The sequence below is a fragment of the Capricornis sumatraensis genome, chromosome 20 (genome assembly GCF_032405125.1).
Source record: "Capricornis sumatraensis isolate serow.1 chromosome 20, serow.2, whole genome shotgun sequence".
Lineage (NCBI taxonomy): Eukaryota > Metazoa > Chordata > Mammalia > Artiodactyla > Bovidae > Capricornis > Capricornis sumatraensis.
The window spans coordinates 26,626,469-26,914,826 of record NC_091088.1 but is presented as its reverse complement, the minus strand read 5'-3'; the positions used below and the strand labels follow the sequence as shown (position 1 = coordinate 26,914,826).

Here is a 288,358-nt window from a genome sequence, read left to right as displayed (position 1 = left end):
GCTCAGAATGGTTTTGACATTGTAAAATGGTTAAAAACAATCAAAAGGAGAATATTACATGTTTCCTGAAAATTGCATGAAAAAAAAGTGACAGGGTTCATAAATAAAGTTTTATTGGCACACAGACGTACCCATGCATTGACGTCTTGTCTATGGCTTCTTTGGGAGTACAATGGCTGGGTTGAGTGGTTGCAGCAGAAATGGTATGATCCACAAAACCTAAGATATTGATTGCCTACCCTCCCTTATGTACATCATCTCATTCTCACAGCAGCCTTTCCACAGATCCTAGTTGTTGCAGATGGAGAAGGAATAGGCGTGCAAGGAAGTCATTGTCCCCATGTCCTTTGCATTATTTCCTTTATTTCTGTATTGTTTTAATCTTATTAAATAGTTTGGGCTCATCCTGTGCCATGTGGAATCATAGTTCCCCCACCAGGGATCAAACTCATGCTCCCTGCAGTGGAAACTGGCGCTTTAACCACCGGACCCCCAGGGACGTCTCAGTTTCCTTCTTTGAAAGTCCCTTTGGATGAGATTTCTTTTAAAAGGAGCCACTTCTCAGGTGTCAGGGACTAGTAGGGAATAACAGGCAAAGTCATGGACCGGGAAGACTTTCCTTCTAAGGTGGGAGCCTGTTGTATGTAGTTGGTATGTTTTCTTTAAGTCATAAAACACTGTTCTTTCCTTCCTTTATTTATTTAACAAGCAAGTCTACAGCCCTCAGGAGGTGGCAGATCCTATTCTAAGTGTCTGACTATTTTAATTCATTTATCTCAGCCAACCAAAGAAGTAAATACTATTCAGTTCAGCTCAGTCACTCAGTCATGTCCGACTCTCTGTGACCCTATGATTGAAACAAGTCAGGCTTCCCTGTCTATCACCAACTAGTGGAGTTTACTCAAACTCATGTCCATTGAGTCGGTGATGCCATCCAACCATCTCATCCTCTGTCATTCCCTTCTCCTCCTGTCTTCAATCTTTCCCAGCATCACTGTCTTTTCAAATGTGTCAGTTCTTTGCATCAGAATTGGAGTTTCAGTTTCAGCATCAGTCTTTACAATGAATATTCAGGACTGATTTCCTTTAGGATGGACGGGTTGGATCTCCTTGCTGTCCAAGGGACTCTCAAAAGTCTTCTCCAACACCACAGTTCAAAAGCATCAATTCTTTGGCGCTCAGCTTTCTTTATAGTCCAACTCTCACATCTATACATGACCACTGGAAAAACCATAGCTTTGACTAGATGGACCTTTGTTGGCAAAGTAATGTCTTTGCTTTTTAATATGCTATCTAGGTTGGTCATAACTTTTCTTCCAAGAAGCAAGTGTCTTTTAATTTCGTGGCTGCAGTCACCATGTGCAGTGATTTTGGAGCCCAAAAAGATAAAGTCTTTCACTGTTTCCACTGTTTCCCCATCTATTTGCCATGAAGTGATGGGACCAGATGCCATGATCTTAGTTTTTTGAATGTTGAGTTTTAAGCCAACTTTTTCCACTAACTTTCATTATGAGGCTTTTTAGTTCTTCTTTGCTTTCTGCCATAAGTGTGGTGTCATCTGCATATCTGAGATTATTGATATTTCTCCTGGCAATCTCGATTCCAGCTTATCTTCATCCAGCCCAGCATTTCTCATGATGTACTCTGCATATAAGTTAAATAAGCGGGGTGACAATATACAGCCTTGACATACTCCTTTCCCGATTTGGAACCAGTCTGTTGTTCCATGTCCAGTTTTGATAGTTGCTTCTTGACCTGCATATAGATTTCTCAGGAGGCAGGTCAGGTGGTCTGGTATTGCCATATCTTGAAGAATTTTCCACAGTTTGTTGTGATCCACACAGTCAAAGGCTTTGGCATAGTCAGTAATGCAATAGTAGATGTTTTTCTGGAACTCTATTGCTTTTTCAATGATTCAACAGATGTTGGCAATTTGATCTCTGGTTCCTCTGCTTTTTCTAAATCCAGCTTGAACATCTGGAAGTTCATGGTTCACATATTGCTGAAGCCTGGCTTGGAGAATTTTGAGCATTACTTTTCTAGTGTGTGAGATGAGTGCAATTGTGTGGTAGTTTGAGTATTGTTTGGCATTGTCTTTCTTTGGGATTGGAATGAAGACTGATCTTTTCCAGTACTGTGGCCACTGCTGAGTTTTCCAAATTTGCTGGAATATTGAGTGCAGCACTTTCACAACATCATCTTTTAGGATTTGAAATAGCTCAACTGGAATTCCATCACCTCCAGTAGCTTTGTTAATAGTGATGCTTCCTAAGGCCCACTTGACTTCACATTCCAGGATGTCTGGCTCTAGGTGAGTGATCACACCATCGTGGTTCTCTGGCTCTTGAAGATCTTTTTTGTACAGTTCTTCTGTGTATTTTTGCCACCTCTTCTTAATATCTTCTGCTTCTGTTAGGTCCTTTCCATTTCTGTCCTTTATTGTGCCCATCTTTGCATGAAATGTTCCCTTGGTATCTCGAATTTTCTTGAAGAGACCTCTAGTCTTTCCCTTTCTATTGTTTTCCTCTATTTCTTTGCATTGATCACTGAGAAAGGCTTTCTTATCTCTCCATGCTATTCTTTGGAACTCTGCATTCAAATGGGTATATCTTTCCTTTTCTCCTTTGCTTTTCACCTCTCTTCTTTTTTCAGCTATTTGTAAGGACTTGTCAGACCATTTTGTCTTTTTGGATTTCTTTTTCTTAGGGATGGTCTTGATCATTGCCTCCTGTACAATGTCATGAATCTTTATCCATAGTTCTTTAGGCACTCTGTCTATCAGATTTATCCCTTGAATCTATTTGTCACTTCCACTGTAAAATCATAAGGGATTTGATTTGGGTCCTACTTGAATAGTCTAGTAGTTTTCCTTACTTTCTTCAATTTAAGTCTGAATTTGGCAATAAAGAGTTCATAATCTAAGCTTCAGTCAGCTCCCGGTCTTGTTTTTGCTGACTGTATAGAGCTTCTCCATCTTTGGCTGCAAAGAATTTAGTCAGCCTGATTTTGGTATTGACCATCTGATGATGTCCATGTGTAGAGTCTTCTCTTGTGCTGTTGGAAGAAAACTATTACTACGTCCATTTTACAGATGGGGAAACTGAGGCACACATCAAGCTTTAATAACTAATTCCCCGTCATGCAACTCATCAGTGGCAGAGATGGGATTTGAATTTGGTTGAACTTGGTTGGAATGCCCTTGGCACCAAAACACTGTGTTGTTTTTGCCTTCCCCTTCCCAACATGTCATTCTGTCTTTGCGGCAATTCTGTGAGAACAGAAATGTGTTTGCTATTCTCACTTAACAGATGTGGAAACTGAGAACATAAGAGGTGAAATGATCCAAGGAGGAACTCCTATTTCATTGCAAAGCCACTCATGCCCTGACATCCCCTGCCTAACTTCACTCCACACCACCCTCCTTGGGCCTTTTGCCTGTAAGTCACCCTGATTGTCCTTTGGGTTTACTTCAAAGTTCTTGCCTGTGACGTTCTGATGAAGAGGTACACTTATCATACACTTGGCTCTTTTTCATCCCTCAAATGAGGTGACTTTAGCAAAAACTAAGTCCTTCCTGACCTACTGTACACCACATGGAACTCTGCTCAATGTTATGTGGTAGTCTGGATGGGAGGGAACTTTATGGGGAGAATGGATACTTGTCTATGTATGGCTGAGTCTCTTCTTTGTTCACCTGAAACTACCACGACATTGTTTGTTAATCAGCTATACCCCAGTACAAAATAAAAAGTTTAAAAAAATAAGTCCTTCCTATCATTTATTAGAGAGCAGTATTTATTTCTCTCTCATTCAAAAATGTCTGTAGATATTAAAGGCTGGTAGGCAGCTCTGTAACCATGACGGACCAGGCTCATTCAACATTCTGTCTTGGAGTCCAAAAATGTTATTCTAGTTCTGGCCACCACATCTGACTTCCAATTAACCAGAAGGAGAAAGAAAAAGCAGAACAACTTGTCTTTTTTTTTTAGTTTATTTTTTAATTAACTAATTAATGTAGTTGTGCCAGGTCTTAGTTGTGACATGTGGGATCTAACTCCCTAACCAGGGATCGAACCCAGGCACCCTGCATTGGAAGCATGGAGTCTTAGCTATTGGACCACCAGGCAAGTCCCCAATTCACCTCTTTTGCTCACATTTCACTGGACAAGATTCGATCAGTAGACCACACCTACCCGCAAAGGAATTTCGGAAAACTAATTTTTTTTCTGGAAGGCTTTGTGTGTGTGTGCTTAGTCACTCAGTCATGTCTGACTCTTTGCGACCCCATGAACTGTAGCCTGCCAGCCTTCTCTGTCCATGGGGATTCTTCAGGCAAGAATACTGGAGTGGGTTCCATTTCTTTCTCCAGGGGATCTTCCTGACCCAGGGATGAAACCCAGGTCTCCTGCATTGCAGGTGGATTGTTTACCCTCTGAGCCAGCAGGGAAGCTCCTCTGGAAGTCTTTATGCTGAGCTAAAAAATATAGAGAGTTTTGGTGATGAGTGGGAAGGGGAAGAATGGGCTTGAAAAGACTACTGCCATAAAACATACTTTTCCTTAATCACATGTCTCCAACTTGTAGTTAGATCTTTATTTGTGTGAGTATTGTTAAATGTCTTTTTCTTTCACTGGGCTAAAACTAAGACCTTTTGATCTGGTTCTGCTATGTTCTCAGCACTGAGCAGAGAACCTGGCCTGTTGTTGCTAGCTGCTCAGTAATTTTTTAACAGAAGCCAAGCAGACAGAGTGAGGCATGGAACTCAGGACACCAAGCTTAGACTGTTTCCCCCATGCTAAGCCAAGGCATAAGCAAAGGTCACCTTATCTTTTTTAAGCTACAAGGTAAGAGAATTCCAGGCAGAGAGTTCACAGGTGTGTGATCCAATCCTGACTCTCTGGGTAAAGTTATATTGTTTGACCAGTAATTGCCCACATGATGAGAAAGACACCCAGTGAAAATGTGATATGATGAACATATGCACAGGTCAACAGCAAAGGCTTAGCTCGGTAGCAAAAAGATTGGTTTCTTGTGTGCAGCCCTCTGCCCAAATCATGCTCGGCAGTGTCATCTCATGAGCCCCAGGCAACAGGGATTTAACCATGGGTCTATTATTGATGAAGAGAAGGGGGTGACAGAGGATGGGATGGTTTGAAGTATCACTGATTCACTGGACGTGTGCCTGTGTGCTAAATTGCAAAGAGTCAGACATGAGTGAAGTGACTGTAGCCCGCCAGGCTGCTTTGTCCACTGGATTCCCCAGGCACGAACACTGGAGTGGGTTGTCATTCCCTTCTCCAAGGGATCTTCCTGGATCGAACCTGCATTTCATGTCTCCTGCATTGGCAGGCAGGTTCTTTACTGCTAGCACCCCCTGGGAAGCCCCAAATGAATATGAATTGAGCAAATTCCAGGAGATAAGGAAGGACAGGGGAGCGTGGTGTGCTGTAGTCCATGGGGTTGCAAAGAGTCGGACACGATTTATCGACTGAACAAGAAGAAGCACCAAACCTCATACTCTTGAGTGAAATCTCTGCTAAAGACGATCATGTTTATAGCTTTCTTGCAGAGAAGTATCTTTTGTAGTCACTTCGATTTTTCATTCTGCAGAGTGCTAAGTAGAGATACCATTTCTCAGCTGCCTACTATGTGCCTGAAACACCCAGCCTCTGGAACATACCCCATCCATAAGAGCACTCAAGTTGCTATGAGAGGTTGTCATTATAGCCAGCAGAAGAAACAATGTTCTGTGCTCACCAAACCACTTCTCTTTCCTCTTGAGCTTGCGGAAAGGTAACATTTCTTATTTCCTCTTTGATAGGTGGGTGGGGGCTGACAGGGAGGGATACATAATCAGATCTGGTCAGTAGAATGTGGGCAGAAATAACATATGCTGTTTCCAGGTCAGGTTCTTTTTTTAAAAAAAAATTTTAAAAAAATTTAATGGAAGTATAATCGCTTTACAACATTGTGTCAGTTTCTGTCATACAACAATGTGAATCAGCCATAAGTATACACATATCCCTTCCCTCCTGAACCTTTCTCCCACCCTCCACCTTATCCCAACCCTTTAGGTTGTCGCAGCAGGCTCCTTTTCCCCACCTTTATTTTTCCCTTCCATGGTGTGATGGCCATGTGTAAAGAGAGTCAAGCTACAATATGGAAGAAGGCTCTACCCCTTAATCCCTGAGTCTCTATGTGTGACATTGCAGGAGCATCTCTCAGGATTCACCTGTGTAATTTTCCAGTCACTGCTTTGATTACCAGCTCACTACAGATCCAAGTCTGCACGTCTTACTAACACCAAAGCTTCATTGTTGACGGTGAATATGTAGATCATTCAGATATGTGGAGGCATGATGTCTCCGTTGGGGCAAACTTTCTTGTTTGTTTGTTTGCTCTTCTACTTTTATACAGAAAGAATTGTCTCTGTCACTGTATAAGGGGTATACAGTATGACTATTTGACCTACACACGCTAATGTAGAGGGCTTTCCTGGTAGCTCAGTGGTAAAGAATCTGCCTGCCAATGCAAGAGACACAGTTCTATCCCTGATCCTGCAAGATCCCACATACCATGGGGCAGCGAAGTCCATGTGCCACAACTACTGAGCCTGTGGTCTGGAGCCTGGGAGCTGCAATTACTGAAGGCCACAGGCCCTGGAGCCTGTACTCTGCAACAAGACAACCACTGCAATGAGAAGCCCACGCACCGTAACTAAAGTAGCCCCTGCTCACCGTAATTAAAGAAACGCCCATGCAGCAAAGAAGACTCAGCACAGCCAAAAAAAAAAAATGCTGATAACGAGATAATGATACTTAGTGTTGCTAGACCACTTTCTCTGCCAGTCTGGTAAGCTGGATTATTTTTTGTTGTTGCTCAGTCACTAAGTGGTGTCTGACTCTTTGTGACCGCATGAACTACAACACAGCAGGCTCTTCTGTCCTTCACTATCTCCTGGAGTTTGCTCAAATTCATGCCCATTGAGCTGGTGATGCTATCTAACCATCTCATCCTCTGCTGCCCTCTTCTCCTTCTGCCATCAATCTTTCCCAATATCGGGGTCTTTTCCAGTGAGTCAGCTCTTTGAAAGTATTGGAGCCTCAGCTTCAGCATAAGTCCTTCCAATGAATATTCAGGGTTGATTTTCTTTAAGATTGACTGGTTTGATCTCTTTGCAGTCTGAAGGACTCTGAAGAGTCTTCTCCAGCACCACTGTTACTTCAATTAAAAAAAATCAACCTTATAATCACAAAGGGTTATTTCTCACTCATACTCCATCATGGATTGGCTGGGAGCTCCATTCCACGTCTCCTTTCTCCAAGATTTCAGCTCTCAGGGCTCCGTCAGCTGCATAGACTATCATTGTCCCCATAGCAGAGGGAAGGGGGTCCCATAGCGTCCTGCACTAGCAGCCACGTGCTTCTCTTCAGCAACGGTGCATATTCTTGTACTTTCATTTCTTTGGCCAAAGTCCGTCCTGTGATACACCTGAGCCCCAGGCAGGTGAAAGGCAATCCCACCAGGTGTGCAGAGGAAGAGGAACAGGACCACTGACGAGCTACCAACTCTGTATTGTGTTTGATTTATGTACCAACTCTGTTCTCTATTTCACTGTAACGACTCTACTTGCCAACAGCTCTGTGGAGTAATTGTGATTGCTGCGCCCATTTTAAAGATGAGGAATCTGAGGCACAGAGAGGTTGAGTAACTTGCTGATGGTCACTTGGGGAGTAAGAAGTAAAATCAAGTTTCAGCTCCATCAGTCAGTCCCCAGATCCCAGAAACTGTCCACTACATTAGCTGCCCTGGTGGCTCAGTGGTAAATAATCCATCCGCCAATGCAGGAAACTCAAGTTCCATTCACAAGCTGGGAAGATCCCCTGGAGAAGAAAATGGCAATCCACTCCAGTAATCTTGCCTGGGAAATCTCATGGGCAGAGGAGCCTGGTGGGCTACAGTCCATGGGGTTGCAAAGAGCTGGACATGACTGCTAGTAAACAGCAACAACAACATTTACCTGACAGGGTTATTGTGAAAACAAAAAACAGGAAGAGACTTGACAAATGAAAAGGACCGTAAGGAGATTTGCATCATTGCTGTGGTTGTTCCTGCTGCTTCCTCAGTGTGCTGGTCCCAGGAAGTCCTTAGGTGATGAAGTTGATTTGACTCAACCCCCTCCAGTCACCTTCTCCCTCCCCTCTGCCCAACCAGAAAGAGGTAGATTTTTCAGGAGTTGTTGCTGTCTTCGTCAGGAATGAGTCCCACCCAAACAACCCTGCAAACAATCTTTTTTCCAGTCCAGGTCCCATTAACCTACAAATCTCAGGCAAGTGTGATGATTAGAATGAATAAACATCAGTCACCAAAGGGCTGGCTCTGCGAATAAGTCATGTAGCACAATGTAAAGCGGGATAACACGTCGTAAATTAATGTTGTTAAAATGAATACTTGATAGTAATCCCAAGGAAGGCTATTTACCACCAGCACTTGACGCGACAGGAGCAGTGTGGAAGCCAAAGCAATTTGCGTGGCAGGGAACCATTCAGGTTTGCCACTGCTGATGAATTCTCAAATGCTTTGGCTGTTCTCCATATGCAGCGCTGTTTAATGTTTACCTCAAAAGCAATGGGGCAGGGAGGTGCTCCGTGTGCCTTGCAAATGGGGCATGATAGAGATCAGTGGTGATGCATGAAGCAAAGCAAAGGGATATCTATTTTAGCAGCCATTCCCTTCCCTGGGCTAACACTCACCTTGCTTTGATCTTATCCTCTCTGGAATTTGATGGGACCCATCTATATCAGAGCTGGGTGAAAGAGACAACAGTTAAGACATCAGTTAAGACACATTTAAGACACTCATCTGCTCTCTCCATCCCAGCCTTCCTGTTCTGGTATGCTTCCTCCAAAGAGGAGCCTCCATTTTTTTTTTTTTTTTTTTTTTTTTTTTTGCTGCTGAGGTTTCTATATGCCTAATCAGACAACTAAGGAATGGTACTTTCCCTTGGTGCAAGTCTTGGGTAAAAATTAAACATGTCTCTTTTTAAAAATTACCCATCCCAGAGCCCCATGGTCCTCACATTCACCTTGAATTCCTTGCGTACCACATAGAGAATAACGCTATGTTGTTTTGTTGTTTATGGAGCGTTGTTGCTTTCCCCTCTTTCATCAAAAATAACATTCCCCTGTACAGTATCCTTAGAGTCCTGACACTGTACATAGCTTATCCACGTCATGTGTGTGCATTAGCCACTCAGACGTGTACAACTTTTTGCAACCTCATGGACTGCAGCCCACTAGGCTCCTCTGTCCATGGGATTCTCCAGGCAAGAATACTGCAGTGGGCAGCCATTCCCTTCTCCAGGGGATCTTCCCAACCCAGGGATTGAACCCTGCGGGTCTCTTGCTTTGCAGGCAGAAAGTTTGCCATCTGAATTACCAGGGACATTTACCTTAGGAGTACCCAGCTAGAAGCAGGCAACCAACAGGAGGAGGAAAAGATGCAAAGAATGCTGATGACTTCAGAGGAGGCTGCATGGGGAAGGAGAGTCGGATTGTCTCAGTTCCGACCTGCCTCTCAGTAACCTGAAGGGCTCTGTAAACTGAATCCAAGGATTAAAGATAACGCAGGTTTGGGGAACTTCCCTGGAGGTCCAGTGGTTAAGACTTCATCTTCCAATGCAGGGGGTGTGGGTTCGATCCCTGATCAAGACTCTAAGATCCTACGTGCCTCTCGGCCAAAAACCAAAACATAAAGATAAGCAATATTACAACAAATTCAATGAAGACTTTCTAAAAAGATATGCAGTTTTCATAGACCATTGCCCTTGACTTCTGAAAGGGAGTGAGGATAAGAGGTAGAGCCTATACCCACTGTAATGGGGGAATACAATAATAAGTTAATACAATTGAAATTCATTCTTTAAACTGTCAGTAGATTTTGCACCTTCTGGGAGTTGTACTAGGAAGGATAAAGGATCTGCCGGGTTCTGCTCTCTCATACCACCAAGAAGAGAAATATCACGTAGTCTAAATTAGGGCAGACTGCTGCTTAATTTTCATTTGGTTGAGACCAGGATTTCCCAAACTCGAATAATATGTGGACTCTTTTTAGAGGAAAGTAATCTTCATAGATCCCAATAAGAACATCAAGTATTTTTATTACAATGATAATATATATTAATATGAATATAAAATCAAATATAATCTCCTTGTGCTTATTGTTTTAGTCAATTATGAAACCAAAATAAGTTAGAGATGAAATATACCATTGATCAATAAATACATCATTGTAGATCCAATAAAATTCAAATCAAAACTATTCAATAAATAGATAAATAAATATGATGGATCACATTCGGCTGAAATGGATTCCTGTCTTTGAACATGGTTGTTCCACTTTGGGCTTTGGTGCAGGCTCTCCTGGGGTAGGAGACCTAAGCTCCCAGCTGTTTTCCTATGTGTCTTTTCTTTCTCATCTCTTGGCATGAATTTATCATCTCTGATGAATTTATGCACTGAGTCTTGTACTTTTTCCTACAGAGAGAAAAGATACCTGGAGCCTGCATGATGGTCAATAAAAAACGCAAATATCTTTTCTGGAATAGTAAACTTCATTCGAGAAGGTGGCCATCTGAATGACCTCCCTGCCGATGCAGAAGATGCAAGAGACATGAGTTTGATCTCTGGGTGGGGAAGATCCCCTGGAGAAGCAAATGGCAACCCACTCTAGTATTCTTGCCTGGAGAATCCCATGGACAGAGGAGCCTGGAGAGCTACAGTCCATGGGATTGCAAAGAGCCGGACATGACAGCACGCACACAAAAGGCATGCTCTGATTGATTTCTTTCTGCTTGTCGTTGAAGTTGCATGTGGCATTGAAAATTCCTTTTGGAGAGAATAATGTGTGTGGATCCTCAGGGGCTGTTGGCTCTGGTTTTGCCATGGTGTTCTAGACGAATTCTCCTAATGACACTTCCATTTCCCTACCAGTAATCTCCCTTTGCCCTGTGTACCGGCAGAGCATGGTCAAGTTTAGAGGATTCAGCTGGACAGTCAGGAGACTGGGCTTTAGTTCTGGTTGTTGCCCTAGCTAGTTCTGACTTGGCCAAGTCTCCTCTGGGGTCTCTACAAGCCCAAGAAGCACCACCATCATCGCCTGCCCCAACTGAAGTGTGTCTCAACTTGCCAACCTGCTTCCACTCTTGGACCCCTCCCCCATCCATCCTGAAGTCTGCCGCAGATGTGATCTTCTTAAATTTAATTTAATCATATCACCTCTTTGTTTAACACCCTTCCACTGATAGAAGAAGCTCCAATAATTTGGCCACTGATGTGATGAGCCAGCTCATTGGAAAAGACCCTGATGCTGGGAAAGATTAAAGGCAAAAGGAGAAGAGAGTGGCAGAGAATGAGAGGATTAAATCGCATCACCAACTCAATGGACACAAATATGAGCAAACTCTGGGAGACAGCGAAGGACAGGGAAGCCTGGTGTGCTGCAGTCAACAGGGTCACAAAGAGCTGGACATGACTTAGCGACTGAACAACAACAAGCTTCCATTGCTATCCTGGTTTTACTTAGCTGTGTGTGACCAACCAGCTTCACCAATCTCTCAAGCTCCAACCCCACCTCACTTCTGCCCCCTCCCCACCAGCCAGCTCCAGAGTTCCACTTTAGTTCTTTGAACTGCCCCAACTCTTCTCTACCTCAGAGTTTTAAGTGGAGTTTTTCTTTACTTGGAACATTCTGTGTGCTTCTACCAGTCAGCTGTTCTCTCTCTGCATTCCATCTCTGATTACCCCACTTAGATTGTTGTTGTTTAGGCTCTAAGTCATGTCTAACTCTTTTGTGACCCCATGGACTGTAGCCAAACAGGTTCCTACATCCATGGGATTTCCCAAGCAAGAATCCTGGAGTGTGTTGCCATTTCCTTCTCCAGGGGATCTTCCTGACCCAGGGATCAAAACTGCATGAATCTCCTGCATTGACAGGTGGATTCTTTACCACTGAGCCACCAGGGAAGCCCCTGCTGCTGCTGCTGCTGCTGCTAAGTCGCTTCAGTCATGTCTGACTCTGTGCCACCCCATGGACTGCAGCCTACCAGGCTCCTCCATCCATGGGATTTTCCAGGCAAGAGTACTGGAGTGGGGTGCCATTGCCTTCTCCGAGGGAAGCCCCTACTTACATTAAATCCCCCCTAAACATTGTTGTCTGTGTCCATCTTTTGTTAAACTTCATCACACCCCGCAGTTTAGTTGTGTGATATGGGTGGGAGTCTCCTCTTCAGGACTGTCTTCCTCCCTAACGAGGGCAGTGATACTGTCTGCCTTATTTATCACCATGTCCCCCACACCTGGGACAGTGCTGGTGTAGAATAGATATTAAATTAGCTCATATTTGAGAAGTGGGGCTAATGACATCTGCTTTATTTGATATCCTTCACTTAACACAGAAAGACTGCTTGCTACATACCAGGGGCACACATTATTTTGAAAAACTTCAGGGGCTCATGAGGAAGGTCAAGTGCTGGAGGCTTGGTGTCAAGATCTGGGTAGAGGACGTGTGATTTGGGGCTCACTCCCCCTTTTCCTTCAGAGCTCTGTTCTTGGGTGTCACCAGCCCCGCATCCCAGGGACCTTTTCTCCCTCACTCCTGTTGGTCTGGTTGCCTTAGATTCAAAACAGGGTATACTTTGGGCATGCTCAAGAATGACCATAGTCACCTACTTAGGAAAATGAAATTAAAAGACACTTGCTCCTTGGAAGAAAAGCTATGACCAATCTAGACAGTATATTAAAAAGCAGAGACATTACTTTGCCAACAGAGGTCTGTCTAGTCAAAGCCCTGGTTTTTTGAGTAGTCATGTATGAATGTGAGAGTTGGACTATAAAGAAAGCTGAGCACCAAAGAATTGATGCTTCTGAACTGTGGTGTTGGAGAAGACTCTTGAGAGTCCCTTGGACTGCAAGGAGATCCAACCAGTCCATTCTGAAGGAGATCAGCCCTGGGATTTCTTTGGAAGGAATGATGCTAAAGCTGAAACTCCAATACTTCGGCCACCTGATGTGAAGATCTGACTCACCGGAAAAGACCCTGATGCTGGGAAAGATTGAAGGTGGGAGGAGAAGGTGAGAGGATGAGATGGTTGGATGGCAGCACCGACTCAATGGACATGAGTTTGAGCAAACTCAGGGAGTTGGCGGTGGACAGGGAAGCCTGGGGTGCTGCAGTCCATGGGGTTGCAGAGTCGGACATGACTGAACTGTTTATCTATTTTATGGATAGCAGTTTGTATCTCTTAATCTCATTCTCCTAATCTGTTCCTCCCCACCCTCCAACCTTCACAGCTTGGTTTTCTACATGAGAAAATGCAGTTCTGGTCCTAACACAGGCTTGGGGTTTGGTGTGCTGTTTGCTTTTCTTCTGAAGCGCATGTCCCGTACAAGACTCTGGGACATAGTGACATAGGGATGTGCAGGGAACACTGAAGCAGGACTAGGAGCCTCACCTTCTTATCTCATTTTGTGTTGGTGGATTAGTTGCTAAGTAATATTCGACTCTTTTCAACCCTATAGTCTATAGTCCACCAGGCTCCTCTCTCCATGGAATTTTCCAGGCAACAATATTGGAATGAGTTGTCCTTTCCTTCTCCAGTGGATCTTCCCAACCCAGGGATTGAACCCATGCCTCCTGCATTGACAGGGGGATTCTTTACCACTGAACCACCAGAGATTCCCATCTCATTCTGCATTAACCATATGATATTGACAGAGAAGGTGTCTCTTTACCTCCCTGAGTCAAGGACTTTCACTCAGGTAAAATAGGGTGATCAATTACTGCCCCACCTACACTTTTGATCACAGAGGAAGGCTTTCTTATCTCTCCTTGCTATTCTTTGGTACTCTGCATTCCGATGGGTATATCTTTCTTTTTCTCCTTTGCCTTTAGCTTCTCTTCTTTTCTCAGCTATTTATAAGGCCTCCCCAGACAACCATTTTACCTTTTTGCATTTCTTTTTCTTGGGGATGGTCTTGATCACTGCCTCCTGTATAATGTCACAAATCTTCGTCCATAGTACTTCAGGCACTCTATTAGATCTCATCCCTTGAATCTATTTGTCACTTCTACTGTATAATTGTAAGGGATTTGATTTAGGTCGTACCTGAATGGTATGTGGAAAATTCTTAAAGAGATGGGAATATCAAGCCACCTTCCTGCCTCCTGAGAAATCTGTATGCAGGTCAATAAGCAACAGTTAGAACAGGAAATGGAGCAAAGGACTGGTTCCAAATCAGGAAAAGAGTATGTCAAGGCTGTATTTTGTCACCCTGATTATTTAACTTCTATGCAGAATACATCATGCAAAATGCCTGGCTGGATGAAACACAAGCTGGAATTAAGATAGCTGGGAGGAATATCAGTAACCTCAGATATGCAGATGATACCACCCTTATGGCAGAAATCAAAAAGGAATTAAAGAGCCTCTTGATGAAAGTGAAAGAGGAGAGTGAAAAAGTTGGCTTAAAGCTCAACATTCAAAACACTAAGATCATGGCATCTGGTCCCATCGCTTCATGGCAAATAGATGGGGAAACAATGGAAACAGTGACAGACTTTATCTTCTTGGGCTCCAAAATCACTGCAGATGGTGACTGCAGCCATGAAATTAAAAGACGCTTGCTCCTTGGAAGAAAAACTATGACTATACCAGACAGCATATTAAAAAGCAGAGACATTACTTTGCCAACAAAGGTCCATCTATTCAAATCTATGGTTTTTCCAATAGTCATGTATGGATGTGAGAGTTGGACCATAAAGAAAGCTGAGCGCTGAAGAATTGATGCTTTTGAACTGTGGTATTGGAGAAGACTCCTTGAAGAGTCATTTGGACAGCAAGGAGATCCAACCAGTCAATCCTAAAGAATCCTGAATATTCAATGGAAGGACTGATGCTGAAGCTGAAGCTCCAATTTTGGCCACCTGATGTGAAGAACTGACTCACTGGAAATGACCTTGATGCTGGGAAAGATTGAAGGCAGAAGGAGAAGAGGGCGGCAGAGGTTAAGATGGTTGGATGGCATTACCAACTCGATGGATATGAGTTTGAGCAAGCTCTGGGAGTTAGTGGTGGACAGGGAAGCCTGGCATGCTGCAGTCCATGGGGTTGCAAAGAGATGGACACGACTGAGCTCACTGAACTGACTGAACTGAACTGACTGAACTACTATTTTGAGTTCTTCTCAGACTTGAATAAAATAATAAGTAATTATAAGGGAGTTTAGAGGAAAATGAAAATACAATGAACTTAATGGCTGTGAAACGCTAAACCGAGAGTTAGATAAAAAAAACTGTTATTTATGTATTTCCTGGGTACCTGTGCTGAACACTTGATGTACAACACTTGCACTCTCCCCCAAATAATCTCTGAAGAGGAAACTGGGAACGAGAATGTTTAGGTCACTTGTTCATGACTATGCAGGTAGTAAGCAACACAGACACACAGAAGTCGCTCAGTCGTGTCCGACTCTTTGCGACCCCATGGATTGTAGCCCACCGGGCTGCTCGGTCCATGGGATTTTCCAGGCATGAATACTGGAGGGGGTTGCCGTTTCCCTCTCCAGGTAGTAAGCAAAGAGGTTCTCAATTCTCAAACCAGACCTGGGTGACTCTGAACGCCAGGATTCTCACTTCTCTGGGCAGTTCAAAACAGCCAAACACTGTGTGCCATTCTAGAGTCCATTCCAGAGTAACATTCAGCCTCTAGATAAATGTTTCCATGTGTTTGTGGTCTGACTGCTTTGAGGTCTTGACCCTGAGGACAGGTAGGATGGACGCAAGATCAGCGCATCCTCCGTTGGTGACATTAAATCTTCTGTGCTCCCTTAATCCAACCACAGGTCCCCTTGTAGAAGTCACAGATTTGCAGGCAATGGGGAGAAGTCTTGAAAAATCAGTTTCAGACAATCCATGTTCCTCCAAGTCACTATTGTGGGCTGTCAGCCTTCTAATTCCAGGAATGCCTCCCTCGCTGCTGGAAACTCCATCACATTGACAGCTGCTTTCTGAATTCTGAGAACGGCTCCCCATTCCACTGGTAATGGAGTAACAGGGTCGCGGCTGCATCAAGAGAGATGAAGCCTGTAGCAATTTGGTAGCAGCTAACACCCCAAATACCCCGAGCTTCATCTGTATTCATTCTCCCCTGGTGCCATGGATGGCTCCCGCGGACTTGAGTTTATCTCAGCCTCAAAGCTAATAGAGTTAAACCAGCTGGTCAATTTAAACAGGAGCAGAACCAGTGAGATGTTACTGTATTCTGAGATGGTGCTAATAAACTTTAATAGATTTCAGCTAACAATTTGGTATAAATTAGACATCGCACTGCTGCTGAGGTAATAACTTTTGGCACTAAATAACAGAAAATCAAGCTCTGTGATGTGCTTCAAAAGCACCTTCATTGAGCCTCCGAGATTCAGGCAGATTTCACTATTGATTACCGCTTACTCTTCCCAAAGCTTTAAGAAAACAGCAAACTGCTCCAAAATGTACCCCCTCCAAAGAGCCCAGACTTTTTCTCCCACTGGCTCGATAGCTCATTTACATGAAAAGGACTTTGGAATCAAAATGGGGGACATGATGGGGAGAGGGGACCTCCAATAGTTGACTCAAGGGCACACAAATTTGAGTTTATACTTTTCTGGAATCTTCCAGAATGTTCATCTGCTGAATTCATTTTAATTCAACTCTATTTAATACTATAATTTGTAATTAGCAATCTTATAATTAGCTTGGGTTAAGGACTGGAGTCAATTTAGTGTCTGGACATGGCATTAGAGAATTTGCTCAGTTCCTGGCTATGGCACTAATTATCCCTGTGACCTTGAGTGAGTCAGTTAACTTCAGTCCCCTTACCTGCCTGCCTGAAAGTGTTGCTGTTAGGTGGAATGAAATGCGGGAATCCCTCTGAAAGTGTGTCGTAGACTGGGACAGGCTCCTTAAGCATGAGCTGTGAAATCCAGTTGGCCACACGACCTCATGCTGGGAGTCTGAAATTCAGAGATGCCAACATGAGCTCTGGAATGGACAGAAGGCTCCTTGTTACAGACACACTGGCCCCGACCCATGGGTTCTGGCATCTAGCCTGCTCTCTCCCTCCACTCTGCCTGTGTGGGACCCTCACAGACCTGGAACCATGTTCAGGGTCAGCACTATGACTTGTGTGGGTCTTCACAGGGGTCAAAAGATTTCTTCAAGAACTGAGCTCTTCATAAAGTCATTGTTATGGAAATATTTGCATGCATACCCTCCCCCCCTCAACAATTTAACATCTCTGCTTCGGGATGTGTCTCTCAGTCACAGTCAGGACAGAGTTTCATTAGGAGCCTCTTCTTCTTTCTTAGTGGCACAGAGGAATGATGCATCTGGCAATCATGGTCATCTTAGATGTGATGGATTATGGAATCATGTGTCTCTTAGAACTGGGTTCTCTTCTGGATGCTGCAGAGAATGGGGCCCAAGACTATATGTTCCCTCTCTTGTAATAGTCACATCCTGCCACAGAGGAGTGGGGCAAGCCAAACAGGCAAAGAACTGCATACAGTATTGTGTTCTGAAATGACTCAACAGGAAAAAAGGATAAAGAATACTGGGAGGCTTGGGCTACTGTGGTGAGGATGGTCCACGAAGGCCTCTCTGAGGAAGTCAAGCTGAGTGCAAGAAGAGAGATTACATGGTAAGATCTGGGACAAAGCTTTCCAGTGTGAGGACAGAGAGAGGGACCCTGAAATGGGAGTGAGGTTAGTGGGACAATGGCCGTGCGGACACAGTTGGGACGAATGGGGAGATTGGGATTGACACACATACACTCAGTCAGTTCAGCTCAGCTCAGTCCCTCAGTCGTGTCTGACTCTTTGCGACCCCATGAATCGCAGCACGCCAGGCCTCCCTGTCCATCACCATCTCCCGGAGTTCACTCAGACTCATGTCCATCGAGTCCGTGATGCCATCCAGCCATCTCATCCTCTGTCGTCCCCTTCTCCTCCTGCCCCCAATCCCTCCCAGCATCAGGGTCTTTTCCAATGAGTCAACTCTTCCCACGAGGTGGCCAAAGTACTGGAGTTTCAGCTTCAGCATCATTCCTTCCAAAGAACACCCAGGGCTGATCTTCTTCAGAATGGACTGGTTGGATCTCCTTGCAGTCCAAGGGACTCTCAAGAGTCTTCTCCAACACCACAGTTCAAAAGCATCAATTCTTCGGCACTTTGCCTTCTTCACAGTCCAACTCTCACATCCATACATGACCACAGGAAAACCATAGCCTTGACTAGACGGACCTTAGTCAGCAAAGTAATGTCTCTACTTTTGAATATACTATCTAGGTTGGTCATAACTTTTCTTCCAAGGAGTAAGCGTCTGTTAATTTCATGGCTGCAGTCCCCATCTGCAGTGATTTTGGAGCCCCCCAAAATAAAGTCTGACACTGTTTCCACTGTTTCCCCATCTATTTCCCATGGAGTGATGGGACCGGATGCCATGATCTTCGTTTTCTGAATGTTGAGCTTTAAGCCAACTTTTTCGCTTTCCTCTTTCACTTAAACTAGCTAGCTAGTGGAAAGCTGCTATATAATAGAGGGAGCTCGGCTTGGTGCTCTGTTGATGACTGAGAGAGGTGGGGATGGCAGGGTGATGGGAGGGAGGCCCAAGAGGAAGGGGATATATGCATACATATATAGCCGATTTCTCTTCATTGTACAGCAGAAACTAACACAACATTGTAAAGCAATTATACTCCAATTAAAAAAATATATACAAGTCCTTTCATGCATAATTACCTGAATATGTGCAAATGAGAAGAGTTACATGTGGCTCCAAAGACTGAATCTCTTAATTCTCCCGTGATTTTTCTCCCCAAACCTCCACTTGATCGTAATCAGACTATATTAGTTTCCCAGTCTGCTGTAACAAAATACCACAAACTTAGATGACTTCAAACAAGAAAAACGTATTCTCTCCACAGTTCTAGGGGCCAAAGTCTTAAAACAAGGTGTTGGTAGGGCCATGCTCTCACTGCAGAATCTAAATGAAAATATGCCCTAGTCTTTCTCTTAACTTTCTGATATTTGCCTGCAGTCCTTGGCATTCCTCCGTTTGAAGATATATCACTCTGCTCTCTGCCTCCATGAGCACATAGCATTTTCCCAATGTGTTTGTGTCTTTTTTCTTCCTATAAGGACACAAGTTATATAGGATGAGGGGCCAAGTTCAGCACGACCTCATCCTAACCTGATTATATGTACCCCATTTCCAAATAAGGTCATAGTCACAGGTACTGAGGGTAGGGATTTCAATGTCTCTTTTGGGGGAACACATTTAAACTCATAGCAGAGACACTGATAGGACTTCTTGGGAAAATTTCTTAATGAAGTTCTAATGCTACTTTGATAATACGGGGGTCAAACCCTCCTACCATCAGATAGGTCTCCCATATTTTGCCTACAAAGGGCAGAAACCTTGACTCCATCTTCAACATGTAAGAATCCAATGCCTGGCTTCCCTATGGACCTTTTCTTATTTGTCTTTTAACCCAAGTGATTTTGAAACTTTATTTTGGTGGAAGCAGCTTACCGTCACCCACACCTCTAAATTGAATCATTGATTTAAAATTAACGTTACTGCCATTGGATGGTACAAATGGCAGCAACAGCAAATTAAGAAGTTTCGAACAACTTAGTGACTGGTTGTCATCAGTCATTTTGGCATAAAAATAGGTAGTTAATTCCTCAGTCTATTCCCTTTACTATCCATTGCCACCTTTGAAAGTCATCATAAAATAAGAACAGTGAATATTTATTGAGTGCGTACCATGTGTTAGGTATTATGACACACAGTTTAAGTGGATTGGGAGCCCATTTAATTCTTGCAGTAACCCCAGGAGGGAGGTACTGTGATCCTCCCTTTACTTAGGGGAACACGAAGCTTACGAGAGCTTATGTGTCTTATATAGGGTCACGAGACTGGGGAGCCCTAGAGACGAGATTCTCACTTAGAAGCCCTGCCTCTAAGGTCCACGGATGCAACCACTCCGCTTCTTCTCTTCAACAGGCAGCCCCCTCATCTTACAGCAGAAGTGAGACGTATCATTCCCAATGTCACACAAATAAGAGATACCAGAATGGGGAGAAGAGCTCGGGCTTGCTCTTCTGTCTCTTGCTTTCTCAAGACTTTGTTGACATCCAACACCCAGGGGGACTTCCATGGCTGTCTAGTGGTTAAGGCTCGGAGCTTCCAATGCAAAGGGCATGGGTTCGATCCTTAGTCAGCGAGCTAAGATCCCACATGCTGCATAGTCAAAACCAAACCAAACAACAACCAAAAAACCCCAAAGCCCAGTGAAATGTTCCAGCTTGGCATCTGACCCTCATCTCCAAGAGAAGGACTCAGATAGTCCATGAGACGACCTAGTTGGCAAAGACTTGCCCAGCAATATTGCTCCTGCTCAGTGGATCTCAGCTTCTGGGAAACCCAGACTTTCCTCAGGGTGTTGTGGGCACAGAGATGCCCAACTGAAACTGTTATCATGAAGCTAATCTAATCAGAGCCAGGTCATTTCTGTCCCAGATGACCACTGGGTGACAGAGACTAGAACCAGAAAAATGTAGCTGGACCACTTTTCTGAGATTGAAAGACTAGATTCTAAATGGGAAATCAGTTTCATCTCCTGATCCCCATCCTTCCAAAGCTATTGGATGCCTTGAATATAGTCTCATAAAAGATTCTGAGTCTGAGCACCTTGGTCTGAGTCTGGGGAAGGGAACTGGGTGGCTGGGAACCAGGGGTGGGAGGGACATTTCTCAAGTATATACTTTTGTATTTTTTCCCCTGTGAATGTACTAGAGGATACATTTTAAAAGATCTGAAGCCCTACCTTGGAATCATGAGAAAATATTAAATACATTGTAATCAATTCATCAGGTCTCCCATGGACACAAGATAAAGCAGTGTCTGCATAAGAGAGGTGTATTTCTTATCTCTGGACCCTAGTCATGATTTCCATAATTTATACCTTGTGAAGATAGAGCTTCTTATTTCCCAAGGAGGAGATTCTAGGGCAGTTGCCAATGTTTACACATTTCTCATTCTTCCTCCAAACTCATCATGACTACATGAGTGGCAAAACTTCTCAGCTGTAAGAGGGGACACATACAGAAACTCATGGGGGGAGGGGATCTTCTTTGTGTCAGGCCTTGCTCCTTCCTGTTGCCTTCATTGGGAGTAGGAGTTGGTATCACTTTACCCACTGGGGGCATCCTTCCCTTGTGCTCCTGGGAGCCATTCCTTCCTCCTTCCAGCAGGAATTAGATAGCAGTTGTGAGGGGCCCTCCCTGGTGTTTGGGACATCAGCCTCTATCAGAGTTTTAAACAGAAGAGGAGCCCAGGTGTGGAGATTCAGGATGAGCCTGCTTCGATGCTCCTGCCTGGGGAAACTGCCCTTGACAAACACATTTGTTGCTCATACATTATCTGTTGGCTGTCTCCCCTCATGTCCATCTTTTGAAATGGCAGTGTGTCTGAACCCAAGTCCCAAAGCCAGCTCCCTGAAACCTAGGTGCCGACTACGCACGATCCAGCTGCAGGAGAGAGATCATCCTTTGGAGACCCTTCTCCTCACCTCCCCTTAAGAATATTGAGAGTCCCCCCTGCCTAGCACGTTGCCGACCTTCTCACCTGTACCTGGGTGAAGGTATAGCCCCCTTTGGAAAGCCCAGCTCAGGATGAGAAATGTTTGTTCTCTGGAGTGCAAGGTTCTGTGTAAGCTGAGACTGTGCTGGGGAAGGTGGAGAGATGGTGACATTGAGACATATTATGAGTTGGATGGGATCCTGCCTGGGAACATACATGTAGAGTAGTCAGAACAGCTTGCCTTCCACTAAATCTCATATGTGTGAGCGTGTGTAGGTTTTGCCTGCCTGCCTGCTCAATCACTAAGTTGTGTCTGACTCTTACAACTCCATGGGCCGTAGCCCAGCAGGCTCCTCTGTGAATGGGATTTTCCAGGCAACAACACTGGAATGGGTTGGCATTTCCTTACTCCAGGGGATCTTCCCAATCAAGGAAACCAACCTGTGTCTCCTGCATTGGCAGGCAGATTCTTTACTGCTGAGACACTGGGAAAGTATGTATGTTTAGGGAGCACTAAATTCATTCACCTCATCAGTAATACATCAAATGTCTTTATTCCCCTCCCTTGTTCCAAAATGGATTGGAAAGGACAGAAGACATGCCAATGATCTGTGCAAGCTGTGTTTAAGCCCCAGGAGGGTACCTGGCAGGGAAGAAAAAGTTGATGAACTATGGCTTGTGTCTGGCATGATGTCAGGCACAGAGTAGACACTCAAGCAAAACTGTTGAATGACTGAATGGATAACAGAGGTTCTCTCACAGCGCGATTGTGTGAATGAAATGTGATGATGTATTTGTTTACATTAACTTTTTAGCACCTTCTATATGCTGAGTACCTTTCTAGGCGATCGGGAGTACTGGCAAGCAGGATAGACAAGATCCCTGCTCCCATCAAGCTTATCTTCCATCAGGGAACCGACCAAAACAAACAAATAAATGCACAATGAAAGGTGTGGAACTCAATTACTTTGGATCTTTTGCTCCTGTGGAAAGAAGTGGAAAGGAGGAGACCTGTAAGCACATCACACTGATGGGCAGGCCCATTCATCTGTTTGCTGGGTGGCTTTCAGAGAACATCCGCCTCCACGGGACATGTGCTAATGTGTATAAACATACACATGCAGACTGGCACACCATCTTCTTAGACTTGTAATGCTCCAGAAATATACAGGATAGTTTTCTGAAAAAATGCGCAGGTATGTGCCCTTACCGAGAATCTAGTCAAGGATCCAGTGAGATCTTGGTTTGTTTGGAGCCATTGTCAGATGGCTCAGTTGCTCAGTTGGGTCCGACTCTTTGTGACTCCATGGACTGTAGCCAGCCAGGCTCTTCTGTCCATGGAATTCTCTAGGCAAGAATGTTGGAGTAGGTTGCCATTCCCTTCTCCAGGGGATCTTCCCAACCCATGGATCGGACCCAGGTCTCCTTCACTGCAGGCAGATTCTTTACTGTCTGAGATACCAGGGAAGCCCATATTCTCAGATCACTGTCCTTCAAATCAAAACATTTAGACATATATTTTTTTGTTTTCTTGACCATGCAGCAGGGCATGTGGGATCTTAGTTCCTTGACCAAGGATGGAACCTGTGCCCCTTGCATTGGAAGCATGGAGTCTTAACCACTGGATCACCAGGGAAGTCCCCATCTCTCTCTCTCTCTTTTTTTTTAAGTTCTAAAAACTTTTACACAATTTTTAAAGGTTTCTTTTCATTTTCAGTCATTACAAAGTATTCCATGTGTTGTACCATACATCCTTAAGCCTATCTTGTACCTAATAGTTTGTGTCTCCCACCCCTCTCTCCCTGTACTACCCCTCCCCCACACTGGTTACCCCCTAGTTTGTTCTCTATGTCTGTGAGTGTTTCTTTTCCTGTTGTTATACCCACTACTTTGTTGTATTTTTTAGATTTCACATAGAAGTGATATCAGACAGTATTTGGCTTCCTCTGATAATTTTTTTTAAGATTTTTTTTTTGAAGTGGAGCATTTTTAAAGTTTTTATTGAATTTGTTATGATATTGCTTCTATGTTTATGTTTTTGGCTTTTTTTTTTTTAATGTTTGTGGAATCTTAACTTCCTAACGAGGGATTGCACCCACGACCCTTGCATTAGAAGGCGAAGTCTTAATCACTGAACCACTATGCTTGTTTCACTTAGCATACTTCTCTGAAGTCCTGAAACCTGCGTCTGACTCTGGCTGTATCTGGGAAAGGTCCACGGCTCCTAGGTCCTGTACCCTGTGTGTCTATCCTAGAAAGGTAAGGAGCTAGAAGGTGAGGGAATGTGAAAGGTGGAGAGATTCCTAAACAGGTGACATGTTGTGCTCCTCTTTAGGATCTTTAGGATTCTAAGATCCTAAAGATTTGGAATTCCTTAAGATTTTGAATTCCAGTGATTCCTGGAATATTCTAAGACTCTGACCTCTTTGGGCTGGTTAGATGCTCTGGAATTGAAGGGTGGTGGGATCTACGGCTTTTTCATGTGGTTGACCTCACTTGGATGTCACAGAGAATACCACCTACATTTGAGAGACCACACTCAGGAAAACTTAACCTTTTAAGAGATCAAGATTGAGTTTCCTCTTCAGCATATTTGGACCACTCTGATATGTCTAATATGTGAATTACTCACGATTTGCCCATTATAGTGGTGTCATGGTGACTCACCAATTATGACCAGCAGGATTAAGAAGATGAGAAGATGTCTGTGAAGCTCTCCAAAGCTGATCAGTGAGTACCACGGGAGAGAGAGAGAGAGGAGGATTGGGGATGATGGGTCCTGCTTCTAGTGTGCTGAGATGGAAACAGATTGTGAGCCCCGGGCAGTCTGCTGTGTTGGTAGCAGGGGCCATCTGCTCCCTGAAGATAGGCATCTTGTCAGTCTCATTCATCACTATACCGTCAGCACCTACCACAATGCTGGTACAATCCATGTACTCAGTTATGTTCAATGAATGAATGAATGGTTACGAATTTCCTCTTTCTCCCTATCGAGTAAATATGGTACAAGTATAACGGGTGCAGGTGTCCCAAGTGTAAAGAAATGAGTAGTGTTGGTGGTGGTGACGGGGAGGGGGAAATTATTATTAGACTAAGAGACAGGGCACTACCTTGACTCTGGTTGCAAGAGCCCAGAATAAATCAAACTGCCAATGAAATAAAAAAGAGGGACGTCACTGGTGATCCAGTGGTTAAGACTTCACCTTTCAATGCTGGGGGTGCAGGTCTGATCCCTGGTTGAGGAGCTAAGACCTCACATGCCCCATGGCCAGAAAATTCCCAAACATAAGACAGAAGCAATATAACAAATTCAATAAAAATTTAAAAATTCATTAAAAAAATGGTCCACACCAAAAAATTTGAAAAAAAAAAAAAAGGATAAAAAATAATCATCGTCAGTGTGTTGAGCCAATAAACAGACAACTTCTTGCAAATTTTGTAGAAGCATAATTTGATATCACCTCTCTGGAGAAGAATGTTGGCAATAAGCTTCAAAAATTTTTAAATCTGTTCAATAGTTTGTACCTATTGTATCCAGGTACAAAACTGGCTACAAAAATAGTACCCAGGGAAACTGGTGTACATAAACTTACTCAGGAGTTTACCCTTGGGAGAGATTTGAGGATATATCATGGATGTTTAACTACTAGGATGTTCACTGATGATTCATTTAAGATAGAAAAATATCAGAAATAGCCTAACCATTCTACAATAGTAAATTGTGGTCTTTCCTGGAATACCATGCTGCCATTTATTTTTTTCCCATTTTTAGCTTTTTAAATTATGCAAGTATGGTAACACATTTATAGGAGACTTGGAAAATACAGAACCAAGTTATGTATGGCTCCACTATATATTGCAATTATTTTTTAAGTAGATAAATTGGGATTTTTAGTTGGAGTTTCAATATCAAGCTCTCAAAAGTTAATAGAATGAATATACAGAAAATTAGGAGGCATAGTAGGCCTGAAAACCACCATGAACCAATTCAACATAATTAAGATTTATACAATTTTCACACAACAGTCCATGCTGCCGTTTAAATGATGCTGTAGACACGTGTTTGTCAACACAGAACTTTGTGTATTCATGAGGATTAGGTCAGGCTCAGGTGAAAGAGAAGAAAAAAGGGTTGCTTTAGTGTCTTATGTGCAAATTTAAGGCTTTGATGGGACTCCACAGACTTCTAGAATTGAGCTTCCAGACGGTTGCTCTGTTAGGAATGATAAAAACCCTAAGCACTGGGTAGCCATCAAAGAGTTGTAAGAAGCACGTGGCTTTCCCTTGCACTGCTCCTTCTTTGTAAAGAGGTCCTTATTCTTCTCAATGAAGTTTGGAGCTGTTCTTGTTTGTGTGACTTGTGCAAACTCAGGCAGGGCTTACGAAGACTCTATAGACGACAGGGTTGGAAACATGGGACTCCAGACAGTCATGACTCTGTGTCCCTGATTAAGCTGCTTTTAATTTTTGTTGGCTCTTTCGCTTCCATTATATTCTAAATTAATAAACAAAGTTTGGAGACACACATTTTTTTCAAATATGATGCTACAATAATAAAAGGCGTATGTGGAGGGTAAATTAGGTTTCGTTTAGTCTTTCCCAGAGTAGCCCCATGTGTAATTGTGTTAGGTGATCCCTGAGACACCAAGAAACATTTATGAAGATTTTCTTTACAAGCCCACATTTGGAGGCTTCTATGAAAAGGCAGCAGCATTTGTTCATTAGGATGGACCCTGAAGCAAGGAAAACATCACTAGTCTTACTAGAACACCCGATTCAATCAAATTAGATAGGAGATCATCACCTCATTTCCAGCACTGCAAGGCTGCGGCCCCAAGCCAAAATAACTGGCACCCAGTGTTGACTGTGATTACTTCTGAGAGGCAATAGAGTTCTGGGAATCTGGTGAGGTCTGAGAATGAGGGGGTTTCAGAGGACTAAAGTCAGTGGTGAAATGTCGGTGGTGACATGTTCACGGCAGGAAGAGCTCTGATTTCCTTGGTGGAAAAGAAGTGCAACACGGGTCCTGATTGTGGAGCAGTGCATCAGTTTATATATTTACCCCAGTTTTACTGAGATACAATTAACATAATAGAATTGTATTCCTTTAAGGCCATAATCACTTCCCTGGTGGCTCAGACTGTAAACAATCTGCCTGAAATGCAGAAGACCCCAGTTTGATTTCTGGGTTGGGAAGATCCTCTGGAGAAGGGAATGGCTACTCACTCCAGTATTTTTGCCTGGAGAATTCCATGGACAGAAGAGCCTGGCAGGCTATAATTGATGGGGTCTCAAAGATTCAGATACAACTGAGCAACTAACACACACACACACACACACACACACACACGGTGTATAACATAATGATTCAATACATGTATGTATGTATATATATATATATATGTTGCAAAATGATTACCATAGTGTGCTTTGCTTACTTAACATCATCACCTCACAGATTTACATTTTTTTTTTCCTTGGGATGTGAATTTTTAAGATCCACTCTCTTAGAAACTTTCAAATATTCAAATCAATATCATTAACTATAGTCTTCATGCTGTGCTTTGTATCCTCTGAACATTATATCCTTACCTTGTAACTGGAAGTTTCATTTTGACCACCTTCACCCATTTCTCCTACCCCCACCTCTGGCCTCTGCCAAGCACCAATCAGTTCTCAGTTTATACATTACTGATGCCACTTCCATTTTACTGATGTTTTGTGGTTCATGAAATGTGCCTTTCCAGTAGAGGCATTTAACAATAAAATGGAGAGAAGTCCATGGTAGAAATGCTTTACTCTATGAGGCGTTCACTGGGTTGCAAAAAATGGCAAGCAGTTTGAGTGCGCTTATGTACTAGGAAACTTTTGTATCTTATAAGTTCCTGAGTAAGAAGCATGGCTGGAGGAGGGGCAAAATTTAGAACCAGGAGTTGTAAAGCTTTAAGGGGTCTGGTAAGCTTAACTGGCCAGCTCTTTCTAATTGCTAGTGGGGGTACAATGTTCAAAATGGTTGCTTCAGATACAAACTACTATATATAAAATAGATAACAACAGCAAGGTTCTACTGTATAGCTCAGGGAATTATATTCAATATTCTACAATAAACCATAATGGAAAAAAATATGAAAAAGAGTATGTGTATAACTGAATCACTTTGTTGTACACCAGAAACTAACACAACGTTGTAAATCAACTGTGTGTGCATGCCAAGTCACTTCAGTCATGTCCAACTCTTTGTGACCCTATAGATTGTAGCCTGCCAGGCTCCTCTGTCCATTGGATTCTCTAGGCAAGAATACTGGAATGGGTTCCATGCCCTCCTCCAGAGGATCTTCTGACTCAGGGATCAAACTCGCATCTCTTATGTCTCCTGCATTGGCAGGGGGGTTCTTTACCACTAATGCCACCTGGGAAGCCCAAATCAACTCTACTTCAATTAAAAAAAAAAAAGAAAAAGATGGCTGCTACAAAAAATGGCTGCCCTGGCCACCCTCCAAGCCTACACAATCCTACAGTTTCAACACCCCAAATTACTTCATGTTCCCAAAATCTGAAAAAATAGAACATGATTGGTTCACCTTAGGTTCTATGTTTATCCATTGTCCAGTCAGCTGTGGTTGAGGGGTAGGACCATGTTGGCATATGGAAGCAGAATCTTTGAGAAAATACCAGTAAAAGAGCAGATCTTCTAAGAAGGAATATGGAGCAAATTGAAATTATTAGCCTAGAAATGATTTGCATCTGTAATGTATTAGCCCAGAAGGAGAAGCAAAAGCATTGAGCTCAAAGACTGGAGGGCAGATTCCTGGGAGACAGGAATCATGCTCTGTTTTTCCTTCTTGTGGCTTCTCCATTTACATCTCTACCACTTTTCTAATTACTACCAGCAGAGCAATCAATACAAGGTTATCAACAATAGTGACAAGTTAATTAAGATGAGCAAATTAATCAGGTAATTACGTGGCCTTCCCTGAGAAGGTGAGCCTGTTGAGGTGTTAGTGATATTAGGTCACATCAAATTGTCTTTATGGGGGCTCTTAGGAATCCTGGTAACTGTGGAACATGTCAGCTGGATCTAAAAGTTTATCCTCCTCATTAATGGGTACATGATTTCTCTTGATCTTATCTATAATAAGTCCGTATTCCAATACACTCCCAGAGCATTGATCTCATCTCCCTGTATGAGCCCTTTGTTTCAATGGCAGACATGGGTAGTTAATATCCCAATACTTATTCTTTGCTTTTACCCAATAAACAAAACTCTATCTATCCTTGGTGGCCCAGCTGAAAGACTACATCTCCCAACCTCCCATGTAGCGAGAAAGTAGCCAATGAGATTAAGTGGTAATCTTTGAGTTGTTCTTCTGGGTTTTCTTGAAGAGGCTGACCCAGCTGGAAGATATAGTCTATTTCTGTTATTATATTTTTCGGTCTATAATTTCCATTTGGTTCTTAAGACACACACACACACACACACACACACAAACTTCTATCTCTGCTGAGATTCTCTATATTTTTCATTTGTTTCAGAGGAGCGTGTTGATGGCTGGGACATTTTTGTGATGGCTGCTGTAAAGTCCTCGGCAGATGACCCTGCCTGTGATTCATCTCAGTCCTGGTGTCAGTTGATTGTCTGTTCTCATTCATTTTCTCTTGTGATTTCCCTGGTTCTTGACGTGATGGTTTTCAACTGTATCCTGGACATTTGGGCTATTATTTTTAGGAGACTCTGGGCCCTATTTAAACCTCTTATTTCAGCAAGCAAACTAGGCTCAGTACCCAGTTCCTGACATGATTTTGTGGGCAGGGGAGAGATAAAGCTGAGATACATCTCATAAGATGAGAACTCATAGGATGAGTTCGTAGAATGAACATGTCCAATGACCATTTAATTTTCAGAGTTATTCTAGTACAATTTTGGTTAGCTGGGTACCGCTGAGGCTCCCACCAGTCTCTAGTCAAGCCACTGGATGGGACAGAAGGGTCTCCCCCAGCCAGCAGGATGGCACTCTGTAGGCAGGAGAGATTCAAATCCCCAAGACATAGAGGGTTTCTGGGCTGGTCTGGTTCTTGGGGCTGGAATATTCTCTCGGTGGAGTCAAGGAGTTTCTGAGCATATGAGGAATTATGAGGAAGGGGGCACTTCTTTCAGCTGCTTCTTCTGTGGGGCAGAAAGGTAGAAGAAACCTGGTTCTGCTGATTGAAACCCACCATACCAGCTTTAGATAAAATATCTCTGTCCTTTTCTTACATAAGAGAAAACAATGCTATCGTATTTTAGCCACCGTTATTCATATTGTCTGTAATATGCAACAGAACTTAATCTTAATTGACATGGTATCTAAAGGAGGGAAGAATAAACTGGTAGTCATCGAAGCTGGCTCTCTCCTGTTCCTCTGAACTGAGTGGTCTAACAACCTCATGTCTGTAACTCAATCTCTCCTCCTTGGCTACAGGTATATCCTCTCTTCTGCATCAGAGAACACCTTCTTATATGAAAAGATGGAGTGATTGTTTTGAAAGAGTCTGATAAGCTTGAATCTGAATTCCAGTTTCACCACTGACTACATTTGTGACCTTGTGCAGTTATTTCAGTTATAGCTGTTAATATAAAACAGCGATGAGGGACCTCTCTGGTGGTCCAGTGCTTAAGAATCCACCTTGCAAGGGACGTGGGTTTGATCCCTGGTTGGGGAACTAAGATACTACATGCCATGGGGCAGCTAATCCTATGGGTCACAACTAGAGAGCCCAAGCATTGCAGAAAAAAAAAATCCCATATAATGCAACTAAGTGATGCAAATAAGTTAAAATTAATTAATTAATTAAAAAATAAAACAGTGATGAAATAACTGTGATTCAAATCTGTGTCGTAAAGATTAAAAAATACAATGCATATAAGGCACCTAGTCTGATGGCTATTTTATCATCATCACCATTACCATCATCTTCATCATCATAGAAAACAGTAAGAGTAATTTTATAAGAAATGACTCACATAAAATACTGCATATAAATAATCATTTTCAAAGTACTTACTATGAGCCAGGCACTGAGTTACACAACTTGTGTTTACTTATTTAATTCATACAAACTGACGAGGTGGTTTCTGCAATAAGCATCATTCTCCTTAGGTAAGTTGAAGAGACTGGGGCTCAAGGATAAGAGTTAGAGCTGAGGCATGATCCTGGGTCAGTCTACCTCTAGAGGGAAAGCTTTTATCAAGTAGAATATAGATCAGGAAGAGGTCTCTCAGAGGTTGGGACAGTATCTGCCAAACTCTTATTCTGTGCCAGGTCACACATACAAAGTTGGGCAAAACATGGCCACGCCGTCTAGAGGCTTCCTGTGTGATCAAAGGAGATAGGCAGCTAAGGAAATGTTCACCCTAAGAACCTTGCGTTGTGTGAGATATGTGAGCATGGGCTTCATCTGGGGCAGGCAGCAGAAAGCAGGCAATTCTAGGGAACTGGAGAAATGAGTTAACCCTACCACTCAGAGAGCCTGATTCTACATCTCCTGAAAGGTCTATTTTCTAATAGAATTTTGAAGGGTCTCTGTTTTCTTGTTCTGCTTTTAGCAGAACAGCATGGCAGCACTAACCAAATCATACTTTTATAAAAATTATGTAATTGTGAATGAAGGAAATGGTGGCTGGCAGTTTAAAGCCAGGAAGTACTAGAAGACTTCAGCAGGCATGGCACTTTCCTTCCTAGAGGTCAGAGGAAGCACCAGGGCAAGTTATGCTTTGCTTCTGTTTTTGTTGTGGCTTCCCTTACACTTCTTTTGCTTTTTTTGCTTGCAGCTTCCACCAGCATGGGGCTTCCCTGGTGGCTCAGCTGGTGAAGAATCTGCCTGCAAAGTGGGAGACCTGGGTTTGTTCCCTGGGTTGGGAAGATCCCCTGGAGAAGGGAAAGGCTATACACTCCAGTATTCTGCCCTGGAGAATTCCCATGTTCTAGTTCATGGAGTTGCAAAGAGTCAGACACAACTGAGTGAGTAGGTGCCAGTTGGTTGGATTTTTGGCAAAGCCCATGTGGCAAGGGAGACAGAAGTCAAGTAAGAAACCAGAGGCTCGAGTGAGATTGAAAACCAGGTGCTTGAATTCACATGAGGTACCACTGGTCATTTCTTTTTCTCAAAAGCAAAATAAATTAAAAACTTCTGATTTTTGGAAAATATAAAGAGAAGCCACACAGAAGAACTGAATAGACATTTTTCCAAGGAGGAAATGCAGATGACCAACAGGCACATGGAAAGATGCTCAATGTTGCTAACCACTGGGGAAGTACAAATCAAAACCACAATGAGATATCACCACACACCTGTCAGGATAGTAATCATCAATAAGAACACAAATAACAAATGTTGCAAGGATGTGGAGAAAAGGGAACCCTCATACATTGTTGGCACCAATGTAAATTGATACAGCCACTGTGGAAAACAGAATGGAGGCTTCTCAAAAAAACAAAACAACGAACCACCATATGAGCCAGAAATTCCACTCCTGGATAGATATCCCCCCAAATCAAAAACATTAATGCAAAAAGACATATGCACCCCAATGTTCATAGAAGCATTGTTTGCAATTGTCAACATATGGAAGCAACCTATGTATCTGTCAACAGATGAATGGATAAAGGCGTGGCATACATATACATATACATATAATGGAATATTACTCAGCCTTGAAAAGAGTGAAATTTTGCCATTTGCAGCAACATGGATAGACTTGGAAGACATTACACAAAGTGAAATAAGAAAGAAAAAGGCAAATACTGTATAAAATCACTTTTATGTAGAATCTAAACATTACAATAAACTAGTAAATATAACAAAAAAAAAAAAAAAGAAGCAGACTCACAGACATAGAGAATAAGCCAGTAGATACCAGTGGAGGGGGCAGGGAAAGGCAATTCATGAGTGAAGAAGTGGAAGGTAGTTTTACTGGGCATAAGATAGGCTACAGGGAGGTATTGTACAACATGGGAATGCAGTTAATATTTTGTAGTAACTGCAAATATAATGAACCTTTAAAATTGTATTAAAAATTTTTTTAAATGTGAAAAGGGAGAAAAAAAGAAAAGTCACAACCTAGGAGAAAATGTTGTGATACACATAACTGACAAAGACTTGTGTCTAGAATATATAAAGAACTTCTAGTAAAAGACAATTGCCCAAGAAAAAAATGGACAAAAAGTTTGAACAGACAGCTTACAAAATAAAATATACAAATGACCAATAGGCACATGAAAAGATGCTCATATTCTTAGTCATTAGGGAAATGTAAATTACTATTAAAGTGATATACCACTACACGTCCACTAGAATCGCTATAGTACTGGGAATCCAAGTTTTGGGAAGGATGTAGAATAACCAGAATTTTCATACACGGCTGGCAGGGCTGTAAAATGGTATAACCATTTTGGAAACGAGTTTGGCAGTTTCTTAAAGTTAATCATTCACTTTCCTGATGATCCAGCCATTCCACTTATGGATATTTAGCCAAGACAAATGAAAATACTTGTCTGCCAAAAAACTTGTCCAAGAATTTCACAGTAGCTTTATTCATAATAGCCCCAAACTAGAGACAGCCTAAATATCCATCATCTGGTGAACGAATAAACAAAAATGTGGTACAGCCAAACAATGAAATACTACACAGCAACAAAAAGGAATCATCAACTGACTGAATAACTTACTGAGCTACAGATAGCACACAAGAGGGATGAATCTCAAAGCCATCCAGGCTGTGTTTGGCAGAAGCCAATACAATATCATAAAGCAATTATACTTCAATTAAAAATAAATAAATTTAATTATTAAAAATAAAACACAAAATATCCAGGCTGAACCTGAGCCACAGAAATCTAACACATATACTATACAATTCCATCATATGAAACTTTAAGAAGAATCAGTGACCGTATTAGTTTTCTACAGGGGCTGTAGAGATGGGTAGTTTAAAAAGCTGAATTTACTTTCTCATGATTCTAGAAACCAGAAGTCCAAGTTCAAGGTGCCAGCAGGGTTGGCATCTTCTGACGCCTCTCTCCTTTTTTTTCGGTTGTGCTGGGTCTTCACTGCGGTGCACATGTTTCTCTAGGTGCCATGCACAGGCTCAGTACTTGAAGCACATGGACTTAGTTCCCTTGAGGCTGGTGGGATCTTAGTTCCCCAACCAGGAATTGAACCTGCGTCCCTTGCATTGGAAGGCAGATTCATTACCACTGGACTACCAGGGAAGTCCTTGAGGCCTCTCTCCTTGACTTATCATTGGCTGTCTTCTCCGTGTTCTCACGCTCTTCCCTCTGTGTATGTCCGGGTCCTGATCACCTCCTCTCATGATAATAACAGTCATACTGATAAGTCCACTGTTCAGTTCATACTGAACAGTCCACTCATAAGACCTCACAACACCTTAATTGCCTCTCCAAGGACCCTATGTCCAAATACAGTCACATTCTTAGATACTGAAGCTTAGGACTTCAGCATATAAAATTTGTGTGTGCATGCTCAGTTGCTCAGTTATGTCTGGCTCTTTATGATGCTATGGACTGTGGCCTGCCAGGCTCCTCTGTCCATGGGATTTCTCAGGCAAGAATTTTGGAGTTGAGCCCCCCATTTCCTCCTCCAGAGAATCTTCCTGACCCAGGGATTGAACCCATGTCTCCTGCATTGGCAGGTGGGTTCTTTACCACCACACCACCTAGGAGGCAGGGAAGGACACATTTCAGTCCATAACAGTGACAGAAAGTTGCTTTGAAACCAGAGGTGGAAAAGGACTTGGCTATAAAGGGGCATGAAGAAATGCTTTAGGATAGTAGAAGAATACTGGAGTGGGTTACCATGCTTTCTTCAGAGGTCTTCCCTATCCAGAGATCAAACCCAGGCCTTCCACACTGCAGATTCTTTACCATCTGAGCAAACAGGAAAGTCCAGAAATTAAATTATAATTCTGTAATTTAATTTTTCTGTATCTTAATTTGTTGGTGATAATGCAGGATATACATTTGTCAAAACTCATTGAAATGAATATGTGAAATGAGTACATTTTATTATATGTAAATTATACCCTTATATAATTGATTTAAAATCAAAACCTTCGCAAAATATTCAGAATTTTTGGTAATAAAAGTAACACTATAGATCACTTATAAAAACTGGCAAAAACAAGCTATAACTATGCATGATTGTACCACTGTCATAATTTTGTTCTGTGTCATTAAGACATATTCATATTACATATTTGTTCATGCATAACTTTTAATGGCAAGAAGCAATACATATTTTTATTTTTAGCAATGTCTTTTTCCCCACTCAGTAATAGAGTGCAAGCATCATTCACTGTTATTAAATTTTATTCCATTACTTCAATTTTGAATAATTTCATAAATTGTACATCATCCTTTAATTAGCTGATCTTAATTGTTTAACATTCAGGTCATTCGTAATATTTTTTTCCTTATCATAAGCAAAGATGTACATTCTCAGTTAAATCTGTGCGCAAATGCTTAATTATTTTTTTAAAATCTGTTCTAGAAGTAGAATCTGGGTCAAAGGTTAGACAAATTTTAAGACTTTTGATATCTGTATTTCATACATATGTAATTCATCTACATATCACCTCTAACTGGGAAAATCTGAACTATGACAACGGAGTATTTATAAATATATTTGCCAGTAAGTGTTAGTTGCTCAGTTGTGCCTGACTCGTTGCGACCCCATGGACTGCAGCTCACCAGGCTCCTCTGTTCATGAGATTTTCCAGGCAATGATATTGGAGTGGGTTGCCATTCCCTTCTCCAGGGGATCTTCCCAACCCAAGGATCGAACCCAGGTCTCCTGCACTGCAGGCAGATTCTTTACCAACTGAGCTACAAGAGAAGCCCATATTTGCCAGTAGAGGGGAAGAATATGGTATATCATTACTGTTTTAGTTTCCTTTTCTTTGGTCACTTTCACCAACCTAGTCTTCCTGGCTTGGCTGTGATGAGATTGGACCCAGGAGTTTTAATACAACTCAGTTCAGAGAATGGAGCAGGAGCGAAGACGGATGGCTTCTGACTGTCTAAGTTCCTCCATGCCAGGGTCAACCAGCTGATATTGGCCCTGATGCTGAACAGATCCCTAGGCAAAGGGAATTTCTGAAGCAGATCCCTAGTTCAATTACAGCCCTGGCCTGTGAGTTGTATGTAAAAAAGCTTCTCTGCCCAATAATTTTGTTTCAGTTTTAGGCAGTTAATACGGAGGGTGAACTATTTCACATTTACAGAATAAGAGCGATCAGGGCCAACACCCATTTTGTTATCTCCCTCACAGGCTCAGAGATCTACTAACACTTTGATGTATTAACACTTTGTTCAGTTACTAAGCTCGCCTTTGGGGAAATCATCATCAACAACAACAATAACAGCAAAAAGGAAAATGTTGATATGCAAAGAGGATCACTATTCCTACCACCAGCTTCTGAAAGGAAGGGAGAGTGAGACCAAGTAAATGCTCCTTAGTAACTATGGAAAAACAAAGCATTTCCTGGTTGGTAGAGGGGCACGTTTTTCTTTTCTACAACATTCTGAGCTCTTGCTCCTGCCCCTGACTTTTGCTCGACTTTCCTGATGAGGGAGAAAGTCTGTTCGTCCTTGAGACTGGAATGTTCCATAAAGGCAGAGCTGTTGATGCCGGTAAAAGAACAATGTTGTGTATTGTGAACAGGGGAATTGATGAGGTCAGAACCACCCCAGGGACAAGAAAATATATATTTATATAAGAGGCAGTAAAACTTGTCTGCAATTAAGTTTTACCCAAACCCTCAAATCTGTTGTTTGGTTTTAAGCAGATGTTGAAAAGGTTTATCCTGGATTCTGTCTTTATTGATAGGATGTCTTTTGATCTGCAGCCAAATAAGAAATCTGGATGTTATTTTGGATTTGGAAATTTCCTTTAAATAAACATATTAGTTAAGTATGTAAATCTGCTTATCATCACTTTGGGCATATTGCCAGAGTGGGAAACATCTGGGACCTAGTGTCAGCCGACTTATTAATTCACACTTAGAGTATGTTTCACCCAGGTTATTGCTGAATAATATTATCTTGATTGCCTAAGTCAGCTGTGTCTTGACAACAGTTCATTATGAGTTTGAGGTTTAAATTTTGACTCATGAGAAATCCAGCAAGCAAGGCCTGTCTGGGTCTAGGGATTTGGGCTTCCAGCCCTCTTCAGGATTGATTTCGGAAATTAATTGTTAACATTTTGGATTATGAATGGTGGAGATCTGTGTTATTTATCTGAACTGGCCAGCATGTAATTCCGGGAAGGGATTATATGACCTCCTCCTGATAAGCACTGAAGTGGGGTCATTAATACAACTTTCTGCCATAAAGCTCTCTCCACTTGATGGAAGCGTCTCTCCCTCCAGTTAAGATGATACCTAATTGACTTCAAGTCTGTAGTGAATCACTGTGTCCGGTGGGCTGGCCAATGATGAATGGCTTCAGCCTGGGGTTCTCACTAATAAAGGTAATAGAGCGTATAAATCCAGGGAGCTTCTGTCCCTCACTCGCTTGTAGGCCAGGAAAGCAGCACCAGGGGATGAATGTGTTTGGAGGCACCCAGTGAAAGAAGACTTTATGCTCAATAGAGAAAACAGCTCTAGTCATTGGTTGATGGAGCAGCCAGAATCCATATTGTAAGGCCCAGAGACTTGAATTGTGGTAAAGAGGAGCTTCAGAGAAGCTATGTTTATGTGGGTCTTCTTAGTACACGTCTGCAGGACTTTGTTGGTGTAGCAGCTAGTGTAAGGAGCACTAGCAGCTGTAACAAGGATCCCTAATTTCCACAATAGAAGAGAATGAGAGTGTATTCCTAATTCACATACCTGTGCAATGTGGGTCAGCAGGAGTGGGAATGGGAACTCTGTCCCACAAGTCCTTTCTGGATCAGGCTCTTTCCATCCAGTGGCCTGTCACCCCTAGGAATTTGGCACTCTCCATAAGGCTGGAAGGTGAGAGAAATGAGAGGGTGGGGAGAGATTTTCTAAGCCAGGCTGGGAAGTGGTCCTTGTCCAGAATTCAGTTGCATGGTTATATCTACTGGGACGGTACAAAAATGGTTACATCTATGATAACTGTCAAGTAAGCTAAAAATGTCATGCCCTGAGTCCAGGGGGAAACATTTGATACACATTTCATCTTGCAATGGGGCCTCCCAGGTGGCACAGTGGTAAAGAATCTGCCTGCCAATGCAGGAGATGCAAGAGGTGCTGGTTCAATCCCTGGGTCAGAAAAATCCCCTGGAGTAGAAAATGGCAACCCACTCCTGTATTCTTGCCTGGAAAATCCCATGGACAGAGGAGCCTTGCAGGCTACAGTCCATGGGGTTGCAAAGAGTTGGAAACAACTGAGAGAGTAACTCTTTAAAGGGGGATAAAGAAGAAAGATCAAGAATGGAATTAAGAAGGATACAGCACCTAGAGTAGATGTTTGTTGTGACCAAGACACCCTACTGGGGTTGGGGCATAACGTGTCCAACGGCAAGAAGCTAGGGTGGCAGGTCACTCCATTCAACACTGGTCTTATGGCCGTACTTTGCTGAATGTGGAAAGGGCTAGAACAGAGTTGAGAAGTGAGCATGACTAAACTTAGGCCTCTTGTCATCGTGGTTTTCCTGTTGCCAGGATAGCCAGCTCTCCTTTTCCCCACACCTGACCCCAACTGCATCTTTGTCTATGTAGCCCTAATGGAGAAGAAGAGGCCATGAGTCACTGGTTAGAATGGCTCATGGACTTGGTTAAACAGAGCTCTTCCTGTCCTCCAGAGAGGGGCTGGAATGAGAGACTGAGTTTTTGCCTGGGCAGGAGGAGATAGAGTTAGCAGGCAAAATATCTATTATCCAGAGGTTTTAGTGGCCTGAGAGCAAGGATGCCCAGTAGCCAGGGTAAAGATTCTAATCTTTACCATGTTCACTAACATGTATGTTTGTGAAGACAGGGGTGCTGTCATGGAACAAGCTCTCTGGGGTGACTTCACGGACATCTGCTCTGTCTGTAAACATGCTCAGACAAGAACAGGGGGAAAAAAACAAGTGATGTGCCAAGGTAAGGATGGGGAGAAGTTGAGAGCAGTGCACCCAGGGTTCAGGAAAGTGTAAATAATTAAATTTAAATAATTTAATTCTGTGAAGAATTAGAAACAATGATAAAATTGACTTAAATTTTTTCCTTTTAATTGTCAACATTGAAAGTGTTAGTTGCTCAGTCGTGTCCAACTCTTTGCAACCCCATGGACTGTAGCCCACCAGGCTCCTCTGTCCATGGGATTCTCCAGGCAAGAATACTGCAGTGTGTAGCCATTCCCTTCTCCAGGGCATCATCCCGACCCAGGGATCAATCCCGGGTCTCCTGCATTGCAGACAGATTCTTTACCATCTGAACTACCATCTGAGGGTATCATGGTACTCCAGCAATTCTAAATTGTTTTCCCCGCCCTTCACACTATGCCCTGAACAGCATACTTGAAGCCTGCAGGGAACACTGGGGAAGTTGACTGCCATGGTTAGGGTTGGTTCCCTGTCCCATTTTTTCATGCTGCCCCCTCCTGTCCTCACCCATCAGTAGCCCTGGGGGATGTGAAGATTCAACTGGCACAAACTCCAAAGACTGAGAAAGGACACATCTGGGTTGCTGTTGTTGTTGTTTTAATATTTTATTGGACTATATATATTTTAAAAATATATGTTGAACATGAGTTTGAACAAGCTCCAGGAGTTGGTGATGGACAGGGAAGCCTGGTGTGCTGCGGTCCATGGGGTCGCAAAGAGTCGGAAATGACTGAGTGACTGAACTGATGGACTAATAGTTGCTTTACAATGTTATGTTAGTTTCTGCTGCTGCAGCTGTTGCTAAGTCGCTTCAGTTGTGTCTGACTCTGCGACCCCGTAGACGGCACCCACCAGGCTTCCCCGTCCCTGGGATTCTCCAGGCAAGAACGCTGGAGTGGGTTGCCATTGCCTTCTCTGTGTTAGTTTCTACTGTACGGCAAAGTGAATCTGCTGTATGTAATCACAGACTCCCTCTCTTTTGGACTTCTTTCCCATTGCGGTCACCCCAGAGCACTGAGTAGAGCTCCCTGCGCTCTACAGCAGGTTCTCATTTGTTGTTTAGTCACAAGTCATGTCTGACTCTTTGTGACCCCGTGGACTGTGGCCCGCCAGGCTCCTCTGTCCATGGGATTCTCCAGGCAAGAATACTGGAATGGGTTGCCATTTCCTTCTCCAAGGGAACTTCCCAACCAAGGGATTGAACCCACATCTCCTGCATTGGCAGATGGATTCTTTCCCACTGAGCCGCCTGGAAAGCCCGGTTCCCATTAGTTATCTATTGGCTTTCCCTGGTGGCTCAGACAGTAATAGTATCAGTATTGTGTATATGTTAAGCCCTATCTCCCAGTCATCCCATCCTCCCTTTTCCCCTTGGTATCCATACGTTTGTTCTCTACATCAGGACACATTTGTCTTTAAAATGGCATTTTGTTTTATTCAATACTTACTGAATGATTGCTTTCTTGGAACAAGGGGAAGCCTTATTAGGGAAGAGATGGGGGAGGGTGAATCATGTAGGGTCATAAGACTATGATATGGAATTTGTATTTTATAATACAAGAAAGGGGGTGAGTGACTAAAGCTCTTTCCTGCTTCCCCCCTTGTCCCCATAATTTGCATTCCTGCTGTTACTCTGCTGCTCTTCTGTTTACTAGTTTCAGCAGAGTGTTCTCCGTCACATGCCAGCTTCCCTGTCTCCCCAGACTTTACCTACCCCACCTCTACCCTGTTCATTTATTTATCTTCTGAATATCTTCTCACCGAGACCCAATTTCTCAAGCTGGTGTTTTTGCTAGCCTGCAGACTTGCAATCTGATGAGGAAGGAAAGTTTGAGTGGTTCTGGACCACATCATGATCAATGGCAATTGTCAGACCTCACATCAGTTATCTAGGTTGGAAGAGATCAACCAGATGAAGCCGTATCTTCCTTTTCTCGTGAATGGCATTTATTACCTTGGACTTTTCTTGAGTCTTTTGGGGAAAAGAGATGAGCCTATAAGTAAGGAGGATTGAGAAGGAAGGAAAGAAAGATTAGGAGCTGTTGAGGCCTGGGAGAGTTTCAAGAGAAGGGTGAATGTCAGCCAGTGATTCCCTCACCTGACCTCTGGACTGAGAGACGTTATCTTCGTCAACAGAGTACATTTCTCTTTTCAGTTTTCAACAAGCCCTTCTTTCTCCTGAACACTGGCTGTGGACTTGAGAAAAAACAACCATTTAAGAACCTAAAATGTAAAGTCACTGGTTATCCTCTGATAAAAGAATAAAAATAACAGTGTTTTTTTTTTCTTCCCTTCTTTTTACATACACACACATGAACACGCACACCCATGCTCACAATTTGTCAACTGTTGGTGAGAATTTGTTGCTGGATTCCTCTCTGACATAGATCAAATGGATTCTATCTTTTACTGGCGTGGAGTACGGTTTCTATGGAGTCCCTGCTTTAGTTTCTTTCTTAAAAATAAAAGAATATAAATTATAGGAATAACGTGGCAAGTTATAGCAATGAATGGATGAAGGCCTAGAGGAGAGGGAGGGCAGGTGGATCTGGGCTTCTTGCCTAAAAAGAGAACGTGCCTTTTATTTTACAAAAAGAAAAAGGTGACACTTAATTTCAGGTTTCTATAGCAAGGAGAGTGGAACTGAGCCCTGGACTTTTCTGGATTCCCTTGAGGAAGATGACTCAGCGTGGTTCCTTAGACACTTGAGCTTACCTGTTTTCACCTATTGTGATGGTTGGAAAAACCCATTATATCTTCCAAATTCCTATAGAGGAGTTAGGCTGAGTAAACTCTGACCCCTGTAGAGATTACTTTGGAGATTCAAGAGCAAATATATCCAAATGTGATTTGAGAACCCGCCAAATATTATGCAACCATTAAAATTTATTGATTACTCACTCACCCTTGGATCCCAATCAGACAAACCTTGGCTCCATATCAGACAGATAGGATCCCTATCTGGCTGGAGAATGAAGGCATGCATTTATTATGTTAGGATTCTTTCCATTTCAAGGGACAGAAAACCCAATCCTTAACTGACTCAAACAAAAGAGATAAACTATTGGTTCATATAAGTGAAAAATTGAGGGGTGTAGCTCTGCGTGTGAGTTAGTTATCAATGAGCAGTATATAATGAGATCCCTTCAACATATAGTAGTTAAAACGACTGCTTTTGGACTTTTTTGGCGATCCAGCGGATTCCAAGACCCCACTGCAAAGAGTGTGGTTTTGATCTCTGGTCAGGAACTAATATCCTGCATACCATGCAGTGTGGCCAAAAATTAACAACAACAATAACAAAACCCAGCTCCTTATTTAGTTCAAAACCTATAGGTCAGCAGAGTAAGCTGGGCTCAGCTGGACGGTTCTGGTCTCCACTGACTTCCCTCATTCATCTGTTATCGCTGTGGATGGGGTTTGTAGCACTGCTTCTGGCAGTTGACTGGAATGTTTGGCTCACCCCTTCCCCGTCTCTCGTCCTGCTAGGCTGGCCCAAGCTTTGCTGCATCCTGGGCAGATTCTGAGGGAAAGAGAAAGTGCACACCGCCACCTCCACTGTCACTACATTGGCCAAAAAAGTCACAGGACCAGTGCATATTATGGGGCAGAATAGTTTCCATCTCTCAAGGATCCCAGTGAGAGAATTTATAAACTCATTCCAAAGGGTTTGGATGCAGTGAAGGGTAAAAACTTGCTTCCATTTTTCTCCAGTTGGTTTCCTTAAGATTAACTTTAGGCAAAGCTGTACTGGGGACTTGAGCAATGTCATCATTTTGTTCTGTTGACTTCAGCCTCCAGCGCCACATGTTGGCACAATGGCTGCAGCAGTTCCAGCCCTCATGTTCAAGTCTAGTGGGAAAGAATAGCCCATCAGACCACTTACTGCTTTCAGTCTCATTGGCTAAGCGGGTCGTGTGTGCCCATAACTAAATCAGTCTTTGTGACAGTACAGTGATCAGCCCAGGTCTGACTATGTGCTCCACCCACGCACTGCAGATGAAACCCCAGTAGAAATACGAAGGCTTTAAGTAGGGGAGTGATTGAATCTCAAGTGAAAATCGTTGGCTCTTGCCAAGAGGAGTAATGGATGCTGCTAGTGACAGTGATAGTGCAGAATGACAGCAGACGTCCATAATGTACTCAGAATAGAATGCAGCACGTTTGCTGAGTCTCAGTTTGTTGGTTATGTAGACTAACACAGAAGGTTAGGAGCAGTGCCATGCAGCCAAGATTTGAGCTCTGATCTTCAGATCCCAAAGTCTACACTCGTTTGAATTATTTTTTTGCTCCTCATGACTGAGCATAACTCTACATGATATGAGGAATATATGGTCCTCCCTGGAGGGACTTTTACTTTGTAATAGAAATATCACCCTGATGGCAGCTTCAGCTTTTCACGATCATCTTCTCCATGTTGTGGGATCAATACACTTTCAAATACTTTCCCATTCACCAAGGCATTATCTCCCCAAACTTCTTTGTCCCTGCTTATATTTGTCAACTTTACAATCCTTTTATTACCAGCAAAAGCTTTGGGAAGCAACAAATAAAAGCAGGGATTATAAAAGGATTCTTATTAAAGCACGCTTTCTTTGAGCACAGAGTACAATGCCCTCCGTTCTCCCCTTGTGAAAAGATGTGTTTTCTTGTTTAATTAGAACAGACCTCCATTCCATTAGAAGAGGACAAGTAGGGCAGCCGGATTGAGACTCCAGGCCCCAAGGAAAAAAAAAATTATTTATTTAAGCTCCAGCCGACTTTAAGAGCATATTGCAACTTTGTGAAATGTTCGATCATATTCTGAGATGATGAATACATGTAAAGCACTGTGTCGCCACTGTATGGTAACTGGTCATAGCCTCCGTTTTTGTTGTTTATTTTGTTGTTGTTGTTACTTTGCAATTAAAGCCTGTGTTGGAGAAACGCAAAGCCAAGTGCATCAATTAGGGTCCTAGCAGGAAACAGATGGCACACTCAATTTGGATAATTCAAGGGAAGCTTAGTAAAGGATTGTTTGCAAAGATGTGAGCAGGGTTAAAGGAAACCATGAGGGATAGTGTCTACCCTAGAGTTAGCAGATATGGGCACTGTCTCAAGTAGAGCAGGGGTTGGCTCTATGTGAGACATGATCCGTGGTCCAGATCTGACTTGCTACCTGTTTATGAAAATAAAGTTTTATTTAACCATAGTTGAGCTCATTTGTTTTGGGCTTCCCTGGTGGCTCAGCAGTAAAGAATCCACCTGGAATGCAGGCGACACAAGAGATGTGCGTTTGATCCCTGGGTTGGGAAGATTGCAAGTTCAACCCCTGGGTCGGGAAGATCCCCTGGAGAAGGAAATGGCAACCCACTCCAGTATTCTTGCCTGAAAAATGCCTTGGACAGAGGAGCTTGGTGGGCTACAGTTCATGGGGTCTCAAAGACTCAGACACAGCTGAGCTCTCAGGCAGGAGCCCATTTGTCTACTACTGTCTGTGGCTGCTGTCGCGTTTCAAAGGTGGAATTCAGTAGCTGCATCAGAGACTGGATGGTCTGCAGCACCTCAAGGATTTACTCTCTGGCACGTGATGGAAAAGAATGTACATCAGTGCCAGGACAAGGCAAGGGTCTTAAGAGTCAGGACTTATTTAAATTTTGCACCCTAGCCACCACACTTGGCTAGCCTAGTCTCAGCTTGATTTGCTGATTTCAGCCTCCTGACAGGAGCTGTGACTTTCTGGGCAGAGATTCAATCAGTGCATGGCAACCCTGCAGATGGACATGGGGCACACGCACCACCATCTCCTCCTGCCTTCCAAGCCCTCGTATGGCCCTATCCACTCGGAAGGTGCAGGGTCTGGGGGCTGGTATATAGGGTTCATAACGATCAGCCTCCTGGGGAACAGAGTTGGGTGAAGATGGCGGGAGAGGACATGATAGTTGTTAAGAGAGATTTGCTCCTCTCTCCAGGAAAGGCACCGTGGTATCCAGCACTACCTGCCAGCGCTTCTCACACTTCTCCATGTATCTGAATCACCAGGGGATCTTGTAAGATGTAGATTCTGACGCTTTAGGTCTAAGGTGGGGCTCAAGATTCTGTACTTCTGACAAGCTCTGAGATGATGCCAAAGATACCAGTCCCTGGACCACATAGTGAAGTCCCAGGGTACAGAAATGAGGATTTAGGGTGGTTATTCTAACTTAGGATCTGGATCTGTTGTGGGTGAACTTCAGGGTTTGGGCAAAACATTTTCTTATTTCAAAACTCATGTCCCGGGGACTTCTCTGATGGTTCAGTGGATAAGAATCCTCTTGCTAATGGAGGGGCCAGGGGTTTGATCCCTGATCTGGGAAGATTCCACATGCTGTGGAGAAACTAAACCGGTGCACCACAGCTACTAAAGCCCATGCGCCCTAGAGCCTGGGCTCTGCAACAAGAGAAACCACTGCAATGAGAAGAAGCCCGCGCAATGCAACAAAGACTATCCCCTGCTTGCCACAACTAGAGAAAGCCTGCTTGCAGCTATGAAGACCCAGAGCAGCCAATACATAATTTTATTTTTTTTAAAAGCATGAAAGGGTACAAAACTCCAGGGCTTGTCGACAAAGCAAGCAATAATAATCATACCACCTCAAGGTGGCTTACATGAGATCATACACGTGAAAACCATTGTCTCCCAGAAAGCGAAAGTGTGAGCTCTGATTCTTCTCAGGCTGAAAGGACCGGGCTGTCTCTCAACCTGAGGGATCCTGTCCTCTCTCTGGCTCTGCAATGCCTTGCGCAGCAGATATGTAAGAAGCCTCGTCCCCTGTTGCTGCGGTAAGCACATCTCAGCTTCTAGAGAAATTTACCTTGGGCAACTGACAACTGTCAGGAAAATGCGGACGGGGAGGGTTCGACCTAAGCTGCATACATGTTCCTGTGGGTGGGGAGCTTGACGGGAGGGTTGAGGGGTGGCCCCCAAGCTAAGGAAAGTTGCTCTGAATTGTCCACGCAAAGGCATCTTTGGCAAATAGAACCTGTTAACCAGGCCACAAGCAGTGAGACCCTACTTTTTCTTATGGGATGCGGTGATAAAGAAATTACATAGTTATTTGAGAGGAACATAAATAAAGATTAATAGGTTAATGAGTTATTTTCCTTTCATTACTACACTATTGTACTTCATTATAATTGCTTTGCACTCATTTAATTAAATTTGAACTGGGGCCAACACAAGATAATTTGTTTTCCCTGTACTGAACAATGAGTATGCAGATTGGATGTACTGAAGCAGTAATCAGCCCTCTGTTTGCAACACTTTTCTACTCTGAGTAGACATTATAATTGATAATTTGATTGTTGCAGCACTCTGTGCAATATATTTTAAAGCAACATTAACATAATGGAAATTATGTTGTGAGCTTAATCTCAGCTTTTCACTGAGAGGCTATCTGGCTCCTCGGTGTAAACCAGTGAGGATATGACAGCCGCAGAGCTAGCCCTGTCTCTCTCTGCCTCTCTGTCTCTTTGTCTATCTCTCTCTCTCTCAAGCTTTTCTCTCTATCTCTCTCCCTCCTTCCTCTCTTCATTCCCTTCCTTCCTGTTCCTTCCTCCATCCCTCTCCAACCTTTTCTGTAATTTTTCCTTCCTCCTTCTCTTCCTTTCTCCCCCATCTTCATTTTCTGTCTCTCCCTCCCTTCTTCCCTCCTTTGCTCTTTCTCTTTCCTTTCTTCCCTTCTTCCACAACCACGTTTGCTTTCTTGTCTTGCCTGGTTCTCCAGAACCGCTGAAGAAGGCAAAGGGAAAGTGGGGAGTGTGGACAGCAGCCCACCCAGGCTGCATCTCTTTATTTTGAGACCCATTCACGTCCCTGGGACGTTCGGGAAAAGCAAGCGAAGGCCTTTCCCGCAAACAACCAAATGAGATATTATTCAAGGTGGTCAGAGGGACAGCCAGCTCCACACTTTGTGTTCTTGCTGATCTGATGGTCATAATGGATTGATTTGCAAAGCGGTCATGAGTTCTTTGAGGGCAGAATCTGCCAAGGTTGGCAGATGAGGAAAAAGCCACTGGCATCACCTTTGTCTAAAATCCTTTATTTTCTTGGAACTGCAAACACTTTCTTGAAAAGATGCAGCCCTTATCCTTATGAATACACTCTCAGAACCAATTCTTTTTGGCCCAATGGTTTCTTTGTCCCATAGTGGAAACTCACGAGGTTCTGCTTAATGATTCCAGGCCCAAGATCTTGGGCACAAGTAGGGGAACCTCATGCCCAGGTGACTTATGTTGAACTTTCACAACTCTATAAATATTTGCTTTGGGAGAAAACCACCTGTGAGTGGTTGAAAATCACTGTTTTGCAAGAGACTGTGGAGGGGGTTCTGAGTGTTCTTTGTCCTCCTCTACACTGTCTGGGCCCTGATTTTTTTTGCAAAAATCTAATTTCTTTGAAGAAAAGCCTGTCCTTTCATCTCTGCTCTTTCTGAGGCCTGGGCACCCACACTCTAGTCTCCTGTTAGATTTTCAAATGATCTGTCAGTGTGACGGAGCGTGTTCCTACAAACTCCATGTGGCTTTGGATCAGGCAGGAGGAGAAGGGGGCGATAGAGTATGAGATGGCTGGGTGGCATCATCAACTCAACGGACATGAGTTTGAGCAAGCTCCAGGAGGTGGTAAGGGCAGGGAAGCCTGGCGTGTTGCAGTCCATGGGGTTGCAAAGAGTCAGACACAACTCAGTGACTAAACAACTTGGATCAGGCAACTTTGAACAGAAGGTAGATTTGTCTCATAAATGTATTAATTTTCTCCAGTGAACACTTGAGTGTCAGAGCTGGTTCTGAGTATCTTGTTTTGTTTTTCTCTTCTGTGTTTTTATTTTTCACAGAAAATTGAGCTAGAATTTGACTTGCTTACACACCAGTTACTTAGTGGAGAAGAAGCTCTACTGAGTTTTACTTTTTCCCTCACTGTCTCCTTTTTTAAAAAAATCGTTTGGCCATGCTGCATGGCATGTGGGATCTTAGTTCCCTGACCAGGGATGGAACCCATGTCCTCTGCATCGGCAGCGTGGAGTCTTAACCACTGGGCCAGCAGGGAAGTCCTCACTGTCTCCCTTTATGTTTAGGGAATGCATCTTTCAGTCGCATTGTCATGAGACAGACTCTTCTCAGCTGGGTTTCCTGTTCTAATTCTTTTCTTTTTGTCTAATCGAAAGAGGGCCCAGAGACATAACCAGTTTTATATTTTACCTTTTTTTTTTTTTTTTTAAAGAAAAAGAATGAAGAGAGAACTCCTATTTGTCTGGCTGGAGTGTGCTTCCTCTTGTTCTCAGAGGCTGTGTTTGAGTTGAGAAGCCTGCAGCTGGGATGTGATCCCAGCCTAGTGACACGATCCCAGCTTCTTGCATCAGCCCAGCCATGGCTCCTCGCCTCTGGGAACATCTCTAAGGGAGCCTGCTCCCAAACAGGGACCTGAGGGTAGATTTGTGGAGCTCAGGTACCAGGTCTTCAGGCCTACAGCAGTTTCAGACCAAGGGAAAACCACAGCAAAGATCATCTCTCCAGGTCCCGATCGTGGATTCCTGCCACCTGCAGCGTATGCAAACATCATAGCACTTTGGGTTATTCAGTGAGACTCCTCAGTTTGTATCTGCTGTGACATGGTTACTAAGACAAAAATTCAAGTGTACGTAACTTATTTGGAGATGATCCCAGTAAACATCAGGAGAGGAAGGAGGGAATGGGGCAAGGTAGGAAGATAGCCAATAAATGACATGTCATCAAGCCAGTGGGCAACTGGGGCTCAATCCTGTTGTGGAAACTTGGGGATCCAACACAGAACATGCACACAGAGCTGTCTCACTGAGCAATGAGAAAGCTGGAGGGTATCTATACGAGCTGTCCCCAAACCAGGGATTGGTTTCATAGAAGACAATTTTTCCATGGATCCCAGGGAGTGAGAGTGGGTGAAGCAGAGGGTTGGTTTCAGGATGATTCTCATATAAGAGTGCAATATAGATCCCTTACATGCACAGTTTACAGTAGGGCTTGTGCTCCTATGAGAATCTAATGCTTATCTGACAGGAGGGTGAGCTCAGACAGTAATGCAAGCAGTGGGGAGAGGCTGTAAAGACAGAAGAAACTTCGCACATATACCCATTGCTCACCTCCTGCTGTGTGGCCTGGTTCCCAACAGGCTGTGGGCTGGTACCCGTTTGTGGCCTGGGGATTGAGGACTCCTAATTTATACAGCAGTTCCCATTAATCATTTCTGGAGAATGGCTCCCTGCAGTGCAGGGTGAATTTGGCGGCATAAGATCTCAGGGATTTTGGCTCTGCTGAACATGTGAACAGAGCAGGCTCTCTATGCCAGAGAAGGATCTCAGGTGAGATGCAAAGGCTGGCAATTGGAAGGTGGGCCTCTGCAATGCATGTGATGTAATATAATGCATGCAAGCTCAGTCATGACCCACTCTTTGCAACCCAATGGACTGTAGCCCCCGAGGCTCCCCTCTCCGTGGGATTCTCCAGGCAAGAATACTGGAGTGGTTGCCATTTCGTACTCCAGGGGATCTTCCCGACCCAGGGATTGAACCTGGGTCTCCTGTGTCTTCTGCATGGGCAGGGAGATTCTTTGCCACCATGTCACCTAGGAAGCAATGCATGTGACGCTTTTGTGTTTAGTCATTCAGTTGCGTCCGACTCTTTGCAACCCTTTGGACTGTAGCCCTCCAGGCTCCTCTGTCCATGGGATTTCACAAGGAATTCCTGAGAGGACATGAATGGGTAGCAGGAGACATATTCTGTTTTTCCCTAGAAGATAAGCTCTGTAATAACATGGGTGAGCTCATACACTGTTCTATGTTCCATAGTGCTCACCTGGATAATCATATTTCTCATCCATTTGGCACTCACAGTAGGTGTACTGCTAAGCACATCCCGGGATGGATGGCATTATCAAGCCTCAAAAGAGCCCCCTAAGGTAGGTCATCATTACCTCCATTTCAGGTGAGGCTATGGAAGTGCAGTGAGTTAAATTTACTCGCTAAAGTGTTGTCGGGATTTCCCTGGTGGCTCAACTGTAAAGAACCCACCTGCCAATGCAGAAGTCACAGGAGATATGGGTTTGATCCCTGGGTCAGGAAGATCCCCTGGAGAAGGGAATGGCAACCGACTCCAGTATTCTTGCCTGGAGAATCCCATGGACAGAGGAGCCTGGCGGGCTACAGTCTATGGGGTACAAAGAGTCAGAAACGACTGAAGCCACTTGGCACGCACGGACGCACAAAGTGCTGTCAGGGTGGTCAAACACTTGGGGATACTCCGCTAGACTGCTTCTCCAGCTTTCTGGTTGGATTCTGAGTCTAGAAGCTCCAGAGATCACCGCTTCTCCAGCTATGAAAGTGAAAATGTTAGTCACTCAGTCGTGTCCAGCTCTTTGCAACCCCATGGACTGTAGCCCACCAGGCTCCTCTGTCCATGGGATTTCCCAGGCAAGAATACTGGAGTGGGTTGCTGTTTTCTTCTTCAAGGGATCTTCCCAACCCAGGGATCGAACCTGGGTCTCCTGCATTGCTGGCAGATTCTTTACTGTCTGAGCCACCAGGGAAGGCCCTTTCCAGCTCTAGCTGTCACTTGATAACATCTCACGTGTCTCATCCTAAGGGAACTGCTTTACATTCGTTGTTTTAACTTTCTCATTCCCATTTTGGAGTTAAGGAAGGCAATGTTCAGAGAGATTAATTCACACACCTGGTGAATGGAAGAGTCAGGCTTCAGACAGACCTGCACACCAGACACCAAAGCTGCTGATTTCAAGACACTGACTTTGCTACCTGGCCCACCCCCTCCCCCACCCCACCTCCCACTCCCCACCGCAGGGAGCCGGCCAGGGATGAAGGAGAGGAAGAAAGCAAGTTACATCCCCTGATTTGACCCAGAGAACGCAGGTGGGTCAAAGGTCAGGCCAGAGAGGAGGGTCATTAAGAACATCAAAGACCCCCCCTCCCCCGCTCCGCTTCCTATCAGGAACGTGGCACAATCAGCTCCGGTGGTTGCTGTTTCTTTTGAATAACCTGTGATAATGCCCAGAGTGTTTTACAATCTACTTCCCCTTCACCTGGCGCAGTGGCAGGTTTCCCAGAATGGAGCCAACCCCGCCAAGTCTGTCAGAAGCCACGCCTACAACACTTCGGAAAGCTCTTGGTCAGTCTTTAAGACCAAGCACACCACACAGCACCATGCCCCACAAGGAGGACTTGAGTGCTTTCTGCTCCGTGCATGGGGACAACAGCCAATCCTGCCCAGGGTGCACGGCCATTCTAGGCGGGCTAGAGCATGCGGGAAGAAGGGGTACCCGCCTCGGCTCCTCTGCGGGGCAAGCTGGACCCTCACTAGGGGGCGCCAGGCAGGGGCGTCCTCTCTCTCTCCTTCGCTGGCTCCTTCCACCCTCTTCTCCTTCGTGTGTCTCTCGCTCCTGCAGAATCCTTTCCAGAAAAGGAAATCTGTGTGGTCAAGCAAGCCCTACCCAGGAAATCAGGAGACCCGGTTTTAACTAGCAAAAAACGAAAGATGCTGATCGGAGGTACGAGGTCCCAACTCATTCCTTCCATTGCCCACCAGCCAAACATCCCTCCTCTGCTCTAGATTGCAGCTCACTATCTGCACCACGGGCCAGTGAACCACTTTATGGTTTTTCAGCACTGTTGAGAAGGCAAGAAATTTTTTCTTATGCCACTTACGATTATTTTTGAGCCTTTAAAAAAAAGAGTCAGTTACCTATACTTCCTCTGGAGAAGGGAATGGCTCCCCACTCCAGTATTCTGGCCTGGAGAATTCCATGGACTCTGTAGTCCATGGGGTCGCAAAGAGTCAGACACGACTGAGCGACTTTCACTCACTTGGTCACACCTATGCTTAGTTTTATTTTTTAAATGTTTTCATTTTTATACAATTTATTTTTAAATGGTAGATTTCATCCTTCAGAAAATGCAAGATCATTGTCATTCCTTGGAACGTCAGATCTGGCCACCCTGGACCTCTGCTCATCTGTGCCAACTGTCTGTTGGCACTGAGTTCTGCTGTCTCTTCTAGGTGGGGCATGTACACCCCACCAGAGCCCCTGCTCACTCTGTTTTATGCCACCCTCCTTCTGGGTTTCCTCCTTCTGGGCTTCCCTGATGGCTCAGTGGTAAAGAACCCACCTGCCAACACACCAGAGGCATGCAGGAGACCCAGGTTCGAACCCTGGGTAGGGAAGTTCCCCTGGAGGAGGAAATGGCAACCCACTCCAGTATTCTTGCCTAGAGAATCTTGTGGACAGAGGAGCCTAGTGGGCTATAGTCCACAGGGTTGCAGAGAGTCAGACACGACCGAGCAACTAAACGGCAACAACCACCTTCTGGGTTTATATGAGTCTATGGAAAGATAGAACCCCAAAGGGACCTCAGACGCAACGAAAAATGCGCACAGTTAAGGAGTTTACACGTCTGTGCTTATACTGTGTGAGGAAAGATCGAAAGCAAAAGGCCAGCAATAACCTGAGATGGATCTTAGATCAGGCAGAAATGAGGTGCCCTGGATGCACCATTTTCAAGGTACCCTGACACATAGGGGATCATGGGTTCTCCAAGCCAGAGAGGCACAGCCACCAAGTTCTGCTCTGCTCATTGAGAGGTTAGGAAGCCGAAGCCCAGAGAGGGGAAGTGACTTGCCCAAAGTCACAGAGCTGCTGATTGTCAACACCCAAGGTCTAAGTCAGGATTGCTCACTCCTGGCCCAGTGCTCCTTCCCCGCCAGGAAGTCTCTCCACCTTGATTTGAATACTGTCTAATGTTTCCCCGTCACCTGATCCGTTAGGCTCCTGTGATGATGTGTCTGGTGTGCAGAGCAGCTCTCACTAAACACATTTCAGTAAGTGAGGAAAATGAGGCAGTGAGCTCAACTGGCATAAAAGCGGAGCAGGTAGTTTTCTGGTGGCATAATTTGAAGAATAATGGAAGGGTGTGTGTGTGTGTGTGTGTGTGTGTGTGTGAGTGCTTCTCTCTCTCTGGATGTGTGTGTGTGTGTGTGTGTGTGTGTGTGTCCTCAGTCATTCATGTCCAACTCTGCGATCCCATAGACTATAGCCCACCAGGCTCCTCTGTCCAGAGAATTTTCCAGGCAAGAATACTGGAGTGGGTTGCCACTTCTTCCTCCATGGGATCTTCCCAACATAGGGATCAAACCTGTGTCTCTTGCATTGGCAGGCAGATTTTTCACCACTGAGTCACCTAGGAAGCCCCCTCTCTCTGGATGGGGGAAGCCCTAATACATTCTTCCAGCCCTTTTATAAGAGAGGATAAAAGGGATAGGGAAAGAAGAGATTAAAAACTACCAAACACCAGTCTTGCTCCCTTTCAGTTCAGTTCAGTTCAGTCGCTCAGTCATGTTCGACTCTTTGCAACCCCATGAATCACAGCACGCCAGGCCTCCCTGTCCATCACCAACTCCCGGAGTTTACCCAAACTCATGTCCATCAAGTCGGTGATGCCAGCCAACCATCCCATCCTCTGTCATCCCCTTCTCCTCCCACCTTCAATCTTTCCCAGCATCAGGGTCTTTTCCAATGAGTCAACTCTTCCCACGAGGTGGCCAAAGTATTGGAGTTTCAGCTTCAGCTTTAGTCCTTCCAATGAACACCCAGGACTGATCTCCTTTAGGATGGACTGGTTGGATCTCCTTGCAGTCCAAGGGACTCTCAACAGTCTTCTCCAACACCACAGTTCAAAAGCATCAATTCTTCAGCGCTCAGCCTTCTTCACAATCCAACTCTCACATCCATACATGACCATTGGAAAAACCATAGCCTTGACTAGACGGACGTTTGTTGGCAAAGTAATGCCTCTGCTTTTGATTATGCTATCTAGGTTGGTCACAACTTTCCTTCCAAGGAGTAACCATCTTTTAATTTCATGGCTATAATCACCATCTGCAGTGATTTTGGAGGCCAAAAAAATAAAGTCTGACACTGTTTCCACTGTCTCCCCATCTATTTGCCATGAAGTGATGGAACCAGATGCCATGATCTTAGTTTTCTGAATGTTGAGGTTTAAGCCAGTTTTTTCACTCTCCTCTTTCACTTTCATCAAGAGGCTTTTTAGTTCCTCTTCACTTTCTGCCATAAGGGTGGTGTCATCTGCATATGATGTACTCTGCATATAAGTTAAATAAGCAGGGTGACAATATACAGCCTTGACGTACTCCTTTTCCTATTTGGAACCAGTCTGTTGTTCCATGTCCAGTGCTAACTGTTGCTTCCTGACCTGCATATAGGTTTCTCATCTGGTATGCCCATCTCTTTCAGAATTTTCCACCTTTTATTGTGATCCACACAGTCAAAGTCTTTGGCATAGTCAATAAAGCAGAAATAGATGTTTTTCTGGAACTCTCTTGCTTTTTTGATGATCCAGCAGATGTTGGCAATTTGATCTCTGGTTCCTCTGCCTTTTCTAAAACCAGCTTGAACATCTGGAAGTTCATGGTTCACGTATTGCTGAAGACTGGCTCAGAGAATTTTGAGCATTACTTTACTAGCATGTGAGATGAGTGCAGTTGTGGGGTAGTTTAAGCATTCTTTGGCATTGCCTTTCTTTGGGATTGGAGTGAAAACTGACCATTTCCAGTCCTGTGGCCACTGCTGAGTTTTCCAAATTTGCTGGCATATTGAATGCAGCACTTTCACAGCATCTTTCAGGATTTGAAATAGCTCAACTGGAATTCCACCAACTCCGCTAGCTTTGTTTGTAGTGATGCTTTCTAAGGCCCACTTGACTTCACATTCCAGGATGTCTGGCTCTAGGTGAGTGATCACACTATTGTGATTATCTGGGTCATGAAGATCTTTTTTGTACAGTTCTTCTGTGTATTCTGGCCACCTCTTCTTAATATCTTTGCAAATCTGGTAACATCGGTTTTGGATTTTTCCCCTCTCTCTTTCTTCCTTTATTTTTACTATGCAAACAGAAGAATGGACTAACAGTACTTCAGATTTTCAAATTACTCGATGGACTCCTCAGTGATCCTTGTCAAAATCCATAAAAAGCAGAGTGGATGATGAAATCTACTTTCCGAGCAGGATACTGAGTCAGCAATGGGATGAACAACCCCAGATTCACTCAGTGGCTTAGAGATGAGGCTGAGTTTGAACCCAGGATCACTTGGGACTTCAGCATGAGTGAAGCTGAGTCTCTCAGAAGAATTGTTATTTAGTCGCTAAGTTGGGTCCAACTCTTGGCGACTCCATGGACTGTAGCTCGCTAGGCTCCTCTGTCCATGGGATTCTCCAGGCAAGAATACTGGAGTGGGTTGCCATTTCCTTCTCCACTCAGAAGAATTATAGCTTCAGTTTTGGGAGCATCTGCAATGTGCCGGGTATGTGCTGGGTACTTTATAGACAAAATCTCATAAATCCACAAGACGCTTCAAGGCAAGCATACGGCCGGCTGCATTTCACCACTAAGGAAGCCGAGGAGGGCCCCAGCATGCTCAGAATAGCGCCCAAGATCATCCTGCAGGCCTGAGATTGATTCCAAAGCCCGCATTCCCTCTGCCACACTGATTCTGCAATAGAGAGAGAGAGGAAAAAAAACTGTCCACAATGCTCTCATCTCCACCAATAATCTTGTGTTGGGGTCTTCCTTAATCCCCGCCTTTCCAGTGACCTCTCCTGGGTGTTTTGGGGGTGTCCTCCAGTTCCTCTGGGATTGTCTGAAGGTGAGATAATGTTTGGGTCATGTTGCCACTAAAGCAAAATAAATCCTACATGATAGCTCATGGTGCACTGATTCTCCATTTAGCTTAGGGCTGTCACTTTTAATGATTCTTTGGAAGGGAGTAGGGCTGGTTTAAGCTGAGTAACGAACATTTATTCAGGAAACAGAAAGGCCATGCCACACCCTTGACGTGGTGTACTAGAGAAGAGAGACTAAACATTAACCAGAAGGCAAACACGGAAACATGGGAAAGTTGGTGCATGGAGCAAAAAGCAAGGGATGCTCGGCAGCAGTAGCTAAGCTTGTGGCCTCAGAAATCAGCCAAGGCCTGCGTTCAAACCCCTCCTTTGATGCTCACTAGCTGCATGTGTGTGTGAGTGTGTGTGTGTGTGTGTGTGTATTAGTTGCTCAGTCATGTAGACTCCTTGTGACCCCATGGACTGTAGCCACCAGGCTCCTCTGTCCATGGGATCCTCCAGGCAACAATACTGGGGTAGGTTGCCATTCTTTTCTCTAGGGGTCTTGGGCAAATGACTGAACCCTTTTTAACCTTCATTTTCTCTGTGAATCTGGGGGTACTAATAACATATTCCTCTGAGAGTTGTGATATAGATTAAATGATATGATGTATAGAACATATTGGGAGACTGCCTGGCATTCTTATGGGCTCCATCCATGAGAGCTCTTGTTAGATACAGTCAAACTGCAATTAACCTATTTTCAGGCTGTCTCCTCTCAAGTTTTTGTGCTATGCTCATATTTCAAGAAAAAGGTCACATCGGGCTTTTTAAAAATTATATTATTCTTTTAAATTTTCGAAAGCGTGTTCTGTGGCCACGACAGATTTAGGCTAAATTGCCTACAACGGGAATCAGTCCTTGCAATAAGAATGGCTCTTTTACTATGACAGGTGAGGCTCCACAGGCAGCAAAGAGAGTGGGGCATCCACTCTACTTATGGAGGAAAGATGATAGACAGGAAAGCAACAGGTTATCTGAAATCTATGCAGAGCAGCCCTTGGGGAGAACGCCAAGTGTTGATTAACCAAGTCCTGGTCCTGGGTTGGGGCACCCTGGTCCACTGATGCCATGCAGAAATGAAACCTGGCAGAGGGTGGAAAACAGCAGCCACGAGACTTAGGGGAAAAGAAGCTCCGGGTTCGCAAGAGGCAGAATGAAAACTGACACCAGTCCTTCCTGAAAAAAGAAAAGGAGCGTATTCGATAGAACAGTGTGCGGTATCTGTGATGAATGCGGTGACTCTGGCCCTGTACAAAAGTCTACTGTGCCATTTTGGATACCTTCTGATGAAAAGGATATGGTGCCATTAGTGAGGCCCAGTGCAACACAGCTGAAGTGATCCGGGGCACACAGAGCCGTGAGTATTTTCAAAGGGAAGTGAAACCAGGCTGGCATCCTCCAGGAAAAGGGTGAGCGAGAGGAGGGCATCACGGAGGGACACAGCATTCTGAAGTGAAAACAGCAAATAAAAGCTACAGAGGCTGTTGGAGTTCATAGGTCTTTCTCTTTGCCTCCCCATCCACTCCCGCTCTAATTCAAACGAGGCAGGCAGTTTAAAAGAATTGTATGTTAACAAGGCATTTAATATACAGGCATTTAAAAAATGCTAAATATTTACCTGAGAACTAAGCAGAGAAAAAAAAGAGAATGATGCATTACAGGATTAAGGCAAGGAACTTCCCAGGTGGCACTAGTGGTAAAGAACCCGCCTGCCAATGCAGGAGACACAAGAGATGTGAATTGGATCCCCGTGTCGGGAAGATCCCTGGAGGAGGGTGTGGCAACCCACTGCAGTATTCTCGCCTGGAGAATCCCATGGACAGAGGAGCCTGGTGGGCTATGGGCCACAGTGTCACAGTCGGACACAACCGAAGAGACAACTCAGTACAGCACATCAAATAATTGGAGAAAAAGGGAAACGGAAATCAAGAAATACTAAGCAGTTGATACGTTCTAGAACTGCCTTTGAAGCCCAATATCTGGGTTCAACCCTCATCCATGAACTGTGTGACTTTGGATAAGTTCCTTAACTTCTCTGAGCTGCAGGAACAATACAAGCCCCTACCTCATTGTGCTTCAGTGACGATTAAAAATAATAGTGTATGTAAAATAGCTAGAAGAGGGCCAGCCATGGAATGGAGACTCATAGTTACTATTATTGCAGATTTTATCAGTGTTGCTCCACTGAGCATCCCTGGGAGAGCATTCATGTTTTACATGCAAGGACACTGAGGCTCAGAGAGGTTAAATATTTTGCCCAAGGTCACAAAGGCAGTAAATGCTGCAGCTTGTATTTGATCCCAGGTTTGCCTGACACATTCACTCCCCATCCTGCCTCCTGGCAGGCAGATGATAAGAGGACACGCAAAATCCTACAGCCTTGTTATGCTTAATCCACGCTTCCTTCATAGATACACTTTTGTCTAGGAACCGAAGTTATTAGCACATATATATGCTTTCTACACCTACGAGGGCTCTGCAGCCCTCAGTGAAAACCTGACTTATATTTGGAGATCCTAGGGAAATGAACATTCTCAGAAGTCAAAATAAGTGGGGCACACGACTGCCTGCCTTACAATCGGGTAAAAATAGCATTCAAGACAATGGCTTGGGGAGGGAGGGTTCAGTTTTGTAGCAAGTGAGTATGGAGCATCTCTGATGATTCCTAAAGCTTCTTGTTGCATGGAAATGGTCCTGTCCTCAGCAAGCTTACTGTCCCACAGGGGCATCTGTGGATAGAAGCGGCTCTTCTTACTTGCCGTTATCCCTTTGTAACTTTCAGATCAGAGGTTGGATTTTTCTCAGGACTGTCTAACCACAATGATGGATTGTGGTACACCTAAAGCAATCTGAACAACATATTCTCTTTTTCCAGTAGTAGGTCCAGTATAGGTATGTGGCCCAGTTCTAAGCAATGAGATGCAAGGAAATATCTGCAGGAAACTTCTGGGCTCTCTTTCTCTGGTAAAAGAGATGTGAGAAGAACTTTTTTCTCATGCTTGCTTTGTTCCTGCTTGGTATGCTGGTGTGAGGATGTGATGCCTGGAGCCACAGCAGCTATCTTGCAACCATGAAGGAAGACATTACTGATTCATTGAATGATAAATCAGAGAGACAGAAAGAGTTTAAGTTCTTGGTGATATTATTAAAGTATTGGGCTAATACTAAAACCACTTACTTCTACTACCCTTGCTGTGTCAGTTAACTGTTTTTAAGAATGTTTTACTGAAACCACTGTTACTTGGAGTTTCTCTTAACAGGTCAATAATATGAGATGACTTTGGGATGGGAACTGGATATGAATGTTTCATATACTCTCAAACCACCTTAATATGGTTAGAGATGAGAACCACTTTTCTATCCCACGAAAATCTTAAGTTTCACAGAAAAGATAAGAGTGTTCAAAATGGTAAGAAACTTCTTTATGGATGGAGTATCAGTGGGAAAATATCTTGGAGAACAGAGTATATTATTTTCCCTGGGTGAGATGATAGGATCTGTGCCTGTGAAGATAAGACAGAATGGTATTTGAGTGAGCAAAATCCTAAGAAGCAGAGGCTATGTACGATAAAGGGCAAGTAGCTCAAGTTGGTTGGAGCACAGTGTGCGAAAAGTAGGAGATGAAGCTGGCAAGATGGCTTGGGGCCAGGCTGGGTGCTGGATGGTTGTTCAATGCCATGCTAAGAACCTGGTGCCTGACACTGAGCTCATATCTATAGACAGTGGCAAGAGAAGTTTAAGACCCAGTCTGTGCCACTGAAATGCTTCCAAAGCAATTGGGAAGATAAGGGATGCTCATGTGAAACTCTCAGGGATGCAAAAAAGCCATATATAAACTTCCCAGCAGATGGCTTGGGGAGAAATAGCCTCAGGACAGCAGAGTCTGGAAAGAAGGGTGTGGGGTAGAATAGGATCAAGGATAGTAGGATGTTAGAGGTGGAGAGATACCAGTTGCCTCAGTGTCTGAATTCCTAAATGATGCCAGAGTTCCATTTATGACGCTCTCAGAAAATGAATCATTGGACTCTAACCTCATCTGGGACAAGGGTTTTGCTAGTTTACACCTATCATTGGACAGTTTCAATGATCATTCCGTTTTTATTACATTATAGCAGAATCAGTGTTCTTTAGTCCACTGAACTTAGTTTTGCCCTATGAGTCTGGGGGTGGGTTGTGTTGGATTATTGGTTTTACTACTCAGTAATACTAATACGTCCAGTTTCCTTCCCATGGCCTCATAGTAATTTCTTGACCCTTGACTTTGAGATGGTTTGATTTGGGCAATTGGAGTATTGGTGGATGTGATACCAGAAGAGGCTTTGATTTTTGTGTGCCTTTTTGTGCTTCTTCCATCACTATGAAAAAATTATTCCCCAGGGCACCTACTGATTCTCAAAGAAAAAGGAACATAGAGAACAAACCTGAACCCAAACCATGACCTGCAGCCAAGCCCAGGCAAGCCTACATCAGATCAGACAAACTCCAGTTCTCCTGCAGATACCTACGAGGTAAATGAATGTAGTAACAAGCCACAGTGTTAATGTGGCAGTAGCAGACTGAAACGTACGGCAACAAAGATTAGGTTTACTCCCTTTTACACCTGAACGCTCTTCAAATAGATCGAGGTCATTATTATTCCCCGAAAATATTATCACTTTGTTCTCCTTTGTCCCCAGCGCTGATAACCATTTCTTGTGTGACATGCATTGCAAATCCCTGCTGTATATAATTGCTCACTCTTTCACCCAGAATTGAGCAAACGATACTCCAGATGTAATATGCCCCTCACAGATTCTATTAGGATCATCATCGCCCTTCAACTGAAAATAATACTTTATTACTGCTTAAAATTGCATTAAATGAAAAAGCAGTTCTGTTGTTGGATTGTATTGAGCTTCGGGTTAATTAAAACCCTCCGATCTTTTCTTACTCAATTGCTGTCAATCTAGCTCTCTGACCCTGTATTTACATCGTTGACTTCTTAGATGTTAAAAACAAGATTCTATTACACTTAAATTGTATATGGTTGGTTTTGACCTAACAACCTGAACTGCCAATACAGTTTAAATCCTTATTCTGTCATCAAACACACCAACTACTCCTCCTTTATATATGCCATCCATAAATTGGGTGAGTATGCCTGCTATGTCTTTATCCGAATCACTGAAGAAGGAATATTGAGCATAATAGGTGTAAAGACAATAACCTTATGACATATCTCTAGAGAGAATGTCTTCCAGAGCATATCCTCCAGGTTAAATATAAGTATGATTGGTTGACTGATTTCAAGAAATCAGTCCTGAATATTTATTGGAAGGACTGATGCTGAAGGACATACTTTAGCTACCTGAAGCAAAGAACTGACTCATTGGAAAAGACCGATGGTGGGAAAGTTGAAGGCAGGGAGAGAAGGGGATGTCAGAAGATGAGATGGTTGGATGGCATCACCAACTCGATAGACATGAATTTGAGCAAGCTCTGGGAGTTGGTGATGGACAGGGAAGCCTGGCAGGCTGCAGTCCATGGGGTCGCAAAGAGTCGGACACGACTGAGTGACTGAACTGAACTGATGGTTGGGTGAAATCAGCAACAAATTCCCTTTTAACCTCACAGTCATCCTACCTGCGTTTTGGCATATCCATGAGTATTGTGAGTGACATGATTAGAAGCCTTGCTTTGAACAATGTTTAGCAGTGGAGTAATTTTATGAAAAATGGAAACTGGTGGGTACAGTATCATCTGCTCTTGGAGAACTGATGTTGAGTCTTGGTAATAATTCCTTCCTATGTGTGACATTTCCCATATAACTGTCAGGAAACCATGTTGAAATAATGTCTCTCTCATTGATATAGTAGCATAATTTGGTACAATGCACTCTAAGATGACGTGTCTTAGGACATACCGCCCTGCACTTGGTCCAGTTTCCCACATGGCCTCCTGGACCAGAGGCATTTGTGCACCATGCCAAATCCATCCTGGCCCCAGCATGGGCATGCATTTCTCCCACAGTCATGAAGCTGGATTACCACAGCATCTGCCCATGTTATAGATGGGATGGCTTGCTGAGGACCCACACTTCTCATGTCCTACCCCAGGGGTTGCCTATGCCCCGGAGGTGCAAGCTGCTATAGGACGTCTACTAGGCACCTTCACGCCTCTGATCCAGAAGTGCGGAGAAACTGAAGTCCCTTGGACATCCTTTTTCCTTCCTCCTCGCAGATGGATGAGACTGAGATGAGGCAGTTTCCTATGGTCTTCAAGAAGACATCTGTTTTTATTTTTAAATAAAATGAATAGCACAAAAATATTTTCTCACTATAATTTATGTTATTAATAATATTCTAGGTCCTTAGTTGCTGACAGTGATGCTTCTGAACACTATTCATTAATATCCTAAGTCATTTTATGTTTTTAACAAGAGTGGCTATGGAGTTGTGGCTTCAAATACTGTCTACAAATCCCCCCAAAACTTCTGGAGATATATATATACACATGCTAAGTCACTTCAGTCGTGTCTAACTCTGTGCAACCCCATGGACTGTAGCCTGCCAGGTTCCTCTGTCTATGGGATTCTCCAGGCAAGAATACTGGAGTGGGTTGCCATTCCTTCCTCCAGGGGGTCTTCCTGACCCAGGGATCATTGGCAGGCAGGTTCTTTCCCACTAGCGCCACTTCAGAGACCCATATATATGTGTGTGTGTATATACATGCACACACACACATATAAAATAAAATTTTAAAAAGGAAGGCATCCAGTAAAACTAAGCAATCAGTGTGTTATCGAGCAACACGCTTCCCTGTGTGGCTTTCTCTCCTTCCCTGCTTCCTAGGTACAAAAGTTCTTACCACAAGCTTTGCCTCCAGCTTAGCCAATGCCCATGGTGTCCTTTGCTCTAAACCCTTGGCACTCATGTCCTCTGCTCATGGATGACTTCCTGTCACCAGCACCCTCTCTGGCATCTCAGCCTGCGGTGGGGAGAATTGACGCCACCAGGAGCAGAGGGTCAATAACCCATATTCTTTCCTCTTTGGGTGGGATAACTCAGCAAGTTCTACCCTGTCTCTCAGAGGTCCCCAGGGGGACTGAACCCCAGCTACCCACAATGCCAACCATTGACACGTTCCTTATTGGCTCTCTTTCCTTTCTTGTTTCATTGCCCTACTCCTGTTTTGGGGCTTCTCAGGATCACCTCCTGAATAAATGACTTCTAAAATCCTTGACTCTGCATCTGCTTCTTGGAAAACTGACCCTAAGGCACTAGAGAACTTGAGACTTTCCCATGATAAGAGCCCCCTCCTGGTGAGTGGCTCCCAATCTGATGGAAAGAGTGACAAGCGAATCTGTTGACCAGATGAGTTTTAAATTATTTCCTCTATTTCTGTATACCATTTCTGGGTAACATTTAGTCAAAGACCTGAATCATCAAGGTTAGTGTAACAGCCTGTCACCATGCTATTGTAGCGTGTCATCTGCAACTTTATGTTAGTAGAGTTTGCTTTTTTGCTTTGTTTTTGTCAAAATGTTATTTCTGTCATTTGAATGGGTAATAAATGGGAACATGGTAAAAAAAAAATGTGCAAAATGATAGATAATGAAAGTAAGCCCCCTCCCCAACCTAAGTCTATCATTCTGTTACAAATGTCTTTCCAGAAATACTGTATGCCTTAACAGTCACACATACATACTATACACACAACACACACATCCTTGCACAGGCACACATGCTTATGTCCCTAGAGGACGGGTAGAATCCTGCCCTATACTCTCAGACTCTTCTGAATACTGCTGTCTCAAGTGAGAGTAGATCATTGTTTTTAAACTCTTTATTTTATACTGGAGTGCAATTGATTAGCAATATTGTGTTAGTTTTGGTTGTACAACAAAGTGATTCAGTTGTACATACACATGTATCTATTCTTTTTTCAAATTCTTTTCCCAATTAGGTTGTTACATAATATGGAGCAGAGTTCCCTGTGCTATACAGTAGGTCTTTGTTGGTAATTCATTTTAAACAGCAGTGTGTACATGTCAATCCCAAACTCAAGTGAGAGTAAATCTTGGTAATCGTTTCACACCAATAAACCTATACCTGCCTTCTCCTTTTAATAAATGTGAAATTCTCCATGATATGGATCAGTTTTGCGCTGATGGCTGTTCAGGTAATCATGGGTCTTTAAAATAATCTAAACTATAACAATAAAACCTTAGAACAACAGCTGTTTTCTTTGCGATCTGACCTGGGCTTGGCTGGGGAATTCTGCTGGTGCTGTCTATGGTCATGCACAGAAATGTGCTCAGTTGGCAAGTGGACTTGGGGCTGGACACTGGGATGGCTGGGCCTCTTGCTGTCGCTCCATTAAGTCTCAAGGCCTCTATCTTTCCCCATGAGCCCTCCATGGCCTCTCTATGTGGGCTCCCCAGCAGGGTAACTGGACCTGTTATATAGTGGCTCAGGGTTCTGGCCCGTTTTGCTTTGGTCTGGAAGATCCCCTGGAGAAGGGAAAGGCTACCAACTACAGTATCCTTGGGCTTTTCTGGTATCTCAGATGGTAAAGAATCTGCCTAGAATGCAGAAGACCTGGATTTGATCCCTGGGTTGGGAAGATCCCCTGGAGGAGGGCATGGCAACCCACTCTAGTATTCTTGCCTGGAGAATCCCCATGGACAGAAGAACCGGCGGCTACAGTCCATAGGGTCGCACGGAGTGAAACACGACTGAAGCAACTAAGCAACAGGGTTCTGGAATCTTCCAGCCTTCTTAGAGTTAGGCCAGAAACTGGCTTATTTTTACCTCTCTGTCTTCTATAGGGCTTCCCAGGAGGCTCAGTGGCAAAGAATCCACCTGCCAGTGCAGGAGCCATAGGAGACACAGCTTTCATCCCTGGGTCAGGAAGCTTCCCTGGAGGAGGCAGTGGCAGCCCACTCCAGTATTCTTGCCTGGAGAATCCCACGGACAGAGGAGCCTGGCAGGCTACAGTCCATGGGGTTGCAAAGAGTCGAACATAACTGAGTATTCAGGCACACTATCTTCTGTTGGTTGGACCAGGTCATGGGCTCCACACTGATTCGAGGAGAAGAGACATCATGGGGGTGTGGATACAGGGAGCTGGGGTTCGTTGGAGATCGCCAATCTGCTAGACCATTATGGGAGACTTCAGGGGAAACTAACTAGTTAGAGGATCAGGGCTCCCAGCAGATGTATAGCTCTTTTTTTATCGGATTTGTGATATTTTATTTGAAAAGATAATTATGCTTTTTAATAATGGCTGAAAATCACTAATTTACATCATGGAGTTATAAGAGGATTTAGGGAGATCATCCAACCCTTCCCCTTCATTTGACTGATGAGAGATCTGAAAATCTCAAAGGTTAATTAAAGGTCGAAGAATGACAACATGCCCCTGACTCATGGTCCTGGGGTCAGCACCGCAGGCCTTTATTCCCCCTTCTTGAGCCCTAGTTCCCACGGATCTTCCATCTATGAGCTTCAACCGATTCAGTTGCTGATTTAACAAACGTTTGTTGAGCACCTGCTATGTGCACGAGCTTCTAGAGCACTGCTCAGAAGTTCAGTATTTCAGTAATTCTAGCCTCACATGCAGGAGTGGTGTGCTTGGGCCATCTCAGTGCTCATGTTCAAATTCACATTGAGTGACATTTTGTCAGTGGCTTGAAATCAGCCACGGTGGAAATAGTCACAGCATAAAACCCAGCAAACATTACAAATCATTGCTCTTTTATTTTTCCCAAAGGGTTGGTTGTTAGTCATTTACCAGCACCAGCACACCCTGGACCGATTCTTAAATCACATTCTACTTTCGGCCGAGAGGGAGGGATTCCTTTACCACAGGCCCTGGTGACCTACATGTCTCTCTATTTTTGTTCGTTTATTCACTCACTCAGTAAATGTTTATTGATCAGCTGCCATGTGATAGGTCCTGTCTTAAGAAGACAGCCTCTATTCTTTTCCCGACAATTGTTTTCAGGCAAGAATGTGGGCTTAGTTTTGCTAGATCTGATTTTTTTTTTTTTTAAAGAGAGACTGCTCATTCAGATTTTCGTGTAGAATGACCTGATTTTTCAATGGAAGCCACAACATTTTTAAAGGTTTATACTACTGCCTGAGCCAAAGTAAACACATCCTTAAGTTGTGTTTGTCATGGAGGCCACCGGTTTGTAACTGCTGCTTTGACCCTAACAGAAGTGTGTGACATCAAAGCCCTGGTCTCTCCAATGTACTTTTCCCGCAAGTCGTGCTGCAGTTAAATCATCTGGAAAGCCAGGGGCACACACGGAGTGCTCCATCTTCTACACTCTGTCTCTCATGGTAAGTTTGAGATGCATGTTCAAAATAATTCTTTGCTTAAAGACCCTTGTGGCCTCCCCTGCCATGCCCCCTTCTCCAGTCTGACATTCCACTTTTCACTAAGCTGCCTTCTTTTGGTTTCTTGAACAGTTCGTGCTTTCTGCCACAGGGCCCTTGCACTTGCTGTCCCTTCCTCCTGCAACACTGAACTTTCACCTCATTGACTCAACACAAAGATAATTTGCTCAGGGAATCCCCATCCTCCTAGACCAGATCGCGTTCCTCTAATGTAGCCTCTGTTATGACCATATTTCCCTCCTTCGTAGCATTTTGATGGTCACAAAAATGCACTTCCTGTAGGTCTCTTACTGTTGTCATGGTTCAGGTGCCCAGTCTTATCTGACTCTTTGTGATTCCCATGGACTGCAGCATGGCAGGCCTCCCTACCCCTCACCATCTCCCAAAGTTTGCCCAAATTCACGTCCACTTCATTGGTGATGTCATCCAGTCATCTCATCCTCTAATGCCCTCTTCTTCTGCCCTCAATCCTTCCCAGCAGCAGGGACTTTTCCAGTGAGTCAGCTGTTCGCATCCTCTCTTACTGAAAGTGAAAGTGCAAGTCGCTCAGTCGTGTCCAACTCTTTGCCACCCCATGGACTATATAGTCCACGGAAGTCTCCCGGCCAGAATACTGGAGTGGGAGGCCTTTCCCTTCTCCAGGGGATCGTAACTGACTGACATCTCAAACTTCTGACTCTGAATCTCCCACCAGCAGCTCTGTGCTGGGGCTGCCCTCCCCACAGGCCACTCCCAGTCTATGACTAAGCACAACAAGAATACAAAGACAGGTCCATTCTTGAGAACTTGAGACTCTGAGTGGGCCTTGGCCTTGCCTAAACTCTGGGAGATAGCGAAGGACAGGGAAGCCTGACGTGCTGCAGTCCATGGGGTTGCAAAGAGTTGGACTTGACTGAATGACTGAACAACAACGTCTTCCTTAGAACAACTCTGCAGCCTGGGACTACCCCTCTCTTCCCTCCCCAGAGCTGCTTTACTGCCTCCCAGGCTCTCTCTCCCCCTCTCTAGCCTTCCCTGGAGAAGGAAATGGCAATCCACTCCAGTACTATTGCTTGGAAAACCCCATGGACAGAGGAGCTTTGTTCACAAATAAATCTTTTTCATGTTCAGTCCTGTCTTAGCATCTGCTTCTTGGAGGCCATGAAATAACACAAGTTTCTATTCCAGTGGTAGATTTATATTTATATGTGTAATTATTTGACAAATGTTTACCTCTCAGACTAGGCTACAAGGGTCAAATCAGTGCAGGGATATCTTGGGCTTATGTTGGGGCTTACCCAATGGCTCAGCTATGAAGAATCCACCTGCAATGCAGCAGATGTGGGTTCAATCCCTGGGTCAGGAAGGTCCCCAGGAGGAGGAAATGGCTACCCACTCCAGTATTCTTGCCTGGAGCATCCCAGGGACAGAGGAGCCTGGCAGGCTACAATCCATGTGGTTGCAAAGACTCGGACATGACTGAGCACATTATCTATCTTGGCTTATGCCTGGCACACAGTGTGTGTTCAGTAAACACCTGCTGATTTAACATACGAAGGAAACAATGGAAAATAAACAGCATTATGGAAATGGAAGTTATAGTTCAATGTAACATAGGCTTGTCCTAACTGCTTCTGCTGCTGCTAAGTCACTTCAGTCGTGTCTGACGCTGTGTGACCCCACAGACTGCATCCTACCAGGCTCTTCCATCCCTGGGATTCTCCAGGCAAGAACAATGGAATGGGATGCCATTTCCTTCTCCAATGCATGCAAGTGAAAGTGAAGTCGCTCAGTTGTGTCCGACTCTTAGTGACCCCAAGGACTGCAGCCTAGCAGGCTCCTCCGTCCATGGGATTTTCCAGGCAAGAGTGCTGGAGTGGGCTGCCATTGCCTTCTCCATGTCCTCACTGCAGCCTGTGCTAATTTCAACATGGAAAACTGAAATTGGGGCACATCTCCTGGAGAAAAGGTATATAAACATAAGAGAAATTCAGCCAGTCCAGGCAGCCCATGTGGTAACTTAGGGACTTAGAGCTGGATTGCATTCCAGTACACTTGGAGGCATCACTCGTTTCTCCTTTCCCTAAGTCATGATAGTTTGGTAAAAGAGCAGCACTGATCTAACAGGAAGGATCGGTGCAGATATAGGAGATAACCTCAGGAGTTGGCAACGCAAACAGACTTGACAAAAGAGCTTGAGACTGGGCTAACTTGAAACCTGCAAAGACTCAACTCAGTACCTTGGACAAGTCATTTCTCCTCTTTGGATTTTTTTTTAAGGTTTGTTTATTTAATTGTAGCTGTGCTGGCTGTTTGTTGCTACACTCAGGCTTTCTCTAGTTGCAGTGAGCAGGGGCTACTCTCTCGCTGTGGTGGCTGGCTTCTCCCTGCAGCGGCTTCTCTTGTGGAGCACAGGCTCTATGGCGTATGGACTTCAGTACTTGCAACACACAGACTTATTTGCCCTGAGACATGTGGGATCTTCCCAGACGAGGGATCGAACCTGGGTCCCTGGCATTGGCAGGCGAATTCTTAACCACCAAGGGAAGCCCTCTTCTTCAGATTTTGATGTTCTCATCTGTACCACAAGAGAGATGGCCTGGGGACTCTGAGGCACTTCTAGACTGAGCAAGTCTGGATTCTAAGTGGAGTGGACAGAGATCGGTAGGGCCGGGTCCTCTCTCTTGTTCCTGACTATATGCCAGGTATCCACCATGGAACCTGGTACTTAGGAGGCTCTTGATAAATCTTGCTTGAATGAATGAACACAAACATGAATGGAGGCCACCTCCTTGTTCCCCTGGGTACGCAGTGTTCCAGGCCCCAATCTGTGCTAGCAAGAAAGGCAGGAAGCTGCTGTTTACCTTCAAGGGAGCGGCTGGGTGATGTGCCTGTGTAAACAGCCATTTACCCAGGTGTCAAGAGGAGCCACTGAGAGAGAACACACATTTATTCCTTTCCTCATGGTAATGACCCAGAAATCCCGGCTTGCCTTTCCACATTTTTCCAGGCATTACTGGAGTGGGAGTCTGGTGTTTTTCTGCTTCAGCCTGAACAAGACTCCCACCTTCACTCCGCCAGCCTTCCCCTAGTCACTCCTCTAGTGATCCTCCAGGGCAAATATCAGCATCTGAAGTTATCGTATTATTGAACAGTTTTGCCTGCTTGCTCTATCCTTCCCCTGCAATGGAAACACCTTAAGATTGGCCTGTTTTGTTCATTGCCCTATTCCCACACCTGGAGGCGTGTCCTCTACTGGGTGGGACTGCCCAGTCAATAGATACTGACCAACTGATGAATGAGTAAAGTTAACTCCAAGCCTGGTCCAATGTAGTCACTAGCCTCAAGTGGGGCCTGAAATTTCCACCACTAAACTCACCTCTCTGGGGTAATTCAGCATTCTTCGCTCAGTTATGACACAGCACTGTTGAAGTTTGGGTCATATCTCTTACTCTAATTTACTTAATATATTTCTCTAATTCATGTCTCCTCTTTTCATAAATTTATTTCCAACACACTCTGTATGTCATAACTGTAAATGGAAACCATTAATCACTTTCCATACAGAGAAAGGGACTATAAACATAAATACAATGAACCTTCCATGGTGGATAGAACTCTACCTCAATATTTTTTTTTCTTTTAATACTATGCATTTTGCTGTAGGCATTTACAGATGGTATTGTGATATAAATAATGAATAATAGGGTCCATAGGTTTTACCAGGCTTCCATAGGAGACATGGCATTATTCCAAAAACTCCGAGAAGAGATACGAGGATATAGTCCGCAGTGGTCCAAGCGTGAGGCCTCTTCTTTCTTTGTTAAAAAGGAAAATCAGGGACTTCCCAGGCGGTGCATTCATTACGACGCTGCACTTCCTATATGGGGGATGTGGGTTCAATCCCTGGTCAGGAAACTAAGATCCCACATGCCACATGGTGTGACAAAAAAATTAAAAAAAAATTTTTTTAAAGAAAAATCAAATAGTATTAAGACAGCATGCAAGACACGCTAATACCAACCTGGATATACTTTCTGGTGCACATACGTATTCATTTATGTTGGTCATATATCTTTGAATGGAAATTTTGGGCCAGAGGGTATCTGCACGTTCAGTTTTATAGACACAGTCAAAGAGTTTTAAAAGTGGTTTTTTACCAGTTTATAATACCCACCAGAAGTATGAGAATTCCAGTTATTCCATTTGCTTACCTCGTTTACTGCTCACAGTCTCTTTCATTCCAGCCATTCTAGTGGACATGCAGCGCTAAACCCCTGTCGCTTTGCTTCACATTCTCCCTGTGACTAATAAGGTTAAACAGCTTCCCAAGTTTCTTGGCCACTTGGATACCCCTTTGAAAGATGGCTCTTTAAATCTTGTGCCTTTCCCCGCCCTCCCCCCCCCCCCATATTTTTCTTATCTGCTTGAAGGAGTTTATATATATATATATATTCTGGATATGCTTCTTTTGGTATTCCAATTTTTTCTCACTCTATAGTCCCACTCTCTTAATAATGTCTTTTCCTGAAGAGAAATTCTTAATTTTAAAGAAGCCCAGACATCTGATCTTTTCCTTAATAGGGTTTATGTTCTGTTAGGAAATCTTAGCTGGGACTTCCCTGGTGGTCCAGTGGTTAAGAATCTGCCTTGCAATGCACAGGACTTGGGTTCGATCCTTGGTCAGGGAACTGAGACCCCACATGCCACAGGGCAACTAAGCCCAAGCACCACAGCTACTGAGCCTGTGTGCTCCGGAGCCCATGTGCCACGACTAGAGAGTCCGTGCACCGCAGAGAAAGATCCCGCATGCTTCAGCTAAGACCCGATGCAGTCAGACAAATAAATACTATTTTAAGGAAGAAATCTTAGCTACTCTCAAGATCATGAAGACGTTTCTTCTATACTGTATTCTAGAAACTCTATTGCTTTACCTTTCACATGTACATCTATAATTCACTTTGGGTGCATGGAGTGAATTATGAGTAAACACTCTTGTTTTCATTTCATATGGATTTTTCATAGGATTTCAAAACCATTTTCTGAAAAATCTATCCTTTCTCGCTGTTCTTCAGTGTTGCCTTTTTCACAAAACAAGTGTCCATATATGCATGGGTCTTCTTCTGGACCCCCTATTATCACCTTTGGTCGATTTGTCTATCCTTAGCCCGATGCCAGGCTTCCTCAGTGGCTCAGTGGTAAGGAATCCACCTGCCATGCAGGAGACAGGGGTTTGATCCCTGGGTTGGGAAGATCCCCTGCAAAGGAAACGGCAACCCACTCCAGTATTTTTGCCTGGGAAATCCCAAGGACAGAGGAGCCTGGAGGGCTACAGTCCATGGGGTCGCAAAGAGCTGGACATGACTGAGTGGCTGAACACACACGCACGCAACCATTTACGCTGGTTGCTCATTATGCACTATTTCATTTGGTATACTACATATTTTGTAAAGTTTGGACTTCACTTTTTGATGAGGATATATTCATATATAAGGGGAAATAATATGGTTATTTTAAAAATTAAAGGAATAAAAAAATGTAGCTAGAAAGCAAGCTTGTCTTTATATGTTTCTTGGGAAAGCCAAGCTTACAGAATATCAAGTTATATGTGGAGAAATTGTATTATGGTTAGACTCCTGCTGTCTTACAATAGCTTCTCCTTACTAAGCTACATTAGGGAGGCATTTCTTAGTTCAGTGATTTTCCAGGTTAGTGAGTTACCTATGGGAACACAAACTTACTTGCTTTGTTACCTACTAGATAACAAAGGACCAAAAGTTATAAGAATCTTCCAATTCTAGGAAAACATTGACTTTCTCAAACTAACCTTAGCATGCAACCAAATTAAAAAAAGAAAAAAACTTCTTTCTTAGAGAGACATAGATCTGTAGAGTACTAAAATTTATATAAAGGCTCAATTTGTAAACTCCATTCCACTGCTTTTCTAGATTTGAAATCCAAATTAGGAAGTGAATATTTGTCTGAGATAACTTTCATCTTATTCATTCTACCCAGGTCTTTTATGATCATTTTGAGTCTGAATTTTGTCTCCAACTATATTAACTAATGTTTCCATCATTTCATCAACTAAAAATTCAGTAGCTGTGTCTATGTCCTAATTTATTATGAAAATGTTGAGGAAATTTTTTAAAAAAGATCAGAGTCAGGAATAGAATAAAACCCTTTGCTAAAGGGTTTCTGTAGGTTGTCAATAATAAATTAACACCCTTTGTGTATGATATTCAATCTATTTCAAATCCACCTAACTACAGTATACACCCATTAACATTTCTGTTGTTTTACTAGAGCTACCAAATATTTTATTCCCATTCAAACCTTCCCTTTGGTGAACTTCTCTATGACTAACTTAGTCATAGACCATAAGACCCAATCCTCAGGTACCTGACCATGTTAGATTAAACCAGGGATGAACAAACTGGGCCAGATTTTCTATCTCAAGAGCCTGGTAAAGAACTGATATGACAGATCTTAAAAGTTCTCATCACAAGAAAAAAATCATAACTATGTAAGGTGAATGATGCTAACTAAACGTACTTGCCGACTAAGGTCCATCTAGTCAAGGCTATGGTTTTTCCAATAGTCATGTACGGATGTGAAAGTTGGACTGTGAAGAAAGCTGAGCGCTGTAGAATTGATGCTTTTGAACTGTGGTGTTGGAGAAGACTCTTGAGAGTCCCTTGGACTGCAAGGAGATCCAACCAGTCCATTCTGAAGGAGATCAACTCTAGGATTTCTTTGGAAGGAATGATGCTAAAGCTGAAACTCCAGTACTTTGGCCACCTCATGTGAAGAGTTGACTCATTGGAAAAGACTCTGATGCTGGGAGGGATTGGGGGCAGGAGGAGAAGGGGACGACCAAGGATGAGATGGCTGGATGGCATCACTGACTCGATGGACGTGAGTTTGAGTGAACTCCGGGAGTTGGTGATGGACAGGGAGGCCTGGCATGCTGCAATTCCTGGGGTCGCAAAGAGTCGGACACGACTGAGCGACTGAACTGAACGGAACTGAAACGTACTGTGGTAGTCACTTCACAACATGTTTTCAGCTGACCCTTGAACAGCATGGGTTTGAATTGTTGTTCACTTATACACAGTGAACAAATAGGTCCACTTAAACATAGATTGTTTTCAACAAATACAGCACTTGTAATTTCATTTTTCAGGTTTTTAAGTTAATGAAGTGTGGGGAAAAGTTTGCATTTGATTAGAGATCGCAATAGATGGCACCAAAAGAACTAGGCTTTGAGTCCTGTTTCTATACAAACGGTTTCATCTTTCTGCCCTTAGGCAGGTGTGTCATTTATCATTTACCAGTTCCTTTGCATGTGAGGCAGAGATAGCAGTATGCAGAGTTTTCACTGAACGAGGGGTACAGGTAGTGGAACCCCTAGTACCCATATTGTTTGAGGGTCAACAACTTTATTCTCACACTCACACACATATAATCATTATGTTGTATGCCTTAAACTTATACAATGCTGCTGTTGCTGCTAAGTCGCTTCAGTCGTGTCTGACTCTGTGCGACCCCATAGATGGCAGCCCGCCAGGCTCCCCCGTTCCTGGGATTCTCCAGGCAAGAATACTGGATTGGGTTGCCATCTCCTTCTCCAATGCATGAAAGTGAAAAGTGAAAGTGAATTCCCTCAGTCATGTCCGACTCTTAGCAACCCCATGGACTGCAGCCCACCAGGCTCCTCCATCCATGGGATTTTCCAGGCAAGAGTACTGGAGTGGGGTGCTATTGCCTTCTCCGAAACTTATACAATATGCAGTCTCTAAGTCATGTCCAACTCTTTGCCACCCCATCGACAGTAGCCTGTCAGGCTCCTCTGTCCATGGGATTCTCCAGGCAAGAATACTGGAGTGGGTTGCCATGCCCTCCTCTGGAGGATCTTCCCCACCCAGGAATCAAACCCATTTCTCCTGCATCTCCTACACTGCAGGCAGATTCTTTACCCACTGAGCCACCTGGGAAGCCCGAACTTATACAATGTTGCATGTCAATTGTATGTCAATAAGACTGGGGAAAAATTTTTCGAAAAAGGCATGAGGCTTGAGTCAGCTCTAAAAAGCCAAACAGGAAGGTCCTGTGACTTGGGACCTGAGACCACCATCACATGGCACCCATGATGGGCCTTGTACAAGCAGAAAAGTGGGAGTGCTGATTGGCAGACGGAAAGAAAAGAACCAAAGCCTACAAGCTAAGAAAAATAGAAGTTTGAGACCAGAAAGAGGGAAAAAGAAAGGAAGAGCTCCCTGTTGGCTTTCCAGTTCCCATGAGGTCTAACTTTATAACTCGCACTTTGATTCTGTGAAATATTTTTATAGTTTTAAAGTAAGCTTCCTTTTGGCTTGGGCGAATCTCATAACTGTACTCTCTGCAAAGTCCGTATGTTGAAACCCCAACTCTCAAAACCTCAGGATGTGATTGTTTTTGGAGATAGGGCCTTTAAAGAGGTGATCAAGTTCAAATGAAGCATTTAGGGTGAGTCCTTAGTACAACCTGACTGGTGTCCTTATAAGAAGAGATTAGGACATGCAGCGAGACGGCATGGAGGCTCTGGCACAGAGAGATGACCACGAGGAGAGGCAGCATGAGGGTGGCCATCCACAAGCGAAGGACAGAGGTCTCAGGGGAAACCAGTCCTGCCAACACCTTGGTCTGGTGCTTCCAGCCTCTGTTGTGTAAGTCACCCAGTTTTTGGTATTTCATATGGCAGCCCTAACCAACCGATATAGCAAATTAAGTGGGTTTCACTGCTCTCAGTTGCAAGTAACAGAAGACTTCAACTTAATTGACTCAGAAGATAGAATATATACTATTTCACATAGCTAGAAATCAGGAGGAAAAGAGCTCCGGGGCTGGTTAATTCAGTGACTCATGACATTGTCAAGGATCTATGTTCTTTGCATGTTTCTGCGTTACCATTCTTATCTCAGTGTGTCAGCTCTGACCTCAGGCTAGACTCCCTTCACGTTGACAACATTTCCAGACATGACACTGTCCAGAAGAAGAAATTATTATATCTTCTTGCTTCCTTTTAAGAGCAAAGAAACTCTTCTTAACAAGCCCTCCTGCACTCTTTTGCACGTCTCATCAAACAGATATACATCATAGCCAAAGACTAAACTTATCACTGGCAGTGAAAATTGGGGACATCATGATAGAATCTACTCTGAATGAATACAATCCAGTGAAGGAAAATGGGCCTACATAAAATAAAGGCAGGGTTAAGCAGTAAGAGGAAATGGATTTGGGCCAGGAAAACAACTGTGTCTTTCTGGTTCCTTTTACCATGTTTCCTAGGCCACAAGGAGAAGGAATTGGCACCCCACTCTAGTATTCTTGCCTGGGAAATCCCCCTGACAGAGGAGTTTGGCAGGCTACTGTCCACGGGGTCTCAAAGAGACACAACTCAGTGACTGAACATGCACGCTAGACCACAATTGTGTGTACAAGAAATTTGACGAGTGCATTGCAGAATTAGAAACACTTCTTTAATATCACTGCTCTAATCTGTTGACCTTGTTAATATTTACAAACAGAAACAAATAAGTTTAGATGATGATATTTTTCATAATCTTGCATAATTTAAAAGTTTTGTATACATGCTACAGATCCCTTTTATAAGAATGAGGCTCAGAGACTTAAAATGATTTCCTCAAGAACATACACTATTTACTCCTGGAAGAATGGGAAAATGACTAGGGGGGACATGTCAGTGAGTCATGATAGAATAGATTAGAGATATAAAATTAGAGATGTAAAATCAAAGGAATCTAGGTCACTTTATGAGGGCCTTGCATGTTAGGGGAAGGAGGTTTAAAGCTGATTAACTTAATATCGTAAGATCTTAATCTAAGGAGGGACAAGATGCAATGGTATTTCAGGAAGACTGATCAACAAGTCATTTCCAAAAACAGTTCATAGGTTTCTTAACTAAATAGCACATAAGGACCATATTCAATTCTGGATTCATTCATTATCCTTCAGTCAATGTTTACTGAGCCCATGCCTTGTGAGAGACCCTGTATTTAGCAGGCAACAGTGCTGGAGTGAATTGCCATTTCCTTCTCCAGGGGATCTTCCTGACCCAGGAATCGAACCCAGGTCTCACACATTGCAGGCAGACGCTTTACCATCTGAGCCACCAGGGAAGCCCTGTATTTAGCAGGAGGGACCAGGAAATGAGTAACACAGATACAGTGCCTTTCCTTGTGTCACTTTTAATTTTACTTATTTATTTTTTGGCTGCACTGGGTCTTCATTGCTGCGTGCAGGCTTTCTCTAGTTGAGGCCAGTGGGGGCTCCTCTCTAGCTGTGCTTCATGGGCTTCTCGTCAAGATGGCTCCTCCTGTTATGAAGCAGAAGCTCTAGAGCTTGGGCTTCAGTAGTTGCAGCCCATGGGTTTAATTGCTCTACAGCATGTGGAACCTTCCCAGACCAGGGATCGAACCCAGGTCCCCTGCATTGGCAGGCAGATGCTTAACCACTGAACTACTAGGGAGGTCCTCCTTGTGTCGCTTAAAGTCAGGGGAGTCTGTATTGATCAGGATAGGCTAGACTATGCAACAGTAACAAACACTCATATGGCTCAAAAACATAAAGATGTGTTTTTGCTCATGTAAATTCCGAGGTGTGAATGGCCTTCCTCTATTTTCTATCTGTGGCGTTTGAAACACCTGGCCCCCAAGGACAGCACAGTAGGGCAAGAGAGATACGGAGGATGCATGCATGCGTGCGTGCTAAGTTGCTTCAGTCGTGCCTGACTCTTTGTGGCCCTATGGACCGTAGCCCCCCAGGCTCCTCTGTCCATGGGATTCTCCAGGCAAGAATACGGCAGTGGGTTGCCATGCTCTTTGGCAGGGGATCTTCCCAATCCAGGGCTAGAACTCGTGTCTCTTATGTCTACCTGTATTGGCAGGCAGGTTCTTTACCACTAGCGCCATCTGGGAAGCCCACAGAGGATGCTTATTGGACCTTAAATGTTCTCAGCCTGCAAATGACACATTTGCTCACGGTCCATTGATCAGAACTGGTCATATGACCCCTTGTCTAATGACAGAAAAGGTTGGGAAATACACGATGAAGGGAGGGGGCAGCACATGAACACTTGAAAATGGTAACTGTCTCTGCGATAGGGTTTTATAATAAATAAACTCGAGTAAAGATTTGTTTCTTCTTAATTCACTTATAAAATTGTCCTACTCAAGGAGTGGTTATATAAACAGCATTTTAATGACAACTTCTGCTTGAGGAGAAAAAGTATCATATTAACCTTGCTCTCAGACTCTGGGTATAAGGAGAAGATAAAGAATAACAAGTCAATACTAAAGAAAGGTGGCATTTTTATTTCTTTGCCCTGAAGTGGTGCAATAGAAAGAAAAGACCTCAATTTGCATCATGGCTCTCCTATTGCTCCTTTTGTATCCTTAAGCAAGTCATTTAACCTCTGTGAGCTTACTTCTAAAACTTAAAAAAAAAAAAAATAGGGAATAATACTATCTACTTCAGAGAGATGTCATGAGGATTAAAAGTTTAAATATACATATGCAAATGTCTACATTGCACCACAACTGGCACACAGGATAAACTCATTAAATGTTAAATGAGTCTGCTGAATATGAGTCAAAGCAAATTTTAGATCAGAGAACCCAGCCATGTTTTCATGTCATCCTCCATGTAGACTCTTGCATGAAGTCTAACTCAGCTGCAGGGACTTCAAAACTTCATTACCTTTCACTTCTCAGCCTGCCTCCCCCCGACCCCCCACACAACTTGCTGGCATCTTATCTCACCAAGCTCTTCAAGATTCACTCACTGCTCCAGCTAAACAATTTTACTTGTTGCCTGAGATGTTTGATAAGTCTCCTAAAAAAACTCTTCCCTTGTCACTGATTTCATTTTTTCAAAATATTGTGAGCTCCTCCATATCAGACCATTTCCTATGGAGGACTGTACCTTCTGCCCCATTGACGTCAGGCGTGGCCACCTGATTATCTGACTCACTTTGGCTAGTGAAACGTGAGTGGAAGTGATGTGGGCAGAGGCTTCAAGAGCCATAGCATGTTTTCACCACCTCTTTTTTCATTTCCAGAAGACCAGATAGAAACTTCTGCTTCAGCTTTGGTCCTGAAATGAAAATGTGGCTGGTGGTAGATAAAATTTCAGTGAGAAACAGTCCTCTGTAGTGGTAATCCACTAAGATATTACAGGTTGTCACTGTAGCATAATCTCTCATGGATGACCGACAGGACTCCATATTCTGGTCGCACATATGAGCTCTTCTCCTTAATGACTGTGTTCAAAAGCTCCTTTCCTTAGGACACTTATTCCTCCCTCTTGTCTCCCCCAAATGCTTTCTGCTTTCAAATGCCTTCTCCAGGAAGCTTTCCCTGATAACCTTGATCCTAAACCATCTCTCCATTCTCTAAGTAATACCCTAACATATTATCTGCAAATGTATCTGTGAATAAACATTTGTTGACTACATTAGGGAGGAAATGCTTCTCCTAAGACATGAATGATGGGCTTCCCTGGTGGCTCAGATGGTAAAGAATCCACCTGCAATGCAGGAGACCCAGGTTTGATCCCTGGGTTGGGAGGATCCCCAGGAGAAGGGAATGGCAACCCACTCCAGTATCCTTGCCTGGAGAATCCCATGGACAGAGGAGCCTGGCAGGCTACAGTCCATGGGGTTGCAAAAAGTCAGGCATAATTGAAGTGACCAAGGACTCATGCAAGACACTAATGATAATATTTCATCATTATAATACTTTCCCTGTGTCTTATAATCTTCACTGTGAACAGGGATCATACTTGCTTCCATTTCTGGAAACGGCATCAGGTACCTAGAAAGGCACAGGAAAGAAAAAGAACAATAAATGACATGAATTTCAGTTCTGACTAAGATGGGATAATCACATTCTACCCTATCTATTCCACTAAGCACAGCACTTGGTACTTTCAAATACACAGTGGGGACTCATTTGGTGATGTTTCTAGATTAAGAGAGTCTTTCAGTAAAATCATTGCTGATGATATGTGGCTCTGGACAGCAGAATAGGTTTCTTGTTTAGACCAGTTTAAGTGCTTCCCAGGTGGCGCTAGCAGTGAAAAATCCGCTTGCTAATGCAGAAGATATGGGTTCAATCCCTGTGTTGGGAAGATCCCCTGGAGAAGGAAATGGCAACCCACTCCAGTATCCTTGCCTGGGAAGTCCCATGGACAGAGGAGCCTGGTGGGCTACAGTCCTCGGGGATTACAAAGAGTTGGATATGAATGAACACAGCAACAACAATAGAACAGTTAAATGCAAAAACTTTTGGAAACTCTTATCTCTGGGACTGAGCTAGACTCACAGGTGTTCGCAAGAAAACTAGACCTTTTATGGCTATAATTTTGTTATTGTTGTTAAGGGAATGTGACAGGCCAAGAAGTGTTTGTGGGGATCTCTCCAGGTTTACAACTGCAATGTCCCCAGTGAAAGATGGGGAGAAGCATACGATGAACCACCCCATGGGGTCAAAAGGGAGATAAATCGTGGGAAAGGATGGCCACCCAGGGCAGTGTTTGTATGATGACCTGCATAGCTTGTGAAACTGGCTTCATTTTGCAGTGAAAAAGAAATGCTGAGGCATAGTAGAGAGTCCTTTAAAAACTAGTTGTTTACTTCAGGGGAAAAATAAAATGGTTATAGACATAGCGGCACTGGACAGATAGGGCAATAGCTAAGCAACTTGAGGGGAAAAATTAAATTTTGATTTTGTGATTTAAGGTCTAGAAGAATCCAAGACTCTCATGGGAGGTGTTGAGGGTGAACAAGGGAGGAAACCATAAGCAGGAAGGAAGGCAGTGGGTGGGGGCAGAGGCCAGCCTTAGGACCAACCGCAAAAGTTAGGAGGCTGTCATTGTTCCTAAATTTTATTTTTAATTGGAGGATAACTGTTTGACAATGTTGTGTTGGTTTTTGCTATACAACAACGTGAATCCGCTATAAAGGTACATATATCCCCTCCTTCCTGAACCTCCTTCCCAACCCTCTAGGTCATTGCAGAGCACCGAGCTGAGTTCCCTGTGTTATAGAGCAGCTTCTCACTAGCTATACAAATCAAATCTACAACGAGGTATCTCTTCCTACTGGTCAAGATGGCCATCATCCAAAAATCCACACACAGTAAATGCTGGAGAGGATGTAGTGAAAAGGGAACTCCCTGGCACTGTTGGTGGAAGTGTAAATTGATATAGGGACTATGGAGAACAGTTTATGGAGAGCCCCTAAAAAACTAAGAATAAAACTGCCACATGAGCCAGCAATCTTACGACTGGGCATACACTCTGAGAAAACCATAATCAAAAAAGACACAGGTACCCCAATGTTCACTGCAGCACTATTTGCAATAGAGGGTGTTATTTTTACTGGAGAGTCTACCTCAAGAGGTTTCAAGCAGGCATCAGTTCTGAAGAGCCTTCCATGATCTTCATTTCCTGCCTGTCCTGGGTTTCTGGGCTGTGGCTTGGGTAAGTGGAAGAAGGAAAAGGAGGTGCTGTTTCATTGAACAACTCTAGGGGGCAGCATCCACATGGCTTGTATGTAAGGGAAGGAAGTTGTCCTCTCCTTTCCCACGGATAGCCATAAAAGAAGGAAACATGATGTTTTATCTGAAACACTTGCCATGACCCTCTTTCTATTTAATTTCTATTACATATGTAACCAGTTTTCAATTCTCAGAGTCCTGGTTGGAAATTTTTGATATTTCCCTTTTCTTCAACGTGCTGTTGATCCAGGGCACACTGAGTAGATAAAATGAAATGGTTTTACCTGCTTACCTTCAACAGAAAAGCTCTTTTGCGAACTAGCTTCACTTCTTTAAACATGTTTTCTTAAAAAAAAAGCAAATCCTCTAACCTAACTTGTAAAACATTTAATATTTTGGGTATACGGCTTTCATGACCATCCAAAAGTCAGGCTGACTGGACAATGGGAGCTGCCGGGAGTATTGTTCATTGGCCACAAAGCCATGAGGTGGTTCTTTCTCCCGGGTCAAGAGGTCAAGCTCCACAGCATTAATTTTGCTGAGTTTCTTTGTTATAAATAACAAACAAGGTCATGTATTTTCATTTTCTTGTTTCTAACTGCATGCATCTACTCCCGAGGATGAACTCCATAAACAGGTGGCTGGAATGCTGGGGGAGAAAGCTTGAAACTGTTCCAGGAAAGAGGGCATGTCCCACTCTGGTGAAAACAGTTTGATGAGTTAGAGATTTCGTTACTGCAGGATACGCACCTGCACGATTACTCGAAAAGCAAACACTCGTGTGTTTGGCACGCACGGATCTATGTAAATTAGGGGAGATTATTTTGCTGCTAGTCCTTGGCTGTTAGGGGATCAAAATGTAATTGTTTCCTAATTCTTAAGAAACAGAATCTCTACTGGACTCAGTTCTTTTTTTGGTGCTTTTTTTTTTTTTTTTTTTACAGTTTTATTGTTTCTATGGTTATTAAAAATAACATGCCCTATAAATTCAACCTAGAGACTTGGGTGCTTATCAAAGAAAGGATATCATCAGAGGCTCTAACTAAGGGAGGTATTTATGTGCATTGGTATATAGTTCTGTCGTGGAAGGACTTAATATCTGTGTAATGGTTTTTTTTTGCCTTCACGGCCCTATAGCTGTCCTTTGGTGAAGAATAAAAGACGGACCGACTGCTACCCATCGCTAAGAGAGTCCTGGGTCCTCAGCTTTCATTGTTCAGTCAGGAGGCTTCGTGGGCGACCCTGCAGGGCCCCTCTTGCTGGAAACCCTCTGAGCTTCCTGATTTCCAATCCTGTAAAAACCTCCTCCCCCATCACTATCTTTGTCTCTTTGGGGGGGTGGGGAGTGGGGAAAAAAAACCTTTTTCACTTGAGCAAAATAAAAACTACCCAGTATTTGTTTCTGGAGTGTAATTATAAACTTCATTGTACATTCTTCCTGGCTTTGATGCTTATCTTGAAGAGTTCAGTGAAAATAAATTGTTTTTATGAAAGCAGAGAAACCATTTGATAAACACGCTGTCTCTGAAAATTGTTCCTGCAAAAGAGGTCATTCTTTCACTTTAAAAGAAATAGAATATATTTCAGAAAACAGGCAAGGCAACAGTTTAGGATTTCTGTGAACACAGGATATATTTTTTTTAAAACAGGGTGTAAACACATTGAAAATTGCACACCTCCTGGTTGTATGGAGTGTATTGGTTTTTAAAACAGCTTTATTGAAGAGCTACTTAGGTCACAAGCAAATACTGGCTATATTTCATATTTCTGGAATGAATTCTCAGCTCAGTACTTTTTTTTGCTACGAAGGTTTTGGGGGTTACTATTTCATAATTACTATATATCTGTTGGAACCTATGGGTATATCTATTCTTAGGAAAAGTCAAACTTAGCTGGGAAAATGATTCCTTTTCTGGAGCTCTTCTTGTGCTTGGTAGCACAGAGACCCATGTGGCCAAAATTGGTTGTAGCAATATGAGAAACAACCTCGTGCATAACAATACACATTTATGATTTTTTCCCCACTGTCTCATGTGTTTGTACATCTTGACCTAAGTAAAACTATAAAAATAATTCACATTTTCAGACCAGAGAAGTTCGGATTTACTGAAACTAACCATGGCAGTGCTTGGGGATTTTTTTTCACACTGTAATTCCTAGGTGAAACTCTTTCCTGGTGATTAGTTTTGAGCCTGAGCTAGAGATGTGTAATGAGGGCCCCGAGGTCAGAATGCTTCCTCCATACCATGTGTACATACACTATTGTGAGAGCCTTGGTTGGTCTTGACTTGATTTTATCTGCATGTGATTTAGACTATGAAAGTGAAGTGTTGATTCTTGACAGGAAACTCTCTTAAATTTCACGGAGATGAGTTATACAGACACTAAGAATCCATGCTAGATAGAAATGCTATGCTTTATGACGTGAAGCCAAATTCAGATATAAAGCCAAGTATAAGACATTTTACCAATATAATACGTCAGCTGTTACTGTGGGAATAGAAAAGAAACTTCAGTAGCTCTGGCCTTGTTAATTTCCATTTGGAGCCGCTGTTAATTTGGCTACATTACAAATTGCAAACAAGGACCATAATGTTTGGATAGAATTTTTTATGCCCCAAACTCAAGAAAATTAAACTGTATATAATGTTGAGAACAATCCTCATGTAAGGAAGCAGAATACAGGTTAAATTACCATGCATAGGTCCCTAAAAGTTGGGGGGGGGTCTCATTAAGATATTTGGTTATAAAACTCAGCAGGCTTAATGCATCCTCATGGGGACTCTCTTGCTTAATTTGGAGCCAGATAAAGCAGAGAAATAAAGTTTTTGAGTTCTGTCAAGATATAAAAATGGTGTTTCGTAAAGTTTGTGTATTTTACCCCCATTTTTAAAAGGTGTCTCGGATGACACCAAGTATCCAGTTACAAACATCAAGCTAATAAGACTGATATTTTGGACCCAAATCATATTAAAAACACTACAGGAATTTTCTTATGCCCCAAAGTAGTATTTTGGCTTCATAACTGATTCTTGTGCTGCCTTCTTCTAAATCAATGACTGTTAGCACCATGAAGCATAAATTCAAAGCATGTTTAAGATATGCTCTTGGAGAAGTTTCTTCAAATTCAAGGCTAATGTAATACAAAGAAAGCCTTTGTCTGTGGCATAAAATGCTGACAGCCTGAAAAAGGTGACACCCTTAAGATGACAAATAGCATGACAGTTACAATTGCATTAAATTTTTTAAAGCATCATTCTAAAATTTTTAACCAATGGGCTTCAGATCCACTGGAACCCTTAAAACTGGGGCGGCATTCTGAATACAATGAATCATCAGAACAGCGCTAAATGAAACAACATATAATTCTAGTCTTAATGTGGACAAAGGCTTGAACACTGCAGGATACACAAGACCCCCCTCCCCAACCCTCAGGCAGTTGGTTCTTCTCCAAATCCGAACTGCTGGGTTTACTCTTTCCAAATCTTACCTCAACCGGGTTCCCTGGGAAGGATATTCTACTATGAATACATCTGTCTCTCTTCCCTCCCTCTCTTTCCCTTTCTTCCCCAACTCCTTCTTTCTCTTCTTCCTTCTCACTTTCCTTTCTTAAATGCATATTTAATTATTGCAAACCACCTAAGTACCAAGGTTGGTTCTTGGGAAACAGCAGTGATCCTGCCTGGGCTCTTGAGCAGTGGTTCTGCCCCCTCCCTGGAACTTTCTTTTACTATGGATAAAATACTATGGATGCAAATTTGCATATCAGGTGGCTTCTCCCCATAGCAGCAGCAGGTATGTCATCACGGGATCTCCAGGTAACTAGATGCGAATGTGCGCGTGTATATAACGTGTGCAGGAGTGTGACGGGTCCACTTCTTCTTTGAGGACTTTCACAAGTGTCGTTTTGGGCTCCTCCTCATTCCCAAGTGCCCAAAACAGTGTCCAGCACAGGGGAAGTCACGCGAAAGTAGGTGCTGAATGCACAGGCTATGGATAGTGGCCAAAGTCAGGGGTTGGTATACAGCCTACCCAGATGACTATTTCTGGTTTAGGGATTTTCTTTTTAATTCAAAGTGTCTCAACATATGTATCTTCAGACTCATCAGTTTCTTTTTTCCTCTCCTTAATCAAGATCTACACTCAGAACTTTCGCTTACATTACTTCCTAAATCATCATCATCTTAAAATATCGACGAACAATATTGTTTCCTTCCCCCAAAACATCTGCATTGTAACGGGGAGGAGGATACTAAGAGCAAGCCTTTCTCACAACAATGGCCAGGAGGTGGTACCCCTAGCCCCTGACATTCCTGCCTCTTCGGAGCCTCCTGGGAGAAGGTTGTCAGTTTCTAGTCTCTACAGCGCGATGCTCAATGCCACGCATGCGCTCACATGCAATTCCAAATCTCGCAGCTAGTGGGGTTTCCAGTGCGAATATTTGTATTCCTGATCCTCGAAGTCTGATTACAGCTTCAGGTTTTGTCTCTCTGTAACTTTGATTATACTTTGCTTCATCCTCTGTAATCAAGCTCAGATTGCTTCGGATGCGTGACAGAACGAGCAGAAGGTGAGGATTGTGAGTGCGCGAAGAAAAACTCCCCTTCCCAGCCTTTGGGGGCTCCTTTAACAACTATCTGGAAGAAAAGCAAAAAAGATTTCTTTTTTGGTACCTCAGCTCAGCAGGCTGCTCCTCTCCTGTGGCCAGATGCTGCACTCTCCACCATTGTTAAATACTAATAGTGAAACTTAAAAGATGTACTCTTGCGAGACAACAGGTGGCCACTGCAACCTCGGGCTCTGATTGGTGGAAAAGGCCACAGGCGCCCAGTGGCCCGGAGAAAGGGCCTCCACTTCTGCGTTTCAAGAACCTGCTCGATGGGGTGTTGTCCTGATAATATCTCAGCTCACTGCCAATTTGTGCAACCCGCTGGGCCATTAGGGAGCGCCGCTGGGTTGTCAACGTTAAATGGAGACTCGGGAGAGGAGACCAAAGCTTTTTCAGAAGGGGGGGATTGGAGTCACCCTCGCGACAATGTAAGCAGTTGTTCCTTCCCTGAATACACACCGCTCTCTCACGCAGTTTCCAAACACCTGACTCTACTAAGAGAAGGGCAAATACACAAACTTTCGCCTAATTGAAGTTTATTTTTTCCTGCTTGGTTCCAGAAAGATAATATTGGGCAAAGGTACAGACACAAGGTGTCACCAAGCCAGGGAGAATAGACGAAACGGAGAGAAAGTCCTGTGATGCTTGTCCGAAAAACTTCAGGCTGTGGGCCAGCAAAGTGTGATCAGGGATGAAAGTGTGAGTGAGTGTCAGCTAAGATATTTGTAAATTTCTCCCTTCCGGTTAGTTTCTAGATAACCAAATGGGGGCGGGGGGCAAATCTCACAGCCTCTCCCCAACTTTCTCTTCTGCTGTAAAATCCCTTCCTTTCTGCCAAGGCTGAGGGCCAAACTCTCAAATGAATCCGAAGCAAAGTGGAGGGTAGGGACGTGGGAGTAGGGGGTAAGATGCAGCTTAAAGAAAGAGAAAGAAAGGAAGAGGGGCTGGGAGAGTGCAGCGTGAGGACGTTAATCACCCAGAACCTTTTAGGAAAATTAGGGACATTTTCTCTCCGAGAGCCGTGAGTGATCTGCCTAGATCCAGTTACTCAAATATCTTTCGAATACAAACAAGAGCAAAGAAAACACGAAGAGAAGCGACACGAGCCAGAACCCCGGAGCTTCAGGTCTGCCTACCTGTGAAAGGCCAGGCGCCCACCCCTCCCCACAGGTGTACCCTGGCCCCCGGCTCTCGGGAGGCAATCCTGCAGGTGACCTGCTGGGTTAGGTACCTCCGAGAGGAAGCGGACACTCGCAAGGGAAGGCGGAGTGCCGTAAAGGGACCCGAGGACCCACGAGAGAGGAATGGGGGCGAGGAGTGGAAACCGAGGGAAAGAGCGGTGGTGGGAAGGGAGTGGACGGCGCGTGGATGCTGATGACTGCAGCCGGGGGGCCCAGGGCAGCGGTGGTGGGAAAGGAGGCTGGAGGGCCACACCGGGCCCCGCTTCGGGCTGGCCGAAGCGGCCGAGGGAAGGAGGGGAGCGAGGAGCGCTCCGAGGCAGCGGGGACAAAGAGGACCGGAGAGGGAAGGGGGGCGCGGTGGGAAGAAGAGGGGCCCGGGAGAGGGGGAGGCCGCCGGCAGGGCGACGGGGCGGGTGAGGGCTGCGCGAGGCGCGGGGTGAGCTGCGAGGGGCCGCGCGGGGCAGGGGCCGGCGGGGCGGGGTCCGCGCGCCCGGAGGCGGTCCGGGCCGAGAGCGCACCGGCGGGGCGGGCGGCGCGCCAGCTGCCCGCGGTGGGAGGGGCGGAGCGGCGGCAGCGCGGGGAGGGGACCGGCGGCGGAGGGAGGCAGGAGGGGGAGAAGGAGGGGAGGGGCCGGGCCCCTTGTCTCCGCGGCTCCTCTCCTCAGTCCGCCCGGGGAGGAGGAGGAGGAGCGCGGCCAGCCGCCGCCGCCGCCGCCGCCGTCCCAGCCTCGCCCCGCGCACCTGAACTCGCCGCGCCGTCCCGGGCCCCCGCGCCGCGCCCCGCGCCCCGGGCGCCCGGCCCGCGCGCAGCGCTGCCTCGGTGCCCCTGCGGGGCGCGTCCCCCGGGCCGCCTCCCGCTCTCCCGCGGTTCGCGTGGCCGCGCCTTTGTGTGCGGCGGCCGCGGCTCCCGGGCTCCTTCGGCTCCAGGTCGCTGCGCCCCTCCGGCCCCGCGTCCCGCGCGCCGCCCCCGGGACCACCCCAGCCCGGCGCCCCCCGACGGTGGATCTAGCGGCTTCGAGGAGGCGGGCACCGGCCCCGGCGAGCCCTAGTCCCGGCCCCGCGGCCCCGGGCCCGGCTCAGGCATGGATGTGAGGTTCTACCCCGCGGCGGCCGGGGACCCCGCCGGCCTGGACTTCGCGCAGTGCCTGGGGTACTACGGCTACAGCAAGGTGACCGGGCCGGGCTGAGGCCGGGGGGCGGCGGGGCGGGGGCCATCTCTGCATCCCGGGCGCGCCCAGCTCCGCCTGCTGCACTTTTCTCTCCCCACTCCACTCCTTTCCCTTTGCGCCTTCGTCTCTGTCCAACTCTCTCGCTCTACTCTTTCTGCCCCCTTCCCACCCCCCTTTTTGTCCCTCATCCTGCGCTCCCCTCTCCCCTCCGCCTCTCCTCCCACTATCTCACTCCCCCACCCCCCACTCCGCCGACTCTCTTTGGCTGCCCCCAAAGAAGCGAGGAGCAGCCCGAGAACTGCAAGGGGGCACTCGCTTTGTTGTTGTTATTAGTAAACCCGATCGCAGGCTCCCCGAGTTTGGGGTGGAGGGGGGCAATGCAGGAGTCCCCGATCTCGTGGTCTGATGACCTCGCCACCCCTCTCCCAGTCCATCTCACCTCCCCCACGCCCCCGAGAGCTGGACTCTGGGCCGCTCAGCGAAGGAAAGGAACTAACTTTTGAGCGTGCCGTGGATGGGGGGAAGAGGGGGCCGGGAAGTGGTGGGACCCCCGCAGGTGGCCTTTGCTGCCCTCTCGCTGGGGCACTTTGGACCACGCAACGGAGGGGCCCGCTCTTCCCGGGTTAGCGCGAGTGGCTTCTCATCTTTCATTTTCTGGGGAGGGGTAAATTTGGCATTTCGGGGAGATCAGGGTTGGAGACCTCCACACCACGCCCTGGATCACCCCACCTCTGTCGCCTCCCCCTGCGCCAACTTTGAGGACCGAGCATTTCAGGTGGAGGAAGGTGGATCTCTCGGAAGGGCAGCTGGCGCCGCGCGCAGCGGCGAGTCCGTGCGGGAGCCGGAGTCCTCGGGCCAGGGCAGCGCGGACTCGCGTTCTCCATCCTTTCTGAAGCCCCCAAGGCCAAGCTTTGAAGGAAACATCACCCCGAGGGCGATATTCAGAGAAAGAGCTGTGCCTTTCGAATGTGGTTTTTCTTTCTCCTTCCCCCTCCCTGCTCCTCCCTCCCCCACCCCTACCCCCCTTTTTCTTTCAAATCGCAGTTTGTTTATGATTGCTGGGATAACAGAGGAGGAAATAAAGAGCCTGCAGAAAGAAAGGTGCTATACAAAACGAATGAGTACATAGCAGGAAGAAGGGGAATTGTATCTTGAGGGAGGAACGGTTTGCAGTGCCCCGCGGCTGATGGAGGCTTCTGTTCCTTTCTATTTGTTTATACTCCCATCCGATCGCAACTCCAGTGCTGAAGTTTGTGAAAGACCATCAAGGTCTCTCTCCTTCACCCTTGTCCCCTGTGTCATCATCGTCCAGCTCTGCGCCTGGCACTGAGGGGCCTCCCAGCAAGTATAGAAGGAAGGGACATTATTCAGTGTGTTTTAACCCTTTGGTGATGGGAGGGCGAGGCGGGAGCATTCAAGCTCTCCAAATTCCTGAGCTTTGAAAGAGAAGCAACAAAAAGCCCACCGAGGTAGCTAGAGTTACTGTTTAGTTTCTGTCCTCTGATTTTGGATTTACTCAGGTTATTAAATGCTTTAAAAAGTCTCCCATGTATGCTCAGTTAGGGACTCAGGCAGCCTAATTAAGTATGTAGTGTATCTGAGAATCCACCTAATTGTTCCAGTGGGGTATTATTTGTCTCCTTACAACTTAGCCTTGTGTATGCAAGCCTTGTCTAACTGGGCAGGTTCTTATTTTTGGAAGCCATTACCTTTCCTAATGTAACTACTTCTTTCTCTGATTTGAGATCAGCAACACTCCAATGACACCAAAATAGAAACCTTTTGTACTAATCCAGTCACTGCAATGCGTGGCAAATCTCTGTTCACTAGGATCCCAAGGGTACTTCAAGGGACCAAAGGAAATTGTGGGTGTTTTGTGTGTGTCTCTTTTTATTTTTTGAGAAAGGCTATTTGGAGTCAGTTTAAACTCAGAACATTATTTATTTCAGGGAGGGTCTAGAAAGCTTAAAAACAGACAATATTTATTGAAATGCTTGTTCACCTTCAGGAGTAGGGACGCAAGTTGGATTGCTGTCATATTTTCTTAAAGCAGCTATTTGCCTGAAATAACTCGGTTTCATAGTAATTCTGCAATCTGTCGTCTTAAGTGCTCTGTGTACCCAACTTATGAAAGTTAGCACTTAATATTGGTACAAATCAGATTGCACTTATTTTAAGGGATGTTTGCATTTCATTCCTTGCAGATAAAAATACAAAAATCTTTCAACTGAGCCACGATACTATATTTTCCTACTCTTCATTTCATAAGTGAACAACCCAACTCTATTCCCTGTAATTTTTCTTTGTGGAGAGAATGAAGCAGAAGAGGAAGTATTAACTTCATGGGTATAAAACAGCAAGTGCTAATTAAAGGTTTATAGCACTTCATTTCATAGCTAACTTGTGTGTCTGAAGTGGCATTATTCAGTACAGATTTATATCGAAAATATAAAAACTAGCGGACAAAGGCATGCATTTATTTTATTTGAAAACACCTGTAATTATTAATCTCCAAAGACTTTAACTTTTTAATCATCTATATTATCTTTTTGGATGGGAAATGATGGCTTTCTAAGAAAGTCTGTTTCTGCCCTTTCTTGTTTTAATGACCATCTGGGAAACTTTAGAAGAAATACAGAGCCCTCTGCTCCAGGCTTAACAAGTGCAAAGTTAGCGCTTATCTTTAAATTTATTTACAAACCGTGAATAATAGGGTTTCATTCATTTCTCTCTTTAACAAATGCCTAGAGTCCTTTGTATAAATTATATCATGTGCATTATCTTTACATTCTGTGAGTATATGGATCCTTTTTAAATGTCAGCGATCATGAAAGTGTGCAACTCTGTCTATGGAGAATGGATGAAAGAGTTTTGAGGGTTCAAAAGTCATTGCAAGTAGGAGAATAACTTCAAATAAAATATAGCCAGGATCATTAAAATCAGTTAATAATTCATGAACCAGCCACTGATGTATAAACTTAAAGTCATCTCTATTTCCTCAGGGCTAATTTCCATTTTAATTTCAAGTGGTAAATCTATTGTTTGAGCATTTCTTTTTCTGATGCAGCTAACAAATTAAACTAACACCTATATATATATATATATATATATTTGAAAAAGGCCTTATCTTACTCAAGTGAATTAATGACCCATTGTCTATATATCTGGATTTTTTTTCTTTCTCCGGGTTCCAATTTGTCTTCACCAGTAAGAAGATAATATGCAACCTATCCATCAGCATGTTCAGAAGTCTGTTTCCCCTAAATAAACTGTTGTATTTAACATGGGTGTAAGCAAGATAAAATCACACTGTGGGTTAATAATGAACTTGGACCCAACTCTAGTTACTTTCCTGCATATTCTTAGGGCTTCCCTGCCCCCTTTCAAAATACCGCTATTGACTTCTTACCCTATATAGAATGGTCCTAACTGTTGTAACTCTATCAGTCCCAAACATTCCTTTCTAATTACTATATGTGTTATTGATCACTCTGCTTAATTAAGACACTCTGATGTGAACTCTTTTCCTCCACCTCATGGGATGCTACCTTAACTAGCTTGAAGAGTAGGAGGACCTGAAGGGTGATTTGTCATTGGTCTATATTGGTGGAGACCATGGTTTAAATTGAGAACATATTGAGAGGGGAGGGGTGTAAGACTGAAACTCTCTTTAAGTTAATATCTTGCACTAACATAAGAACTCATGATTTCATCTACAGGTTCTAGAGTATGGGAGTATTGAACTTTGAGAGCAGATTGAGAGATTTTTCATGTCTGGTATTTAAATAAGATGTGAAAACCACATTGTGAAAGAAATAAAATGTTTCTAAGGACCTTAAAGCAGGGGTCATAAACGCAAAATGTCTTTAGTGACATCTGGTTAACCTTCATGAAGCCAGGTGTTGTGGTTAAGTGGAGAACATGCCCCATTGAAAGGGGGCGCCTTGCTCAGCATTATTAGATTTTTGCTATACCAACATTTGACCCAGTATCTCTATATTCTGCATTTCTGTTTTTTTCAAGAGAATGATAATCTGGGTTTTTATGGGAAATAGCCTGAATTTTAAATATTGCAAATTAACAAACAGTTGAAACCATTATGTAGCACTCTCAAGCATGCTCAACTCTCATCTTGACAAACTCATAGGCAGGTGAGAATTCAAAATATCATTTTTTAATCAGTCATTTCTAGTTTACCTTGAACTATGTGGGTGATTCTACTGCAGTGTCCACCTACATAGATTGTTCATTTGAGTGAGTAGGGGAGATACAATTTAACTACTTTCAGTGTAGTTCTAATCCAGTCTTTTGGATTCTATCATTTGTTACTTTTATTGTCTCAAACCAATGGAATAGTTGTTATAGACCAGGATTTGGCAAACTGTATCCTGCAGGTCACATCTGGCCCCTTGACTGTTCTGGTATGGTCTGCAAGTTAAGGTTGGTCTTTGGATTTTTAAATGGTTGAAAGAATTTGAAAGAAGTATAAGATTGGATTGGCCAAAAGTTCATTCAGATTTTAAGTAAATTGGTACAGAAAGTCCCAAGTGAACTTTTTGGCCAACCTAATATTTTGTGACTGTGAAAACTACATGAAGTTGACTTTTGTGTTCCATAAATAAAGTTTTATTGAAACACAGCCCCACTCATTTGTTTACATCTTGTCTGGGAGGTGGGCTGCTCTCACGCCGCAGTGGCAGAGTTGAGTCATGGTGACAAAGACTGCATGGCTTGCAAAGCCTGAAGCATTTGCTATTTGTCCCTTTATAGAGAAAGGTTGCCAACCCCTGTTCTAGATAATTAGTCCACTGATGGTGCCATAATCTTCCTGTGTTCCAAGCCAAGGCAGCAGAAAGAAAATCAAGCTGGTCTAACTGGAAAGATGTCTATCTCAGAGAATGTTTCTGGAAATGGTTCTAGAATTGTGGGGTCTCAGCCCTGCCTTTGGTCATGGTTATGTAGGAGGAGGCTTGTAGAAGATATTGGAACTTATCTTCAATAAGATCTTATTGAAGCTCTTACTGATCTTATCATCAATAAGAATCTCTGGGAATGGGATCTAGGCAGCAGTGATTAAAAGCTCCTCAGGTGATTCTAATGTGCAGCCATGGTTGGAAACTTTATTTTAGGCTGAGGATCCTGGAGTGAGTAGTGTCAAGGGACAGTAAAACTGGGTATGAAGTTTGTGATTGCTATAAAGAAGATAAGACCTAGGGCAGAATGGTTGGTTCCAGGTCGGCACTCAGGGTCTTTTGAGGACCTTGGCAATGCCTCAGTCCTATTGGTCTGGGCTCCCCTTCACGTCCTCCATTTAATATAAAATGATGTGATACCATATCTCAGTTGCTATTGATGAGGTGGCTTGTGTTTGTATTTTGTAGACATTTAATTAAGCATCTATTTGTTTTAATTTTGTGGTGTATGTCTGTGTGCACATGTGTAAGTGTGCTGTGTGGCCAATTATTTTTTTCTCATATTTTGAACATTTTTATAGGCCCCCAAGAGGCTTGGAGTTCTAGGTGTCCAGTCTGTGGTGACTAATGAATAAAGTGATCCTTCTGACAGTAACTAGATGTCCATAACCCTCCCCCCACCACTCGCATTTTGCCATCCCAAACAGTGGAGTGTTGATGAGAACCCTGTGCTCAGTGGAGCCTAACACAGCCAAAGAGTATTAATTTCAGTCATTTCAGGTGAAGTCAATGGTTGTCTGTGGCCACAACATTCAAAGTATGTGTGGATATTGCAAGAACTTTCTATTCCAGATCACAAACTGTCAGGGGAATGCTGAATCCCCTTGAGGACTTGTTTTGTTCACTTTGCACCAGTATTTTTTAAAAAAATAAATGAACCATACGCTTCTAAAAGTCTTTGCACAGAAGGCTGGATTTCCAGCTTTTCCCTCCTCATAAGTTTGGCAGTACTAGACCTGTACCCGCTTGCGGCATCATCTCTTGTTGCCCTGATTCAGATGGCCATGCATTCCACCGTTCACCATGGTCTTCTCCTCCCTCTCTTCCTCATACTTAGACCTCTGTAAACCTCTGAGGTCCCAGGAGCCTTCAAGTTTGAAAACTTTGATTAGAAAGAGATGAAATTAAGCGAGCATCAAATGATGCCCAGACCTAGTGAAATGAGGTCACTGTCGTTAGAGAAGTGTTCCTTATGGTATGTAGGAGAGTAGATTAAATGGAAAAGAGTAATTTGTGATCATATTATAGAGCAGTGTTTCTCAAACTTTAGCATATACGGTGATCACCTAGAGTGGTTTTTATAACACAGACTGTTGGACTTTACCCCTAGAGATTCTGAATCATCGGTCTGGGGTGGGGCTGCCAGGTGATGATGTCATGCGGTGAGTAGCATGGCATGGAGGGTGTTAAGTGGTAAGGGAAAGAGTTTGTTCTATGTACATTTATGGGTTAGAATGCTTTGGGCTACAGGGAATAGAATGCCCAGCAAACAGTGGCATAAACCATAAGGACACTGGTTTACTTGCAAGCCTTTAGGTGGGCCATCTCTGGCTGTTTTGGATGGTTCAGTCATGTCTTCCCTGGTGGCTCAGATGGTAAAGAATCCGCCTGCAGTGTGGGATTCCTGGGTTCTATCCCTGGGTTGGGAAGAACCCTTGGAGAAGAGCATGACAACCCACTGCAGTATTCTTACCTGGAGAATCCCATGGACAGAGAAGCCTGGTGGGCTACAGTTGACGGGGTCACAAAGAGACAGACACGACTGAGTGACTGAGCACAGTACAGTCATGTCTTCAAGAAACCTGTGTGCTTTTCTTTTTATTCTGCCATCCTTGGGAGTCTCAACAGTCTCCTCATGGTCACAGGGTGGCTGCTGTAGCTCTTGGCATCACATGCCCACGTGATATCATGCAAAATGGGAAACAGAAGAGCGATGTGGTGGGAGTGGTCGCAAAGGAGCACTTTCTCCTTCTGTACGTCTCTTATGAACACAAAGTGGGGAAGATGGGGTGGGAGATTGCGATCAACATATACACACTGCTATGTGTAAGACAGATAGCTACTGAGAACCTCCTGTATAGCACAGGGAACTCTACTCAGCGCTCTGCGGTGACCTAAATGGGATGGAAATTTGCAAAAGAGGGAATATATGTATACATATGGCTTCCCAGGTGGCTCCGTGGTAAAGCATCTGCCTGCCCATGCAGTAGATGCAAGAGGTGCAGGTTCAATCCCCAGGTCAGGAAGATTCCCTGGAGGAGGAAATGGCAACCCACTTCAGTGTTCTTGCCTGAAAAATTCCATGGACAGAGGAACCTGGTGGGTAGGCTACCATCCACGGGGTCACAAAGAATCAGACATAACTGAGCATGCACGCACATACTCTGGCTGATTCACTTTGCTGCACGGCAGAAACTAATACAACATTGTAAAGCAACTATACTCCAATAAGATTTTTTTTTAAAAAGAATAGCTTTCTTGATAACAGTTCCACTAAACTCTTTTGACTTATTGATCAGAAATGGATCACATGTCCACCCTAGACCCATCATTGGCAAAGAGATTGCTGTGATCAACTTCAGCCAATCCTGTGTCATTCCCTGGGGCTGGGCACTAGTGTCATGAGCACAATGAATGCTATGCTCTGTTAGCAAGGAGGAAGGCTGTCGGAAAGACACCTGTGTCTACTGTGGGACACGTCTGAACAATTTTGGGAGGACTGGTGGTGTGGGTGGGGCTGTCCTGGGTGAAGATGGCTCTGACTTTTTCGTGTGGGACCTGACAAGAGGTTGTGAGGGTGGGGGCAGGGAGGAAGGATTGAGCTAAGGAGAGGTGGGTATGGATGTGAAGGAGAGAGGCAGGGAACAGAGCATCGCTGTAGCTTAGGAAGGAGAAAAGGAGGCAGAGTGTTTGAACTTGGGACCTGAGTGAATGTTGACCTCAAATAGAAGCAGAGAGGCCAAAGGAGGAGCTGGTGTTGAAGGACAGATAAAGCTGATCAAGGATGTTTTGCTGGAACATTCCCACAGAGATATCAAGTAGGTGCCCTGGACCCTGCCAGTGCCCTGGAACTCAGAGAGAGAGAGATCGGGGCTGAAGGACCAAAGTCGAGGTCTTCCTCTATGTGATAAAGCACTGCAAACAGAAGTGACTCCTCTAAATGTAAGGAGACAGGGGTGCAAGGATATATGCTTAATCAAGAGGGTTGGCTGATGTGGTAGTCGTTAATTCAGCTTCCCAGTTAGGAAGGTGGTATGTTAGGACATCACATGTGAAACTCAGAAAATTTGGAAATCTTGCTATACCATTACAACTATGATACAAAAAAGGAGTGTGTGTGTGTGAGTGTGTGATGGCATATTTTTTCTATCTTAACAGTCATTTGGAAAGAAGCATTCTTAAATAGTGGTCATCAACTGGGAATGATGCAAAATTTGTAACACTTTATGTTACAACCACATCAGCCACTTTTGAATTAAAATATTTCATGTGTTTTTCTTGATGTAAGAGGTACACGTTCAAATTGGATTTTGTGATGTGTTAATGATGGCATTAGTATCTTAGGGAATCTGTTTTGAGTGTGGTTAGTGAGGAAAGACAGGATTTCAGCCAAGTATGTTTATAAATTCAATATATTTTACAGGTGGATTCAGCACTCTTTAAAAAACTGTTAAAATATAAGAAATAGAGGCTTTTATTCAAGGTCTGCATGAGCTTCTGACAGATTTTATTTTCTCTCTCTGTAGTAGATCATTTTATGTTCTTTGTTTCCTAGGTTTGTATCTTAATCCCTTCCTTTGGGAGACCATGTTCTTTTAAATATGTTCCATGCGTGTGTAAAACACATGAGCCATTGGAAAATGGCCCTTCTTGTAGGACTAACATTCTGTCTTTAATCTTAATTTAATTTTGCTTTGTTTATAAAAGAATACTTTTCATGTCTTCATAATCCTGAAGTTAAACAAATTGGCCGATATCAAGAAGTGTTTGGATTTCACTAAATACTATCTGGATGACGTAGATTCATTCTTTTGGAGGAACTAGATTTTAAGGTGAGCCCTTCTATTCCAGCGCTTGCAAGTTTAATGTGGCTTTTGCTACACTGACTATAAATTGTTTATATAAAAGTATTATGTTAAATATTGTAACGGAAATGAGTTCTCAATATATGTTAAATTGATATGGTAGAACTATACCGTATTATGAGATTTTCCAGCGGTTTCTACAGCTAATTTGTAATGAGCAAGGGATTTTGATGTGCCATAGAATAACAAAAGTTTTCTACTTTCTTTTAAAAATCTTCTAGATACAGGAAGTAGAAGTTCCAAATGCTGACCTGCTAGAAAACTTGTATTAAATATGTATGTTTGACTTGAAACTTTTTTTTTTTTTTAGAAAAAGGATGAGTTAAATTTAGAACTGTTGAGTACTCATGAAGAATACTAGCAGATCTGTTTTCTAATCTTTTATGCTTGCCTCTGGGCTTCCCAGTTGGTGCTAGTGGTAAAGAATCTGCCTGCCAGTGATGGAGATATAGAAGACATGGGTTCGATCCCTGGGTTAGGAAGATTCTCTGGAGGAGGGCATGGCAACCCAGTCCAGTATTCTTTCATGGAGAATCCCACGGACAGAGGAGCCTGGTGGGCTACTGTCCATAGGGTTGCAAAGAGTCAGACACGACTGAAGCAGCTTAGCACTCACACATGCCTGTCTTCAGGGAGATACTCAACTCTTATTATTTGGCTTACACAAAATATTCTAACAGTGTTTAATGGAGAAGTCATCAAAACTGTTGTACAGGTAAAACTTCTTTTGAATCCAAGTAGGGAAATTCCTCAAACTGAGTTAAATAGAAAAAGGGTTGTGAGTTTTGCTTCAGGCATAGCTGGATCCAGGAGTTACAAAGGGATGCTGTCAAGACTCTTTTATATTAGTTCTGTTTTCATCTGTTTGGCTTCTTTCTCAGTCAGGTTATACTCAGATGGTGGAAAGATGTCCAGTAACAGCTGCAAGTCACACCTGCACAGCTTTCCCAAGAGGGAGCAATTCTCTTCCCCACTTGTCTTAGTACCTTGTGTGCGTCAGGTCTCACTGGACAGAACTGGGTCACGTGCCCAGGCCCAGCGTCCCATCTTAGAATCAGAGGTGCATACTGGCAGCCCCCACAGAAACCAGATGAGCCAAGAGTTGGGAGCAATGGTACCTCAGAGGGACGCCAAAACACTGATGTTACAGTGAAAGGAAGTGGATGTGTGGTATTAAAAGCAGAGAAAAGAAAATCCATTTAAACTGCTAAATGAAGTGAAACTTGATGCTTTTGAAGAATTTTGAAGATTTGAGTTGTTCATGTTTCTTGTTCTTTGTGGAAACCAGAAATAGCCTGTGCCTATTCATTGTTACTTATTATGCATTTATTGGGAATGCACTTCTTATGAGGGCCTATTAGATGTGGTCTGCCTTTGAGAAAACTCTGGTTTGGTGGGAGAGCAGGTGTTTATATGTGAGTGTTCAGGAAATACGGGTGTGTGTGTGGGTGTGTCAATATGGGTACATGGGGATATATTCTGGACAGAGGCCAGTGGTTGGTTTGGTAAAAGCGTTCCAGAAATGGTCAAGGAAGGGGAAACTTTGATGCAGGTAAAGAAGAACCTGTGAGTTAGGGTTTGCTTGCAAGTAACAGGAAAAGAAAATCTTGAGGGCACTCCCACCTGGTAAATAAGAGATGCTTGCTCTTTGGAAGAAAAGTTATGACAAAGCTAGACAGCATATAAAAAGCAGAGACATTACTTTGCTGACAAAGATCCATATAGTCAAAGCTATGGTGTGTTTCCAGTAGTCATGTACAGATGTGAGAGTTGGACCATAAAGAAGGCTGAGCACTGAAGAATTGATGCTTTTGAACTGTGGTGTTGGAGAAGACTCGTGAGAGTTCCTTGGAAATCAAACCAGTCAGTCCTAAAGGAAACCAGTCCTGAATATTCATTGATAGGCCTGATGCTGAAGCTGAAGCTCCAATACTTTGGCCACCTGATGCAAAGAGCTGACTCATTAGAAAAGACCAGAATGCTGGGAAAGATTGAAGTCAGGAGGAGAAAGGGATGACAGAGGATGAGATAGTTGGATGGCATCGCTGACTCAATGGACATGAGTTTGAACAAGCTCCGGGAGATGGTGAAGGACAGGGAAGCCTGGTGTGCACAGTTCATGGGGTTGCAGAGTCAGATACAACTGAGCAACTGAACAACAGCTATGGTTAGCAGTCTCTGCTCTCACTGCTGGGGGCCTGGATTTGACCCCTGGTCAAGGAACTAAAATCCCCGCAAGCAGTGAGGTGTGGCCAAAATATGGAACAAAACAAGCAAAACACAAAACCTCAAAAAACTACTTGAGAGGCAGTGGCTTAAGTGAGGTAGATTTTCTCTTGTCCCTGATGAAGACTAGAGGTAAGTAGTACAGGGCTACTATGGGGGCTTCCTAAACATCTGGGACCCAAGCTTACCTCCAACTTTCATGTGCCCCTTGAACTTACGGTTCAAGGTGGAGGGCCAGTTATCTTCATGGTCCAAGCAGCAGGAAGGAAATGCAGTCAAGGGAGGTTTCCAGAGGCTGCCACAGGACACTTGCTTATTCCTCACTGGCCAGAGCTGAGACACAAGGCCACACCTACCAGTGCAAGTCTGTGGCTGGCCGTGTGCCCAGGCAGACACTCAGGTACTGAGGAAGCAGGCATGAGTGCTTGTGAGTGTGGTCTGAGGAACCCTTTCTGGTTATCTCCGGTACAAACTGTGATGTTGTATTTTACTTCATTCAGTATTTTAGCTTTTATTTGCCCCTTAGAGGGTGCAACGGAGAAGGCAGTGGCAGCCCACTCCAGTACTCTTGCCTGGAAAATCCCATGGATGGAGGAGCCTGGTAGGCTGCAGTTCATGCTAAGGGTTGCACACGACTGAGCGACTTCCCTTTCACTTTTCACTTTCATGCATTGGAGAAGGAAATGGCAACCCACTCCAGTGTTCTTGCCTGGAGAATCCCAGGGACGGGGGAGCCTGCTGGGCTGCCGTCTGTGGGGTCGCACAGAGTCGGACACGACTGAAGTGACTTAGCAGCAGAGGGTGCAGAGGGTGCAAAGGCGCAGTGGGTCGGGGGGGGGGGGTGCCATCTATCTCTTCACTATCTTCTGTCTCTTCACTATCTCTTTTAGTGAAAGAGATACACCATGCTATCTTTTCAATCCTTTCTTCAGCTTTGGGGTTTTATTTGGGCACACTTAAAATATGCAATGATTGATCTTTGCAGGAGCTGCAGATTCAATGTCCTGACATTAATTGATGACTTATATTTTAGGTCCAAATTTCTCTCCTTTTCGAAATACCTCTTGAATTTTTACACTATCATTTCTCAAGTCCAAACTCGTGGTAACAGAGTTTTATGCAGAAGTCAATCTTTAGTTGCATTTTTTAATGAGATTGTTTTTCAATGGACTTGCTTCTTCTTTGATCAAACCCAGCTTACTTCTGACTCATCATATCCGTATGTCCACCAAATCTTCCCCAGAAACCTATGGTTCTCTTTGCCCTTTCTCCTCACTTAACCCCCTGGTGCCTTTAGTTAACCTGTGACCACTGCAAAGCCAAGGCATCCCTCCCCACCGTGCCTCCTCAGCCCCCTCCCCTTTTGCTGTGTAGGCTTTGTCAGCCTTTGCTCAAGCCAATTTCTCAACTTCAGGGTAACTGAGAACTGTGGCCATTTTCCCTACTAAAAATTAAACCTGTCTGAGTGTACCTGAGTCCTTTTGTTCATCTGTTTATTCTCTTGGACATTTTCCAAATGGAGAGCCCAAGGGCTCCCCACTCTTTTCAAGTCACAGTCAGACCAGCTTGCCCCTCAGTCTTAGGAGTGAACTCTCAGCTTTCACTTCACAGGAACGTTGATACTATCTGCTGGGAACTGCTCTACTGTCATCCCAACTTGTGTAGGAACCACTTCTCTCTTTCATCCAGACCCAGAGGAGAGCAGTTTCTACTCTTCGGGGGAAATCCCCACCACCCCACCCCCACCCCCATGACAACGTCACTCCTTTTCTGACTGTTAAATATTCTTGATTCTGCAGACAACTCCTGTCTTTCCTGTCTGGTCCCTGTCAATGGTTACTTTCAAAAGTGCCTAGATGTCCTCTGACCTCCACTACATGCACTTCAGATTTTTCCACCTTCCGTTTGTTGAGGGCCACCTCACTTGTCATAATTTTGACTGTCTCCTCAGTCCATCCATGGACCTCCCTGGTGGCTCAGATGGTAAAGAATCTGCCTGCAATGCAGAAGACCTGGGTTCGATCCCTGGGTGGGGAAGATCTCCTGGAGAAGGGAATGACTACCCACTCCAGTATTCTGGTGCAGAAAATGCCATGGACAGAGAAGTCTGGAGGGCTACAATCTGTGGGCTTGCAAAGAGTCAGACACGACTGAGTGACTAACACACACACATTATAGTACGTGTCACAGTTTCGCTCAACTCACTTTTCTCCCTTACATAAATTAATGGTAAATGAAGACTATCACCAGTGGAAAACCCTATCACTTCCCAGACTTAAAGGAAAATCCTAAAGATAAACACCAGGGGAGTAAACAGTATTCTGGAAAGCTCACTGAAGACCTTGCTGGCCTCAGGCTCTGCTGTCTGTTTGTTGAAAAGGAGGATTTGCAAGTGTTAGCGAGGTGTGAAAGCTGTGTTAGCACCAAACTGAGATGCTGCCTTTGATTTTATCTGGGGTCTTGAAAGGGAGTTCAAAACAGAAGGACTTTCTCAAGATGTGATTAAACATTCTTTCTTCCTTGTCTGTGGACCTTGCAGAGCAGTGCTTCTCAAACTGAGATGTACATGCAGGTCAGCTGGGGGTTGGGATAAAATGCAGGTCCGTGGGTCTCAGGGTGCTGGAGGGTTGGCATTGCTAACCTGTTGGTGCTGGGTCCCGGCCACGCTGGTAGTTGTGAGTCAAGAAAGGACCATCTTCACTGACACTTATCTGACTCTGTGAACCCCTGTTTTTTTAACATCTCTCTACACCATTGCTCAAACAGGAAATCTCTACCTAGACTTCCATGTCTTTCCTACTCCCAGACCCTTCTCAACACACTGCAGTTTGCTTCTGTTTCTCCTTTTATTTATTGACACCGTCTTTTCCCTCTTCTCCTGTGAGCTCTGCCTTGCCCAAGGAGACTTCATTCGTTCTTGCAAGAACATGGAGTGCCAACTTTAGGTGAGATCCTACTTTAAGCCCTGGAGCTATGCTTTTCTGAGGGCTCCTTGAAATCTCCTATCTCTACCCCTGCCCTTCTATCTCCTGTGACCTTCTTTGTCTCTGGCTCCCAAATATGGTACATTTGGGTACTTCTGCTCTTGTCCTGTCTGCTTTCTCTCCTCTTCCCAGACAGTGAAAATATCCTCCCATAACCTGTCTCCTTACTGTTTTGCCCCTGTATTTCCCCCCCGCCCCCACTTCATGTGTAGGTCTTGTTGTCTGCCTTTCGTGTTCTCTCTCTGATATTGTTTGTATCAGATATCTATTGCTGTGTAACAAATTAAACCTTGTGGCTTAAAGAAACGGGTTTCCCTTGGGATTCTGCAAGTCAGCAGTTTAGGCTGGATCCAGAGGCGCAGTTATTCTATTTTTAAATTTATTTATTCTAATCGGAGGATAATTGCTTTACAGTATGGCACAGCTGTTCTTATCTTAGCTGGGTTCTCTTATGTGTTTGTGATCGATGGCAGGTCGGCTAGGAGGCTCTGCTTCTGGAGGTTGGCTGACTGTCTGCTGGGCGTCCTCACTTCTCCTGCAAGTACATGTAATCTCTCCCCTCTGGCAAGCCAAATTGTACACAGGAGTCTGGATGGCAGCATTTTAAGAAGTTCAAAGAACCCTTGAGTTCAGGCTCAGAAACTTGTCCTTCTTGCACATTCTACTGCTCAAAGCCAGCTTCAAGGGGAGAAGTAGATTCCATTTCTTGAAAGGAACTATTGCAAATTCACATGACAAAGGCGTGTGGATACAGGGAGATGTGGGGCTTTGTTGTTTTTTTTTGCAGTCTACCCCTCAAGGCCTCAAATCTTCATCTCTGGCTCCATATGCATTTCTCACCTCCTACATGGCAGCCCTCTAGAAGATATTACCACTTCCCTGTCTCCCATCTATTCAAATCCAACAGAAGCCATATGGCCACCTGCATCCCTCTTCCCCCAAAGCTCCCCTTCACATTTTCACCATTTCTCTCCGTGCCCTCACCATTTTCATATACAAAAAATTAATCATGATTGCTTGGCCCCTTGCATTCCCTTAGGGCAATAACTCTTCATGTTGTCTTCATTTTTCCTCTCATGCACTCTTTTGCATCTATCTTCTTCCTTTCCATTGCCAGCATCCTAGCCCAGGCCTCTGTCATAACCCCAGGCTCCTCGCCAACTCTGCATTCTCTCAATTTCTCCCACCTGCAGCTGAGTCTGTGCTCCACTTTGATTTGATCCTCAAAAGGATATTAGTCTAAGCATCATTCTCCTTCTGAAAGCACTTCCAATGGCTCATTTTTGTGTATACCAGTGCTTTCTCAGCCTTGCCACCTCTTTTTGGCCATATCTACATACCACTGATATTATTTATTAAATATTTTGTGGACTTGACTAGCAGTCCAGTGGTTAAGACTTTACCTTCTGGTGCAAGAGGTGTGGGTTTGATCCCTGGTCAGAAAACTAACATCCCACATGCCTTGAGGCCAAAAAACCAAAACATAAACAATAAGAGCAATATTGTGACAAATTCAATAAAGACTTTAAAAATAGCGCACATCAAAAAATTTAAAAAAATGTTTTTTTACATAGGCTCACTTTTTATTTCATATCACTATTGCATAAGGCAATCTTGTATTGCTTGCAATATGTAAAAATTAGCCATACAATAAATGCAAAACTGTTAATATTTTTTAAACACTTATTTATATATCAATTAAATTAATCCATTTATGCATAATAGATATTGGGAGTATTGGCCTACTGGCTAAATTGCTTTGTCCTCAATTTGACATTGAAGACCCTTCATATCTAGTAACAAAGTTAACCACATTAAGGAAAAATAAAATTCCTTAGAAAAGATTATTGAATTTTATTAAGGGTCATTACAGTGGCTATAGACCAGCACCACAAAGTAGGATTGCCTGTCTTAATATTTTTGTGTATTACTTAGATGTATCAGTTGTTTTGAACATATTAATTTGAATTAGCTATTTTCCCTGGCCCTCAAAGCTCTGTTGTTCATACTTAGACGTTCTTGGTAGCATAACAGTCTTGTTCTGTCTGCATTGATAATTTTTCAAATATTATCTCCAGTTCTGACTTTGACTTGACAGGTTTCCAGCTGCCAGTGGGCCAAAATTTTGTACTACGTATTCCCTTATTCATGGCTTGTCTTAATTCTAGATTCCTAGGAAATACTTTAGTTGTGATGTATACCATTGTGATCATCTGAAAAATCACCTCATTGTTAGACACTTTGAAAACACTGATGTTTGAGCAGATGCAAGATGGGGGGCACTCACCTGCCTTCCCCACGATTTTTGAACCTGTGTGTTTATTAGGGTAAAACTGGTGGAAGTTCAGGGCAGAAACCAAGTGAAGGAAAACCAAGTCAGTTTAAAGGAATTCTGATAGACTTATACAGAAAGCAAGAAGAGTGACAATGGAAGGCAAGAGGGACAGTGGTTGAGCGTGATCCCAAAGACACGTATCTAGAGAGACAAAAAAAACGATGTCCCGATGTGGGGAGGAAAAACAAAAGGGTGGTTTTTTTTTAAAGAGACCAATTCAACCTTAAGTTAACTGATAACTTTTGGACTATAGTCAACACTTTATTGCTTAACTACTAAAATTTCCCAGTGAAATGCAACCCACATGTGAGAATTCAACTTTTGGGGAAATGTTTTTCTGATGATAAATTTGGCCACTATACTTAATGGTTGACACAGAATACTTGTCCTTTAGTTTCCTATCAGAAATGATGCTCTTGAAGTCTGCTGCTCAATCCTTAGTAAAAACTGTTATTAAGAGATAATATATTTATGGCGAATGGCCTGAAGAAGATGCAGTGCAGCCATTCAACCAGATAACCTAATTTAATGTGAGGCTTCTGCCAGCCTGAGAGCTGCCTGCTCAGGAGGATGCCCTGTTGTAAACCCCGCTCCACAGTTGCCTTCACTGGGTCTTTCTCATGTATCAATTGCACACTCCTAGAGCTTCACTTTGCACAAATAGTAGTTTCATGAATATCTTCTTTTCAGTTCTGTTTAGGCTGTATCCCATTACATATCCCAGGGTCCTCTTTTATGATGTCTTACTAGAGAATCTTCTTAGGTTACTGTACAGGAAAAGCTGGGGGAAAAAATCACTTAGCTTTAGCTAATAGGTATTATTAATCTTGTTATTCTCATTTCTTTGCATTGGCTGCCAAGAAGCTTGGAGTCCAACATGAAACTTACTCAGTAACTATCCAGGAAAGTAGAATGTACATTCCGGTCATCTTGGCTTTATTATTTTCTTAAAATTTTTGCCTTGATTCTTAGAAATATACTCTCTCTTAGAATCAATTGTACTTTTAAAAGTCACCCAACTCTTGTGGAGAAAGACAGGTTATGAATAAATACTTAAAATGCTCCTAAGTACAATGAGTGTGTTTATATAGTGTCAAGGATACCTTGCATATCTTTCTACAAGAGAAATTTCCACTTAGGAAATTAAAGTCTACTGGTTATGTCAATATTGTGCAACTGAAAAAAAAAAAATCACCAAACACATCCCTTCCCCCTTTGGTCTTTTTATAAGGACAAGTCTAATTCTCAACATAAAATGCTTGCTAGAGTTCATCACTTTTAGGATATTTTCCCCAGAGTTAGGGAATCTATTGAATTGATGAGTACAGAGAAATTGGGATAGTCCCCGAGCATTCAAATCAGTATTTGAGCTCTGTTATCCATCAAAAATTTCCTCTAATTGCTATATGTTCACAGTATGCCATCATTAGCATTTATCTTGGACTTCCCTGATAGCTCAGCTGGTAAAGAATCCACCTGCAATTGAGTAGACGTGGTTTTAATTTTACCTGAAGACTGTGCTAAGATTACGCCAGCGTTGGGACTCCATTGGACCAGTTGTCAAGTGGTGACTGGTCCACACATACATTCCAGGGCCCATGAGTTGGCTCCCTCATAGTTGGAAAACATTTCTGAGCACACCCAGGGCATTTGATCTTTGAGAAAGCACTGCTGTCTTGGTTCTGGGAAGCCTGCCCGGTGCCACGTGAGCTCTGCCCAAATTAAGAGAAGCAGTTAACCTCTTGTAAAACCAGCTACCCTCTTAGATTGCTTTAAAGTGACTCATGGCAATGCAGATGTACTTTACCATTGTCTTGGGGCCACTGTTTTGTTTAATCAGCTTCCTGAAAAGTGGAAAACTTTATTTTGGTAACTTTGGAAAGCAGCCTGACTCATGCCTCCTTCAGTTGTTTATCTAAGGTTGGCCCAAGAGGTCTAATGGATTTTAATGACTCTGAATATCGAGCAGTTGGCAGGCTGGCAGGGTGTGGGGGCAGAGGCCCAGTTGGAGCCACTTTCCACTATGTATGGGCTCTTTGATCTCCAGCACATTTGTGAGCCTCATCTCTAAAATGGGAATTCTGCTCTGTTGGGTGGTAGACAGACACTGGTGAACAAAACGGAGAAATCCTGCTCATAGGACTTCCATTTTAGAGGATTCTAGACCCACCTGCTACATGGGATTGTTGTGTGTAATAAATAAGCTTCTTGTTTTTGTTCAGTTGCTAAATCATGTCCAATTCTTTTGAGACCCTGTGAACTATAGCCCACCAGACTCCTCTGTCCATAGGATTTTCCAGGCAAGAACACTGGAGTGGGTTGCCATTTCCTTCTCCGGGGGCTCTTCCCAACCCAGGGATCGAACCCAGTCTCCTGCAATGGTGGGCAGATTCTTTATCACCAAGCCACCTGGGAAGCCCATAAATAAATTTACTTTGTAGAAATTAATGACAGCATTTATAGCATAGAGTTGCTGTAAATATTGACTGTAGCTCTTTGTATACTAATGGCTTCATTATTGTTAGCTATTATCATCATTGGAGCTTCCCAGGTGGCACAATGGTAAAGAATCTGCCTGCCAATGCAGGAGACACAGGTTCAATTCCTGGGTCAGGAAGATCCCCTGGGGGGAGAAATGGCAACCCACTCCAGTATTCTCGCCTGGAAAATTCCATGGACAGAGGAGACTGGCAGGCTACAGTCCACGGGCTCGCAAAGAATCGGACACAGCTAAGCACCATGCATGGCACAGTGATCATCATCATTATTCTAGGCTATTATTTTTCACCTGAGATCAGGTGAATTTCTTCAGATGTGGAGAGATTGCTAAACAGACTGTGGGAGAAGGATCTTGCCCCGGAATATCAAATATATGAACGGAACAGTTTGGAGGACTTTACACCTTAAACATTGATAGATGGATCCTGTTTTCTTTGCTTAATGTATAACTAGATCAGGGTTTCTCAACCTCAGCACTATTGATGTTTGGGGCCAGATGATTCTTTATTTTGGAGCTTTTTTGTATATTATTGGGTGTTGGCAGCAACCCTGGCCTCTAGCCACTAGATGCCTGTAGCACCTCCAGTAAAACAACCAGAAATGTCTCTCAACTTGGCCAGATATTCTTTGGGGGGCAGAATTGCCCCTGGTTGGGAACCGCTGAGCTAGAGAAATATTTTGGAAAACTTTCTGGTTTTACCATTTAGAAAGTGCTAACTGGGATGAATTACTCTTTCGCTACAAAGAGCATTTATCTAAATATAGGGCAGGTTTTCCTCTAGGGCCTAATGGAGCTAAAAGGAGGCTCCACTACCGTGTGTGCCTCAGAATAGCTAAGAAGGCCAGTGTCTGTTTTGGGGAGTCACCGGGGAAGGAAGTCCTTGGACCAGGTAAGAGAATCAACAGCTGTCTTGGCATCTGGCAACTGTTTTCTTTTTCTTCCTCTCTCTTTCTGTTTGGGGATCTCGCTGGGCTAATAGTAAAAAACTTTTGAATTTGCAAAGCTATGTGATACAGTAGATTGAGAGGAGAAGGTCTGTGTTCACTAGACAGAATAATTGTTCATGAACTTGGGACTTGGCTCAGTTAGGATCCACCTCTGTCTCTAGATACATGAATTAAGTCAGTCACAAAGCTATTTGGAGTGTCTTGTTAAAATACCACCAATGACTGGTTGTATGGTGCATAGAAGCTTAAGAAACAGTTTTGACTTTCTACACAGTGACCTCCATGTCTGTCAGTCTTGATTGTCTGTCCTCAGAACACATCCCTGTGTCTGGCATGCAGAAAAATCTCATTTTATAACTAGCTGAAATGTTTTATGCTAATAGTCAATGTTCCTTGTTTCAAGATTCTATAGACTGATTACACATTCCTTGAACAATTGATAGGATGTCTTAAGGAACCTGTAGCAATGTGTTCAAAAGAACAAATTCCAAGAACATGTACTGTGGTGGTCCAGCATTTTCCAAGCAATAAATTGCCAAGCCTACCTGGCTGATCCTTCCCAGAGCAGTCGTCGCCATGACCTTTCCCTCTCTACCATGCTTGGAATTCCCAAAGGGAAGGGGGGAGTGCTGCGGACAACAGTGTGCCCTCTTGGGCTCTGATCAGGGTTTTATTGTCAGGAAATCCCCCTTTTCAGGGACTTCATTGTCTGCATCCTCTAACCAGCCCTCCTCTAAACCGCTCCCCCATCCCCTACCAGCCAACAGATTTCAAGGCTTTATGGAAATGAAAAGTTGCTCTTCTTCACAAAGAAAGATTGGGGGAGATAAAGTGATTAACACTTATTTTGTTCAGGAATCCATCCGAGCCACCATCCTTGAACACTCATTTGGCTTGTTGGAAGGGTAATCTCTTTCAGAAACATTGGACAGAATTGACCAATTCATTATGTATGTAAGTCTGCTTAAGAATGTTTAATTCAGTGAGTCCTCATCTCCAGGCTTCGTAATCTCCTGCCTTGGCTATTCTGTTCTCTTTGAGTTTCTGCAACTCATTTCTCCCTTGATTATTGAATCTTTCCCTGGACATTCCAGACATGGTAGAATCTCAATGAATAGATGGATGGGGGTGGGGAATTCCACACTCTTTTAGTTGGTTGTCGATGACGGAATTGTTCTGGGGTAATTAAACTTGGGCAACTACAAACCTGAAAAAAGTATGAGAATACTTAAGCCAGTGGAAATGTTGGAGCATGCCTTAGAGGCAGCAGTAGCTTATAAAATGTAGCTACTTTGGCCAATATGGGAGAAGTTCCTGGAAAGCCAGTTCTGGAAGATCTAAAGGAAAACAAGTGAACATTTCGTTCTTTATGAGCAGACCAATGTTTTTGCTATTTAAAGAGAGAAACAATTCAATTGTGGGTATCTTTCACTGGGATATATCTATATCTATATCTATATTTAAAATTCATTTACCCTTCTTTTTGGGTTTACCTGGCAGGTTTGTGTTATAAATTAATGCAGTATTAATACTTATAACAGGGAAGGAAGGGAGTGGGGAAAATATTTTTAAAAATTGGGAAACGTTGAAAGGGGGTGTGTGTGTGTGTTTGTGTGCACATGCAGGCACGTGTACTGGGACTCAGATGGACATCCCAGTGGTAGAAAGTAGCAGAGGTGTGAGACGAGACATTCTCTTTAGCTATTGCCTTTGTAGTTCAGGCCTCCACGATCTCTGATTGCAAAGAAGCAATGAAATACATTTATATGTGCTTGACAGTAGCCACTGATTTGAAATTGATGTTTTTCCCTTTAGGTGTAGCTGGTAAAGTTGCTAATGGCAGGCTGCATGCTCCTTAACAAGTGGCCAGATGTCTGAAATAGAATTTGATTTATTATTTTATTTTGTATGTGTTTCACTCATGTGCCTAAGTAATTTAGGGAAGTGCTCTGGACTCCAGATAATTTTTTTTTTTTCCATTTCCTTTGCAGTAGGAGGGCTTCAGGGAAAAGGGCAGAAGGGAAAAAGAAAACAACCCCACAAACTTCTTCGAGTGGATCATTACATTTTAATAAGTACATGGGTAGTCCTCCCCCAATCATCAACCTTTGTATTCATCCAAAATGTTCTTCAGTTCATTTTATTTACTGTAGCTAATTAGTTGCAGTGAGTTCAACACACACGGTGGCAGTCAAGTCCTGCATGTTTACTTTCCAAAACTCAACCCCCAGACTCATGACCTAAGAGGGGTGGGATGGGGGATGGGAGGGAGGCTCCAGAGGAAGGGAACGTATGTATGCTTGGAGCAGGGTCACTTTGTTGCGCAGCAGAAACTAACACAGCTGTAAAGCAATTACACTCCAGTTACAAAAAAAGTCAAACCGGAAGCCTCCTCTTTTTCCCCTTAAAGAGCATGCATTTTAGACTTTTGTGGAGAGGGGAATGGCAATCCGCTCCAGTATTCTTGCCTGGAGAATCCCGTGGACAGAGGAGACTGGTGGGCTACAGTTGGTGGGATCGCAGAGTTGGAGACGACTGAATGACTAACACTACACTGCTTAGACTTTTGAAACTGGAATAGAACAGAGCAGAATTTGTTGTTATTATTATTATTGTCATTCCAGCTAAGGAAACTGGGGGATTTTACTTTAGCAGAAGTTGGCGGGAAGGTATGCGGAGGAGGAAAGTCATAGAGCCACGACCAGGCAGCAAAGGGAGGTTCTCAGTGGAAGCCCAGAGGGCAGGACAGAGACTGCATTTGGAAAGGTCTCTCCAGGCACACTTCAGAGGTTGGGCTTTATCTTTCAGGCACTTTGCTCCAAGGGTCATGCTTATACTTTTATTTTGGAGGTTGGATAGACCTGGCATGAGGGGCTGGGGGGGGCCTGGGGAGGGGAGATTAATGGGTCCCGGGTGGGGGGAGGGGGTAGCCGTGTTCTTCTCACAAGACTTGGGTCCCTTTTAGCGTCTTTGAGAAGAGGCAGGGCCTGGGGATGTTCATTCCCTTTATGTCTGGTTCAGAAATGCTGAAGGCTTCCAACATCTCATTAAGGGCTGTTGTCCTTGTCCCCATGGTGTACACATCCCCGTGGTGATTTGACATCATTTGCATTTTCTGGCCCACCATGTAAATCGTAGTCATTTTTAGGAAGAAAGAATCACAAACACCTAAACAAACTGACTTACATTCATTTCTTAAATTCCACCTCTAATATATCCTTTTCTTTCAGGCGATCAAACGTCTTATCAGAATTATTTTTAAAAACTGAAGTAGACCCCTTTTAGGGCCTATTGGATTCAGTGAGTTATTAAATTTCACATCTTCCAGGGTATATTTTTTCCTGATGCCATAGTTCAAGATAATGTTTTTTTAATACTACATGCAGAATTCCAGAGATTCATAATAGCTTATGACATCTTAATGTCCATAGTGACATTCCACTGGTCATATCCAGCTGTGATAAACAGCTCTATACTCTATAAAGACGACAGTCACTAAGTAAAATGCAAGAAGATGCAAACAGTCCCTGGGTCTTATGAATAATGTTACAGAACCTGAATGTTAATTTTGAAGAAAACACATGCTTAAATTTCAAGTTTATGCCTTCAATTCATAGTCCTTTTATTCTTCCAGGAAAAAAAAAAATCAAGCAGCTATACTTTAAATGAATTTAATGAACTGCAAAGACTGACATTTTCACTATAAAAGTCACACTTCATTTAATGAGTAGTTAAATATTGATGCTATATTAAAATACAGGCAGAATAAAAATGGCACAATGGATTTCAAAATAGGAATTCAGGGTTCTTTTATGTTGAAAATTTCATGAATGGAAAAAAGTATCATTCATCAGAATGTCTTCATAAACACAAATATTCCTGAACAAAAAATCATATTAGTCTCCAGTACATAAATCCCAGTAGAGGAACTGAGGTAAGTCTCTCTTTCACTGTTTGATTCTCTATCAGTCTTTGTGGCCTAAGGACCCAATGGTGTGAAACAAGGTTCTTACCTTCAATGAGAAGGATGCTAAAATTATAAGGGTGGAACTTAGTTTGCTTGAACTGACTTGCTTAGATATGAAGGAGAAACCCACTGTATGTTGATGACTATTGTAGAAACATAATTGGGTTAGGTCCTATTGCTCCTGTTATTCCCCTGCTCAGAGCTCTCCGGTGACCCTCTGACTCACTCAGTCAAAGCCAAAGTCCACGGAAAGGCCTGTAAGGTCTCAGCTGGGTGGCTGCCATGACTTTGATCTCATCTCTTAGGTGAGGCGCACTCTGCTCCTGCCGCCCTCAGAAACTCCAGGCACACTCCTGTCTTTAGTTTACCCCTTGTAGTCTGGCCCCCAAACCCCTTTCAGCAGATGTTTTCATGTTTCCCTCCCCCATCTTCCTAAAGTCTTTTTTCCCAAATGTCCTTTTCTCAGGGAACCCTTTAATGACCAACCTATTAGGACCTTTCATGGGCCCTCTTCCCTTCCCATGATATTTTTCTATCCCCCCTTCTCGTCTCCATTTTCCTCTACTCATTTGGTCTTACAATAGACACGGTGTTTATTTCACTGACTGCCTGTCTCCCTTGTGCCAGGACATAATGTTGTAAGGGCAGAGAGTTTTATCTCTTCTTCATTGCTTAATCCCCATTGCCCAGACCTGTGCCTGCTTTAGAGGAAACATTCAAGAAGTATTTGCAAAATGCACAAATGAAAAAAGAAACTGTTTTTTGAGGTAAAGGTGGGAAGCGTTAGCCATGGTAGTTGGGCATGAGGACCAGAATATCAGGAGAGACTCCTGGGGTATAGATTTGGGAGCGATCTGCATGGGTAGGGTGCCCAACTCATCTTGGGTTTCCTGGGACTGTCCCAGTCTTCACAGGAAAGAGCCATGTCCTAGGAAACCTCTCCATCTCAGGTAGACTGGGATGGTTGGCCATGCTGTGCACAGAGGACGTGCTGAAAGCTCTTCGAGTTTGCAGGAGGAAAGGGCTTACAAAGCCGCCTGCCATAGGCACCAGGAAGGTAACATGTGACTGCAGCTGACTTGCCTGTGTATATGGCCGCAGACTGAGAGCAGAACATGGACCTCATCTAAGGGCATGGTTGCAACTCTATTCTGACCAACTCTAGCTCCAGGGAATTAGAGGAGCTAAGTCCTGTAATTCGGAGAAGGCAATGGCACCCTACTCCAGTATTCTTGCCTGGAAAATCCCATGGACAGAGGAGCCTGGTGGGCTGCAGTCCATGGAGTCGCTAAGAGTCAGACACGACTAAGCGACTTCACTTTTGCTTTTCACTTTCATGCATTGGAGAAGGAAATGGCAACCCACTCCAGTGTTCTTGCCTGGAGAATCCCAGGGATGGGGTAGCCTGGTGGGCTGCCATCTACAGGGTCTCACAGAGTTGGACACGACTGAAGCGACTTAGCAGCAGCAGCAGCAGCAGCAGCAAGTCCTCTCATTAGCTAAGCTAATTGTTCAGTATTTTCTAAACTCCAGTTTTCAAGGGGATTCAGAACTTTTGATCCCATGCTATTTTTCAATTGTTAAATCTTGGCAGCTCATTTGAAACCTTCTAGGGACTGCATATGGCCTGTGGGCTGTCATTTAGCTACCTTGGCCGCAGTAGACAGGCTCCCAATTCTATAGGAGACGAGTCCTCTGAACCTTAATTTTAATCCTTAAACGAAAACAGTCATTCAATGTCTTTGTTGTTTGGAGAAAACAAATCCCATTGTTAGTTGTAAGTAAAGGTTTCATGTGGAAATTTGGAGTATAAATGTTTGTGGAGTATTTCCAGAAACTAGTCTAAGCATGTTACCTCTGTTGTAAATTTAATCCTTAACTCATAATGTTAAGTCCTGTTAAGGTCCCAGTTTACAGATGAGGAAACAGAGGCGTGACTAGATTAAATAATTTATTCATGGTCACAGGCTCAGAGGGGATAGATCTGAGATTCAAACTCAGCAGGCTGGTTTTGAGCCTGTGCTCCTTACTCTCATGCTTCTTAAAATGTAGTGAGCATCAGAATCACCTAGAGGGCCTGTTCAAACCGAAATTGCCGGATCTCACATCCAGAGTTTCTAACTTGGTCTGTGGTGGGGCCAAACAATTTGCGTGTCTAACAGGTGATGCTGTTGCTGCAGCCTCAGGATCTCAGTCTGAGTGAGCATCACTGCTCTGAACCATCCCAAGGCCTCTGAAGGGACCAGAGACCATCAGAGAGAATATACTCCTATCCACCGGAGTTGTGTACTTTCAGTCCATTTCTGCAAAGTGGATACTCTGGTGATACAGTGTCTCCCACAAAGGCAGCGATAGACAAAGGCAGAACACTTTTAACAAGTATAAAATGGGTTTCATGTAGAGTGAAGTGCTTCCTGGACCCCTGTGGTCTTACACAACTTAAGTTTCTTTGCAGCTGCATACTAAAGCCCTCTCTCTATGTGTATTTCCAAACAGCTGTCAGAGAAGGTAGGGCCAGCCAGGGATGGGAGCAGACAGCTGGGATGAGTTTGTGTAAGACTGGAGGGAGGCGAGTGGTGGTGAGCTTCAATCATCAGTGGGATGTGATTTGATTCCTGGCTATGAGGATATGTTATTAAACCATACCGAATGATGTAGAAAGGGTTTCTTTTTCATTTCCTTTTCAGTCTTTTTACAGCAATGAGAAAAATCTCAGTTTGGTGCCACTATGTCATTAACACCTAATACTTGCTAATCTCTCCTTTTTAACAGAGCTTGAAAGAGAGCGAGGCCAAAGCAGAGAAGAAGAAGGAAGGAGACATAGGCAGAGAGAAGGAGGAAGGAGGGAAACATAGGACTTGGTCACAAACTTTCTGTAGCTAATAGCTTGCTAGAATGAAATTGATCATTTTTCTTTTATTGTATTACTTTTGATGGTTATGTTGTATTCATGGCAAAGAATACTGGTTTTCTACTTATAAATTTTCATTTTGCTAATAAAAAAGTATAATTTTTCTTATTCAAATGGCTGAATTAAAGAGAAGTAAAGGCTCACAATGCCTTAGCCACAATTCCCAAATTCTGAAAGCTCTGAAAAACAAAGTTTTCTTTATTAAAAAAAAAAAAAAGTTTACGATAATACACTTGCAAAAAACCTGAACCGAACTTAGGTAAGACTGTTTTTATTTTCTACTTATCCCCCTTCGTGTAAATATTCAGACATTTTGCTGCAGAAATATTTGCGTGTTTGATTATGGGATGCTGCCCAGGCCACTAGAGGTATCATGTCATAGATGGACTATACATTGTATTACTTTTCTAAATCTTAAAAACGCTCAGCTGTAAAACCCATCTGTCCCCAAGATTTTGGAGAAAAAAGAATGTGGACCTGCTTTAAATAAAATTCATAGAGGTGGTATACAAATATTTGAAATTTGGCAGACATTGATCTGGGGTGAAGAGCCGTAATTTGAAGTGCGTGTTTTTGATCCCCTGGAGAAGGTCACGGCAATGCACTCCAGTGTTCTTGCCTGGAGAATCCCATGGACAGAGGAGCCTGGCGGGCTACAGTTCATGCGGTCACAAAGAGTTGGACAAGACTGAAGCGACTTAGCATGCACACATTAGGGTGAGCAAAGCAAGCAGAAGATTTAATAGTTTCTCAGCTTTAGCTTGCTGTGAGCAGTTGCTAGTGGTTGCATCTCTCTTTGTTGTATTTGTATTTTGCATCAGATAAGGTGCTTGTCCTGCTGCTAAGCCTGATCTTTGGAAATAAAGGCTTTTCAGGAAAGTTATAATAAATGACAATATTTTCATTGGCAAACTGAAGATAGTCGACCAAGAGCTAGCTTTTTTAATATAATTTTATTTATTTAGTTAGTTATTTTTGACTGTGCAGGGCCTTGGTTGCTGCATGAGAGCTTTCTCTAGTTGCAGTGAGCGGGCTCTAGAGTTGTGACTCAGCACTTGGGGCACATGAGCTTAGTTCTGTGGGCATCCCAGATGAGGGATCGAACTGGTGTCTCCTACATTGCAAGGCAGAGATATGTTCTCAGGATTTAAAAAATTAATCCTATAGATTCACTTTTTGTATTTAGATCTTATATACCATTGCTTCATAAAACTGGGCATATCTGACATGTGATATCTGCACCCGTAATCCAGTTTCCATGAGGCATGGTATTTGTAGGTCGTTTTACTACTTCTACGTAAGAGGAGATGTCTGGTGTTTAAATGCATCTTCTCAGTGTGAATTGGCTGATTGCCCAACGACCATATCCCTTTATTTTTCTCAGCTAGGCTTCACTTCTTTCATCCAAACCAGTCCAGCAAAGAGACAAAAGAGACAGAAGTAGTAGAGAAGCAAGACTCAGGTGCTCACAGAAGAGACAGTGAGAAGTGATGAGGGGCATCCTGCTTCGGGGCATGGCACATGGCCTTGGTTTCCCGACAACCACCTCTCCCATAGAAAGACCTAATCTTCTGGTGTGGTTGGCTAGTGGATCTTGGTTGGCCAGCTGACAGTATATTTTATCACTTTGTGTGATGAGTGAACTGGTCCTTGTATTTTTAGTTTAAATAAGCAGAAAGCATTTGGGAATAAGGAGGTATAGATTTCAATATAACACCCATGAGCTAGTGTAGATTATATGGGTTTTAAACAATTTGTAGCCTCCGAAATGTTTGTAGATAAGACAGTTTAGCCCATCCATCTGCCAAGGACATTTAGTGTGAGAAAAGGTTGGTTTTGCATGCCTTGAGTAATACTCTTTTTCCTTTGATCTTGGCAATAGTTGTCTCTTAATTGTCCTTACCACGAGGAAGGATTTCTTGATAACTGACATTTAGCCTTTCTGTAACTTCTTCCAGTTACTAAAGTCAGTCTCACTGCTTATTGTCCTCGGTGTTTATACTCAAGTGTAAATTTTGGTAGAAAAAAGAATTGAAGTGATTTACTTAATCACAGAATATTAGTGATTATAGAAATATGATTCAAATCAGAAACATCCCATCCTACCATAGAAGAGAATGTTTGGAAAAGCGTGCCTTATTCCTCATGCTTGAAATCTGTGAGAAATAGATCAAGAAAAGCAGTTGTTCTTTTTATTTATATTTTTCAGATGGACATTAAGCCCCTGATTCTAAGTTACTGTAAGTTGCTTTTCCTCCGTGTCACACACATAGTATTGCATTTTTTAAAGGTAAATGTAGATATTTGAGAAATACATAGCTGGCAATTCTTGTAAATATTAAAATTCTGTACAGGAATATTGATATTAAAGCTGTATTAAGACTGATACCATTAGCAGCAATATAGAGAAGATGTTTTATTAAATACTAATTTCATATGTTATTTAACAAGTAGCTGGCTTTGAGCACATTAATCTCTCTTTTTAATTCAAGGTTGATGGTCTGGGTCTTACATAGTGTATCCCTGAATAGGCCATTCAATAACTATGCAAAATATCTATTTCTCCCATGGGTATTTGTGCTTTGATATATTCTGATCCTTATTAAATTTAAACAGGATCAAATTTATACAGCTCTGGCAGAGATTTATTAAAATACACTGAATGGACAGCTTGTGGGAGCGTAGTGTACTGTAATAACATATGCCTTTTACCAGAGAATAGTAATTATTGAGAATCAAATAAATCTGTAGGAGGTTAAATATATATGGAAAAGATATCAATTGCAGTTCTTCAAAACAAGACTGAAATATTATTTGAAGATGTGTTACTGGGCAGAATAATGAACCTCATCCCTTCAGACTCTAAATATTTGGTAATATTTGGCATGCAGGTTTTTAGAGATGCTTTAAATTCCAAAGGAGGGGAGGGTGGAATTCAGCATTATCAGAAGTATTACATGTGTTTCGCATACTCCATCTGCAGAGGCACCTGTTTTTCACTTTGCCCTACTTTTTATTAAATAAAATTGAAAACATATGTATTATATGGTTTGCAAGAAATCATTTTTTGGAAGTAGAAATCTGTGTCTCCTTTGCTTGGGGGTTTGGGAGAAGGTGCACAGATGGATGCAATAGAAACTTTTTTCATACTTTTCATTGCCTTTATTTTTTAAATATTATTTTCTGTTCTTAATTGTGTGTTTCCTTACATATTTTCTTTTTCTGTTAAGTAACTTTTCTTTCTTTTTTAAAAAAATTTCAAATTTATTTTTTAATTGAGAGAAAATTGTTTTACAATGTTGTGTTGGTTTCTGCCATACAGCAGCACAAATCAGCCATAATTTTACATGTATCACTTCCCTTCCCTATATATTTTCAGTGGTCTTGGTGTGTTTAATCTGAGGGGAAAGTTAGCGGTATTCCCAATGTATTAGTTTTTTTCCTTTGGTATGATGGCAGAGGGAGAAGGCAATAGCACCCCACTCCAGTACTCCTGCCTGGAAAATCCCATGGATGGAGGAGCCTGGTAGGCTGCAGTCCATGGGGTTTCTAAGCGTTGGGCACGACTGAGCAACTTCACTTTCACTTTTCAGTTTCATGCATTGGAGAAGGAAATGGCAACCCACTCCAGTGTTCTTGCCTGGAGAATCCCAGGAACGGGGGAGCCTGGTGGGCTGCCATCTATGGGATTGCACACAGTCGGACACGACTGAAGTGGCTTAGCAGCAGCAGCAGCAGCAGCATGATGGCAGAGGACAGTTAGTACTTAACTTAACTTGGAGGTAAGATACATGTAACCTATCAATTCCCATGGCTCTAATATTTTATCCTTCATAAATTGCTTAATTGTGTTACATTCATCATTATTAGTGCTTTTCTCTTCTCCTCTGTATTTATAGACACTCTTGGGAGCTGATTAGGGCATCATCAAGGTGAAGGGAGCTCTCCGTGAGGCAGGAAGAGATCTTCCTGTAGCAAACCATCCTGGCCTGCCGCCACATCCTCCACCCAGGATCTGAGTTTCTTCCTCCGTCTAATTCTTTCTAGTATAGAGACAGAGGTGTAGGTGGAGTTGGCCGCTCATCTTTTCTGGTCAGAATAATGATGAGCGTCAAGTGAGACTAGACTAAAATGTCCAAGGGAAGCTTTGAGTGGTGGTGTCGAGGGGGAGTGAGTTAAGACACTCCTGGAAGTTCCCCCAACTCTGTCCTAAATTAGACCGGGTGCTGGTAAGGAATTATTGGGCTTCTCTGGCAGCCCAGTGGTAAAGAATCCACCTGCAATGTAGGAATCCCAGGAAATGTGGGTTCCATCCCTGGGTTGGGAAAGTCCCCTGGAGGCAGGCATGGCAACCCACTCCAGCATTCTTGCCTGGAAAATCCTATGGACAGAGGAGCCTGGCGGGCTACAGTCCATGGGGTTGCAAAGAGTCAGACACTGACTGAAGCGACTGAACACAACCCACAGCACAGCTCAAGGGATAGTTAGGGCAGAGGATAGGAAAGCTATTTTCTGCTCTGTATTAATAGTGTCTAACGAGAGCCAACCAGTCCATTCTGAAGGAGATCAGCCCTGGGATTTCTTTGGAAGGAATGATGCTAAAGCTGAAACTCCAATACTTTGGCCACCTGGTGCAAAGAGTTGACTCATTGGAAAAGACTTTGATGTTGGGAGGGATTGAGGGCAGGAGGAGAAGGGGACGACCGAGGATGAGATGGCTGGATGGCGTCACTGACTCGATGGACGTGAGTCTGAGTGAACTCTGGGAGTTGGTGATGGACAGGGAGGCCTGGTGTGCTGCGATTCATGGGGTCGCAAAGAGTCGGACACGACTGAGCGACTGAACTGAACTGAACCTAATTTTTGTACTTAATATTCATTAAACATCTCTCTCTCCGTGTTTTATTAGAGATTCACTGTTTGCTTAATGCATTCATTGTAGTATTTTTAAAAAATAATTACTTATTTGGCTGCACTGGATCTTAGTTGCAGCATGTGGGATCCTTGTTGTATGAAGCAGGATCTTCCATCGCAGACCATGGGCTCAGTAGTTGTGAAGTGAGGGCTTAGTTGCCTCTCCACACGTGGGATCTTTGTTCCCTAACTAGGGATTTAACCTGGGTCCCTTGCACTGCAAGGTGGAGTCTTAACCACTGGATCACCAAGGAAGTCCCTCTTTGTAGTATTAGGCTGGGTCATAGTTAATGTTTGCATGTGCATGGCAGGCACTCTATAGAAATGATTCTTTAGGTTCATGGTACATTAGGGTTTGGGGTTTTATTTTGTCAGATTTATTGAGATATAATTTACATGCAAATGCAACTTTCCAGTCTAAAGTGTACTGTTTAAATTTTGATGAATTTGTACTGAATTTCTACCGTTAACAACCATCTCAGTGATTACAGAGCATTTCCATCCTCCGAAAGGCTTCTTCATGCCGTTTAGCACAACTTTGGAGAAGGCAATGGCACCCCACTCCAGTACTCTTGCCTGGAACATCCCATGGGTGGAGGAGCCTGGTGGGCTGCAGTCCATGGGGTCGCTAGGAGTTGGACACAACTGAGTGACTTCACTTTCGCTTTTCACTTTCATGCATTGGAGAAGGCAATGGCAATCCACTCCAGTGTTCTTGCCTGGAGAATCCCAGGGATGGGGGAGCCTGGTGGGCTGTCGTCTCTGGGGTCGCACAGAATCGGACATGACTGAAGCGACTTAGCAGCAGCAGCAGCAGCACAACTTACCCCAAATCACTGATCTCTCTACAAAATGTTTATAATATGTATTTACGTTTAAGAGAACTAGGTTAAATCAATAAATGGGTAAATGTTTTGCTATGTCCACATTTAATAATAAACCACTGTGGTTAGCATTAATGTTAGTTTTTACAGTCTGTTACATTTTGGTAATATGAGTCATAATCAAGAAGAGGAAAATTTGAGTAAAAAGTTTATATCAATTATAGTAAAAAAGATTTTTAAATGCTCTGAATTATTTTTTACTTAGCAAATAATATAATTGGCTCTGTTGCCAACTTTTCTCCTTCATTATTGCTTATGAACAAGACAGATTTTTCTAAGTGCGCACAAGTGATGCAGTTAAATTGCAGGCAAGGGTCCCTTTCTCCTGCAATTATTTTTTTTTAACTTGTGTGTCTGTTTCTACATGGGAAAAATATCATATTTTTTCTTTGATAATATTAGATCCACAGGGCTACATAGACCTGCTTTCTGAAATTTGGTTTAAAAATATTAAATGAGATGATTTTTAAATCTAAATGCATTCATGTTCACCTTTAGTCAGTTTTTTCAGACATTATACCTGTAACTATATTGGAAATCTGTGTGGAATTTGAAAGTTATTTTACATTCAAGGTCATCTACAATGCCATGGCTTTGAACTGTATCAGCTCAAAGGTCTTTTCAGTTCTGAAGTAGACAATTCTTTGAGGTTTTTTTTTTGCAATTAGATGTGTGCATGTTTGATTTGTGTGTGTGTGTGTGTGTGTATAAGTGTGTACTTATAGGACTGTGCATACAGATTCACACACAAAAAGAGAAAAACCCCAAATGATTGTGCTATAGATATTTTAAAGCTACCATGTTCAGAGGATTGACTGTAAAGATCATTAAAATAAACATTCTATATGTTGATTATATCACTGTGAACAGTGATGAAGACAGAAAGCTATTTGCTGTTGTGTCGAACTCTGCAACCCCATGGACTGTAGCCCATCAGGCTCCTCTGTCCATGGGATTTTCCAGGCAAGGGTACTGGAGTGGGTAGCCATTCCTTTCTTCAGACTAACTTCCTGGCCCAGGGATCAAACCTGGATCTCCTGCATTGCAGGATGATTCTTTAACATCAGAGCCACCAGGGAAGGAAGTTAAAGGGCAAAAAGAAAAAAAAATCAGCTTATTCGGTCCTTCCGTTTCATCTCCTTCAAATTTAGAGTAGCCTGATCACTAGCTTCATAAATTCCAGGCTCTTAAATCCTTTGCAGTAACAAGGGCATGTTTTAGTGTTGTCAGAACTTTTGTTTGCACCTGGTGTTACACTTGATCACTGAATAATTGAGTGATAATGACTGTTATTTTTAAACTAAAGTATAACATCAGAGGAGGATGAGAAACACATAATGATTAACTTCCCAAGGGGAGTAGGGAAAATATTTGTGTCAAGCATGGTAGAACTGTTGAAAGTACATGCAATCAGCTATGCCAACTCTGAACAGAAGTCATGAAATGATTTGTTCTGCAGCTCAAAAAAATCAGACTCTTTTAAAAATTTCATAAAGATGAAAATTCAAGCAAAGGAAAGTGAGTAGAATTTGGACATAAGTGAACAAGAATTAAGAAACTATCATAACAAGCCAAATACAACTGTTCAGGACCAAGGACAGGGGCACAGGCAAGCCTCTTCCCACTTAAAACATTCCTTTTTTTTTTTCCCCCCCTTTTTTGGTAAACTCTTCATAGTTACGCCTTAAGTTATCCATTTGCTTCATTTACTCATTCAGCAGTTATCTACTGAGTATCTATCTTGTGACAAAAGAAGGCAGATCAGAGCTCTGCCCTCATGAGACTTGTTTTCTCTTGGGTCCTTTTCTAAAGTTGGCTCTTTTATAAGATTATACGCTCTTTCTCATCTAGGGCTTGGCTCCTCCTCCAGGGTAACTCCTATCTTCTCTATAAGTACCTGCTGTTAGATTCTCAACCTACTGGTCTTCTTCTGTTATATTCACCCTCCCTAGTTTTCACAAGCTTTCTATTTCTAGAGCTATTGAGGTTGCAAGTACTGTTCTTATCTCAGCTTTTATAACCATATTGAGAAAATAATTACTGTTTTCCTTATTTTTAAATGGCTGTTCTAAAGATGAATGAAAGGTGCTCTGAGTAGTTTAGTGGTTAAGTGTCAGTTGGGTTCTTGCTCAAAACCAGTTATTTGGGGCTTTCCTGGTAGCTCAGTGGTAGAGAATTCATGTGCCAATGAAAGAGACACAAGTTTGATCCTGATCTGGGCAGATCCCGCATGCTATGGAGCAGCTAAGCCCATGTGCCACAACTACCGAGCCAGGGCTCTAGAGCCCAGAGCTGCAACTGCTGAAGCCAGTGTGCTCTGCAGCCCAGGCTCCACAACAAGAGAAGCCACCTCAATGAGAAGCCAATGCACCACAAAGAGAGAGTGGCCCGCACTCGCTGAAACTAGAGAAAAGCCTGATCAGCGATGAAGCCCCATCACAGCCGAGAAATAAATAAATAAATAAAATCTTAAAAAACAAACAACCATATGGAGTTAAGTTTGTAAGCACTGGCTCTTGAACTATGACTGAAATGATACCCAGAAACAGAAGACATACAATGTCTAATTTTTAAAAGGTATCTATTTAGCTTCTAATAATTTGGAATTTGCTAAACTTGCCAAAGAATTGATGCTTCTGAACTGTGGTGCTGGAGAAGAGTCTTGAGAGTCTCTTAAACTGCAAGGAGATCAAACCAGTCAATCCTAAAGAAAATATCCCTGAATATTCATTGGAAGGCCTGATGCTGAAGCCGAAGCTCCAATACTTTGGCCACCTGATGCAAAGGACTAACTCATTAGAAAAGACGCTGATACTGGAAAAGATTGAAATCAGGAGGAGACGGGACAATAGAGGATGAGATGGTTGGATGGCATTGTTGGTGATGATCAGGCAAGCCTGATGCATGTCCATGGGTTGCGAAGAGTTGGACATGACAAAGTGACTGAACAGAACTGAACTGAAACTTGTATTATATTTAGGAAGTCTGATATAGTGGAAAAACATAGATATGGAACTTAATAACCCTCTGTTTGACTCCCACAATTAAGCATTTATTAGCTTGGTTCCTTTGTATATGTATTTAATGATCTCTGAACCATCATTTCTTTATAAATAAGGGAATAGTAATACCTACCTCAAGACATTGTAAGTCTTAATGAATGTAAAGCATGTAGAAAAATATATGTAAATTCCCTGCCCTCCTTTGTATTTTTGTAAGTAGTGAATTTCCCCTTATAATAAAATTCTTTGTTTTAGATTTTTCAATTTTAGATTGGTCTTTCTATTTCAAATACTAGATCACTCTGCTTTTACTCAGTAGAGCTTTAGTTTTAGAACTAGAATAGAAGCAACACAGAAAAATCATGTCAATTTTATTTTGGAGAAGAAACCAACATTTACTGAGCCCTTTTAGGACCCCAGAGATGGGAATACCAGGCCACCTGACCTGCCTCTTGAGAAATCTATATGCAGGTCAGGAAGCAACAGTTAGAACTGGACATGGAAAAACAGACAGGTTCCAAATAGGAAAAGGAGTATGTCAAGGCTGTATATTGTCACCCTGCTTATTTAACTTATATGCAGAGTACATCATGAGAAATGCTGGGCTGGAAGAAGCAAAAGCTGGAATCAAGATTTCCGGGAGAAATATTAATAACCTCAGACATGTAGATGACACCACTCTTATGGCAGAAAGTGAAGAGGAACTAAAAAGCCTCTTGATGAAAGTGAAAGAGGAGAGTGAAAAAGTTGCTTAAAGCTCAACATTCAGAAAACGAAGATCATGGCATCTGGTCCCATCACTTCATGGCAAATAGATGGGGAGACAGTGTAAACAGTGGCAGACTTTGTTTTGGGGTACTCCAAAATCACTGTAGATGGTGATTGCAGCCATGAAATTAAAAGACGCTCACTCCTTGGAAGGAAAGTTATGACCAACCTAGATAGCATATTCAAAAGCAGAGACATTACTTTGTCCACAAAGGTCCATCTAGTCAAGGCTATGGTTTTTCCAGTGGTCATGTATGGATGTGAGAGTTGGACTGTGAAGAAAGCTGAGTGCCAAAGAATGGTGTTGGAGAAGACTCTTGAGAGTCCCTTGGACTGCAAGGAGATCTGACCAGTCCATTCTAAAGGAGATCAGTCCTGGGTGCTCTTTGGAAGGACTGACGCTAAAGCTGAAACTCCAATACTTTGGCCACCTGATGCGAAGAGTTGACTCATTGGAAAAGACTCTGATGCTGGGAGGGATTGAGGGCAGGAGGAGAAGGGGATAACAGAGGATGAGATAGCTGGATGGCATCACCAACTCTATGGACATGAGTTTGAGTGATCTCTGGGAGTTGGTGATGGACAGGGAGGCCTGGCATGCTGCGATTCATGGCGTTGCAAAGAGTTGGACACGACTGAGCAACTGAACTGAACTTTAGAACCCCAGGTACTCTACTAGGATCTTGGTATTTCTTATCCCATTTTAACCATGAGAGAAATTGTTTTCAGTATGTTTTCAATTTCTCCCTCATCTAGGCTTCTGTAATTTTCACTCATGTCTTTACCCTTGTAATGATCCTAATTATATGAATGTTTGTGAAGTATAGGGCTGGTCCTCAATATTTCTATACATTGAATATACAAAGAGGAATCGGTTGTCTATCATCTTTGTGATGAATATACCATACATCTCCGGGTATCATAACACAAAAGGTTTCTGGAACACAGATAACGTTGTATTTCTGGTTGTTTGTAAAACGGTGCTGCTGGTAGTGATGAGTCTCAGAGGGCAGAAGTGAAAATGGAGAGCCAGTTGGCTTTTTGTACAGTATACATCCCTATTATTGTGCTTTGGGGAAGAGTGTGAATATTCAATCTCTGTGTCTCTCTTTTTTCTTAAGCCCTGCCCCCCAAATTAGTTGCAGTCTGTTTGTGTTACAGCCATTCTTCCCTTGTGATTCTCTACTGTGGTGCCTAATATGGTATGTGCATATATAGTTTTTAGAATTGCAAAAAGAAAATTGATCTACTGTTGACTGTTATGAGGAGTACTATTTATTCTTTCTGCTTACTTTGCTTGCACCAGTTTTTTTTTAGTCTCTTCCACCCTGTCCAAGCTTGTGTTGAAATCCTCCCTGGCATTCCCTTTGCTTAAACCATCTTTCTTTTTTTCTCTTTCTCTTCTTCCTTCCATCCTCATGCCAGGCGTGTTCCTTACTCAGGGCTCTAATACTTGTTCCTTCTTCCTCAAGGGATCTTCTTCCAGCTGGCTGCTTCTCATTGTTGATGCCTTAGCACAAACTGTCACCTCCTTCCAGAAGCCCTTCCTGTTCCCCCTCTCAAAAACATCCTTCCCACAAGGCCTTTTTAGTAACATAGCCTTCTTTTCTCCATCTGAAATTCTCATGTAAGGTCATCTCTCTTTGTCTGTCCCCCCTGTCGTCTGGGGCAGAGACCTTGGTCTCTTTGTTGCTAGCTACATCTTAAGCGCATAGTGTAGCACCTGGCATGTGATGATGAATATTAGCATTTGATTCATACATGGCTGTATTGAGCAGTGGCTGTGCTTTGGTAAGTAGGAAACAGAAGCTCATGTTGACTGGAATATTTCTGGAGTGAAGTTCGGAGTTCTAGAGTATTTAGGGTTGGGATCATTTTTGAAGGAGTTGAACACAATCCATCGGTTTGTAGTTTTTTCTTCAAAAATCGCCCTGGCATTTTGGCAACTATATCTGAGGCAAATTTTTATTCTGTTGATTCAGTTGAAAGAAAATCAATTGGAACGCATATTTCTGTCTCTTTTCCAGAATATGCCCTGATTTTGGGGGTATAGTAACAAAAAACATATCATTCTTTTTATGGTCAAACTGTCTTGGAGATGAACCACCAAATAGCTGTACAATCAAACAGATGCTATAGAGATGGTCACTTTGCATAGATTCTCTCACATTTGATCTTCATGTTTACTACAGAGAGAGATCTGATGGGTCTTTCCATTTTAAAACCTGGGAAATAGCAAAGTGTAATTGGACTTGAATTCTGATTCCAAGTTCACTCCTCCACTGTCTCCTGTTTCCTCCCTCAGAACTGGATCTATCCAGTTAGGCAATAAATATCTTGCTTGGTTTTAAGCGTTCTTTGAAGTTATACAAACACAATTTTGCACTGAAGAGTGTGTTTTTCAAGTACACTCAGTTTTTGAGTCAGAGAAGGCAATGGCACCCCACTCCAGTACTCTTGCCTTGACGGAGGAGCCTCGTGGGCTGCAGTCCATGGGGTCGCCAAGAGTCGGACATGGCTGAAGCGACTTAGCAGCAGTAGCAGCAGCAGTTTTTGAGTCATTCGAGTGTGGGCTAATAGTTTTCAAACTCCTTGAGACCTGAAGACTCACTCTTGCAGAGGTTGCTGGGATTCTTCCTGTTTTCTTGGAATACTTCTTACTTTTCTGGGACTGTTTGAGTTACTCAGGGTTCATTAATACCCATAATGAAAAATGCAGATCTGTGCTTTATAAAGAAGCACGTGCCTAATAGGAGAAACCGAATATCCAAACCTGTGAGCACTTTACCACCTATTAAAATTGTTTTTAAGGGAATTCTCCTGCAGACCAGTGTTAGGGCTCTGCACTTCCACTGCAGGACTTCAGGGGGCACAGGTTGCATGGATCCCCGGTTGGGGAACTAAGATCCCACATGCTGAGTGGTGCAGAAAAAAAATCAATTTTAAGATTTTTTTTTTCACGTACTCACTCCTTTTTTGTATTACAAATACCTTTTTTTGGGGTGTACTCCACATTAATGTTTCTATTTTAGCATCCTGAACTCAGAGCTTTTTATAGGATGTACTTGTTCTAATTAATTATGATGCATATTCTCAGGTTGATGCTCAGATGGTCACAGCTTGACCTGAGGGAATCTTCTTAAGCTTTCTCCTTGGTCCTCTCAGCATCTCTCCAGGCATTCCTGAAAGCACTTTTATTTTCTGAGAATCAAAACAATTTCCAGTTGACCTTGATTTTTTTTTCCTGTCCCCAACATGTGGAATCAGCTATTCTCCAAGGAGTTCTGATTCTTTAGTAGAGAATAGTATTGGAGTCTAAAATTTGGATGCTGTGCCATTCAAGTGCCTTTGAAAAGAAGAAGTGATTCCCCTGTTAGGCCATTTTAGGGTGAGATCTGTAAAGGTTAAAGTCATGAGTTCAAATAGCTATTTCCAGTTTAAATCCAGTATTACCAAATCCATTTTTATTTTGTTCTAAATATAAATTTATATATATATTTCTGCTCAACAGACCTACTTCCAGATTTTTAAGGCCTTTGTCCTCTTAAGTATTATATTTTATTCCTCTCTCTTCTATAATAGTTAATCTCATTCATCATTTTATTGTAATCACTTTATTGACAAAATAATTTTGAGATTATCTATGCTTGTCATAAGAGAAAAGGGAAAAATACATGAAAACGAGACTTGTGTTTCATCTTTTAAGTGGCATCATTTGACCAAGGTTTATGTCTTTGCTCATTTTCTTGGAAATGCAACAGATATTTTTTTCATGTATAAAGGGAGGTGACGAATTACTGGGGACTAGCGGGATATAGCTGATTTTGTACTTGGATGCTCCCTCCAAACCATTATCAGCAAGAAATAGCTCTGGTTTCTGGGGATGGGGCTGGGACACGGGGTCCTTTTAGGTTCATCTCACAAATATCATGATTCGCTATTATTTTTGCACCAGCTTAGTGTTTGGACTTGCCAATTCCTATTTAAAAGTTAATTATATTAGTAGCATTGCTAATATCAGTATTATATTAACATATAATAAGATGATATGCTAAAATCTATTTTAACCAATACCCAGCAGTTAATTTGTTTATACATATTTAAGTATTATGTGTGCTTGTGTGAGTACACGTACACACACATACGCATGCATGTTAGACTCCAGTGCATTATCTCAAGGAATTATGAGTGGGTGTGTGTGATTGGCAAGTGTGAAATTAAATTTAATATAAGAGTCTCTGTCTTAGGTAAAATATGTGAAAGGACGCTGCTAGTGAAAAGCTGTCTAGCTTTGGAAAAAATGGCTTATGTGTTTTGGGAGCAAGAGGTCTGAATGTTAAAATTTCATTTAAATGGCAAAACATTTTTAGAACTACACTGACGAATTTGGCTTTAGTGGGAAAACGTTAATTTGCCTATAACATGAAGTACAAGTTATTAATTGCACCAAAGATAACATACTAATTAAAAGGTTCATGTATAGTTGTCAGAGGTTAACAGTGCACACTGACAGACTTGGAATAGAAACTAATTATGTTATGTTCTCTAAAAGGAGTATTTTTACCCACGAATGTACCATACCTTATTATAGTACTGTTTTTTCTTAGTGTGGAAAGAAGTCTATTAGATGTACTTTATAATAAAACTGCAGTGATAAGCATTCAGACCAATGGTGAGGCTATATAAATAGCTTTACTTGCAACATTAGCTTCAAACATGGTTACAGAGATAATTCCAAAGAAACATTTATTCATATTTTCAGCTCATAAGAAAGATACACAGAGTGGAACTTTCCTAAACTTATTATCTTGGGTTGAAAGAACATCACGAGAACCAGGATTTCTAGAAATACTCTAATGCTTCTTTTACAATTACTTTCTCAATAACAATCACCTTTTGATTGTTAGTATGCTAGAGATTCGTGCTTATTCGGTCTTTTATTGCACTTTAAGCCCCTTAATTGTTCTATATATATATAGGGGCTTCACCAGAGGCTCTGTGGTAAAGAATCCTCCTGCAATGCAGGAGATGCAGGACATGTGGGTTTGATCCCTGGGCTGGGAAGATCCCCTGGAGCAGGGCATGGCAACCCACTCCAGTATCCTTGCCGGAAAAACCCTATAGACAGAGGAGACTAGTGGGCTACAGTCCATGGGTTGCAGAGTCAGACATGACTGAAGTGACTGAGCATGCACACATAACTATATATGTGAATTTAGATTGGAAAATATATTTCATGTGTAAGAATATAATTAATGTTTCAAGAATAATAAAGCCATCACTATCTAGCCAACACCCAGCTTAATTGAAAGTTATGAATAACGTTGACACCTCCACCGTGTCCTCAATTGCAGCTCTTTGCATCCCACCCCCAGAGGCAGTCGCTTTCCTGAAGTTTACATTGATCACTCCCTTGTTTTTCTCTATAGTTTGACTATACATCTAGTTATCCCTCAACAACATGTTGTTTGGTTTTACATATTTCTAACCTGTTTAATAAGTAGAATTCTTCTGGACATTTTCTTTTCTGCTTGCTTTTCCCCCCTCAGTGTTATTTTTGTGACATTCATCCAAGTTTATGCATCTGGCTGCACTTTTTGGGTATACATTGCTGTACACTATCCCACTGTATGGACTGAACTGAATTCATCACCAGCATTTTGCTGTTACGAACAGGATCCCTGCACACATCCTGTATCTGTATTCCAGTGCTCTCCTGTGTTTCTCTCCTATCTTTGCTTAGGAGTGCAACTCATGAGTTTTAGGGTAGAATATGTGCTGGACTATATGATGCTGAACTGTTTTCCAAAGTAACTGTATGAATTTACACTCCCACCCAGATGTATCTGTGTTAGACCTCTCCAAAACAGTCTTCGTATTAATGCCTCCAGATACTTGTATGATTAATTAATTCTCTAATTATATCAAAGGAATTTTTTTCCCTATATAATGGAAACTTATAGGAGTTCTGGTATGTTAGCTTATTTCTTTGATTACAATGCTTAGTCAAAAGTGCTCAATATTTTTGATCAAATATTAAATGTGTTCAGAAATAAGCCTAAAGCTCATTCATAATATTGTTATAGCTACGTCAAGGCTGTATATTGTCACCCTGCTTTTTTAACTTATATGCAGAGTACATCATGAGAAACGCTGGGCTGGAGGAAGCACAAGCTGGAATCAAGATTGCCTGGAGAAATATCAATAACATCAGATATGCAAATGACACCACCCTTATGGCAGAGAGTGAAGAAGAACTAAAGAGCCTCTTGATGAAAGTGAAAGAGGAGGGTGAAAAAGTTGGCTTAAAGCTCAATATTCAGAAAACTAAATCATGGCATCTGGTCCCATCACTTCATGGCAAATAGTTGGGGAAACAGTGGAAACAGTGGCAGACTTTATTTTTATGGGCTCCGAAATCATTGCAGATGGTGATTGTAGCCATGAAATTAAAAGATGCTTACTACTTTGAAGCATCTTACATTCTTGGAAGGAAAGTTATGACCAACTTAGACAGCATATTCAAAAGCAGAGACATTACTTTGTCCACAAAGGTCCGTCTAGTCAAGGCTATGGTTTTTCCAGTGGTCATGTATGGATGTGAGAGTTGGACTATAAAGAAAGCTGAGCACCGAAGAATTGATGCTTTTGAGCTGTGGTGTTGGCGAAGCCTTGGACTGCAAGGAGATCCAACCAGTCCATTCTAAAGGAGATCAGTCCTGGGTGTTCATTGGAAGGACTGATGTTGAAGCTGAAACTCCAGTACTTTGGCCACCTGATGTGAAGAGCTGACTCACTGGAAAATACCCTGATGCTGGGAAAGATTGAGGGCAGGAGGAGAAGGGGACAACAGAGGAAGAGATTGTTGGATGGCATCACCAACTCTATGGACATGGGTTTGGGTGAACTCCGGGAGTTGGTGATGGACAGGGAGGCCTGGCATACTGCAGTTCATGGGGTCACAAAGAGTCAGACCCGACTGAGCGACTGATCTGACCCACTCCAGTATTCTTGCTTGGAGAATTCCATGGACAGAGAAACTTGGCAGGCCCCCCAGCCCATGGGGTCACAAAGAGTTGGACATGACTGAGCGACTAACACCTATGCAAACTCCATAGCTTAGTTGTGATATAGTTGTGTCCTCTGATATACTTTCACTCTTTCCTGGGTTTTCTTCTGTCACCTAACATAATTGAAAGTCACTATTTTCAAATAATATAATCTAGACACCAAAAAAGAAAGAAAAAAAAATAGTATTAGGCCTGTGTATGTGCTTAGTCTCTCAGTCATGTCCGACTCTTTGTGACCCCCTGGACTATAGCCTGCCAGGATCCTCTGTCCATGGGGGTTCTCTGGGCAAGAATATTGGAGAGGGTTGCTGTACCCTCCTCCAAGGGATCTTCCTGATGCAGGGATCAAACCCAGGTCTCCTGCACTGCAGGCGGATTCTTTACTGTTTGAGCCACCAGGGAAGCCTACATATTAGCCCTAATAAAATGTAATTAAGATCATATAATAGCCAAACTGTAAAAATGATATCATGTATAAATGAAATCCTCAGTATGTAACTTCTGGACTTTAGTACCAGTTCTGGATGAACTGATACTTTGGGTAGCCTATGGCATTTCTTTGCTCTATTAATAGGAAAATAATCATATGCTTCATTTTCTATTTTTGACATAATGTTTTCCTAAATACTTCTCTTCTTGTTTGTGGCTTGCTTTGCTTACTGAATTGTGTGCAAACAATTAAGCATAAATGTTGAAATGAAGACTTCATGACTCCTTTGAGGTGTACCTTCTTAGACTTTATCACAGAAGCCCCCCTGATGGTAAAGAAGGCAGGGAACTCACATTCTTCAAGATCATTTTGCTGCCATCAATTCTCTAAATCTCTTGTTTTATTTTTTTAATACAGTTTTATTTTTTAAACATAGTTCCTCCATGTGTACTATAATACAAATCATGGCTTTCTCCCTCCACCCCCACTCTTTGAGTAAAATTTGTCTGGAAGATTGTCAACTTCATTCTGTGACTTGGATATTTTTATGTATATCCAATGCGTCCATGTACCCTAGTTAAATAGTGGTGTTCCATCTATTTTAGCATTAAATACGAGCTATGTGAGCTTCATCACCTTGACAGCCAGTGACCACTTTGTTGGAAGCCTTAGAACAGTGTGAGCAGAATTAAGATCTCCGTGGGGGACTCTAATCACAGTTTCCTGCCACTTAAATTCATTAGTCTCCATGATGACCTCAGTGAGTACTTGGCACAAGCATTTGTTGTTCAGTTGCTCAGTGGTGTCTGACTTTTTGAGACCCCATGGACTGCAGCATGCCAGGCTTCCCTGTCCTTCACCAACTTCCAGAGCTTGCTCAAACTCATGTCCATTGAGTTGGTAATGCCATCTAAGCATCTCATCCTCTGTCATCCCCTTCTTCTCCTGACTTCAATCTTTCCTAGTATCAGGGTCTTTTCTAATGAGTCAGTTCTTCACATCAGGTGGCCAAAGTATTGGAGCTTCAGCTTCAGCATCAGTCCTTCCAATCAATGAATATTCAGGACTGATTTCCTTTTGGATTGACTGGTTGGATCTCCTTGCCGTCCAAGGGACTCTCAAGTCTTCTCCAACACCGCAGTTCAAAAGCATCAATTCTTCGATGCTCAGCCTTCTTTATGGTCCAACTCTCACATCCATACTTGACTACTGGAAGAAACTTAGCTTACAAACAATACTATGTTATAAATGGAAAAACCATAGCTTACAAACAATACTGTGTTATAAATGGTAGTACTTTTTAGATGAAGTAGATTTAGAAGGACATTCTAAGGGAAATTAGAATTCTAAGGAGAATGTTAATGTATGATTTAATCCTGTTTTTGAAATTTTTTAATGACCCTAAGTGGTATCCCATTGTTGGAGGCCTCCACAATAATTCCATTCTCCTTACTCCCCCATAAAAATTCTTTTACCTTGAACCTTGCCTTCAGCTTCTGATTACTTTGTGAACCTGAACAGTATGCTTGTAATAAGCAACTTCTGGTAGGAGGCTGGCTGCCATGACCTTGTGAACTTTAAGAGAAAGGTCAAGAATCCATAAGACCCTTGAGTCATGCACTGCAGCTCTTTCATAATGACTATGGTCTACCATTCTGTGTGATGCATCACTTGGTGAGTTGGGTTGATATGAAGGTTCTGATGACTATATGTATTGAATTTTTTCCTATGGAAAGTTGTTCACCTTCTTGTTCTTTCCTCTTTTCTGTTGGACCTCGCTTCTAGCAGTTAGAGAAAAACACTCCTCTCTATCTGTTGTATTTGTTCATGTCTTTTGGTAGTTAGACCTTTGGGCATATGAGAAGTGAAGCTTGAGCATTTTGTGTGTTTCAGGCATGTGCTTGCTAAGACTTGAAACCAAGAGGCACTCGGTGCATTGTTTTTAGCATAAGAGTTTCAATTGCACTGCTTCCCAAATTCTTGGATGTAGATAAAACAGCCTTGGAATTGAATATTGAGACCCCTCTCTGGTGATTGTAATTTTGTGTGTCCACTCAGGGCTAAGTTAATAAAATTCATCACTGATGTTTCAAATAGATTTAGATAAAAACTGAGATTCTCCTAGAGACTCTTCATTCTTCTTGTGTTTTAAAATTATTAACTGGTTGATTGTGATTCTGATTTTGCATTCACCAGAAGGAAATTGGGGCTTATCCATGAGGTCAAAGCAGTTGATGATTTTTGTGGCAAAATGCAGTCATCAGCTCCATGAAAACTCAATTTCGTTACATTGTCTAGTATAATCTGTAATTATTCCTATGCTTCCAAATTGTCAATCAGCATGCTTAATGCTTAGTTTGGAGACCCCGACACTCAGAGTTTATTATAGCTAAAGAAACAAGCAAACAAGTCATCCCTCTGAAAAATAAATGGATAAGCCAGTTATTATTGTTATTCAAATGAGAAGTTAATAAAGTCAGAACTATTGATAGCAGAAATGAATCATTACATCTAAACTGCATTGATGACTAAATAAGAGTAGCAGAAGAGTCAGATTCAGAGATTCTTAGCCTGGCTTTTTCTTTCCCATGTATTCGTATCCTTAACTGATCTGTGTTTTCTTAGTTCTTTAAAAGTTTCTCTGTCTTTAATGTATCACTGCTGTTCTGTCTATCTCAATAGGTCTTTAAGAGGCTTCTTTATGTCAACAGTGAAGCACGCATCTCTTCCATCCTTTGAATCTCACCTGTGCTTTCCAGTGCTGTCGTGTAAGCAGGAAAGCAAGTGTGTGTGTGTGTGTGTGTGTGTGTGTGTGTGTGTGTAGAGTACTGTGTGCACACAGACATTTCTCATTCTCTTCATTTGAGAATGTGATCATCTTAAGAGAGCAAGCCGGGCCTTTAGGTTCTTTCCCAACCACAAAAATTGTTGCACAACAGGAATGCTTGGCATATGTTGCCCTTATGTTCAATTTTGCTAAAAGAAACGACTTAATCCCTGGACTTTCAAGACCTGCTATTTATTAAATATCTCATATCATGCTATCATGAATAGGAAGTTGCTGATTCTACTGGAGGACAAATATCAGAATATGTCTACTTGATTTCAAAAACAACAATAAATCAAACTTTGGAGTGATGTGTAATTATCTCACATTTTTGTTCTAAAAGAGTATTGTTTCGTAGTATTGAAACCGGTTAATTTACAATATGTGTGTTGTTTCCATAAACGCATCCCCTGGTTCAAGTAAGGTTGCAAAATAACAGCTTCCATTTACTGTTTATTTCGTATTCTTTGAAGGTTGGAGAGAAGCGCATTATATATAATTTTCTCTCGAAAACCTGTTGATACAGTTTCAATATTAACTATTACTTTCTGTTGCCTTTCTCTCTTGTAAAACATTGGAAGATCCAGTTTATGCTTTGACTTGGAAGCTAAGGTAACATTTTGCCATCTCCCACTCTTTCATTTATTTCATTTGCTCATTCATTCAACACAGGTGCATTGTGCTGGATATTTTTGGAAGAAAGTTGATAGCAATAATTGTTATAGGTCGTGTAATAGAAATGTGCTTTATGGTCGCTGTCTGGTCCTCACAAAGAATGACACTATGGGTTCAGGAGTGTCATCAACTCCATTTTACAGGGGACAAAACTGACACCTACCTGATGCTAGGTCACTTGGCCTGAGTCACACAGTTGTCCTAGAACCCATCCCTGTTTGACTTCATAGTCCAAGGCTCTTTCTTCATCCTGTATTTTTATGAGCAAACACAATTTTTAATGGGCAAATATAATTTTTATGGTGAAATGATCCCAATAAACAGCAAGCTGAAAAAAAAATTCAGTAGATACAAGTAATCATTTAAACCAGAGGATGGAGAACTATGGCTTGAGGGCCAGTTGTTAAGTTTTTGTAAATAAAGTTTTATTGAAACACTGCCATGCTCATTCATTTATGTATGTCTGTCTTCTGTGACTGCTTTCATGCTCCCTCAAGCAGAGCTGAGTAGTTGCAATACAGACCAGATGGCTCATAGAGCCCAAAATATTGATTTGGCCAATATTCTGTGAAAGTGTACAGAAACCCAAACAAACATTTTGGCCAACCCAATAATTACTGTCTGGTCCTTTAAGAAAAAGTTTGCTGAACTCTCTGAAATGTAAAAATGCATTGTTATTATTATTTTTCATATTAATATTATACCAGCAAGCCAAAGTTATACTTAGAACAAGAAGCAATATTGTTTGATTATCTTTTGAAATTCCCAGAAACTGAATTACCAAGGTTTAGTCTTCATCAGGATATTATGGAATTCTTATGTTAGTGTCTCAAAAAAAGTTGGTAATAATTGTAAAATACTTTCTCTTCTTTTAGTTTTGTTAAAAAGTTATATTTAGAGCTCATTCTGGCGTTCTTCATTTTGACTACAATATAATCCATTTATTTGATCGAAGTTCACTGCTAAAGATTATCTTTAAAAACCTTAGGGCTTTTCATTAGACATGGCAGCCAGGATCAATGGTAATTTTCCTTCTTTGCTACTGAACTGTTTTCTCAATCTGTCCTTTTTGTTGAGAATAGACTTTTACATTTTACCTGAAAATTGTTTCCTTTTCTTGAAGACCCCATTCTTGTAGGTTTGATCTGTATGGTATTGACTACTGCTTATCTTGTTAGAAACTGGCTTTCTGGCTAATATACAAGAGAAGATATTTTAGAAATGAGAGTTAAACTTGAAGCATGGAAGAGTGTAGCTTTTTCTAGCCATGTTAAGTTTCCTTCCTGTTTTTTATGGTTGCAGCTTTTGTGTGTGTTTCTGGTAATGCTCAGGGGCTGGCAAACAGTAGGCACTCAGGAAATGCTTGAGTATTTGCCTTATTGTAGGGTTGGAAGGGACTGTCAGGAAAAAATGTGTAGTTGCAGTGTTCCAGAAAACCATGCATTGATAAGCCATCTGGGAAGATGTGGCCACTTTATTGACAGGACTCACTGACATGCCCATGTTTTGTTTGGTGGGTATTCAACTACAGGAAACTGATACCTTCCTTCCTTTTTCTGTTGCTTCCTTTCCTCAAGTAATTGCAGGATGGTGAGACAAGTCTGTACCACTCCAGGAAGGAAGGCAGAGGGAGCCTTAGTTGGTGGTATGGTTGTCTCTCATAGATCATTTTAGATAAGGAGGGTTGTCACAAGTAATCTGTTTAGCAGTGGTTTCCATATTATGGCCTCACATAGCTCAGAGAGTGACTTTAGGATCAGAAAAGAAAATATTAGTAATTGTCTCTATGTTTCTCATCCTTTTCATTACATTTTTTGGTACATTTTAAAGTATGTATACCATGTCAGAATGGTGGTAATTAGCTATATAAATTAAACTAAATAAACCTGCATATGTTGACAGTGGATGTCAGTGATTTTAGGGAGACACTTCAGTCGAGTGTGGAGTCTGCTTATCTGCATCACCTGGTCTCCTTGATCAAGGACCTTAGTTTGACTCTCTGTAGAATGGGTATAGTCATGGTGCCTGTCTCAGATTGTTGTGAGGAAGTAATGAATTAACATATGGAAAGGGCTCTGAAGTGTGCCTGGTACAATGGTAAATAATATGAAAATATTAGCTATTATTATTTATGAGAATGTTTTAGTAGAGATGTACAATAAAAAATTGTAGACTACTTAATTAGAACATAAGATTTCAGAATCAGACCATTCTTAGTGAGTCCACGTTTTCTTGCTGTGCAGTTGTGGACAAGTTACTGAACCTCTCTGAGCTTCATTTCCTTAGTTGTAAATGGGGATAGTAATAATAAAAATACCATATTTCATTGATCAAGGCACACATTTATTCACATTTTAACAATCTGTAGTTGGATTTTATCTTACAATCGGTGGTGTTCTAGATTTTATAAAATATGATCGTTTCTTTTTTACATCATATAGATGTTGTGAAGGATGAATTAGATAAGTAACGGGATGTGATTAGCAGAATGCCTAGCATACAGAAGGTACTCAATAAATGTTAACTGTTATTATTACTAAGACACATTGGCATATGAATTATTCTAAAAGGAGGTAAGAAAGCAAAATGCAGTGACCATCACTGGAAGGTTTTGGAGATCAGCTCTTGATAACTAGCAGGAGTGTAGATTCAGCCTTCACAACTCACAATTCCTCTATGGTACCTAGCTTGAGAAATGTGGCGGCACTTAAAAGTTCTCCAGAAATCTCTGTGAAACATCCAGTGTGATACTATTGGTTCATGTGATCAAATGCTGATGAGGTAGTGCCAGTAGTGGTCAGTTCGCAGGGTATTTGTTGACTATGAGGCTATGTCCTCGGCCAGTGCTGAGGAGCTGATATCCATGAGGTGTACGTGTTTTATTTACATACTGTTGATATTTGTTTGAGTCATAGTGCCATTCCTCCAATGAAGGAGATGTTTAAACACAAGAAGTACTTGTGCATTTACAGGGTAAAATTTGACGTGATGTGACTTCCTTTGCCAACTAAATGTTAGTGTGTTACTTCTTTTAAATCTCTTAGGATAATTTCTTTTATCTGGAGAGGAAAACCATAGTCAGTGATCCCTTTTCCAGTTCTAGAATGCCCTGTCTTTGTAAAGATGGAAAACTTCTGACTTGCATAACAGTATCCATTCTTACATAGAGCCAGAAGCAGGAATTCATAGCTGTCACTTTGAAGCCAGTGACTTTTGTGTTTCAACTAAAGATTGATGCTTGCTATGGTTTTGTGTTTGTCTCAGACATCTTGTATGCTCTCAGAAACTGACAGAGAACTGACTTGGAAAAAGCTTTTATGAAGGGTCATGTGTTTATACCCTGTACCTAAGATAGTGCAAGAATTGCTGTTCGGTACTTCTTTGCTCACCCTCTACCTGTCCAGGAAGGTATATTTTTGAGACCATAGTGAAAGCATATTTTCATCTTGCTAGAACCATGAGTCCAGGTGTGCACTCTCTGCCAGCTGAGAGTATCCTGAGGTGGATCTTAGATCCTTCAAGATTGCTGGAGAGGAGATTGGTTTAGAAATAAAATAATTGAAATGAAATTTACATCCTTTTTACTTGGGCTGGGAGACAGGAATGAAAGAGGGCCTTGGACCAAAATCCTTCAGGCAGTTTTGCGTCATCGTTTTGTTTATTCTGGACTTTTAGAATCACTGTGATCTTTAAAAATCTGATTCCAGAAGTGATGAATTCTTCATACTTTGTCTAGAATCCTCTAGTTCAGGTTTTTTTTTCAATTTTTAAAAATTTTACTGGAGTATAGTTGATTTACAAAGTCCTGTTGGTTTCAGGTGTATAGCACAGTGATTCAGTTATACATATACACGTGTATTCTTTTTTTTCAGCTTCTCTTCCCTTATAGGTTATTACAAAATATTGAGTATAGTTCCCTGTGCTATACAGTAGGTCCTTATTGGTTATCTTATGTCTTTTTTAAAATCAGAAACCTTATACTAATGATATACGTGAACACAGCTTTAGTTAATATTATGAGTATCTGGAACATGTGCCACGAAGAAAAACGAAGGAATATCTCTCAGATAATTCGCAAGGACAGGGTGTTTGCGTTGTTCCCAAGTAAATGCCGCCTGGCTTCCTCCAAGCAGCTGTCTGCCTCGCTAAGACTGGTGTGGGAGCACCCAATTCCCTTCTTGCCTACTGGCTTTCTAATTTTTCCCCTGTGATCATAGTTATAAAACCTAATTTCCAGGGGGGTCTTGTGAATCATATTAGTAGCTTTCTGTTATAATAGCAATTTTATATTGCATTGGTATTCATTTTCACTATTACGGAATAATCAAATCAGCACCTCTCTTGTTATGCCGTTGAAATAGAAAATAATGGACTGTAATGTAAAACTGCTAATGTGATGAAACTCGCTCATTGTGTGAGGGTAAGAATGTCCTCCTTTCTTGTTCCAGCTCACTTGAAACTGTGATTGAGGAAGGAAATGGAAAGCATTTCTACATCTGTGATAAGGCCCCGCGTATATCCTTCATTTGAATACGTAATTGTCTTTTTATGGCTCAGGCAGTGACAGTCGGTCCACACGCTCGGAGCCCTTCCCTGCCACTGGGGCAATGCTCAGGCTGGCGAGCAGAAGGTCATGTGGATCAGTTTCATACCGCAGTCTCCCTTTTAATCATGAGTAACAGTTGATGTCTCTTTGCTTCCAGAATTGTTTGCACTTGCTTTTGTGCTCATCCAGGCCTTCTCCTGGCTTAAAAAAAAAAAAAAAAAATCCAACTTGAAGAACACATTTAGGCTACATTGTTAGAAAGTACAACAACCCCCACCCCCCCCCCCAAAAAAAAGGTTCTGATTTGACAGGAATCTTGGGAGGGCGGTCAAGTGACTGCCTAATGAAGATGAATGAAGAAAATTGCTGGTACCAGGATCATGCCGGGGCTCCCAGCCCAGGTTGTTGAAAGTGTGATGGAATCTCATCGCTTCATTTATCAGTGTCATATTTGGGCTAAAAGTGAGCAGTATTGTTCTCATTTCTCCCAGATGGATAGGTCAACGTTAATATTTATTGCTCTTGTAGAACATTTGTTTGATGTATTTCCATTAGCTAGGCAATAATAGAAAAGCAGTGGAGAGAAACATAAAGCAGTTCTCTTCCTATTCAGTTGAAATACAGCATACTCTAATGCAGAACTACAGCTTGAAGTGCCACGAATTTCCCCCCTTTTGGTTGATGACATGATTGTATATATTAGAGAGTCCCATGAAAATAATGGGGAAGTGGCAGGAATATAATGTATATTGAGAGCAGCTGGTGGGGTATAAGTTGTGCTGTCTTTTGATTTTCATGATTTGGTCATGTAATTGGTGGATTCCTCTTGGCTATATATTAAATTCTTAGCCCAGTATCATATTTTGGAATTGGGAATAATGTGCAGTAGATCGCATTATCCTCTGGGTTCTATGGCGAATCTCAATAAAGCTAGCATTTTCTTCACATCATAGAGCAAATTGTTTTCAGTCGCTGAATAATGTTGATTTTTTTTTTTTCCTTTCTGTCTCTGTGGGAGAAAAATACCGTGTTCCACAAAGTATTTTCCCATATGTTTTGAATATATGAAAAGATAAGACCCTAAACACTCGAAGAGATTGGCTCTGCAAGGACATCCCGATTTATTAGCTGATACTCACATTTTGCAGGAATCTCAGCGTTGGGATATTATTTTCTGCTGTGGCACAAACCTAGCTCTTTGTGAGGTAGGTGTTGTCTTAAGTGCAAAGCAAACATCCTAGCCATATGTTTCTATAATTTAAATTAATTTGGTACAGTCATACTGTTAATCTTTAGTGACTTGTTGATTGGCATTTTGCAGACATATTTCTGGAAGGCTCCCAATACCATTTTCTGCAGCCTTTCTGGCAGTAGCAAAGAGCAACATTTCCACAAATTGGAATCTTGTACAGCACTGGGAAGCAAGCCAAGATTTAAATTAGACAATAACCTCTGCTCTGTATATAGCTTCTATTCTTCAGCTGTAGGCAGAATGATTTGTTTAAAACAGTCAGCCCTGTAGCATATAATAGACTGATATATGAGTCACTCCTTGGCAATGTGTGTTTCTTAAATTTATATAGATTGAACAACTGGTTGGTAATGTACTTAGTTACAGTTGTACAAACAATAACTATTAGCAGGGCTGAAACAGGCCTGGAAAAGCTACACCGGGCTGGTGTTTGCAAGGATCCTGAAGTATTGCCGAATTTCAGAATAATTCCCCTTTGGAGGCTGAGGGAGACTCTATTTCATAAACATGAGTGTGCTTTTTTAGCAAAGTAGCAATAAAAGTTTGATGTTATAGTTTTCTGTTTCTCATTTTCTATTTGTTTAAAATTGAATTGGGGAACCTAATTTGCTTCAAAAATTAAACTTAACATCAGTCTACCTTTGGGGCAGGATAATTTGGTTGCAGGGTCTTTGTGTGTGGGTTGTATGCATGTATAAACGTTTCAAAGAACACGAGTATAAATACGTATTTTCCATTTTTTTCCCCAGGTTAGATTTGTCACTGGCATTAACCGTTCATAGGTTGAAAGAGATCTTTCTGGACAACAAAGATCTTTTCTTAAGGGAAAAACCTGTGCTCCAAGTTCAGTTCATGTTTATTTAAAAGATTAAATTCATTAGATCAGATCTCACTTTTTTTTTTGGTCCAAAAGAAAATTGATTTTGCTTACTATAAAAGTGGGATCTGAAAGAGGATATTCAGGAATACGCAAATGGAGGCGATGGAGGAATCTGTTTGTGCAGCTGAACAAAGCAATTGTGTTTTTACCGCTGAACATTTACTTAGCCTTGGTGTGAAAATTTCTGAACAGAATTGTCACCTGTCTTTAGAAAGTGCTTCTTTTGTAAGGCAAAGGGGATCATTTTGATCTGAAATGTTTTAATGCCTTTTTTTTTTTGGCTTATGCCAACTCGAGCATTTATAAAATAACACACCCTGTAAATATTGAACAATACAAAGACATCTTTCATAACAGTTTATAGTATGTTGCCTGTGCTCTGTGGAAGCCAAGCAGTAGTTAGTGGCAAATGATATGCCAATCAAAAATTATTATTGCAAGTATAACCTGGTATAATGCAGTATCTTATCGGGAAGTGTCAACTTGATATAAGCCAAGTCTTTGTCTTTTAAAGTTAAGCTCCTGTTTGCCCTCAGTTAATTCTGTCTCCCAAAGGCTCATTTGAATTGCATAAAGGATAATCTACTTGACAGTTTTATACATTTAAACAATCTTGATTATATGGTATTTTACAGGTTTTTTTTTTTTTTTAAAGCTCCGAGTTACTGTTTTGTGCAGGCTTTTAAGTCTTTAGTTTAGAAAAGAATGAGAAAAACTCATGGGTAGAATTTGATCCTTTTTTGTGAACAGCATTTAGTAAAATTGGATACACAGCACCTCTTTTCACCGGCCCCATAGTTCTTAGTGATGATGTCTGATCACTGTTGATGGTGTAGAGTCTGCTTTCAAAGTTTCTCAGACTAAAATTCCAGCGAGAATAACTGGAAGAAAACGTAATACTCAAGTTTCACTCTTCTGAAATAGGCATTTATAGATTGTTTTTTACCCTCTCGCCACGGTCATTTCGAGAATTTCTAGATTAATTTGGAGTCAGGGATTTCAAAATCAAGTGCCTTGCTGCAAGAATTTGGAGATCATCAGTGGGCCAGCTGTGCTGTGGAAGGGCAGGGGTGGGTATCAACACTGTTGTGGTCACTGAGAACACAACATCTGATATGATCCACCTTGGCTTGGAACCCTGTGTCCACCACACATGCCTGCACTGTGGTTTCTGAACAAAGTTGCTAAAGTTCTCTGAGAATCAGCTTCTGCATCGACAACCAGAGGAGACCGCAATACACCCCTCATTTAGGATTGTGATCCAGGTGAAATGTACTGAAACCCCAATAAATGTTATTCCAAAGGAAATCAACCCTGAATATTTGTTGTAAGGACTGATGCTGATTCTCCAATACTTTGGCCACCTGATGCGAAGAGCTGACTCATTGGAAAAGACCCTGATGCTGGGAAAGATCGAAGGCAAAAGGAGAAGAGGGTGGCAAAGGATGAGATGGTTAGAAAGCATCACTGACTCCATGGACATAAACTAGAGCAAACTCCAGGAGAGAGTGGAGGACAGGGAAGCCTGGTGGCTGCAGTCCAGTGTGGCAAAGAGTCAGACAGGACTTAGAGACTGAATAACAATATGGTCTATTCATTCAATGTTTTAGAACTAGTGAGATTTGGGAATATGGATCCAGGGTGGTTAATACTTAAACTTCTTTTCACCAGCCAAATATTTAATAATTATTTGATCATTATTAGGAAGGTCACATGGCAATTCTCCATATCTTTTGAAGAAATGTGTTTTAAAGACAAAAATAAGGCATTGGAGAATTGCATTTTGAGGAGGTAGGAGGATCTCTGTTTCCAAAGTACGCGGTAATGTAGAGGTAAAGGCATCTTAAAGGTAAAAGGGGTTTTCTTTATGTCTCTTGTTGGTGGATGGTCAACAGTCCTGCAAGGTCTAGGTCAGTATTATCTCTGTTCTCTGGATGAGGAAATGGGAGCTTACAGAGTTTAAGAAACTTATAAAGAGCTTACATAACTACAGCCCGTGGGTGGGATTTGAACCCATGTGCTGCCAACTGCAAACACATGGCCTCGTCAGTATCAGCAAACAGTGATCCTATTTTTAAGAGAAAAATTTCTCCTGTGGAATTTCTGAGACCCACCCCTCCATGTATGGTGCTGAGGTGGATATTGTCATCAATGAGCTAATGACACCCTGTTGGCCATTTGACATAAACTCTTGTACCTGCAGTATACAACACAGGTGAATGGTTTGTCATAGGAAAGCAAGCAAGCTAAAAAAAAACTTACTCTCTCCTCCAATGTGATAGCATCATGTTGCCATATAACTTTGCATCTGATATAAGAGTACTGAATAAATATTTATCAATGGAGAGATGAAAAGTCATGTGACCAGATGCAAATGAGTGTAATACAAGCAATACATAAGGGCTGAGAATATGTTTTTTGGTGGAAGTTTTGATTAGAGAAATAGATTTGATTAGGGCTTTGAAGGTCAATATGGACACTGAATGAGTCATTCAGTGATGGCCTCAAAACCTGTGAGACTAGAAATGTTCAAATGGAAGATGAATAGACAAAATAGAAGATGGTGATCTGGTCAAAATAGCCCAACAGCTGTATAGCCTAAGAGCTATAACACCAGAGGCTTCCCTGGTTCGCTGGTGGCTCAGATGGTAAAGAATCTGCCTGCAATATGGGAGACCCCATTTGATCCCTGGGTCAGGAGGATCCCCTGGAAAAGGGCACAGCAACCCACTCCAGTATTCTCGCCTGGAGAATCCCAATGACAGAGGAGCCTGGCGGGCTACAATCCATGGGACTGCAGAGAGTTGGATACGACTGAGCGACTATACTTTTCTGTAACAAATAGACCTTGAATGTGTAATGAAATACACATAATAGAGGTGTAGTTCTTGTTCACCCATACCGATCAAGATTGATTCCAGTAGTTGGGAAACTAGGCTGGTGGAGATTCTGCCATCTTCTTTTAAGTGCCAGCACCTTCTGTGATAGAAAGGGAAGCAGAAGATAGAGAAGCCACACTTACTTCTCAACTGTCTCCTTCCAAACGTGACACACATTCTTTCTGCAGTGATGAGAGCTAGTTGCCCAGCCTGGCCAAAGGCATTTAGAAACAGCCAGTAAGTCTATACCATGAAGAGAGGAGCCTGACTTTTAGAAAATAATTAGCTGGAGCTGCCACACATGACAGAAAGATTTGTTTGCTAGTATTAAAGGATTCTTTGGGGAGTTGGAAGAAGAGATTATAAAATTATTCTTAGAAGTGTGGCTGGAAAGATTGTAAAGGAGTTTTGGATGATCAGTTGGAAAATATCTGCTCTTCTAAGATATAAAATTCAAACCTTTCAATGCTGGGGAAGATAAATGTTTAAGGAGCATGTGCCCACAGGGAGAGTTATAAACACTGGGAAAGCATCTAGAATATTGACACTGAATATAGAGAATGTGGCTGTGATCAAGAGTTGTCTGGCTGGTTGTGGGCTTCAATGCTAGGTCTTTGGGAAATAGTTCTTCCAAATAGAGGGGGAGACTTTATAGGAAAGGTGGGGTTTCAAGAGACAGAAGCAAAGGTACTGAGTATTTGGATGAAAAGATGCCTTTTCTAATAAGACATAGTCTTTAGGAAGGTTCTGAGATGGATAGGAGTGAAAATGAAACTGAGGAAATTTTCCTGTGGGTAAAAGAGAGGTTGGGAAGGACAAAAAAGACTGTTTAGGGTGGTCAAATATTTATAACCAATTGTCTCTCTTCTTGCTGGCAATTCTCTTCAGGTGATATTTGGTATAAAGTGGGCTTTATGGTTTCTCATCACCCTGTAGTTTATTAGTGCATTTATTTTTTAAGCTCTCCTGGGAATTCACCATCACTTTTATGTTATGGTCCAATTTATGGATATGCTGAACTTGAATAAAGGTTTTAGCTCTCACTTTTCCAAAGAACTGGTTTCTGAGAGGGAGAGGGTGGATATGCATATGTTCATATGAATATGTCTGTGTGTGGGGTCGGTGTATGGCTGTATGTTCAAGGTTAAATATTTCTTGACATCATCTTACATTTATTTCTCCCCTGAACATCACTCTGCACATGTCTGGAATACTGAACTGAGATCCTCTTTCCTTTGCCCCAGTTTTAAGTCACTAGTTTCAGCTGCTTCTGCCTTTTGCAGGCAAGAAGTCCTTTGCAGGTGTGAGTATTAACGAAGCGAAGGGAAGCATGCTTCTGTCCACTTGTTCTGTGTTCAGTGAAAGTACAAAGTACATGTTTGTTTCGCTTGTAAGTATAAAGGGGAAAAACCCACCTGTTTTGCCTTCAGAAAAATTCTTTTGATCTGACTGTTCTCAGAACGAAAGCTGGGGTGAACTTTCTTTTTTTTTAGTTGGATTGTCTGATCTACCTTGTGCCTCACATGAAAACAAAATTGGGAGTTGAAAGAGTCTACTCTTGAGGAAAAAGAAAATAAAGACGCTTTTCATCATTCTGCAAATCAGAAGCAAAGATACAGCCTTTCATTTTTCTCGTCATATCCGATAACACCTGGTAACGTTTGGAGCCCTGACTCAATTGGGAAGGAGAAGAGTGCCTTAATTTTGATCGGCCATCTGTCTTAGATCCCAGATACAGTGTGTGAAAATTCAGTTGTTCGTGAGCGTTCTACATAAAAAGGAAAATTAAGGAATTTTTGTATAATTTAAAAAAATGATTGACAACAATAGCGCCATTAAAAAGTTTATAAAAATGGCCAAAGTAATTTGATACCCAGATTCATTGCACACATCCATTTTGAGAAACTGATCTAATTTATAAATCCTGGAACAACTGAAGGAATAATATTTCAAAGCCAACCTTTGTCGTGTCAAGGGGGCCCAGCAGATTCAAGTCCTTCAGAAGCCAGCCTCCCTCTTGCTACCAGCCCCAGGGCATGTGGCCCTGAAATTAGCTTGGCCTGTGTTTCATGAGAAACAAGAAATCTTCTGAGAAAATGATTATGGGATGCTGAAATATATGAGTGTGTCATCTTCTGATTCTTGATATGAAACCTGTACTTCAGTTTCTACTATCTAAGCTTGGAGACCATGCTGTCAGTGACCTCATGGAGTCACTTATTCCTTCTTGCAGGAAGTATTTACTTAGCACCTGTCTAGTCCCACAGTGTGTCCGATACTCAGAACAAAATAGGAAAAAGGGATGCAGTTTCTATGTGACATTGACAGTCAGTGGGTGGGTCAAGCACATTCATCAAATAATTACCAATACTTTGTCCACATGATACAAAGAGCCAACTCATTGGAAAAGACCACAATGCTGGGGAAGATTGAGGGCAGGAGAAGAGAGCAACAGAAGATGAGATGGTTGGATGGATGGATGTGTTGAATTTGAGTTGTTGGTAAGACATCCATTGCAACTTTCAGGAGGAGCTGGAAAACGGAAACTCAGTATAATGACTGATATTTAGCCTGGAGAGTGTTGGTAGTGACTGATGCATCAGACATGATGAATTTTCAGAGTATGCATTAAGAAGAAACTGAGAACTCTTCAGGGGAATAAGAAAACTGGCAGAGAGTCTTTCCAAATAAAAAATACTCTTTCCAAAAGGGGATGGTTGAAAGTGTCAGAGGAGGGAAAGTGACCATTTGAGACAGAGCGGGGAAGTGTCGGTGAATTTTGGTAATTAGGAGTCCAAGAGTTTTCCAGTGGACCAGGATTAAGAATCCACCTGCCGCTGCAGGAGACATGGGTTCAATACCTGGTCTGGGAAGATCCCACATGCCGAGGAGCAACTAAGCCCGTGTGCCACAGCTACTGAGCCTGTGCTCTAGAGCCCGGGGCCACAACTGTTGGAACCCATGTGCCCTGGAGTCTGTGCTCCGAAATAAGAGAGTAGCCTCCATTGACAGCAACTAGAGAAAAGTCTTCATTCAGCAGCAAGAAGACTCAGCACAGCCGTAAAACAACAAGAACAACAAGACCCCCAGCAGTTCATTAAATAGAGGAAGACACTTGCAGCCTTAGGAATGAATGAAAGATCAGGTGTGGAGTCAGGGTGGGTAGGGGTGGGGTGGGAAAGAGGAGAGATTTATTTGAAGAGGGGCTCTGGTCTCAGTGGCCTTTGGTTCCCCTTCCCCTAAAGGATTTGAATTTTTTTATAAGTCTAGAGAGGACTCTGTGAAGTGGGAAAAGCTGAAGGCTCAAATGAGAGGTAAATGAATAGACGCAAGTCTAGATGGGAGTGGAATGTGCAGGAAGAAGAACACGTCTTCCGTGGTAAAGGAAGCAAAAGGATGATTTGACGGAATGGTTTGGGGGTGATAGTTGAAGAACTCAGCTGATGGCCTCTGCTTTCTTTTGATAAGAAGGAGGAGGAGGAGTGGGTGAGGATTGGCAAAGAGCTAGAGGGAAGGGAGAGATTTGGCAGAACCACTCTGGGATATGGGTCTGCAGTTGCAGGGGGCTGCTGAGTGTTTTCAGGGCTCTGCTGAGATCAGAAACTTAAAAATACAGAGATCATGCCTATTGGGAGTTACATATTTTTGGTGCTGTCTGTGTATGGGTGTGTGTGTATTCTCTAATGAAAGCTCCGCACACATTTGTTGAACAAGAGTCAGTCATAGGTTGGCAGATAATTTGGGGTTAGACACTTTGTCCTAGAACCCAAGTAATATGTCAAGATTTGAATTCCTTTTCCTTGTTCCTTTCGTGACCTTGGTTTCCTTTCTCTTCAGTTGATATTTTCTCTGCCACTAAAATAAAAAGTTAATGTCAGAATGAAAAATTAAATCCAAACACTTACTGTGTCTCTTCTATGGATAAAGCATTGTATGTAGCTAGCCTTGCAGAAGAGTTGGAGGGGACAAGATGGTCCTTGGCCTTAAAGAGCTTCCAGTGTGGTGGGAGAGGTGGGAGAAAGCATAGGAAGAATTCATCATTTTCAGCACATGCTGAGCAACGTGAAAGACATGGGAAGGAAGGGCTTTGAAGATTTCAAAGAAGGAGAAGCAGCTCTGCTGGCCTGGGGCCAAGAAGGATCCTGCAGAAGAGGAGGTGATCCTAGTGCATTCTTGACGAATGCATAGAATTTCAACAGGAGGCCGCTGGCTGGGGGCAGGAGTGTTTTGGGATGGGGATGGAGAGAAGCAGCGCTTCAGATGGAGAAGATGGCCTGGAGCTGGGGAAGGCTGGGATGTGTTCAAGAAGGAAAATATATACCAGGAGACTACATATGGAGGAAGTACAGTCAGTCAGTTACTCATTTTCAAGTTTAGGGACCCGAAAGTTCATCTTTCACTTAATTAATAAAGCTGAGAGGACCTCAGATTCAAGGTAGACAAAGCTCATTTTTTATTTATTGGATTATGGTTTTGACTTACAATATTCTGTTAGTTTTAGGTGTACAGCAAAGTGATTCAGTTACACATATATATGTATATGTCAATATTATTCTTTTGACTCCTTTCCGCTAAGGCTACTACTATGAGATATTGAATATAGTTCCCTGTGCTATACAGTAAATTCTTGTTGGTTATCCATTTTATATATAATAGTATGCATCTGTTAATCTCATACTCCCAATTTATCTCTCCCCTGCCCCTTCCCTTTTGGTAACCATAAGTTAGTTTGTTTTCTATGTCTGTGAGTCTGTTTGTGTTTTGTAAATAAGTTCATTTAGATTCCACATATAAGTGATATCATATCTTTCTTTGTCTGAGTTAATATGACAATCTCTAGAGCCATCCATGTTGCTGCAAATACCATTATTTCTGAATTTCATTCTTTATATGTATCAGAATCAGGAGGAAAATTTTGCTTTTCCATTTTAGCCACTATATTTTTGATCCCAAAATTTATAGACTTGTAGAATTCATACTGATGGCTTGATAGACAATGTGTCAGTTTCCAAAGGGCCCAACAACAACCTTTGTCACAACCAAATTGCTTTGTGAGAAACAGTTTCAAATTTATTAGAAATTTCCTCCAACTTTCAGTTAAAATTTCATGCATTAACTTTAACCACAACATCTAGTCTGATTCTCTTGTTTTTAAAACAATATTGAGGTAATAATGTGACAGTCGCAGTTGCAGGCTTACAAATTTGTTGTCCTAGAAACAGAAGCGATCCTTTTAACCCTGTTTCTTCTAGATGGTATTTCCTTCTGAACATGTCTGGATAATTCCTTATGTTTAAATGGTGTGTGTGTTGGGGGGCACTTCCCTGGTGGTCCAGTGGTTAAGACTTTGCCTCCCATTGCAGGGGATGGGGGCTTGCGTCCTGACTGGGGAGCTAAGGTTCCACATGCCTCATGGTCAAAAAAAAAAAAAGCAGAAGCACTATTGTAATAAATTCAATAAAGACTTAAAAAAAAAAAGTGGTCCATATGAAAATAACAATCTTTAAAGGGTGTGGGTGAATAAAAGTGGAGAGAGGAAGTGTTTCTTGCTCCACTACATGTATGCTTAATTTTGAACTACCCCTATTTTAGACTTAAATATTGTCCTAAAATCAATCTGTAACACCTTTTGTCTTATTTATTATTTTTAATGGGAGGATAATTGCTTTACAATATTGTGTTGGTCTCTGCCATGCACCAGCATGAGTCAGCCATAGGTATACGCATGTCCCCTCCCTCTTGAGCCCTCCCCCGGCCTCCCACTGGATCCCAGCCCTCTAGGCTGTCCCAGAGCTCCGGGCTGGGCTCCCTGTGTCACACCGCAAACTCCTATTGGCTACCTGTTTTACAGATCCTACTGCATATGTTCCAGTTCCGTTCTCTCACTGCGGCCCACCCTCTCCTTCCCCGCCTGTGTCCACAAGCCTGCTCTCTCTGGCTGCGTCTCCGTTGCTGCCCTGCAAATAGGTTCATCAGTACCCTGTCTCACAGTTCCTTTTAATATATGACACTTCTCAGCCACGAAAGAATATTGGGAAAGCTCACTTTTCTCTCTCGTGCCCCGACTCATGACGAAGCGGGTGTCTTCCTTTTGCCTTGTCTGTCCTCTATGACTCAGCTGCTCTGGAGAGGAGGGATGTGAGGTGGAGAGCTGACATGGCATTGCCTCGTGCTCATCACCACCTGAAACCGACTGTTTCTGGGCCATCCAGCTCTTTGAGCTCATCAGCAAACAAGGCCTTTTCACTAATCCCAGAAAATGCACCTTCTGCTTTATTATAAGAGAATCTTGTTTGTCCACTTGTTCTAAGGGCTTTTCCTTTACAGATGTTTTGGGACTCTTGTTTATCTATTAAGGGATGATTTATATGCGAAGACCATAATGCTTATTATTTTTTCTCCCATAATAAATGAAAATTGTAGGGTAGCCGTCCATCACATTTATTTACTTACTTGTTCATTTATTTACTTACTTGTTCATTTATTTACATTGATTTATAACATTAAATAAATGTCATCAGTTTTTATTTTTAAAAAATTTATTTATATATGGCTGTGCTGGGTCTTCGTTGCTGCTGCCTACTTTCTCTAGTTGCACAGAGTCGGGGCTAAGTCTCCACTGTGGTGTGCAGGCTTCTCATTGTGCTGGCTTCTCTTGTTTGTGGGCCATGGGCTCTAGGGCACACGGGCTCAGTAGTTGTGACTCCTGGGCTCAGCTGGCCTGTGGCATGTGGGATCTCCCCAGACCAGGGATCAAACCCGTGTCCTCTATGTTGGCAGGTGGATTCTTAACCAGTGGACCCTAGGGAAGTCACATATATACTGTATATATATATATATATATATATTTTTTTTTTTACATAGGTGAAATCTTCCTTAGCCATAGGCGTCCCCCTTGCTTCTCCCCTTTTCTCTTCCACCCAAACTGGAGTTGAGTCCTGGAGTTTCTTCGGTAGGTGTTTTCGTGTCATCAGGCTTCCCTGGTGGCTGAGAGGTTAAAGCGTCTGCCTGCAATGCGGGAGACCTGGGTTCAATCCCTGGGTCGGGAAGATCTCCTGGAGAAGGAAATGGCAACCCGCTCCAGTATTTTTGCCTGGAGAATCCCATGGACGAAGGAGCCTGGCGGGCTATAGTCCACGGAGTTGCAAAGAGTCAAAAGGACACGACTGAGTGACTTCACTTTCACTTTCATGCCATTGCCTGTGTGTCAGTGTTGTCTTCACAACTCCTCGAGGGCAGCTGGTACTCTCCCTCCGTCGTCTTTCTGCTCAGCGCCTTCCATGAACAGCAAAGTATTTTGGTGTCACTAAATCCAACAGATGTATTTCAGCTTCATCCCGCTTTAAGTGTTTGCAGTATTTAACAGGACCCGTTCCTCTCTTTCTGAAGCTTCTCTTGGTGTCGGGAATGCCACTCTGTCTAAACTGCACTTCTGCAACCCTCGCCATGCTTTCACAGGCTCCTTTGCTGTGTCAACGTCCTGGACTTGCTCACTGTTCTGTTCGAGGCTTCTTCTCCTCCTAGTCTCATTCTGTTCATGGTTGTGTTAAACATCTGCACCCATGAGTCTTAACAAAGATTCTCACCAAAAAATTCTCACTGTTTCAGACCTTTCCCATAAACTAGAGATGTTTCTTGGGTCTCTGAATCCCAGTTGTTGCCATACACAATTTCGAGTGTCCAGTGCACAGTGAGGCCAAACAGTACCTAAATATTGGAGTTTAGAGCAGGGAAAGGTTTATTGCAGGGCCATGCAAGGAGACAGGTGACTTGTGCCTCCAAAACCTCGATCCGTGAAGAATTTCAGCAAAGCATTTTTAAAGGCAAGGTGAAGGAGGGGACGTGACTAATTGTTGGAAACTTCTTGGTGTCTGAATTCTTTGTTCTTGTAGCTATCCACATTGATCAGATCACAATGTTCCTATATACCTCCAACAAAACAAATGCCATTCTTTGTTCTGAAACTTTTTATCTCTATATGAATGAACTCTTAAAGGTCAGAGCCCTGAGAATAGGCTATCCTGTTTATTTCAGGCTGTAGACAACTTTTTTTTTTTTTTTTTTTTCACAAAAATACAGAACCAACTTGACTAAGCCCAGGCAGTAGAACAGAGCTAATATGGAGTCAGATTTATTCTTCCTTTTTGCAAAACTCTGGGTTTTTCTTGGCTCCTGAATCTCAACACAGTTAAAATAAACCCATGATTCAGACCACCCCACAATCCTAACTCTGATTCTGTTCCGCATCCCCTGCTTAGATGAATGGCACTGCCACTCACCCAGTCTCATGAGCCTCAAACCTTGCCATCTTCCCTGACAACAGCCTTCTCCCTCACTCCTCTCAAGTCATCATGAAGTCCAGGGAGAAATAAATTCCTGGATGCCCAGGATAAGATAGATAAGGAAAGATAATTTCCCCATCTTCCCTCCCATACCCCCACCATTCCCACCTTAGGTCATCATGCTACTATCACCTCTCATCTGGTCTGTTGTAATATTTTCCTTCTGATCTACCAGCATTTATTCTAATCCATTTTACAGCCTATGTCCTTCTTCATGGCATATCTCACAGGTGAAGTCTCATCAAATATTTCTATAATCATTTAATTGCTATCTTATCTCTCTGCTCTCAGCTATATGCTCCATGGAGTCAGGAAACATTTTTTTTAGCTCACATTGTATTCTCAGTATTTAAGCAAACTTCCTGGCACGTAGATTTTATCAGAATATATTTACTGTAAGAATGAGTAAATAAATGAACAGTAAAAATTGATTATTGCTCTTTCTTATTTTCCGTATTTTTTAATTTATTATGTGTTTTGTGCTGATAGACATTGAGGAAATACTTCTTGGGAGCAGTTCCATTATAAATAATATAGTTTTTCTGATTATCAAACTAGTAGGTGCTAATTTTAGAAAGCATAAAAGAAGAAGAAAAAATTTTCACATGATTTTGAATCATGACCATTGTCCTACAATATTAAAGTCACTTTAGAATTGTTTAAAGTAAAATTCACAAATGTGAGACATATAGCCTTTCTAGGATGTTTATATTTGATGCATATCATCCTTGGTAAGACCCTGTTTAGTAACAGTTAGGAGCTGTTGGAGTTCATAAGGTTTGATGACTCTTAGGCTTCATTTAAAATATACAGCACTGTTTATTGTCAAAGATATGTTTTCTAATTTTAGGACGACTGCTACTTTGTAAAACCCTTTATTATTATCTGGACCTCCCCTCATTCAGATTTTTCAAGAGCAGGGTGAAGATTCCTTGATTAATATCTGTCCCAAAGCAACACTTGATATAGTCCCAGATGACCACCTATGACATCCACTTCAGGTTCTACCATTAGCAATGAAATCTTGTCTCTTTGGTAAAGTTACTTTCCTTGTATTAAAAACTTCCCTGACCAGTAGGGGAAGCAACATGAAAAACTTTTGCCCAGCAGGGGAGAGAAAGCAGGTGAGGCTTTCCTTGTAGCTCTTATTTTTGAAAGACATGTGCAGGGAGTTGATCATTGTTCAGCGCTAGAATGAGATGAACACTGAACACTTAGTGTTTTCTCAGCCCTTCTTTTCTGTTCAATGCAAGGATCAAGGACTTTGACTTAATAGAATACATTTCCTATTATCTCTGGAGGGTTTATTTTTCCATGGAGATGTGTGATCTTATATGTTGAGAGTTTCCCTATTATATATATCTCCCCCCTGCACCCCAATGGTGTATTAGGATATGAAGCTTCATCTCTTTATAATCTGATGCAAGTCATTAAAACATGATGAGTGTAAACAGTTTGGGTGATAGTTGTGGGTTTTTAAGGGCGTGGTCTTTCTGTGAGCATTTATTTTGGGTATGGAGCATTTAGACAGCACAGTGAAGGGAGCAGCAGCCAGTGCCAGATGGAATCCAAGGGGTTCCTGGAATCTGCTCCTTATCCCAGGGGCCCTATTAGACAGGGTTCATTTTCAATATTAATCTTGATATGAAGGCAGCTGCGCTTCTTTAAAAAATCATGCCCTAGGACTTGCCAGGTGGTGCAGTGGATAAGAATCTTCCTGTCAATGCAGGGGACGTGGGTTCAATTCCTAGTCCAGGAAGATCCCACACGCCATAGAGGAACTAAGCCTGTGTGCCACAACTACTGAGTCTGTGCTCAGGAGCCCAAGGGCCGCAGCTACTGAAGCCCACACTCTAGAGCCGGTGCTCGACAAGAGAAACCACTGCAATGAGAAGCCCGTGCACCGCAACAGAGTAGCCCCCACTCACCTCAACTAGAGAGAGCCCTCACAAAGTAACAAAGGCCCATAGGAGGCAAAAAAAAAAAAAAAGAAAGAAACAACTGTTAAAATAACAATCATACCCTAAATTCTTTTTATTAGGGCCAAAGAAATTTATAGATAGGCTTTATAGATGGATCTGACTTTTCCCCTCCATTATTAACCAGCACTATAGAGCATGTAGTAATTTTTCCTTTGTGCCATATATATTCTTCCACTAGTAGCAATGAGAAAGAAATTCTCTTTCTAGGAATAAATGAAGTCAGTATAGGTTGATAAATATGTACATTTTAAAAATAAGAGTCACTAAACAAAATGCTAACATTTTACTTTAAAGCCAAGTAGTTTGCCTTTTCTAAGAAGTTTCCAAGCAAAAATTTCCTCCCCTAATAGATGGCATTTTAACTGTGGCCTATTAAGAGGGTTGGGGCCTCCCAGGTGGAACTTTAAAGAATCCACCTGCCAATGCAGGAGACATAAGAGACACAGCTTCGATCCCTGGGTTGGGAAGATCCCCTGGAGGAGGGCATGGCATCCTACTCCAGTATTCTTGCTTGGAGAATCCCCATGGACAGGGGAGCCTGGTGGGCCATGGTGCCTGGGGCTGCAAAGAGTCAGACACGACTGAGCAACTAAGCACATCAAGAGTATTGGTTCATGTTTAAATAGGATGCAGGCAGTCCAGCCTAGCTAATATCCCTTTGTGATTGTTCTAAGATTTTCACCTGTTTTACCTCATTTGGGGTCACTTTTGCATTTACAACTTGATACGGTTTGCCTTCCTAGAGTTGAGTCACTCTTCTAGAATCGAATGTGGATTTTGCTGAAGAGTAAAATTTGATATATGATTTAAGATGAGCTGCTTACAAATTGCTGTATAATCACATCTTTTTAAATTCATGCGAAGAAATGTTAAGGTAATCTTGAATGTACTGGCATACAAAGACTGTTTGGGATTCCAAGAATAAAATGCCTCCCTTATTTAGGAATGCTTAAACTCATGGTTATTTTATGTAAAATGCTAAAATAAGTTTGAGCTCTACACCAGATTAACACTGACATCTTGACTGAATTCCATTATTTGTTTTTAAGATGAAAGCCAACAGTTCCTACTTTGAAGGGATTTTATTTTACGGTTATGTTTAAAAAACCATTAGCCTCATACTCCAACTAATTAAAATATAGGTCTAAAGAGGGGGGAAACCTCCTTTAAAAATAAATATAAGATATAAAATCTTAAGTTACAGATTTCAGAGTAGTTGTTTGGGAGGCATGTAATTTCCCTCCCTCCTGCCCTGAGACCTTATCAGAAGTGGGATTTAGAGTCTCCTGTGAGCCCTTTCCTAGTAAAAGATTTTAGCTAAATAAACAAACATAACTGGTAGGATACAGAGAACTAATGAAAGCTATATGATCACCCATCTGGTAAAAAGTTGTCCCTGCAGAATTCAGGCAATCATAAAATCACAGAAAAAATGTATGTAATCAAGATATTCTTGCAGCGTGAGCAAAAACTCCCTGCCCTACACTGTAAACCACTAGTCCTGACATGTTTCCATAGGCAGCACAGAACCAGGGTCTTGTACATTCTTACAATTTCTTATCAGGTATCTGAGACATGTCCTTAAGCTTTTGGAAATGATAGATGTGAATTAATAGGCATTCATAGACATATGTAATCCTGTTTGATTTAAACGATTATGTATTTGCTGACAAAATCTTATCATTGATAACTTTTGAATTAAATGGGCTTCAAGTATTTGGTGCATCAAATATGTCTGTGACTGGAAAGTAGACACAATAAGTCACTTATCATTCTTTGGGAAGAATTTATAGGTTTATTTCTCTTTTTAAAACAGCCTTAGAATAACGGCTAAAACTATTTTTGTTTCTTGACTTATTCAAAACAGGGGGAAAACATGCAACTGAGTATTTATATAAGTGTAAAGCTTCAGAGCTGACAACCAACTAGTTGATACATATTTGAAACCCATTTAAGATAATCCTTAATTGCAGTCAATAATCTTATAAGTAGATAACATCCAAAGTCAGCATAATGCCCACTTGAAGAAAGAACACTGATTGTATTTGGATAGTGTAACAGCAAGAATCCTGTAATATGTCTTTTAAAAGACTTTAACTTTTGTTTATGCTTAATGTATGAATTGATCTATATCCGGATTTCTCAGTCTCAGCACTATTAGCATTTTGGTTTTGTTTTGTTTTTTAGCAGCCAATTTTTTTTTCCATTGTCATTTGTTTTTTAATTAAACCTATTTTGTATTGGAGTAGAGCCGATCAACAATGTTGTGATAGATTCAGGTGGACACTAAAGGGACTCAGCCATGCACTTACATGTGTCCGTTCTCCCCTAAACTCCCCTCCCGTCCAGGATATGGCACTAACAGCACTTTGGATAGGATAATATTTCCATGCGGGAGCTGCTCTGTGCATTGCAGGATATTTAGGAACATCCTTGGCTTTTACCCACTAGATGCCAGAATTACTCTTTAGTTATGACAATAAAAACTCTCTCTAGTTAGTTAGTTTAGTCACTCAGTCGTGTCCGACTCTGCGACCCCATGAATTGCAGCACGCCAGGCCTCCCTGTCCATCACCAACTGCCGGAGTTCACTCAGACTCACATCCATCGAGTCAGTGATGCCACCCAGCCATCTCATCCTCTGTCGTCCCCTTCTCCTTCTGCCTCCAATCCCTCCCAGCATCAGGGTCTTTTCCAATGAGTCAACTCTTCACATGAGGTGGCCAAAGTACTGGAATTTCAGCTTTAGCATCATTCCTTCCAAAGAAATCCCAGGGCTAATCTCCTTCAGAATGGACTTGTTGGATCTCCTTGCAGTCCAAAGGACTCTCAAGAGTCTTCTCCAACCCCACAGTTCAAAAGTATCAGTTCTTCGGTGCTCAGCCTTCTTCACAGTCCAACTCTCAAATCCATACATGACCACAGGAAAAACCATAGCCTTGACTAGATGGACCTTAGTTGGCAAAGTAATGTCTCTGCTTTTGAATATGCTATCTAGGTTGGTCATAACTTTTCTTCCAAGGAGTAAGCGTCTTTTAATTTCATGGCTGCAATCACCATCTGCAGTGATTTTGGAGCCCTCCCCCCCAAAATAAATAAACTCTCTAGACAGCATCAAGTATCCCCTGGTTCGGGGCGGAGGGGGGGGGGCGCAAAATTACCCCTGGTTGGGAATCACTGTCTCCATACCTGTGTATTTATATCTGTAAATCTATAGCTTTATTTTATCTCTATATGAGCATAGTTTTAGGCACCCCAACATGATATGATACAGTTTAGAAGCATTAAACTTTATACTTAAGGAATCAAAGAGTGGAAGACAATGCAGAAAATCATTTTTGGTGGAATTCATACTAATTCATAATTAGAGAGATTGATTGAAACTAGAGAACACATGTTTTACCTTTGGTTGGGAGAGTTTGGTGACTGAACTAAAAAAATAGTGTAATTAGTTAAAATGTTTTCATTTAAAAATAGTGAAGAACATTTTGCTTAATGCATGGTTCCTTTTTTACATTTGAAATTTCATAGGGTTGTGCAAGAAGACCTAAGAGACTTATTGAAGGTATTTAGAATAAATATGTCCCATCATTAGAGACCTTAAAGTTTGTTATCAGTGGAAAGTTTCTGAGGTCCTGGGTCATTTGATTGCAGTATGAACTACAAAGTCTGGCAGGACAAGGAAAATAACTCAGATTTTATCTTAGATGACTTTCCATTTCTATTTTAAGACTTGGCAGTGCTTTGGCAAACTCTCTCAATAGTTCACCTGAATTTGAAGTGAACTGAATCACGTGCACAAAAATAAATGGCTTAGAAAAAAAATAATAAATGGCTTAGCTACACACTAACGCTGCCAGTGGCAAGGACCCCTGAGTTGATTCTGAGGCCGTTGCCTCAGTAGTTGAGTACTTCCTGTGTGCCAGGCCATGGGGCTGTGATGGCCAATGGGCCACATACAGCCTCTGCCCTCGAGGGAGTCAGACATGGAAACAGATCATTTTAGCACAGTGTAATGATGTCTTGTGGCTCAGCTGGCCAAGAATCCGCCTGCAGTGCGGGAGACCTGGGTTCAATCCCTGGGTTGGGAAGATCCCCTGGAGAAGGGAAAGGCTATCCACTCCAGTCTTCAGGGCTGGAGAATTCCATGGACTGTGTAGTCCATGGGGTCACAAGGAGTCAGACATGACTGAGCACCCTTCACACTTCCCTTTAGAGTGATGTACAATTTGCTTTGGAGCTTGAAAGAGGAGACTCCAGCAGAGCCCAGGGGTGCACAAGGTGCTGCCAAGCAAGGCTTTCCAAGGTGGTGGGTTTTTTTTTTTTCTTTCAGTTTTATTGAGATATAATTGACATATGGCATGGTATAAGTTTAAGGTGTGCAACATAATAATTTGAAATGATTATCCTGGTATCAAGAACATCCATCATCTCATGCAGATACAAAATTAAAGAAATATAAAAAGTGGTTTTTTTCCTAGTGAAGAACTCCTAGGATTTCTTCTTTTGACCATTGTCATATATTACACGAAGCAGGGTTGATTATATTTATCATGTTGGACATTACATCCCTAATACGTTTTATCTTATACTGAAAGTTTGTACCTTTTGATCACCTCCTCTGACCCTCCCTCTCCCAGTAACCACAAATCTGACCTATTTTCCTATGAATGTGTTCATTTGTTTTCGAAGTATAATTGACCTACAACACTATATTAGTTCCTGTCATACAACATAGTGAATCGATATTCTATACATTTCAAAATGATCACTGTGACATATCACATGCAAAGACATTGCATAATTATTGACTGTATTCCTTACACTGTACATTTCATGCCTGTGACTCATATACTTTGCCACTGGAAGTTTGTGCCTTTCACTCTCCGGCTCCTGTTATATTTCTATCCTCCCACCACCACCTCGCCTCTGGCAGCTGTTTGTTCTCTGTGTCTATGAGTCTGTTTCTGTTTTGTTATATCTGTTCTTTTTGTTTGTTTGTTTGTTTTATAGATTCACATATACATGAAATAATATGGTATTTGTCTTTCCCTTTTTGACTTACTGCACCTATCACAATACCCTCTAGGTCAATCCATGCTGTCACAAAAGGCAAGATTTCTTCCTTTTTATGGCTGAGTAGTATTCCATTTATATATGTACCATATCTTCCTTACCCATTCATCTATTGATAGACACTTAAGTTGCTTCCATATCTTGGCTATTGTGAATAATGCTGCAGTGAACCTCAGGATGCATAGATCTTTTCAAATTAATATTTTTGTTTTCTTCATATAAATACCCAGGAGTGGAATGGCTGGATCTTCTGGTAGTTCTGTTTTTCATTTTTTGAGGAATCTCCATGCTGTTTTCCATAGTGGCTGCACCAATTCACATTCCCACCAACAGTACACAAGGGTTCCCTCCCTTTTCTCTGCATTCCATGGAATTGTTTTCTGAGCATCCCTGAAGATGATACCTACTGTGTGCATCAGTGGGTCTATTTATTATAAATTAAAGTGAAGTGAAAATTGCTCAGTTGTGTCCAACTCTGCGACCCCATGGACTATACAGTCCATGGAATTCTCCAGGCCAGAATACTGGAGTGGGTAGCCTTTCCTTTCTCCAGGGGATCTTCCCAACCCAGGGATCGAACCCAGATCTCCTGCATTGCGGGCAGATTCTTTACCAACTGAGCTATCAGGGAAGCCCCATTATAAATGAACCCACACTAAAGTGCCCATGAGAGATGAGAACAAAGTAGTTATTTCTTTCAGGGATGTTAGAATTTATCTTGAGACACAGCCCTTTCTAAACCCAAGTAACTGCTAGGAACAGAAATTTGCATGTGAATGTCAGATCTTTGGGGGACAGGCAGAGTCTTTCTGGGTTTTACAGTGACATCAAAGAAAGTAGCTGTTTTTTCCATCCATATTAATGGCTACTCTTCTCTCTCATTTCAGTCCTTTTCAACAACCCGAAAGAGACCAAGCACATCTAATGCACAAGTTGCTATCATTGTGTAAAAGATGCCCAGTTTGCCAAATACAAGGGAAAACCCTGTAAGACAAGACATTCTTCTTACCTTCTGGAAGTTATACTCTGGACCTTATCTTCTGCTTAATGTTGGCTGGTACTTCTTCTCTTCTGTCTTTAGTCTTTCCTCGGCTTGCAAACATCCGTACAGCATGTCTGAGCTAAAGCTCTCCAAAGTGTAGTCTGTACTTGCCGTCTCCCATATGCACATTCTCTGTTCACTGCCAGGAATGCACACATCCCCATTTCTTTGTCTGCCAGGCCTGCTGATGACAAGTAATTTTCTCTACCAGAGTGCTCTTGTCTCATAGACAAACTCCTATACATCCTTCAAGACCCCATTTAAGTGGCCTCTGTTATTTGAAAACTTCTGCTGACTTTCCATGGGGAGTGTTTTTCTTATCTCTAGTGTATAGAGTGGAGAAGGCAATGGCACCCCACTCTGGTACTCTTGCCTGGAAAATCCCATGGACGGAGGAGCCTGGTGGGCTGCAGTCCATGGGGTCGGGAAGAGTAGGTCACGACTGAGTGACTTCACTTTCACTTTTCACTTTCATGCACTGGAGAAGGAAATGGCAACCCACTCCAGAGTTCTTGCCTGGAGAATCCCAGGAACAGGGGAGCCTGGTGGGCTGCCGTCTCTGGGGTCGCACAGAGTTGGACATGACTGAAGCGGCTTAGCAGCAGCAGTAGCAGTGTATAGTGTGGTGATGTGGAGTCCTACCTGTCCTTAACATTAGAGCACTTCTAGGGTAGAAACAGTCTTATTCACCTGGATTCTACCAAATATGTACCACGGTGTCTTTTATATTATGTGTGTGTGCTCAGTAGCTCAGTCATGTTTGATTCCTTGCAACCCCATGGACTGTAGCCCACCAGGCTCCTCTGTCCATGGAATTCTACAGGCAAGAATACTGGAGTGGGTTGCCATTTCCTTCTCCTTAGGAATCTTCCTGACACAGGGATTGAATCTGTGTCTCCTGCATTGGCAGGCAGATTCTTTACCACTGAACCACCTGGAAAGCCCCTTTTATATTGTAAAAGTGAAAGTGTTAGTCGCTCAGCTGTGTCCGATGCTTTGCAACCCCATAGTCTGTACCCCACCAGGCTCCTCTGTCTATGGGATTTTCCAGGCAAGAATACTAGAGTGGGTTTCCATTCACTTCTCCAGGGGATCTTCCAACTCAGGGACTGGACTCGGGTCTCCCACATCGCAGGCAGATCCTTTACCGTCTGAGCCACAAATAAATATTACATGAAATGTTTCAATGATCCATTTATTTTTCCCAGATTACCAAACACCAAGTTCTTTACTCTCAACTATCTTTTTTGTTTAGTCATGTGCCTCTTCCATATAAAACACTTTGCTGGGGGCTTTGTCTTGTCTTACTTCTCCTTACATAGCCCAATCCCATGAAGTTCTGTCCTTTCCTTCTTAGAAACAAGAAAACAGAAACTTAGAGAGGGAACATGAAGCATGGTACCTAATGACAACCCAACATGTAAGTGGTAAAGCTTGGATTTGAACTTGGATCTTTCTGGCTCATTCATCCACTCATGCATTCAACTGGTAATACTGATATATACTTACTATGAGCAACCATACTTACGCCGGGGCTAGAGGAAACCGCATGGACCCAGATAAATTCCCTGTCACCACGGACTCTACTCTGGTGAGGCCAGAAACGGGGAACTTCCCTGGTGGTCCAGGGGCTAAGACTCTGAGCTCCCAGTGCAGAGGGCCCAGATTCCATCCCTAGTTGGGGAGCTAGATTCCACATGCTGCAACTAAGAGTTTGCCTGCTACAACTAAGACCCAGTGCAGTAAAATAAATAAGGATGGGGTGTGCGTGCCTTATTCTAGCTAAGCTGATCTGGGGAGGGACCTTAAGCAGAAACTGACATGAATTAATGGTGGAGGGGAGAGTGGTCCAGGCAGGGAGAAGATCAGGGGCACTGGCCTGGAGAAGGGAGCGAGGAACAGCCAGGGCAGAGTACCTGGATCTGAGCGGCTCAGAGGTATTTTGGAGGAGGAATCAGCAGCCAGGTCACGTGGGTATGTGTAGCCCATGGATAGGGATAAGACTTTTACTCTGTAAACCAAAGGGAAGCTATTTGAGTTCGTTAGGTAGTAAAATTCTCTTGTGCAATCTTACAAGCCTTTGCAGTCTGTAAAACAGACATGCTTGGTCTGTTTTGGTTTCTGCAAGACTCTGAAATGTCACCTTAGTCATGAGTACAGATAGAAAAAGTAGCTTTCTGTGCACAACCCATTTCGTTCTCAAAACCCCCAGGATGAGGCAAATGCTGTTCCGCCCACATTAGAGAAAGGAAAAGTGAAAGCCATGGTGGCTAACTAGCTTGTGCGTAGTTACATGACTCGCAAGCAGTCAATAACTGCTGGAGTTTGAACTTGTCCCGAAGGTGAGTTAGGTAACCTACCTGCCTTCCCATGACTAGCCCAGTGGGATTGGATTGCAAAGCCAGTTAGTCTGACTTGTAATGAAATGCTCTCTGTACTGCATTTTTCCTGCTCTTGGCCCTACCTGGTCTCAGCATCTGCAACTTGGTGCCAACCTTGCCATGTGACCTGGTTTCTCAGCTTCTATCCTGATACCCATCTTGTACACCTCCTACAGGCGATGTGCTCGGGGGAAAGGGGCTTTACATCTCTCTCGCTGAATCTTCCCTTCAACAAAACCCTTCCTGGACCTTCCTGTTTAATGCATTTCAAAATATTGGGTTGGTCAAGAAGTTTGTTTGGGTTCTTCCATAACATCTACGGAAAACCCCGAATGAACTTCTTGGCCCATGCAGTAAATACTTAGACTGGCCTTCAGGGCCCCCTCGGAGCCTGGCCGCTGACCATCTCTCCATAGTGACCTTGCCTTTCCTCAATACCTGCCCTTCACCTGCAGCCAGATGGATCTGTCTGTTCCTGGAAGGAAGCCTGTGCTTGCTAAGGTCTGCAGCTTTGCTCGTCCCATTCTCTCTGCCTGGGCCATGCCCCACCCCCACCTTCTTACTTCATTCAAGATATGCTTTTTGAAAAGGCCATTCCCTTTTGATTCCATCTTCTAAGCTTGCAGACCATTTGTCTGTGTCACTCACCAACCAACCTGGCCCTTGATAAATGTTTTTGTGCTATCACTCGAACCGAGTTGTCATCTCTTAAAACCAACAGTCACGTCTCCTACTTCAACTTCTTGACATCTGCAGATAGAGCCCCAACCACATCCTTTTAATTAGCCTCTATGAGGTCCTCAGTGAAGTGTTGGTAAGGCTTTCGGGAGGAGGAAGTGAGATAAATTATAATTACACGAAAGGTGTGGTCACTTCATAGCAGATGCCTTACCAATGGCCCCTTTGGGTATGTATTTAAGGAAAATTTGGCCTTTTCCTGTTCCCTGAATATCGGTGATGCTCAGTAGCTGGACCAGTCCCAAGGACTGCTCCATTTTTGCTAAAAGGGAAACTTAATTTGAGAAATTTATTATCCTCTCCTCTACTTATATATATATATATATATTTATATTAAACAAGTACAGTCGGGTTTGAGAGGGTGTTGGGTTTTTTTTCATTATTTTTCTTGCTACTTCTAACTAGTCCAGATGGCTATGCCATTCACAGACTCAAATGTGTCCAGATCATGAAACTCTAAAGGCCTCCCTGTTTGCGTAGAGCCCATATGTTTAGGCATTGTTGCTCCTTGTGTGGGTCCACAGAACGTGTTGAAAAATCTAACAGGGGAACTTGCATTTCCTACTTGGTCCAAGTTAGGATATTTCTGTCCTTCCTCCTGGTCGTGAGGGGAGGGGAGGGGGATCATGGTCACCTTTCAAGTGATTACTTTCTCCTCTAAGCGAGGAAGGTAAGAAGAGATGATAAATAATTGAACGAAGCCTTTATTACTCTAAACAGTACAGCTTGTGCTATGTCAGCATTTTGGCAAGATCAGCGTCAGATGTATGGAAAGGTTTTTTTTAAAAAAAGAAATTTCCACCCGTTAGCCTAAAATTAATCAGGCTCATCATTTTCAAATAGGAGTCTATTTTTGAGTTCCTGAGAAATTGGTTCAAAATACAGATTTAAAAAAAAATAATAATACTTTTTCTCTTTTTTTGTCCATACCACGAGGCATGCAGAACCAGGGATGGAAACAGTGCCCCCTACAGTGGAAGCATGTAGTCTTAACCACTGGACCACCAGGGAAGTCCCAAAATACCGATTTTTTTTAGGTCCCCACTGCCAGTCCATTCTAAAGGAGATCAGCCCTGGGTGTTCTTTGGAAGGAATGATGCTAAAGCTGAAACTCCAGTACTCTGGCCACCTCATGCGAAGAGTTGACTCATTGGAAAAGACTCTGATGCTGGGAGGGATTGGGGGCAGGAGGGGAAGGGGATGACCGAGGATGAGATGGCTGGATGGCATCACCGACTTGATGGACGTGAGTTTGAGTGACCTCTGGGAGTTGATGATGGACAGGGAGGCCTGGCGTGCTGCGATTCATGCGGTCGCAAAGAGTTGGACACGACTGAGCGACTGAACTGAACTGAACTGCCTTGAGATTCCGATACATTAAATCCTAGTTGGGTATCAGGTCATCTGCCTTTAATACCAGGCATCTGATTACTCCTTGGTTCCTAGCACCAGACTTTGAGAAACTCTAACCTATACTTGAAAGCCAAAATTTCAAAAAACAGGATATCTCAATGGGAAAAAACATCAACTAACGAATTTGAAGCTCAAATTTTTGCCCCATTAGATTGTTGGCTTTCTCTTCTCTTCTTGCCTGTCAGCCAGAATCTCTGTTATTCATTGCAACTTGTTTTTAGCCACTGAAGGCATCATCCTTAACACTCCAACCCCACCCACCTATAGGCCTGTTTATCCTTCCTAGAAAGGGTTAGTGCATTTTCTAGAATAAAGCATTTTTCTTCCAAGCTAAGTATCTCTAGTGTTTAAAATATTCATTTTATTAGAGTATATAGGTGACAGAGGATGAGATGGCTGGATGGCATCATCAACTCAATGGACATGAGTTTGAGCAAACTCTGGGAGATGGTGAATGACAGGGAAGCCTGGTGTGGTGCAGTCTATGGGGTTACAAAGAGTCAGACATGACTAAGCAACTGAACAATAACAGCAAATTCTTTTTCCACTTTTTCCCATATGCGTGGTTTTCCAAGGGACCCTCTGGTAATGTGTGTACTCAGTTGCTTCAGTCATGTCCAATTCTTTGTGACCCCCAGAGGAGCCTGCCAGGCCCCTCTGTCCGTGGGATTCTACAGGCAAGAATACTAGAGTGGGTTGCCAACCCCTCCTCTTGGGGATCTTACTGACCCAGGGACCGAACCCCTGTCTCCTGTGTCTCCTGCATTGTAGGCATATTCTTTACCCCTGAGCCACTTGGGAAACCCAGTGGTGATGGATGCTTGGTTTCTCCTTCTTATTTGAATTTCATGTGCTGACTCTGTGCTCTGCTTGGCTTGGAGGACAATGCCACATACCATCGTTTCACAACTAGAAATGAATTTATCTATTTGTTTGTTCAGTTGAGATTTATTGAACACCTACTATTTATCAAACACTCACCTTGGCACTGGGACATCAGTGTAAACAATAGATAACACATTCTTATTCTCACTAAGTTTACAATCTAGTGGAGAAGAAAGATAAGACCTAGGTTATGTTGTGATAAGACCTGATGCAAAGAACTGACTCATTGGAAAAGACCCTGATGGTGGGAAAGATTGAAGGCAGGAGGAGATGGGGACAAAAGAGGATAAGGTGGTTAGATGGCATCACAGACTCGATGGACATGAGTTTGAGCAAGCTCTAAGTGTTGGTGATGGATAGGGAAACCTGGCATGCTGCAGTCCATGGGGTCGCAAAGAGTTGGACAAGACTGTGCGACTGACCTAAACTGACTGAGGTTACGTTGAAAAGTGTTATGGAAAAGGAAAGTAGGGGAAGGGTAGTGTTCTAGAGGTGGAGGAGGGCTGCAAAGAAATGTTATATAGTAATCAGAGAGAAGGTGACATTTGAGAAAAATCTCAAAAGGAGGGGAGTGAGCAAGCTATCAGGCTTCCCAGGTGGTGCAGTGGTAAAGAATATGCCTGCCAATGTAGGAGATGCAGGAGACTCGGGTTTGAACCCTGAGTTGGGAAGATTCCCCTACCAGAGGGCATGGCAACCCACTCTAGTATTCTTGTCTGGAGAATCCCACAGACAGAGGAGCCTGAAAGGCTATCATCCATGGGATCACAAAGAGTCAGACACAACTGAGCGTGCACAAGAATGCCCACGAGCACACCAGGGACACTTGGAGTGACAACAGTCTGGGCAGGGGAAACAGCCAGTGCAAAGACCCTGAAATGGGAATGTGTCAGGCATCTTGCAGGACAGCAAGGAGAGGCTGGCAGGGATAGGGTGGGATAAGCAAGCAGGAAGAACATCGACAAAGGGCGGAGAAGACTTCGGGCCATTGTGCAGATTTGGGCTTCTTCCGTTGGATGAATGGGCAGCCACGGCAAAGTTTTGAGCAGAGGAGGGAGGTGATCTGACTTGGATTTTCCAAGGGTCTCTTTGGCTCGGTGCTGAGAATAGACTGTGTGGTAGGGGCTTGGCAGAGCTAGCGGGACCTGCCAGGAGGCTGCAACAGGGACCCAGGAGGGCATGGATGCTGGGGCCTGCCTGAATCCTGCAGAGGCGGTGGCAAGCAGTCGGTTTTGGATATAATTAGAAAGATGAGCCAACAGAATCTTTTGATGATTTGATGGGGGAAGGGAGAGAGAAAGACTGGATTCAAGGATGATTTTTGGCCTGAGTCACCGGAACTGAGTCACTTCCCTTTCAAAGGAGATGAGGAAAGGCTGAGGGTGATGTGCTTGGGGGAGAAGAGGAGGAATTCAGTTTTGCTCTCATGACTGAGATGCCTATTGATATCCAAGGGGAACTGCTGTGGGTGACTGTCTATATGTGTCTGGTGCTCCGCAGGTAATTATCTAGAAGTTTTTAGCATATGCACAGGCAAATAATATTTTTGAAAGTGTATTTCCTTAAAAAAAATGTTGCTTTGTACTTGAACCTGTTTATGTGTGCTTATGTACGTGTATGCACGCCAAGTGGCTTCAGTCAGGTCTGACTCTTTGCTATCCTATGGACTAGAGCCCGTCTGGTTTCACTGTCCATGGGCTTCTCCAGGTAAGAATACTGGAGTGGCTTGTCATGCCCTCCTCCGGGGCATCTCCCCTGCCCAGGGATGGAACTCATGTCTCTTATCTCTCCTGCAATGGCAGGCAGAATCTTTACCTCTAACTCAACCTAGGAAGCGCATGTCTGTGTATGTGATTGTATACATGTGTGTACATAATTCTCTCTGGTTATAATTGTATAATTGGGAGAATTGTGTTTGTATGCAATTAATATGCTACCACATGTGTTGGGAGGGAACTTTCCATGTGGCTCAGTGGTAAAGAATCTGCCTGAGAAGGCAGATGTGGGTTCAGTCTCTGGGTCTGGAAGATCTCCTGGAGTAGGAAATGGCAACCCACTCCAGTATTCTTGCCTGGAAAATTCCGTGGACGGAGGAGCCTTGTGGGCTACAGTCCATGGGGTTCCATGACTGAGCGACTCCACACACGCACACATGTGTGCTCTTACACTTAGTATACCTCATAGTCCATTATTTGCAGTTTTTTTGTGTGTCCAGCCTATTGCTGACCCCCTAACCTTTGGTAAAGACTGACTTTTTTGACAAAGCCACTCTTTGTTTCCTGGAGTGATGCTCCAGATTTACCCCTGATCACCATCAGTATTATCATTCGCCATATTGGGCTTTCGAAAGACAGATTACCACTGCTGACAATGGTTAAATCTTGATGATCCCTGGCAAGTTCTTTTCCACGGGATAGTTAACAGAGACTGCACAAGTGTGTGGACTTAGCAGTGCAGCCTTCTCCATCACGTGACCATGCTTGGCACACTTGGTCCATGATGGCACAGTTCATTTGTGTAAGCAACTTGACAGATGTCCTTACTGAGGCATCAAATTGGATGGTGTCTGCTAACAAATCTAATGGGAAAAAAGAAAAGAGAATTCCAAGGATTATGGCTTTTTTTTTTTAGGATTAAATTTGTGCCATTTAGCTGTTTGATACCCTGTAGTTAATGCTGCTTCATTAGAAGCCTATACAATTCTTCACATGGGTGTCAAAATAATTTCAGTGAGAATGATGTTTTGTGGACTCATCAGGCTGAAGTCTTCGTCTTGTGACTACAGATGGGTTATTGTCTGCTGTTCCACTGTCTTTCAAGCCTTTTGCTGGATGAGCGAGACTTAACAATCTCCATTAATTTGCTTTGGCACTTCACATGGTTAGTCAGGCCATGAACACGATGGTCTTTAATAATTTTTTAAAAAAATATTGCAGTGCTCCTTTTCAGTTGATGTCCTTCATAAATTGTATTTGCTGAAGCTATAATTACTCATCAAGCAGCAAAAGCAAATCTACCTCCAAGTACAATGAAGATGTTCTTTTGTGAAATTATTAAGATAGAGAAGTTTGACATGCAGAGTAATTTAGTTCTGTTTTATAATTATATCCCACCTATTAGAGCCTATCAAATTGGAAAGGACTGATCATCACCAGCACACCTCATAAATGCCCCTGACTCACAGTGACCATTTCCCCACATAGATGAGGTCTTTAAAACAGTTAAATTAGCCTGTTTCTTTCATAACATGTTTAAATGCTGTTTGGAGTAGTTAACTCTGTTTTACCTACAGGTTCATTTAATTTATTTGACATATTTTGCTTTGACTCTTGAAATCACATAGAAGAACTTTGTATCACTGAGTAGAAGATCTTGGAAGGAACATTAGTGAAGAGTTACCACTGAGAAAGTTTGGAAATTGAGCAAATTAAGGTGACTTGTTGTTGCTGTTCTTGTTTAGTTGCTAAGTTGTGTCCAACTTTGTGACCCCATGGACTGCAGCACGCCAGGCTCCTCGGTCCTCCACTATCTCCTGGAGTTTGCTCAAATTCATATCCATTGAGTCAGTGTTGCCTAACCATCTTGACTTAGAATGTCAAATTCAGAAATTCATATTAGTTGATTAGTAAAATACCTAAACTTTACCATGGTGCAAAGTTAGGATATTAGTTATTATAAGATGGATTCAGGGGAAAATAAGACAGTATTATCAATAAAGGATTTGGAACAAGGTGTCTAGAGTGTGTTCCCACAGGGTGTTGTTGGGGGAAAATGAAGTGTTCCACAGCCAGTTTATGTGGAACTGGGTTTACTAGCTCTCAAAGAAAAATGTCAGCTCCATCCAAATAGGAACCTTGTCATCTTTTCCATCGTTTTGTCTCATGTCTTACACATTGTAAACACATAAATAAATAAACATATAAATAAGAGGGAACTGCAGGACGCCTCACAGTCTCCAGTGTCACAGGGAGCCCTGTGACTCATCCAAGAGAGGGCGGTGATCCACAGCCTTTCCCAAATTTACTGGGTTTTGAAATACTTTTCCTGAAGTGCATTTTACTAGACTTAGTAAATGAGTTACCCTCTGGGAAATTTAAGCTTTGAGTAAGATCATTAAAAATGAAGTTCTGAAATTGATCACTAAGTGAAATATTCAAGTTTTTGCTGCAATTGGAATGTAATTGATACAGATTATGAGGCAGGAGGGGCTTCCCTGATGGCTCAGTGGTAAAGAATCTGCCTGCCAATGCAGGAGATGCAAGAGACGCAAGTTTGATCCCTGCATTGGGAAGATCCCCTGGAGAAGGAAATGGCAACCCACTCCAGTATTCTTGCCTGGGAAATCTCACGAACAGAGGAGCCTATAGTCCATGGGGTTGCAAAGAGTCGGACACAACTGAGCAACTGAGCAGGCAAGCATGAGGCAGGAGGGATGTCAGGCTTTACTGCTTGTATCTGGGTTTGGGGCAAGTTTCCTGACTCCCTAGAAGCCTCAGTGTATTCCTCTGTAAAGTAGGGGTAGTAATTTTATTTCTCTGTTTGTTGGGAAAATAAATTACATTTGGCCCCACTCTGGAAAGTGAAATGAAATATTAATTATGTATGTAGAGGACTTCCCTGGGTAAGCCTTTATTATCATTATCATCATAAAAAACTAAGGGGTAAAATTATTCTCCTTCAGATGGGTGATTATGATACACTGAAATTAAAATATGATCACCCTCCCTTCCACAAATATTGGAGGGCTTATAATATGCCAGGCATTGTTGTTAGTTCAGGCAGACAGCGGTGAGCACAGTCAAGGCCCCTTCCCTTGTGGACCTAGAGTTTTTGTAATACAATGTGTTTGCGGATGTCACTGTCCTTAGAATGTAAATCTAATTGTACACAATTCAGTTGAAGTTAATTGTTCTGAGGTCATTATATTATAGATCTGCCCCAAATGATCACTTTTTCCTCTCAGAATCAGATTTGTTCTTACACAAAAGAAGCACAACAAAATCCAGAGGTCATGTTTTAAAAGAAAATAAAATTAAGCTAGCATTACTTGATAAGGTAAAGCCAGTGACCAGGGGATCCCATTCTTCCTTGTCAGGTCCATCAGCACATGAGGGTAGCCAGATTTAGCAAATAAACACATACAACCTGCAGTTAAATTCGAATCCCCATAAATAAACACTTTATTAGTATAAGTATACCCCAAATACTGCATGGGGCGTAATTATAATAAAATAAAATGGATTTTTTTTTCATTTTTATTTTATATTGGAGTTGCTGTTTAGTCACATCCTACTTTTTTGTGACCCTATGGACTTGTAGCCCACCAGGCCTCTTTGTCCATAGCATTTCCCAGGCAAGAACTCTGGAGTGGATTGCCATTTGCTTCTCTAGGGGATCCTTCCCACCCAGGGATCGAACCCACATCTCTTGCATTGACAGGTAGATTCTTTACCACTGAGCCACCAGGGAAGCCCAAATTGAAGAATAGCTGACTAACAATGTTGTGATAGTTTCAGGTGAACAGCAAAGAGACACGGATCCATTCTCTCCCAAGGCCCCCTTCCATCCAGGCTGCCCCACAACACTGGGCAGAGTTCCCTGTGCTATACAGTAGGGCTTTGTTGGTTATCCATTTTAAATACAGTGGTATATTTGAAAGGGAAATTTAGCTGGGCATCCTGTTTTTTTTTTTTTTTTCCTTCTGAGTACCCTCCAGTTCCAAACCAGAGGAGATATTTTTACCCCAAACAGAATAGAAACCTTCGCTTCCATTTGAAATGATTTATAACTCTTCCTGCCTGATCACCAAGTGTTTCCAAATTAAAAGCCATTCATTAAGGCCTTATATAGATACAAAAGATATGCAAGGAGTGCTTTGTAATGCCAGCTCAGTACTTCAGGTGAGAGCTTTTCAAATTACGTGGACCACTGGAGCCACCTGCTTGAGTAACCACGGTGGGGCCGTCCCGTGGCTCATCAACGCACCATCGTGCCTGCGTTGTTACTGATTTTTCTCATTTCTCCAGGGCAAATACTAATTAATGGATACAATTCACAGCTGATTAGCTGTAGTTTCTTCAGTAATTACATTCGCATACTAACTGTTCAGAAGAGGATTTCTAACCCAGTTCTTATTTCACTCTAAGCTTAATTTGTTTTTTGAATTGTTTAAGCCCTTCGTTTAATAGCCATTTTATTTTTCTTTGTTGTTTTAGGTGCTATTAGATAATAAGTGAGTTTAATCTTAAAAAAAACACAAACCAACTCTCTGATAATGAGCTGTTTGCTTTAAATGGATTTCTAATTCCCCAACAAAACCTACATTTAAATAACAGTAAAGCTGTGATACAGGCTGTTGTCAGTAGCTTGGGAGCCAGGGTTGGTACACGGAATATACATCGTGATCCAAGCTCTCATAAATACCCTAAAAAGAACATTTGAGATGGAGGCCTGAGATCTTAATTCTAAAATCCTTCATTCAACAGAAATTCCTGTCCCTTCTCTTACGTGAATTTCGCATTGTGGAAAAATGGGCGGGTGGAGGGGGGGTGTGCAGAATATATGTGTGTGTGCATGCACCCGCTCATGTTTTTTTTTTTTTAAATTTTAAAATTATTTTTGAAACACTTTATTGAGGTACCATAGACATACAAAAAAACCTGTCCATATTTAATATATACAACTTGATGAATTCGGAGATAAGTTTTCGATATCACATGCCTTCAGAAAAGCTAGAGAAAGGGCTTTCTTAAGCGCTAACAAGTACATCTTTCAGAAATCCTCATAAAGATACTTATCCAAATGAATCTGAGGGCTCCTTGTGTGAGGATGTATTTAGGTGTCGGTTTACCGGGGGGGATTTTGCTTCTGTAGACTGTAACAGCGTTCTGGAACCATTAGAGCCTTCCGTATAAATCCTGCTTAGGTCTTGGATCCCTGACATGATAAAGTAGAGCGTGTCAATCCCGCTTCTATGCACGAATCCTACAGGTTCAGAGTTGGAGGATGAGAGCCCCTCAGAAATAAGTGTTTGGGGGTATATTGAGAGGAGGATTTGTGGGTTTATTGTGGGTTTTTCATATCTGTATGTCTGTATTTATATTTATTCTCTGTCTTTATCAATCTTTGTATCTATCTGTCTACCTATCTCCTTGGGAAAATTGTGCCTTTTACTTTAAATAATTACTGGCTGTATTTATAATAGAGAATGGATATACATTTCACCCTTTGGAGACCAAACCTATGTGTTATTTGATGCATGAAAGGGAAGAAATAATACACTTTATAAAAAGAAGGGCGTTCTTTAACCATTTAAAAATCGTGAAAATAATATAGCTCCAGATAATTTTGTTCCCAGAGCCTCTCTACATTGCCAGACTGATAACAGAAATGTTTAAAGCAACAAAAATGTGCCTTCTTAGACCATCTGAACCTGAAAATGCATTTCTGCCAAAATCCGAGTTTTACATTTTGATAACAGGTCTCTGGAAGGAAAGAGCTTATGTCTGAAATGCTGATACAGTCTTATTTGTGATGGTCTGAATGGGCTATTGTGTTAGGGAATTAAATAAAAATTGCTGTGTTCATGGGATCCTGCTTATTTTTTAAACCTCTTTGCACTTAATGTTATACTGAGAGATTAAATACCACTATTTTCAACAGCCCCGATGGATATAGATATCGTTTTAAACTCTATTTGAAGGTTTAAAAGATATTCATTAGTCTTATTATTTATTTATATTCATGCCACACCCTATTCAGGGGAAAATAGAATTTGAGTCCTGGGAACTGAAGTCTATTCAATTTAATTCACATTTTAATCTACCTACACTTGTGACATTTGTTCTTGAAAAGTAAGCTATGAAGTCCCAACATGCTTTAAAAATGTGTCAAGGTGATTTTCTTGGAAACTCTTTTCCTGCTAACCTCTGACAAATGCCAGTTCGGTAAACAACACCCACTAGTGACCAGTTGGCCAAACGTTTACCGTTGTCTCCTTTGCTGTTAGTCTTAATGAGAAACAACACTATTTTCTAGAATTATCACGTAAGCTTAACTCGATGCTCTATTTTCTGAGGGAGTCAGCTGACAGAATATAGCATAGTGCTCTGAAACCTGTCACACTTCACACTTGGTCTGAGTCAGACCACCCTTTTATCTCATTGCACCAATGTTCTTTCCAGATCCCATCTGAGCACTGAGTAAATCCCCAGCATGCTTTATGACACGGCATATTAACATAAAACAATGTGTTTTCTTTCAGTTTGGAAATAACAATAACTACATGAATATGGCTGAGGCAAACAACGCTTTCTTTGCAGCCAGCGAGGTAGGTGTCTGTCTTAATGTGTCTGTTCATGTTTTGTGTGCTATTTAGATCGTTTAAAAGGCTTGAAGGGAAAAGCCAAGTATTGAATTTATCTCACTCTCGCTCTTACATGGCATGAGGTAACAACTTTGGAGGAGAAATGAGAAAAACCTATTGGAAGAGAAAATAACCTGACAAGTCTTTATCACTCGTCCGTAGGCTGTTACAAGTGTTAGTAATTCACACACACACACACACACCTCTTGATGAAAAAAACATATAGGTGCAAACAGAAATAAATATATAAGAAAAAAGAAACTATCCAAACTATATTGGTATCTAAGCAGATAGGGGTTATTTTGGAAACTAGGATGAAAGGGATTTCTAATAGAAAATATTTAAGCTTCACACAGCTCTGGGAATAATTTCATTAAGTTGCCATGGTTTGGGAATGATGTGGCAGAATGGTATCATGATATCTTGGGTCTTCAGTGGGTGTGATGTAAAATGAGTGTTTTTTTGTTAGCTTCCCACAGTTGAGTACAGTGCTGTGCACATATTGCCTGCTAAGTTGCTTTGGTTGCATCCAAGTCTTTGTAGACCGCATGAACTGACCTGCCAGGCTTCCCTGTCCATGGAATTCTCCAGGCAAGAGTACTGGAGTGGGTTGCCATTTCCTTCTCCAAGGGATCTTCCCAACCCAGGGATTGAACCTGCGTCTCTTATGTCTCTTGCATTAGCAGGCGGGTTCTTTACCTCTAGCACCACCTGTGCTCATGAATGAATGAGTGTATGAGCATGCTCCAAGACTCCGTCAGGGCTAGGAAAATAGAGGGATGGAATCAAAAGGCAGCACCATGGTGGGAAATCATGAGATTGTGTGAAGGTCATCAGTGCATGTGGAATGAACATATTTTTGTTGCTGTTTTCACTGCATTCCTTACTCTGTGACTTAGGGCTGCTCCCTGGTCTCATTGGTCTGCCCTCCAGAAAAACCTCCATCTTGATTAGATCAAGAAATGTTTTCCTGAAAGTGGTAGACTGTGTGAGATTTAAGGAAACAAAAACAAGCAGAAGTGAAATTGGTCCAAATGGAACATTTTCTCTTGCAATACCCATAATAAAAACTCTTCATTTTCCAAATACATTCAAATATAGGAAACTGAACCAGCTTGACCCCAGAGAATGAAAATCATAATGGCTTCGTAAATGATCTCCGTTACAGGGAGGCAAGTGGTATGGAAGAAATGAACTTGGCAAAATTAGTAGAGAAAGTGGGGAATCAAGAATTAAGGGTATCCGTAGATTAATCATTTTTGCAGTGACCGCCATCTCTCTAACCAAGAAGACTGCCTAGATAAGGGAATATTGTTTGGCACTGGCTGCTGTGTTGTTTGTGATAATGAGCACAAACCCCATCTGTAAGGACAACATGATGTTTCATTCTGTAGGATTTTTTTCCCTACATTTGAATCAAACATTGATGAAAGCTCTAGTGCCAGCAGCTGTTCAGAGACAATTTAATTCCAGCTGTGATAATTCACCGTGTCAGACATTGGCTGTTATATGTTGATACAACAGTTCTCCAGATTTGCATTTTTATCAAAAGGAACAAATGTTTTGAACATTTCAGTACAGATGGTATTTAACCATGTACATACTACTTTAACATGTACAAGGTAAACACTGGAAAGTCAATATCTGTAAAAAGTAATTATATAAACTCTGATTAATCTGATATTGGTCATATGGCGTAGTTGCAGAAGTCAATGTCTTTTTTTGGTTGCTGCCATACTTGGTTATTTTTATTATCTCAGATAACCAGTGCTTTGATTACTCTTTTCTCTAAGGAATGTTTAACTTTATATTTCATGGGTTACCTCTCTTTAAAAGTCATTTAAGTTTTTAGCATTTTCTTAGTTATATAATATAGTGTTATGGCATTATTTTATTAGATTATGAAACAGTAATATATTGAATTCTAGGTCAAAATTAATTTCTTTAAAAAATATACTGGAGGGACATATTATATGTAAGATCTCTTTATACCTTAACAAAAATAAAAATGAAAATCTCCTTAATTTTAACTGCCTAGCAAAAGACGTGTTTTATGTCCAAGTTTAAAAAATAATCCTATGTGATGATTTCACTGTACATCTTTTCTTGAGCAAAAAATAAAGCCCAAGTCAACGTTAATATACTACATTATAGTATGTGCCTAATTTCCCAATCATTTCATTAAAAGCGTTAAAAGTAAATTTATTTGGTTTTTTAGCATTTTAATGAGTGCAAACTCATTCAGGAAGACTTTAGGTTTGATGCTGTGAAGTCAAAATTGTGCCTGAAACTTCCCATAGATATCGCCCAGTAGATAACACTATGGGGACCAGGATGCTCTGAGTTTGAAATTCACACATTTGCTTTATGTTTTCTGTCTGTGTCATGATTACCCTGACCATTTTTAAAGTACTTTAAATATTTATTGAAATAATATTTCAAGTGTTAATTACAGTGGTAATGAAAACAGCCAAATGCCACATATCAAGAATGAGTGTTTATCCGTATTGTTAATGTGATATGTTAGATTTCATTAAGCAGTAATGGGGTAGCAAATGAGTCACAAATTACAGTTGCATCTGTTACTAGACCACATTAGTGCCAAAATAACAGCAAATGCAGCCATAGGGTTACATTCATTAGCCAGCCACGCTTGTGGCCAATTCATCCTTTGTGTTTGAGAACTCGGGGTACCGCAGTCGGAAACTGACATCTTTGGGGAGTCGTTCTTGGAATCAATATGTCAGAAAATCTAATATTTCACTCTAGCTTTCAAATGTGCAGTTGTACCCTCATGTTTTGCATCTACTGAATCTGCGGAGAAACTCAAGATGTTCAGTTGCCCAGCCACGGACACCCATAGCTTGTGACTTCTTTATTTCTGGTGAGATACAAATAGCAGTTGACAGGTTCTATAGACAAGAAATGGGGTGTATGTGTGTGTGTGTTTCTCCCCTTGGGTTTGTTTCTATTTTCTTTCAAATGGTTATTAAGTTACATCATCATTGATGGCTTGAAGAAGGATGATTTTCAGCTCTTAATTAGTTTTCTTAACCAATTACAGTAGATTCAAATTTTCTTGCACCAATTCATTCTTCAAAAAATACTATTAATAATAAATGAACTATAATGTTGACCCTCTGAGCTGGAAATAAAAAGTATCTTAGTAACTGCTTCACCCTACCAAAAAGAATATTCTAGACATTGACCCCTCTTCCCACAAAATCAAAGTTCTATTTTAAGAAAGATGGTTCATGGGGTTCAGCAGGCAGCTCTAATTTGTACCGCAAGGTCCTATGTGAAAATTCTATTTTTAAGGGTCTAAGTAGCACTGAGAAAAGTATGCATTATTTACTTAGGTCTTGAGAAATAAAAGTAAGTACTTGAGTAACATCCATGGAATTAGTACATTTCTATCAATATATCTCTATGCTCCTTCTATGGCCTTTTAAAATTGAAGACTGGAAGAGAAGTGTTCCAATTAATACAAATCAAAAATCTTCCTGTAAAAGAAAATTCTCCTTTTTGTTTAAATAAAAGCCCTAGATATATATGCTCTGATCATCCTTATATAAAATGCTTTATTACAAAGAGTAACAACTTCCATAGAAGCAGGTATTACACTTGAGAATATACCAATAAGGAAACTTTAAAAAGCAAACCATACGTTTGGCATCACTTGTTTTATATGTTGTGGCAGAAAGTAAATATGTGTTATGTTCACTTCTGGATTAATGTTGTGTGTGCGCGCTCTACAAAATCGTCAGCATTTGATAAAGCATGTGGATAATGTAAGCATTTGAGCTGTTTCACTAACATATCAATAAAGTGGCAATTTGTTATATAGCCAAATCTAATGTCGCTGGTGCTCCAACTAACAACAAAGACAGATGTTGCTAATTAAGTACGCATTAAAAAACTGTTAATACTGATACTCCATTAAAACCATATGATAATGAGACAAATCTTTAATCAGAATGATCAGCAAAACTTTATATATGGAAATCTGTGTTTAAGATGTTTTCATTTGAGAAATAAATATTTGGTCTAGCTATGTAGTGTTTTCATGTGACATAGTTCTTTTTCCCTCCAAGGAGAAATAAGATCTATGAACAGAATATGAAGATATCTATATTTTGTTTCCTTTTAGCAGACATTCCATACACCAAGCCTTGGGGATGAGGAGTTTGAAATACCCCCCATCACGCCACCTCCAGAGTCGGATCCCTCCCTGGGCATGCCTGACGTCCTCCTGCCCTTTCAAGGCCTCAGCGATCCGTTGCCTTCCCAAGGAAGTGAATTCACACCCCAGTTTCCCCCTCAAAGCCTGGATCTTCCTTCCATAACAATCTCAAGAAATCTCGTGGAACAAGATGGCGTGCTTCATAGCAGTGGGTTGCATATGGTAGGCAGCAAATTTACTGCTTGAAAGTATTTTACTTATCGTTTGAATTTCGCAGGGTAAAGATCTGAGAGCCCATGTTCTGAAACATGCTCGTGCCTGTCTACTGGTGGACATGTCTACTGGTGGACATGCAGATTGTTCCTCCTGGTGCCATTTAAAAGCACATAGTGCAGCAGTCACTGGTGTTGGACAAGATGGCACTGGGTTGGTTGTCTTGAAAAAGGAGGACCCCACAAGATCCTCTGGTTTGAACTGATTTTTTAAAGAAGTCTGACTCGTTGGTTTGAAAGCAGCCAGTTTTCCCTTGCTTTTGGTTTAACAAAGGTATGTCCTTGAGTTGAAAAGTTTGCCCAGGAGAGTTTTCTAAGAAGGGAGCCCTTACCAGGGCCCAGGTCTTTTGTGTTTGTTGGATTAAAGCATCATGTTTGTGATATGTGATTTGCTCCTACCTGAAATGAAATATCAAACTGTGATACAGAGAAAGGGAAAAAGAATAATTGTTTATAACCAGCAGAGAAAAGTATAAAGTGGGTTATTTTGTGAAATATACCTAATTGTGTTATTTATTGTTGTAAACATCAAATAAGGCACTCCAGAGAGCCAAAATTACTAATGCAATAATTTTGGTTCTGTTTTTCTTGGTGTGCAATTATAGTTAGCAATCACCAGAGTAAATCTACTTAAGTATTTTAAACTCTTCTGCTGGGGCTGTTTTTTTCCCTACCGTGGTATATAAGGCATTGGGTGTCTATCTAGGTGAAGCACGAAGCAGACGTTTTAAAACAAGATTAATAGTTTATGGGGCTTTTTCTTTTTTTTCTTAAACCCTGATAAAATGAAACAGATGTGTTGGTATAACAAAAAACAAATCCTGTTGCTTGTTTACATATTTCTCTGCACATTATGACCATGCCAGTGATGTTTATTGGTTTCATTGTTAATTCCCCAGATAACAGCAGATGATTGCAAAATATGTAGTGGATTAGCAGTGCAAAGATTCAGTGTGCTCTCTGAAATATAAGATTACTTTCCCAAATAGGATTGCAGCAACATAATTTTCTTTGCCTGTGATCTTTTGTGTTTGAGCTGAACATCAGGGTTTTTATTTTTACTTTTTTGTCAGAAAAGAGTGCAAGGAGCAGTCGGGAAATGGTCATTAAGTATTCATAAACGTTCCTCGCCATCTCAAATAATTGTTTTCTGTGGACTTTCTTGCATTTTTGTCCCTTTGACACTGGAAGGGAGGGTTCTGTCCTCTGTTTCTCTACAATCAGCCTTGCAATGTTGTGCCTGGAAAATAATAAAAATAAAAAGGGTGTTTAGTTGCCAAGGGAGTTTGCCCAGGGTTCACCATTATTCATAGATGCTCAGCGAGGCTCATTTAAGTTAGGGAAATAGTTAAAAGACCATATAATGCATGCTAAAATGTGTGCTTTATTAAATTGGTAAATATTTATTAATAATATAAGAATCTGCCTTTAAATTAAACATCTGATGAATTACCTTGCCTTAAAGCTATAAAACTGTTATTGCTGCTATAAAAAAGTGTAAAGGAGGCATTTTGACTATGAAATTTCATTTCATGGTCAATTGAATTTACTATATTGGAAAGAACTAAAGATGGAATCATAAAATAATTATGATATTCACATACACTTAAAGAACAATGCTTTCATGGAGTGGCGTTGGGAGAGAGGACTCAATTTTTAATGCTTCTTTTGTAATGTATTGCTAATCACTCACGCAGTTGAATTATTTCATTGATTTTTAAAAGTAGAAGTCCTTTAGGTAAGTGCAAACGGTTGTCATAGTGTTTACGGGGACTTCATCGCATTTATTGGTGCCTTTCTGAAGTTTTGCTGAACCTGAATGATATTTATTTTGGCTGGAAACAAACTAATCTTGTTGAAAATTCGAGTAGAATTTCACCTTGAAGAAATGTCATGGGATTTTAAATCACAAATGTTGGAAAAAATAAAATGTACCAGGACAGAATTACGACGAATACAATGTGTCGTTGGCTTTGTTCTATGTACTACCTGACATGTTCACCTATAAACTTGAATTCAGAATCGCCAGAGGCATGGTTAAAAATAGGTTATGTCAAGGTTCTTCTATATTTCCCTCCGGGTACCGAGGTGGCTGGCGACATCGTAATGCTCCACAGCAGCTCCTCGGAGATTTCCCTCAGGAAGGTCACCAGAAAAATAATAAATAATACTTTATACATCATGCATTCAGTTTCCCAGTGTGCACTGGCTATTTCGTACCTTATGCAACTCAGAAGTTTTATTATCCAAATGAGTATGGCTGTCAGTTAAGAATTGCTATGGTAAATTAAGACTATCATGTAAGAAGAAAAGCCAGCTTGTTTATGTAATATTGAACCAGCTTTTCTTCAGAGCCTCATTGGTTTTCCTTTAGAGAGTGACAGTTTGTCACATTACTGATTAACTGCATTTTGTTGGCAACATGTTTATCTTCTTTAAATTTCTGCTGTTATATTTAAAAAACAGAAAGCAGGAACAAAAAAGAAAAGAGGGGGATTAAAAAGAGTCTAATGATTAGCATTCCCATTTCAAAATATGCAAATAATGCCCTGGTATTCAAAAGCAAATTGTTGAAAAAATTGAAATCTGATGCATTTGTGACTTCAAAGAACAACCTTGATTTGCTTGTTGTGGATATGTGTATTTTCAAACAGGATGTGGTTGGCAAGTCAAAATCAACAGTCATAGTTTGGTTAAAAATTCTTTTTACCTCTAAGCATTATTGTCAGTTCAGATGATCATCTGGAAATTATTTTAATCTACAAAAGATGGCAATCCTAAAAATCTACAACATGCGCTCCAAAGGGTTTCTTTTTTTTTTTTAAACACCTCTCTATAATCTGCCCAGCCTGCTGAGTAGCATTGACATCAGTAGTACATCAATTTCAGAAAGTGGATTATTTTTACTAGACAGCTATTGTGACATATTGGGTCAGTCATAAATGAAAGATATTCATGCAAGCATGCAATACTTGTAATGAAGTCTCACTCTGACCTTCTGTATGATTGATTCTGTAATTTAGTTTTCTCAGGCAGTGCCTGAAATGAAATGAAATCATGTTGAACAAGTTTTGAATACCCACAGTGCACCAGGAGAAGAAAAATCTGCAGCCCTAGAGGCTTGAGAGAGAGCAGCTGAACGATTTATCTCTATGCTATTATAGCCTTTGCCAGCATTCAACATTTCTTTTTTTTTTTTTTTTCTTATTTGGCTTAAGTACTTAATTCTGCAGGTAGCTGTAAATGGGAAAATAAAATGCTGTTCAGATTTAAAATGACAGGACAGGAGTATGTGCAGGGGACTGATAAAATATCTTGAATAGAACTGACCTTTCATGTAGCTGAAAGTTACTGGGGGATTCATCCTCATAATTACCATATAGATTATTTTTATTTCTTTCCTGCAATGAAACATTTCAGAGAGCAGTAGTGCTGATTGAATGAAAATTGAACTTGTTAACATTCTTTTCAGCTTAGCCCGTTGTACATAACAGAAGGTTAGCTTTGATGAATTTCAAAATTCTCTTTGATACCCAAGAAACAGACAGTAAAATAATTGTCTCTAGTCTGATATTTTAGATGCCCCCCCCCAAAGAGAATTTATAAAACACACTGATAATTCATATACTTTTTCTTTGTGCATTATATTTCATGTTTGAAGGACCAACGTTTTCTGTTTGATATTTGCTTTGGACTTAATTGTGATAGCATATATTTATAGAAAATACTCCTGGTGCTCTGGTAATATCAAACATAGTGTTAGAAAATTGAAAATGATGGAAGTAAGGGAGGTAAATTTGAGTATAGTAGTCTCTGTACCTGTTAAAGAAAGAGAATAAGAGAGAAAAAAAGTCCTATAGAAGATATGCACACAGAGAAGAAAAAGTAGCAGCTTTTAAAATATTCATAAAGCTCTTAAAACATAATCCAGGCAGACATCATTTTTGATCAGACAAATCGAAGTGAATCAAATAATTCTAAAATTACCAGGCTTGTTTTAGAAATTTTTATTTTTCATATAGTTATTTAGTATGGGTCTAATTCTGGATTATTTTTATTTTCACAAAATAACTTTCTTGTCATTTTTGTACTTTCCAAAATCTTAAGAGAAATAGCCGACTTTCAATTAATATATTGTTTTAGCAATGTTGCTTAATGTGTTACAGATAAAACAGTTATTTCATGGGTCATTAATGTGTTTAATGCGTGGAACATTCTATTAAAACAAGCCCTTATTATTGTTATGGACATGTTCATTGCTATTGTCAATAGAAGCGGCAAAGCTAAATTCCGCTGGACGATTGCCATTTAGCCATTGGAGGGGACCAACAATTTCTCATACAAATTGAACAATTACTTCAATAATGTTAATTTTTGGTCAAGTATGGTCGAAACATTTTCTTGTTATAAGTTAACAGTAGAAAAGGCATGTCTTACATAAGCGAAATGACTCATTTTGAATGCAGTGGGACCCATCTCTTAAAAGTCCAACTTATAAAATTGAAACCATATTAACTCTAGCATACATTTACTGAGCACCTACTAAGTGCTATATATTCTTAATCATTAGAGACTGATCACTTATAAATTGAGTTTTTGGTTAGCAGTGTCTCTTCCATGTAATACCAAAATGCAGAGTCTGATGACCGCTTCATAGAGGCATGTTGTCCAGAGTCAACTTTAATTTAGCTGTTATTACACCTTGACAATTGTCTGCTCAGAATACCAAGGCCACAGACATCTTACAAGCTGCCTTTCTTGGTAGAGCAAATAGCCTTGTACGTAGCTCTACGGACCTGCTGAGCCTGAACATCAGAGTGTTTTCTTTAAGGCTGGGTTAACTTTAGGATCATGTTTTTGTTTTTAAAAGGATCATGTACTGAAGGAGGGGAATGTTCCAAATTTCTACTAAACCCAATTAGCTGTTGTGAAGGGCACCCTGTGATGACTTGGCTGGTTTATCACATTCAAGGAAACATGTTATTAAAAAGTTAGCCTATGATTTATTTCCCTGTGTCTCATTTTGAACATATAATCTACAGTTATAATCTTTTATAGCATTGGCAGTACTTCCCTGTGGGTTAGGGACAGTAGACAGACCATTTTACAAATTTTTATTTATGCATTTAGTTTAGTTTTGGTGGCACTGAGTCATTGTTGCTGCTCATGGGCTTTCTCTAGTTTGCCGAGAGCAGGGTCTACTCTCTAGCTGCAGTGTGCAGGCTTCTCATCGCAGTGGCTTCACTTGTTGCGGAGCATGGGCTCTAGGGTGTGAGGACTTCAGTAGTTTTAGTGCGTGGGCTTAGTTCCCCTGTGGCATGTGGGATCTTCCTGCACCCAGGATTGAACTGGACTTGCTTACATTGCAACGTGGATTCTTAACCACTGAACCACCAGTGTGTGTGCATGCTCACTTGTGTCTGACTGGGACTCCATGGACTGGAACCCACCAGGCTCCTCTCTCTATGAGATTTCCCAGGCAGGAATACTGGAGTGGGTTGCCATTTCCTCCTCTAGGGGATCTTCCTGATCCAGGGAATCTTCCTGATCCAGGGATCGAACTCAAGACTTCTGTATCTCCTGCATTGGCAGGCGGATTCTTTACCACTGCACCACCTGGGAGGCTCCCTGGACCACCGGGAAAGCCCTCAAACAATTTTTAGAGGGGTGAGAGTTACTCCTGTTCTGTTGTCTCACTTTCTTGTATTCACAGCCCTTGTTGCCCTTAGGAAACAGTCTTCTTTGCTTGTTTAAGGCCTGTCCTCCCCTCCTTGCCTGTCTTGTTTGCTACTAGTTCATCCTGAGACCTAGCAGTAATATTTATTGGTTATTAAGAGCGTACTTTGAATGCTAAATAAAAATGGAGGGGAAGGGGATTTAAAACATCAACAGCTGTAAAAATAGAATTAATCTTTAAAATTTTAATTTAGGATCAAATAAAATCATTATAGAGCTGACTGCTTGGTAAAACAAAGGAGTTAAAGGATGTATGAGAAATACCATTGTTTTATCATAAACTCTTTTTTTATTTTGCTGAGAAACTATTAATTAACGTTGGGGAAGACTGTTTTTCACAAAACTTTCATGTGTAGGTGTGTTTGATTATAACCCTGAGAGTAGTTATTAAGTAAAAATGATCTATTTCAGTGTAGATATTTTGATGAATATAAAGTTTATGGTATGTAGGTCTGTAATTATCGTTGGTATGCATCTGGCACAACTTTATTTGTTTGAGGTTCTATTTGGGTTAGGAATACATTAGTTATGCCTAAGTATTGATTAATTGCTTATCTGCAAATAAAATTTTAACATTGCTATAGAATATAAATAATTGAGCTTAAAATTATTGGATTTCCTATTTATAGTTCTCTGATATTTATAAATACAAAGCAGTTTTTATTACTGATAATTGTTTAATTACTCCATTTCTTAAGAAATATTGATTAAAATAACACATTGTGAAAATTTATTTAGTCACACTTGCTAATGTGTTTGGGCTGTTTGCTTCTTAACTAGATGTTCTCCTGTATTATGAAAACCTAAGGTTGAATTGTTACAGAGAATATTTGTTTGTAAATGCAGATGGTAGATGCATTAAATACATTTGCATCTTAAATTTTTAAAATTCCTTTTGATAAAATCCTTTGGCTAACTTTCAGAAATGGAAGTAACCACCACTGTGCTGAATAACAATCGATAAAATAGAATACTGTGTGATACTTAAAATTATAAAATCTATTTGAATATATTTTACTTTGTAAAAGAAACAAGAAAGCAATACAGGAGGATGTATGATTATGTATCACCAAGTGTGTAGCACAAAGATAAATGTCAGGCATGGGGAGGAAGGAGAAATTTACTCTGAGAGGACTTCATGGAAGGACTGGTCCTTATGGGCCTGAAAGTAAGAGTGGAAAATTTGAATATGTGAAGGAAGTAAAGTTTTCTTGGCTAAGGTAGTAAGAACAAACTGTTTCCATTCCCCTCCCCATCCCCTCAAACCCCGTATATCTTCTAGGAAGTACGGAGATGGTAATATGCGATTGTGATTTACACAGTAGGGACATTTTTCAACTTTTCATCCTCTTTCAGTCTTGATTAAATCAAGGAGGCAGTCTCAGTTTGAGGCTAATTAGTCTTTCACATCTCTCTTTCATCCTTTTTCAAAAGGAGAAAGCAGAACTCTGGCCCCAACTCTTAGGTAGATCCCCATATTTAGATGGACTGTGTTGTTATTTGCTTTGCTTGGTATTTACCTGGCATTGCAATGATCATGGTGATTCCAGTTTCTAATTTATGCTAGCGAGCTAAAGTGTCCTTTTTAATATAAAATTATTCAGATTTTTAGCCGTTCGCTCCAATGATTAATGTTCATTAATAGACTGGATTTCAGGCGATTGAAGAAAACAAGGAACCGCTACCCAAAACATCCATTCCTTGGTTTCCTTTTTAAAAACGAACAACAAAGAGGCTCTTTCATCAGGTGGAGAGAGGAGCAAGTCTCAGCTAAGCACTCTGCCCAGGAAGACATAGACAAACCATCAAGGCGTCATTGCCCAAAGACTCTGTTGAATTGCATTTATAGGCAAGTAGAAGGCAGTGTGCTTCCTGTAAGAGGCCTGTGACCTGCCCATTCTGAATAATCTTCTCTGGTTGCAAATGCTTGAGAACTCTTCAAATCATGCTACCATATGACTCAGCAGTCCCACTCCTGGGCATATACCCGGAGAAAACCAAAGTTCAAAAAGATACATGCACCCCATGTTCATTGCAGCACTATTTACAATAGCCAGGACATGGAAGCAGTCCATCAACAGAGGAACGGATGAAGAAGATGTGATACACGGATACAACGGAATACTACTCAGCCATAGAAAGGCACAAAATCGTGCCATTTGTAGAGACGTGGATGGACCTGGAAACTGTCATACAGAGTGAAGTCAGAAAGAGAAAAACAAATATCGTATACTAACACATATGTGTGGAATCTAGAAAAATGCTATAGATGAGCTTGTTTGCAAAGCAGAAATAGAGACACAGACATAGAGAACAAATGTATGGATACCAAGGGGCCGGAGGGAGTGTGTGGGATAGATTGGGATTGACATATATACACTACCATATACAAAACAGATAACTAATGAGAAACAAAAATCATAAACTAAAAGAGCCTGGGCTTTTAGGAGCTATCGTATATATTTCATTGATTTACAGTTCAATTTTTATCAGAAAATTAAAATTCATGGCTTCCTTGATAGCTCAGTTGGTAAAGAATCCACCTGCAATGCAGGAGACCCTGGATCAATTCCTGGGATGGGAAGATCCACTGGAGAAGGGATAGGCTACCCACTCCCATATTCTTGGGCTTCCCTTGTGGCTCATCTGGTAAAGAATCTGCCTGCAATGTGGGAGACCTGGGTTTGATCCCTGGGTTGGGAAGATCCCCTGGAGAAGGGAAAGGCTACCCACTCCAGTATTCTGACCTGGAGAATCCCATGGACTGTATAGTTCATGGGGTAGCAAAGAGTTGAACACAAGGGGGAGTCTTTCACTTTACTTTTTATTAGAAAGTAAATTAAAAATTGCTTCATTCTACAAAAAATAAAAAGTTCATACCAATTAAAAAATAAGTTGAGGTGTTAGGCTCTTAATACTATTTATAAATAAATCCAAGTTGTCCACAATTGATGGGTTGCCCATGAAGTACAATCAGTTAATATTTATTGGGATGAATGACATCATTAAATAGGTACCAAGCTTTTAAACTTTCAATGGTTTCTTTCTTCATTGTGAATAAAATCCAGAATGGATTATAGACCCATTACTTATGGCCATTCCTTGTTCTCCAGCTTCACAGTGAGCCTTGCTTTTCCTGGGCAGTGACATGGACCTCTTCTTTACTTATCCATCATGTGCTTCCTTAGGGGTTCCTAAGTGGCACTAGTGGTAAAGAACCTGCCTGCCAGTGCAGGAGATTTAAGAGACGCGGGTTTGATCCCTGAGTTGGGAAGATTCCCTTGGAGGAGGGCATGGAAACCCACTCCAGCATTCTCCCCTGGAGAATCCTTTGGACAGAGGAGCCTGGTAGGCTGTAGTCCATAAGGTTGCAAAGAGTTGGATGTAACTTAGCGAGCACACACGCATGTGCTCCCTTATGCCACGGGACTTTGTACATGTTCTTCTCTGCATATAATGCTCTTCCCTCTTTTCTGGCTCTGTTAGCTTCCAGTCATCCTTTGCAACTCAGCGCATGGGTTACCTCTGCAGGAGCATCCCCCAGTTTTCTCACCTCACCTGATCTGGCTCATCCCCATCTTTCCCAAACCCGTTGCACTTGCTGTTCGCCTTGCCTACCCCGCTTCTGCCTCTCCTGGCCTCCTCATTTCTCAAGCATGACAAGCCATCTCCCATCTCAGACTTTGCACATGCTCTTCCCTCTGGCTGAAACATACTTTTTCCTCATTGCCTGATGGACTTCTTCTTACTCTTCAGGTATCAGCTCAAAAGTCACCTTGGAGAGGCCTTGCCTACTAACCAAATCACATATAGCTACCCTTTCCTGAATAGTTTTTTTTTTCTTGCATAACCTCTTCATTTTTCCACAATATTTATCACAGTTTGAATCTTTCTTATGCACATATGTTCTGTTTTCACAGACAGAACCTAATTTTGGACACCCCCTTCTCTTCCCCCACAAGAAGATGATTTCTGTTATATTTCTCTAATAAAATCATTTTCAAATGGGGCATTGCAGATTTTATCCATCAGGGAACTTTGCTGTGTCTGGAGACATTTGGATGTCACAGCTTGGAGGGGAGGGGAGGTTACTGGCACCCAGTGGGTAGAGACCAGAGATGCTATTAAGCATTTACAATGCTCAAGATGTATTGCAAGCAAAGGATTTGATGCATCTGCCAAACAAAGAATTATCCAGTCCAAAATGTCAATACTGCTGAGGTTGACAAACTCTTATCTAATATTATCAGTTAGAAGACAAAGTGAGATAAGAAGAAAGAAGGAGTTGCTTTCCAATGATGAACAATTTAGGAAACGATACAAGTGAACTCTCCATATAAAACATAATTGTATGAAGAGTCAAAAAAGCCACCAGTATTCAGTCCTTCCTGTTGGGTGTGATAATAGCATCTCTTATAACCCAGTAGTTGCTTTGCCTTTCAGTGATCACTGGTAAATGTTTCAATGCTTAATTTTAATAAGTAAGATTAATGATTTACAAAAACACATTAAATTTCTTGGGGCTATATCCATGGTTATACATTTCCATCTCATGTCATTGGTGGTGGTGATGGTGGTGAGTTAGTCGCTAATTCGTGTCTGACTATTTTGCGACCCCATAGACTGTAGCCCACCAGACTCCTCTGTCCATGGAATTTCCCAGGCGAAAATATTGGAGTGAGCTGCCATTTCCTTCTCCAGGGGATCTTCCCAACCCAGGAATCGAACCCACATCTCCTGCATTGCAGGCAGATTCTTTGCTGACTGGACCAGCAGGGTAGCCCTGTCATGTCATTACTACTAGGAAAAGTGGTGAGCTATTTCAGAGGAATATAGATGAATTATTCTTGCCTACACTTTTTTATAGTATTAATAAATTCATTAGTCCATTCTAAATTTTGTCTAAATAGAGTCATGTTTAAGAGAATCACATGGTAATTTTCTAGTTTTGAAAGATATGAGCATTGGTATATTGGCGTTGCTGGCCTGCCACATCGTAAGTGCTCAATAAATACTTTTCAACTGAGCTGATATCTTTTTTCTTCTTAAGTGGAAATCCTAAGATCACAGGAGGTTTTTTTTAAGGTTACTTTTTTGAAATAGGAAATGATTGGAGCTGTTAAGGATCACCAGGTTCCCCAAGGAGGTTGTTAATAATTGGTGACCCTAAAGGAACTTGATTCTCTAAAGAGATACTTTCACCATTAATCTTCTTATACTATAATCCTCACACATAGGAAGTTGTTATCAGACAACAATGGACCATGGTAGATGCTAGCACATTTTGTTGCATTGATTATGTGGTTCACAGGTTACCTGACAATATTTTAGAGGTCCTTGGTGTATGGTCCTGTGGGAGAAAAGAAAGGTGGGCCAGCATCTTTTGGATTTGAAGACCATGTGGATGGCTCTAAGTTTTGGCAAGATCTTGGCCCCACCGCCACCAGTATGCTTCGGGAGTGGTTTTCACACTGTCCCCAAATCAGAAACCAGCCCCCTCTTTTTTTTGTGAAATGAGTCTCAATTTATATAAAACAGATAAAAATGGAGTTGGTTTTGTTAAAGGAGGGTGGTGATGGTACAGAGTTCAGAGCCCATTCAGCTCTCACTCTGTTGGCACAAGCTTCCACTGGTGGTGGCACCATGGCTCCTTTGTTGTGTTGTTGTGCAGTTGCTAAGTTGTGTTGTTGTTCAGTTGCTAAGTTGTGTTGTTGTTCAGTTGCTAAGTTGTGTTGTTGTTCAGTTGCCAAGTCAAGTCTAACTCTTTTGCCACCCCATGGACTGTAGCCCACCAGGCTCCTCTCTCCATGGGACTTAGAGAATGGTTTCTCCATCAATCAATCACCCCAGCGACCTCTGTGGCTTAGGGGATCCTTCTTATCCAAGAAGAGGTACAATAGTATCTAATTCAGGAAGTTATTTAGAGGATTGAATTGGAAAGTGCATACTAAGCTTAGCACAGGTCCCAGATCCGAAGAAACACACAGGCAATGTTCCTTGTTCATGAACCTTGGCTGTTTGTCAACAGGATCTCTTAGGCAACCAGGTCCATCATAAATGCACAAATTGCAGGTGGAATTCAGGAAGAGTGGACAAAGCCAGAAATCTAACCCCATGGCCTTCTGTGTGAGCATGAGATTCCTCTGAAATATTGTACATCTGGGGTGCACCTGTCAAGTATCTATACGTGCTGATGTTCATGGGCATGGGAGTAAAGAAAGCAAAGTGACTTCTTGGTTACTGAGAAGGCTGTGTAAATTATATCCTGATATTTCATGGCCATGCCAGTTAACTGGTCATTTTACCATTGGAATTAAAATACTCTGGAGTTGCCTGCAGATATTTTAAAATAGTTAGATTTAAAGAAGTCTGAAAGGACCTCTGAAAAGCCTCTGAAAGATGTAATTGGAGACTAAAGTTAAGAAAAAGATAGCATAATTCCCACTTGTGGCGGGCTGAAATACATCAGTAAGCTATGGTAGGACTTTAAAAGAACATGGAAGAGTGGACAGTCTCCTCAGATTTTTGAAGAGAAATAGCTAAATGTGTGAGGAGTGCCAATAAAAAGAAATAAAGACACACTGATAACATGAAACCCACTTTTGTGATACCAGACTGTAGAAGGACTCCTACAAGAATGTGGTATTTTTGGAGTATATTGTTAGTGAGACAAAAAGAGTTGGGGTTGCTCTGAAATGTGGAGCACCTTTTTCCAGGATTACATAGGAATGTGATAACTCAAAACTTATTAATGGAAAATATGTATATTTTCTATTAAACCCTGACGATTAGCCACAGACTCTTTTAAGTGTTTTTGTCTTTTGGTTTTAGATTTTCCTAACTAGAGTGTTTTAGTCTTATTTGTTCTGTTTCGTGTTTTTTGTGAATGGGAAAAGCTAAGGTGCTCCCTTCCTTACCCCTCCAATCAAGTATAATGTAACTACTGTTTACACTTTATAAAAATATTTATTTATTTGGTTGCCTCCAGGCTTAGTCACAGTGTATGGGATCTTCCTTTGCTGCAGACAAGGTTCTCTCTAGTTGTGATGCAAATATGTGGAATCTTAGTTCCCTGATTAGGGATCAAACCTGCATCCCCTGCATTGGAAGGTGGATTCTTATCTACTGGATCACCACAGAAGTCCCTAAACTTAAAAAACAAAAACAAAGAGGGACCTATACTCTATAACTGTTTTGCAACTTGGTTTTTCACGTGCTGCTGCTGGTGCTGCTGCTAAGTCGTTTCAGTCGTGTCCAACTCTGTGCGACCCCATAGACAGCAACCCACCAGGCTCCCCCATCCCTGGGATTCTCCAGGCAAGAACACTGGAGTGGGTTGCCATTTCCTTCTCCAATGCATGAAAGTGAGAAGTGAAAGTGAAGTTGCTCAGTCATGTCTGACTCTTTGCGACCCCATGGACTGCAGCCCACCAGGCTCCTCCGCCCATGGGATTTTCCAGGCAAGAGTACTGGAGTGGGTGCCATCGCCTTCTCCGTTTCACTTGCTAGATCTTGCATATCTTTCTAGATTAGTGGCTCTCTAGAACTGGAAGCAAGTTTGCCCTCCATGGGGCAATGTCTGCAGACATTTTTGATTGTCATGACTGGTGAAGGAAAGGAGGTTGCTATTGGCATCTCCAAGTTTGATTCCTGTGTTGGGAAGATCCCCTGGAGAAGGGAAGGGCAACCCACTCCAGTATTCTTGCCTGGAGAATTCCATGGACAGAGGAGCCTGGTGGGCTACAGTTCAAGTGGTCACAAAGAGTTGGATAAGACTGAGTGACTAACACTCACACACAGGGAGAGACCAGGGTTACTGTTAACATCCTACAATGCAAAGGACAGCCACCACAGCAAAGAGTTATCTGGTACAAAATGTCATTAGAGCCAAAATGAAGACACTCTTCTCTAGGTCAATACACACAAATCTAATTCATTATTTTAAAAAGCTTCATAATACTTTGTAGCATGATCGATCATAATTTATTCAACTAGTTTCCTATTGATAGCTCTTGGCTTCTGAATTAGTGGCATTATAATATTTACAATTCATTTGTTTCTTTAAAGAGCAAAAATAAGCTTTATCAGAAATATTGAAAAGAAGAATTCATAGGGTTATGTATAAAATTAGATTCTGGGTCACTGTGAGTCAAGAGAATTTGGTTTCAAGAAAATTGCAGGCTCACTCTAAATGACAAGTCTTAAATGAAGTCATTTGAAAAGCATGTTTTCATTTTTGTATTCTTTGGAATGAGAAGAAGCAAATCTAAATCCTTTTCTATGCCTCCCCAAAACAGAGAAGGCTACTTTTGAAGTGTCGGCAGTAATTTTCAGAGGAGCTAATTCTGATGGTCTCTACCTCCTTCTTATACATATTTTAAACAATTCATTAAAACATTAAATCAGAATGGGTTAAGCAAAAGAAAACAAAGCAGGTTTAAGATGAAAAAAAGTGATATCCAATCCTAAAGACATGGAATGGCTTCCAGATGTCATTGACAATGTAATTCAGAATTGGAATGATCCTCTGGTTAACCACAAAGGGTTTTACAGAGAGGGTGCCCTGAAGCAAACAGATGCTTGCTCCGCATTTCTCTAGCCCATCCTTGCTACATGGCGTATGCATGCCTGGTAGAATAAAATAGAGATCAGCTTCCCCCCATTCTGCAGAGCTGGAGAAAGGATCATTGAACCAGCACTGTGTGGAAGAAGGATGGCCAATGAGTTGGTGAGCCTGAAAGGCTTAGACCTTGGCATCACCCCTTTCCTTGTCATCAGTTTCCTCAGTAAGGAGAAAGAGGTGGATATTTCTCTTCCCTTTGCTAATAGTCCTTTATTTTCACTTAGTTAAGTCATCCAGTGATAGTTCTAGGCTTCCCTGGTGGCCCAGTAGTAAAGAAAATCTGCCTCCCAATGCAGGAGATCCCTGGGCAGGAAGATCTCTTGAAGGAGGAAATGGCAACCCAGTCCAGTATTCTTGCCTGAAAAATCCCATGGACAGAGGAGCCTGGTGGGCTAGTCCATGAGATTGCCAAGAGTCAGACATGACAGCATGCACGCACACTCACACAAGAGAGTTCTACAGTGTAATAGTTGAGGCTGAATAATTTGGGCTTTGTGCTTTTGATCTTTCAACTTTCTAGCATGAGTCCTTCTAGTTAATAAATTAATAGAGACCATTATCCTGCAATAAATCAGATCTAACAAAATTGGAACAAGTCAAACCTATCTAAGGAGCTGCTGAAGTTATGTTCATTGATCTTTTTAATTGAGGTATTAATTGACATATAATATATTAGTTTCAGGTGTACAACATAATGATTGGATATTTGGGTCAAGAAGATCCCCTGGAGCAGGAAATGGTAACACACTCTAGTATTCTTGCCTGGGAAACCCCATGGACAGAGGAGCCCCACAGGCTATAGTCTGTGGGGCTGCAAAGAGTCGGATATGACTTAACAACTGAACAACAGTGCAATGCAATGATGTATTTATTTTGTAACTGAAAGTTGGTACCTTTTGACCCCCTTCTCCAACTCCTGCAAGCTCACTGATGTTTGGGAAAACTAAGAGTTTCCCATTTCTGTTGCCCCTTTAGGATCAGAGCCACACACAAGTTTCACAATACCGCCAGGATCCCTCTGTGATCATGAGGTCCATCGTCCACATGACGGATGCTGCTCGCTCTGGGATCATGCCTCCTGCCCAGCTCACCACCATCAACCAGTCTCAGCTCAGCGCCCAGTTGGGGTTGAATTTGGGAGGGGCCAGTGTGCCCCACACATCTCCTTCACCTCCTGCGAGCAAATCGGCGACTCCCTCCCCTTCCAGCTCCATCAACGAGGAGGACGCTGATGAATCCAACAGAGTAAGTTAATTGGCTTTAGTATATAGGGATCACCCCTATGTTCTTGTGTTTAAGCTTCACTCACAATATTATTTTCCTTTTCTTCATGGATGTGGAGTAGCACTTACATTTATGATGGTTTAATTTTTTCTTAACTCTTTTATATCTGTTTATTTCTGTGGAAAGTATATTCAACTGAAACTTGGGAGATCTGACTTCTCCTAGTTGTAAGGCATTGAGCAAATCACTTAATAGGCTGAATTTTACTTAAATTGGCAAAGGAGAAGGCTTGTGCTAGACTTTTCAGAAATTCTGAACTGCTCTGGTTCTAAGTTAATGTCCAGGTGGGCAAGTTTCATCTGGTTAGTTGGCTGAACTGCTGCCCCATTGGACAGTCTTGCACTTCAGTGGTGTTTATCACATAGTATGTTCCGGTGGTTTTGCACCTTTGCTTTTGTGGAGGAAACGATGCATGGTTCAAATATACACAATTTGAAACAAAAACTTAGTTGCCAGTTTGACTTTTTTGCATGCCTAGAAAAAACATTGTTTCATTACAGTTACTTATTCTAGGTACACAATTACTTATTGCTCATTTATTCATTATGTGTGGTACACCTACTCTGTGCTTGGCATTTTACTTGGTTCTGGCGATACAAAGACTTATAAGAGAATTGCTGCCCCTGGGACTTCCCATTGGGAACAAATAAGAGTGTTTAAAACTAGCTCCAGATGTGATTAGTGGCCTAACTGATGTATCTGGTGTACTGAGATTGTCATTGATTCTGCTTTGGAGAGTGATTTGAGGAAGACTTTATTGAGAAGGTGATGTTTGAATTAGGTCTAAGAGAATACATAAAAGTTTGTGAGCCAGAAGAGAGAGGCCCACATTGTGGTAGAAAGAGCAAAGGAATTGTATGTCCATTTTTGGGTACCATGAATGGTGTGACATGGAGGAGGAAAGAAATGGGATTTGAAAGAAATTGCTAGAATGTGGTAGCCTTTCCCTGCTGGTAGTTGAGAGCTGATTAATTCTTTGCATCGAGGAATGGCATGAACAGATTTTCTGCTTTAGAAAGATAGCTTAGGCTGTATATACAACAAGTTACAAAGAGAGGGACCAGAGAGAAGGAAACCAATTAAAACATCCTTTTGTTATGATTTGTTTCCTTTAATTTTAGCAAAGGAAGGCATACAGGAGGTGCCAGATTAGTGAGACATTCAAGAGAGAGAGAATCATCCATTAAGGTTTGATGATTGCCTGGAATTTGAAGGAGTAAAATGTATATTGGGTTTCTGTTTGAGAACAGCATGGATATCCGTAAATGGAGAGGATTAACCTAGGAAGTGAGGAGTGTTATTTTTTTTTCCCCCATGGGGAAGCTGAGAGTTTGGCATGGTAGGGGTTGAATTTGAGACGCTTCCATTTGAGTCTAGAACTCAGTCCATTGGAGAGAGTCTAGAATTCAGTCTGTTAGAGATGGAAGTATAGATTTTTGAACCATCGGCATATAGATAGGAGCACATAGAAGTAACCAGAATTTCTCAGAGTGGGTAAGGAACAAGTCAAGGCCAGAATATGAAGCATCATTTATTTACCTTTAGCATCATTTATGTTTAAATAGAAATGAAGAAAAGGTGCTTAGAGAAGATTGCTGGTGATAAAAAGAGGAGGGAGTTTAGCTGAAAAGAGCAGAAATGTGCAGGGATTTTAAGGAGGGTTTGGTCTGTCCAGATATGTTAACTCCCCACTGGACACAGAGTGGGGAAATTTGCTTAGCAGTCTCTACTCACACTCACAAGGACTTCAGCAGGGTGAAGTGGGAAATAATAAACTCAAGGGATGTGTATAAAATATGGGTTACAGCTGGCTATGACGCAATTCAAATGGATTCCTTTCATTTCGTTCGCATTCCCACTGATCTTAATACTTACCTATGTATCAATCTGAAATTGTCATTTCTATAAAGAAAATTTTATGTAACTCTTAGCTTGTTCCATTTTTAGACAGAGTCTAGGTGTTCAGCAAAGACAAGGAATCCAGTTTATCTTTTAAGTAACTTAGCTGAAAAAAGGAAGATTAATGTTATTGTTGACTATGTCTTTGGGATAAAGCTATTTCTCCACTTTTTCATAGCCCTTTGAATCAACTATGCAAAGTTTCTTTAGGAGAATTAATTCTGAGCTTTTATTTAAACTGTGAGATTCTTCATTTTGGGTTTATTCTTAAAAGGTAATGATGACTATGGCAAGTCATAGTTGTCCAAGAAAGATGACAAAGTTTGTCGACATTTGAATGTTGTTTTGCAAAGAATGGACCTGAACTCTTATTTGGAAAAAGCTACACTGGAAATAGGTCAGGGTATTGTTGGTGCAAACAGTGCCAAATTCTCTTCCAAGAAAAGAATAGAGTTTGAGTCAATTAGAAAAATCTGTGTATATTTTTTTTTCTTGTGGCTAAAGTAATATTTTTCATTGAAGGAAAATTTGGCTCAATTTGAAGCTCTAACTAGAAGACATCTGACTCATTTGCAAGTTCAGATTCATTAACTAGAATACAAGTTTCACTTATTCTGAAAATTTAGAAAAAAGAGTGGCGTCTATGGAATTTTATTTAATTCATTGTGTGAGTTATGAAAGATGGCATTTTGGAGGAAAGGTGAAGTCTAGCTTAATACCTACTGATGTCTGTAAGCTACTTGTGTAAAGTATGGGTGTGGTTATTACTCAAATAGTGCAAACAACAGGCCCACCAAGAAGGAGGTTACTGGCTTCCTAGGGTTCAGAGCCCTCAAAGAAAAGTTACTTATCAGTTTCCTCCCTACAAATTCTGGTCATTGAGTTAATTTCCAAATGACCCTCTTTCAGAAAGTAATGATACTCTTGGAAAATTTGAGTTAAGATTCAAGACTCAAGACCATTAAAAGCCAATCTGTTAGTAACTTGAATCTATCTCTGTTGATCTTGCCCAGAGCTGGCTTTTAAAACATATTTTGTCAAACACTTCAGGATTCTTGGTAAAGTTAACTGCAAAATTATCTCCAATATAGTCATCATATTATAAGCTAGGGGATGAGGAAGGGGATAAAATAAGGTTGACGAATCATTTCCCCTGCTTCTCTGATGAGTCTGTTATATGATTGTTGAAATTAGATGATGGTGGCAGGTGAGTATTAGAGCTCAGTGATATATAAATTTGGTAAACTATGTCTATATCATTCCTATGGTTTTGATCATTGGGAATACGTGTGAGTATCACTAGGCTAGTATTCTTGTGGCAGTGTTAATTTCTATAGATAATAGTAAGCATCTTCTTATTAGTCTTCTTATTAGCCTTGGTGATTTTAAGTATCTACTGATGCTGCTCTTTTACAGGTTTTTAATTTTATGAAGAGTATCAATTTCCTTTCTAGCTCTAGTTAGAATTTGGACACTTTTACATTCCTTATTATCCTATTCTTTAGCAAGTTTTTATTATTTTAGGAAATAAAAGTGGCCTTTCCCTTTTTGTGCAAATTTAGGGATTAGAGCTAATTTCTATTTGAGTTTCTGGAGACCATTAGCAAAGTAAAGTTCTGGTTTAAAAAAAAAAAGAAACCAAGCTTCAAAAAATCAATTCAGACCAATCATACTTACGATAGTATGTGTCTTTGGCCAAGGGACCTCATTTAAAATATCTGAGTATGGTCAACATCCTGAATATTATTTAGGTTTACTTCTAAAACCTCTGAAAATGTGAAATATTTTGTTTATGGGTACATATGTAACACACACATACATACACACGCACACATACATACATGTTTGGTACAAAGCATCCTGTTTTTCATTACTCATAATTGCTATTTAAAGCATATGTTGTAAATGTATTGAAGATACTTCTGGGTCTCATTAATCAATGTTCTAAAAGCTAATCTCTTCCATCCAGTTAACACTAAGCAAATTTACCCCTCCCCCTCTTTTGATGGTGATTCATCTGTTGGTGATGTATAACAAAACCTTAAAAGAACAACCAGGGATCTGAGTAAGTCTTTCTGCATTCTCTGCAAGAACATTCTAGGCAGTGAATTTTCATCTTGCTTTGCAGGCCATCGGAGAGAAAAGAGCTGCTCCAGATTCTGGCAAGAAGCCCAAGACTCCAAAGAAAAAGAAAAAGAAAGATCCCAATGAGCCACAGAAGCCAGTGTCAGCATATGCCCTGTTTTTCAGAGACACACAGGCTGCAATTAAAGGTCAGAACCCCAATGCGACCTTTGGAGAAGTCTCAAAAATCGTAGCATCTATGTGGGACAGCCTCGGGGAAGAACAAAAGCAGGTGAGTTCAGGCAAAGACCCATCACAGCCATATAATTCAATGTTCCAAGAATATTCCTGATACCTTTTCTGGGTGAATACGTCCCCTTAATATGACTGATTCTCATGAAATCATTTTTCTAAGCTATGGAATTAGAAAAACACAAACATATAACTCCAAAGTACCTTCCAGTTATCTGGATTTCTCAGTTCCCTTAAGGGGTGTGTGTTCAGAACCCGTTCAGAAGAGAGTTGGAGGAGATCCAGGCAGTATCCTGCAAGCATAAACTTTTGATGATAATCTTTTCATTTTAAATAATGCAGAATTTCTCCAACCCCCCATTTGTTACAAAGGGCACCACAGAGGGGTTAGGTCCATCCTGCTTGCCATTTTTTGATCATCTTTCTGAACCCTTGTGCTCTCCTGGTGGGTTTCCAAACTTTGAAGCCACCTCTGTGTGTTTCATTATTGTCAGTGAGCATTTGACATTTTATTCCATGTTCATTTGAAATTGTGGCCATATAAGAGGCCTTGAGCGATTAGCCATGCTGGTGGGAGACGTTCCTTAGGGTCTAGTGTCCTGTCTTTACCCATGCAAGTCCTCCACACTGATGCAGAGAAGAATGGCTTCCTTGGAGCTCAGTTCTCCTCTGTCTTCTCCGTGAAACTTCAATGACCATTCACAGGTGTTAATTTCACATATCCTCACAAGTTACTACTACCCTGTTAGTAGTAAACCAGAATAATTGTTTCAGGAATAGAATGGAAAACCCTTGATTTTCTTTCTTTCTCTCTTCCTTCCTTCCTTTAATCATGAACTCATTCCTACCAGCTGGTTACCTTGGGCTGATGCTCCTGTAGAATCTGCCTGTTTGTTTGCACTGAGCTCCATGCTCTAGGCAGCAGCCCCATCTTTTACCCTAGAAATGTAATCCTAAGGGGCTGGCAAACTGCTGCGTCTAACTTTTAAATCCTGCAGAAAAAAAGAGAGTTGCATTTTGGTGCAACAGCTAGCCATCAGACCATTGTTTAAGAAAAGGAAGCTCAAATCAGGTTTTGTATACTGGGATTTATTTTTGTAAATCACTGGTCTCACTAATGGAAATCTTTTATCTTTCACTATTTCTGATTTTTTTTTCCTCGAAAAGAAAGGTCTCCATCTTTTCTCTTCTATCTTCACTCGCTCTCGCTGTTGTTGCTGGGTTTTCATCCTCTGATTTGTTTCAGTTTACAAATGGATGTGAGGGAAAGAAGACATGATGGATAAATTGTTAATTTTCTATAATTTAAACTGTTTGCCACACATTTCATTTTCATTACCTTATTCACTGCCTGAGCAGGAGGCCCTCAGCTGTTATTCTCACGAATTCTGTGCTGCTAGCCGAAATCTTTTTCTGTTTGTAATAGTGAACATCAAAACCGTGTCCCAGTGAGGGTGGCAGGGTTTGGTTTTGTTTTAATACCTGTGTGTGTGTTTTCACATTTAAAAATCAAAGCCAGGGAGACCAACTTTTTATGTGAGTTCTGTTGCAACCTAATTTGCACAGCAGTTATTTTATGGCTGAGAATATGTATGCTAAAGGTGGTGCTAATTGTGGTCTTTTAATAGGTATATAAAAGGAAAACGGAAGCTGCCAAGAAAGAATACCTGAAAGCCCTTGCTGCATACAGGGCCAGCCTCGTTTCTAAGGTAAAAGAGCGGCCAATCTCTGCGTTACAAAGTTGAAAACAGCCCTGGAGCATTGAAAACATAAATGCGACTCCTCAAAAAGATAGCACCTTGAAATAACTCATAAACTTATTTGTTCTCATTAGAGATAACTCAAATGACGGCACGAAAAATAAGAGTTCATTCAAGCTAATGAATCCACTTTGTTTCCAAAAGATTCACTGATCTCTGCATATGTTGGCTGAAGCTATTTAGACAAATCTTAAACAGCCCCCTTTCTTCCTGTCAGGGGCTGAGATCTGTGTTAATGTCCTCTATTTAAATTGAGAAGTAGGTTTCTCAGGTATTTTTGGACATCAGATCATAAATTCTCCAGTGGTTGCATTATTGTAATAGAGGATGTTGCATTTTTGACCAAACTGTTCCACATCATATAAATAAATAAACCTCATGATTATTTAAAATAAAATTATGCTCCAAGTACTTTATAAAAAAAAAAGACACATATACATGTATTATACATACAGTATACAATGGGCCCTGATGTATTATAAAATGCACTGGTATTCTAAAGCAAATGTCACTCTGGATTATTATTACCTTGATCCAAAAGGAGCATGAGCTGTTACCTTCTATTTTAACATTTAATTAACTTTGTCTTTAGCCTTCCTAGAATTTAGAAAGGCTTTGGGCAGGATAATGTGAACTCATGTTTTTGCTCTTGATGTATTTCCTCCGGCAAGCAGAGACTCCACATCATTGTCTTTGTCGTGGCCTCAAAGTACCACATAGGGCCTCAGGGCATGGTCAGTGTTGCTGGCAAAGCCATTTAAAAAGAATTTAGCCCTTTTTTCTCTTTTTCACCTGAGTTGTTTCTTCTTTATATTAAGATCTACCATTGGCAGCTGCTCAGAACCAGATCAAGAGAGGTTGTCTTTGACAGTTCTTAGGACACTGCCCATTTCATTAGAAAGAGAAAATATGCATCAGGCCCATAGCAAAGCCTTTTTCTGGGACTCTGGACGATGCACATTGAGAGAGATACTGATTCTGGATGCAGACTTGCACATTGGTAGAAAACCACTGAATGTGTGGGCTATAGATGTTAAGAATTGAGGTGTACTCGATGGCTAATTAGATGGAGTGACGTGAATAGAGTAACAGTGTGCATGTACTCAAGTAGATCATTTATTCATTCACTTAGCCAGAAGCAGGTATAGGTGATCTTTGTGCATTAGAGTGTGAATAATTGACCATACATGGATTTAAGCCAAGAGCCAGTAACTCAAAGTGCACTCTGGAAATAGCATCTGTGATTGGGCTGATCAGGTCTGTGACTGACTTAGAAGGGATAACTTAAAAAGTTTTACTTTTGGATACTAAAAACTGATTCAGAAATGTTTCCCAATGGATAGATTGAGTCCATGGATACTGGAAAAACTATCCAATAGGATGGGATTTAAAAAGAATAAATCTAAATTCTTTAGGGGTAGGTTTGTTTTGCTTTTGTTTTTTCAATAGGTAAGTACTGTTGCTGTTTAGTTGCTAAGTTGTGTCATACTCTAGCAACCCCGTGGACTGTAGCACATCAGGCTTCTCTGTCCATGGAATTTTCCAGGCAAGAATACTGGAGTGGATCACCATTTCCTTCTCCAGGGGATCTTCCCAACCTAGGGGACCAAACCCGTGTCTCCTGGTTGGCAGGCAGATTGTTTACCAGTGAGTCTCCTGGGAAGCCCCAGGGCAGTTAAGAACACCCCAAATTTATAGTCAGAGACATAGCAGGCAACTAAAATGGCCCTTGAGGTATAAGTTTAGAATAACTTCAACCTGACCCTAAAGTGTGAGATAGCTGCTAATATGGTGATCTCACAGGAAGCAGCATCTAACTGTATAGTTTGATGACTGGACCACATCTGAAGAATTGGTTCTCTCTTTTTTGGTCCCCATGATATAAAGAGAAATGGTGACTAACTGAAGGCCCTTTAGTGGGTTGTCTCCATGATGTTAAGGACTGAAAATCAAATCATATTTAAATAATTAAAAGAATCATGGAAGCAAGGATTTGGGAGCATTTGATTTTGGTCCTCAAGTATAACAGCCATCATGGAAGGAAAGCTTAAGTTTGATCTCTGTGTCCTGGATGGAACTCATTCAAGGAGTGGGATTCCAGGGAGCAAGATTTCAGCCTCAGCATTAGCAATAATAAACAAGGGTGCATCACATGTGCTTTTAACTTAAGCCTCCGCATTCAGAGGGCTTCTCCGGTGGCTCAGTGGTAAAGAATCCACCTGCAGTGCAGGAAACACAGGAGATTCAGGCTCATTCCCTGAGTGGGGAAGATCCCCTGGAGGAGGGCATGGCAACCCACTCCAATATTCTTGCCTGGAGAATCCCATGGACAGAGGAGCCTGACGGGCTACAGTCCATGGGGTTGCAAGGAGTCAGACACTACTGGAGCAACTGAGCATGCATTACCTTCAGAGCTTGGAACTCCCTCCCTTGAGATGTGGCTTCACTATCACTTTTAGTCTTCAGAATAGCCAACAGAATTAATCGAAGCTTAATATTAAACCATAAAGGAGTAGAACCGGCAGGTGAGCAGGAGCTCTTCAGACTCATCCGCTTTTCCATTCTCCGCTAGGGGAGCGTCTTAAAGGTGCAATGGCGTGATTGCCCAGATGTCTAAGTATAGACTTTTCTCGTAGTTTCTTCCTTAAGACTGTCTTGGCAATTTTTAAATATCTGAGTATTTTAAAATAATGTGTCGTTTACATGTAGAAAACTGATATTCTACTTTGTGGATGACGTAATGGTTTTTAAAGATCATTATGAACATCTGTGGGTTTCTTCTTAACCAAAGACTTTAGAACATGACCCTTCACCCTCAAGTCATGTGCAGCCCCCACCCCCACCCCATCCCCTGAGCTTTTGTGCAAAATCAGAAAACTGTCCACCAATGGACGGAGTCTTATACTGATAAGGTCTTCAAACAGAAGCCATCAGCCATGGCTTTTCCTACCTCCAGTGACTCTCCATGTAAAGTCATTCCTCAAGTGTCTTCTAATAGTAGATTTTATAAATGTAAGTAATAAAAATCTAGAAATAAACATTCAAAATCATTAAAGAGAGTAGATGGCAGCTTGATGCCTCCAAGTTCCCCTGTCCCTATTGCCCTCCAAAAAACTCTAATTTTATGAAGAATAGGAAGAAAAAGTAGTCTTTAAAAGAAGTCATTCCAATCTCAGTTGCATTAGTAAAATATTTTTGTGAAGGTAATTATGTGTTTTTAGTACAAAATATATTAGGCAGTTTCTCTGCATGTTGAGCTCCAGATTGTTTGTAACAGGTTGTTTAGTCACATGAGAGTTGAACACTCTCCACTTATGCATGACGTCTTTGATAAATTTTGGAAAACTTTGAAAATATTTGGTAAACCAAAATATTTCTGAAGTTGTAAAGTTCTTCAATTAAGTGTTCCTAAAGAATTCAATTATGTTTTTCTTATATGCAGGTAAGCACTGTTATAAATTATCATGGCTCTGTGTATTATATACAGGGCTTTGAAGTTTTCTAGTAATAGCCATTTTCTGGCAGTAGAGCTTGTTAATGAGTGAAAATAGCTAACATTTGCCAAGTGCTTTCTGTAGGCCGGGCACTGTTGTAAATGCTTAACAATTATATATGAGTACATTTAAATCTCACAACCCCTACACAAGGTGAATACCATTAAACCCCATTTTGTGGATAAGGAAGCTGGGTGAATGGAGATGGGTGAATTAACTTGCCGCAGATCCCAGAGTTGTTGAGTAGTGGAGCTAGGCTTGGACTCGGGCAGTCTACTCTCATTGTCCTTCAGAATGGTTCTTGGTGGTGATCCTGGTTCAGGGTTCAATGCTGAACAACTGTTACTCACTCAAACATGTGCATCAGTCATCTTTCAGTACAGTAGTGCTGTGGAACACTTGTATGGACCCAAAGTCCAGGGACTTACAAAGATAAGCATGTATCTCAGAGACTGCCAGGTAACTAGCTGGGTCTTCAGATCTAGGCCAAGGCAGGGCAGCATCACCAAATCCTTCTCACCTGTGTGCAGCTGGCACACATATACCCAGACATGGCAGTGGGCTGGCTGGCAGGAAGCTAGTAATTGAGTCTGGTACCAGGGCCACATGTCTGTCATCACCTAGGGGTAGGTTCTGAGAGAGACAGACAGTCTTTGAAGCCTCATTTCCGTCACTTTCTGTTGACCAGAGCAAAGGTGCCTAGCCAGCTCAGATTCAAAACGTGGGGAGTTGGGCTCCACCTCCGGGAGGAGCTGCCTAGTCCTCCCACAAAGTGCTTGGGAAGCAAGAGTAATGCTGACCATTTTGGTCATCCATTCACAGTCCTTATAAAAACACTCCAACCGTCTCCCCTCAAATGCAGGCTGCCGCGGAATCAGCAGAAGCCCAGACTATTCGCTCCGTTCAGCAGACCCTGGCGTCCACCAATCTGACCTCCTCCCTCCTTCTCAACCCTCCGCTGTCTCAGCACGGAACCGTGTCAGCGTCCCCTCAGACTCTCCAACCGTCGCTCCCTCGGTCAATCGCTCCCAAACCCTTGACCATGAGACTCCCCGTGAACCCGATGGTCACGTCGGTCACCATCGCCGCCAACATGCCGTCGAACCTTGGGGCTCCACTGATCAGCTCCATGGTGGGCTCGGCATCCTCCGCCCAGGTGAGCCCCTCAGTGCAGACGCAGCAGCAGCAGCAGCAGCAGCAGATACAGCAGTTGCAGCAGCAGCAGTTGCAGCAGCAGCAGCTCCAGCAACAGCAGCTCCAGCAGCAGCTGCAACAGCAGCATTTTCAGCACCACGTGCAGCTGCAGCAGCAGCAGCTCCAGCAGCATATCAACCAGCAGCAGCTGCAGCAGCGTCTCCAGCTGCAGCAGCTGCAGCACATGCAACATCAGTCCCAGCCTTCTCCCCGGCAGCACTCCCCAGTCACCTCCCAGATCACGTCCCCTATCCCCGCCCTCGGGAGCCCCCAGCCGGCCTCTCAGCAGCATCCGTCGCAGATACAGTCTCAGACACAGACTCAAGTATTATCGCAGGTCAGTATTTTCTAAAGACGGAACGCGCAGGGCAGGCGGTTGTGCCGCGTCTGGAAGAGAGTGGCCGTCGGAGGATACACCCCAGGCGGCTGCAACTCGTGGAGTCGGTGTTTGGTGATGCAGAAAAGTGTAACGATCGCGGCGGTCCTCTCCAGTGTCTATTAGATAGGCAAGAAGAACTAAACAGTGGAGCTGAAAGATCTCGAAACTACTCTCTTTTTAATAAGAAAAGCTGTGCTCTGCTATGTGATGGCTTTTTTATTTATTCAGGCTCTACCTACAATATGTGAATCAAACCGTGTCATGAATCCTAGGACAGACTGATGACTATAATAAACTGGCCTCTCTGAGTCATAGCAAATGGCCTTATTTCTCCTGAAGTGAAGAATCCCCACTTCAAGGCGACTGGAACTTCTGAAGCCCTGAAAATAAAAAGCACAGTCAGTAACTACCTGAAATCTGAAGATCCAGTTTCATACAAACATTTGTATGATGTCAATCGTTGATGGCATTTTTTTGTCATGAAAAAAAAATAATGTAAATCACAGACTTTTGCCAAAGCTCTTATTTTTTTCCTTGAATCTCTCCAGAAAAAAAAAAATGAAAAAAACATGCAAGTGATTAGATTCAATTATTGACTCCTTTTCACTTTTTACCCATGACTTCTCCAAACCAAACCACAGTATATGTTGTAACGCTATGACCACTGTTAACCCATTCTATTCATTCCAATTAGAAGAAAAGAATGTGAATATTATATTCTGTGTTTTGAGTGACAAGTTTCAAAAATTAAAAACACTGTATTTTTAAAAGGGAAATGCACTTAAATGAAGACAGTTATTACAAAAGTTAAGATTTAAAAAAAAGCAAGAGTTTTTATTATGATGTAATACCGGTAGAATATTTAAAAGGCGCATCACATCTGAATAATCAATGTAAATATTTTCTTTCAAAGTTGTAAGTTTTCATATCATGTGTTGTAAAGTTTTCATAAACAAGGCTTTAACGTAAACACTGGTGACATAAACCATTCATTGCTATGTTGCTTATTGTGTTTTTATGCTGTTTTATACTTTTTTATGAGTTATGATAGCAGCAATTAAGTTGTTTGTATTTTGCTTAACTAAAACAGAAATGCTTTTATCTTGCTATAGAATAAACACATTTCAGTAAAAACTGTGGACTGTATTTTGATGCAACAACCAGGCAACTGTTCACTTTTCAAATAAAATGATATGTAAAATTTCACTTGTGGTTCCTTGAATATGTAGGATATGGGGGAAATAGAGCCCATACCAACCTGTGTTTAAGCCCAGGTATCTTCTATTTTTAGCTGAAAATACGAGATGTACAGCTAAGAATATGGATTGCATGGCCCCCAAACCAAGGACTGTTAAAAAGAAGCTAAACCATTAGAAATAGAACCATTAATGGAATTCCCTGGTGGCCCAGTGGTTTAGGACTCTGAGCTTTCAGTGATGAAGGTGCAAGTACGATCACTGGTGGGGGATCTAAGATCCTACAAACTGTGCAGTGGGGCCAAAAAATAACAAAATAAATAGAACCATTAGTAATTATTTATAACTATCATTTTATTAAGATGCAAGGGCAAGGTATGTCTAGAGGAAAAAGCAATCGCCTTCTATTTGGGGCTCAAACTAGCTGGCATTGTGTCTTTATTGCTATTAAAATGGATGGTGGATGCTAATTCTTAAGCCAAAATAATTATTTCGGTGCCCATTCCTTCCCCCCTTTTCTTGCTCTGTAGCGACTCCTCTTTGAGAACACTGTGACCACTATCCCCAGTTGTCCTGCATGATTAATTACAGCATCTGTCCTGTCAGAAGCTATAATGAAGAGGTCTTGATAAAAATTGCAAATTACCACTGGCAACAGTCTTCAACTGCTTATGATAAAATGAAAATTAAAAACAGCAAGTGTCAACCCTGACCAGAATCCTAATCTGGAAAAAAAAAATGAGGGTGTGAGTGGTGGTATCCATGGCTACTGTGTGCAAGACATTCAAGAAATAATGGAATATGGATTCCTCAAAGTTGTTGTTGTATTTCAAAGAATATTTACTGTATGTTGTGGGCTATGAATAATGAATTCAGCTTTCAATATTTCATAATCCTCTCGTCCTCTGTATTATGTACAAATATTGAACAGCAAGAGATTCTAATTATAAATTTATAGATTTCTGGCTGTAGAAAAATTTATGTCTAAATTGAAGCTTTTCATGAGATGTATTAGTTGACAGGTATCAGTGTTCAAACAGTCTACGAATGATGCCTAATCACATCTACAAGGGGGCAATTGTATTCCACAAAGAAATGAGATGCTTACACCAGACCCATCAGAGGCAGAGCTGATGGTAAAAGATTTTCTGTGAATTGAAACTAACATTACATAACAATAAGAACCATTTTATATTCTGTTGTGAAACCTTTAGACAAATGTCTTCAAAATTAATTGCTAAACTACATGTGACAGTAATTGTGTATTAGTTCTGTAACTGTCATTTTGAAAACCCATGAAGTATTGCTCGGAAAAAAAATGTCACTAGTGATAAGACTTAATTGCAAATGAAGTCTGTTTTCAACTGTTTGCAGTTAGAAGCAGGTGTTGTATCATCTATTAAATGATTTTTATAAATCTTGGGTTTTATCACATCTGATTAAATGTTGCTAAGCCACTGACGGTCCATTTCAAGGAAAAAAATAGCTTAATTACTACAGTTTAAAAAATTAATCACCAGGCAAAACTATATCTTGAAAATGTCAAAAAGCTTGAATCATGAAACAAATTCCCCAACCTTGTTACTATATTATTCTCAGGATCTGCTAAATGCATATTATGAGTCAACTTGTATTTCATTTTGTACATAGGATTGATTCCTATTTCTGAGACATAAGTAAGTACATGGTGTATTTGGTGCGTGGTTTTTTTTTTTTTTGGTTACAAGTCAGAAATGAATCAGGGTAATGAAAAATAGGCATGGACATTATAGAAGCTGATTTAGTGGGACACCTTTATACTTTCCCTCTTCAGGGGTCCATGGACATTAACGAGGCGCCCCTCATCCCCTCCTCCATGACACACACACCTTTTCTCTCCCCTGCCGTGTGCACGTTATTTTATTACTCTGGCTAAACAGGCTCTATTTTTTGCATTAACCTGTCCTGCTTTATGATGAAAGAATATAAGGAGTTTTCATTTTCTAGCTGACATGGGGTCGTTAGCTCCCAACTCACAGAACAGAAGCTTAAATGCCTTCGTGCAGCATAATTTCTGCAATACATTACCACCGGACGGAGGTTTGAAGGCTTTCTAGACAGATGGATGAATATCTCAGGTTTAAGTAGAAGTCCTCTGCTGTGTCCATTCAGACATCTGAATGGTTTCTCTCCCATTTCTCACTTCACGGAGCATTTTTCAGCACTGGACTTCCATCTAACCTTTCCTTCCCCCCCTTCCCCACCCCCTTTGTTTGGCTTTTGTTTTGCAACAGCTGTTATTATCGTTTTTGGTCAGCTGTGATTGCTGGAGGCAAAATAGGACCAGATGGTGTTTTGCTATGCATGAATGGCGAGTTAGAGGAGTTGGGATTGAATAGGCCAAGTTTGAATGGTGTCTCCGCACCACCTGCCTGCCTGAGCCGTGGCACACACATCACAGGAGCATGATCTGCCTCAGACCTACTAGGATCGGATGGGAAAGTGGGGAGCTGGGCTGGATTTTCCCCATATTTATTGATCTTCCATGCACTCACAGAATAACGTGGTGTACAGTCAATTTGAGTTAATTGGAAGTGACACAGCATGGGCGTGTAATCTATCACTCAAGAATTCTGGTTAGCTTAAAAGATTTCCTTGCTCCTCCAAACACACACACACACACACACACTACACAGTAATAGCAAAAATTAATGGGCATAGTGAGCACAAAATTTTTTGAAATATCTGTCTGAAGTGCTAGAATTAAGGCATGAAGTTTTGATAAAGGGAGGATTCTTCAAAATGATATTTGTATCAGTTAATAATGCAAGGTGAAAGAAAAGCCATGATGCTAATGGGTGTAAAGAGCCCTTGTACTTGAAGATTATCCATCAAATATTTCATGTTTAGAAGAAATGTGCCTTACTTGAAAGACCACATAAATAACAACCAGATTAAAATTCTCTTAGAAAATATTTTTATCTAGGTTTTGTTCTTATCCTCTCAAATACGGTTCTTTTTGCTGACTGTCTGATGTAACTCGGAGGATTAGCACTTTGCCTAAATCTGAAAGTTGGTGAACGGGTTTAACCCGTGTTTACTGTGACCCCACAGGTGTGTGGGTTGTGCGTGCTGGGGTGTTACCAAGGAAAAGCATAACCATCCAGGAAACGTGGAGTCAGAGATGCCGACCGACCGCTCTATTTGCCTAAGGCCCTAATTACTTAAATTTACTTCTGCTACATGCAAAACGCTATGATAGATCCCAAAAGAGATGCAAAAATAAACAGGGCCTTCTGTTGATGACTTTGTATATGTTTGAGATTTTCCATAATACAAGTTAAAAAAATAAAAGCCATCCTTAACTTCGGGAGTTTTAAATTTCTTTTTCAATTGTGGTAGGGAAAGCACTCAGTAGATGATAATCGATATGCCGACTAGAGACAGAGAACACACATGGGTGGTTGTGAGGTTTTGTTGTTGTTGCAGTTGGAGAAAATGACAATTTATTTGGAAAGGGAAGGGATTGCATTTGGTCAGGGGTATTGGGGAAAGCTCCTTGGGATTACTGGCATTTAAGATGTGCCTTAAATGTTGGGCAGAATTTTACTAGGCCAGAGAAGGAAGCCCCATCCTAGTAGAAGGAGGCATCTCCAGACAAGCAGGAGCAGGAGAAAAGTCAGCTGGGTTGAAAGCACAGACACCATCAGAACAGCAACTGAGGACTTCCTGGTGGTCCAGTGGCTAAGAATACGCCTGCCAGGGCAGGGGCTATGAGTTCAATCCTTGGTCCGGGAAGATCCCACATGCCACGGGGCAGCTAAGCCCATGCACCGCAACTACTGAAGCCCTCACGCCTAGACTCCATGCTCTGCAACAAGAGAAACCACAGCAATGAGAATCCTGCTCACTTCGACTAGACGGTAGCCCCCACTTGCCCCAACTAGAGAAAGCCGGCACACAGCAACCAAGATGCAGCACGGCCAGAAATAAATAAGCAAACAAATCTTAAAAAAAAAAAAAAAAAAAAAACAGCTCCTAGAGGATATAGCAAATTGGACACACAGTGCTTTGGGTGGTGATGGGGTGGGGGAGGGAAGATTGAGCAGGAGAAAGCTAGAAAGGAAATTTGGGATTAGATTTGTAGAAGTTCTTGTACGCCCAGCTGGGGACTTAAATCGAAAAGCACTGGATGTGTCTGAGTAAGGAACGTATGATAATCAGGGTTGATTGAATGCATAAGGGATTTTATCTTAACTTACTTTTGAAAATGAGAGTATCCACTTGGCCCTAAAAGCCAAGGGAGAAAAGGAACAAGACTCCCACTTGAAAATGTATCCCAATATTTTAATTCTTCACATAAATAACAAGGCAATGGCTGCAGACTCACTCTTACCACGCCCAACTTCCTGGTATAGAAATGCCACTGACAAAGCCGAATCGAGGCATTTTGGGAGACGACTGCAGAATAAGCCTCATCCTCACATTAGCATCCAGAGGGAGGGCATTTTCTGTGTTTCTGCTGTGAAAAGAAAGCTATTTTCTCCACTGGTAAAAAGTACCTCTTGGTGCTTGAACTCAAATGCGATGAATGATAAAAAGAAGGCCTTGCTTTGTTGCTTGAGTAAAACCTCAGGCAGCACTGGGAGGGATGTTGGTTATGGTCTCAATTTAATTTCAAAGAAGAACCTTCACAGACAGAAAACGCGAATGTGGATGTACACTTCTTAGCAGAGAAATAATGTTCTTTTGTAAAAATCTCATTATATCCCCAGCATTTGTATAGCACTCTGCACTTTTCAAAGCAGTTTGCTATGGATTTGCTCTTTCAGTTCCCTCTCTGGATAGTACAGGAGTGAACCCCATATCACAAATCAGGAAACTGAGGCACAGCGAGGGTCTTAACTTGTTCCAGTATCTCTTTGCTTGTAAGAGACATAGTCAGAAATGGAATGGAAATATTCTCCTTCTAGACCTGTTATTTCATTTATCTTCTAATATTTGTATTTGTATGTATGTATGACATATATATTTGACATGTGCTTGTATCTGTCATATGTTTTTATGTAGGATGTATAAATATGTGTGTGAATAGATGGGTGATATATATAGATAATAGGTAGATATTAATAGATATATAGATGACAGAAATCCATCACAGTAGCAAAGAGAATAATTAATCCATGTTTTCCTCATGGCTAGTCAAGCAATAAACCAAAGCAAATGCCCCCCAGCCTGTGTTCTCAATGGGGCATAATGCCACATGGCAGTTTTTACAGTGTGAATATCTTCCAGTCTGATTGTTTTCTCTACTGAGATCTCTCTGTAATTATTTTCTATTCAGGTAAACAACTTTGACCTCTGGGTTTCGAATGCTGGGGTTGGAGGTGCTGCAAAAGTGTGAAAGCATGATATTTCTCTATGTGTTTATGAACAGAAAAATTAAACAGGCTTTAGGGAAAATTGGGAGAGATAAACACTACATAGGTGTGAGCTGTTATACATAATTTAAGGAATCCTGTGAATCAATATTGAGCATGGGAAATCAATGACAGGATAGGGAATGTGTTTCCCTAGGGATTATGGGTAGGGACACTGATTCATAAGTTACCTGTTCATTTCCCCCTCATTAAGCGGGCAGTGTTCTGCCAGAGGCTGCCACTTGTTAAAGGAAATACAGAAGTTAAGTCCACAAGATTTTATTATTGTCTTAACTTTATAAAAACACTGCTAAAGATACCTTGAAATTAGTCACTTGCTAAGGTTGAATAGAAATGGATACCATTCTAACAGATTCATAATACCAGATACCAGCATTCTGGTGAATGAATACTTGGGAGCTTTCATTCATAATGTATTTGAGTGACTTATTCAAAGTCAACAGGATCGTGATTATTTTGAGATCCAGGTCTTATGTTTATTTTCAGATTTTTGCCTGCTTTTTCTTTCTGGTCAGTCTGCCTTGCTTCCACGGATCTACTGTTATCAAGTAAGATCCTTTTGATAATATTCCTTATTAAGTGACATCCCTCTGCCATGCAGTGCGAACCTTAATTTCCAATTTGTCACAATGAGCGAGGATGATGCTATGTTCTAAACCCACCTTAATTGGTAATTTGCGAATTTGATACAAGATCTTAGCCCAGATCATTCAGACCTGCTGTTCCACACTCACCCTTTCTGCCCATTCTTAATCCTCTCCTCCATAATTGGTATTGAGTATGTGGATTCCCAGGGGACAAATAATAGCATCTGAGGAAATTACCTACATACAGTCTGACCTCTCATGCGCTTTTTTTTTGGATGCCAAATTAAGATATCCATCTTTGGCTGTTTGGATGGTTACCTGGAAGGACTAGCACCATTTTCCTCATAAGAACATTTTTATAAATTGTATCCAAAGGCTGGCATACCTAGCATGGAACTTTTTAATGATGTTCAGAATATTTTGGCCGACTAATGTGACTACAGTTATAGCTCTTTCCAAAGCAGAATCTAATTCCATAAGGGAAATGCACTTTTTTTTCCCCCTTAATTGATCCATTGCTAAGTTGCTTCAGTTGTGTCCGACTCATTAGGACCCTATGGACCAGAGCCCACCAGGCTACTCTGTCCATAGGGATTTGCAGGCAAGAATACTGGAGTGGGTTGCCATGTCCTCTCCAGGGGATCTTCCTGACCCAGGGACTGAACCCACGTCTCTTACTGTCTCCTGCATTCTTTATTACTAGTGCTACCTGGGAAGCTCAGAAATGCAGTATTTTTTTGCATGTAGAAAATAAAGTCATCATTGTTTATGCTATTTGGAGAAAGTGTCTTACCAATAAATATCTTTTTTTTTTCTTGCAGCATAAATTCTAAAATCTTAGCAAGGAGAGCAGGACTTTCTGGCACAGAAAATTTGCAAGATGTAAGTATGTTAAAAGGGTAGCAATAACATTTGCATATAGATCTTTAAGAGCCCAGAAATGGGCCTCTGGGGTTCATTCAACTGCTGGACACAAGTTACCAGTTGTCAGTTATGTCTGAAGTTTGTTTATTGCCAAATAACAACTTACTTGTCTGTTGGGGACAAAATATGTATGTCATTCATTTTTTGGACAAAATTTGAAGGTCAGATTCTTGAGATAGGTAATTGTCTATAGAGGTTTAAATTCTTTTTCTTTAATTTTTAGTTTATATTAAAATATAGTTGATTTACAATTTCTTTTTAAATTTAGTATTTTATTTATTTATCTTTTAATTGGAATGCCATTGAATTACAATGTTGTTAGTTTCAGGTATTCAGCAAATTGAATCAGTTATACATTACATATATTCACTTTTATTTTAGATTGTTTTCCCATATAGGTCATTATAGAGTATTGAGTAGAGTTCCCTGTGCTATACAGCAGGACCTTATTAGTTATATATTTCATATATAGTAATGTATATATGTCGATCCCAATCTCCCAATTTATCTCCCTCTCCCCACCCCGGTAACCATAGGTTTATTTTCCAAATCTATGATTCTATTTCTGTTTTATAAATAAGTTCATTTGTACCATATTTTAGATTCCACTTATAAGTGATATCAGGCTTCCCTGGTGGCTCAGAGGATAAAGCGTCTGCCTGCAATGCGGGAGACCTGGAGTTCAAACCCTGGGTTGGAAAGATACCCTAGAGAAGGCAATGGCAACCCTCTCCAGTACTGCCTGGAAAATCCCATGGACAGAGGACCCTGGTAGGCTGCAGTTCATGGGGTCGCAAAGGGTTGGACACGACTGAGCGACTTCACTTCACTTTCTATAAGTGATATCATATGATATTTGTCTTTGTCTGATTTTACTTCACTTAGTATGACAATCTCTAGGTTCATCTATATTGCTACAAATGGCATTATTTCATTCTTTTCTATGGCTAAGTAACGTTCCATAGTATATGGACCACGTTTTCTTTATCCATCCCTCTGTCAATGGCGACTTATATGGCTTCCATGTCCTGGCTCTTGTGAATAGCACTGCAACATTGTCATTTCAAATTACTGTTTTCTCTGGGTATATCCCCAGGAATGGGATTGCTGACTCTAGGGTTTAAGTTCTTGAACTGAAAACTGTGCAGAGCCCAGAGTCATGTTTTTTTCAAGTTGTTCTTCCCTTTCATTGTTAAAACCTTTTGCATAGATACAAGCATCTTCAGGGGAAAGCTTCATTTGGAGATTTCCGGGGGAATCGTCTGGCACCCAAAGACCTCGATAGCATTTAGCCAAGGGAAATTCAGGAAGCGGTGCTCTTGGCCAGCTTCAAGTGCTTAAATCACCACTACACATAAAGAAAATGAACAGAACTCTGCAGAACAAATTAAGCACATTCAGTGCTAAGCAAAACCTCTGCAGAAGCGTACCACTGGTCTGAGCACCTAGGCATCATTCCCGCAAGGATGCTGAGCACACGGTTAACTAGGCTGTGTGTCAAAGAAGCAGGACGGAGCCCAAGGAGAAAGAGATCGTCGGATTCATGTGGTTTGTGGGCACCTGGGCAATAGCCATGAAACTACTTGGCTCCAGAACTAATCAGCTACGTTTCGTCAGCCTGTGTTCTTAGAGCAACTAAGAGTTTTATGTTTGATACAGATGGTGTTTATATAGAGTCTACGAGCTCAGCGTGAGAAGTAGTCGTAAAACAGACTGGGGTTTGGTATAATTATTCACAATTACTATTGTATAATTGGATGCCATAACTATTATATAAAAAATATTTTAAGAAGTAGACTCTGCTTCTACTTTCGCAATAGTTCTTAACAATAAGAGACATATGCTGTAAACGTTGTAACATATTTTATGGTGTTTACAAACTCATACCAGGTTTGGCAAAATGGCAAATATAAAAGGCCAGGTTCTCGCATCCTTGGGAGACTCACTTGCGCTAACTTACCTCCAACAGTACGGTCACTTTCTAATCACCCACAGGGCTTCAGAAGCTTACTGCATTCAGTCACCCAAATGAATGGGTGGGTGTGAATAACAATATTTTAGAAGTTAAAAAAAAAAAAAACAGGTCTGTTCTGTGGAAAGTACTCATTTCTTCATCTTTCTCCAAACCAGCAAAAGAAAATTCTGTTGGGCCAAATTACGGCCATCGCACATCAATTCAGTCCTTATTTCAATGCTTCTAAATGGAATTAGTGAATCTACAGACATCCAATCATTATGTATGTGAACACCCATGTCTTCTAAAAGGAAAAAAAAATGAGCCTAGTCCTAATTGCCCTCAAGGAAAGCAAGCAAAAAACAAATTCATGAGAGTTTTAAGAGAAACTTCGTTTCCTCTTAATTGCATTTACAAAGCGGGTCTGTGTTCATGAGTTCGATGGCGTTTCTTGCAGGCAACAGTAAAGCATGGGAAGTAAATTTCAGAACGACTGACTTTGGTGAGAGACTTGTTTCAGAGCACGTGTGTAATGGGCATGGAAATCAATAGAGCTCTCCCATTGCCCCTTGTGCAAACTCATGGGTGGGCAGCCACTGTTAAACTTTCGCCTGCGAATCTCAAAAGTAATTGCTATGTTTTAATGAGTGGGGTCTTTATTATAGTAAGATCTGGGATTTCCAAGGTGCATAGTGTTATCATCGAGAAGTGAAAAGCATCTTTCCCATCTGGACACTGGGTGCCAGGATGGAGACCATTATTTGTGCAAGGCCACCACCTGTTGTTTTAATGACGGTGTCCTTGAATATTTATCTACCACGTAAATACAAGCATGATGTCTATGCCTCAGGAGCCAGGGAGAGTGAGGGTTATGTCTCTGTTATAGCAACGGCCAATACTTAATGTTCCAAGCCTGGATTGAAACAACCTGTTTTAAGTATGGTTTCCAAAGGGATTGCTTCCAGGAATCCTCTTTGGCCCTAGAAGAGGAAGTAGTGAAGTATAGCTTTAGTACTGTATTATGCCAGAGTGAGCAGACCCAGCCTTTCAGAAATTCTCAGGCATCAGGCTATTCCCTATCCCTGGCAGATGGCCAGGAATGCTCCATGAGAGCAGTGGCCTGCACAATAGGCCCTGAGATCAGCTTCTCCTACAAAAGAGAACATGAATGAACGCTTAGTGTGCGAGGCTGCTGGGGTTTTGTCTACTTGGACCTGTCCTTGAACACTTTATTTGTTCTATGTAGAATGCATAACACATGTATATGTATTTATGTGCTAAGTTTGATCAATATATTGCAACTGTTTTGTTTTTGATTTTTGGCCACATTGCATGGCATGTAGGATCTTAGTTCCCCATCCATGGATCAAACCCATGCCCCCTGTAGTTGAAGCATGGAGTCTTAACCATTAGACTACTGGGGAAGTCCCAGCAGCTTCTTTATGGCTGTATTGTATGGTATGCCTTTTTAACAACCAGGCTTAATTTTCTGGCACAAGCAGCCCAAGGGAATGTTAAAACAGAACGGTTGTCCATTCTGATGTTAACCTCAGAGCTTCAGATTTTATTTCCAACACCATGCTTTCCATTAATAGCTCTCTGTGAATATGTTACCTATTAATTAGTCTTACCTTTTCGTGTTTGCAGATTTTATGGGTTTTCTCTAAGCTTTATGAAATAGAGTATCTATTTATTCTACTTCTTACCCTTTATCCCATCATCTCATTGGTACACTGGTATTATTATTAAGCCTAATAATACCCAATTGAGTCATTGACTTGTGCGTTTGTTCAGCAAATATTTTCATGGTGCCTTCTCTTGTGGAATTATAATGTGAGGGGGGATATGGTTTTACTAGTTCAATAAGAAATTGGGTACCAAATGCAGTGGATACAAAGAAGCAAGAAAGGGGGATGGGGAGGTATCAAGGGATGGGGAGAGGATGAACTGCTGTTATCAATAGTCAAAGAAAGCCTAACAGAGAGAGTGATGATGGGCAAGGTGAAAAGGCGTTTGTCCACCTTGGGGAAGAGCATCCAGGCAGGGAGAATGGCAAGTGCAAGGGCTTGAGACTTTGTCTGAGACACTGCAAGATAGCGGTGTGACTGGAGGAACTGGAGGAAATGGGTATGGGAAATAGTAGATGAAGTTCAAGTGGAAACAGGGAGTTAAGCCTTGTAGGGTGGTGGTTCTCAGTCCTCGGTGAATCACAATCACTGTTCCCGTAGCTGTGATTATGATATTGTGGTTATGTTCAAAAAAATGAGTCCTTAAGTTTTCAAGCTAATGAAATATGTCTGAATAGAAAGAGGTGATGTCTAGGGTTTGCTCATGCAAGATGGGGGACGTGGACGGGAGTGTGAAAGGCCATCCCCTTTAGCCATGGATTTGAGAAATGTGGGCACTGGGTTATGGATATATGTATGTCAGTGTACTTTTTTACTTTCTTATCTAATTTTGTATATGTTCAAAATTCACCATAATAATAACATAAAAAAAAAAAACCACCTGGGGAAACTTTACAAATAAATTATGGCCCCAGTGAGTGGTATAGCTGGTTTGGGGTACAACATAGACGTTGTTTTTGTTTAAGTTGTTGTTGTTCAGTCACACATTCATGTCTGACTCTTTGCAACCCCATGGACTGCAGCACACCAAGCCTCTCTGTCCCTCGTATCTCCCGAAGTTTGCCCAAGTTCATGTGCATTGCATTGGTGATGCCATCCAGCCATCTCACCCTCTGATGCCCTCTTCTCTGTCTGCCTTCAGTCTTTCCCAGCATCAGGGACTTTTCCAATGTGTCAGCTGTTCACATCAAATGACCAAAATACTGGAGCTTCAACTTCAGCATCAGGCCCTCCAAAGAGTATTCAGGGTTGATTTCCCTTAAGGTTGACTGGTTTGATCTCATTGCTGTCCAGGGGACTCTGAGGAGTCTTCTCCAGCACCATAGTTCAAAGGCAATTCTTCGGTTCTCTGTCTTCTTTACAGTCCAGCTCTCACAACTGTACATGACTACCAGGAAGACCATAGCCTTGACTATACAGACCATTGTTGGCAGAGTAATGTTTCTGCTTTTCAACACATTGTCTAGTTTTGTCATTGCTTTCAGGCCAAGAAGCAAACATCTTCTAATTTCACGGCTGCAGTCACCATCAGTAGTGATTTTAGAGCCCCAAAGAAGAAATCTCTCACTACTTTCGCCTTTTCCCTCTCTACTCACCATGAAGTAATGGGGCCAGATGCCATGATCTTAGGTTTTTTAATATTTAGTTTTAAGCTGGCTGTTTCACTCTCCTCCTTGACCCTCATCAAGAGGCTCTTTAGTTGCTATTCACTTTCTGCTATGAGAATGAATTCATCCACATGTTTGATGTTGTTGATGTTTCTCCTGCATATCTTGATTACAGCTTATAACTCATCCAGTCCAGCATTTCTCATGATGTGCTCAGAGTATAGATTAAACAAATAGGGTGGCAACAGACAGCCCTGTCATACTCCCTTCTCAATCATGAACCAATCAGTTGTTCCACACAGGGTTCTAGCTGTTGCTTCTTGACTGGAATACAGGCTGCTCAGGAGATAGGTAAGATGGTTTGTATTCCCATCTCCTTAAGAGCTTTCTGTAGTTTATTATGATCCACACAGTCAAAGGCTTTGATGTAATCAGTGGAACAGAGGTATATGTTTTTTTTGGAATTCCCTAGCTTTCTCCATTGGAGAAGGCAATGGCACCCCACTCCAGTACACTTGCCCGGAAAATCCCACGGATGGAGGAGCCTGGTAGGCTGCAGTCCATGGGGTCGCTACAAGTCAGACACGACTGAGCTACTTCACTTTCACTTTTCACTTTCATGCATTGGAGAGGGAAATGGCAACCCACTCCAGTGTTCTTGCCTGGACAATCCTAGGGACGGGGGAGCCTGGGGGGCTGCCGTCTATGAGGTCGCACAGAATCGGACACGACTGAAGTGACTTAGCAGCAGCAGCTTTCTCCATGGACTGTAGCCCACCAGGCTCCTCTGTCCATGGAATTCTTCAGGCAAGAGTACTGGAGTGAGTAGCTATTTCCTTCTCCAGGGGATCTTCCTAACTCAGGAGTCGAACTTGGTCCCCTGCATGCAGGGCAGACAGATTCTTTACCATCTGAACCATCAGGGAAGTGTCCCTGGGTTTTGTTAATTTCCTATTCCCTGAGAATAATGCATATAGGATCTTTTAGGCCATTATCAGAACTTGGGTTTTTCCTCTGAAAAGGAAGTGAGAATTTTGAGCAGTAGAGGGATGCAAACTGGCTTACGTTTGAAACAGACCCTTCTGGGTTCAGAATAAACTAAGGGGCAGCAAGGGCAGAAGCAAGGTGATCCAGGCAATTATAGATGAAAATCATTATAAAACAGTTTGGTGAGGACTGTGATAGAATGTTAGACACAAAGAAAGGTAGGCTGAACATGCATATTCTCACTCTACCCAACTACTGCTGGACCATGAGGGACATCCCAAAATATGCTAGATGATTTACGGGAAAAGAATAATGGTAGCAGACAGGTGCTGGACAGAATACAGTTAGTATGTGACAGCACAATAGCCCAGGGAAATTCCCACAGCAGGATAAAGTCACTTGCCCTTTAAGACTTCTGATTTCTTTACTTGAAGCAATTATGTCCTGGTTACTTGTCCAAATCTTTTCCCTGATTTCTGATCTTTAACAAAAAGGGCAAAGTGAAAGGTTATAAAGGAGAAATGATTTTTGAGTCCAACATGCAGGAACTTAGCATCTCATAAACCATCTTTCACTGGTTTGTGAATGTACAGAATGCTTTGGAAGTTCAGCCAAATTGATCAACCAGTTTTTCAATGACAGTTTAGCATATTTTCCCACATGATGGGAACTTACAAGTAGAAATGGAGTATTTCTCATCTTTCTGACTTGTATCTTTCAAATATTACTCTCAGCAAACCTTCAGTGCTGTGTTGTGCTGTGCTAAGTCATTCAGTCATGTCTGACTCTTTGAGACCTCATGGATGGTAGCCTGCCAGGCTCCTCTGTCCATGGGGATTCTCCAGGCAAGAATACTAGAGTAGGTTGCCATGCCTTCCTCCCGGGTATCTTCCTGACCCAGGGATAGAACCTGGGTCTCTTGTGTCTCCTGCATTTCAGGCAGATTCTTTACCCCTGAGCCACTGGGGAAGCCCAGACCTTCAGTAAACCTTGTTTAATCCACATCTATCCACTGAGTGTGAGTTCGGTAAGGTCATGAATTGGACTTCGTAAGAATGAGTAGCCGAAGATGCAAACCCTTACATTTTGACCTCCCTCTTCTTGAATCAACCCCTGTGCATTAGTTAAAACCAAATAAGTACCTAAAGACTGTTTTAATTTGTTGTGTACGTCACTACTGATTTTAAATCAGATGGATACAGAGATCATGGCTTACATGCAGTCATTTGTATTCCTTCACCACCATGGAAAGTGCTGGGTCTGCAAAAGCTGCTTAAAAATATTGGTTGACTGATTTCTAGATAATTTTCATGAGAAATCAATAGTAAGACATTTAAGAGTAGTGCATTCCCTAACAGTAATTGCAGAGGGATGATGGGATAAGTTCAGCTGACCTAAATTAGTCTCTGGAGCATCAGTATGGTTCTCAAAATGCAACTGACCAAAGAGCACACAAGAAAGGAAAGCTAAATTCATTAGATTTCTTGGTGGCACCAAAGAGGATTATGGAGTTAAGCAACACTCTTAACACTGGCCAACCTGAAGCTCTTTCCCCCAGGCCTGTAAGGGGAAAGAAACCCAGTTTATCTCACCTCCTAGAAAACCTCCCTTTACCTTCCATGTGGATCTTTCTCTTTGTATCACTTCAACTCTTTTAGATATCATTTGGTATGATAACTCTTTTCATTGCTTTAAGTAGGAGAGTGATTCCATACCTTGTGCAGATTGGAGCAGTATGAGCATTGTCTTTTCCTTCAGCAAAGAAGCAAATTTTGGTAGAAGGACAATGTCTTCTACTTCTTTAGAAGCCCACAGTAAGTGCTCAATAGGTAGTATTTTTTAAAGAAACAGAATTACCAAAATGCATTATTCTGTTCATTCCTGTTTTAATTAGGGTTTTTCAATTGCAAGAAGTGAAAACCCAAATCAAATCGGCCAAGGGAAAATAAAGAAATTGATTTGCTCCAGTAACTGAAAAGTCCAGGGACAGGACTGGTTTCAGGCTCAGCTGGTACCAAGAACACAAGCAAGTCATCAATAAGTCAGGGCTCATTTTCTCTGTGCCTTTGCTCTGCCATCTACAGAACCATCTGCAGCCTCAGGTTCCACTTATTGACTCTCGGAAGTGCCAGCTCAGGATATCCTGTCTGCTGGCATTCTCAACGGAAAAGAGGATGTACTCCGCTCACCATCCCAGGAAATTTTCATTGTGTTAAGTTGGTTCTGACTGGGTCTTGTGCCCGAGCATAAACCAATCACTGTGGACTACTGTAATGTCCTGCTCTGATTGGTTAAGCTCGTCACCTCTTCTACCTTGGAGAGAATGGATGCAGCTCGTCTAGAAATACACGGACTGAAAACAGGGAGAGGTGGTTTCCCTGTGAAAACAAGAGTACTATTGCCAGAAGGAGAGAGTGCACGCTGGGTAGCATGAACAGTGCTCGTCAAACACTATCTGCAAAGGAAATTCTTCTTAGAGAGTTGGCTGATACAAAGCGTCTAGCAGGAGTCTGGGAAAAGGGTACACTTGCTTTGGGTGTGTGCCAAAATTAGTTTTGCGGCTTTGGGAATGTGTTCCTCTTGCCCTCAGCCTGCCTTTTGAAGTGAGGACGTTGCCTGGAGTCTATTCCAGTTGTCCCTCAGAGTATGACAATATGACCTGCTTATTGTTCAGATTCCTTGAACAATATACAAAATAAATTCCTCGAACAATATACAAAATAAGGAGAGACATGCTTCCCCGAAACATCCAGTAAAGCACCCAGACTTCACTTTTCTCCGCCAGTTAGGTTCCCTGTGTGGCTGTTGAATAAATGATTGAACATGGGACAGCACTTAATCTTCTGAACAATGGCCCTCCAAACATCCAACACTGTCAGATGCTTTTCTGGCATTTGACAATACGCCTGCAGCAAAGCCATCTATTGAATGTTCACTGTGACTAAGACCTCGTGGACAAAGAAGACTGCAAAGCTTCCATTATTGGCAAAATCAGTCGCTGTGGGGCCTCCTAGGGAAACAGGAGAAGACATGGAAGGTGACCTCCTGAAAGCCAGCTGTGGGGTGTTAGGGTCGTCTCAAGCTTGTCTATCGACTTGATGCTTTCCATACAGCACAATAAGCATGCACTCCTATTTGGGAACATTTCAGGGTGTGGGCCTGAGGGCTGGGGAGAAGGGTTGTCCCTACATAAGTGTTGTCTCTGATGTTTCATTTGTCACTATAAGGCTCTATATTTTGATTTCTTTCCACTTGCTCCATCCAAACTCCTAATCCAGGTTGGATTTGCAAATAGGACATTTCCTCCAACTTTCCAGCACAATTATGTTTCATAGTTAAAAAAATTATTGATACAGTATTTCAGAGCTCTAAATGAATTGTAAAGACCTGATAATGAATTTCTACATGACTTGGCTTATTTTATCAGTGATATAGAATGATTTAGTGGTGATTTCCAAGCTATTTGTGATTTCTCCTTCTTTGGAACTGCATCTTGGTGCATGGGATAGTGTCCCCTGACACAGCCCTTCTGGTCATAGCTGATGGATCAGAGACACTTTTCTCCAGGTGAGCAAATCAGATTATCTCTTTCTGGAATTGTCAATCGTATTGGAGCTAGAGGACCAATGGAGCAGAATTCATATTACTACTTCTTAGTGGTTCTTGTTTTTTTTCTGTTAAGTATGCTGATTCTAGGCTACTCCCTGAAAACTGAGTTGTTTTTGTTGTTGTTGTTATTTTTAAAAATTTACTTATTTTTTAAATTGAAGGATAATTCCTTTACAGAATTTTTTTGTTTTCCATCAAACATAAATGTGAATCAGTCATAGGTATACATATGTCTCCTCCCTCTTGAACTTCCCTCTTTTAACAAGCACTCCTAGGTGAGTCCTATCAACCCATTGATGTGGAAAATGGTAGTTAGGGAAAGAGTCTAGGAACTTCTCTATGGGATCTCCATAGTAGGCTGGGTTCTTCCTTCCCAAATTCTTGTGAGTACTCAACTCTTCACTCCATCAATAAGCTTAATGCATTCTCTTTTGTCTTTAAATTGATCAGAGATAGTTTTTGTTACTTATAATGGAAGACTACTAATATGGAAATACACTTGGTGCTTGAGACACCAACTAAAGAGTATGACTTGCTGAAGTCAGAGTTACCGATGAGCTAATAGAATAAACCGGCTAGCTGGTTGAAGAAGATTCTATTCTATAGTATACCCTTCATTTATTTGCCCTGGAAAGAAGAAAAACATGATAAATGAGGGACTTTGACCCTTTAAGCAAATGAACAAACTGTAGCTATTGTTTTGCAGACCTATGTGACCTACAATTATGTGTCTGCTGCCTTATTTTGCTTCCTATCATTTTATTTTCAGAAAGTAGCCAATGCCCTGGGCTCTCTTGGTCAATATCCCCTTTGTGTGAGAATGAATGCTCATTTTTGGATGTAACATTGATGTATGAGATAAACATGTGATGGGAAAAAAAAAGAACCATGATCCCCTGTTTGACAGCTGGGTCAAGAAAGGCCAACAGGCCAAATGCTTTGACATGAGCACACAGTCAGTGAGTTGTTCTATTTTCATTCAAAGTTTCTTAATTCCCAGGCACTGGGAAGTAGCTTCTGCCTTCTTAAGTGAGATGAGTCTGCTAAATGGACATGGATATGCTTCCCAAAAGGCCAAACTCTAGGGGTCATATTACTTGTTTTTTTGTTTTGTTTTTTTTACTTAACCAGAAATCTCTAGCTAAACTTCAGTCTTAAAAACTAGATTTGCAACTCTGTGATCTTCAAATTAGTACAATGCAATGGGCAGAGGTCTCCCAAATGGACAGTCTTTGTAAGAAGGAATTTCTTTACACTAGGAATGTAATGTGTGCATATTTTAAAATCCCAGAGAAAGGAATATCTGCAAAAAGATATGTTTCTTGAATTGAGTTCTATAGCACTAATATACTTTCTTTTATTTCTGTTCCTGAAAGCCAAACCTTAAAATAGCTTCCAACCCCCCTCCCCTGCCCCCCTCTCCAATATTTGGTTCATGGATGGGATTCTAAGTCACTCTAGATTTTCCTAAAAAATTCTAGTTTGGACTTGCCTGACAGTGTGACTCTTGGCAAACCAAGATAATTTGATCTAGAGTAACAGTGTCCACTGTAATATATCAACCCTTTCTTCTTATTCCTCAACCCTGAGCTGCCTTTTGTCCCCTCTCACACTGACAGCCTGCTATCAATTTCCAGCCGGGAGAACACAGCCTGGCTATGTGGCAGGTAATTAGTTGGCTCTATATCAGCAAGAGTTGGTCATTTTATTAAGCATGTTCACATCTTGTTAGCAGTTCCTCACCAGGCCCCATCAGCATTGTGGCAGCTTTAGTTTGTTAATCTAATATTAAGTCTCCCGGCTAATGAGGAATTGGGAAAGAACATTCAAGTAGGGCAATATTTGCTGTCCTTATTTTTGTATTGCACCTGAATATCTAACATCAGCTTTAGGAACCCACTGTCAGGAAGCAGTATCATCTTGTCCTACTTTCAGTCCCTATTCTCCTCCCCGCAAAAATGTCATCAGTCAACTTTGCTCAAAAAATACCAGAATGGAATTAACCCCATGAGTTCTGAAAAGTTTCAAATCTTGCTCTCTTCTGCTGTCATGAAACTGTCTTTAGATCTAAGTTTCTCCCCCGACCCCTCCCACCTAGCTTTGTTGCTACTTTGAGAAAGCTGATGTGTGCCATAGAGTGAATGGTGAGTTTTCTATTTTTCATGTCCTATTGACTTCCTGTATGGACAAGACTCACCTGAACTGGGGGGTTGTCAGTTTCAGTATTAAATCTAGCATTATTTCATCTTCTATTCTTTCCTATATTCATAATTAAGTAGAAGTTGTAAGATTTTTTTTGCTTGCTAATAACTATTCTGGGCTTCCTTGGTGGCTCAGTGGTAAAGAATCTGCTTACTAATGCAGGAGATGCGGGTTCAATCCCCGGGCTGGGAAGAATCCCCGGAGAAGGAAATGGCAACTCACTCTAGTATTCTTGCCTGGAGAATCCCATGGACAAGAGGAGCCTGGTGGACTACAGTCCTTAGGGTCCCCAAAGAGTCACAACTTGGTGACTAAACAACAACAGGAGCTGTTCCTCTTCTTTTTGTAACTAAATTCTGGTTCTCCCTTGTCTATACGGTATAGGTATTGCCGAATCCTTTCCTGAACCAGAGATAGATGATCGAACCAGGCATGGTGCATCAGAGAATCACAACTTACTGGTAAGCAGGATTTGGAGGTGGGCAGGTGGCTTAGTCACAGTCAAGGTCTCTAAGGATGGAAGAACCTCTTGATTAACTCAGGTTGCTCAGGAACAAACATTAAGTTTATCACAGTCAACTCTAGGAGAAACACACTAGGGTGAAAGTGATGTCCAAGGGTGGAAAATAAAGCCAAGAGGTGCAAGAGTCAGCCTGAGTCTGGTGACATGATGTCAGTCTCTGGTTTCAGGTGCCTGCAGCATAGATTGGACTTCTCAAATTTTCACGCCAATACATTCCCTTTCCTACTGAAGCCACTGGCTTGGTTTTTGTCATTTGTAGTCAGATTTTGTCATTTGTAATATATGAGTCTTGACTAATGCTCATACCTCTTTTCATCCTGTTTCACATGACTGCTTTTCTTTCCTTTCCCAATCTATTGTATGCATCTCTGTCAAAATCTGCTCATCCTCTAAGATTGACTACACATGTCCCTGTTTCCAAAAAGCATGTTTTCCTGGTATTTCCTCCAGTCAAGATAAATTGCTCACTCCTCTATCCACCAGAAAATTCTCTATGGCAATTTTCACATTCACATTTCCATGTATTGTTAAGCTTTCTGTTTCATGAACGTTTTAGATATTCGGTAATGTATTAAACTGAAATTAGGACCTTTGGAGGCTGTGAGCGCTTTTGCCTTCTTAGGAAACATTAATTAGGTTAGTGATGAGTCCCCAAAGCAGCATTTCTGAAACTGAACTGTGGAATACTGTGCACTTGAAAGTACTTGAGTCATAGGTATTCAGCTCTTCAGAAGGTCTCATGGTCAAATAAACCTGGGAAACTTAGTTAAACAGAATTGAACTGGTGCTTTTTAGAACCTTGTTACACTAGTCAGCAATATGACACTGCAGGATATGGGTGGTGTGGCTATGAATGGTAATAGTCGGGGTCTATGGGTGGTGTGGCTATGAATGGTATTAGTCGGGGTCTAGTCGGGAAATAGAAGCTACATAGTAATTTGAACTGGGAAGATTTAACAAATTATTATATATATATATATATATATATATATATATATATAAAATAATTATTAACTAGTTTCAAGAGATAAAGAGAGCTCTATAACCTAGACAGTATATTCAAAAGCAGAGACATTACTTTGCCGACTAAGGTCCCCCTAGTCAAGGCTATTGTTTTTCCTGTGGTCATGTATGGATGTGAGAGTTGGACTGTGAAGAAGGCTGAGCACCGAAGAATTGATGCGTTTGAACTGTGGTGTTGGAGAAGACTCTTGAGGGTCCCTTGGACTGCAAGGAGATCCAACCAGTCCATTCTGAAGGAGATCAACCCTGGAATTTCTTTGGAAGGAATGATGCTAAAGCTGAAGCTCCAGTACTTTGGCCACCTCATGCGAAGAGTTGACTCATTGGAAAAGACTCTGATGCTGGGAGAGATTGGGGGCAGGAGGAGAAGTGGATGACCCAGGATGAGATGGCTGGATGGCATCACGGACTCGATGGATGTGAGTCTGAGTGAACTCCGGGAGATGGTGATGGACAGGGAGGCCTGGCATGCTGCGATTCATGGGGTCGCGAAGAGTCAGACACGACTTAGCAACTGAACTGAACTGAACTGATACACTATCAATATACATTCTTATATATTCATTAAGGGCAGTGATATGGAATATGTGTGCATTAGTTCCTTAATATTTCTGTGAAAATAAAAAAATACAGATGATGGGACTCAGTGTGGTGTGATGGGCACTGTTTGACTTTGAAACTAGATGGACTGAGAGTTTCCCTGGTAGCTCAGATAGTAAAGAATCTGCCTGCAATATAGGAGACCTGGGTTTGATCCCTGGGTTGGGAAGATCCCCTGGAGAAGGGAATGGCTACCCACTCCAGTATTCTTGCCTGGAGACAAGACTACAGTCTATGGGGTGGCAAAGAGTTGGACATGACTGAGAGCGACTAACACTTTCACACTTCACACACTAGATGGACTGAAGCTTGAATATGAATTTGCTTTCATTACTTACTAGCCTTGTGATCTTACTTAGAGCTTATTACCTTATCTTTCAAAGGCAATGATAACCCTTTTTTGCAAGGAGGTAGTACAATAATGAAAACGTAGTGTTATCTGCCACAGTGCCTTGCTCATAATGGTTAATGGGTTGTAGATATTAGTTTAATAGGATTGAGTCTTCCTTCTGCTTTATTAAAATCTCATACAGCCTAACACCTCAAATCCTTATAATGACCTAAAAGGCTTTATATAATCTGGACACTGACTACTTCTCCATCCTGAGTCACTACCATTCTCATCTTAGTGAAGGAGCTGTGCTGGCCTCCTTTCTAGTCATCTCAGGTGCTAAGCTTGTCCCTGCTTCAGGGCCTTTGCACTTGCTGCTCTCTCTGCATAATATGCTCTTTGAAAAACTCATTCTTATTTAGCCAAAGTGTCATCTCCTCATCCCACATCACTTTCTGTTAAGTCTCTATTTTGTTTTCTTTATGCAACTTAGCACTCTAAAATGATCTCTTTTTTTAATTCATTTTTTTTTACTTAGCTATTGCCTGTCTTTTGCCACTAAAATGTGAGCTCCCAAAGAACCAAAACTATACCTGTCTCAGTTTCTGCTGAAGCCCTAGTGTGCAGAATAGTCCCAGGAAATATCTGTTGAATGGAGGATTTTTTATTAGTCACTATCTTCTTTTCCTATTTGAACAAACACAGCTACATCAGTCATAGTATTTCACTGAGATTCAAGTTGTAATACAGATTGTTTGGCATTGCACAAATGAGGAAACTGAAAATTAAGAAGCAGAGATGCTAAGAAAGAGGAAAAGTTGTGAAGAAAATCCTCAAACTTTTTTTTCCCTGCACAAAGTAATATGACTGATTTTCAATGTTTACTTCAGGGTCCCTTTTCAGCATTTGTTTTTTTCCTCTATCATCAATCACTGTCAATTTGAAAAAGTACAATACTTAGGGTCATTTATCTAGACCTATTGGAGTCTGAAATTATGCAGCTTCAGTCAAATATACGTGAATAAAGACTGTCATTTCTGATTAATGACATGTGACTTGAATGTCTCACAAAATCATGTGTGCCATCCAGGCTTTACAGAAAGGTTATTATGTAAGGTCTTCCACTAATGTTTCTGATTTTCTCCCTAAGAATCCTAGAGGCTCTGATTTCTCCACAGGGGGAAAAAAAAAGCAATGCTTAATGATTTCAGTTGTAATTGTTACTCAGATCTTTGATCTGCTGGACCAAGAGTGTTTTTCAAGTTGAAAATTCTCTTCCACTGGATGGTTAGGCAAGCTTATGATGTTGCTGTTTTGCAATTTTTGTTGCCAACATAGCCTTCCCTATTATTGAAAAAATAATCCATGTAAGACACTAATCTTATTCAGCTGATGCAGAGAAAAAGAAGAGTGAAAAACATGCCAATTCTTTGTCAATTACACTTTCCATGATTCATCAACTCTCTTCTTGAAGCATAAAATTCCACTTCAGCATAGTCCCAAAAACCTGGAAAAGAGAGACTTTAGAAAGCAAACCCTGAAGGAGAAAAGGCCAAGGCTGAAATCATGAGAGAAGAGAAATTCTTCATGTGAAGTGACATTGTGTCTACCTCGCCTCAATGGTATCACCAAGTCTCTTAGATTATCTCCATATAATCGCTCTGAGAACCTTTTTCTATCTCTAGGAGTGTTTCTTGCTTTTTTTCTGGCTGAGCCACATGTGGGATCTTAGTTCCCTGACCAGGGACTGAATCTGTGCCCCCTGCATGAGAAGTGCAGAGTCTAAAGCAGCAGACCACTAGGGGAGTCCTCTATCACTAGGAATTTCAGAGGAGACCACTAGCAAGTGTAAGTCACAAGCCCCTAAGGTTTGACCCAGGTAAGTAGCTAGAAGCACGTGTAGGGGGAATGCTTCTTTTCTGCCCTTGATGTTTCCTTCAGGGTGAAAGGAATGTCTCATGTGACACCTCTGATTTTCTCCTCTTCATCCCTTCCTTGAATCAGGAAAGTGATATATTTGATTGTAAACATGAAGGGATTAACTGGCTATGGTAGGTTCAAATCTGACTTTATTCCTCTTGGGAGTAAGCTGTCTGTTGGCAATAAAAATCAGAGTATGATTTCTCTGCTTCTCCTTTCACTCCAAAGGAAGCTTTCCTGGTTCAGTGCTGCCAAGACTAGACAGTTAGCTCTTCCTGATGTGGGCTTTAAAGTTAGTAAACTCGTGAGACTGTCATTCCTGATGGCTCATCTTCCATCTTTGTTGCTGTTGTTTAATTGCTAAGTCATGTCTACCTCTTTGCAATCCCGTGGACTGTAGCCCACCAGGCTCCTCCTTCCATGGCATTTCCTATGCAAGAATACTGAAGCGGGTTGCCATTCCCTTCTCCAGAGAAACTTTCCAACACAAGGATCAAAACTAAATCTCCTACATTGGCAGGTGGATTCCTTACACTGAGCCACCATGGAATCCCCATCTTCCACCTTGGTCTCTGTTAATTTAATAGGGATGACATTTTGGCCTTCATCTTTTTTTTCTTTGTTTCTTCAACTTACACAGATGCCAGCGGTGGTTGGGGGTTCTAATTTTCAAGGACCTCCATCAGAGATTGAGATAGTTGTGTCCTCTTGGGTCATAGCAGGAAACTCACATTATATCTGAAAAGTTCACCAGCATCTTGGTCCCTTCTCAAGTACCCTGTGCATAGTAAGTATCTTTAACTCATTTTCTAAAGTCTCTACTATGTGCTAAGCTGTATTTTAAGTTTTGATATGACTACAAAATATCTGTGAAACATGGCTTTTTCCTGCAATATTTTACTTAGGGCTAAAACCCATTTTTGCCCATTAAATGGCACAATAGGCCATAAATAGCTGGAACTGTTTATAGGTTGGGTACTATGTGTTCAGAAGAGAGAGGGAAAGTGAAGCTTAGGATTGATGAAGGAGAATTCTTGGAGGAGGTGGCACTGTACTTGAACTAAACCTTTACAGACGAACAGAATTAGAATGATGAAGAAGGGACCATGTTAACCATGGTTGTCTTGGTTGCAAGTGATGGAATGACATCCAAACTGGTGCAAGTGAAAAAGGGGATGCTTTGGTTCACAGCTGAAAACCCAGAGGTAGTATTGTGTTAGGCATAGCTGGATCCTTGGTGGTAAGTGGTCCTCTCCAAGTTTGGTTCCATCTTCTTCATTTCTCTCTCTTTTATTTTTCAGCCAAACCACATGCAGGATCTTAGTTCCCCAACCAGAGATTGAACCTGTAACTCCTGCATTGGAAGTGTAAAGTTTTAACCACTGGACCACCAGGAAAGTCCCTCATCTTCTCCATCTCTTGATTTATATCTCCTTTGCCTTATGTTGGCTTTATTCCCAGACAGATCATCTCTTTGGTAACAAGATACCTGCCAGGATTTCCAGACTTAAATCTCATCAGCAACCTCAACAAAAAGCAAACTCTCTTCTAAACAGTGCTAAAAGTTCTGGGTTTCCGCCTCATGGACTCTGATTGGGTCATGTGTCCCTCTTTAAAATAGTCATTGTGGCTGCCTGGTCCTTATTCCCTGTAGTCTGTCACATGGATTGACAGAGGGGAAGGGATATTTCTCAGGAAATTTAGCGTGCCATCAGCAAGACCTATGGGAGAGTAGATATTGGATAGACAAATGTAAAACATGGCTGTAGGAGGTAAGTCAACAAATGTTTGAGGGGACAATGCTATTTAACTAAGAGATGTTCTATAAATATAAGTAAGTATAAAGGGTTGGTTATGGAGTGGCAGTTGATGTAAAACTTGATTAGGACATCATCCGGTAAGAAAATGCTGTGTTCAAGGAACAAGGGAGAATAAAAATTGATTAGAATGTAAAAATATCTTGAAAATGGTGAGCAAATAGAGAAACAGAGTGGACCAAAGCATAGAGGAAGGTGTCTAGAGGCTAGTTAAATTTTATGCCCTTGGCAAAAGCAACTAGCCATTAAAAAACTTTTAAATATCTTCATTAAACATTGCACCACATTATTTGCAATGTCAATATACTAAAAAAACCTCCCTACCTGTTCTCATTTTTTGAAGGGAATGGCAGGTGACTCACCCAAATGCATTCCTAGCGAGAAGCTTGGTGTGAGCCAACTGGGGTAGGCCCTTTTTCTTGACCAGGGAGGGACTGAGTCAGAAGTGGGCATGAGATCCAACTCTATCTCATGAGAGGTGAGAAGTCTGTTGGAGGAATTTCTGCAGAAAGTTTTATTTTTCCTAAAAACGGTCTAAAGGGAGAGATTTTCTTTTTCCGTGGGAAGCTGGCCCTGATACCTAGAACTGTTGAACCTTTTTACTACAAGTCTGAGGATGGAGCCCATGCTACAAAGACATAAGAACCTGGATCCTTGGTGTCAGAGTACTGCAGTCTGATCTACTTTGGGCTTTCTATTATGTGACTTGATAAATATCTTTATTGTTTCAGCCAATTTGAGATAGGTTTTCTATTATTTGTAGCCAAAAGCAACCTGAGCTATATACTTTATGTATAGAAGATATAGACATAGAAACCTTTATTGTAATACCATTTATTTATTCTTTTATTATTCACACAACAAAATTCACTAAAATAGAAAGAGAAAGCTATGCTACCATGTACAGAATTGTATATATATTGGTACTACAATCTCATGGAAAAAAAAAAAAGACTAGAAGTAAATTGATCAAAATCTTAGTACTTCACTTTAGGAATATCTATACTTAATATAGAGAGCTTCCCTGGTGGTTCAGATGGTAAAGCATCTGTCTACAAGCATCTGTCTCTACTGGAGACCCGGGTTCGATCCCTGGGTTGGGAGGATCCCCTGGAGAAGGAAATGGCAGTCGACTCCAGGACTATTGCCTGGAAAATCTCATGGACGGAGGAGCCTGGTAGGCTACAGTCCATGGGGTCGCAAAGAGTCAGACATGACTGAGCAACTTCACTTTCACTTTATACTTAGTATAGAAGGGGCTTCCCAGGTGGCTCAGTGGTAAAGAATCCACCTGTCAATGCAAGAGGCAATGCAGGAGACGTGGATTAGATCCCTGGATAGGGGAGATCCCCGAAGGAGGAAATGGCAACCCACTCCAATATTCTTGCCTAGAAAACTCCATGGACAGAGGAGCCTGGTGGGCTAGAGTTCGTGTTGGACACGACTGAGCACACATGTAGATGGTGTGGTATTTCTCTTCTGTCTGGTTCCTTTTTTCCCCCAAAATGCTGTATTTAGAAACTTGTTGCTTTTATAAAAATTAGAAAATGGAAAATTTTTCAAGACCAAAACAATTCAATCAATCTAAATTTTGAGTGATTGGTTACTGTTGATATCTTAATTTTCTGTGTAATTTAGAATCCTTTCGATTCCAAATGTTGTGATTAGCAATTGTTCTGAAATACATGAGTCACTTTTATATCTTAGTAAATTGGGCAGTAACCAGAATGGAATTTATCTTTGCTGATGGCAAATGTCTCCGGGTTTAGGTCATCTTTCTGAAGGTCAAGGCCTGGAATTACAAGCTGAGCTGGTGTGGGAAATTAGGCTTAGTCTCTACTGATGGAGTACTGTCCTGGAAATTGCCTGCCCTCCTTGTCCTATATGTGAGTTCCTGGGAGTCATTTGTACTCTATTATTTGAAGGATTTACTTAGAATTTATTTTTAAATTAGTTTACTCTCCTTCCAGAAAAAGATTTAATTGAAAAGGAAAATTTTATCACAATGAAAACTGGTATCCTTTGAGATTAATAGAAAGCAACCTATAAGGATAACCCACATGAAATGTAAAGATATTAATCACATTCTCTCTTGATACTATTGAATGTTAAAAGGTTCTGAGCCAAGACCTGCTATGTTTCTATTTAAGAGAGAGATTACTAAGTGTTAGAAAGATATTAGAGAGCCTATTAGTATCAAACTGGGTCTTCTTGAGTAGGGAGAAGTGTTGAAAAGGATTAGCTTTCTTTCTAAGAGATTCAATATTATTTAAAATTGTGTTCCAGTGTTATTTGAAATCATATCCTCCAGACCACCCAAGGTGACTTATCTTTCATTATTTGGATGTCACCTATGTTACCTGCTGCAGTCCACATTTTAGGAAACACTGAACTACATCAGTGGCTGCACATTAAAAGCACCTGGAGGGTTAACACACACACACACACACACACACACACACACACACAAATTCTCAAGCAATAGTGTGTGTCAAGCACTGGCAGTGCTTGTTGAATTAGAGTTTCTGATTCAGTAGGTTTAACATAAGACCTCAAAATTTGAATTCCTGACAAGATTCCAGGTAACACTAACATTGCCTCCCAAGAAACCGCTTTGAGAACCACTTTGCACAATAATAATAATTAAAAAAAAAAATCAGTGTAAGATGAAGCTCAAAAAATGTTGTCTCCTCAGTTTCACTGAAGCCAATCCAGGCTGGTCTTACATGTTAAGCCAAAGACTAGAGCAGGGTTGAAATCCAGATGAATTAAGATGCACATATTTCTTAACCTTTACTCCAGCTAGGAGTACATCACTTCCTACAAGTGGAGCTGTAGCACAAAGTAAATAGATCTGCTCTGAGAAAAGGTCAGTACACATGTTCAGCTACAATCTAATTTCAGTCTATTGCTCTGTGCCCTATTACTCACTCTGGTGCAAGAGAGCCAATGGTGAAAAGCTTGAATTTAATTGTCTCTGCTGTACTAAAAGCTTCTCGGCCTACAGAATATTCATGAAACTAAAGAGAGCTGCTGGAGAAGGCAGGTTTGTCCAGCCACAGTATCACACATGTCCCTTCCACTCTGCCTCTGAGACTGCTGCTTCTTTGGTTTCCGTCAGTGTTTGGGAGAAGGCTCCTTTTAAATCTTCAAGCCGTCCTCAAGTCTATGTTTTCCTGCCTCTTCACTTATTGCATGTCATCATTGAGAACCAGATATGAGGAGTTACTGGAGAAAGAAGCCCCGAACAATTCTTACTCTGGCGTGCTAGCTATTTGCCAGCCCTGCTGTTGACTGTGGAATTGCATTTCGTTTCTATGACTTAATAATTACTTTAATTTCACTTCACACTGTTCTGAAGAACTCCTTTTGAATGAAGGGCACTTACCACACTCCTAGTGCTCGCCTGGCACCGACACAGCAAATCAGAATGTGCAGAATTAAATAAAAGAGTAATTATGGGAGACTGTGATGTGTTATAACAGATGTACCAAACAAGCCTGGATCAACTCATTGCTCGGAAGAGATATAATTTATTAAGGCGGTTTCAGGACAGATCTTACAAGCACAAGTGGAAGTATTTAACAGGGTAGAGGAGAAGAAATGGAAATTTTTGAAGCATGGAATTTAATAAAAAGATTCCAATTACTTTATTTATTCTGTGCACTCTTCAGGTGCATCTTCAAATAGTCCTTGGTGCTCAAATCTGTTTGAATTTCCTGTCCACGGGATATAGGTCCCTTTTTGGTTCGAATGACCATGAAGGAAACGTCTCTAAGAGTAGAGTGGGGACCACTGAGATATCTCTCCAGGATAAGTCTCTAGTCAACAAACTCCTCATCTCTCCCTTTCTTTTAAGGTGATCTATGGTATGCTAGGAGGAGGAAATGGCACCCCACTCCAGTACTCTTGCCTGGAAAATCCCATGGACGGAGGAGCCTGGTAGGCTGCAGTCCGTGGGGTCGCGAAGGGTCGGACATGACTGAGCGACTTCATTTTCACGCATTGGAGAAGGACATGGCAACCCACTCCAGTGTTCTTGCCTGGAGAATCTCAGGGGCGGGGAGCCTGGTGGGCTACCGTCTATGGGGTCGCACAGAGTCGGACACGACTGAAGCGACTTAGCAGCAACAGCAGCAGCAGCAGCAGCACGGTGTGCTAGGTGGAAAACTGAAGGTGAGAGCAAATGGGAGTCAGGCTACTGAAAGTAGCTGAATTGATGGTGTGCTTCTCATCTAGCTCTGAGCTTTGCCAGCCTCTCAGGGGATGTTTTCCCTAAATACTGCATGGTTAAAGCAGCCATGTACTTAGAGCTCATTAGCTAAATTAGATTTATTTCAATACCAGTTTTATAGAATTTAGCTTTTGCTGTGGATACAGACTCTTGGTGAGGAGGGGAAGAAAAGGTAGAAAACAAGGTTTATTTCTTAACTTTAACAAGGCCTATGATTAACTAATAAAGACAAGACAAGCCCATGCACTTCAAAATTTAAGAACAGTTCCAGTACGTCACTAGGTCCTTGCTGAGAATATGATGTCTAATTGTTCATAAACAGCCTAAGGGATAGGGTTTGCCACACTTTTAGGAGGACCCAAGTCTTAACCCTGAACTTCAAGCAATTTGCTGTCATTCAACAGGTTTGATTTGGCAAAGAGGGTCTTTAAAAGGTGCCTTTTTAAGATGCCATTTTTTTCTTTGAACCTATTCTTCATTTGCCCTCTGTACAATTTGTATGGATTTTTTATTGTTGATTGCATAGGGACATCTTTCCATTTATTTTGTCTCAAATTCTATCTATCGTCTATCTGTTTAAACTTTAATACAACTTACAAAAGCATAGATAATTTTTTTCAAGTTTGTCTTGTGTCCACAACTAGGCATCAAGCTTTTTGAAGATTAGTGATATTTCTTATTCATCTGTGTATCTTTGTGTTTAGGACAGTGGCTTTTTTTTTTCTATAAAAGCCCTAAGTTGCTGATTGATTGTACTGAAATAAAGTGATGATCTTGGCTGTCTAGGTCTGAAGCAGTACAAATCACAAGTATGGATAATGAGCAAGTGGTTCTTTGCCTTCTTCCTTCTTTTTCATATTGTACCAATGACGAATGAGGCCAGAGGGTGTGAGTAGGGTGGGGACCACTGAGATATGTCCCCAGGATAAGTTACAAGGCACAATAGACTACACCAGAACAAACATGGTGTTCAGTCGGGAGACCTGGGCTCCAAGCACCATATGCCTGGCACCAAGTTGAGTTCTGGAAACCTTTCATCACTTAGGCTGCCAGAGTCCCTCTTGGTCAAGCAGGCCTGGCAATGGTACTTATCCACACATGGATTTGGTGCGGATCAAATGAAATGATATGTGAAAAACATAAAGAAAAGTTCTGGTCCTATGTAAATAAATAGAAATGGTTGTTTATGATAATAAAACAGAGAGAATGGAGCACATATTGAAACCAGCATAAACCAGTTTGATCAAGTCCAGACAGTTTGGCAGTTTCAATAAATCTCATAGCTTTATAAAGTTTCTACTGTTTACTTGAAAAATCATAACATTTTCCAAAAAAACAAATACAGGCCTCTTTAATTGGGGCTGCCTTGTGGAAAGAGAAGGGCAGATGGTTACCAAATGGGCTGGTGGATTAGAGCGAGGCAGCTGGATTAATCATCCTTTTCATCAGGTTGGGAGATCTTGGCTGGAAGAAAGCAGGGTGGTTCCATCCTGGCCCGGTACCTGTATGTGCCTGTCGGATGCCACAGGCCTGAGGCAATTGAGGATCTGCCCTTAGATTCTCTCCTGCTCAAAACAGAACCCTAAGGGAAGCTGGGGAGAGGGTGAAGTGTAGTTGGTGGTGCTCACACAGCCATCTGCTGATGTGTGCCTTCCTGCCACCCTTTTCCAGTAAGGATAACTTGTTTACCTTGAGAAACCACCCTTCTCTCAGCCCCAGAAAAGGTTATGTGGCCCAAGTCTATCCAATCAGGGTACTGTATTGTCCCAGCTCTTATGGCACACGACCCAAACTAGGCCATCCAGGGCCAAACAGACTCAATTCGATAACTTGCCTTTAAACTATCAGAAAAGAGACACCTTCTCGCTCTCTTTTTTTTCCTTTTCTTTTTTTATTGAGGTAACCTCTCAGGTGGTGCTATTGGTAAAGAACCCACCTGCCAATGCAGGAGACATAAGAGATACAAGTTCCATCTCTGGGTCAGGAAGATCCCCTGGAGGAGGGCATGGCAACCCACTCCAGTATTCTTGCCTGGAGAATCCCATGGATAGAGGAACCTGGTGGCCTACAGTCCATAGGGTCACAAAGAGTTGGACATGACTGAAGTGATTTAGTGTGGCAAAATTGATTTACAATAGTGTGTTGATTTCAGGTGTATAGCATAGTGATTCGTTCTTTTGTTGTCTCAAGATTATGCTGTAGAAATTCCATTATAAGATATTGGGTATAATTCCCTGTGCTATACAGTAAATCCTTGTTGCTTGTCCATTTCATGTAAAGTAGTTTGTGTCTGTTAATCCCATACTTTTCATTTGTCCTTCTTCCTACCTTCTCCCCTTTGATAACCATAAGTTTGTTTGCCATATTTATGAGTCTATATAGATTATACAGTTTAATTTGTATATAGATTAATTTGGATTACTTTTTAGATTTCACATGTAAGTAATATCATATAGTATTTGTCTAACGTTTCACTAAGCATAATATTCTCTAGGTCCATGCATATTGCTGCAAATGGCAATGTTTCATTCTTTTTCATAGCTGAAATATTCCATTATATATATGTATATATATGAAATGAAGTGAAGTTGCTCAGTTGTATCCGACTCATTGGGACCCCATGGACTGTAGCCTGTCAGGCTCCTCTGTCCATGGGATTTCCAGGCAAGAATGCTGGAGTGGGTTATCCATTCCTTCTCCAGGGCATCTTCCTGACCAGGGATCAAACCTGCGTCTCCTTCATCTCCTGCATTCGTACGTGGATTCTTTACAGCTGACCCAACATATATATATATATATACATACGCACCATACCACATTATGTATGCATGGGTATATACATATATATGTATATATAGTCACATCTTAAACCAGTCTTCTGTTGATGGGGATTTGAGTTGCTTCAAAGTCTTCTTTCTCTTGATATTGGAAAGATGTAAGTTTGGAACACTTGGTAGCCAGTCCCGTGATAGTGCCTGCTTGAGAGTGGGGCCGGTGCTGAGAGTAGCAAAGCTGAGAGATAAGGACATCTCACTGACCATATTGTTTGAGTACCTGGACTTAGTGACCCATCAGCAAGTCCTTTCTTGGAATTTATAATGGGAGTAAAACCAACACATTTCTCAGAAATGAGTGGGACAAAGGTAAAATAAATGACTTATCAATAATAAGGTCTTACATACTGAGGAGTGCTGTGTCCTCTTCTGAGAAGATACCTGTCCCCACCCCTCACTGTCCATCCTTCCTAACTGGAAATACACAGTTATATATGGTTTACTATTTGCTCTTGAAGTTATGTCATGTCATGTCCCAGTTTAGACTCTGTAGTAGATTGACTTAACCTTGAGGGCAGGGCTTTATTTTGTTTTGGCTCCTATTTGGCATACAGAGCTACTTAGAGTCGGAGAAGGCAATGGCACCCCACTCCAGTACTCTTGCTTGGAAAATCCCATGGACAGAGGAGCCTGGTAGGCTGCAGTCCATGGGGTCGCTGAGAGTCCTACGCGACTGAGCAACTTTGCTTTCACTTTTCACTTTCATGCATTGGAGAAGGAAATGGCAACCCACTCCAGTGTTCTTGCCTGGAGAATCCCAGGGATGGTGGAGCCTGATGGGCTGCCGTCTATGGGGTCGCACAGAGTTGGACATGACTGAAGCGACTTAGCAACAGCAACAGCAGCTACTTAGAGTGTACAGGCTCAAAAATCTATGCCTTTAACTATTGGGAAAATGGGGATGTTTGTTGACTTCTCAGAGGACAGTGCTTCTCCACTGGGCCTGTGCGTAGCCAGAGTGGACAGGCTGTGGCCTTAGCTAATATTCATTTCTCTCACCAGCCACAGCAGTTATAATAAGGGAATTTGGCCTGAGCTTTTTAGGACATGTCAGATTTGGGGCAGGGGTAGCTCTGCGTACTGAAGAGCCAGTCTCCTCTTTGCCTTCTGCCTTTGCCATCTTGTCAAGGCTTGCATCACCACCTATGTTTCCTGAAAAGCAACAGCATCCAACTACTGATGCTGAGGATGTATGTCCAGTGTATGTGGAGAAGCGGGTCACAGGACAAGACCCCTCAACAGCGTTGTCATCCAGACCCTGGATCAGGACATTGGCATAGGTCCCACGCAGCTGTGGCTCTTTCAGTTTCTCCCCATCCCTTTTGCCGTGGGGCACTCATTCAGATTGTTCCAGCGGACAGAGGTTCTGTCAACACTTCCTTGACCCAAGACCTTCTTTCTTCCTTTCCCATCCCCTCACTACAGCAGAATAACTTTTTCCCCTATAACCAAAATGCAAGAGCTCTGTATGTAGTCAATGATCCTCCATTAGAAGCAGCGAAGTCTTCCGTCCACCCCAGCCCAGGCATTGTTATCTCAACAACCATTGTAAAAGGGGCTCTGATCATGACTTACAAAGTGCTTTCACATACATGTCTTGTTAATGCTCTATAACGCTGTGGTGAGTCAGGACACTCAGCCAGTGAATGGAGCCCATGATCACATAGTTTGAAAGGTGCAGGGCCAAGTTCTGAAAATGTGTCTCCTAACTTCTTATTTTTTATCAAATTATTTTTCTTCCATAAAATCAGCTTCTGATCACGAAGACTAAGACCAAGCCCATGCTTCCCCAGTCTCCTGCAAAACTTTCTCCTGTAGCTTGTTTGGGTGAAAATAGAGCCCCCTCCTTTCTCTAGTCTATCTGTGAAACTTTGAACCAATTGGGCTGGAAATTTAACACGACCTCAGCAAGATACACGAACAGGGCCCCTGGTACATCTTTCATTGCTGAGCAACCCTGAGGGTTCCAGGAGAGGGTTAGGTTGGGATGGTATCCTAGACCCTTTGAATAGAATTCTTCCCTCATCAGATGAGTTGTGATTATTATGAATGATAAAGAGGTTCAGTGCTTTATTATTCTCACTTAAAAAAACTCTGAAGCAAATGTTTCTCTCTGCACCCTAACTGATCATTTTAATTTCCTTGCTTTTGCTGTAATAAAAATTGACGTTAAAGGATGCCTGAGGCAGTGTAATGAGAAAATGAAATTAGTTTTTCAGTTGACTGATCAAAAGCATTTTATATGTGATAATAAACAATTTATTTTACTCTTTTGCTTATGACATAATTAATGGCAAAAATATTTTCCCGAAATTCATATTGTCTGCAAAACTCTCCTTCCAAGTTCTAGGAAAGTAATATTTTTGTAATTCCACAAACTGAACAAAAAAATAAACTTTACCATCCCCTGCAGAAGAGAATTCGTAATCTTTGTTTAACTCTTCATGATTTGTGGCTACTATTAGACCAATCAGGTAGCAGAAAAATGTTTGTCTGCATTTCCTTCCTGGGGGACAGCAATATTTCTCTGCTGAAACTGAAGCCAAACTTCCCAGTGGTCTTTCTTGTGGGAATGCGCTTCCTAAAACCCTGACAAGCTCCGATTTGTTGTCAGGATTAAACAGCATATGTTTTTAAAAATGTAGACTCCTCGCAATCCAGCAAACTGAATTGGAACTTTTTTGATTTTTGACTTTGAAATTTGTGTTGCCTTTGCTCCACTTAGCAAAATAAGGCGATGGTGGATTTGAATAAATGTTGAATTGAGTTTGAAGAACTGGCTACTAATCCCCAAATATCTCCCTCCCCATGTGTGAGTTTGGAATTTCAGTTTAATTTAGCTATATCTCAGTTTCTTCATCTGTGCAATTTCCTAATTTATCTAAATAATAATAATAGTACCAATTACTAGGGGCTTGCTATGTGCTAGGTGCACTAAGATGTATATGCAAAGACAGTTCCTAATGCACTGCTGCTCAGAACAGAAAACTGCAGACCACCTGCAGCAGTTAGCTTTTACTACCTAACAACTACTCTAAAATATAACGGCTTAAAATAACAACCATTTTATTTAGCTCATGATTCTATGAGTTAGCTGGGTGGTTCTTCTAGTCTCAGCTGACTTGGCTTTTCGACTCTTTTTTTTACTTTATTTTTTCAAAAACATTCTTCTTTTATTCATTTATTTTCTCTTTTAGCATGTGGGATCTTAGTTCCCCAACTGAGGATCAAACCTGTGTCCCCTCCAGTGGAAGCACAGAGTCTTAACCACTGGACTGCCAGGGAAGTCCCACTTTTTTGACTTTATTATGTCTGTGATTAGCTGTCATTTTGCAGCTGGAGGGTCTTGGATGGTGTCTGGAGGTTGACAGGCTGGATGATCAGTTGAGATAGCTGCTCTGTGCTCCACATACTCTCTTAACCTTGAGTAGGCTAGCCTGAGCTTGTTCATGTGGTGGTCTCAGAGTTCTAAGTACAAAAGGAGAGAGGAAGCCCCAGTGTACAACATTTTTGTAAGTCTCCACTTCCATCAACGCTTGCTATCTTTCCCTTGGCCAAAACATGTCACATGGAGTAGCCCAGAGCCCATATAATAGGGTACTAACCCAAAGGAAGGGAATCTTTGCAGCTTCTTTGGCAGACAGTCTACCACATGACCTAAATAGCCATCAAAACCAAGAAAGTGTGAAAGTGAAAGTGTTTGTTGCTTAGTCTAATCTGACTCCTTGTGACCCCACGGACTGTAGCCTGCGAGACTCCTCTGTCCATGGAATTCTCTGGGCAAGAATTCTGGAGTGGGTTGCTATTCTCTTCTCTGGGGGATCTTCCTGACTCAGGAATCAAATCTAGATCTCCTGCATTACAGGCAGACTCTTCACCATCTGAGATACTGTGGCCCCCGTACCAAGAATGGTTGATTCAGTTATGGTTCATACATGCTCTTTGCACAAGTGCTTTGCACATGCTATTGCGTTTGTTTGGAATGTTCTTTTCTCTTCATTTCTTTAACTGATTTTCTTCTTCAGTGCTCTCCTTGAGAACTCTTCCTTAGTTCTGTGACTGGGGCCGATCTTTAAAGCTCTCAGAAACACCATATACCTTCCTCTGTCGCCCTTCCCATGTTTGCAATATAACATTTAATTTGCATGGTTATGCTTATTGATTATCGCACCGGACTGCAAGCTCAAGAGCATAAATGACTTGTATGCTCAGTCAGGGTTTTTGGCATACAACATCAAAGTGCTCATTACGTTATTGTTTTTCGATTGTTTTTAATATTTCTCAATGTCATGTAGTTGTTATCATGGAAGTCTTACATACCTTTCATTAGATTTATGTTTAACACTTTGATGTTTTCAGTCCGTTTTTTAAATTTCCTTTTCTTTTTCTTTGTTGCTGGCAGCTAACAATAAGTTGAATTTTGTGTATTATCTTTATGGCCAGAGACTTTGCTAGATTCACTAATTTATTCTAATGTTTTACAAATTAAAAAAAAATTCTTATAAGAAACAAAGTCACCTATAGATAGTGATTATTTTATTTCTTTCTTTTAAATTTCTGTCTTTTTATGTTCTTGCCTTATCATAGTACCCAGGAACCTCATTCCAATGTTTAGTAGAAGTAGTGGTATCAGGCATCCTGACTTACTTGTGATCTCAGAGCAAAGCATTCTGTAAGTCACCATTCCTCTGTGGTTTGCTAAGGAGTTCTTACATTTCTGGCTTATTTTCAAAATGACAAAGTACAGAAAAAGACAAGTGACCACAGTGAAACTGGATGTGTTCTCAATGCCAGATGCAAGGCACTACCTTGTCTTTGTCCCTCTCAGCAAGTTATTTGGTATAATACACTGAAATAATAACTTAATATGAGGGGACATTGCCGGCAGGCAAATAGCACTAGGACTCCTAATCAAGAGAAGAGACCTCAATGAGCTCATCTAACACCAACAAGAGATATTTCTAGAAGGAGAAGACTAAGTTATTTCTACTGGAGGCAGAGGAAAAGCAGAGAGGAAAATCCAGGAATCTTGAGTTCGAGATTTGCTGTGTGATTTTAGGTCAGTCACTTCCCCTCTCTGAGGGTCAGTGTCCTTGACTATGGAATGAGAGGAGTGATCCAGGTAAATACGGTATGATTTTCTCCAGAAACTTAGGTTTTACTGGAAAGGACTCTGGGGCCGCCTCCTGGGACAAGAAAAAAACTGACTTGAAATCTGTGAGTCCCCACCCCCACCAGAGTCTACCAAGGTCCAATCTGTTTCATATTAGTGAGGTTTCTATCAATATTTTGTCTGTGAAAAAAGTTCCCATTTTTCAAAAAATAAAAAAATACATATGTAAGCTTAAACCAAGTTCCCTGATCTAAGTAATGAGAGTTAATATATATTGAGAACTGATCACTCTTCTTAATAAATAACATGTATTATATCATCAAATTCTGACAATAACCCTGTAATGTACCTATTACTCCATTTTACAGATGAGGAAATTGAGTCTTGGAGCAATTTAGTCACTCACTCAAAGACAACATTTTTACATGTGGAGTGGTTGTCTGATTCCAAAGGCTGGTTATGATACCATATTTGCCTCCAAAAGAAGGCAGTAACCTAGATGATTTTTAAGTCTCTTAAGATTTGAAAGTTGGTGTCTATATCTGCCATTCTAAATAAGTAACATTAAGTTTACTTGAGATTCATTCCTTCAGCCATTCAATGAATGGTTTTTGAGCACTTACTATGGGCAAAGGCTTGGGAGCATTGAAGCAAAGTGGGTTCCTGCCCTCATGGAACATCAACTACCAGGTCAGCTGGAGGCACTGTCCAGGAAGCTTGGGCAGCTGTGAATACAGCCAGAGGATGTCCCATGTTGTTGTCATTTAGTTGCTAAGTTGTGTCTGACTTTTTTGCGACCCCATGGACTGTAGCCTGCCAGGCTCCTCTGTCTATGGGATTTCTCAGGCAAGACTACTGGAGTGGATTGCTGTTTCCCACTCCAGGGGATCTTCTGGACCCAGGGATCGAACCTGTGTCTCTTGCATCGGCAGGCGGATTCTTTACCACTGAGCCACCAGGGAAACCTGGATGTCCCTTGGGCTCTGTCTTTTGTAGTCCTGCTTCTTATCCTGCAGGGACTACATTGCACAGTTCCTGAAAGCACAATTAATTTTTGCTCACTTCCTGACTGCAGTGTCATCTGTCATTGAGACCAACAGACCCCTGTAATGGGCTGCAAGAGTTCTGGGCAGCTGTGGGGAGGTCAAAGTTCCCTGTTAGGTCATAGCTTCTGCTTGGAGGCAAAGATAAAGCGATTTGTAACTCCCACAGGAACAAGTAAAATGGATGGGAACTAGTAGTCAGGGAAGAGGGATTGGCATTTAAGATCTTTGGAAATGTCAACAGATCCATTAAAGTTTCCTCGGCCCAGGTTTCGTTCAGACTCACCTGGAGGGAGAGAATCAATTTCAGAAACATCAGGGATCACCAGGTACTCAACACAGATAAATACAGGTTAATGAGGCACATTTAGTTAGATGATTTTATAAGCCCTGCTATGCAGATTTTTCGATGGGGAAAAAAATGCATAGTTAAGCTTAGGTGGAAGAGAATTTGGCCTCAGCATGTGTACCCAAGCTTTATCCAGTAGTTTGAGGGGGGTGATTCTGATGAAATGTAAAATCACTTTCTTTAATCTGAGTTTCTCATGCAGTGTGTGTTAATATTTGTCTTCTTCCTTAAGTGCCTCAATGGTTACATTTTCAATTGCATAACCACTGAATATGCAAGATATAAACCACAGGCAATTAAATGATAGCTAAGGTAGTAGGGCTGACTTAACTGGTGTCTTATTAAGATTATAAACAGTCAGTTCAGCCACTGATGAAAATATTATGTCTGGCTGAGGGTCCTTTTTCCAGTGAGCGTCTGGATGTATGGAGGGAGTTTGAGAGGCAGGACCCCAGTATCTTCCTGCCATTTCTCCTTTGGTGCTTAACATTTTGTTTCTGGGGGACACCAGTGAAAATATTTTGGTTTTTAAATTTTTTAAATATATTTGACTATACCAAGTCTTAGCTGCAGCTTGCAGGATCTTCCATCTTTCCTGTGACATGAGGGGTCTTCAGTTGCAGCTTATGGAATCTAGCTCCTGGGCCAGGATAGAACCCAGGCCCCTTGAATTGGGAACATGGAGTCTTAGCCACTGGACCACCAGCTGCTGCTGCTGCTGCTGCTAAGTTGCTTCAGTTGTGTCCGACTCTGTGCGACCCCATAGATGGCAGCCCACCAGGCTCCCTCATCCCTGGGATTCTCCAGGCAAGAACACTGGAGTGGGTTGCCACTTTCTTCTCCAATGCATGAAAGTGAAAAGTGAAAGTGAAAGTGAAGTTGTGTCTGACTTCTAGTGACCCCCCAGAGAAGTCCCCAAATACAGCTTTGTTATGAGGGAAAGAGAGAGAATCACAAGGACCACTGAATGGAGTTTCCTATTTTTCTTTCTGCCTCATTGATGGCTCCTTTTCTTCTGTCTGACCCTTGAACGTTGGGGCTTCCCAGTTTGGATTATTAATTCTTCCCCTCTTCCTCAGCAGTGAGAAACTGACACTTAAGTATTATTCAGAAAATAGAACCACCACCAGATAGTCTAACAGAGGACAAGTTAATAAGGGCAACTGGTTATAAAATGGTGGAAAGTGAGAGGGCTAGTCCCTTAGTCATGTCTGACTCTTTTCTACCCCTTGGACTGTAGTCATCCAGGCTCCTCTGTCCACAGAATTCTCCAGGCAAGAATAGTGGAGTAGGTAGCCATTCCCTTCTCCAGGGGATCTTCCCAACCCAGGGATCGAATCTGGGTCTCTTGCATTGCAGGTGGATTCTTTCCTCTCTGAGCCACCAGGAAAACCAGGAAAAGGGTAGGGAGAACGGCGAAGCTGAATGCAGGAAGTTGAGACAACCTAGAGAGTAGTAATGGAGAAGGCAATGGCAACCCACTCCAGTGTTCTTGCCTGGAGAATCCCAGGGACAGGGGAGCCTGGTGGGCTGCCGTCTCTGGGGTCGCACAGAGTCGGACACAACTGAAGTGACTTAGCAGCAGTAGCAGCAGCAGAGAGTAGTAACAAGGGGAAACCTCCGGCACTCCTAGGCTTGGAGGTATAATTGTAGCAGGTGGCAGGATCTACGTCCCAGAGCCAGGGCTGCCCGTGGAAGCTGGAGCCACAGCAGAGGCTACCTAGCCCGGAGCTGGGCCCCAGGGGAAGGGGCAACGACTGTGGGAGAAGTGACTAGAAACAGACAGAGGAAGCAATACCCTGACTTTTCCCATCTCTGCCCTCCTGTCTCCTCCAGAGTCTCCCACTGGGTGAAGCCAGACAGGAGCTAGTAGTCAATGACGCTCAGGAAATGTACTACAACTAGCAGGAAAGGGGCAAAGAATGGACCTGCGTGAACAGGAGATAGCCAGACAATAGTCTATCTCACTCACTCACCTTTATGGGCTGTAAAGTTCCTATTTCCAGCCTGCAGCTCTTTCCTGAGCTTCAGACACACACGTCCACCACTTGTAGACATCTTCACCTGGATCTTCCTCAAGTAGTTCAAAGTCAACATGTTCTTTATGTATATGTATTTGTATTCGCCCCAACCCATCTCTTCCCACCAGCCTTTCCATCATGATTAGACTATTGAGTGGTTTGTGTATCTGTTGATTTTTTTAAAAAGAAATCATCCTTGATCTACTTCTTAGCTGTTTACTGGGTTTTATCTCAATAACTATGCTTTTATCTTTACTATTTCTATTCTGCTTCCTTTCACTTCTTCTTCTTCTTTTTTTTTTTACTATTTTGACTTGGAAATTTGTTTTAATGGCTTTATTTTTATTGGCGTAAATATTTAAGGCTATAATTTTTCTATGATTATCACTTTATTAGTATCCCAGAGATTCTGACAGGTAGCACATTCTACAATTTAATATTTTTAGACTTATGCTATTTGGGTTTACATTTCAACTTTAACCTGAGAATGTTAAATGGATTGTTTTTTAATTTCAGAGAAAAGGACTTGTTCTTTCTTTTTATTGTCAATTTCTTATTTTATTGAAAAAACCTGAGAATGTTATCTGTATTCCTTTATATCTTTTGGAAAGTATTTTTTTTCCCTGTGAAATAGTGTTCACTTTTCATAAGCTATTTATTGTACGATGCTTTAGAGAAAAGAACATTTTTCTGTTGTTGGGAAGGACATTTGAATGTTTACCCTCAAGATCTGATCTTTCTTATGCTATTCAAGTCTTTCACATTATTATTTATTTTAGTTCTACTTGGCCACTGTTAAAGTCTTATAAGTTTCTATCTGTTTCTACTTGCATTTGCAACGCTGAAAACTTGAAAATAAATACTTAATTAATATTGAAGTACTAGGTTAAATAAATTACAACATCCATTCAGTAGAACATGGTACAGCTATTAAATGTAACAATGAAGAAAGCTATTTATTATACAAGATATACTGTTGAGAGGGTCAAATATACTACATAGCCTATTTTTTGTTAGAAAGCATTCTTCCAGACAATCTAAAAATCTACATTGCTTAAATTTTCTGTAAGAAACATGTATTACGTATTTAATTAAAGAAAAGGAAATCTTGAAGCAAAGGCTGAGTTCAATTCCACCATATTTATTATGCATCTAGGAAAAATGGGTCAGGTGTTATGCTGCAAAGGTGAATGAGACACAGTCTTCTCCCCTAAGAAAGTCATAATTTAATACAGAAGACAAATTGTATTTTTAAATGACTATACCATACAACAAGAGAATAAATAAACAAGTTGTTATCCAGAAAACAGAGTGATTAATTCTTAATGGGTAACAAGGGGCCCCTCATAGAGAAGATACCTGGCTAGGCAAGCCAGAGTTGAGTAAAATACACTTTTCCAGCTAAGACTATAGATATATATTCTCATACAAAGAGAGCAGATTTTGGGATGATCCTTTAACTTCCTAAGGAGAAGATTTTTAAAGTTTTATAGCTAACTTAATTTATGAACTTTTAGAGATATTTAGAAACAGTCAAATATTTTATTATGTTCCTTTGATTAGTTTAGACATACATATTAAAAATCATGAATTACATACTATAACTATTTATACATATTGCTTTTGTGCTCATAATGAAAGAAATACTTATCATAACTCCTTAATTTTCAACTTCAATATTTCATGATCTCCAGGACCATAGTTTGAGACATCCAAAATAATTTTTAGATCATCATATTCATGCTTGTCTAAGTTGTCTTTGAGATATATCTCTGTTAGAGGTTGAATTGTGCCCCTGCCAAATTTGTAAGCTGAAGTCCTAATCCTCGAGACCTCAGAATGTGAACTTATTTGGCAATGAAGTCTTCACTGGATGAACTCTTCGCCAATATGAAAATGTCCTTATTAAAAGGGGGAAATCTTGAGACAGACAGGTTTACCTGGAAGAAATGTGAACCGTGTGAACATTCAGATGGCAACCTACAAGCCAAGGAAAGAAGCCTGTAATGGATCCTTCCCTCTAACCTCAGAAGGTACTCACCCTGCCTACACCCTGCCTCAGACTGCTAGCCTCCAGAACTGTGAGATAACAAATTTCTATTCTGTAAGCCACTCAGTTTGTGGTAGATCATTATGACAAATTAATACAAGCACTTTTTTACCTTCTGGAAAAAAAATCAGTATTTATATATCAAGTGCAGAGATTTGGTCATTCTTATTCCTCAGTTCACAGCATACTATCATCTGAGCCTTTGAACCATTTTTATTTCATTTCTGACTGTGTTCTGCATCACTTTTCATCTCCAGTCCCACACCTATTGTCCCTATAGATGTCCTTGCTAATATCTTAAATGCACACACTCCTTCCGATCCAGTTTATATATATTTATACGTGTACCGAGAATGCAGTCTTGAAAAACACTAGTGTTGTCTTCCATGTGTTTGCTTTGAATTTGAATTATGATATTGTTTGATAAACCTTGCTCTACTTCTAACTTGGTTTACGTGATGCGATTCTGCTCTGTCGCCAGAGTTCATTATTTTCGACTGCTGCATAGTATTTCACTGTCATATACCACGTTTCACACACCTGCACATCGATTTATGGATATCCGGTGACATCCAGCTCCTTGCTACCACTGACAGTGTGATGCAGCACTTTTGAGCTTGTCCATGACCTTGTTGCTAAAAATGCTTTCTATTTAGGAATCCTCCCAAAGAAATTTTTAGTAAAATAATGTCTTTCACCAGATGAGATATTATTTCTGCTCAAATGTCTTCTTATTTATTGTATTATTGGATGCAGTGAGCAATCTCATTAAGTAAGGACGAAATTATCGATCCTGTTCCACAGATGAATAAGCAGAGTCTTAGGGATCTGGAGATGTTTAAGGCTTACCTAACTGGTCAGTAGAAGATTTAAACTGGGATCCAGATCTCCTGTCTTCTAGATGGAGGTGATGGTAAATGGGTCTATGGGAAGGGTGAGAGGATGGAGGTGAAAAGTGCAGAGGGTCTGCGTGTGCATATCCTCACCATTTGGCTAAAGTTTTTCAAGAATGGAGGAAAACCAACAAAAAGAATACATATACGAGAAGAGTTTGATTATTTTTTTGTGTATGTCCCTTAAAACACTTCCCATTTTGATCACCTCATACTCTTGTCATGGAAAACAAAGCATGAACATTTTGGCTGCAGATATCACTGTAATACCAGGTCTAGAGTGAGAACGCTTACAGGTCGACAAGATACGTTGACCTGCAGGACTGATCCCCTTGTTTGCTGAAGGTGGAGACAGTGCTGTTTTTCAGGTCGTGTTACACCAAGAGAGTCAGCTGATACCTGTTGCGGAGATCATTACTTTTTGTGTTTCAGTTTTTTCAACAAATACTTATTATGTAGTTTCTTTGTGCTTGGCTGTGTGCTCAATTCTAGAGATATTAATCTGCTCAGTCACTTCAGGTGGGTCCAACTCTTTGTGACCCTATGAACTGTAGCCCACCAGGCTCCTCTGTCCATGGGATTTTCCCAGACAAGAATGCTAGAGTGGGTCACTGTGTCCCTCTTCCAGGGGATCTTCCCAATCCAGGGATCAGACCTGCATCTCCTGTGTCTCCTTGCATTTGCATGTGGGTTCTTTACCTACTGATCAATCAGGGAATCCCAGAGAAATACTAATAGTCTAGTGACAAAAAATTCCTCCCCTCAGCATATTCCCTATCCAGAGGCTCTTCAGATAGAATGGTGACTACTGGGACTGGAGAATAAAGGATGTGATGGATACACAAATGTGGGACAATGATTTAGAGAGAGCCCTGTTCCCCATTCCTGTGTAATCCTACTTTCTTTTTCACCCTAATTTCTTGGAGTTTGAGGTACCATATGAAAACTAAGATCTGTCTGCCCTCAGCAACAGGGAGATCCATTTTTATGCTTTGAATATTTTGTCTTTAGGATCCCCTGGAGGAGGGAATGGGAACCCACTCCAGTATTTTTGCCTGGAGAATCACAGGCACAGGGGAGCCTGGTGAGCTACAATCCATAGGGTTGTTGCAAAGAGTTAGACAGGACTGAGTGACTCAGCACGTAGGTCTTTAGGTTTAATAGATTAACAAAGTCAGAAAGGACAAAGAAATAGAGGAAAACAATAGAATAGGAAAGACTAGAGATCTCTTCAAGAAAATTAGAGATGCCAAAGGAATATTTCATGCAAAGATCAGCTCAATAAAAGACAGAAATGGTATGGACCTAACAGAAGCAGAAGATATTAAGAAGAGGTGGCAAGACTACACAGAAGAACTCTACAAAAAGATCTTCATGACCCAGATAATCACTATGGTGTGATCACTTACCTAGAGCCAGATATCCTGGAATGTGAAGTCAAGTGGGCCTTAGGAAGCATTACTACCAACAAAGGTAGTGGAGGTGATGGAATTCCAGTTGAGCTATTTCAAATCCTAAAAGATGATGCTGCTAAAGTGCTGCACTCAATATGCCAGCAAATTTGGAAAACTCAGCAGTAGCCACAGGACTGGAAAAGGTCAGTTTTCATTCCAATCCCAAAGAAAGGCAATGCCAAAGAATGCTCAAACTACCACACAATTGCACTCATCTCACATGCCAGTAGTAATGCTCAAAATTCTCCAAGCCAGGCTTCAGCAATACGTGAACCATGAACTTCCAGATGTTCAAGCTGGTTTTAGAAAAGGCAAAGGAAACAGAGATCAAATTGCCAACATCCGCTGGATCATGGAAAAAGCAAGAGAGTTCCAGAAAAACATCTATTTCTGCTTTATTGACTATGCCAAAGCCTTTGACTGTGTGGGTCACAATAAACTGTGGAAAATTCTGAAAGAGATGGGAATACCAGACCACCTGACCTGCCTCTTGAGAAACCTATATGCAGGTCAGGAAGCAACAGTTAGAACTGGACATGGAATAACAGACTGGTTCCAAATAGGAAAAGGAGTATATCAAGCTGTATATTGTCACCCTGCTTATTTAACTGCTATGCAGAGTACATCATGAGAAACGCTGGGCTGGAGGAAGCACAAGCTGGAATCAAGATTGCCAGGAGAAATATCAATAGCCTCAGATATACAGTTGACACCACCCTTATGGCAGAAAGTGAAGAAGAGTTAAAGGGCCTCTTGAGTGAAAGAGGAGAGTGAAAAAGTTGGCTTAAATCTCAACATTCAGGACACTAAGATCATGGCATCCAGTCCCATCACTTCATGGCAAATAGATGGGGAAACAGTGGAAACAATGGTTAACTTTATTTTTCTAGGCTTCAAAATCACTGCAAGATGGTGACTGCAGCCATGAAATTAAAAGACACTCACTCCTTGGAAGGAAAGTTATGACCAACCTAGACAGCATATTAAAAAGCAGAGACATTACTTTGTCAACGAAGGTCTGTCTAGTCAAGGCTATGGTTTTTCCAGTAGTCATGTATGGATGTGAGAGTTGGACTATAAAGAAAGCCGAGTGCCAAAAAATTGATGCTTTTGCACTGTGATGTTGGAGAAGACTCTAGCAAGTCCCTTGGACTGCAAGGAGATCCAACCAGTCCATCCTAAAGGAGGTCAGTCCTGGGTGTTCATTGGAAGGACTGATATTGAAGCTGAAACTCCAATACTTTGGCCACCTGATGCGAAGTGCTGACTCATTTGAAAAGACCCTCATGTTGGCAAAGACTGAAGGCAGGAGGAGAAGGGGACGGCAGAGGATGAGATGGTTAGATGGCATCACCGACTCAATGGACATGAATTTGGGTAAATTCCAGGAGTTGGTAATGGACAGGGAGGCCTGGCGTGTTGTGGTTCATGGGGTTGCAAAGAGTCAGACATGACTTAGTGACTGAACTGAACTTAACTGAAAAGAATAAAAGAAAGGAATGTTTTGGGATGAATAGAAAACTACACAAGAAGGAGGGCGTGGAGATTCCCCTGGCTTTGGATAGAAGAGCCCTGTCGCTATAACTGACTCAACCACTGCTCTGGGCCAGTTCCCTGAAGAGACGGCCTGGCCTAGAGGGTATGAATGCATGGTCTACCTAGAGTAGAAAGGTTCAGAGGCACGGGAAAGCTTTCACAGATTTCTCCAGGCATGAAAATGGGTAGCAATGAGGCTCCAAGAAAGCAATGGAAAAGCAGACAAAGATTACTGTTAGAAAAATACAGTGGGAGGGGGTCTAGAATTGTCCCCCTTTTTGTTCTGAGTTCTGAATTTTAGTACAGCTTCATTAAAAATGGAGGAAGGATTTCTCACCAACCTCTTGTAATTGAGATTTCAAGAAAAAAAAAAAACTGATTAATGAAAAATAAAGAATTGTGTTATTGTCTGTCTGAATCTTACGACCAAGGTTCCTGTCTGTGCTGGGTATACTCAGGTGAAGCTCGATTGAGGCAGGGCCATGGCCTCTGGCCATATGCTCAACTATGCTGATTCTATAGCTCAGCCTTGTTGAAAGATGCTGACTATTTACTTCACAAGATAATTCCTGGCTCCTCTGCCACCTTTCTCCACAGTCTGTCCAGGAATTCCAGGTGCTCCTCAGTGGTGGTTTCCAAGGAGAAAGGCAAATTTTGGAGCCTTAGGCTCTCACCCAGGAAGCCTGTGCAGCAGAGTCTGACTCTGGCAGGAGTTACAACGTTACCGTCCCATTAATGGGTAATATGCAGAGGGATAGGTTAGATTGCTTCCATTATTCAAGGAGCTCCATGTGCCTGGTAGCAACAATTACCAAGATGCATAAATACAACAAAGTTAATTAAAATGTTAGCTGATATAAATAACCTAAGGTTATTGAACATTGTTCCATTTTAAATTAATAAATACGCAAAGGTAATGTTTATAATTAAAGCTATAATTTATCTTCATGCTCTGTTTGTTTAATAGCAGTGGTAATATAACGCTACATGCAGAAATGTAGTAATAGATTTGTTTAGCACTGACATTATAAACAAATGTCTCAGTCTATTTATTCTAAGTTATGATACAGATTCTTTTCACATGCATCTGATGGCCTTTAAACCATTTAAAATGAACTGCATTAACGTAATCTAATCTTGATACTGAACATAACATTTCAGTTTGAATTATCCTGAATCCATGATCCATTTTATTACTCACAAGGCACTTTATACATTTATGATAATGGCAAACCTTGCTCTGTTATTTAAATCCCATTTCAAAAGGGATGTTATTTTTTCTTAAAAAAATAAATAAACCCCACACATTTGGGGTAGTAAAGTACAAATAAGGAAAAGTCAATGCCCAGCAAGCCCTTTAACAAAGCAAACAATTCAGATTTTTATGACATTAGCAAATAATAAAGGGAAGAACTGACATTTACAGTTGATGAAATTTTATGTTATAACAGACGATGAAAATGGAATGAAAATCACATGGAAAAATTTGTCCAAGAGGTTCAGCCATTCTGAGGCAATCTCTACCTGTGGACTGTCTTTAGGGACTCTTTCCTAACTTCAACCTTTATTCAACCCTCAGAAAGGTCTCAGGTCTACCCAGAGAGGAAGGCTTGTTTGGAAGAGAACAGGGCACATCCCTTCAGTGGCCTTTGATTCTTCCTCCCCACTTCTTCCTCCCTCCCAATCATTCACCTTCTTCTGCTCTCAAGGGAATACTTATTCTCCACCCTCTCATTTAAATTATAATAGGCAAACTCGCCTGCTTTCTCCTAAGGTTGCTTGAGGTATAGCAGAAAGAGAAGACAGGTTTTTTTTTTTTTTTTTCTTTCTTGTATATTTCTAGTTCTTTTCCTTAACACAGCTTCTCCTTTCTCTCCCTCCTTAATCCCTTTTAAAATAAATGTTTCTTCTGGGTTCATTTGCAGTCACTGGGAAAAAAAAAAATCTCACTTTATTTTAGTAAGAATATTTCATTGGATGTCTTAGAAATAGTTGCCCCTGAAGTGAAATAAACAAGAAATTTAATTTTTTAAAAAGACATTTCTTTCTTTCTTTTAAAGGAAGTTAAAAATGTAGCAAGCCTATTTTTGGAGAAAGAATGGGCCAGAGAGGTGTTTTTTTTTTCAAATTTCTAAACAGATTACACACTTTGAAAAATCCTAAAAGGATTTTTGATACTGGAACGTCTGAAATTCAGGAAGGATTTAAATTTAGGATTATAAACTATCCCACCGCAAAATCCTCCTGTGATCAAATATCACATTTTAGGAGACGAGTGTCTTTGTAGCTGCCACTCAGGCCGGTTCTTCTCGTTCTGTGCAGTATTAATAAAACAGGAGGAATGCGGGGCTCAGGGCAAACTTTGCAGAGCTGGGCTGCCAGGCTGGCCTGCTGTCAAAGGTTCAGGCTTCAGAAATAAGTCAGAGGGCTCCAGTCAGTCCCCTGCAGAGGCTCAGAGGGGCTGGGGGAGGCTGAAGTGGTTGCCTGTGCTGGTAGATCTGGGTTGCATTCAAGCCCTGAGCACAGAGGCAAGGAGTTGGGCCAGAGAAGGTGATGGTTGAGGAGAGAAGAGATGATTAAACTTCAACTTCAAACCCATTCCTTTCCTTTGCTACCATCTCATATATCCTTTAAATTCAGGCTCTTCTCAATGTACAGTAAGTTTCCTAGATACTAGAAAGTTCTGTTCCAGGAGTGTGTTCATTAAGTCCAATTTATTAAGTCCAACAAAATTAGCCTAGGTACCCAACTGACACATTCATCTATACAGTATTGTACTATAATAGGTTTATAATTCTTTTCACACAAATAATACATAAAATACAAAGAAACGCATAAAAAAAAAGAAAACATTTTTAGCCTTACTGTGTGAAAATAGTGAAAGTGTTAGTTTTTCAGTCCTGTCCCACTCTTTGGGACCCCATGGACTGTAGCCCACCAGGCTCCTCTGTCCATGGGATTCTCCAGGCAAGAACACTGGAGTGGGTTGCCATGTCCTCTTCCAGGGGATCTTCCTGACCCAGGGATCAAACCTGGGCCTCCTACAGTGCAGGCAGGTTCTTCACTGTCTAAGCCACAAGGGAAGCCCAACCTTACTGTATAGTACCTTGAAAAATACAATAGTACAGCCCAATAGCTGGTGTACAGGGCCTGGCATTGAATGAACAGGCAAGAAGAGTTACTGACTGGAGGAGGGAGAAGGTGTGGGAGATGGTAGAGATGAAGGATCGTCAGCAATAGGAGGCGAAGGGCAAGCTGCACAACCATCTGTAGAGGACGCATGGACGAGACAATGTACGCCAGATAGGTGAACTAATTTACGCGGCTGGGTATGTGAATGCTCGTGTGCGTCTTTGAAAGTTCGAGGCTTGACGTTTGTGTGTAGAGGACTTACTTGCACTCTATTTTTGGTCCTTTCCCATCGCAGTTATGCTGTGTCAGTGAAGTGAAGGAGGAATGGGTTGACAGGCTTCAGAACACTCTATGCCAAGATATGGCCCTGCGGCAAAACTAGTATTTTAAACTGAAGGAATTTGGGAAATGCGAGGGGCAGGAAGGACTTTTTGGCCTTCCCTGGAAGCAGATCCTAAGACCCTCAGATGAGAGGAGTCCTCCCATCTCCCATAGGAACACCTTTATCTCTGGAAGTGGAAGGACACCATCAGGAATCCAAATAAGCAGGCCTTGTTAAGCTTAAGCTTCCTCCATTTACCTGGACTACCTCCTATCCCATTTTGTCCTGTCATTTCCCCCCACAACTGTTTCATTCTTTATCAGAGCTGGTATAAAAATATTCCTTTGACTGTTTTTTGGGTATTCATTTCCTTAGGAAAACTCCTGAGTTGCATAAAACTTACTTTAAGTAAATTTGTATGTTTTTCTCTCATTAATCTGTATTTTGTTATAGGGACCTCAGCTGAGAACTTAGAAAGGTAGAGGAAACCCCTACCCTTGCTCTCCCTCAAATTCTTGGTCTCTTTAAGTCTGGCTTCTAGTGGCTATTCAAATATTTTTGTACACAAAATTATGTCTATATTAAGAATTTTTCTAGAATTCTAGAACCGGAAGGATTCGTTGATATTATCTAACCTAGAGATTTTAAAACTTTAGTAACAGTTATGCCTCCCTGCCTGCTGAGTTACTTCAGTCCTTTCTGACTCTTTGAGTCCCCATGGACTGTAGCCCACCAGGCTCCTCTGTCCATGGGATTCTCTGGGCAAGAATACTGGAGTGGGTTTCCATGCCCTCCTCCAGGGGATACTCCAGATCCAGGGGTCAAACCCAAGTCTCTTACATCTCCTGCATGGCTGTTGGGTTCTTTACCACTAGCACCACCTGGGAAGCCCCAATAACACTTATACATACTGATAAAGATTGCTTGACCAAACTTTAGTCAGACTCCTGAATCTTCTCCCAGGCCTATCTGTCCATTTTTTGGGTAAAATCCAGTTTTAGCAAGAATACTAATAATGCAGTTTAACCAGAATCCCCCGTTCTCAATGTCTGATCACCTTTGATATCTGATCGGATTCCTCATTCCCTACTGCTCTCCTCCAGGTAATATCTGACCATGCTGGCCAGTTTTCAGCAAGAGTTGTGTTAGCTGGATTTAGATGGAACCCCTCTTTATCTCTGTTATTTTCTCTTAGTAATTTTCCATCCACTGACCCCAAACACTTGCCCATAAATTTCCTCTTGCCCATGCTATATTCAGAGTTGAGTGTAATCTCTCTGCCCTTTGCAAAATCCCATGCCTGTGGTTGTAACTACTGAGAGAGCCTCCCCACCCTTCGACTGAAGTCTTCCTTACTGTGACTTAGCAAGTGCCATTGAATTATTTCCTTTAAACCCACACACACACACAAGATGCTGAAACATTCTCTCAGGAAGGAAATTTAACCTGGGAGTCCAGTATGAAGAATAGATAAGAAGACAATTGATCTTATTGACTCAGCGTTTGAGTGGCAGCCTACCACTCCTCATCTCACATTTTCTCCCAAGGGGGTTCCTGCAATAATACCTTTATTAAACTTTAGAAATACACACAACAGTTTGAAGATCCTTAATTGGGTCCAAGCTCTTCTTTTTCTGTACTTCTACTGAAAGAAAGTCAAACAAGGCAGCCAAAGAAGGCAGGGGAGTTGCTCAGTGGCTCCCAGATGACTTGCACCCCAAACCCACTTGCCCTAACTCTGAGCTTAGATCCCTGTCTTTAAGGGTGTCATCAAGCACTGCCCAGTTTTTTTCTATATATTCTAATAAGCAGAGAACTCCAACTTGGGTATAAGCATTATCTAGCAAGTTCAACAATTAAATTTAGAGCCAGGAGATCTGATAGACCAAAAGAAATGTACAGCTTCATGTTGACCCTCAGGAGACAGGTCAGTGATTTCAACATGATATCATTGTGTTGGTTTGGTAGAGGGTGCCAAGGAGACTAGATGTAGGAAAAGGCATGATGAGTAAGTGAGCCTAAATTTAAATTCAACAGTTCACTTTGTCCTAGGTTATCACCTCTTCATGAAATTGTGTTCAGGTTGGTCCTGTAATCCTGTGATGTGCTAGGATGGTTGTTCTCACCTGGGGTGATTTTGCCATTCATGGGCTCTTTGGCAATATCTGCAGACTTTTGATGCTCCTAAACATCCTACAAAGTATAGGACATTCCCCCCAAACAAACAGTTGTCAAGTCCAAAATGTCAGTAATGCCCAGGATAAGTTAACCTGCTTGAGAATTTATCAATCACTTCACATACCCAGTCTCATAATTATCCAACTAAATCCTTATCCACACTTTGATTTACAACATAATCAAAACTCAGCACTGAATTAGACAATATACCACAGGTAAATAGGGCAAACATGTTGAAGAGTTCCAGCCTTTTGGAGGGGCTCCCTCTCTTTCTGATGGGAGAGATGGGCATACTGGACACAAACAATTGTGTTGTTACGGGTCGGGGGAGAGAGGAGATTGGAGGTGGGTGTCTGGATCCTTGGCTTGTGTGGGAGGGGTAAGGTGTGTGTTCCAAGTTTCTTTCTTGACTTTTATTTTTGGATCAGATCAGTCGGATAATCACTCAGCAGTGACATGGGGGAAAGAGAGACGTAGGGAAGTAAAAGAGAGGGAGCAAACCCATTTAGTTACTGAGGATCAGCCTGGAATAAGAATGTAGCACATCGTGGAAAACAGATGGTGATAAGGATCAGGGGTGAACATGATTTTGGGTGGCCTCGGCCTGTAGCAACTCAAAGCAGGGCTTTTGGTTCCCAGTCAGAGATTGAGGTTGGGTCGAGGAGGTGAAAGAGCAGAATCCTAGCCTCTAGACCACCAGGAACCAATGGCCAGTGACAAGGCCCTGGCCTGTCCGCTGTGTAGAAATAAATTTCCACATAGATATGGAAAGTAGTGAAGCAAGTAAAGCATTCATTAGGAGGAAAGTCAGTACAGTATGTGTGGATAGACACACAGGTGGGCTCAGAGAGAGATTTGCACCCTCATGGTGGTTTGAGACCCTTTTATGGAACATTTCTCTCCAGCGTCCTTTGGCCAATCATCTTGCTTTGCCTGGTTCTGAGTGCATATTTGGTTTATCTCAGGATCCTCCCATGTGTGCAGACGCATCTTTTAACCGAGATGGATTCTACCGAAGAGGCCTATGGGTAGTTAACATCATTTGCTATGGGGTTGCGCACCCTCCTTTTTAAACCTCTGAGGAGTTTTCTGCCCATGTGTAGTTGGGGAGGTCTCTTGACTTGAGAATGAAGAATATGTGGTCTTTTATATCATATCTGGGAATGGCCTCACCTCCTCCCTTGATTGTCCTGCCATACTCTTATTGGAGTATCTGTCCACAGAGAATGAAGTCCAGCTCTTTGTCCTGGGGGTCCATCTATCTCCTGCCTCAACTTGGCCGGAGGAAGCAAATTACAGCATGGACAAGTTAGGTGCAGTCTCTCCTGTGGAACCATGGCTGCCTAAATGCAGGCGCTTAAAGGAATTACAGAATCAGCTCCCACCTTGGATCCTATTTTCTAAAAGCACTGCCCACTGCCTTGAAAAAAGAGCTTTCTCCTCTGCCAGCCCAGGAGACAAAGAGCAATGCTTTGCAAAATCCATAAAACAAAAGACTCCAACAGTGTCAAGCCTCTTTAAACAATCACTTGTGCTATGAGGCAAAACAACTGAGACATCCGGATAAGCACTGCGGTGGTATTTTTCATGTTGATTGCAATAATACCATCAAAGCCACGCACATTCTGTGTAAAATCAATGTCTGCTTGTTGGAGGAGGCGGGGGAGGGGAGAGGCCTGGGGATTTTATCTTGTAAGTCAGCTTTGCAGATAATCACATGCCTGGGGCTTGGAAAAAATTGATGGTGGATCAATGGTCAGGAACATGAACTGGATTCACTTGTGACTGTGCAATGCCCAGTGTTAGCTGGGAGTCTTGCTATGTATAAGAGAGATGGGGGACTGAGATGTTACTTTTGAATGGGCTGGTAAGGTCTTGGCATTATCTGCAAGGTAGTGAGAATGATTACTCTAGGAGGGTTCAGATACTGGAAAAGATGAGCTACAGTGAGAGTGAATTTCCAGGGGCTGGAGGATGTTCCTATCCAAGAAGGGAGGTGTGTGTGTGTGTGCAAGTGCACACACACACATACATGCACAAACAGCCCTTATATTCATAGGGAAAGCACACTTGAGTGTGTGTCAAGAAAACGTTTGTTACCCAACTACTTGGGTCCACTTCCCCATGAGCAGTAAAGCCAATCTATGGACACCAGGTTGTGGTGAAGGAAAGAGCAGCTTTATCATAAGACAACAATACAAGGAGAATGGGGGTTTGTTACTCTGGGAAGGATGTCAGCAAAGCATTTCTTTTTTAAAAAAGCTTTTTATCTTATATTGGGATATAGCCGATTAACAATGTTGTGATAGTTTCAGGTGAACAGCAAAGGAACTCAGCCACACATATACAGGTATCCCTCCTCCCCCAAACTCCTCTCCCATCCAGGTAGCAAAGCATTTTGAAAGGCAAAGCAAAGGAAGGGTGGTCCAGGATATGTGATCAGCTCATGCATAATTCCGATTGGTTCATGGTGAGATAACCAGGTGATGTCACAGGGGTTAATATCATCCCTGCTTAGGTCTGGGGGCTACTGTCCCCGGTGTTCAAGTAGTACATTTCTTCCACGTGGTGGTGGTTTTAGCATCTGAAAAAATCAAGAAACAAGCATCAGATACTATTATCTAGGTGCTTCAGAGAGTAGCTAAAGCAGAGGATATGGGGGAGAGGTCTGTTTGGGAAGGCCCCATAGGTCCTGCTCCCTTCTACTTTTACAAGTTATTTTTGTCCTGATCAAGGGCATTTGCTGGTTCCTTTGGTTCATAAGCCAGGAAAATATTGGGTTGACCAAAATGTTTGTTCAGTTTGGGTTTTGTGTAAAATGTTTTGGAGAACCCAATACTTAGGCCCAGGGTGGAGCAGAGGGGTTGAATTGTGCATCTAACTTGGTACCAGCCTCCTTATGTTTGACCCATGGTTTTGCAGTTCTTCTCTACTGATGTGGATGCTTAGGGGTAGTGATAGGAAGGAATAAGGAAGAGAGGGCAATCACCTTACTGTTTCTTTATTTCCAAATGAGGTTTCTATAGGAGTGGACTCTTTTTCCCCATATTTTTCCCCAAAGTGGTTTCAATTCCCTTTCACTGATGAGGAAGAGGGAGTGAATTGCATCTTCCTTCTGTTGATCCCTGTGAGGACTAAATGAGTTATTTCACTTAAAGCACTTACCGTACCCACTAAAGATTTTAGTTACTGTGGTCTCATCATTTTTAGAGACTTCCCTAGTGGCTCATATGGTAATGAATCCACCTGCCATGCAAGAGACCTCAGTTCGATCCCTGGGTCAGGAAGGGCTACCCACTCCAGTATTCTTGCCTGGAGAATTCCATGGACAGTGGAGCCTAGTGGGCTATAGTTCATGGGGTAGTAAACAGTTGGATATAACTGAGCGACTAACACACTTCAAGATTCTGGAGAGGGACAGTATGATAAAGAACTTTCTGTTGGACCTTTGGTACCAATACCTGCATGCTACTTTGATGGAGCCTCTTTGATTGTGATAAAAGTATAATTAACATGTAGTGTCTGGATCACCTACTATAAGAGTTTACACTAAAAGTTACCTCAGCTGTCATAAGGCAGTGGTTCTGAATTTTGGGGGGATCAAATTCTTTTGAGAAAATGATAACACCTATAGATCCTCTGTCTAGAGCGTACACGTATACACACATACATTTCATATGATTTTGAGGGAGTTTGTGGACCCTGTAAATCCTGCTGACCCCTGTAGGCCCTTTGTTAAGAGTCCTTGCTCTCAGGGAAATAAGAAAGTGGGCTGTACAGAAGGTTTCTGGAAGGCGGACCCCAGAGAGGGGCTCTTGTCTAATACTTGGAAAGGGACTGTCTGAGGAGATACACATACTGACGAAAGCAAAAGGCGATTGAAAAGGGGTGCTGGGGTGAAGAGCAGCAGGGTAAGACAACCCCAGAGAACTGCCCTGCCACACGGCTTGCAGTCTTAGGTTTTAAGGGAATGGTGTTATCTTTCTGGTTGTCTTTGGCCAATCAGCTTGCTTGTGCTCATATCTGGTCTGACTCAAGGTCTTTCCTTGTGGCACATGCATCTCTCGGCCAAGATGGATTCAACGGTGAAGGTTTCTGGGAGGCCGACTGGCATCTCCTCTCTGCATTCAGCCCCTCCCAAATTCTCCTGGTTAGTTTTTGGCAGCAGCACTAGAATTCCTTATTGGGACCTCCTCTTGTGTGACAACTCATGCAAGTGGTTATTATTGTGACTGGTCAAGGCAGGCATGTTTCATTCAATGGTTCCCTAACAAGAAGCCCACTCTCCTTTCTGTTATGGTAAGTTGTTACTGCAGCTCTCTGCCTTTGAACTAGAATCCAATCTGACTCAGCTTCCTTATTTAATGACATCATGTAAGGTGAGAGAAGAAGATAAAAGAAGTACATAACCTATTCTCCCTCTCAGTGAACTTTCAAACCCATCCAGAATATAACTTGACCAAGTTACTGAGCCTTAGTTTTTCATCCCTAAAATGGAAATAATTGTATCTACCCCATAGGGTAATTGAGAAAATTACAGACTGGGATTAGAATGAGGAGCTGAGGCATTCTTCTAGGGTGCAGAATTTAAGAGAAAGCCAGAAAACCCAGTCATTGAGATAAATAATGTTTTCATGGAAGAGTTTTAAAAATTAGAATGAATATAAGCAATCCATGATGAGCAAAAATATAATTTTAAAGAAAGACAGGATCAGTAACACTGTTTTTTTCTTTGCCTCAGGTCCCAATAGGAAGAGCATAGTACTTTTACTGATCCTAAAATCTTGGTACATGGCAAAAAAAAAAAAAAAAAAAAAAAAAAAAATCAGCATGGCTTATCTAAATCCAATTTCTGTCTGAAACCTTAATCTTGCCTAAAGCATGTCCCAGGACATGTGTCAAGCCAGAAGTTTGTAAATTTGGCTAGTATTCAGCCTAAAAAGGTGGACCCTACAACTTAGCCCACTTTTGGTGTGATCTGAGAAGGGCCAGGACAGATAATTGTTGGGAAACAAATAGCAAGATTTGTCTTTTCCTTCCTTACACATCTTAAAAAGGGAAGCCAAGTCTCCAAGACAGTGTGGTTTATGATTTTTTTCCATGCTTCCTTCATGACATACCTAGACAGTCATATGTGGGTAATTATGATCTGAAGTGAATGTGAATTATGATTCTCAATGATACTTCCTTGCGATTTGTTGCAATATAAATAATGGTGATTTATTGCAGCTTCACCAAACTGCTCTGTTGGTGATGGATCATAATAGTAGATCATGATAATTATGAAATCAGCACAGAGCTGTTTTCTCCTTGTAATTCAATTGTAACACAACCGCCAAGGCTGCCGAACATCACAGCTTGTCTGCTGGAGGCTGGATTGTGTTCAAGAGGGGTCTTTTGGTCTTTCATGTAATTCACAGCAGTTCATCTCTAATAATTATCCAGGTGGTTGTATTATATAAGTTGATGTCATTTTACTTGTAGATTTTTATTCTAGATGCAAATTTAAATTCCAGAGTTTGTCATTCCTAGACCGGAGGAATTAGGAAACTGCTGAAGGTCTGGGGAGGCCTGATCAGGTGACAGAACCCAGATCCTTCTCCTTCACTCTCCTGGACAGACCCTCCCGCTCCCCTACTCTCAGGCCTGGGCTGTGTCATGCAGGCTGTGTCAGAGTGTTTATTAATTTTTCTGATTTACACGGAAGAACTTTTTCTCCAAAGAACATGAGATACATGTCATTTTGGACTCTGCATTAGGCAACTCTAATCTATAAAAATCGACTTCATTTTTAGAACGCTTATTTCCCAAACTGAATGCAAAGATACTAGTTCCAGGAATTCTCTGAATAAAAAAAGTACCTATGGTCAACTTACCTTGAAAGACACTTGGGTTAATATAAATGAAAAATGTGTACAGATATAAATAAATAAAAGATACATTTTTTTTTAAAAACAGTAAGTGAAATCATGTTCTTTACCATAAGACTTCTTAGAGACTTTGCTTTGATGATGAGCTCAGTGAATGTTTGTGAAAAAAACATGGCACACAGCGGTTTCTCAACTGTAGTCAGTTCCTGTTTCTGCTTGGTGGACTGAACAAGGTGGTCAATTGTTCACCAATCCTCCCATCAAGAAGTAGAGCCAGAAGGTCAGGCATAAATTAGGAGTTTGGGATTAACATATACATGCTCCTACTTACAAAAGAGACAACCAGTGAGGACCTACTGTATAGCAAAGGGAACTCAACTCAATATTTTGTAACAACCTATAAAGGGAAAGAACCTGAAAAAAAAAAAATGTATATGGGGCTACCCAGGTGGCTTAGATGGTAAAGACTCTGCCTTCAATGCACAAGACCTGGGTTTCATCCCTGGGTGGGAAGATGCCCTGGAGAAGGGAATAGTAACCCACTCCAGTATTCTTGCCTGGAGAATTCCTTGGACAAAGGAGCATGGTGGGCTGCGGTCCCTTGGGTTACAAGGAGACCCACAGGACTCAGCCACTAAAACTTTCACTTTTATAAGAGGAAATAACCTAAAAAAAAAAGAAAGAAAGAAAGAAAGAAAACAATGGAAACAAGATGGTGGAAGACTAGGTGGATGTGGAGTACATCTCTCCATGGATACACCAGGAATACACCTTCAGACACAGAAGTGTATGCAGAACACCAGCTGAGAGCAAACAGGAGTACCTGGCCAGCGGGAAAAGCACATAGAACCATGTAAAACTAGGTGGGATGAAGGAACTAGCGGGAAAACTGGGAGTGTTCATAGGACTGGATGAGCCTTGGGCAGGTGGGGGAACTGAAGCAGGGGTCCGATCCCCATATCGGGGCAATTGTCTGAGTCAGAGGAGAAACATTTAAGGCTGAGAGTGAAACAGCTGATCTGTGGTAGCTGAAATGGAATGAGAATCAGATAGTCCTTACTGCAGCCATACATACCCCAGACAGGGACGCAGGTCCCCTAAAAAAACCTCCAGCTCCAGGCTGGGAGCTGGAGTTTAGGGATTGTGGAGCAATCCCAAGGCGTGGGCTGCTGTTAACTGCAGAGACAGATCGAGGGGATGTCAGGGAGGAGATTGTGGTGAGAAATGCCTGTGGAGGAAAGCCAGGCAGCCATGGAAGCAAGGCTATACTGCTGAGTCATGCATAGGGGGTGGAGCCATCACCAGAGCCTCTCTCTCCCCATGTGCCAACATCGGCAGCTGAATGATAGAGATGCTGGCCCATCAAACTCCTGACAAACTGAACTACAGAGTAGGACCCCCAGCTAAGGTGCTCCTTGAAGTGACTGATGCCCCAAACTGTAGAGTAGGACACCACCTAGGAAGCTTCTTTAAGTGCTTGATGCACTGAACAACAGAGAAGGACCCCAGGCAAGGGAGCCCTCTAAGTGCCTGAATGGATGGAGCTATGGAGAAAGACTGGACAAAGAGGCTTTCTGATCGCCAGCTACAAGAGGCTTGAAAAAAGACTCTGGTAGGGCCATAACTACTGTGGCAGAGGCAGTCTGTGTCGCTGCACACTTGGCGCTGCCAGGGTCCCCGCAAGCCAAGCAGCTGCACCACCTCCATGCTCAATCCTCACTGGGGCAGAGCCGCTACACGCAAATAGACTTGCTTCTGTGTGCAGGGTCACTTCAGTCGTGTCTCTTTGCAACCCTGTGGACTGTGGCCTGCCAGCCTTCTCTGTCAGGGTGGTTCTCTAGGCAAGAATACTGGAGTGTATTGGCCAATACTGGTTGTCATACCCTTCTAGAGCACTATATTTCCTACTGCCCTAGACACCAACTCCCCTGAGTACCTGGTGCTGCCAGAACCCCTGCAACCCAAGCAGCTGCACCATCTGCATGCCTGGCTTTCACTGGGGCAGACCCAAGTCCTCCAGGGGCAGCCTCAGGAGCAAATCCCAGGGGATGACACACATGCAGAGGTGGAAATAAGACCACAGATGAAACCCAGGGGGCAGTGTGGCTAAGGAAGAAGACCCGAAACCTTCCCACCAGTTGTACAAGGTGCAGATTAAATCCACACAACCAGCTAGGCAGACTCTGTGTCTATGGAATATACAAAAGGACATTGAAAATTCCCACAAAAGAAAACGCACTAGTTTTGATAGCTATGGACACTGGAGGCAAGAACACACAGGAGTAGGAACAGAGTAGAATCTGAGCTGCCCCCACAGTAGGTCCAGAGACCAGCACAGTGTTGGAGGGCATCTTAGGGAGGTGAGGTGGAGTGTGACTTCCAAAGAGGGAAAGGACTCTGACAGCAGTGACTCAAGAAAAAGTATTTATTATTCTTATGTTTTGACTTGTTCTGTAGATTCTTTTGGATTTTTTTTTTTAACTTTCTTCTTCCCCGTTGTAGTTGTTGATTTTATTGGCACTATGAAATTTAGTTAAGCTTTTGAGGTTTTTTTTTCCTCAGTAACATTTTTTATTGTTGTTATAAACCTCTGCCTCTACATTGGGCTTTTGCAGTTCTGTGGAGTTTTCCTTTTTTTTCTTTTCTTTCTTCTTCCCCGTTTTCTATCTTTTCTCAATTTTAATTTTTAAACCTATTATTTTTTTTCTACATTTATTCCTTTGTTTGCTTTTCCTACTGCTGTTCTTTTCCCCTTTCAGTTAATCGTTAATGTATATAAATCTTCTTTATCTACCTCTATTTAACTTTGCATATCTACTCTTTCTTTCCTTTCCTCTCAACATATTTGTTAGTTTTGCTTTTATTGCTTTATTCCTCACTTGGCACGTTGCTTTAGTTTTGTTTTCCAGTTTGTGCTTTAGTTAGTTTTGTTCTTAATTGGTAGATACAATTTTTGGTTTCCTTTGTTAGCTGGGCCAAACTCTTGTACTTTATTTTAGTTGGATTGCTTTGATTTTGCTCATGGGTGTATATGTATATGCATATATTGTCATACTTTTTATTGTTGTTGTAAACCTCTGCCTCTATGTTGGGTTTTTGCAGATCCGTGGAGTTTTCCTTTTTTTCTTTTCTTTTAATTTTTAATCTTTTTAAACCTATTATATATTTTTCTACATTTATTCCTTTGTTTGCTTTTCCTACTGTTCTTTTCCCCTTGCAGTTAATCGTTAATGTATATAAACCTTCTTAATCTACCTCTACATAACTTTGCATATCTATTCTTTCCTTCTTTCCTTTCCTCTCAACATATTTTTTAGTTTTGTTCTCATTGCTTTATTCTCCACTTGGCACTCTGCTTTAGTTTTGTTTTACAGCTTGTGCTTCAGTTAGTTTCGTTCTTAACTGGTAGATAAAATTTTTGATTTCCTTTGTTTGCCAGGTCCATCTACTGTACTTTATTTTACTTGGAGTGTTTTGATTTTGCTTATGGGTGTATATGTATATGTGTATATTCCATTAATTTAAATGTTATTTGCCTGATTTTGTAACTGCCATTTGTCTGGGGTTCATCTTTGGTTTCCCGTTTTGAGGTATTGGTTTTAATCTCACTTAGTGCCACAACAAAACACTTGTGGAATCATCGTTCCACACCAGGGGAGGGGGGAATTTGCTGTATGTCTCAGGAAGCTCAAACAGGGTCTCTTTATCAACCTAGAGGGGTGGGATGGGGAGGGAGATGGGAGGGCGTTTCATAAGAGAGGTGATATATATGTATACCTATGGCTGAGTCATGTTGAGGTTTAACAGAAAACAACAAAATTCTGTAAAGCAATTATCCTTCAATTAAAAAATAAAATAAAAAGTATAGATCTATATCAACGTATAACTGAATCACTTTGCTGAACAACTGAAACTAACACAACATTGTAAATCAACTATACTTTAATTTTAAAAAAATTAAAAAGTTAAAAAAAAAAAAAAGTAGGGGCAGATGGATGTAGTGATGTCATTCTCCGCTAGGCCCAGGACTAAGCCACACCAAGCAAGGGATGGAAGATCACGGCAAACGCAGCTGCTTTTCTGGTTCCCTCTGCGAGAGTCTCGCCTCCCCTCCCCGCCTGTAGGTGGCCTGTAGTGTGTGGAAGGCTGGGGTGCCGCCTCAGGTCAGACCCCGGATGTCACACCCACTACCTCACAGCGCGGCAGGGTCCTGGTTCTCCGTGCAGCACAAGCTCTCGCGCAGTCCCCTTGCTGTCTCGCGAGAGGGCCTCTCGCTCGGCTGGGCGGGAATAGCGGTGGGGACTTCCTGCTGCAGCACTGCGCTCGGCAAAGGCCCTGGGCGATGCTCCTGGAGAGCTCCGGGCAGTCCATTCAGGTGCCTGAGGCCCAGCGGTGGCATCCTTTCCTGTGCCCAGCGAGCTCCTGGGGCCCCCACTGCGGAGGTGCTTCCGGTAAGCAGTTCTCCGTGGGTGGAGATGGTCAGGGAGGCACGCCTCTTGCCTCGTGGGACCCAGGGCCGCCTCCTCGCAGTTGCCCTCTCTGCGTACATGACGGGCACACGCCTTGTGTTCCGGCTTCTCTCAGGTCCCGCGTGGGGCCCCTGGTAGTGACGGTGATGGACCGGGGGCTGCGAGGACCCCCTCATGCTTTTCAGAGGTGCCTGAAAGCAGCACAGGTTTTGCCTTGGCCCTGACCGCCAGCACTCATGTTTTGAAAATTTTCTAAAAAAGAAAATCAGTTTTTTTGGAAGTAGAGTCAGATTTCTCTACTCTTGAATCTGAAATAACCTCATGACTTGTTTTGACCAACAGAATGGAGCAGAAGTGATCCTGTGTAATTTGGGGGCTGGGCCTTAAGATATCTAAAGTTTTCATCTTTTCTACTCAGAACACTGCTTGAAAGCCAGCCTCCATGTGGATGAAGTTCTAGAAGGTTTGTGGAAAGGCTTGTGAGAACTCTGGCCCCAGTCACCAGTTGGGCTCCCAGCCAGCACCCCTACAGCCACGGGAATGAGGCCATTTTAGACCTTTCAGGCAGCTCTGCACCCCAGCCAGTAATACCATGGGAAGCAGAAGAACCTTCTAATCAGTCAACAGAATTGTGAAAAATGGTAAGTTGTTATTTTAAGACACTGAATTTTGCATTGGTTTTTACACCTCATAGATGACTGAAGCACTCTGCCACTTCTTCAGTATTTCTTATTATAACACACTGTTCATGTCTTACACAGAATTTAGCACTGTTCATTTCTTACACAGAATTTAGTTTGTTTACATCTTTAGTTTTCTCCCATTCTGCAAACTCTCAGATTGCAGGATCCATGTTTATTTTGCTTAATTCTGTATACTCCTACCTAGCAACCTAGCACAGTGACTGGCGGAGAGATGACCTTAACTAATCTTTGTTAAATGAATGAGCATCTTTTAGAAAGCAGCGTCAAACCTTACTCTAGTTTATAGACAGAATTAGGCACTGACTACTTAACAGAAGGATTCTTTGTTAAAGCAGGGATTATTCAAGTTTCCCTTAAATATTGAACCTCCATAGTATACCTAAAATAGGATGTAGTGTGGAAAGCCCCAAATTGCTGAAATTTTTCTAGAAATGAGGACTAGACCTAAAGGCAGTCATGTAGTACTCATATCAGAAACAGAAGTTTCTACTCACGGGCCTTCCCTTCTTCCCTCTGCAGAGGAAACAATATTCTGAGGTTGTTGAGTGTCACTCCCAAGTATATTTTTATTTCTTAGTACACAGGCAAACAAACGTAAAAATATGGAATATACACTATATTTTGTATTACATACTTCCCATCCATTTGTGTTTTGCTTTGCTCACTCTTAGTTTTTGAGATTTGTTCACCTTAATACAGGCATATCTAATTCATTCATTTTGACTGTAAAAGTATTCCATTTTATGACTAAACATCAATCTCTTTGTTTATTTTCCTACTGATGGATTATCGTCAGTTCTTTCCTATATTTACAGTGGTAAACCAGGCTGTGATGAACATCTTTCTACATGTCTCTGGGCATGGTAAGAGTTTATTGTGGCCCCTTTTCAGATGAAAAGATTGAAGCTCAAAGCATTCTCAGAAACGTGTAATGTCAGAAAGTTAATCAGGTTAGGGCTAGCTAGAATTCAGATTCAGTCCATGTTCTGTCCTTTGCTGCATTTAGCCTCCTCCAAAGGCTAGAAAGGCCTCAGACAAAGTTTTTACTGCTTGGAGGGGGTTCTGAGAAATGGAGATTCATGGGTGCCTCATTGGATTGGCCTGAGATTGACTTCTGTTTCCTGAAGTTGATCACTAAGTAAAGACATGACAGGGAACCCAATGGTGTGGGACAGTACAGGACCAGTGATCATAAGTCATGAGATCAAAGCCTAGCTTTGCCACTTCTGGGCTGAAGAACTTGGGCTTGTGACTTGACTTCTCTGATGAGATAAATGTGGATTCTTATTTCTTAGCCTTAAAAAGAGGGGCTTAAAGAAAGTGATTGCATTTGCTGAAAATGGACTAGGCCTTGAGCTCTGGAATATGTGAGAGGTGGGCTGGTGAGTTAAGATAGAGGAAGATGAGCTTCAGGGGTGTTGAAGGAGCTTGGGGATCTGAATGTCTCCAGAGCCACAAGGTGGTTTTGATTCTTTTGAACTTAGGGGTAAATGTTGCTTGGAGTGTGCCAGCTATCAACCTGACTTTTACACTTGTTTTTCTCATATTATTTTCAACGTTCTTCAGTGTGATCCTGAGACCCATCTCTGCTCCTCCTATCTGAGTGCAGGAATGGTTTAGTGAGTTCCTTTGGCATCTTCATTTTTCTAATTGGAATAGACCTGACTATGGGAATCTTCATGTATGTTTGATACTCACAGCAGCACTGGAACATTAGACATCCAGAGCTAGAAGGATTCAGAGACCCTGTGCACCATCTTCATTTGGCAGATGAACACCTAAGGAACAGAGAGAGGAAGAGACTCACTAAGGATCTCACAGCCACTGAATGGAATACAAAGAATCAGAAGCAGGTACTCCATACCTTGCCAGTATTCTGTTTTCTTTCTGTGATGAACTCCTTGCTCCTGTAGGAACTGTCCAACGTGGCCCTTCATACAGAGCTGGCGCTTTGTGACTTTGCCTGGGGGCAGTTCTTAGGTGTCTCCTTGGGCAGATGGGGTCAGTTAGAGTCAGATTGTGTCCTGAGTGCCCCTCTGAGGTCTTGCCAAGGGAAAAAGAGGTTACTTGTCTACAGTTTGTTCCATCCCATTGTCCAATCCCACAGCTTGGTTAGCCATGGAAGGTTGTTTACATGAGTTGGGAATATCAAACCACTCAATTTGGCAAACCCTCCTCCCAGGATAACAGTTGGCCATGCCTACCTGGAAGATCATGTTGAAAAATTTTCAGAGGTTGAAGTAGGTCTGTGATCCATTTTTGCTGTCTGCCATGAACATGGGCACAGAGAATGGTAGTGTTACCAATGATAAATACATGGCATGTGTTTACATTCCTGCTTTCCTCCGTGTGTGATGTCAGCACTGCCCTCCAGGGCTAAGAGTCCTAAGAGTCTTGGAGGTGCAAAAATGGGCATGTGAAACCTTGTGGTGGTTGTTGCAAGAGCCACCACTCACATAAGGAATGTCTTTATCAATTCCAGAGTGGATACTAAGCAGGCTCTGCAACTCTCCTGCCTTTTCCTCCCCACAAGTAGAGCAGCTGACCCAGTTCCTGGCTACCCAGATCCTGACTAATTGTCATCCCTTGCAAGCAGACCTTTGCTGAACCTTAGAAGCAGAAAAATAAGAAACAAAAGCAAGATATAAAAGAGCTGTCAGAAAGAATCTACATAGAACCCTGAAGTTGTGCTTTCATAACTGAATAAATAACTCCTTGAGCAATAATTTGTTTGCAAGCTGTTAATTAGCAGCATAATTAATTTCTGCAGATTATAAATAACAGAGCACAAAGTGGCATTCCCAGTAGAGCCAATGAAAAATTACCTAAACCATTTTAAGAACCAAAAATAGTCCACAGTGTAACAGATTTAAATGGGCTCTAGAATCTGAGTGGTGTCATTTTCTTTTTCCTTTGGGTTAAAAGGAAAGAAAGAAAAAAAGAAAAAAAAATCCCCAGAAAACTCAACAACTATGAGCTTGTATCTGAAGTCAGAAATTTATTGGCAAAAAGCAGAGTTTCATTAATCACCCTGTTCTCTCTCATGCCTGGCATGTCAAGAAGAAGAAGAAAAAATCTCTGTTTATCTCTGCTTCAAACAAACAGCCGCATAAGTGGATTATTCCCAACAGAAAGATTTTCCCTATGCTCTAATCTCAGAGCAATCATTCACTATTCTAAATGAGCAGTTACTTAAAATGTTAAGAAGGGATGGTAATTAGCTCAAGGAAAACCCTGCCAAGTATTTAATTTTCAGAAAATAAAATGAAGATAAGAAAGGCCTATTACCTTTGCAACCTGAAGCCATTGTTTTCTATCTCATCTCTTGCTTCGAGTGCCTCCCTGTTTTAGGATCTGGACTCAGAGATGCTAACTGAGTGGTACCAGGTAATCTCTAGTTTCAGAAAATCAAGGGTAAGTATATTCTTGAAACTTGAGGAGAAAGATTCTTAACTTTTTTTTATAACCTGGAATCTTTTCCAAAAAGATTTAGCTAGTTTGCTAAAAGAAAAAAAAAGTGAAAAAATTAGTCTGTGAAAGACCAAGTTGGATAAATGCTGGAAGGAAATAGACCTAAGAGAAATGAAATAGGCATTCCAATTATGCTGCAGTTGGGCACCACTTAACCCCGAGCTTCCCAATAACCAGTGTAAGGAGAACAACATGGTGCTAAAGGGCTCATGTTATCTGAAAGGAAAACCGGTGAAGACAGGAACATGGACTACAACCCTTAAGACCTGGGCTTTAGAACCAGAAGAACATGGGTTCAAATTGATCTCTTCATATACAAACTTTGTGATCTGGGCAAGCTGTATAATCACCGTGTGTCCCAGGATTATTCTTTATTTTAAAAAAGTGTTTTTATTTTGAAATAATTTTACACCCATAAGAGGTTGTAAGAATAGTTCAAAATTCTTTTGCATTCTTCACCCAGCTTCTCCTGATGATATTATTTCAGATTCAAAAGGACATGATCAATACCAAGAAATCTGGTATTGATATCAATGATGTCATGACATATCAATGTCATTGTAATGATACAATACTAAGGACCAAACAACATGCCATATTCAGGTTTCACCATTCCCAGGTTTACATTTTTTAAAAAGGGAAACACACCAACAACAATAATACTTAGACATAGGATTTTTATAACAACTACAGTGTGGCATGTGTAACTCACTAAACATTTAATCAACCACATAATATGCATTCAATAAACGGTAACTACTACCTTCCTCCTCAGAAGAGATTAAGAAGTGGTGACAAGAATACACATGAGAACTATACAAAATAGGTCATTAAGATAATGACCATGATGGTGTGGTCACTCACCTAGAGCCAGACATCCTGGAGTGTGAAATCAAGTGGGGCTTAGGAAGCATTGCTGCAAACAAAGCTAGTGGAGGAGATAGGATTCCAGCTGAACTATTTCCCATCCTAGAAGATGCTGCTGCTAAAGTGCTGCACTCAATATGCCAGCAAATTTGGAAGACTCAGCAGTGGCTGCAGAACTGGAAGAGGTCAGTTTTCATTCCAATCCCAAAGAAAGGCAATGCCAAAGAATGTTCAAACTACTGTACAATTGCACTCATTTCACATGCTAGCAAAGTAATGCTCAAAATTCTTGAAGCTAGGTTCCAACAGTACGTGAACCAAGAACTTACAGATGTTCAAGCTGAATTTAGAAAAGGCAGAGGAACCAGAGATCAAATTGCCAGGATCCACTGGATGGTAGAAAAAGCAATAGAATTCCAGGAAATCATCTACTTCTGCTTCATTGACTGTGCTAAAAAGCCTTGACTGTGTGATATAAAACAAACTGTGGAAAATTCTTAGAGATGGGAATACCAGACCATCTTACCTGTCTCCTGAAAAATCTTTCTACATGACAAGAAGCAACAGTTAGAACTGGACATGGAGCAATGGATTGGTTCAAAATTGAGAAAGGAGTACACCAAGGCTGTATATTGTCACCCTGCTTATTTACCTTATATGCAGAACACATCATGCCAAATGCTGGGCTGGATGACTCACAAGCTGGAATCAAGACTGCTGAGAGAAATATCAACAACCTCAGATATGCACATGATAGCACTCTTAATGACAGAAAGTGAAGAGGAACTAAAGAACCTCTTTTTTTTTTTTTGGTTTTAAATATTTTATTGAAGCATAGTTGATTTACAATGTTGTATTAATTTCTGCTGTAAAACACAGTGATTCAGTTTACACCAAGGCTGTATATTGTCACCCTGCTTATTTAACTTATATGCAGAGTACATCATGAGAAACACTGGACTGGAAGAAGCACAAGCTGGAATCAAGATTGCCGGGAGAAATATCAATAACCTCAGGTATGCAGATGACACCACCCTTATGGCAGAAAGTGAAGAGGTACTAAAAAGCCTCTTGATGAAAGTAAAAGAGGAGAGTGAAAAGGTTGGCTTAAAGCTCAACATTCAGAAAACAAAGATCATGGCATCCAGTCCCATCACTCCATGGGAAATAGATGGGGAAACAATGGAAACAGTGTCAGACTTTATTTTGGGGGGCTCCAAAATCATTGCAGATGGTGATTGCAGCCATGAAATTAAAAGACGCTTACTCCTTGGAAGAAAAGTTATGACCAACCTAGATAGCATATTCAAAAGCAGAGACATTACTTTGCTGACTAAGGTCTGTCTAGTCAAGGCTATGGTTTTTCCAGTAGTCATGTATGGATGTGAGAGTTGGACTGTGAAGAAGGCTGAACGCCGAAGAATTGATGCTTTTAAATTGTGGTGTTGGAGAAGACTCTTGAGAGTCCCTTGGACTGCAAGGAGGTCCAACCAGTCCATTATAAAGGAGATCAGCCCTGGGATTTCTTTGGAAGGAATAATGCTAAAGCTGAAACTCCAGTACTCTGGCCACCTCATGCGAAGAGTTGACTCATTGGAAAAGACTTTGATGCTGGGAGGGATTGGGGGCAGGAGGAGAAGGGGACGAAAGAGTATGAGGTGGCTGGATGGCATCACTGACTCAATGGACGTGAGCCTGAGTGAACTCCGGGAGTTGGTGATGGACAGGGAGGCCTGGCATGCTGCAATTCATGGGGTCACAAAGAGTCGGACATGACTGAGCGACTGAACTGAACTGAACTGAACCTTTTTTTCACATTCTTTTCCACTATGGTTTATCATAGGGTCTTGAATATAGTGCTATACAGTAGGACCTTGTTGTTTATCCATTTTCTATATAATAGTTTGCATCTGCTAATCCCAAACTCTCAATCATTCCCTCCCCCCACTCCCTCTCAGCCTTGGCATCCACAAGTCTGTTCTCTATTTCTTTTTTTAAAAAAATTAATTAATTTTAATTGGAGGTTAATTACAATATTATGGTGGTTTTTGCTGTACATTGACATGAATCAGCCACAGGTATGCATGTGTCCCCCATCCCTATACCTCCTCCCACCTCCCTCCCCATCCCATCCCTCTGGGTTGTCCCAGTGCATCGGCTTTGAGTGCCCTGTTTCATGCATTGAACTTGGGCTGGTCATCTATTTCACATATGGTAATATACATGTTTCAATGCTATTCTCTCAAATTGTCCCACCCTCCCCTTCTCCCACAGAGTCCAAAAGTCTGTTCTTTATATCTGTGTCTCTTTTGCTGTCTGGCATATAGAGTCATCATTATCATCTTTCTAAATTCCATATATACACATTAATATACTATATTGGTTTTTCTTTCTGCTTTTCTTCACTCTGTATAATAGGCTCCAGTTTCACCCACTTCATTAGAACTGATTAAAATGCATTCTTTTTAATAGCTGAATGATATTCCATTGTGTATATGTACCACAACTTTCTTATCAATTCATCTGCCAGTGGACATCATGGTTGCTTCCATGTCCTAGTGTTTATAACCAGTGCTGCAGTGAACACTGGGGTACATGTGTCTCTTTCAATTCTGGTTTCCTAGGTGTGTATACTCAGCAGTGCGATTGCTGGGTCATATGGCAGTTCAATTTTCAGTTTTTTTTTTTTAAGAAATCTCACACTGTTCTCCATAGTGGCATTCCCACCAACAGTGTAAGCGGGGTTTCTTTTTCTCCACACCCTCTCCAGTATTTATTGTTTGTAGATTTTTTGATAGCAGCCATTCTGACTGGCGTGAGATGGTACCTTATTGTGGTTTGATTTGCATTTCTCTGATAATGAGTGATGTTGAGCATCTTTTCATATATTTGTTAGTCATCTGTATGTCTTTGGAGAAGTGTCTGTTTAGTTCTTTGGCCCATTTTTTGATTGGATCATTTATGTTTCTGATATTGAGCTGCTTGTATGTTTTTGAGATTAATTCTTTGTCAGTTGTTTCATCTGCTGTTATTTTCTCCCATTCTGAAGGCTGTCTTTTTACCTTGCTTACAGTTTCCTTTGTTGTGCAAAAGCTTTTAAATTTAATTAGGTCTTATTTTTAAATTTTTGTTTTTATTTCCATTACTCTGGGAGGTGGGTCATAGAGGATTTTGCTGTGGTTTATGTCAGAGAGTGTTTTGCCTATGTTTTCCTTTAGGAGTTTTATAGTGTCTGGTCTTAAATTTAGATCTTTGATACATTTTTAGTTTATTTTTGTGTATGGTATTAGAAAGTGTTCTAGTTTCATTCTTTTACAGGTGGTTGACCAGTTTTCCTAACACCACTTGTTAAAGAGATTGTCTTTTCTCCATTGTATATTTTTGCCTCCTTTTTCAAAGATAAGGTGTCCATAGGTGTGTGGGTTTACCTCTGGGCTTTCTATTTTGTTCCATTGATCTGTATTTCTGTCTTTGTGCCAGTACCATACTGTCTTGATGACTGTAGCTTTGTAGTGTAGTCTGAAGTCAGACAGATTGATTCCTCTAGTTCTGTTCTTCTTTCTTAAGATTGCTTTGGCTATTTGAGGTTTTTTGTGTTTCCATACAAATTGTGAAATTATTTTTTCTAGTTGGCAACACACTCCAGTACTCTTGCCTGGAGAATCCCATGGACGGAGGAGCCTGGTAGGCTGCAGTCCATGGGGTTGCTAAGAGTCGGACATGACCGAGTGACTTCATTTCACTTTTCACTTTCCACTTTCATGCATTGGAGAAGGAAATGGCAACCCACTCCAGCATTCTTGCTTGGAGAATCCCAGGGATGGTGGAGCTTGGTGGGCTGCCATCTATGGGGTTGCAGAGAGTCGGACACGATTGAAGTGACTTATCAGTTCTGTGAAAAATACCATTGGTAACTTGATAGGGATTGCATTGAATCTGTAGATTGCTTTGCGTAGTATTCTCGTTTTCACTGTATTGATTCTTTGGATTCATGAACATGGTCTATTTCTCCATCTATTTGTGTCATCTTTGATTTCTTTCATCAGTGTTTTATAGTTTTCTATATATAGATATTTTGTTTCTTTAGGTAGATATATTCCTAAGTATTTTATTCTTTTTGTCACAATGGTGAATGGGATTGTTTCCTTAATTTCTCTTTCTGTTTTCTCATTGTTAGTGTATAGAAATGCAAGGGATTTCTGTGTATTAATTTTATATCCTGCAACTTTACTATATCCATTGATTAGCTCTAGTAATTTTCTGGTGGTGCCTTTAGGGTTTTCTGTGTAGAGGATCATGTCATCTGCAAACAGTGAGAGTTCTACTTCTTTTACAATCTGGATTCCTTTTATTTCTTTTTCTTCTCTGATTACTGTGGCTAAAACTTCCAGAACTATGTTGAATAGTAGTGGTGAGAATGGGAACCCTTGTCTTGTTCCTGACTTTAGGGGAAATACTTTCAATTTTTCACTATTGAGGATAATATTTGCTGTGGGTTTATCATATATGGCTTTTATTTTGTTGAGGTATGTTCCTTCTATGCCTGCTTTCTGGAGAGATTTTTATCAGAAATGGGTGTTGAATTTTGTCAAAGGCTTTCTCTGCATCTGTTGAGATAATCATATGGTTTTTATCTTTCAGTTTGTTAATGTGGTGCATCACATTGATTGATTTGTGAATATTGAAGAATCTTTGCATCCCTAGGATAAAGCACACTTGGTCATGATGTATGATCTTTTTAATATGTTGTTGGATTTTGTTTGCTAGAATTTTGTTGAGGATTTTTGCATCTATGTTCATCAGTGATATTGGCCTCTAGTTTTCTTTTTTGGTGACATCTTTGTCTGGTTTTGGTATTAGGGTGATGGTGGCCTCATAGAATGAGTTTGGGAGTTTACCTTCCTCTTCAGTTCTCTAAAAGAGTTTAAGTAGAGCCTCTTGATGAATGTGAAAGAGAAGAGTCAAAAAGCTGGTTTAAAACTCAACATTCAAAAAACTAAGATCATGGCATTGGATTCCATCACTTCATGTCAAATAGATTGGGAAAAAGTGCAAACAGTAACAGTGTTTATTTTTTTGGACTTCGGAATTACTGTGAATGGTGACTGCAGCCACAAAATTAAAAGAAGTTTGCTCCTTGAAAGAAAAGCTATAATAAACCTAGACAGTGTATTAAAACGCAGACTCCAATACTTTGGCCACCTGATGTTAAGAGCCAATTCATTGGAAAAGACCCTGATGCTGGGAAAGACTGAATGTAGGAGGAGAAGGGGCCCACAGAGAATGAGATGGTTGAGTGGTATCACTGACATAATGGACATGAGTTTGAGCAAACTCTGGAAGACAGTGAAGAACAGGGAAGCCTGGTGTGCTGCAGTCCATGGGTTTGCAAAGAGTCAGACATGACTGAGAGACTGAACAACAACAATCTTCCTCTTCATTAATATATACGTTAATGAGAAGAAGATCATTAGCCATAGCACTTACATGATGTTTCCTAGACAGGAAATGTGACTAATATTTTGTTATCAGCCCAGACTTCCAGTGGGAAGAGATATATTTGGTCAGGTATGACAAGGCTGAGACTGGAAAGAGGGTCCATTTAAGAGTGAGGAAATGCAGACTGGCACATTTAATCTGGGTTCTGATGATAAAACACAAAGAATCGAAGCATCTTCATTTCTGTTTCAGGCACTGGTTTATTTTCTGCTTCCCCAGCCACCCAGAAAGTAAGAGCTCCTTTCTCATCCCTCTGATATAAAAAGAACAAAATGCCTAATTATAGATAGTGCTTTTCTAAGATCTGAGCCAGTGCTGCAGAGGAACTGGGTATGAGTTTGCAGTTTTATTGTTGCTGCTTGGATGTGTTTGAACATTTCTGCAGATGCTTGTGCTATTCTATTCAATTCCATTTGACACAGCTAAGCTGTTATTATATATGTGCATTTCATGGTGCTTGCTGGGCATTAAAGGAAGCACAGGATGAAAAAGAGATGACTTTTACCCCCAAGGAGCTTATAATCTAGTGAGTACGTGACAAGGATATATACTCTAATATTATTTCCCACTGAGTTTGTATATTACCAGTTATTTTATTCAACTCTTGAGTAATGCTGTCTCAGATACAGTAAAGTGATTGTGAATGGAATATCTGCTCTAGAAGGTATTGCCCTGAAGCTTCTAATATTATTGGCAGAATAAAGAAAAAATATTGATTCACCTAGTAAGTATTTATTGTGTATATACTATGTGCTCGGTGATTTTCTATGTGTTGGATGTTCAGCAGTGAACACAATAGGTAACATTCCTATTCTAATGGATTATCTCTTACAGTAGGGGAGGAATATGGAAAATTGTGTAAACGAATGAAGAAAACCGATGAAGAATAACTGGTGGGAGTAGGATGCAACTGGAAAACAGTGAGACGTGTCCTGCAGAGGCAGTATTTGATCTGACACTTGTAAAATGGGGAGGATCAAATTATGTGACGTTGCAGGGGAATAGGAAAACATGGCAGAAGATGGAGGGACCAGTCAGTGCAAAGACTCAAGTGCAATCCTATGTGATAGGAGACAGTGTGATGAAAAAAATCTTAGTACAGTATAGATGTTCTTTCAGTGTTGACTGAAAGAAGTGCCAGAGTGCATGGTTCAGAAGGTCAGAGACAAAGGACGGTTTTTAGGTGGTGAGACTGAGCTTCCCAGAAGGAGGCATTTAACTTGACTCTGAAGATGAAACCTTCTGGATAGATGGGGAAGGGTTAGCCTTTCCCTGGGAAAAGGAATGAACAAAAGTGCTCTGTAGGGTGGTCTCATTTAGGAGAATGTGAGAATGGGTTGAAAGAGTGGAGAGGATGACTGCAGGGACTGCAGAAATAGTAATTGTCTATTAATGAGACAGGCTGGGACCTGGAACCCTTTGCTGTGGTGCTGCAGTGCTTTCACCTGGACAGATGTCTCCTTGAGCAGAAAAATACAAAGAAACTATAAGGGACTAAAGGTAACTGTGTGCATGTGCAATTGGGGCAAATTCTCGATAAAAGATACAAAAAGACTAAAAAACACAGAGGCCATTTCTGAAGAGTTGGGAGCTAAAGCAGAGGTACTGTGCATGCTCCCTGCACACAACATCACAGAGGAGTGGGCAGAACACCCGAGCCACCCCTTTGACCTCGCCCCTGGATGCACCCCTACCCTCACCCCATATAAGGAACCAGCTCACCTGGACTCCAGGAGCAAGCAACAAGGAAACCTGTTACTTGTTTTCCCTGTTCCCTGGTGCAGCAGGGGCCCAAATAAAGCCTTGCCTGAATTTCTTGTCTGGCCTCTAATTAATATCTATTGATTGAGGAAGACCAAGAACCCTGGCTGGTATCATTATTATTATGACACAATTGGGCTTGGTATTAAAATATTTAATGACATTAAATATCAAAAGTTTATTGTGTGCCAAGGATTATTGTGTGATAAGTATTTTGCCTCCTATTCAAAGTGTTAGTCACTCAGTCGTGTCCGACTCTGTGAGACCCCATGGACTGTAGCCTGCCAGGCTCCTCTGTCCCTGGGATTCTCCAGGCAAGAATGATGGAGGATCCTCCTGACCTAGGCATCGAACCCAGGTCTCCTGCACTGCAGATGGATTCTTTACCATCTGAGCCACCAGGGAAGCCCTTCTGTTAGTTCATTATTCTTCACCTTCAGTTTTACAGTTGAAGGAACTGAGGCTCAGAAAAGTAGCTTGCCCAGGGTCACATAATTGAGTGGCAGGGTCAGGACATGAACTGGTGTCTGTCAGATTACAAAGTTCATGTTGCATTATATGAAAATATAGTTCTTGAACATGGGCTGTTGAATTTGTTTCCCCAGGTCTTTTTCTCTGAGATCCCAGAGGAGTTTGGCAAATGCTGACTAAATTTTACGAAACAGTGAAAACATACAGTGTCTAACAGTTAGATAACTTTAACATCATCCTCAGTGATGATGATGTCATCGCCTATGTCTTTGCCATAATCTTGCCCAGTGTCAGCAGTGGTGATGGTGGTAGCGTGCGTTTTGGGGAGGGACTGAGTTTTCCATTTGCTTACTTGGCTCTTTTTGTGATAAAGGGTAGCACTTGGCTGTGGTGAGAAAGCACAGTACTTCCCACTGATACAGCATGTGGTCCTGGAGTAGGAATTTTTCTGTGCCAAGCAAACTGGTTCTTGTACATATTAAGTACATGGCTGAGATTGTCACCTGATAAGGCACGGCAGCTGCCTTTAAGAGTGCCACGCTTTCTGGGCATAGGTCCAAAGTCATCATGCTAAAGTGAAAATGTCTGATAAGAGCCTAGGGGTGATGATAGCAAGGTCGTGCCTTTCGTCACACTGCACCCATGACCTAGTTAGCATCACTCAGCCCATTGCCACAGTAGGAGCAATCATCTTAGCACTGTGTCCTGTATATCTGTGCTGTTGTCCGTATAGGACGCTAATCAAGAGAACAGCTGATAGCACACACTTGCAGGACCTGAGGTCTGTCCTAAGATGATATGTGCAAAGCAGCAAGCACAGTGCCTCAGTTACATGGCAGAAACACACTCAGTAAATTGAATTTCTTTTCCTTTTCTGATTTTTCCCCCAGCTTCATTCTCCCTTTCCAGTGGTCATGTATGGATGTGAGAGTTGGACTGTAAAGAAAGCTGAGCACCGAAGAATTGATGCTTTTGAACTGTGGTGTTGGAGAAGACTCTTGAGAGTCCCTTGGACTGCAAGGAGATCCAACCAGTCCATCCTAAAGGGGATCAGTCCTGGGTGTTCATTGGAAGGACTAATGTTGAAGCTGAAACTCTGATACTTTGGCCACCTGATGCGAAGAGCTGACTCATTTGAAGAGACCCTGATGCTGGGAAAGATTGAGGGCAGGAGGAGAAGGGGAAGACAGAGGATGAGATGGTTGGATAGCATCACCGACTTGATGGACATGGGTTTGGGTAGACTCTGGGAGTTGGTGATGGACAGGGAGGCCTGGTGTGCTGCAGTTCATGGGGTTGCAAAGAGTTGGACACGACTGAGCGACTGAACTGAACTGAACATTCTCCCTTGCTCTGATACTTGCTCCTTTTGTGCTCCTGGATAACTCATTTCCCCCTTTCAACTTCTCCTTTGTCATCTGAATGTTGGTCAGGGATGGCAGGTTATATTAGTCTCATGTTCCAATATGTATCCATGTTTAAGGAGCACTGAATGAAGAATTGTGGAGCTGTGTTCAGGCTCACAATAAAAGGGTCTTGGATTGATTGGTGATGTCTGCCAAGTATATGAACGTGCTGTTTACTGACCTGATTGGTTTCTATGTTTCTGCCATATTTAGTCTTCTCTGATTATGTTTCAACAACTCATCATACGTGCAGGAAACCAGTCTAAGCTGCCCTCTTGGGGTGGACCAGTAGGGTCACCTTTATACTTAACCCTAGCACGTTGTTATGGCAACTTGAACAATTCAAGAACAATTCAAGGCTTGGCAGCTGCGAGGAGTGGCCCAGGCTCCCACTGCAAACTGCTTTCTCCTGTGACTCTTGGTCTTCTTGCCAGCTGTGTGGACCACAAAGGCACTCTACCTTTTAGGTCTGCTTGGAAGAACAAATGAACGAAGATCTGGGCCTCTGCATGGTATGGGTGATGAGACACCCCCGCTGTAGTTAAAAGTGGTGAACAGCATGGGAGGCACAGAAAAGGCGGGTTAAGGGTGACCTTTATCAGGCTCTGATTCACTCCCACCTTTGACTCTAAGCCTGAGCAGCACAGCCATGCCTTGACTCATTTTATTTAAAGCTCCAGCCTCTTCTTTCCTCTTCATCATTTTCAGTTTATACTTTCCATTACTTTCTCCTATTTGGGATGAACAAAACTTGCTCTTCACCACCAGACTTTTTAGGGGTTCTGAATTCTTCTCAGGTATGCCATGGGGGGAGATCTCTGAGCAAATCAATCATCTTTTTCATTGTTCTCTTTGCCATATTTCATTGTCTGATGGTGAAAGTTTGGAATCATAAAGACCTTCTTAGTATATTACATCTATTAACTAGTTATTTGTCATATGTATATTTGTCTCATACATATATATCATATATATTACATATATGTTTTGAAGATTTTCCTAAAAGAGTAATTATCTTGTGATTTTATACATTGTATCCTGTGCATCATCAAATTGATAATAAAAAGACCAACAACTCAAGAGTTCTTTAGAGAAGAGAGAATCCAAATGGACAAGAAGCATATGAAAAGATGCTTAACCTTACTGCTAGTCAACAATATTTCTAATTAAAGATATAATGAAAACATTTCAAGTGCATTATCACCTCATGCTGGTGATGTGCCAAGGAAAAGGAGGCACTCACACGTTGCTGATGGAGATGGAAACTGTTGCAGCCTGTTGGAAGGCAGTCTGGCAATATCCTTTCCCTGCAATACCATTCCTGGGAATCTGCTGCTGAAAAAAAAGAAAAGACCAGTATATTGTCTTCATTCTAGCATAGTTTGTAGTGGGGTGGGGAAAAAAAGAAAAATAAAATGAAACAAACTATCAAATAACAAAGGGATGGCTGTGTGAAATGTGGCTTATTTATCCATAGTATATGAATTGTAATCAATAAAAATAATGGCTTAACCCCCTCCCACCTTCTCCCCATCCCATCCCTCAGGGTTGTTCCGTATGGGGGACACATGTACACCCATGGCTGATTCAGGTCAATGTATGACAAAAACCACTACAATACTGTGAAGTAATTAGCCCCCAATTAAAATACATAAATTAATTTTAAAAATAATAGCTTAAATCTGTAGCATTTAACTTGGATGAATTTTTATAATGTATTGTTAAGTGAGGAAAGTTATATGCAAAGACAGGTATACTGTATGATACCATTTTTATAATAGCAAGAAACAATAATATAATTCTAAATACATATATTAATGCATATATGTATTTGATCAAGAAGAAATGTATGGAATAAAAACACTAGGCCTATAACATTTGCTGGGAGGTGGGACAGAGGATTAAAAAGTGAGGAGAGAAGTAACAGGGAAAGGGGGACAACATTAAATTGCAGAATAGAAAGAATGTTTATAATAAAATAGTATATATTGGGTTGGCCAAAAATTTGTTCCAGTTTTTCCATAAGATGATCTCATTTATGAAAAACTGTTTGTTCTTTCTTATTTTATATATATCATAAAAATGTTAACGGAGACTATCTCTGAATGATGAGGTTTCAGGTGAGGTTTGCATTTTCTTTGTACTTTTTGAATTTTTTTTTTTCATGGTGGTCAAATAATGTCATCAGGACTGACCTCTCATTCTCTATATCTGAATTCTGTATTTTGTTGGTTTTATTCTGTTTCTTTCCAAGTGATAACTAATATAGCAAGAAAGAACCGAATATATTATTACCTCAGGGAGCCCGGTGCAAGAACATCTTGTTTGTAATAGTTCCAACAAAAAGTTCATACTCTGATTGGTCCTACTTTGCATCACAATCTACTCCTGAAACAACCACTGTTGCCAGGGCCAATGTTGATTGACCAGTTTGGGGTTACATGCCCAAATACCCTGAACTGACAGTGGAAAAAGGCAGTTTGCTAAAGGAAACCCCATGTGCTCTTATCAGAATATGGGTAAATTACAGGGAGTTATTACCAGAATATATCCATTCTAAAGTGGGGGAGGTGGGGAGGGAGGATCTAATACTGCCTTGAACAACAGTGTCAAATACTATGGTGAGGAAAATAAATAACTATTAGAGATTATAGCAAGACCACCTAGAATTTGCCTAAGTGCACAGGAGAAGAGGAAAGCTTTTCCAGAGAAAGAGACAATTAAGCTAAACCCTTCTATTTGAATGTTTATCTTTCTCTATATATTAATCAGAGATTTAGTTACACACACCAGATCCATGCTGATATATGATACAGAGTAGTTCATTTAAGGTCTAGGGGAGTTGGGGAATTAAGCTTGGATGCTACATAGTGGGAAAAATGCCCTTCCCTGCCAAGCTAGAACCATACTTCTGCCACTGGCCTAGGGCCACACTGATGAAAGTAGGGAATGATCATGAGAAACATGGACATAACTATCACAGAAGAAAGAAATACTTGCACTATGTGTGCCAGGAGAGTCATGTGGCCTTAGCCTTGTGATATTTGCTTCATCCTTTTAATCTGAAACAGATAGGTCTACTTGATCAGGACAAGCTATTTGCAGAACCATAGCTGCAAGAGAGTCTGGGAAATGCTGTCTTTGTCTGTGACTTCTACTGTGAAAAAGAAATACAAGGAGTTTAGAATAGTAATGGGTGAGCCATTCTGCAGTTTCTATCATATTTTGGTCCACTGTATATTCAGCAGCATACCTACTCTTTCTATCCCAGTGAAGCTTCCAGAAAATAAGAATATCAATAACATGGTCTTGCTTAATATAATGAAACCTACTTTTCAAACAAGCAAAGCGGCTCATCCTCATATCCAAAAGGTAAGAACCAAATTCCTATCAGTCATTGCATCCATCTCTTGAGTGATGTTACCTTATTTTTCTGGTCATAATCTGTCTTGATACTTGCAAGCTATACTTTAATTTGTAAAGGTAATTACTGTGAACACTCATCATATGAAATAATAGGGAAAATAAAATTAGTTATTAGAACAAGTATGGGTAACGTCTTCAGTCTTTGATTCTGCAGTGTGTCATGAGCTCATAGTTAGAATTAAAAATTTTTTTCCTCTGCATCCCAGTTCACATTACCTTGTTGGGGTTTATCTACTGGATCATTCATTTCTAGGGGTACAAGCCTTGGTATTACTAAGTTGCTGTTTCTGTCATCTCTCATTAAGTTTTATCACTGAAAATGGTAGTAACAGGAACTTTTGGGTTAATTTCTTAAATTCTCTTTCTCTTTCAGAGTAAGGCTTGATCATCTTAGCCAGCACTTTCTTTTGAGGAACATAGTGTGGCCAACAGGGACTCTCAACTTCATATTCAATGGAACACATATGTCCTTTATGGACAAAGATAATTCTGCCTGAATTATCAAGACTTCTATGTCAGGACTGTGGAAATAGATACCTTTTTAGGGGTTACTAGTTGTGGTGAAAGGAGCCATTCACCTTCCTGTTTGTGTTCTGTCTCTTGTCTCTTCGGTCTGTAAGAGAAATGGCACAATGTTGGCCTCTTGTTTGTTCAATGCACGTGTTACATGCTGTAGGACAGTTATCTTGTCTCTCAAGATATTATCTCCAACAGCTGATAATTCAGTAGATCACTCTATCATTCTGTAAGACCAGCTCCAGTGGGTAGTGGGGTACATGGAAAGACAGTAAACCCTCATGAACATTAGATACTGCCTTACTGCTTTTGTGGTAAAATAAAGAGACAGTGTTGTGTATGATACCATGATCATAAACAAAGCACTTAGTGATTCTGTGCCTGGTGGGACTGTGGGAGACATGGTGAACAAGGACTGCAAATCCATAGAGAGAATAAATATCTATTCCAGTAAGAGCACATTTTTGTTCCTTCATAAAGGAAAAGTTCTAATGAAATCAGTTGCCACCAGGTAGCAGTCTGGTCCTCAGAAAATGATACAGTATTTAAAACCCTGGTGCACTGATTGATGGTGATAGCCAGAATTAG

At 41.7% G+C, this 288,358-nt stretch overlaps 1 protein-coding gene across 1 annotated transcript; it reads left to right on the top strand.

Annotated features, from left to right (window-relative positions):
* The first annotated feature begins 87,317 nt into the window (after positions 1 to 87,317).
* TOX3 (TOX high mobility group box family member 3) lies at positions 87,318 to 205,796 on the top strand. Its single transcript, XM_068993306.1, has 7 exons — positions 87,318 to 87,404; positions 174,582 to 174,647; positions 178,834 to 179,088; positions 194,473 to 194,742; positions 198,809 to 199,036; positions 200,625 to 200,705; positions 205,113 to 205,796. Exons 1-7 carry the CDS (start codon positions 87,318 to 87,320, stop codon positions 205,794 to 205,796), a joined length of 1,671 nt encoding a protein of 556 aa, XP_068849407.1.
* Positions 205,797 to 288,358: the final 82,562 nt, after the last annotated feature.

Bases quoted from the DNA above. Each gene is read 5' to 3' on its own strand.
- TOX3 (XM_068993306.1), top strand. From the start codon at position 87,318: ATGGATGTGAGGTTCTACCCCGCGGCGGCCGGGGACCCCGCCGGCCTG. The intron at 87,405-174,581 runs GTGACCGGGCCG...GTTTTCTTTCAG, and splicing joins GGTACTACGGCTACAGCAAG to TTTGGAAATAACAATAACTA. The intron at 174,648-178,833 runs GTAGGTGTCTGT...GTTTCCTTTTAG, and splicing joins CTTTCTTTGCAGCCAGCGAG to CAGACATTCCATACACCAAG.